Source organism: Triturus cristatus, chromosome 3_1 (assembly GCF_964204655.1).
Source record: "Triturus cristatus chromosome 3_1, aTriCri1.1, whole genome shotgun sequence".
NCBI lineage: Eukaryota > Metazoa > Chordata > Amphibia > Caudata > Salamandridae > Triturus > Triturus cristatus.
In genome coordinates, this window is record NC_140583.1 from 180,137,088 (window position 1) to 180,425,445 (window position 288,358).

The window sequence follows — 288,358 nt, forward strand, 5'->3', positions numbered from 1 at the left end:
AATTGTTCTAATATGATTCTCATAACAATGTGATAGAGATAGGGTATTCATGACATAGTGGATGTTAAAATAACATGTGCAGCCAGCACCCTCATGTAATGCAGAGGGAGCCGGTACAGCAGTTCTGGTCTGCCCGCTCCGGCGGGCAGATGTGAGGACTCCCGCGGTCCAGTCGGGACCTCGGGGAAGTGTGGCGGCACTCCCCCGGCCTCCTCCTCTTCTTCTTTTGTGCCCAGGGATGGGGTCCCGGACCTGGGACATCTTCGGGGGGGCGCAACAGTGCTCACCCTATCTTGTCACTGTGGGGCCCGGAGATGGGGATCCGGGCCCCTCCTCCTCTTTATGGGGAGCACGATGGTGCTTCCCGGCTGCTCTTTGTTGGCGGGGGCCAGGGTGGGCTCCTGGCACCCCGTGGGGGATATCTTCACTGGGAGCGCGATGTGCTCCCTGACTTTGCTTTGGGGCCCGTGGATGGTGTCCTGGGCCCCTTATGACCTCTTCGCGGGGGCGCAACAACACTCTCCGCTCACCTCCATCTTCGGCGGGGGCCAGGGTGGGCTCCTGGCCCCCCTGCAGTGCATTGTTCACGGGGAGCGCGACAGCGATCCCCAGCTTCCCTTCTGCTGGGGACAGCCCCCGGGGACCTGACCCACCCCGGGGGCATAGTTGAGACCGACGGTGGAGCCCCACGTGCTTCGTCATCGGTCCACTGAGGGGTCACAGGTTGCCTACCTTCTAGGGGGCATATGACCGATTCTCACAATTATCGTCTCTTCGTGCTCCTCTTGGCCAGCCCCAGCCACCGGGAACACTCTCCTTTGCCCTCCTGGTCTCAAGGAGGGTGCATTCAGCAGGGAGCTGTCTTCACTGGCTCCCTGTGCCAGCCTTTCGCCTGGCTCTCCTCCTGGGCCTTTCTTCTCCCTGCGCAGAGGCCCCTGCTTCTTTGCACTGGTCCTGGACTCTTCACCTGGCACTGCGCCCGTCGACACCTGGACTGCTCCAAGCACCAGGAACCCTGGCCCTACTGCCACCTGAAGATACTCAGTCGTGAGCTCCAAGCACTGGACACATGGACACAGGACTCCGCAACAATAACTGCTGCCGCACCTCTCCCTGATCCATGGTAGGACCTTTCACTTGCCGGCATTGCCTTTTCTCCTTCAACACTAAACTCCAACTTGAACTGTGACCACCACCATGCCTACCACGACCACCTCAGACCACCTCCACTGCCTCCTGCTCAAATCACGATCTCTCTCTGCAAGCACGCCACCGAGATCTACTACACCATCACCTCCCTCACCCCCGACGTAATCTTCCTCACCGAGACCTGGCTCAACCCTGCATACAGGCCTGACATCACCTCAGCCACACCCGACAGCTACAAGATAGCATACCAAGACTGCATCAACAAACACGGAGGTTGAATCACCATCATTCACAAGGATACCATCCACTGCACCACCACCGCAGACGACATCACCCTGAGCATGGAACTACTCAGCTTTCAACTTCGAACTGACATCAAAACCACCATCAGGGGCATCCAGGACCTCACCCTAGTTTCTGGAACGTCATTCCCGATTTCATAGTTATGCTCACCTTCAACTCTGTAAACCACATCTTCCTTGGCGACCTCAATTTTCACCTTGAGGACCCAAACGATGCCTACACCAGCAACCTTCTTGAAAGCGTGAGAAACATTGGCCTCACCCAACTAGTCACTAACCCCAATCACATCGCAGGACACAAACTCTACCTGATCTTCACAATCAGCAACAGAATCAAGTACAGCCACATCACCAAGCTCACCTGGACTGACCAAGCGGTCATACACTTCACCATCTGGGGATCCCCGGCACCACCCCTAAGCCACCCAGCACTTCACACCACAGCTGGAACAAGATCTCGGAGAGCCAATGGACCAATGTCCTCAACACCTCCTGCCCTCACACTGTAACTAACCTAGAACAGACAGTCAAGTACTTCTCTGCATGGAGCACACACTAAACTAACACCCCCAGCAAACCCACCAAGCCCAAAGGTTCCTCTTAGCAAGACAGTTGGTACATGCCGGAACTAAGAACCATGAAGTACACCTGCAAACGACTCGAAAGGAAATGGCTTTCCAGCAGGGAGCCCACAACCAAACAGCATTCAAAATTGGCCTCTACTAATACTACCTTTCATGAGCAACTCCAGCAATGCGTCCCTTTTGTGCAAACCGATGCATCAGAATTTCTGACGCATCTGTTAATCCTTGTGCCATCGAGCACTGTATTGTAAATGCAGCGCAAGGACATATGGCGCTGGCTCAAGGAAACTGACGCATCTATGCAGATGAATCAGTTCCTTGTAAATGAGGCTCTTTGTACTTGTATTTGCACTCGAGATATGCTGGCACCAACTGACTTTTTGCAACCAGACCTATGAAATTTTGCAGCAATGGTAACTGAGTCAAGGCCGTCTGCACTTATGCGATTACTACATTATCTAACTGTCAGTTTTTTCAATGTCTCTTTTTTGTTGCCATGTTACTTTCTCTTCATTGTCCCTCACATCTCTTTAAATAGCCCCCCTTGTGCCAAAACAGTGCAGATTTATTAATTTCAACTTTATGTTTTTTGTCATTTTTGAGCTTCAGAAAATACTTCTACTACTCTTTACTGTTTTTGGCCCTCAAATTACTACTTGGCATCTGTTTCATCTCCACAGTGCTGTAAAACGAAGGATACAAAAGGTAAATCAAATATTTACAAATTATTACCAAACAAGGTGAAATTGTTGGGCAGAAGTAAGACAGGTGCAGAGATAAAAGACAACACAGGAAGCAATCCAAGCGCTGTAATACGGTAGGTGTGCACGATGAATGCAGGTCATGAGTTATTACATGATAAAAACCTTTCTGTACTTGCCTCTGAGCAAACAGCCAAGAATCAATCAGTCATAGAAGGGAACACAATCTGTCTCACATCAAAGTGCTGCTACTGCTTACTGGAGCATGTACATCATCTTTATGGAATTGTATAACACATTTTACAGCTTCATGACAAAGAGTACAGTGCATATAAGAGATGCTCGTAGGAAGGGCGGCTGTGGGGAACGACTGATGGACAAGCAGACAGACACCTTTATTTTTGGCTGCACTATGCTTTCTATTTGTAAGGGCCAGCTAAACCTAACAGGCAATAGGTTCAAGAGCCAACTTAACTTAAAAATATTAAACCATAGGTACAAGAAACTGAGTTGCAAGTATAAATAAAGTATTTTGTTGTAAAATGTATCATGTGGATTTACAAAATGCTTAGAAGATAGACTGAAACGATTTGAAAGCAAAAATAATGGGCTCAGAAAAGGTCACAGACAAGAATCTATATCTCCTGAAGGTGCCTGAATTAGTCGGTTGTCTGAAGGACTTGATGCATTTTTGTTTATTGTATAGATACTCAGAGGTTGGCCATTTGTAAATGTAATTTATTGCACCATAAATACTTAGGGGCATATTATCAAGCAGGGCGTTAAAATTATCGCTGCTTTAGCGGCAGTGGCGATAATGGGCTTGATAATATGCCGCAGAGAATTCCCATAGAAGCCCATGTTCACACCAGAACATGGGCTTCTGTGGGAATTCTCAAGGGCATATTATCAAGCCCATTATCGCCGCTTTAACGCCGTTTCTTGATAATATGCCCCCAAGGTTTATATAAAAGGCCGATTTAGATTTTGGCGTGCGGCCCGTCCTCTGTCAGGGTGACTGAGTAACTTACTCCCTTGCCCTGAAGAAGGTGTCGCCCACCAAATTTTAATATGTCCTTCGGCCCGCTGGCCATTTCATGCATTGACGGAAACTGCCATCAAGGTGGTTCCTGCCAATGCATTGTAACCTAGCCGGACAGGTAGATCGACTGAAACATGGGTATGGCAAAGTTAAAAAAATTTTACTTGAAAGAACAAAATCCCAAAGCTGGATTTTGAAAATAAAAAAAACAATGCCCCCTCAATGCGAGCTTCCTCCCATGGCAAGGGGGCCATTAAGCACTTTTCACTGTACACTGTACACTACCTCCAGGTTTTTACTGGCCGTGACGCACAATGCACAATGTATATATGTCTGCCAGCCACGGCTGGCGGACAGATGTGACCACATGCAGAAGCAGAGTAGTTTTCGACGTCCAATATGGTCTGCCTGAATCAAAACTGAGTAGGCAGACCATAATGCTCGTGGCGAGGAGACTCTGTTGTGACAGAGTTCCCTCTCAGAGTACCCTCTCTGCCAACATTTAAATCGGCCCCAAAGTGTTATATACTGCTAAGCAGACGATTCAAGGCGCGACGGCTGGAGAAGGAGGGTTACAATTAAGGCCAATGGGACTGGCAGGCAGGGCGGACTAGGCTGGTCTACAGCCACGGCCCATGCAGGTAAGAGCGGTGGGGCCGGGTGGGCGTTTCGACAGACAACGACGAGGGAAAATGTATTACTTATTTAATTTTCCCTTGTCATCGTCCGTCAAAATCCCCCCCCCCCCCCCCCCGCGCTGCCACACCACCCCAGCACTCTGACCTGTATGGGTCGCGGCTGCTGGTTCTCATTGGTCAATGGGTTTTTGGCCCTCACTCTAGAAGAGCTTTGATGCAATGTCCATGAAGATGAGTAAGGGAAAACCTTGTCTTTCTTAGAAAAAGGGAAAGAATATTATCTTGTATATAAAATGTGTGTGCAAAAAGACAAGGCCTTTTGACAGTGCGGTGGCATGAAAAGAACCGTTGTGCCAGGGTGATGCTGCAGGAATTATGCTGCAGTGATTTAAAGGCAGTGCAGAGGAGTTGAATGTTGCCCCTAGAAAGGCCTCATTATACCAGCTGCACAGTACTGACAGGGTGCAAACTTCGCATCCATAAGTAGCAGTACCCTGCAGTATCACCCGGTCCTTGCCATGCAATTACAAGAGAAACCCAAAAGAACGGAGACTGATTGTGCAGAGCCAGTTTTTCCAAGACTAAAACTGGATACGATTCTCATTTCGCTGGATTTAATGCTCCCGTTTACCGCATAAACCCCTATGCCACCTGCTCTGAGCCATGGGTAAATGGGAGCGGGGGCTTCTGTCTCGGCAGGGGTGTAGAGTGAGATCTGGGGAGGGAAGAAGTGTCCTGGCAGGTGGTGGTATCATTGCATGACCCCACATTGCCAGACAAGAAGGTCGGCCAGAGCCAGGGGATGATCCCTAGATGCTGTTGTTGCTGAAGCCTAAAGTGATTTTACTCTGTGGCAACATCCGGTCCGGTGTTCCTGCACCCTTCAAAAAACAGGTAGGAAAACTCCGGGCCATAAGTGAACGGTGCAGTGGAATTTAATAAGGGATTTCTGCTCTGCCTAACTCACAATGAGAGGATGCATTAGTTCGCTGAGCCACAAGACCCACCTGAAGCCAAAGTGCAAAGGAAATAAAAGATATGGCACAACTGCTCAATTTTCAGATCTTAGTTATACATTTAATGCTATAAACAACAACACCACTTTTAAATGTTGCCATAGACCAACATTATAATGTTTATAATTGTTATGAAGCATCCAAAAAAACTGAAATATACAACAGTCGGTGTTGGAATTGGCCCTTTTTGCAGGGTTATCCCCAAACTTTTTGCTTCTTCCTACTATTTTCCATGACCTGTTTTTGTTGGCTTTGGACTCTGCTGAAAAGTGCTAAAGTGCATATGCCCCCTGTGTAAATTGTGATTATGATTGGTTATCCATGATTGGCATATTTGATTTACTGCTATGTCCCAAGTAAAATGCACTGAGTGTGCCAGGGCCTGTAAGTCAAATGGTACTAGTTGGCTTGCAGCACTAGTTGTGGCACCCACATGAGTAGCCCTGTAAAATGTGTCTCAGACCTGCCACTGTAGTGTCTGTGAGCACAGTTTTAAACTGCCATGTGACCTGGCACCTGTACCCACTTGCCAGGCCCAAACCTTCCCTTTTCGTACATGTAAGGCACCCCTCAGGTACATGTAAGGCAGCCCTCAGGTAGTCCCAAGGTACCCCCATGGGCAAGGTGCAGTGTATGTGAAGGGTAGGACATGTACTGGTGTGTTTTACATGTCCTGGTAGTGAAATACTGTGGGCCTCATTTATGAGGTTATGCCGTAGGGCTGCGCTTCCCTATGGCAAAAGAAAAGGGAAGGAAGGTGCCGTATTTATAATATATGGCACATTCCTGTCCTTTTCCCCTGTGCCGGTGCACAATGGGCTGCCGTGTGCCAGCGCAGACACCTTTGCACCATGGTACAAGGGTGCCTGCGTTGCGGGGATGATTATTTTTGAACAGGAAGGGAAACCTTTCTGTGCAAAAATAATCACAAGAGGCTCTCTCCTCTTTCTATGTGTTCTGCAGAATGCAGCACACGTAAAAAAAGGAAAACAAGGAGAAATAAAGATATTTCTCCTCGGTGTGCCTCCCTTACTCCTCCCCATGGGGAGGCATAAGCTTTTGGCGCTGCCTCAGATTTACAATTTCTGGTAAATCTGGGGCGGCCATGGGTGTTGCTGGGAACATCCCCAGCAACACCCATTGCACGCCCCTTTAACACAGAACACTGCGTTAAAGGGACTGATATTTATCAGGCAGAATTAAGTGAAAAAAACTGGCTTAGTGCTGCCTGATAAATATCACGCAGGCTTCGGCGCCATGGAACGTCACAAAAAGTGACGTTCCGGCAGCGCAAGGGGCCTCGTTGTTTTTCACTGTGGAAAGGCTGTATGTCCCATTGGATAACAAGGGAGCTGCCCTGTACAAGTGTAACTTTCTATTGGCACATGATGGAGAAATGTAGTTCAGGTTCTCTGAACTCAGAATTTACTAACACAACTTTTAGTAAAAACAATTTTTAAATTGTGTGTTTGAAAATGCCACTTTCAGAAAGTAACAAGGCACTAGCGTCGCGCCACCTCTGTCGCACTGCTGAATGGGGAACATTTCCCTGCCGTAAATCCATATATTCCACTTTAAACCATCATTTTCATTAATCAACCATTATTAAACCAGGGTTTTTTCAAACTTGATGAATCACTGCAGAGACAGCGTCATGTCACTCCTTGAATTTTATTTTCAATATTTCCAATTGATACTGCCCGCCCATCCAGGCTTTACACAGTAGCACGTAATCCAAAACATGAAATGTACAACTGAGTAGACTAATTGCTCTCTGCCCAATGCATTTCGAGTCTCAAATGACTCTTCGTCAGGGGTCACTGCAATAAATTAAACAACAGCTCAATGGACAGTACACAACAAACCTTAGTTACTAACAAAATGCGCTAAATAATCATAAATCCACCCCACCCTGTCCCCAACAAATATATAACTGAGTGACACACCCATGGTTTTTAACCTCCCATCAATCTCACCAATCAACCCAAGACACCGTAAAGTCCTTCCCCCGGTCCACTCAAAACTAATGCTCCCCTTGTGCCTAAACTCACGAACCCCTCAACATCACGCCTTTGTCAAAATCACACACATCAAGCAAACTAACATCGAACAAAACGCTGTGCATTCCCATAATGGAAACAATATTCGCAGCCTTACCTCCTCGTACACCTCTCTCATTAACTGAATAATCATGATCTCACGCTGGCAATTGCTCCCGTAGTTTTTAAACCGACGACACTCTCACATGCACCAATCATTCAAATCCTTACACTCGGTAATTGAACACCCCTCAGCTGTGAGAAATGACCCGTGCAGCAGTCTCCAAACTACAACTCACACAATGCACATCACCTGATTCATCCGTGTCAAAACTAAAAAGCATCCCTAAGTGCGACAGAGGTGGCGCGACGCTAGTGCCTTGTTGTTTGACTCGTAGTAACCACTATGACTGGGACGGATCATAGTATCTGATCGCACGCTCTACAGCAAGATAATTCTTAAAATCATGGATTCGCAAAAGGGAAGGAGTGCATCCTCTATTTTCACATATATGCTTCGCAAATACTCCGCCCCGCAGAGAGTTGCACCCCATTGATGAATATTTGTTGAAATTCGAGTCAAGTTTTTCTATCGCAGCAGAGACAGCGTAAATTTGGAGTGGACCCTATGGAGCTTCCATCAGCACAGAAGACATTTTAAATAACAGTTCGAGAAAGAACTGACTGACGAGCAGTAGACCTGATGGGGGACATTATGTTTGGAATGTTTTCGCTGTGGCCACTGTTTTACATACTTGATTTGCAAAATCACAAAATGTTTGCTTTAGTAGGTTTTACGTCAACGTGCACATTTGAAGTTCGTATATTTTGGTTTCTGTTGTGGAGGTTCTTGTGGGCTGGGGGGAGCCGGTAATGGACTTGGTTTTCGTACTGTTGATTCAGTGGGTTTGAATCAGGGCGGGGGGTGTGTGTGTTTTCTTACACAAAAGGGTTTCTTTTGCTTTAGGGATGCTTTTTAGTTTTGACACGGATGAATCAGGTGATGTGCATTGTGTGAGTTGTAGTTTGGAGACTGCTGCACGGGTCATTTCTCACAGCTGAGGGGTGTTCAATTACCGAGTGTAAGGATTTGAATGATTGGTGCATGTGAGAGTGTCGTCGGTTTAAAAACTACGGGAGCAATTGCCAGCGTGAGATCATGATTATTCAGTTAATGAGAGAGGTGTACGAGGAGGTAAGGCTGCGAATATTGTTTCCATTATGGGAATGCACAGCGTTTTGTTCGATGTTAGTTTGCTTGCTGTGTGTGATTTTGACAAAGGCGTGATGTTGAGGGGTTCGTGAGTTTAGGCACAAGGGGAGCATTAGTTTTGATAGGACCGGGGGAAGGACTTTACGGTGTCTTGGGTTGATTGGTGAGATTGATGGGAGGTTAAAAACCATGGGTGTGTCACTCAGTTATATATTTGTTGGGGACAGGGTGGGGTGGATTTATGATTATTTAGCGCATTTTGTTAGTAACTAAGGTTTGTTGTGTACTGTCCATTGAGCTGTTGTTTAATTTATTGCAGTGACCCCTGACGAAGAGTCATTTGAGACTCGAAATGCATTGGGCAGAGAGCAATTAGTCTACTCAGTTGTACATTTCATGTTTTGGATTACGTGCTACTGTGTAAAGCCTGGATGGGCGGGCAGTATCAATTGGAAATATTGAAAATAAAATTCAAGGAGTGACATGACGCTGTCTCTGCAGTGATTCATCAAGTTTGAAAAAAACTCTGGTTTAATAATGGTTGATTAATGAAAATGATGGTTTAAAGTGGAATATATGGATTTACGGCAGGGAAATGTTCCCCATTCAGCAGTGCGACAGAGGTGGCGCGACGCTAGTGCCTTGTTGTTTGACTCGTAGTAACCACTATGACTGGGACGGATCATAGTATCTGATCGCACGCTCTACAGCAAGATAATTCTTAAAATCATGGATTCGCAAAAGGGAAGGAGTGCATCCTCTATTTTAACATATATACTTTCAGAAAGTAGGCATTTTCTTGTTCTACAATTCTGTGTGCCTCTGCATGTTTGTGTATTCACTGTCTGGTTTTGATGTGACAGGAGCTCGGGGGGAGGGGGGGTTGAGGTTTTTCCTGCCTTTCCATGGGTGACTCATAGTTAGGCTGAATAGACATGGGCTGTTTTTAGAGTAGTTTCACTAGCACCTAAATAGGCTGTATCTCATTTGTACAATGCTGTCTCCACCTCCTGTAGGGAAGCTGTACTAGAGAGGTCAAAACTGGTTTGAACTGGGCTCAGAGACCCTACGCACAACGAGACCAAAGAGAAAATGTGGTATAAGTATTGGACCTTAAACCCCAGATAATTAGATCACTTCTGGACTCCAGAGAAACTGCTGCCAAGGAGAAGAGCTGGAGAGCTGTAAGGAGGTGTACTGTACCTTTGCTGTGTGTGTTTTTCTGGGTTGGCCTGCAGTTGCTGCCTCTGAGAAGGAGAGGACAAAGACTGGAACTTTGCTGTGAACCTGTTTGGAGAAGAATCTCCAAGGTCTTTTGTGTGATTGCCTCCTGTTCCGAAGTTTCAGGGCCTTAAATACTTCATCTGCACCCACTGACCAGCACCGGGACTCCTATGTGGACTCCTGTATTCAAATGGGCACCAATTCCAGCTCCTGGACCCTGAGAATGGTGTGGTTGGTACTGTAAAGTAAGAAGATCAAGTCCGACACCATCAGCGACACAGCCAGTGATCCCACAACCTGCGCCTAGGCCGGGGGGACCGCTAGTGAAGTGCACAATGCACCACCCCGCCTTCACTGCAGCGCTGACGCCCTTTGACACCCTTGAAAGCCTGCAGTTATTGGCCTTCCCGACACCAGCGTGCACACCGACACCGCCAGCGCCAGCATCACATTATCGCAGAGCTGATAACCGATGAGGTTGACTTCACGAACTCTTCAACATTGCATAGCCTCACCGGAACTAACGCCTAACTTCCCCTGTCCTGGATTTGATGCCTCGCTTCCTAACAGTTTGATACCTCACCTCCTCTGTGGCAGTAAGGAACTGGCTTTGCCTCAGCACCTACGCATCTCCTTCACAACACCAAGCAGCATCTGTTGACTTTGTTTCCAAAGTACTGTTGCCCGGGGGATCCATGTGACTCCGTGCCCGGCCCGCGCACCTCGCAGTCAGCATCATACTTTGGATTGGTGGCTATGAAAACATCATAATTAGGCTGCCCAGTTTTAGGTTTAAACCTATAATAACTGATAAAACACTACTGAATGGCAAATAGCCCTCACCTGTGTAAACATATAAACACTGAAAAAACACCTACAGAACCACAAACTAAATGAAATTCAAAGAAAGGAAACAGAGAGGGAAAGAGTAATTATGTTTCTTCCTGAAGGGGCTAATACAATGTAACTTTGTTACACAAGCTAGCAGCAAGAAAGACTGGGCTAACATTATTCTGCTTGAGTTTTGCTGTTTAGGGATGTCACTAAAATATTGTTTCTTCTTCCTTTTGCTTTTTCAGTTTTGTGGTCTTTGGTCTAAAGATGCATGGTTTAGAAGAATGTTTTAAGTCTTGTTTAATAATTTTATAAACTGTAGAGAATCAGGAAATATCAAAATCATATTTTATATTTTGGCTGCATTTGATTTTTTCACTGATACCAAAAATGGCTGGTTTCATAAGAATCTTTCCCAATATGTGGCATCACATTTACCCACAAAGAATGGGTAAGAAACCTTGATGCATCATCCCCCAATTTCTAGTGAGTCAGTATTGCTAGTAGGGGAAATGCCAACACCTCAGGCTTTAAACATTCAATGCAAGGTATAGTGACAAGTATATGTGAAAAGAGTGCTATCACCAAGCATCTGGGATAGTGGTGAAAACATGACACCAGACTTTTGGAAAACATGGAACGCAGTGTCACTTGGAATGTTGCTGCAAAAAGGTTCTTTCCAAGTTCAACAAAGATTGGAGTGATATTGTTTATATTTGCAATGATTCAGCTACGTATATGAAAAGGTGGTGTGATGACATGTCAAAATCCATACCTGAGCTTAAGTGCTTCCCTGTAAGAGATCCTTGTCAGTTGCTAGATGGCATGCTGAAAGCATCTTTACAATCTTTAGAGTGAATGAAGAATGCTATTGACTTTTTAGACCATTCTGGTGCACTGTTTTGCTATGCGTGGGAACTAAAACGCAAATATTTTTTATTTTGTGCTTTCTGTGGCATCAAAGAAAGAGTCATCCCAAATGTGTCATTAGCTGGTGATTCTCAGTCTTTTTGCCGAGTGATAATGCCAAAGGCAAGAAATGTGAGGCTCTTGGTCGCATATTGATAGTGATTAGAAAGAAAATACATTCTGCTGCATTCTTAGATCTTTACAGGAAAACATAACTGCTCTAGTGGACATAATAAAAAACTAGAGTTTAAAAACACCCTTGTTTGCCAAGTGTTCAGCATAATTGGTATATATGTGAAACATCACCTCGAGAGTAGGCAACACCTTTAGTGACTGGCACTGCAAAATGTTACGTGTTAGAGTGCTTGCCACTTGGTAAGCAAAGCAATGTTGAAGAGCAATTCAGGAACTTTTATTTTACAATGTATGAGAAATGGCTTGCAATGACGCATAGAAATGTCCCTTCACAAACCATGGCATTTGAAGTCAATGAAAACTCACTGTGGTACTATGTACAAGTTCTAGATGCCTTCCATAAAGGGGAGTCTGCTCCATAATTTCAAAAGTGCTGCTTCATTTCTGACCGCTTCAGTAACTCTGAGGGCATAAGCACCCAGTTCAATGCAAGTGTTGTAGAACCTACCCAGAGAATCACAATCTTCAAGTGCACCAGTATTGGCATGGAAAGTTATGTCAGTGGCCAGAATTAGCAAATTGTGTACTGGCTGTTTTGGCATTGACCGTCTCAAGTGCCAATGTTGAGAGGGCCTTTTCACAGAAAAAAGTTTACATGGGAAGGAAATAACGAGCACACATGACCAAAGACTAACTGAAGAAGTATTGTATGGTGTACTACAATAAGTTTGATTTGCAAACATGTGTTTTGCCCTCATATACACTGTACAATCAAGGTCTATATACCATGCACTATCAGTGCAGAAAGCAGGCAATAATAAAAGCAAACGTTCGATAAACACCGGGAAAACACTGTTTCTGTTGTTTTCAATGGCGTGAAAATGTGTAACCACTGATAACCACTGTTTTTTGAGGTATTGAAATCACTTGAAAACACTGAAAACCCCCCACCAGAATTTACCAAAAATAGAAACTGAAAACAGGAAAGCCTAATCATAATAGACCCATGTGGAGCTATTTTGTTTCTACAAGTTCTTTCTTTTAAGTAGCCATTTTAAAAGTTTATCTTGGCACATGTATTTTGGATTTTTGTCATTTTGGTCTTGTTTGGTTTAGATAAAGATACTTATTTTTCTTTCTTAGCTGGTGTGGTGTGCATTTGTGGTGTTTTCACGGTGTTACTGTGTGTTTGGGGTTAAACTACTCTATACATTGCCTTTGGGAAAGGGCTGTCTGCTCATGCCAAGCTACCAAGGGGGTGAGAAGGGGTTATCTGAAGTGTGTAATCCCCTTACCCTGACTAGAAGGAAGGGTCCCTACTTGGATAAGGGTGCATACCTCTGCAAACTAGAGACCCCCATTTCTAACAGTTGGTTGCTCTGATATCTTGTTAATACACAATGATGTAGTGCCACATTTGTCAGCTGCTAAGGTGTGAAAGAGTCAACTGCCAGCCTTATGGTAGGTGTAGTAAAAACAAGACCCCTTTCTGGTTCAGTCTTGTCGCTAATGGAACTCTTTGTTATGTGGGAACCTTCCAGAAAGGGTGATAGAAAGAACTACAGGAAAACGAAAACTAAGGGAAACTCCTGCTCCTCCAGGCTGAAAAAAAGGATGTGAAGATGGAAATATGATAACTGAGAAAACCCAATGGAGGAACCAAAATCTTGTAAAACTGTTTTAAGGAAATACAAATAAATCAAAAATTAAAGGAAACATTTTGAGGGAAAGATAGTTTTAAGGAAACATATTTAAATCAAAAATATAAATAAACTGAAATAACGAAATAATCTTATTTTATTGTACTTTGAAATGAAAATTAGAAAACATACCATTTTTTTACTGCAATAAAACATGTGCATACTGATCCAGCAATAGTGTCCTGATTAATTTGTTTCTCTATGAAGATACTTACAACTCTTTCTCTCTCTATAAGACTTGCTGGTGCTAGTGGGATTATACCTATAATTAAGTCTGACTTTCCCTAGGAAAAACTATTTTTGTTTCTATAATACTTTTGGTGCCTTTTGACAAGTCTGCACAACACATTCTAAAAAAGAAGCACACTCGCTTAGCTTGTAAAGATTTGCAGTGATCTGTAAAGTGGGACACCATGAGAAAATAGTGGTCCCAAAACATCGATTTGCCATGTTAATTCCCATAGAAAACTTTGCTCTCCAAAATGGAAAAAATATTTGCTGGAACAACATTAAATTTGGCGAAAAGTAGTACTTAACTCATACAATGTGCTTTTCATTATTTTGTGCAAGTCTGTTCAGTAGTTTTCGAGAAATTACCATGTAAAGAGGGGCTCAGGTTGGGCATGAGGGGTTTGGGGCTCTGAAAACATTGAGTATATCTGTATGATTGGTTCTGTAGGCGCTAACAAACAAAATACCTGCAAAATTAACAAATAGGGCCTTCAGATTAGCAGAGGAAGCTTTTTATCCTGTCTATCATTTTGGTATAATTATACCAGTGCTGGTACTTCAGTACCAAGTGATCCGGCTGGCCCTACTCTGAAAACCAAGTTGTGGCCACCATTACAGGACTTCTGAAAACAAATGAAAAAGCCCATAAGGCACCAGGTGACCCCTAGGACCTTGTCAGGGTGGGTTCCACAGACCTAGAACCATAAGTCAAATTGAAAAAATATTTTTTGTGATGCTGGTACTGTGTTCATAGCATGAGGTACCGCAGTACCCAGCTCAACAACCCCTGTGGTATCACAGTACCAGTACTAAAAACACACAAACAATTTAAGGGCCTGGTCATAGACCAGACCCTGTGGCCAACCAGCATTGTGCAAGCTATTGGGTACATGGTCAACACACCGCTGAACATTGCTGTGCGCAGTGGAGGTTTGGATGCTTGGGGGGGTTGGGAGCAGGGCCTGGCCAGAGGCCATGCGCATCTTGCGATGGGCCACTGATGGGGTGTGGCCAAAAGGCCTGGCAAGAGACCCAACACGGAGGCCAACAACCCACTGCAGTTGGCTTAAGGTCCAGACCAGTAGGCAGTAGTCTGCTTGAGGATCATGCACAGCAGGCGGCGGACGTATGCTTGTGGAGGGGTGGATGCAGGCCATGGACTAAGGTGCCCTGTGGCATCTCCCTGCTGCACATGGCTGTAAACTGTGCGTAGCAACGGTTAGGCAGCTTAGAAGTTTGGGTGGTAACAGCAGAGATGGGTGCAGGGCTTGCCCTCTATGGTCAAACTTTCAATACACATGTCTTAAGGCTATGGAGAGCAGAGCTGTTGGCCATAGGTTGTTTAAGGGGGTTGGGTGTTTGCTCTAGTTTTAATGTGATAAAAAAACACACAAAGTCATTGAGAAAGCAAAAGGTTAAAGTGTTATTATAAATACTTTATTTTGGCCACAGGCCATAAAAGTTTGACACAATACAAGAAAAATTAAAAACAATGTCAATGTCATCATAGGTTCATAACATATTACTCTTAAGGACTCAAGCTTTGAAATTTGCATTAAGTAAAGTAAACTAGAAAGCGCTTCTCACAAAGATAGTTAATGAGAAACCACTGAATCTTCTGAGAAAAACAACACTTTAATATAACTCAAAATATTTAGATGTATGCAGTGTATCATGGTTGTATTTAAAATAAAATAAGGGTGCCATAGAGAGCACCAACAAACACAAATTGCCAATTGTAGTCAATGATCACAGTAGAACAGGACCAAAGTGCAATATGATCCCCGATGTTGATGGAGACCGGGTCGGACACACCAAGAAGACGGGAAGTTTGAAAAAGGTTTTTGCCCCAATTTGAAAAGAGACTTTGTCATTTTTCTAAAGACAAATTTGTCTCTGCATGAGAAGCACCTTAAATTGAGTCGAATGCTGTGGAACTGTTGGTCAATTACTTTTCGGGGTCAGTCTCCTTGAAGCTCAGGAGCAAAAGGTTTCAAAAGTTTCCAAACTTCTTTTGGTGCCCAAGCAGCCACAGAAGTATGCTTCCAAGACCACCAGGACTTCAGGGGGAGTACCTGCAAGCCTCTATAGGTGTCAGCCTGAGGGCAACAGCAACGCCCAGTCCAGGTTCGGCTGCAATACTTTATAGGGATGTCCTCATCAGCTTTTTATGCTCCTTGCGCCACCCACTAGCTAAGCTTTATAGTCCCTTTTGGGACCTGTCTGTTCGTGAACTTCAAATGGAAGGGTGTCTAACCTCCTCAGGACCTTCTCAAAGGGCAATGATGCCAAGTGCAGCATGTTTGGTCCACCTGACAGTCCAGTAGTGCTCTGAAGAAAGCTGGGTAAGGGTCAAGCTTTGTAGTGTTCGCCAGCCTACTGTGGGCGATAACCTAAGACACTTTTAATTTCTCTCTGACCAATGGAGAAAAGGTTCCTAGGTTACAACTTACCTATTTTTATAGTACTTTCTATTTGCTGTACGTCAAACAGGCCCAAAATGCCATATGTCAGGGGATTATCTAGTTGCCGGAAATCTTCGGCCTCACACTTCTTGGGCTATCAGAGCTGGGTATGTGTGTGTAGAGTAGAGTGTACTGTGGCAATCCTAGTGTTCTAACACATTTAATATAAACATTCAGTTTGAAGCAGGCACTGTACCCACATGAAACCCAGAGACAGAAATCTGGTAGGACAAAGGCAGAGCCCTTCAGCAACCAGACATGCATTACACACCCTGTTTGCTTCATTTGAGTGGTGCAAAGCCTTTGCAAGTACTTACGATAGACCTTTCATGCATGTTCTAATGCATGGGTGTCAGCAGGAGGGGCACAGCCACCACCCTGTGGAGCTTGAAGTAGTCATCTCTGCCCATTCAAGACTGCCTATTTTTTGCTCCTGAGAGGAACTTGACACCCATTTCACACCCTTTTCACACCTTCTCCTGAGCACATGCTGGGATCGAATGGGGAGTTAATGAAAATTATCCTCCAGGAACTTCAGGCAGGGATAATGTAACCTTCTACAACTTCCTAAAAAAGTTACTTTTTCTTATTAATTATTACAACTAGACTGCACAATTGATTTGGCTTTTTATAACTATAAAAATATATGTAGTTTTTTCTAGGTGGTCCTATTTCTGAGACACAGTATTGGTATTTCAATTCACACTCTGGTTTTCTACCTAGGGCAGCTAGGCCGACCACATTGAAAATAGCTTTCTGGACACTGTCACTACAATGACATGGTAATGTTAATATTCTACATGCCCCACTTTTAAATACCATGGATGTTCTCTTGTGGGCTACAAGGTTTACAAAGTGATGACTTACTAATATTTAAAAGGGATGTTTTATTCTGTAAAAAAGGGTCATTTTAACAGCCTACAGTGCAGGTTTAACTCTGAAGCAAACAGGTTTCAATGACAGACCTACCGGGTCTGGTGGCTTAGTAGACTAATGCGTCCACTGTAGTGTCTTGTGTTCGATGTCATGGTCACAGGTTCAAATCTCAGCACGTCCACTCAGCCTTTTATCCTTCTGAGGTCGATAAAATGAGTACCGTTGGGTAACAATAAACATCTGTTGTTCAGCGCCAAGATACCTTTCTGGATAAACGTGCACTATACTAATACATATGTTATGTTATGTAGTTAAACTCTCCTTTGTCACACTAGTTGATGGTACAATTTGTCCTGCAGTCTACAAGCAACATTTAACTTTACGTGCCGTGCGGGTATGTTGACGCACCACTTACTATGGTATTATAAAAAAGTTAAATACTACTTTTGGTTCAGCAAATTTCTACATGTTCTAAGGGTCAGCACACATACAGTAAACAGCAGTCTAAAAGCCAGCAATAAAATTCAGCAAAGAATTGGGGTGACCACGCAAAAAGGGGCATTTTCTCACATGTATGAAATCATTTTTCTAAAAAATCACATGCACCCATGTGTAAACGTTTTTTATTCCTTTTAAGTCCATGAGAAAGGATGTTAGAAAGGACAGCATCCAGAAGTTCTTAGCACCAAGATATCTTTGTAGGATTAAAGAAATGCTATTCACCCTTAACCACAATGACAATGCTCAGCAGCACGCATGAACAAGAAAACACAGTTGTTCTGTGCCGAGCAGATCGTCCTCTGATTAATTAAGTTATTAAAAGTGCAGCAGCTCCAGGTCCGAACAACATGGTAAACCCACTGTAACTCACATTACATATGTTCTGACAGAGTCAGTATGGAAATAAAGTGTAGAGAGTAGCTTCTTTTGCCAGAGGCCAGGAATCCCAGTTAATAAATAAAACAATATAACAAAATTAAAACAATGATTGTACCATGAAGGAGGATGCATTTCTCCTTACTATGTTATCCACAGCAACTGCACCTCTTCTTCTCAAGTCACTTGCACTACCTCACCATTATAATTTACAGAATGAGTCTGCTGACTGTGCGTAAGTTGTCCTTACTCGTCCATACTTTGCACAGCACAACGGTGCTGTACTGTTGTATGCAAATTATGGGGCAGATGTATCGATTTTTCATGCAGCGCAACGTAGCATGCCACCTTGCTGTGCTGCGTGAAAGGGTAGGAATGCGCTGTATTTAACAGTATATGGATCTTTACTGTCCTTTTCTAGAGCTGCCGCACATTTGGCTACTAGGGCAAACGCTCCATGTGGCACGGATGCCTGCGTTGCAGCCAGGATTGTTTTTGTGCTTGAAGGGACACGTTTCTGGATAAAAACAATCCTGGGAGGCATTTTCCTCCTTCTATGTGAGCTGCAGAATGCAGCACACATAGAAAGAGGAAAAATATAGATATTTCTCCTTGTTATGCCTCCACAGGGTAGGTGTAGCTTTTTGACGCATTTCCAGGTCTACCACTAATGGTAAATCAGTGAATGCACCAAAATCTATTGGTGGATGCGTGGGAACACCCACGCTCCACCCACGCTCCACCCATTGAACCCCTCCCAGGGGCAGAGTAACGCAATGCAGCTACATGCCTTGGATTGTGTAACTCTAGATTTATCAAGCCATGCAGGGTCACACACGATGACCTTGATTAATTTCAGTATATTGTTGCATTGCTCTTGCGCTCCCTTGCATGGCACAATGGCAACACAATACTATGATAAATATGCCCCTATATTTACACATACATACACATGCATAACATTTACTTAACTAAAATGAGAACAGCATCCACACCGGAAAGCATTTGAACGACATTCAAAATGTGATCATGGTAAGGCAACCACTCACTTCAAATGGGCGCTAAATGAACCAATGAATGAACAAATTGGTGGAAATTCACGAGTCCAATTTAAAAAAAAATATTTGGGGATATTAGGGGCCCTGTTTTAGGATCCATAGAATTAATCCAGTGTCAAAAGATGTTCATGTCCAATAAGATGTCCAATAAGACATGAACACATGGTGAACTTCATATATATATATATATATATATATTATATAATATATTTATATCTATATATATATATATATATATATATATAATGGAGTGATACCTTTATTACGATAGCTGATGCTTTTGGCTGGTATTTGTATAAGGAAATCTGTTATGTAATAACTACTTTGCCCCAAATTAAAATAATATTTCCTGTTACGGCCAAGAGTACGCCTTGTAAAAATGTAATTCTAATTCACACACGTGATCAAAATATTTAGATATTCTGGGCAAATATAGCCTGCACATTTCCATGTTTCGAAAAAATGAAAGTTCACATTTTCCAAGACAAAATATTCTTTGTAAAATATATTGTAGTATAAATGTAGTTTCTGATACTTCTACTTCAAAGGGGTGGCTCTGTCTACACTTTAGGCTAAAGTTTACAAGGAATATTCTAGCAATGCCAATCAGAAAATTGTATGTATTTGTATCTCTAACATTGTATTTATGGTCTTATCTTTGCACGAAGTTGTAATCCAGGCCTCAAAAATCTGTCATTTACGGCATTTATGTTATAAAAACCCAGGGGCAGATTTACAAGCCCCCCGCGCTACCAGTACGTCACTTTTGGCACAGGGAGCTCCTCCATATTTACAAGGACTGGAAAAGCCATCCTGCGTGACTTTTCATCTCCTTGTAAATACAGCCCCTTCACACGTAGCACTTTGCGTGGAAGGGGCGTTCCATGGGTGTTGCTGTGGGTGTTCCCAAACAACACCCATGGAACAAGACACATCTCCAGATTTACAAGAAATCATAAATCTGGAGATGTGTCTGAATGCTACGCCACCCTAGAGGTGGCGTAGTGAGGCGCAACGAGGAGAAATTAAACATTTCTCCTCGTTTTTAGGTCTGGCCTGAGCTAGCGCATGCGCTGCTCGGAGAGACATTTTCTATACGGGTTTCCAAAGTGCTACCTAACGCGCGCAGCCGCCAATCACTGCTGTGCGCGCACCACTCGCGTGCTTACACCACAGCGCGTCCCGTGATCGCAATCACTTTCGCTTTGATCATGATTGCTTTCGCTTTCACGGCTGCGCGTTACTTTTACGGCCGCGCGGCCAATGCTTATTTTTTGTTGGCTTTGGTATAAATGTAGTGGTCGAAGATGCCTCTCTGCTAAACACAAGAAGTTTTGCTACTTGCATTTCCGGTTTCCATTTTTAACTCAGAAGAGAAGACTTGGGGGTTTCTTGTTGATTTTCCCAGTTATTTAAAAGTCGTGATGTAAAAAAAAAGATTGTAAGTAAATTATTGCACCGGTAGTACCGAAAGCATGCTGGGTTTGAGGGTAAGGCAGAGATGTGCAAGGCACCCAGCGCTTGCTTTAAAACTTATTCCACAGTAGCTAGTGCTTACTTGGTGAAACAAAGAGTGCCGGTGTTGAAGCTCTACTCAGAAGCTAGCGGCAGGTGTAATTAAACTTCGGCGCGCCAAATATCAAGGCGGGTAGTATTAATCCACCACCAGACGCTCCCTGCCCCTTTTTATTTCTTGCGCGTTCCTACTTTCTCTTTATTACGGGTTTGCCGCTTCCTTCCTCTTTCCAATTTGTGTGTTTTTCCCTCTCTTGCACTCTGTGGAAATAAGCGCCTGTGCCCCGGCTCAAATTAAGCACTGAGAGTAACACAACATCAGTAATACTTTTGTTTGTCTCAAACAGCCGGAACTAACAGTCATGTAATACTGTGCCCAAAATCGGACTACTTTGCATTTGTGTATTAGATTATGATAAAATACTGCTTGTTGATTTAAAGAGATTTGCTCATAGGCAGTGACGTAGCAAGGTCAGGTGGTACCTGATGCGGAACATTTCTTGTCACCCTCGGCTTGGCAAAAATACGTGTTTAAAACATTTTTTGTCATTTTGTCACCCCCCTCAGTGATGACACCCGGGGCGGCCCGCACCGTCCTTCCTACGCCGCTGCCCCTAGGTTTCATTTGACCCTCCTTTCAATCGTTTTTACCCTATGAACAAGCTGTTTGCTTCTACAGCTCTCAATGAAAGCAGCCTCTGGCATCATTACCAACATTCCCGATGCTGACGGGCTACTCCCGATATTTAAGCAAACAATATCTTTGTTTTATCTTTTCCAGCCTAAAATTGCCTCTACTTCAATAGATGTCAATGGGGAAGCTGTACTCCCGCGGCTGTTTTTTATCCCCAAATCTCCCACATTCCTCTTAAAATGTTGACTTCGTGGATGTTCTGGGTAACTGTAAATCACTGTCCTAAATTGGCTACACCCAACGTAATCCTCATTGAGGACTGAGCACTTTGAGAGACATGAGAATTCATATGCAGGGTCCATGCCTCACCCGTTTCAAAGAGGTTTTTCCCTAAGAAAACACATTTTTATTTTCTATGTCTGCCTTAAAAAATATTTTCTTGCCCTCTAAATAGTAGGTACTGTGGCTTTAAAATAGTAGAAACAAATAGCAAATTTTCCAAATTATTAGGTGGGGTATTAATTTCGATATCTGATGAGTTTAACAGAAAAAAACGTAACACCTCTTGAACCTGGCTGTATTACAGGAAGTGGCACTGCATATTTCTTAACCACAGTGACATATCACAAGGAGAGGAATTAAAAGAAAGGAGATACATCAAGCGAATTGAATATGTTTAACAAAATAATCGACAAGTTAACAAAAATAAGAGCCACACCAATATAAAACAATTATTTGCAATGCAATAGGTCTCGCATTTACGTGAGTTTGAGCTATTGGTATTGTAAATGACAATGCCATTTATTTGTTTTCCTTTTTAAAACATAAATAAAAGGCATTATCATTTCCAATGCCAATAACTTAAACTCACATAAATGCGAGACCTATTGCATTGCAAATGCTTGTTTCCTCTTTCAATGCGTGCTGCATTCTACAGCATGCATTGAAAGAGGAAAATGCCTGTTGTGATTGTTTTTGTGCATAACAACTATCTCCCCATGACGCAGGCATCCTTGCACCATGGGGCCAGGGTGCCTGCTCCAGCACATGGCTGCAGTTTGTGCGCCAGCGCAGGGGGAAGCACAGAGATGTAACATATTCTTGTAAATATGTTGCATCCCTGTGCTTCGGAAGTGCTGCAGCATGGCGCACCAAAGGGCTTGGGGTGTCACGCTGTGGCACTTCCTTGTAAATCTGCCCCCCAAAATGTTTCTACATGTTAGGTAGGTGTTGAAATAAGATAAGAACTTACATTTAAAAAACGAAAAACAACTTATAGTTTACTTAGCTAACTATAAATTGCATTATGTCAGGCGCTGCTTATGACCTCACATACTATATTGCTGTGTAATCTAGAGCTCTGGCCTAGGTCTACAAGGTTTGTCATTACCGCCCACGGGCGCCTGAACTTGGTTCAGAGCACCAATACTTGAGCGTGAAAGTCGAGGTTATTGTGGCCTACACAAACCCACTGGAGATATCTGTCAGCGAGGTGTCACTGCTTTCTGGGTCACTATCAGTCCAGTAAAGGGATCATGAATGCAGTGGTAATGCAAACCCTGTTGCATTTTTAGAACAGCTCACACAAGCACTGCACTAAGAAAAGACACTATGGGGCATATTTATGAACATTGTGGTGCAGTAAAGCAAGTCACCTGACTGCGCTGCCCTGCGTCACAGGGAAAGGGCATAATGCACCATATTTATATGATACGGTGCATTCCTGTCCTTTTCCCCTGTCCTGGCACCATTTTGGCAGCCTAGCACCAATGCAGGCACCCTTGCACCATGGTACCAGGGTGCTTGTGTTGTAGGCATATTTGTTGTTATGCAGAAAGGAGCACCCACGGCAATACTGAAGTACTGGGTATTTTAAGCCCAGCGGTGCAGGGGAACACACCCTATGACTTCGGGGTTCTTCCTGTTTCAGACCTACAGAAACACAGAGTCTTCTGGGTGAAGTCAAAGATCAGTTTATTGGCTGCAGACCAATTACAGGCGTCCTAGAAGTACAACAGCGTGTATGTTCTCAGGAGACTGCTGAAAATCACAGAAACGGGCTTCTCCTTAAATACAGATTTTCCTGCCTCAGGCATACATTCTTAAGTTTATGGTATGGTCATTTAAAGTGTACATTACAAACGAAAAAGCAGAGTCATGATGACCATCCCACATTCCAGTTAAACAAGCCCGTAATTATTTACCCAGCAAGGCTCAGATCCCACATCAGATATCGATAGGCCCCAATAAACATGAGCATCTCCTGTTTTGGGAAACAAGCCATAAAGCAGGAACAGTCAGGTGTGAAAGAGATTAACTGGAGGCTTGTGTAGGATGAAAAGACTTTATGGTGTGTCAAGCCCTGATGCTAATCACAGGTGGCCAGAAGACGGGGAACTCGTGAGACCAGTTTGACCTGGGGCAGCGGAGCCAAGCTGCCCAGGTCACAGAAAAGTCAAAGAAAGCCACATGTGCTTTAAAAGGCCCGTATTCGGTTCACACTACATAGCCTATGTGAGGGCAACCATAAGATGGCCACCGATACAAAATGGAACCCACGCAATGATGTAAAATAGCGTATACACAGTACATTCATAGCTAAAACGTTACAAAAAGCACTTGTACATACCGCATTAACCATTCACGGTTCACTATTACCAAGATAGACAGGGGTAGGGCCCTGCCTCCTACGCGGTCCCAAATTCTAAAGTACGACAGACCCTCCTTTTGCCCTTACATAGGCAATAACTATACTCATTTCAATCCGAATCTAGGTCAATATTCACGAAGTCATGGAGATGTTGCTGTAGCATCATCCTATTACTCAGCTCATCCCTCAATACAGGTTTCCTTGCACATAATGTAGCACAGAGACCACATATCGCAGGAGCACACTGTATGCACAGACAGAACAGGAAAAGGATGGCTAAGATCATTCCAAGGACCATCAGAACTTTCCAACCCCAGGCAGATATCAGTTCCCAGAACCACCCCACCAGTGACCAATCTCCTGTATCCACGTGTATGGACTCAGATATTTTATGCAGTTTGGAGATGGCTTGATAAACTGTTGGAGCGTTGTCTGGTATGAAAATGCAACAACTGGATTGGATAACCTTACATACCCCACCACGGTCTGCAAGTATGACGTCTAGAACCATGCGGTTCTGCAAAGTCATGAGGCGATCCGCTTGGAGCTCAGCTGTCAAATTACCAAGGGCACCAGCCGTAACATTAACAGTGGATTCAACCACACGAGTCAGCTGTCTCAGGTTCCTACTATTAACCATAGGTCCCCAAAACGGCAGGAAACCCAAAAAGAAATCTCCCGCTTCCTGACCGGCAGTATCCTCCTTACTAATCACGCCTCTCACAACTCTGGTCTTGTGATAGCCGGAGGCGGCAGTAAATGTTGGCGGTAGCAGATTTGCAATATAACATGTGCCCGAGAAATCAGGGGGCAACCATGTATATGCTCGGTCATTGCAGATAAAATATGTACCTTTGGCAACCAAAAACGCAGGGGAAAACTGTGACGGAAAAGTGTACGTTTCAGTACAGTCACTTCTCCCCAATTGAGCTCTAGGATTCTGACCATTACCTTGCAAACAGAACTGACCTATGTGGGGTACGACCCAGATTGGGGATGAGATTTTCCGCTGTCTTTCACCTAGACTAATACCATACCCCGTTGCGTTCCACCCTACATAGTATACTTCTAGTGCATAGAGAAACATAGTCTGGAATGCCCATGACGATCCATTGTAACTATACGGCAGCACCAGATAGGGAATACCCTTATTAATCGTATGTGGCATTAAACCACACACCCAACAATTTGTTGTATTCATGATTAGTTGGTGCTGGTGCAGGAGCTGAATAAACGAGTTATTCACAAACTCCGATCGTCCAACTTGTTCATGTTCGGGCAGAGGGTGAAAAGAGTGTGAGGAGATAGTAGGAGGAGGTATAGGCTGTACAGTGGGGGCAATGGGCTCTTGAGAGGAGAAGAATACAAATCCTACAGTAAACATTATCATACTACATAATACAAACAGGCATAAAAACACAAAACGTTTAGTTTTCACTATTTTACATATTCTTGCTTTAAAGTTCATTTCCTCAGTGAGTCTCTCCATCTTACAAAACTCCATCCTCTAATCGTGCCGCTCGCGGCGGGTGAGTTTCTTCTGCTAAGGAGTACGCCTGTCAGTCCAGGGAACGCCCTAGACCAACCAGAACCGTCGACCTAACGTCTTCGGCCTGTACCCCAAAGTCTTGGCACCGCGACCCTGCGGCTGAACCCGGATGGTGGTTCGAAAAACAAAAATCAAGAAAGTCCTTCAGATGGGAGAGCTCTGGTTATCAAAAAAATAAAAAGGTAAAAGAAAAAGAATATTTATTTGTCCATAGGCCTTGGTCTCAGATTGTAGTGGAGACGGCCAGGTACTGTTTGATCTTGAAACAAAAGTTCAGGCTCGGTAGTGTCTAATCGAATTGACGGAGGCACAGCTTCTTGCAAAATATCGTCACTTTCCTGCGCTGAAGCTGTGCCTTTTATGCGTGCATCACTGAACGGCACAAAACGAGGTACAGTGTCTGTTCCAGAGTCTGCGATACCCTCCTGGACCCACTGGTCATACGGCAGAGGCAAAGGGATCCTTTTGATGTGGGCGCCGTGGATCCAGTTTTTCTTCCCCTTCACTCGAACAGCTGATCTTGTAGATAGGAGCACGAGGTGAGGGCCGATCCAACGAGGCTCATCATTGCTCTTGCGCTGAAAATTTTTCACCAAGACCCACGTGCCAGGGTCGATAGGGTGTCCTGGAGCCTCAGAATCCTGGGGAAGAGTATCATGCACCTGTTGGTGTAAATCACGCAGTTTAGCTGTCAATTCGTGCAAGTAATCAAACAGTACTGGATGCTCGATTTCACTGAATTTCGTTGGCCTTGGCACACCCCATACATTGGCCGGGCGGCCAAAAACAACCTCATAAGGACTAAGTCCCACTCGTGAGTGCACAGTCATTCTGGTGGACAGGAGTGCTAGAGGCAGAGCGTCAGGCCATTTAAGACCTGAGCTCGCTTGGATTTTGGCCAGTTTAAGTTTTAGAGCGCCGTTGTAGCGCTCTACTAATCCAGCTGATTGGGGGTGATTTGCAGCATGGAATTTCTGCCTTATACCTAGTCCCTCACATACATTCTTCATCACTTTACCCACAAACTCACTCCCATTATCACTCCATACCATTCTTGGCATTCCAAACCTGGGGAAAAATTCCTTCACAAGGGCTTTGGCTGTGGATAGAGCAGTGTTATCCTTTAGAGGATAGGCCTCAATCCATTTTGAAAAAGCGCAAACAACCACCAATACATATTTCAGGTTGGTGCACCTTTCCATGTGAATAAAATCTAGCTGCAAAACTTCAAATGGATATGATGGAGGCGCAAAATGACCAGCTGGAGTTGGGGTTCCCCTACCAGGGTTGTACTTCAAGCATACCATACAATTCTTACAGATTCCTTTCGTACTGATGTGTGCCATTCCATGTGCCATCGTAACCACTGGAAGCACATATGCATCAGGTAACAACCATCGCCTATGTTCTGACAGATCGATCCAACAACCATTCTCATCCAACTTACCCATACTTTCTCTCCACTTGCTCAACTCTTTCTCTGTGGCTTCAGCTTGAAGGGACTTTACACTCTCTATTGTGTTTTCACACATTCCAACATCACCAACCCATCTGGCAGGGCCTGCAACATACATTCGAGTCTTTACATCTTTTGCTGTTTCTTTCGCGACTTCATCAGCAAACGCATTACCACGACCAACATCATCAGTGATTTTCTTGTGCGCACTGCATTTCATAATCGCAACTTGTGACGGTAGGGTCAGCGACTCAAGGAGATCATTCACCAGCTTGCCATTCTGAATCTTAGCTCCATGCGAAGTCAGGAACCCACGTTCTTTCCACAATCGCCCAAAACTATGAGCCACGCCAAAAGCGTACTGGCTATCTGTGTATATGTTCACTTTCATTCCTTCAGACAACACGCATGCTCTCGTAAGGGCAATCAATTCTGCTGCTTGAGCCGAATTTTGTGGCACACGCGCAGTTTCAACAATCGTGTGCAAAGTCGTGATAGCATATGCAGCAGTCGTATCACCATTCGGAAGCTTGAAACACGAACCATCCACCCATAAAGTACCATCACACTCAGTTAGGGGAGTATCTTTGAGATCTACTCTCCCTTTCGTTTCTTCCTCTGTTCTGAATAGACAATCATGTTGCTCAATCTCATCTAGGTCTGCTGGAATTGGTAATAGTGTAGCTGGGTTCAACGTGTTGCATCTCTTTATGTGTATATGATTTGCTAACAGTGTCAGCTCATAGCCAGATAATCGCGCACTAGTTAAGTGTTGTGTCTTGGTCCTGTTTAACAATGTGTCCACAGCATGTGGAACCATAACAATCAATGTATTATCCATTACTAGTCCAGCAGACTGTCGAATAGACATAGCTGCAGCGGCTGTGGCTCTCAGACAACTTGGCAATGCCCTCGCTACAGGGTCCAAGGTTGATGAAAAATACGCGCATGGACGCGGTCTGTCGCCAAAAGGCTGTGTTAACACTGATAATGCACAACCATCTTTCTCGTGAACATACAATGTAAAAGGCTTGCTGTAGTCAGGGGTACCCATCACAGGAGCTGAACACAATGCGTTGCGCAATTCCAAAAAACTCTTCTGACACTCTTCAGACCATGGAATAGGATTCAGTGTGTCTTTGCATGTTAATGCTAACAAAGGTTTTGCCAACAATGAAAAATTAGGAATCCAATGCCTACAGTATGAAGTAATGCCCAAGAAAGCACGCACTTCTCTCTGTGTTCTTGGCACACTCAACTGTGCAATGGCTTGAATTCTTTCTGGGGTCAGTCTCCTTCCCTCCTTCGATAAGAGATGACCTAAGTAGGTCACTTCTTGTCGACAATATTGCAGCTTGGAGAGAGACACTTTGTGATGGAAGGCAGACAAATGACGCAACAATGACAAGGTAGCGTGTTTGCAAATCTTTTCAGTATCCGCGGCAATCAGTAAATCGTCGACGTACTGAATGAGGATAGCGCCACTGGGTAAAACCAGTGCATCAAGCTGCGCTTTTAAAGCTTGGCTGTATATTGATGGACTTTCACAGTAGCCCTGAGGAGCGCGTTTAAAGCGGAAGCTTCGACCTCCTAAACTAAAGCCAAAAATGTCTCTGCTCTCCTCTGCAATTGGGATGCTAAAGAAAGCATTCTTTAAATCGATCACTGAGAACCATGCAGCGGAGGCTGGAATCATGGTTAACAAGGCAGTTATATCAGGGACAACTGGAAACTGTGGCACAACAATCTTATTAACCTCTCTAAGATCAATCACAAATCTGTAAACAGGTGGCTGTGAAGGGTCCGTTCGTTTTAACCCCTTCAGTGCCCGCCCCTTTCCCTGCCCTGTGCCGGCCGTTGCATTAGCGGGCGGGGTTTATGACGAGCTGGTCTCGTCATGGGCACAGCGCAACCGCGGCCCATGACGAGACCAGCTCGTCATGGGCATTGAAGAGGTTAAGACAGGTAAAACAGGACTATTGCAAACGTTACCTCTTGTCTCTTCAATTACACCCTTTTTAATCAAATCGCTGACAATTTCTAACAACGCTTTCTGACCTTCATTAGAGATCTTATACTGGGGAATGCGTGGCAATCTAACATTGGCTTTTAAAGTGACCACATATGGCGGTATTTCCAGGAGACCCACATCATTGGGACCAGTAGCCCAAAGGACGTCCGGAAGGGATGACAATTCAGGTGGCATTGCATTCTTAGACAAATACATTGGGGAAATCACTTTTTTACCTAATGTAAGTTGTACTCCTGAGGGAGAACAATATAGCGTTGCATGCAATCTTTTTAGCAAATCTAAGCCTAGCAAATTTTCACCACAACCTGTTGTTAGAATGAGGGGTGCTTTTAGGTCACAAGGTCCAACAGAAAGTGACACAGGACTAGATATCGGGTTCCTAACTGGGGCGCCAGAAAAACCTACTGAGACATTCATTTCGCCAGACAAAGGCGCGCCAGGGAGTTTTGAATGCATGATTGAACTCTTTGCAGCACCAGTATCCAGCAGAAAGGGCTCCGTTACATTTGCTGTAGTTACTTTAACATAAGGTCCGCTCTGATCCACTGGCACTGAAACAACTCCCTCTCTTTGTCTACGGCTGTCCTAGTAATCATCATCTTCTACATTGTCATCTTCTGCATAATAATCATTATTGTAGTACTGAGCTGTATTACCAGTCGCGTTGGCTTGCTGATCAAAGCGATTTATGGTATTTTGAGGCGGAAGAGGATGCGCGTTCTGGGTAATATTTCCACGCCCTCTGCCTCTAGGAGCTTGCTGACCACCTCTACCTCTTGCGCCATACGCATTACTGTTACGCTGCATTAATTTAGGGCAACTATATTTAAAATGACCTTCCTCTTTGCAATATGAACATTGGTTGGGACCCACAGGGATTCGTGGTTGATAATACCCATTCATTTGCTGATTCTTCCGAAACTGTTGGGGCTGCTGATAATTACCTTGTGCTTGCCTATAATTATTCTGTCCTCCACGTGGTGGATTAGCCTGCTGCAAGAGGACCTTTGTCTTTAGTTCTTTCGTTTTCTTATCTGTTCTATCCTTCTCATCTTTGTCTCTATTTTCATAATACTGTGCAGTAGCCAGTATTTGCGCTGAAGAGGAAACAGCCCAAGAACTTTCTGAGTCTTTTAATTTTTGACACAGCTCGGGAAGTAGATTCTGCACAAATTTATCAACGAATAACCGTTGGCCACCTTCAGTGCTCATGTCTTGGCCACTGTGGTCGATATACGTTTCTTCAAACCTAGTAAAGAAATCAGACACTGTCTCATCTTTCTTCTGCTTGCATGCGGATAGTTTGCCCAATTTACGCGCATCGCAGGCATTATAGTTTTCATGTAGGTAATAATTCGACCAGGGAGTTCTGCCACTAAAGGCTCAGGTTTTGCGCCACCAACTTGTCTAGCGTCTGCAGCAACGATATTAGCCCATGTGTCACCCAATTCTACAGCGTGATCTATATTACGAATGGATCCCCATAAAGGCTGTGGTACCACATTCCCAAACAGCATATCTATGTCGGCCAAATTCATGACACACGATTCTGCAGTTTGCGACAACTCCTTATAATAACCTGCAGGGTTTTAACGGGGATCAGGCAATGTCTGTTTAAGTGCTAACACCTCAGATCGCTTCCATGGAACATGTACCCAAACACGCTGAAAATGTACTAAGACAGGTGGATTAGCATTTGGATCAGCAGGTCTCCAAACTGGGGGAACCTCACGCATCGGATATTGGCGCGCTTGTACCTCCTTCCCCACAGGGAAATCCTGGTCAAACAATGATTGCTGACAATCGCCATTTCTGAGGGACAGTAAAGTCGCAACTGCTTTATCTACGTTGGGGCCCACAATTACACCTGTTTCGAAATCAAATCACACTCGACACAATTCCTGTGGGTTTGGGTTTGCACCCTTATCCTCCAATTCCTCACAGAGGAATTCACACATTTTATCAAAAACATACCTCTGTTTTGGGGCATCCCATTGGTGAAAAACATTAACAACCGATTCCACATCATAGCATGAAGGGAAACCAATCCACCTACGCGCCAGATGATCTAACACCTCTTTCTCTTCGGGACCAGGTAGCTGACTGCGCAATTGCTTACGCTGTAAACCAGGTGTCACACTAGATAACCCAAAGAGAGGCGACATTAGACTAGTAACTACATTAGCTAGTCGTTGTCGTGCTGAAGGAGAAGTTGAGGCGAAAACAGGGGGATAGACAGAGGGAAGAAAAACAGATTCAGATACAGGTACCGGGGTAGTGTAAGAAGGAGCGCCAGGGGAAGCCGTTGGCGTGCTAGGCAAAGTCGCAGAAAGCGCGGGGGTAACAGGTAGCAAAACTGGCGGCCCTTGAGAGGGCTGCACTGCAGGGATAGGAGCCAGCTGAGGAGGAGCTGGCGGCTGCGGGAAGGCTTGCGGCATATTTACTGGAGGTTGCGCATTTACAATCTGTGGAGGTGCTGTGGCATTTTGCGCATATGGGGGTGGCGAACTTAACAAATGGGACATTAGGGAATCCTTCTCATTCTCTTTTGTCTCATTTTGCACAAGGGGTGACAAAACAGGGTAACATTTATCAATCCCTAGTTTGCGCTGTCTATGTAACTGTTCCTTCATTTGTTCCTCCTCATTATCTTTAAATTGCACAGCTGCTTGCATCACTGATATACCTCTCTCTCTCTTATCTCTTTTCGCTAGCTTAATTTCCTTCTGTTTGGCTTCCTTTCGCCATAGGCGGAAAGAATCAAACATCGCCGGCCGGGCTTTCTTTTTAAACAATTTAACTTCCAAATTATCTAAGATATCTGTATCGAAACTACCATTTTGGGGCCATTTTAGAACACCGTCCTTTCTGGTGTATCGGATCCATATTTCATTATATGCAATGGGGCCCACGCCATGTTTTACATAAAGCTCATAAGTTGGAGTTCCAATTGGAGGAACCGGACATGAATCCTCTAACTGGAAATCCCTTCCACAACCCAAACAAAACAATCTACAAAATACACTAGAACCAGGCATCTTCGCTCACTAGTCTAGTTTCAAACGTCAAAGGATTATCGAATACGATAGTCTCGTGAATACACGAGTCCTCTGGCTTTGGGACTTGCAAGCACCAAATCGAAATGATCCCGAAGGATACCAAATTCAAACTGGGAGACGCTCCACTTATACTTAACTGAATATTGATGATCGATGGCGTCACCAGAAGACTCTCTCGATTGTTTCGCTCTACCAAAATCGTCAAGGGTCCATAACAGGGCGATTAATCAGGGCAGCAGTCCTTCGTAGCCGTCGGGACGCGGAGAACCTCGCAGAAAAGACTTTCGGACCACGTCGACATGCAGGGGTCGATGAAGTGGCGGCCTTCCTCCAGAATTTCCACACAAAGCTCCTCACGAACCTCTGGCTTGGACCGGTACCGCTGAAATCGCGCGGAGTTGGGCGCCAAACTGAAGTACTGGGTATTTTAAGCCCAGCGGTGCAGGGGAACACACCCTATGACTTCGGGGTTCTTTCTGTTTCAGACCTACAGAAACACAGAGTCTTCTGGGTGAAGTCAAAGATCAGTTTATTGGCTGCAGACCAATTACAGGCGTCCTAGAAGTACAACAGCGTGTATGTTCTCAGGAGACTGCTGAAAATCACAGAAACGGGCTTCTCCATAAATACAGATTTTCCTGCCTCAGGCATACATTCTTAAGTTTATGGTATGGTCATTTAAAGTGTACATTACAAACGAAAAAGCAGAGTCATGATGACCATCCCATATTCCAGTTAAACAAGCCCGTAATTATTTACCCAGCAAGGCTCAGATCCCACATCAGATATCGATAGGCCCCAATAAACATGAGCATCTCCTGTTTTGGTAAACAAGCCATAAAGCAGGAACAGTCAGGTGTGAAAGAGATTAGCTGGAGGCTTGTGTAGGATGAAAAGACTTTATGGTGTGTCAAGCCCTGATGCTAATCACAGGTGGCCAGAGGACGGGGAACTCGTGAGACCAGTTTGACCTGGGGCAGCGGAGCCAAGCTGCCCAGGTCACAGAAAAGTCAAAGAAAGCCACATGTGCTTTAAAAGGCCCGTATTCACTTCACACTACATAGCCTATGTGAGGGCAACCATAAGATGGCCACCAATACAAAATGGAACCCACGTATTGATGTAAAATAGCATATACACAGTGCATTCATAGCTAAAACGTTACAAAAAGCACTTGTACATACCGCATTAACCATTTGTGGTTCACTATTACCAAGATAGACAGGGGTAGGGCCCTGCCTCCTACGCGGTCCCAAATTCTAAAGTACGACAATACTCATGGAATGCCTCGATTGCGCAGAGTAAGGCAACACAGCGATTTAAGCTGCATTGCTTGCTCCAGATTTTTTAAGCCATCCAAAAGTGGCTTTGCGTGGCTTCATAAATCTGACTTCGAGGTTTGCGTAACACATGTACCTCGTTGCATGGTGCAAGCATGACGCATAGCTCTCATAAATATGCCCCTGCGTATTTAAATGCGAGGCATATAAACAACTGAATGATGAAAGGTGCTATGTTAGGACAACCAGTCGAACAGTGAGTACTACATTGAACTATTGGGATAGCAGAACATAGGTCTATTGAATTAGGAAGAGTGCCTTTTCTTATGCAAGTACCATTCAAAGATGCCTGGCTCTTATCTTCTTTCAAAAGTGCATAAAGTAAGTCGCCTGGCCATCCGAATATTTCAGCCATCAACAGTATTTTTCAGAATACTTAATAATATGTAGCTCATTTCCTAACAGGATTATGTGAAGAATCTACAGTCATGCACAAAGGACACTTTGACATAACACAGGATGATAAATATATATTGATGTCACTAGATGTAACATCGTTATACACAAGTAAACACCACGAAGATGCACTGAAAGCTTTAAAGCATTTCTTAAGTGCAAGACACTGAAATTGTTTAAATATACATAAATGCTGTTATATATGAGATGTTTTTTAACTAACAATTTCGTTTTATTCATTAACAAATTGTTCGAACAGAAGATGAGAATAGTGATGGGTACCCCCCAGCTAGGCTACTTTGCATATGAGCTGGTGGAAGGAGCAGTTGCTCCACAGTGAATACAATGAAGAATGATTAAAGGTGGTGCTTTGGCCATGCCACATGGACAACATATTTGGTATCTTAAAGGGGCGTAGGGAGAAGGCTCAGGATTTTATGAGAAGAATAATTGTCTATGATCTCAATTTACACTTTGCTTGCAAAGTAATCACGAATACATATTTTGGTTTTGATGGTCGAAGTCCAAATTAGAAGGATCCAATCCAAGGTGTGTAGGAAGCCCACTGCAGTTAACACTGTTTTACACGTGAGTAGTTTTCAGCAAGAAAGATTGAAGCAAAACACACCATATAGAGAAAACCTACATCTGAGGAGAAATTGCAAGGAGGCTGAAGAAAAACTTAAGGAACATGCAGAACTAGCAAGCTGATTTCTGCAAAATAGGTATTCACATGAGAAAATAGAGGCTGCCTAGCAAAGGACTTATCAGCAAAAGAGAGGACATTTGCACACCAAACTTGACATATTGCACATGAAAACGTGGGATAAGGAGAATTATGAGCAGATCTTGGCACTTGATTAGGACTAAGCCCATAATTAGCAAAATAGTAGCTAATGAGGTAGGAATAACATTCAAAAGGGCCAGGTCAACGAAGAACCATATAGTTTAATCCAGTCCTCACAGGGTCATGAAATCTTAATGGCTGAAGAAGAGCCAAGGTTTGCTTAAGTCTCTCTAGTCCCTAAGAAGTCTATGTAAGTCATGAGGTCAGACCAATGCAGAACAGGCTTTGCCGCATTGCCGCATATATCTTAACATGCCCATGTGGATTGCTATATGTGGACAGCACTATCGTTCAACTCCATAAGCGCATAAAAATATCAATAAAACCTATCCAGTGACCTTTCATTTTTGAGGAAACACATGCCAGTAATGATAGGGTATTGCAGTACTACCAAACTACAGTGGCGGAAATACAGTAAAAGAATTGAGGAAACTAGAGTCCAAATACATTGTAGTGCTCGACAGTAAGACTCCAGTGGGACTCAATAATTTATACAAATTTGAAATGTTTATAACCCTTCAGAATCAGAGAATTAATTTGTTAGTATCGCTTTGTTGCAGCGCGGAAACCTGGGTAACGGGAATCAAGGCAAAACCCGTACCTGATATCCTCCCTTTATCACAGACCAGACATCACGTTAACACATTCACTCATTCAATCACTGGTGGGACCCATAACACCAACATTCACACATCGCTTCTTACTGGTCTGCACTTACAGGAGAGATAAATGTTCCAAGCGCTGACATGGAAAGAATACCTTATGACTTATAAAGAGATATTTCTTTACACATCTACACTAATAATCTTATATCTACACACCTTAAACCTAAACAGTAAGATACTCCTCCCACGTGATCAATGGATCATTTAGTTGGATTGGATTGATGATTTATTCCCACTAAAACATACTCAAAGATTCTGATTTATCTCTTCTTAATAAAATGACCAAACACATTTACTTGTTAATCAATATTTGTGTTTATCTAATTAATGCAAGAATTTTAGTTCCATCTAATAAATTTATTAATCATTAAGCAAAACACAGAACACCATATTTACCTAATCTGGCTATCAGTCGTCCTCTAAGTCATCAAATTTGGTCGTCAATTAGTAAATGTAAATGTTGTAGACTTGTAAATGTTGTAGACTTGTAAAGCGCACAGCTACCCCAGCAACGGGGCGTCCCGGCGCTGTAGACCGCTGGGGAACCCGTCCTGGCTATCCCTGTGAGATGGTCCCTATCTGGGTATCTCCAAGGTGAAACCAGGCATCCCCGGCATCTGTGGGGGGCCGTTGTAGAGATGAGGCAAGCTTAATGCCCAGAGTTGCCGAGTGTGTTCCTGGTTAGAGTAGGTACCGAGGCGAGATTTATCGAGTCCGTTTTTACCCTGGTCCACGACCCTGCCGCGTCGGGAATTGAACCCTGGTCCCTGGCCGATTCTCTGCTTACGGGTCTGCCGCCTCTAACTAGTGAGCCACACCTCTCCACGAATCAGAATTCGAAAGTTCTCCATGCAGCATGCTACAGTCCCAAAGATTGGGTCAAGGACCAGAGACATGCAGGCATCGATCTGTGCCCATAGATTTTAGGTAGTCCTCAGTTCATCAATAAATTTGGCAGCAATTCAGTCTGTCAAAGATTCAGGAACGCAGCCGTCACGTAGCGTCACCATCGTCTCCGTCAGCAAAAGTGAAGTACAAGATAGAGTGCTCTTTCCTCACTATTCTAACGTCAATTTTATAATAAAAGTAAGGTCTAAAAGATACATGTTGCAAAATTTGGGCTCATCCCATTGGTTGGTTGGGATCGTCCGGTGAGGTTTCACACAGTTCAGGAGGTTATGACATTAGACATGGTCCATCCGGTTCCTTGCATTAGTCCTTTGTTTGAATATTTGGCGAGCATCTCATCGTGACCTTGCTTGGGCACAGCAAGTCTAGGGTCATGTCGAGGCCACTGGTACATGATGTGGTGCAGGCGCACTTCGCCCGAAACCTCGTGGAATGGTGGCCATCGCGTCGAGTCAGGCGGCCATCTTGGTTTTAGGCCCAAAGGACAACTTAAGTAAAACAAACACAAAAGGTAATTAAAACATAGAAATAATGAACAAAATGTTAAACCCTCACTAATTCCCCTATGTGCTTGTAATTATCTAGCGTATGGCGACATTTAAAGCGTTCATATTCACCCATTGATTTCATCTGGTGCAACATAAGATAACGTCACAAAAGCAACATATATCATGCGATATTCTATTCTTCTAGTATTAGTATGCGTACGTGTGTTAATTACAAATTATTTTAGCCATGCAAAATGCAAATCCCATGTGTATTTCGTTCATTAGTAATGTTGATTAAACTTCATGCAAACATATTAATAATATTACAATTAATAGATTATTCTAATTAGTATAAACATGCAGCATAGGGGGGGTATACAAAATGTTGTACTACCCGCTCCATCAATCCCCCCTTTGGTGATTTTATCACCACACCATTAAATCTTGGTATCATTTTTTTCATGGAGTAGAAATTAGTTCTTGCATAATTCACATCTCAGTCTCCCCAATCTCTTCTCTTTTTGCCGTCTTATACATGTTTTCCTTAACTTCTTCTAATTCTATTTCTTCAAATTCCCTCTCTTGTTTCTTATCTTTTCTCCTTAAATTTTCTCTTTTTATCCTTTTCTGAATTTTCTTCTTTTTATGACAAAGGCATACTAATCTTAATGCTAATACTAGGAAAATCACACATGTTAATGGAAATAAGATTTTACCTAAAAAGGTACTACCTAGGTTTACTAAGAAATTCTTAATAGCAGATATTTTCTTTCCAATCTTTTCCCAAACACCTTCAACCTCCAGTGGTGCAATTTCTTCATGCAGATCAGTTATTTTTTTAATATAAGTTTTCAAATCTTTACTTTCAGCATTCCACAGACTCCACCCTCTTTTGCCAATAGAATATCAAGGGCAAGTCGATTTTGCATTACCATGGCACGCATGGCAACTATTTCCGTATTTACCAATAAAAATCCTCCAGCGGTGCTTGTTGACAAGCGATCCACTACTGTTGATAGTCTTCTAATTTTGTTTGCATTTAGAGATATTCCCACTGCTGGTATCAATGCTCCAAAGATGTCACCTACAATTTCTGACCAGGATTCTCTCTTTCTATGTGCTAAATAACTACCTAACTTATGTACACCATCTTCTCCTCTTCCCATATGAAAAATCTTTGGGAAAACCAGGCCTCCATTACATGTGCCATACCAATGGTCTGGCAAATGATAATATGCCTTGCTCCCACAAATAAAGTATAATCCAGGAAAAACTGGATCATTTCCTCCTTTAAATCCCCATCCTCCCATGATTCGGTATGTATCATGGCACTCACTATTCCCTACAAAGTAATTATCATATGCAGTTTGATTCCTTCTAATACACAATCTTCCCTTCTGAGGCCAATCTAAAGCCATAGTTGGACTAGCTTCTCCTTTCAAGTGTTTTTCCATTTCTACATCACAGACTGTCTTTTCCACCTTTCCTTCAGATGCCTTCCCTTGCATTTTCACTCTCCTTTCTTCAACCATATCCAAAAATGTATTTTCTTCTTTCTTTAAACTGCAAGTCAAATTATTTCTAAAAATATATTCTAATGTTAGTTCTTTAGTCTCTAAGAAAAATTCACCTAATGCCTTAGCAGGTTTTACCGTATTTAGCTTGTTAATTGATGGTATTTGTGAAAATATGTTACCTACATCTGAAAAATAATACTCTAACTTCCCTGATTGATAAAATAAACTAGCTATTACACTACATGTTATTCCATAAGTTACTGGAAGGTGATGATAGGTCACTCCCTCCGATACAGATGCAGGTAACTTCATACAAACGTAGCAGTCCCTTATTTCCATTGTCTTTACATATTCATACAATAATTTCAAAAATACATTGTTAGAAAAATCAGTTATAGACCTATCTTTATGCAAATAATTTCTATCTATTCTAGTTGGAACTACTTTCGGGATCTTTTCTATATTAGTTTTCTTTTCACTATGTCCTTCTATTGTATCTATAGTAACCTTAAATGAGATCGTTAGAGCTAGTATACTCCACAGAAGCATTAGTAATCCTGTACAACAACAACACATTTTACACCTTCGCTTCAACCTTTTCTACTATCTGTGTTTGCCATTTCTGTAAAAATTAGCAGTGTCTTTTGACTTAGCCTCTTCTACTTCACAACTAGTTCGTCTAACCCAAGCCTCTAAGCACCTACTTGGGTCTACCAGTTTTTGTCTTTTCTTGTATTTTCTTGTCTTTCCATTAGCAGCTTTCTTGTCTCATTTAGTTTGGCATCTCATCATCTTTCACCTTTCCTTCGTGATCTGAATACAGAATGTCCTGAACATCCGCTTCTTCTCCAATATCGGACAAGATAACTCTCAGGATTTCCGATTCCTCGTCTTCCTCAACCACTTCAGTCACCTCTGGGTTTCCTTGGCTATCTGCCTCTTCTTTTATTTCAGGCAGGGCCACATATGTCCATTCCGGCGACTTATACTTCTGGTTAGGTTTCCTCGTTCTTTTGCTTTCTTCAGGTACAACTATTTCTTCGTCTTTTGATTTCTCTTGACTTGTTACTTCATTCACTTGTTCAGCTCTTGGTGAATTTACTCGTGTCAGTCGATATCTCAGCCTCTTTATCTTATTCGGCCAAACTTCGTCTCTTGCTTCTCTTTTCAGTTTACTTCCTTTATCATTCTTTTCAGTTCTCCAAGCTCTCTTTCTCAGAACTCGACCTTCTGGTACTTCGTCTTCGCTTTCCTCGGACTCTATTTCAACTTGCTTTTTACTTTCAACAGCGTTTCTTTCCACCACTTCTTTTGGTTTCCGTACTTCTGTCCCTCCTCGAATCTCCGGCACGCAATGTTCCAGCTGACTACTTGTCCCTTCCTCTAACTGGATGTTGGAGTTCCCTACACCTCCTCAGGGGTCTTCCGCAGAAATCTTTCCCTCTCTCTCTGTATCTGGCACCTGTCCATCTAAATTTGTTATTTCAGGTGGAATTTCTCTCAATTTTTCATCTGGAACTTCTCTCTCAGCAATTTCTTTAATTGTCTTTTCACTGTCTTTTTCTTTTCTTGAATGTAGAGATCCTTGTTCAGTCTCTGAGTCTGAGCTGGTGTCAGAAATCTGTAACCTTCTCCTCAGGGAAACACTTCTAGGGACAAAAGTTAGATTTGACTCTGCTTCCCCCCTTTCAGGGTTTTCTTTTGTTCTTGTCTCTTCATCATCTGATTCAGTACTATATTCTGATTTGTCAAAATATTATTTTTCTGTGCTATCCACTGGATTTGGAATTCTCAATGTGTGACTTGCATGAATCCAGTTCTTCAGTCCAGCACACTTCACAGCCACTGTTGTGGTCAAAATCACTTGTCGTGGTTTTCCCCACATTGGAACCAAACAGTTTCTTCTTCTGTGTACTTTGATTCTTACCCAGTCCCCTGGGCTCGGATCATGAGCTTGCTTCTTTTCAAGGGTGGTGGCATCCGCTCCAACCTGATGAAACACAGAATGAACTGTGTCAGCCAGGCTTTTACAGTAATCCAACACCATGTCCTCAGTTAAAGTCAACAGCTTGTTGACTGGTATGAACACATGACGCATTGCTCTACCCATGAGGATTTCATGGGGGCTCAACCCTGTAGTTCTGTCAGGAATTGATCTAATAGTCATGAGTACTAGAGGCAAGGCATCTGGCCATTTCATGCCATACACATTTTCCCTATCCTGTTTTTGATAGTACCATTCATTTGCTCCACCACACCAGAAGCCTCCGGGTGATAGGCACAATGTAGTTTTTGTCGTACATTCAATGCTTCACAAATCAATTTTATGATCTCTTTAACAAAATGTCTTTCTCGATCTGATTCAACTGTTACTGGGAACCCGAATCTGGGAATGAATTCCCTCAAAAGCTATTTTGCCACTGTGATTCCATCATTTCTTCTTGTTGGATATGCCTCTACCCATCTTGAGAACAGACAGACCATAACTAAAACATATCTCAATCTGTTACAGGGAGGCATTTCAATGAAATCTACTTGCATTCTGGTAAAAGGCCCTCCTTCTGGACCTATTGTTCCTAGACTCACCACTGTCTTTCTTCCAGGGTTGTATTGCTGACATATGAGGCATTTCTGACAAAGAGTCTCTGCTACAAGTCTGAAATTTGCATTGTACCATATCTGCTTAAATGACCTGATCATGGCATATCTCCCTATGTGTCCCTGACCATGATACATCCGTGCCATGGCAGACATCATGCTATCAGGCATACAGACACTTTAAGTCCTCCATCCGCCAAATGATTCAGCAAGGCTATAGTGTCTATTTCACAAGCCTCGCGAGTTTTTGACGCCACAAGAAGGTCGTGGATATATTGGACTAACACTGAATTCTCGTGCATCTCTAGACTTTCTAAGGATTTCTTCAATATCTGATTAAATATTGAGGGGCTTTCTGTATACCCCTGTGGAATTTGGCACCGAGCCAAAATACGCTCGCTGAAACGAAACGCAAAAATCTGCTGGCTGTCATGGTGCAATGGAATGGAAAAGGAAGCATGGCATAGATCAATGACTATACTCCATTCTGCATCATGTGGAATCTGATACAAAATCACAGATGGATTTGGCACAATGGGACAACATGATACAACGATTTTGTTTATCTTTCTCAAATGTTGCACTATCCTGAATTTTCCATTAGTCCTTTTCAGTCCCATAATCGGGGAATTACATGGACTACTCATTATTTCTCTCAAAATGCCTTGTTTTATCAGCTTTTCAATCACAGGAGTAACTCCGATTATCTCAGGTGTCAGTTTATATTGAGGCACATTTGGATAGCTTATTCCTTCCTTCACTGTTATTTTTACTGGGTCTACATTTCTCATCAGTCCCACATCTTCTCCTGTGAAATCCCAGACTTGTGCTTTTACAGTCTGTTTCAATTCTTTAGGTAATTCATCAGGGTTAAATACAGCATAGGCTTCAGTAACCTCCATTTCCCTGTTTGCCATAGTCATCTTATACAGCTCATCTTCATCAGGGGTCTCAAATGCTATCCCGTCAGGGGTACAGAATATAGTGCAATTCATTTTGCACAGCAAATCCCTACCTAACAAATTCATGGGACTTGTATCGCACACAACAAAGCGGTGCATTTCAGAGAATTTCCCTAGGCTAACTTTCACTGGTTCTGTAAGATAAGTTTTAATCTGTCTGTTGGATACACCAATTACTTGGATCGTTTCATCCGAGAGAGGAAGATTCTTGACATCAGCTGACCTAACAGTTGATCGAGTAGCACCAGTATCGACTAGGAAAGTAATACTTTCATCATTTATTTTCCCATCTACAAATGGGCCTGTCTGGTCTACTTCTAGAGTTGCGCCAAGTACGCACTCCTCTTCCTCCCTTCGGCACCGTCAATAACCTTCTTCTGAATCGCTCTCATCGCGTTGTAGCCAATACTGCGAAACAGCGCCAGCGCGGGGCAGCTTAGTTACCTGTTCTTCTTAGTAGAATCCTGTCTCATTACTGTATATCTGTGAGTTTTTGCTTTGTGGAAAAGGCGGTTTTGGTACCTGATTCTGTTGGGGAACAACCTGCTGCTGTCGCTGCGGTTGACCACTCACCTCATTCGGCACCTGTGGATTCAGTTATGCATTATCATTATTAGTATACTTGCGGGAAATTTACACTTGGATTTCCAATGCCCTACGCTACCCCAATTGTGACATGGGAATTTCTTTTTAGCTTCTTCTATGTTAAAACTTCCCTTACCTTTCCCAGGAGTGAATTTCGATCTGGGTCCTGTATTATTCGCTTGTTCCGCTAACTGAGCTTCCTGTCTCTCTGCCACTTTTACTTGTGCCCACATAGCTTTCTCTTTTAATTTACGCTGTTTGGCTTCAATCTCATCACTGAAATATTTTGCATGTCTCAATACTTCATCTATTTTCTTGTTTAGCCAATCTACAGTATGTTGTTTGATCATTTCACTAATTTCTGGACGTAAACCATATAAAAATATGTATACAAAATGAATCAATCCTTTTCACTTAAATTCTCATCACCACTAAACTGTTTAAAGGCCAAAATCAACGTTTCATAATAGGCATGTACCGACTCCTTACTTTCCTGATGTGTTCTGTCAATTCTTACCCACTCTGTCTCTTTGGGAGGTACTTTGTTTTTCAGAAAGGCAATAACCTGTTCATATTTCTTCATAACCTCGGGGTCTGGTGCTCCTGTCTTTGGATCCCAAGGGTATTCCTGCGTTGGCCAATTTTTCATAAGTTTGCACTCTGTCCATAAATCTGCTGGTACTATTATGTCAAATAGACTATTATTTAGATCAATCCATAATACTTTAGATAATTTCACAAATCTATCCACTTGCCTATACCACTCGACGGGCTTTTCACGTAGTCGAGGGAAATCATTTGTAAATGACAAAATATCTTGTCTAGTCCATGGAACATGTATATATCCTCCTCCTGGAATCTCTCTCATGGGGCATTCTGTTACTACCTTTTCCTTTTCTCTCACAGGGAACGCTGCAAATGTTTTATCTGGGGCATCATCTCTTTTTCGGTACCACCTGCTTCTCCATTTATCTACAACTCCCCATTTTCTCGACAAAATGATTATCTCCTTAATCTGACTGATTCGTCCTGTGGTATTCAAATTTTCAATATCTTTTTCAGCAAAATCTATTCGATATGGTTTTTGTAAAGCCTTCACCTTTTCAATATCTATACCCATTTAATTTGCCACTTCTTCTAGTCTTTCATGCAGATTTTTTGCTCTCCACGTTACACTTTTGCACAGAAATAGTAATTCCTCATCCTGATAAGTTTTTAACTTCTCTGTGGGGATAGTTACTACTATTAACTCTTCTAGTACCATCCGTAATTTGGCCACATCTATTGATTGGGATTCTTTATCTTTTCTCTGCAAACTTCTCAAGCATTCACTCAATTCTTCTGAGGTTGGACCTACTGGTTTCTCTACATTACTTCGTTCTGAGTCCTTTTGAGTTTCTAATACTGATTCCATGGTCATTGTATATCTCTCTGCTGTATATTGACCTATAAATGAGTTATTCGAAATGTTTGGCTCGATTATATTTATTGTCTGTCTCCATGGATTTTCATTTTGGCTCTGCTTCGTCTTTTCAGTCTGTTTATTACTGTTATAAGGGACTGTTAAGCAATGTTCTCTATCTTTCTGTTTATCAAAAATCGGCGTCACAGAGCCTATAGTCACTGGAACAGTTACAGCTTCTAAATTTTTGGTCAATTCTCTTATCTTTTCAGTTAATTCTAATGTTGTTTTGGCTAATTCTGCCGAACTTTCACCATTCACTTTATTATCCGATTTTATCTCTACCTCTCTAATGGAATTATTTTTCCCTAATTCTTGGGACACTGGTTCTGTCTTAATGATTCGGAAGGTTTCTCTCATTGGGGCACTTGGCGTCAACATTTCAGATTCTAGTTGATATGGAGGTGGATTTTTATAAAACATGTCATCAAGAACATCATCTTCCGATTCATGCACTCCATACCCTCCTGATTCTACATTATGTCTCTTTTCCGTACATTTTCTACCTCCAACATCTTCAGCAGTTCTCACAGGAAACAGACCTTCAGTCATACTTGCATTCCGCCACCTTCTCATTCTCTCATCATGAGTGTCATGCCCATATCTACCAAAGATATATTTATACCTTCCGCCACTCCTCTGTCTTTCTCTGTCATGCATCTCATCTTCCCATTCTGTCAGTGCTTCAAACTGTGTTGGTCTAGGTCTTGGTTCTAGATTCATCATTTTCTCTCTCAAATTTCTCAAAACTGCAAAATTAAACAAACCATGCTCTGGAAATGCCAAGACTCCGTCGTTCTTGGTGTATTTTACCCAATTGTCTAACCAAATACAAGTATGATAACCGTATTTCACAACCATAAAGGATGCAGGGGTTTTCGGTGGGGGAAGTAATTGTCCTTCCCTAGTCACAATCGGTTTTCCTTTTTAAACCACTTCTTAATTTTTCCAAACCAGGACTTTTTCTCCTCTTCTGGTGGATCGTAATACATTTTGTCTTTCGTGTATCGCTAGTCTTTCCTTACGACTGTGCCGTTGTTCTGACCAATCGTAGCACGACTCACACTAAAGCACCAATCTGGAGCGTTTTCGTCACTTCTGCAATTCTCCAATCCCTGCGCATCTCACACTTGCACACCAATCAGCAACGTCTACATCACCCTGTAATTCTCCACTCCTGGTGTGGCATACACTAGTGCATCACTCGAGGGCGTCTACGTTTCTCACTGACTAGCCAATCCTAGCGCGGCTTTTCTGATGTCAGCTTTTTCTCGCTGTCGCAGCTCCTGCTCATGTTGACCCCTCCTTTACAAAATTCTCTCGGTAAGCTTTTTGCGTTCTTCAAATTCACAAATCTGTTAGTAACGACATAAAAACACCACCATTGTCCGCTTCGCTAACCAAGGATAGTCAATGACCTTTTTCACAAGTATTCAGTTTTTCCCCGAGAGCAGCGCTTACCTCTGCTCTACTACGGAATCGTTACTTCCGTTGATAAAGTAGCACATCCCTCTACTTCATCTTTCTAGCAAGCATCAGCTAACCGTTTCCCCAGAATTAAGACACCTAGTTGGAGACGCAATGCTCCTGAGAAATAAAACCAGAGTTTGGCAATTAACCTGAATGCTATTTCATTCACGCACTTTCACACGAAAAATGTAGTTCATCCACACAGAATTCTGTCTTTCCCGAGAACAGCGAACAGTCTGTCCTACTACAGAATTATGACACTCGTTAACAAAGAAGCACTTCCCTCTACTTTATCCTTCTAGCAAGCTATGGGACACCTACTACCTTCTCAGTGAGAAGCATTATCAGAGTACCTTCTGGACTCCTGGTACCTAAGACCAAAATTTCAGAGGTGACCTTCGCTACCATACACTCCTCTCATACAAGAATATCTCTAATGGCAACACACGACAATGTCACCGAATCGAACCCAGACAATGCGTCGTGCAACTTCAATCGTCACACGCTTTCCCCGTGTACCTAAGGGCAATCAACAATTCCGTCTTTCTTGAGAACAGCGCTTACCTCTGCTCTACTACGGAACCGTTACAAATTTCTGACTCCCTACATCTCAGAAGTCGTGCAAACAACATAGAACCTGACGCGACTCAACATAGAGTGTTAATACATAAACCAATACCAATCAATAATCAATAATCAATAAGCAATGTACAAGCAATAATCACCAAACCAAAACAATAAAAACCATCATCCTGCTACCAGAAAAACTGTTGCAGCGTGGAAACCTGGGTAACGGGAATCAAGGCAAAACTCGTACCTAATATCCTCCCTTTATCACAGACCAGACATTACGTTAACACATTCACTCATTCAATCACTGGTGGGGCCCATAACACCAACATTCACACATCGCTTCTTACTGGTCTGCACTTACAGGAGAGATAAATGTTCCAAGCGCTGACATGGAAAGAATACCTTATGACTTATAAAGAGATATTTATCTACACATCTACACTAATAATCTTATATCTACACACCTTAAACCTAAACAGTAAGATACTCCTCCCACGTGAATAATGGATTATTTAGTTGGATTGATGATTTATTCCCACTAAAACATACTCAAAGATTCTGATCTATCTATTCTTCAATCAATCAACAAAGCTTTATTCGATTAAAAAATAATCATAAAAGCACAAATTCAATTCATTACAATCAAAGATAAAAAGCATAAAAAGGTAAGGAGGACTGGCCCCAAAGATCTGAATAGGTTTTTACAGTACAGTTTCTTACATAGTAATAGTCTTCCTACATTTAAAAACAGACTTTAAAAATGATCAGACCGATAAAGTTATAACCTTTTCCCCCAAAGATTTCATAATTAAAAAGGCTGGACAGCACTGTTTCATCCCTAATGTTCTAAGCACTGGGACTATCCACCATTTCCTCTGATAATTATAAAATTTGCAGAAAAATAAAACATGCATGGTAGATTGTACAGACATACCGTCGCAGGGGCAATTATCCAGTTGTCTGGACCAGTCCTTGGTTGTAGGAAAACTAAGTAACCTATGCACAATGGACATCCTAAACCGTGTCAGTAAAAATCTGTCAAAATCAGAAAGTACATATGTTAAATAGGGCTGTATCTTGAAAGTATTAAGCGTATTTTGATGTGCCCGGACCGTTATTTTATGAATTTCCCTATTTAGGTGCCGATTCCGATCCTGTAAAACCCGGGTACGAACCGTCGGACGGAGCGTTTTCTCCGTCCGACTCGTACCCGGGAAAAACACCTTACAAACCCGCAAGTACGATTCGTACAGAAACACCATTTCCGTACGAATCGGAAAAAACACCGACCGGTTAAAACATACCCACAATTCTGATCCGGGACACCGCGTACGCGACATTCGCATGGAGTCAGGCAGCGTTTTACAGACCAGCAAGTACGATTCGTACCCACAGCACTTCGCACGGCAATATTTTTACGGGACCCAAAAAGTGCCAGAAAAGCTAAGTATGCCATGATGCGCGGTGAAAAGGGGGCCCGGTACGCACCGTACCCCCATCCCTACACGTCCGCGCCGTACCCCAGCACCCCCCATGTCCGCGCCGTACCCCAGCACCCCCCATGTCCGCGCCGTACCCCAGCACCTCCCCATGTCCACGCCGTACCCCCACCCCCGTAGGTACGGAGCGTACCCACACCCCCGTAGGTATGGAGCGTACCCCCACCCCCGTAGGTACGGAGCGTACCCACACCTCCGTAGGGACGGAGCGTACCCCCACCCCCGTAGGTACGGAGCATACCCCCACCCCCGTAGGTACGGAGCGTACCCCCACCCCCGTAGGTACGGTGTGGACCCCCACCTACGGGGGTGGGGGTACGCTCCGTACCTACGGGGGTGTGGGTACGCTCCGTACCTACGGGGGTGGGGTGGGGGTACGGCGCGTACATAGGGGGGCTGGGGTTACGGCACGTACTTGGGGGGGGCTGGGGGTACGGCGCGTACTTGGGGGTGGTGCTGGGGGTACGGCATGTACTTGGGGGGGTGGGCTGGGGGGGTGTTCGGCGTGTATGCGGGCACATGTGTGGACGTCTCCATGGTTGCCATGGGAGTTCGCTCCGTACGGTGTTTTTTCCATACGGTTGTACTTGCGCGCTCGGACTTCAGTTTACCGATTCGTACGTAAAACTGTCCGGGGACGTGCCGGACACTTTTTGAAACCCGAGGAGGTGTCGGGGAATTTTCCCAATGCGATTCATATGGATTTTTTAACATACGAATCGTACTTGCCAGTTTGTACGGGACTTGTATGATTCGTACGTAAAAAAATCCGGATACGTTTCGTACGGGGAATATTTTTAACGGATCGGAATCGGCACCTTAATCTGATATTTTCGAAATAGTGCAGGCAACTTAGTTTTAATATTTTCCTATTTACTTTAAGCAAAGTGCTAGGTTTGTCAAAATATTCTGGATGGCCTAATTTTCGTGAGAAATCTTTAATATGCATAAGCCAACCTATGTGAGAAGCCCCATCTAACGCACAGCAATCTCTGATCACTTGGCGATTTAAACTAGTCTGGTAATCCCAACTCAGAATGATAATTAAAAGTAGAAGTGCTTACTGGAAGAGCGAGCAAATTTCTAAGAAATCTGTTTTCAGACTTTTGCATTGAGGTTACGTCTAAGTAACTCCAGATACCTGCTCCATAAGTCGCAATTAGTACGCACTTGGCTTTATACATGTTGAGTAATTCAACAGGGGGATGTCTGCCTAATTTTTTGCTTAAATTACTCAAAGCTGTTAATGCCTTATGGAACAACAATCTTCGAGAGTTTACAGCCTTTGTCCATAGACCAGTACGGTCAAAAAGGACCCCCAAATACGAGAAAGTATTTGTACAGGTTAGACAGTTTTCATCAAGAAAAAAAGACCGACCCCTGCTGCTCCCCTGGCGACATTTTAAAATAAAGATTTTTGACGAATTGACTGTGAGTCCCAAATCAGACATAAAATTTACAAAACTATTTAAAACGTTCTGGAGACTGTTCGGGGTGCGAGCCATGAGCACCGCGTCATCCGCATACATTAACACGGGGAGAGGGCTATTCCCTACGGTGAACACCCTAAATATCGATTCCAAAATATCGGCTGCCCAGAATATTGAAGTTAAAATATAGATAGGTCAGAATATCGAAATTGTGGTACAAAATATCGATTTCCTTAATATAGAATGTTAAAATATAGATTACCATAATATCGAATTTAAAAATATAGATATCAATAATATCGAAAAAAAATTAGTGTTATGTATGGTAGTATATGTGTTAAAAATATGTATTATTTTTGTAATGTATGTTTAATTTATTTAAACTAATGAATGTTATGTTATTTAATTTTTGCGTAATTTAATTCCGTAGCGGGTTGTGTGTTTATAGGGGAATAGGGTGGGAAGTAATTTAATTATGGTTAATTAAATATTAATTATATTTATATGTTTTGATAATTAATTGATTGATAATTAATTATTAATTGGTAATTAATTGTTATTAATTGGTAATTAATTTATATTAATTTAATAATTGATAAATATGTTAATTGTATTTTTATTATTAGGAGCGGGTTGTGGGTTTTAGGGGAATTGGTTGGGAAGTAATTTAATTGTAATAAAGTAAATATTTATTTTTTTATTTATGTGTATTGCTAATTAATTGATAATTAATTATTAATTGCTAATGAATTTGTATTAATGGGTAAATAATTTGCATGAATTGCTAATTAATTTGTATTAATTGCAAAATTATTTTTATTAATTGATTAATTGATAATAATGTTAATTGTAATTTTTATTATTAGGAGTGGGTTGTGGGTTTATAGGTGAATTGGGTGGGAAGTAAATTAATTGCAATAAAGTAAATAATCATTTTTTTATTTATGTGTATTTATAATTGATAATTAATGATTAATTGGTAATTAATTTGTATTAATTGGTAAAAAAAAAATTATTAATTGCTAATTAAGTTTTTTTCAATGGTAATTAATTGTTATTAATTGGTAAATCTTTTTAATTAACTTTTTATTGGTATTGATAATTAATGTAATCTTATTTTAAAAATAAATCATTACTTTCCCTAATTTTGCACTCACTGGAGTGGGAATAATAATTTTTACCCCTCCCGCTATCCAACTCTTTCCCTACTGTTGCACTCACTGGAGTAGGAATAGTAATTTTTACCCTCCTGCTATCCAACGCTTTCCCTACTGTTACACTCTTTGGAGTGGGAATAGTAATTTTTACCCCTACACTATCCAGCGTTTTCCCTACTGTTGCATTCACTGGAGTGGGAATAGTAATTTGTACCCCTACGCTATCCAACGCTTTCCCTACTGTTGCACTCACTGGAGTGGGAATAGTAATTTTTCCCTTCTTGCTATCCAACGCTTTCCCTACTGTCGCACTCTCTGGAGTGGGAATAGTAAATTTTATCCTCCCGCTATCCAACGCTTTCCCTACTGTTGCACTCTTTGGAGTGGGAATAGTAATTTTTACCCCTATGCTATCCAACGTTTTCCCTACTGTTGCACTCACTGGAGTGGGATTAGTAATTTTTACCCCTACGCTATCCAACGCTTTCCCTACTGTTGCACTCACTGGAGTGGGAATAGTAATTTTTACGCTCTCACTATCCAACAACATCTCTACTTTTTTTACATTACTTTTATTATGTTTACATTTTAAGCTTTTTTATATTATATTATGTATGTTTTATTTAATTGTTTTTAATATTTAATTACTTTTATATTATTTTTAATACATTTAAAAACTTCGATATTTTAGCTAACTATATTTTAACATTCTATATTTTGGAATCGATATTTTAGTACTTACCTGTTTGTAGATAGGGAGTCGATATTCTGTCCTTCTATATTTTGGCGTCGATATTTTGGGCATTCTATATTATGTCCCTCGATATTTAGTCACTGAACCATTCCCTACCCCCGGCAGGTCCTTGCACTCCTTTTGCAAAGTCAAATTTAAGTTGTTAATATATAAAATAAAAAGGAGGGGTGACAGGACACAGCCCTGCCTCACTCCTTTCCCCACAGTAAAACGATCAGAGCACTCTCCCTCTGTTCCAAAGCGCACCCTGGCAGTCGCATCAATATAAAATTCACGCATTAAGGAGATCAAAGGTAATTCTAGTCCTAACTTCTCTAAAATCAACCATAATTTGTTGTGAATAACACAGTCAAAAGCCGCAGACAAGTCCACGAAGGCTAAATAAAGAGCACCCCTTTTGGCCTTACTACATTTGTTAATAATTAATTCCAAATTTAGGCACTGGTCTATTGTACCCAGGCCCCTGCCGGAAGCCATATTGAATGTTGCTAATAATGGAATGCTCGTCTGCCCACGGCTGTATTCTGGATAAGATTACTCTCCCGATTATTTTGACCGTGGAGTCCAAGAGCGAGATAGGACGATAGCATGCAGGTTTATGCCTATCCCCCTTTTTAAAAATCGGGACCAGGATCGATTCTCTCCAAGTAGCAATGAGACCCGACAATATGCAGGTATTGATGACATAGGTTAAAATAGGTCCCTAGAAGGCTATGTTGTATTTAAAAAGATCCATGGGGATGTCGTCTGGCCCTGGGGCTTTGCCGCTCTTGCTTGAACTGATTGCCACCTCAATGTCTTTCAGTTCCAATTTAAGCTGTGAGTGGAGATTAGCAGTCTGAAATTCTATCCTGTCACCCTCCAAGTCGCTAATACTTGATTCAGGGGAAGGAATAGAATATAGTTTAGAATAATGGTCCACCCATTCCTTTCCAGTTACAGCTATCTCTATACTTGCTCTCCCTGTATTGGCTAAAAACGGGGCATTAACCGCTTTCCAGAAAGCTGAAGAATCTTTCAGTTCGAATGCGGTTCTAAGATTGTTCCATGCCTCCTCCCTAAGACTATTTTTTCTTGCTTTCAGGGTATTTCGGTATGCCCTTCTTGCTTCTTTTATTCTATCATTATTTGGCGGCCTACTGTGAAGGGCAAGTTTAAGATTAGAGTGTGCTTTACTACAACTGTGGTCAAACCATCCATTCTTTACAGTAGGTTTCCTATTGGAATTTACATATAAATAGTTTCCTATCGATTTAGATAGATCAAGAAACCCCTCCACTATCTCGGAGGCTATGTGACCATCCCCAGTGCATTTATTGATGGATTCACTACAGTTACATAAAATCATATTCATAAGTGAGTCTGGATCGATTTTTTTTCCAGCTCAATGAATAGCCATTTTGTCTCGTCAGGGTGATATCTTTTACACAATGATTGAAAGAATCCTTGCCTGTGACTAATTTATGATTTAGCTTGAATCCAATACTTTGTGGGAAGTGATCACTGATGGCAATGTCATGAGTTTGAAAATTAGTAAGTCTGGAGGCATGTCTTGCTGAGATTAACATAAATTCAATGGTAGAGGAAAGTCCACGACCGTTAAAAGTTGGGCGTAAAGGGGCAGAGTGTTTGCAAATCCCAAGTCGCCAGTGAGCATAATATCGTTTAGGGTCTCGCCTGGACCGAGATGATTAAATGGGGGAGGCTAGACTCGCCATTATATCCAAGGGCCCAAATTCCGGTATCCCAATGCTGACAGAGACTAATATTAAAGTCTCCACCCCAAATTATAAGGAGATCTTTACAAGAGGCCTCCTGGGACTTATTAACGTGTAAGGATATTACCCTCAGCATTTCAGCCTGATCTTTACGCAAAGCATTATTATAAAAATTCACAATCAATATGCTAGTAGATCTATCCAGGTCGGCCCCTATAATTAAAAAGTGACAATCAGTAACCAGTGTTACTATATTTGACAAGTTTGTATGGTAGGCTATATGGGTGGAGAGTCCTCCCATTGCTCTTCCATGCGTTGGTGCAACTGCGGGAGAATAAAATGTCTTAAACCCATTTAGGTGAATCGCGTCTTCAGACCATGTTTCCTGAAAACATAGTATGTCATACCTAAATACATAATCTATCCACTGAGGATTCGCAATCTTAGGCTTCAGGCCTGCAATGTTCCAAAACAATATATTGCAGATATGGTCTGCAAGTTTCTCCTTTGCCATGCTTTTACTTGGTTATGCTGTGGTGACATGACCCATAATAGGGGATACTATTAAACCATTTTCCGAACTAGGAACAGGGTTAACCACCATACTAGGGTCGTTATCAAGTGCATCCATGGCTGTTTTAATTAGGACTGGGGGGGGTACTTCATTGACATTCTTCTGAATAGCTAACTCTGTAATTAAATATGTATTTGCCATGTCGTTAGTAGAACCACCTATCTCTTCTTAATAAAACGACCAAACACATTTTCTTGTTGATCAATATTTGTGTTTATCTAATTAATGCAAGAATTTTAGTTCTATCTAATAAATTTGTTAATCATTACGCAAAACACAGAACACCATATTTACCTAATCTGGCTATCAGTCGTCCTCTAAGTCATCAAATTTGGTCATCAATTAGTTAGAATTTGAAAGTTCTCCATGCAGCACGCTACAGTCCCAAAGATTGGGTCATGGACCAGAGACGTGCAGGCATCGATCAGTGCCCATAGATTTTAAGGTAGTCCTCAGTTCATCAATAAATTGGGCAGCAATTCAGTCTGTCAAAGATTCAGGAACGCAGCCGTCACGTAGCGTCACCGTCGTCTCCGTCAGTAAAAGTGAAGTACAAGATAGAGTGCTCTTTCCTCACTATTCTAACGTCAATTTTATAATAAAAGCAAGGTCTAAAAGATACATGTTGCAAAATTTGGGCTCATCCCATTGGTTTGTTGGGATCGTCCGGTGAGGTTTCACACAGTTCAGGAGGTTATGTCATTAGACATGATCCATCCGGTTCCTTGCATTAGTCCTTTGTTTGAATATTAGGCGAGCATCCCATTGTGAACTTGCTTGGGCACAGCAAGCCTAGGGTCATGTCGAGGCCACTGGTACATGATGTGGCGCAGGCGCACTTTGCCCGAAGCCTCGTGGAATGGTGGCCATCGCGTCGAGTCAGTCAGGCGGCCATCTTGCTTTTAGGCCCAAAGGATAACTTAAGCAAAACAAACACAAAAAGTAATTAAAACATAGAAATAACGAATAAAATGTTAAACCCTCACTAATTCCCCTATGTGCTTGTAATTATGTAGCGTATGGCGACATTTAAAGCGTTCATATTCACCCATTGATGTCATCTGGTGCAACATATGATCCCGTCACAAAAGCAACATATATCATGCGATATTCTATTTTTCTAGTGTTAGTATGCGTACGTGTGTTAATTGCAAATTATTTTAGCCATGCAAAATCTAAATCCCACGTGTATTTCGAACATTAGTAATGTGGATTAAACTTCATGCAAACACATTAATAATATTACAATTAATATATTATTCTAATTAGTATAAACATGCAGAATAGGGGGGGTATACAAAATGTTGTACTACCCGCTCCATCAGCGTGATAAAAAGAAGTAATACGAAAAAGCCCACTAGGGTCAATCACATTATGTACTATGTTAAAAAATGTGTTTACACACTACAATTACGTCAGACAAAGGTGATAGCCAATACACCACTAGGAAAGTACATAGCAATATGTAGAGAGTTTATTGTTGATATGTATTACAGCATCTAGCAATAAAAAAACATCTGACAGAGCATTCTCCGGAGCAGCACCAAGAATTTGGAACTCACTCCCTCCTTGTATCAGAAAAATCGCCTCTACCCCTTTGTTCAAAAGAGAAAGAAAATCATTCCTGATCTGCAAATTCCTCCCGTAAACTCTCACAGGAACCAGGAACCATTCCAGCACTACACCCATTTACTTGCCTCCTCTACCCCACCAAGGACTCCCTCGCACCTATTACCTGTTGCTCAGATGAACTTTGTCGTCTGTGCCCCTCCGATCTTTGACAAAACATGCTGATATTTTGTACTGCTTTATGTTGCCACTTGTTTTACTCATTCTGTGTACTCATTGTAAAGCGCTCTGATACCCTACCCTGGGTCTGGTCCGCGCTATAGAAAACTCTAAAAATAAAATAAATAAAAGACATTTTGTTCCATAGAGTCCTGTAATTCATTGTTATTGCTTTTTTGGTAGAATGCAGTTATTATATAGTTTTTCAATTTATGCCCTGGGCACTTTATGAATGAAATGGATTACGATGTAGCTGAATATATTTTCTATGTTCATGAATTTAAAAGTTTGGGAATCACATGAGTAGATTAAAGCTGTAAGGGTAACAGTGCCACAGCGAAATGCAGTAGTGTGCCATTGAAGAAATGTATTTTTAGCACACAGCTCTTGTTTGTAGGTACTTGTTTCTGTGTGAACCAGGAGGTGGATTGATGTAGATGTATTTAATGTGGAAAAAATTCAAGAAAGGTGAATAAAAATGCAGAAGTATAAATACGTTTAGTTCAATTCAATTTGGATTTCTAGAGCGTGACTTGGCACTCCGGCAGGTATCCAGGTGCTGAAGGTGAGCCGATTAGCCAAACAGCCAGGTCTTGGGTGCTCTACTGAAGTCAGGAGGGTGGAGGAGGTCCGGAGGTGGAGGGGCAGGTTGTTCCAGAATTTGCCAGCGAGGTAGTAGAATTGGCGTAGTCCTCGGGCTTGACGCATTCATGGGACGTGTCCAAGGGCTAGGTGGGTTGAGCGGAGTTGTCTGGTGGGCTGGTGGAAGGTCAGTCAGTGGTTGATGTAGTATCGTCCTATGATGTGGAGGGCCTTGAATGCGTGGGTGAGTAGTTTGAAGTTGCATCTCTTCATGATGGGGAGCCAGTGGAGGTCTCTGGGGTTATGCTTGACCATCCTGGCTGATCCAATAGGAGTCTGGCTGCTGTGCTGTGTGGATGGTCTGGAGTCATTTCAGTAGTTGGGTTGTGATTCCAGCATAGAGTGTGTTCCCTTAGTCCCTTCAGCTGGTGATGACGGCCTGTGTTACTGTTTTCCTAGTGCTGGGTGAGATCCACCTGAAGATCTTTCGGAGCATTCGGAGGATGTGGAAACTTAAGGAGGTTACTGCATTCACCTGGAGCTCCAGTATGATGCCCAGGTTCATGGTGTGGGTGATGGGGGTTTGAGTAGGTATGAGGGCAGAGGGCCACCAGGAGTCATCCCAGGGGCAGGGGATTTGACCAAAGATGAGCATTTCCATCTTGTCCGTGTTCAGTTTTAGGCAGTTAGTCTTCATCCAGTCTGTCTACAATAAAGAGAGAGGGACCCCTTTTACCACACCAAGGGAATAGGGTACTATCAACAAGTACAAACAAATTATCCCTTGGTTATTAAACACTTGATTAAGAGCAGAACTCGACTCACAACTCACCATTCAAACACAAGTTAGGATAAAGACATTACTACAGCCCATATAATAGACATGAAGAATGTACAATCCAAAACAGAAATTATCACAAAGATTTATTAAAAAAATATTTGTATGTTAAAAATATCTCATTAAAATAATACAACAGGTATTGTATGTCTCTAATTCATTCGAAGTGGGAAAATATCGGAAATCCAATGCAATTTATACACTTTAAACAAAAACAATTAACATAACATTGAGAGAGAAAAAGAAAACAGACAATATACTTTGTAATTCAAATGAAGATATCCGTTGGAACCGTTTTATAACTGAGACCTGATACAATGTCTTATTCTAGTATCTACAGATCCAGTCACTTCCACGAGTTATATAAATGATGCGTCAACGTGTTTCAGTGGTATTACTGTTAATATCCCATCTTTTTAAAAGCTCTCTGTGTTGCACTGTATAATTTCCCCAGAAATTAATCCTTGTTTAACACCTTCCCCGCTCATGACGGAACCACTCCGTCATGAGCCACGGTTGCGCTGTGCTCATGACGGAGTAGTTCCGTCATGCTACGGCCGTTGGCGGCCGCTCCGCCCACGCGGCGCTAATTCCCTGCCTGTGCGGGCGATTAGCGCAGTGGGCGGAGACGTGACGGAACCACTCCGTCATGAGCACAACTCAACCGTGGCTCGTGACGGAGTGGTTCCGTCACAAGCACAGCGCCACCGCACCTGCCCTCAAACCCCCCCAGCGCCGCGGCGGAATTCCTGCCGCGGTGAAGGGGTTAAAACTCTAAGTGTGTATATTATAAGCTGCTTCCTCAGGTTGACATCATTCAACCAAGCCTCCCGATCATACGGGTATCGTTCCATAAAATCTTGTCTAATCTTAAATGACACCATGCTACTTGGACGTAATGACCCAAATGTCGCAATAAAAATGAATAAATAAACCCAACCACTCTGTATAGTGTTCTTTTAGCTTTGAATGAGTTTCCTCATGTATTTTTAAGGCTCACCATTCGAAGACGTAACCATCGTTGCGCCATATCATCAAGGGGCGACGATAACATTATCGCCACTTTAGAGTCCATTTTCGGGCGAAAAGCAGCAATAATATTATCGCATTCTCATCAAGGGCACCCTAGCGAGTGATTCCTTGACGTATCGCCCCTTTTTCAAACGCCTCGCATCGATAATGAGACGCAAAAGAGGCGTGGCTGTGAAAACAACATAGGATAATATCGCGAAGGCAGCTTCGCGATATTATCAAGGAGGATTAGCGATATATAAAATCGCGTTAAGTATGCCTTAACGCAGGAATTTAACGTCTGTTAAATTCCTGACTAAAGCATACCTAACATGGGGGGTGGATTGTGTGGTTAAGACCACAGGCCGTATCATCTAGGATATCGCCGTTTTCCACCATGGAAAACGGCGATATCCCAACTATCTCTGGAATTTTTATCGCCTCGGCGATGCGCGTTGTTGATAACGCGCTAACCGTGCGATAAAATCCAAAGATAGCCGGCGATAAATATGCAAGCGCTAAGCGCGCTTTGCGATATTTATCGCCGGCCCTTGATAATGTGCCCTGTTGTTGTATAAAAGAACGGAAGCCGTAACGTTTCACAAGTACTCGTGCCTTCGCTGTCTTTGAAACTCTGACAGGCGTTGTAATGGAGCAATGCCCGCCGGTACGAGGAGAACTTTTGTGGCTCCATTACAATGCCTATCAGAGTTTTAAAGACAGAGAAGGCACGAGTACTTGTGTTACGTTACGGCTTCCATTCCTTTATACCATTAAAAAATAAATATTAACAATTATAAAATGTAAAACAAAATTCTTAAATTAGAATTTTAAATTAAAAAATATACATTATCTGTTTTGGGCAGAAGGAGAGTCCAAAACTGAGCGACCTGGTTCCTACAGTTTTCAAGGCTCACTGATAAATTGATTATAACATTTTTGATGTTTCTATACTTACTGTTTTGTTGTCGCCCCTTCTTTTCCTTTCCCATTAGGGCTTGCACTATTGTGGCTGTTGCTGTCACAGTGGTAACAGTAGAAGTTCCTCTGCCTCCTCCTCAGCCATTATTTTTCCTTCTTTGCTGCCATCGCCTCTTCCACTTGATCCTCCTTTCCTTCCTCTGCCATTCTGTTGTATGATTTTCCACCCCTTCTTAGGAGGCGGTATTCCTCCAAAAAATACTGCTTGTTTCTTCAAAATTAGTTTATTCAGTCTAAAAAGACCACAAAAGTACGTAAAACATAAGCACATACATCAGTCAGTAAAAACACATTGGATCCAAATCCATAATTTGGGCTAAAAAGTCTTATCAATGATCATTTTACATCATTTAGAGCCTAAAAAAGACCTCATGTTCATATTGGAGAGATACAATGATCATTTAGATCAGTGGAATGTTAAACCAAGCCTCCATTTAAGGCCCGTAACTAGACTGTCCGAACAGGGGTCTTAATATAAAACATCACAGCATTTAAGCTCAGCTAGTGGCACATCAAACAAGCTTATCTGTACATAATTTAAAAACATGATAAAATAATTAGAAACATGAAACATAATAAAATGCATAATATATAAATCCAGCTCTCTCCAAAAGAGCATAAGATGCTCAGGTGATATTTTCGCACAACCCATCAAGCGTCTTTCTAATCCTCAACAGTGAGGCAAGAAAGCAAGCCACTGTATAATTTGTGTGTACATATGAAAGTATCTGTAAATACATTAAGGCGGTTTTAATCTGGACAAAGTGCACCTGTTTCAACAGGTGCAATAAGTACATTCTTCAAGGGATATCATAAAATCCACAGAAAAAAACAAAATACAAATGATCCTGGAGGGAGAAGTTGTCACAAGTACAAGGACTCAGCTTCATGTGAAATGTGGGAATATGTGGAAATTCAGAGGTGGATGCAAGGGAATGTCCAAGATCCACCTATAGAATGCCTCCTAGCCTGAGATATCGTTAATCGCAAACCAATTATCTGCATTTTAGTACATGCAATTACCAAGCCATGCAAGACCATGGAAATTTGGACTTGTGTGGCTGTTTAAATGTCATTAATGTTGCTGTCCTTTTTCAATCTTGCGTGATGCAAAACCACCGCAAAGCCAGCTTGTTTCTTACTGTGTCATTAAACAATTAGTGAATTAGTCATGCATATCAGTTAAATGTTTGTAGCTTCAGTGCTACACATAAACCTTTAATTACCTAGTAGGCATCATGATGCTTCTTGGTGATGGCAATAATGACAGAGGTCTGTCCAGTGGTTTGAGAAATATCCACTACTGTGTCTTAACGTAAATACTCACATCATAGAAATCAGTGTAAAAAATGAATGAAGATATTTTACATTGAAATCTACATGTATTAATAATGGAAATTCTCAATAAACTTTGTAAGACATAAATATGCATGTTTGCCTAGCATCTGGGAGATTTGGTAAATGTAGAGATACATAATCATGTGTCTATGTCTCTTTTCTAAAGATGTTAGGACAATAGTCATTTTTTCACAATGACAACAGTTTATTAAGGTAAATGTGAGTGGGAAACGTGGGCCTTAATTATATAAATGTAAGGCTGTCTATGTACCCCCATAACTTGATGACCTGCTCTGTGGTTCAATGCCATAGCATAAATTTACCATATATACTACAATATGGTCCAATCCTACACTTGCCCTTTACGGATAAACTATGTGGTGTCAAGTGCCAACACAGGTATCCTTGTCTCATGATAGAAGTTTTATTCATGTTATAAACTGCATTGTATTAATTGCATGCAGGGACATCATCCTCCACAAAAAATAAACCTTAGAGGAGTTCCCTTTTTCATAAGTGTGCAGCATAATGTGCCTTATGTAGAAAGACTGAACAAATATACCAAATAAAGTTATAGTTGTCAAATAGAGCCTGCAAAGGGAAGATGTAAAATATATATGTATGTCCACGTTTAGTGCTCTGTTTATATCTGCCAATGTTAACAACTTTATTGATTGGATGAATCGGTACACCCATGTGCCATCCAGTGTTGAATAAAACAATGCATAAAATAGGATTTTAAAAAGCACACGTAGCAACTGAAGGTGGATTTGCGAGGTTGTGCAGATACAACTGAAATACTCCATTCCAGTCACATCTGTGTGAAAGAAAGCCAATACTATACTGATATAAAATACTCCCCATGTTAGGATGAGTAGCAATACGTTTTAGATATAAGATTGTAATGTCTGTGCTTAAAACTTAGTAGAGATGTGTATGCAGTAACAAGATGTATGCTGGAACAACACATCTTGTTGCACTTACATAACAACTATGTAATAGTTCACAATAAGAATCTACAATCATACTACATGAGGGAAAAGATATGTAGGCTTCCACTACAATATAGTCTAATTGTCATGTAGACATATGTTAATTTGATGTTTCAGTGTTTTAGAAATTGCAAAAAATAATAATGAATCAGTGTATCATAATCTCTATACAAAACTACTTGTTAAAAAATCTAAAATGTATCATTTGTTTTACAGAAAAACCACAACATCTCCTGTACAATAGCATGTTCATAATGACAACATTGATCTCAACTCCCCCCTGCCCTCCATGGATGAAGACACCTTTCAAGACCTCCTGGACACTATTCACTGTTCTCCTCTACTTCGGTGAATTAAGAGGACTTTGATGGATCACCAAATGAACTAACCTAGACTACATTAGACACCCCTGTTCACTATATTTCTAGTGCGGATCATGATGAACACCAAGTACAATTCACAGTGATAGTGGTACAGCAGCGTATGGCAGAAAATGTCAAGTAGGGGAAGAAGATCCAAGCGGGCACTCTTGAAGGATTCCAGGGATGTCTCAGCTCCAATAAGGGGTTGGCTGAGGTATTGCGAGACACTCATTCTTGTCTCTATGGATTTGATGTCTCCTTAGCCAACATAGCAGGTGTTATAACAGGCATCTGCATCTAACACCAGTGATGTTGTAAAACATATAGGAGCCGTCAATTCCTCAATCCAGTGTTTGGTATGAGGACTGGATGCGTTAGGCAATACTTGGAGTCCAAGATGGACTTCTTCATAGCAACAATGAGTGCCCTCAACACCGGCATCATTTCTGTGTTTCAAAACCAGAAATCCCTTGCCAGGGATGACCATGCAGCCTTACTAGCATTCACTGATGTTATCTGCGAAATGGGCAAACATCTTCACCCTAGTGTCTGTGGTCTGGAAATACCTACCATCGCTCCTCAGCCTCATACTCTACCACAACAACATCGGAGTATGAAGATGTACACTTTCCTATTTTACAAAAAATATTTTCTCCCGTGAACATTGGTGACTGTGTTCTGGCTAGTTTTTTTTTTTTGTTGTTGTTTTTTTTTATTGACATTTTCAACAACATACACCACAGAAAAAAAAAAACACGCCAGTTGAGCAGTGCATTTCCTCCTAACATTATGTACGAACATGGGACAATCACAGAGAATGAAGGATTCAACTACAAATCACACATTTGACTAGGTATTAGCCGTATGACCCTTTGTGTTGTGTGGTCTGTACCCTTACGTTACCCCACGAGGGCCCACCATGACACGTCTTCCCTACACTACTACTCCGTCACATTATCTTCCGACATATTTGCAGCTGGTACTACGTACGCTCATTAACATTGACACAGAGGTGCGCACCATGTGCGGATCCTGTGCAGTCCTATAGGGGTCCTGTAAAATCTGTGCAGAAACTTAAAATGAATTAATCTTAACCTGTAATTGGGCGACAACTCAGTTAACTGCCCACAGCAGAACTTCCACTGGTCCTCAGTCAGTGGAACGTCCAGCTCATCATTCTAGTGTTGCAGTGACTTAGGGCAGATCACCGGGGCCGAGTCCTGCATGGTCTTATAAATCCGCCTTACCAACCTACGGGGGGAAGGGGAACCAACCACGTTTTCCAGGGCTGCCAGAACCGGCGGGGCAGCCGGGAAGTCTCCTCTAAGGGCTCTACATGCCGCACGGAGCTTATGATACAGGAATCTCTCAGCGAAGATGGAGGGGGTCTGACTCTGAACACATTTTCAGGGAACAGGTCGGCAAACGTGCGAAGGCACATTTTCCGCACCAGTGCCCCGTCTATTCCATCTATGACACACGGCAGCAGTGGGTTCGGTGATAGCAATAACGATGGGGCATATAGCACCGGGACCCCCGCTCTCCTTTGAAGCTCCCCCCAGGCCCAACGCAACGCACCAGCGGTGTCTATGTCCACCCGAGGGCGGCCAGCTGGCTTGCAGATCGCCACACCCAGCGGAGTCGGCGCAACCACATCTCGCTCCACCGCCACATGCGGCTGGAACGGTGTCGGGTGCACCCAGAAATGTAAATACTGGGCCTGAGCGCTAAGCGCATATAAGCGCATATCTGGTGCTCCCATTCCCCCCTGCCGGAGCGGAAGCATCAGCAGCTCCCAGGATACACTCGCCTGTCCACCCGCCCACGCCAACGCCACGAGCCGTGACCTTAGAGTGTTGAAGAAGTGTGATGTTAATGGAACGGGAACATTCGCGAACAAGTATAAAAACTTGGGGAGTACGATCATTTTAGCTAAGGCTAGCCTGCCAGTCAAAGAAAGCGGGAGTTTCGTCCACATTTTGACCTTCTCCTCCGGCCATGCCATGGCTCTCCCGTAATTCAGATTCCAAATCTCCTGCACATCACGACTAATCCATATTCCCAAGTATTTGACCCTGTCTGCCTCCCACTGCAACGGATACTCAGATTCTGTTTTGGGCGTTCCGTCCGTTAAGGGGAAAATCACCAACTTTGACCAGTTGACTGTTATCCCAGCCAGTCCCTCGAATCGGATAAATTCCCTCAACACAGGATCCAAATTTTCTTTCGGGATGACAAGGTACAGAGTGACATCATCCGCATAAAGCGATATCAAAAGGCACCTGGAACTAAAGCCTATCCCACGGGCAGTGTGATGTTGGCGTACGCGCGCAGCGAGTGGCTCCATCGCCACTGCGAACAGCAGCGGAGAGAGAGGACACCCCTGTCTTGTACCACGGGAAATTGGGAACGAGTCAGATAGCATCCCGTTGACCCTAATCCTAACAGTGGGGGAGCTGTAGAGCAGCCGTACACTATTAATAAAAAGCAAGCTGAACCCCATGCGACGCAGAATTGTAAACAGAAACGGCCACTCCAGAGTATCAAATGCTTTCGTGGCATCGAGGAACACCACAGCAGCATGTACTTCAGGATGTAAATAATGTAATACTGAAAAAATGGTTCTTAGGTTGTGCGACGTTGACCTCCCCGGAATGAACCCGGACTGGTCTGGGAGCGCAATCATTGGCAACAATGGTTGCAGCCGATTAGCAATCAATTTCGCGTATATTTTGACATCTACATTAATCAACGAGAGTGGCCTGTACGAGTCTAACTGGGATTCTGACTTCCGTGGCTTTAGTAACGTTATTATTACAGCTTCCCTCATGGAACTAGGCAACTCTCCTGTTTCCAGGGCTTCCCCATAGACCTCCAGCAGCCTTGGCGCCAGCTCGTCAGCATAAGCCTTATAGAAAGCCGTGGTCAACCTATCGGGACCAGGGGCCTTGTCGAGGGGTAAGCTCTTTATATAACCTGCACAACATCAGCAACAGTGTACGGTAGATCCATATATTTCCTATGATTATCATTGAACCAAGCTAGTGCGATGGAGTCTAAAAATGTTTGCATACCCTCAGGGCATTCGTCCAGCGTAGCTTTATATAGAGTGGTGTAAAAGGCAGAGAAGGCCGCCAAAATCTCCCCCCGCCCCTAAGTGTCTCCCCAGACGCAGTGTGGATCTCGTGGATATACGTTGCCGCTCTGGGAGCCTTTGTCATGTTGGCCAACGTTCGCCCCGGTCTGTCTCCCTCCCCATACCTCCTAGCCTCTACGTACTTACCCAGGAACCTGACCTCCCTCTGCGCCTCCTCAGATTAATCTAATAATTTAGCTTTTATCAAGCTGGTTACTTTCGGGTCCCCCATAGCGTAGAATTCGTCCTCCAATGCTTTAATGTTGGTCTCCAGTGAGGCAAGCGTCCCCCTTATCGCCTTGAGGACCCCCGCCTGTCGGGCTATACACTTCCCTCTAATTACTACTTTAAAGGCCTCCCACAATGAGGCCACAGCAGCAACCGAACCCGTGTTCAGATCAAAGTATTCAATAATGTCAGCCCTGATCTCCTCCTTAAAGGCTTCATCTAATAAAGCATGAGGTGGAAGGCGCCGCAAAGCCGCGCCGCGGCGCACCGGGAAGTGCCAATCTCAGCACACACGGGGAGTGGTCCGATAGTGATCGGGGCAGGTGCGCAACATCCACAGACCACGTGGCGACATCACGGGACACCAACCAGTAATCCAGCCGGGACCAGGAATTGTGGTGATCAGAAATGCATGTTCCCTCTCTCAACTGGGGGTGTCGGTTGCGCCAGATGTCAATAAGATCCCCATCAGCCACTATCGCCCCCAGCGCGGCACTAGCCGCCGGTTGCAAGGCACGGGCAGTTCCCCTCCTATCTATCTTATCATCTAGGACAGCGTTAAAATCTCCTCCCCATATCACAGTCTGGCATCCGGCCGCCCTAATCTTAGACCAGATGGTGTGGAAAAAATCAGGAGAATCAACATTGGGACCATATACAGCAACAATGTTCACATAAGTTCCACATATGAGCCCCTGCACCAGAACATATCTACCCTCAGGGTCACTCTGTACAGGCCTTTGCCTCCAATCCAGCCCTCTCTTTACCAGCACAACCACCCCTCATGCATAATTAGAATATATAGATGAATAGACATGCCCCCATCGATTATGTCGGAGTCTCTGTGAAGGTGTTATATTCAGGTGCGTCTCCTGCAGAATGCATATGTCTATGTTATGACGTGTCAGGTATGCATGGACCAGCCTCACTTTTCTGCCATCATTGAGCCCCCTGACGTTCCAAGTAAGGCAATTTAGAGCGCTAGCCGTCATATTCTAAGTTCTCAATTTCAAAAATATTGTCTGTACCCAGTGTGTGATAGTTCGGCCCACTTCAATGTAGCTTGCCCAAAACATACCTACAAAACTGGCAGTTAACAATAACAGGAACTCAGCCCCCTTCCCCCCACCCACTCCAACCCCCCAAACAGGTTGCAGGAAACCCCCCCAAAAATAACCAAACCATACACCCCACATCAAAACCATTGGGATCCTTCCCATGAGGGCGCCACAAAGCTGGCGAACTTTCTTGCTTCGTGCAAGGTGGCCGGGAGGATTGCGGGGAGTTTGTCCGCACGCAACCCACTATGTACCGCAGTTTCCAAGATCATACTGATTAGATCCGCAAAGTAACAGACAGTCCCCTCTTGGCAGAACCCATGGCTCCTCTCCACACAGGGTCTCAGGTCCAAACACGGGTCAGGGCCCATAAATGTTAGTCATTGTCACTCAGGTGGACGCAATGTGGATCTCGTGGATATACGTTGACGCTCTGGGAGCCTTTGTCATGTTGGCCAACGTTCGCCCCGGTCTGTCTCACTCCCCATACCTCCTAGCCTCTGCGTACTTACCCAGGAACCTGACCTCCCTCTGCACCTCCTCAGATTAATCTAATAATTTAGCTTTTATCAAGCCGGTTACTTTCGGGTCCCCCATAGCGTAGAATTCGTCCTCCAATGCTTTAATGTTGGTCTCCAGTGAGGCAAGCGTCCCCCTTATCGCCTTGAGGACCCCCGCCTGTCGGGCTATACACTTCCCTCTAATTACTACTTTAAAGGCCTCCCACAATGAGGCCACAGCAGCAACCGAACCCGTGTTCAGATCAAAGTATTCGATAATATCAGCCCTGATCTCCTCCTTAAAGGCTTCATCTAATAAAGCATGAGGTGGAAGGCGCCAGGCAAAGCCGCGCCGCGGCGCACCGGGAAGTGCCAATCTCAGCACACACGGGGAGTGGTCCGATAGTGATCGGGGCAGGTGCGCAACATCCACAGACCACGTGGCGACATCACGAGACACCAACCAGTAATCCAGCCGGGACCAGGAATTGTGGTGATCAGAAATGCATGTTCCCTCTCTCAACTGGGGGTGTCGGTTGCGCCAGATGTCAATAAGATCCCCATCAGCCACTATCGCCCCCAGCGCGGCACTAGCCGCCGGTTGCAAGGCACGGGCAGTTCCCCTCCTATCTATCTTATCATCTAGGACAGCGTTAAAATCTCCTCCCCATATCACAGTCTGGCATCCGGCCGCCCTAATCTTAGACCAGATGGTGTGGAAAAAATCAGGAGAATCAACATTGGGACCATATACAGCAACAATGTTCACATAAGTTCCACATAAGAGCCCCTGCACCAGAACATATCTACCCTCAGGGTCACTCTGTACAGGCCTTTCCCTCCAATCCAGCCCTCTCTTGACCAGCACAACCACCCCTCATGCATAATTAGAATATATAGATGAATAGACATGCCCCCATCGATTATGTCGGAGTCTCTGTGAAGGTGTTATATTCAGGTGCGTCTCCTGCAGAATGCATATGTCTATGTTATGACGTGTCAGGTATGCATGGACCAGTCTCACGTTTCTGCCATCATTGAGCCCCCTGACGTTCCAAGTAAGGCAATTTAGAAGGCTAGCCGTCATATTCTAAGTTCTCAATTTCAAAAATAGTGTCTGTACCCAGTGTGTGATAGTTCGGCCCACTTCAATGTAGCTTGCCCAAAACATACCTACAAAACTGGCAGTTAACAATAACAGGAACTCGGCCCCCTTCCCCCCACCCACTCCAACCCCCCAAACAGGTTGCAGGAAACCCCCCGAAAAATAACCAAACCATACACCCCACATCAAAACCATTGGGATCCTTCCCATGAGGGCGCCACAAAGCTGGCGAACTTCCTTGCTTCGTGCAAGGTGGCCGGGAGGATTGTGGGGAGTTTGTCCGCACGCAACCTACGATGTACCACAGTTTCCAAGATCATACTGATTAGATCCGCAAAGTAACAGACAGTCCCCTCTTGGCAGAACCCATGGCGCCTCTCCACACAGGGTCTCAGGTCCAAACACGGGTCAGGGCCCATGAATGTTAGTCATTGTCACTCAGGTGGACGTCTGCCCTCGCATCAGCCTCACGATGTCCCTTCTTCTGTTTCCTGCTGGCAAATTTTAACGCAGCCTTCGCATCTGTGAAAAAGTGGGACTGCCCTTCAATCGACACCTTTAGCTTTGCCGGGTACAGCAGCGAGTATGGAATCTGTGCTTGTAGCAGCATCCGTTTTACTTGAAGGAACTCGCGACTCGCCGCCTGCACCGCCGGAGTGAAGTCCGGGTAAAAGGAGATGGTGTTTCCTTTATGTGTGGTAGTTCCTTTCTCCCGTGCCTTCCGAAGGATGATATCCCAATCTTGATAATTCAGGAGTTTCGCTATGATGGGTCTGGGCGGAGCACCCACCGGGGGCCGCTGTCCCAGCGACCTGTGAGCTCGCTCTACCACAAAGACCGGGACGAGGTGAGGATCAAACAGCTCGTGCAGCAACTCTGTAACGTAGGTTTCCATTTTGGAAATGGCCGTCGTCTCCGGTATCCCCGTAATGCGAAGATTGCTGCGTCGCGACCGAGCTTCCAAGTCCTCGTTTTTAGCTCTGATGACTCTCAGGAGAGTATCCATGTGGAGCAGCTGTTCCTTCGTCTCAACTTGGAACGCATGAAACTCCATTTGTCTGCCCTCCAAATCATCCAGGCGAGTCTCATGTGTCGATACCTGCGATCTGACTGAGTCCAACTGCGCGGTCAGGGTGTCCAGCTTTGAATCGATGGTGCGCAGACTGGATCTCATTTCCAACATTAGGGATTTCAGGTCTCCCCCTGGTCTTCTGTCTGCGGGTCCTGTGACCCCCCCTTCCCGCGGGCCTTGTTCCACCTCGGTGTGACGGGAAGCGCGCTTATTGTCGAAGTTGAGCTTCGGCTGTTTGGCGTCATGTTTCCCCATAGCTGCCTCGGAGCAACAGGCCCAGTCCGGAGGCCCAGTCCAGCACCTCCTCAACAGCGGATCGCTCAATTGCTTGTCTACTGCGGCACCGCAGTACGCTGCCACAGCAAATCTGCCGTATCAGTGTCAGGGACAGCCACAGCACTCTCTCCGCTCCACCTAGCCCGCCAAAGCCCCTCTGTACTCCTCCACAGCAAAGGTCTCCAGACCCCCACAAGGCCGCGCTTCACCCACGGCAGCGCCGTTCTCCCCCCACTCACCAGCTCCACACATGCGGCAATGGAGGGGCCAGCAGGGTCGGTTATCAACTCTCCAGTGTGTCCAGCGGCAATAACCACCTCGGCGCCTCCAGTTACTCTTGCCACACCCACACACGAATATCCCCACTCTGCGGCGCCATCCTGGGCTAGCCAGCACCCCCGAAGGTCCCTCCAACGTTGTGCCTCCACCGGTAGCAGGAGCCCGTTTCCTCGTCCCGCAGGCCCACTGAGCAAGCCAGGCCACCTGCACGATCAGGCCATGGGTCCACCATGTATACAGCCACGCCTTCAGCCAGCAGCGCGGAGGGCCCACCAGCAGTTAAATTCTTTTTCTAGGCCCCCAAATCGCCCCCACCTCACCGAAGTAGGTAGCCGCAGTCTCTCCTCCAATAAGCTCTGGCCAGTTCCGGTCCGCGCCGCAGCCCCGGGCGTCGCCGGCTTCACCCTCCAGGTACTCGGGCCGCACCTCCTCTATCGGACCTCGCCTCCCGGGCTCCCGACTTCCCCCAGATCCAGACCGGCTTCCAAGGGCTCCCCGCCTTCTCCGCCGACGGGCAGAGGCCGAGCGATCTCAGCGCCACTGCTCCAGGCCCTCACCTAGGCCGCGACCTCGGGCTTGCGTACTGTCCCCGCCCGTTCGGCGACTGCAGGCTACAGCTCAGCTCCTTTCCGTCGATTTTATCAGCCCCAGCACCTCGAGAAAAGGCACGGGAGGGCAGCGCTGGGGCCGTGATCTCATCAGCTAATGCCACAGCAGGTCTCGGCAATTCAAGGTCTCCCCTTCTGTAAGATTTTAAAGGATTTATTACCCGGCCGGCGGAGCGCGCTTAGAAAGCGGCCATTCCGCTGCGCAGCCGGCCACGCCCCCGTGTTCTGGCTAGTTAATCTCATTCGTATGTGTTTATGATCAAGCCACTCTATTTTAATGCCACTATTGTCTTCAATTGGCGACATGCAGTTGTTCTTGGTCTTTCATTCTTATCATACAACATCCTTGCTATCCAATGGTAATCTTCTGGAGAGAACTCACTAAATTGTGCTAATTATTTAGGATTTGTATAATATGGTCACCATTATTTAATGGCAATCCTGATGTTTATCTTTCCTCCTCTACCAGCAACATTTATGAAAATAATATCCTCATGAACCAATATATGGATTATGTCTGTGAATGACTGTATAGTGTATTTCCTTAGATAAACATATGAAACACCAATGAAACGTAGAAAAATATGTATATTTACAATATTTCACACACTATAAAAATACATAACTAACACTAACCCTATTCTACTTACTCTAATTTATATCGTACAGTGTCTACAATTATGTTAATATATCTTAACTATTACGGACAAGACATAATAAACATGAATAGACACATGACCTACATACACTATGGCCCACACAAATACTATCTAAACACATTCTTCTAAACAATAATATATATATATATATATATATATGTATCTATAGATATATATATATATTCACTGAAAAAACCAGAGGTTTCACACATGTTATAGTTAGCTGGACATTTCATTCGTACAAAACCAATGAAATTACCCCGTTATAGTTAGTTCAGCTAACTATAACTCGCGCGCCCGCAATCCACTGCTGATGACGTCACATATTACATCACTCATGACATGGTCAGTGACATCACTCATGACATCACTGATGACATCTCAAATTACATCACTGATGACATCATCCAGTGAATGTGTGTTTTTTTTGAAAATTATATATGTTTTATCTATGTATATCTCAAGGTCGATGGAAGAACAAATGGGTATATAAATGTCTAAATGGATGATTTGTTTTTGAAAAATTGATTGTATTACTGACTGATTAAGTGTATCTTAGTGAGTAATGTTTAAATATGTAAATATCTGTATCAGTCTCTCACTTTGTGTTTAAGTGCCTGCATGGGTTGGTGAGTAGCTACATGGGTGTCTATATAGGTTATTAGTTGGTTTTTTGAGTATCAGTCTGAGTGTCTGCATGGTTCGCTGGGGGGTATTACGTAGTGCATAGGTGCATGAATGAGTGACTCACTGTTTGTATGTGTTGAAGACAGCATGTGTGCAGGACTGTATAGGTGGATGAGTGTGTGCATGGGTGTGTTAGTGAGTGAATGACTGTCTCAATAGTGTCTCTATGAGTAACTACATATGTTTTAAACTAGTATATGTGACTATTGGTGTATATAAGTGAGTATATGTGAGAGTGAGAGATTGAAAGAGTTCCTGTATGAATAAGTATGTGTTTCTATAAGTGATTGTTTAAAAGACTAAGTATGTGTAAGTTTCTGTAGAAGTAAGTGTGGTGGTGTGTGTATAACTGAATATGCAGGTAAACGGATGTTTGATTCTTTATTAGCATGAGTGACTACGTGTGTGAGTAACTTTATGGATGAGTGGCGTTCTGTAACAGAATGTATAGGTGTATGAATACATATGATGAGTGAGTGCATGTATGAGTGACTGTATAGGACTGTTGGTGAATGAGTGGATGTGTATGTGGATCTTACAATTACTGAATAGGTTTTTGTAACTGGTATTGGTATGTCCATTGTTTTGAAAATTTTACTTTCTATTTTTGAATGTGTGTATCAAAGGTTATATTAGGGTGAGAGGAGGTCTGCCACTCTATCACAAGGATGATGTCATCAGTGATGTCATTTGAGATGTCATCAGTGATGTCATGAGTGATGTCACTGACCATGTCATGAGTGATGTAATATGTGACGTCATCAGCAGTGGATTGCGGGCGCGCGAGTTATAGTTAGCTGAACTAACTATAACGAGGGAATTTCATTGGTTTTGTACGAGTGAAATGTCTAGCTAACTATAACGTGTGTGAAACCTATGGTTTTTTCAGTGAATTTCAAAGGTTTTTTAAATGCTAATTTTTGTATTTTTTAATTATATTTTTTATATATTTGTTTTTCAAAAATTTCCCTATGTATACATTTATATCTTATCTGTATCCTTTAATTTGGTGTGGCTCATTTTTTTTTTTTACTTTCAATTAGGATAAAGTTGAACAACATAGTTAATATCTTCTATTAAGTTATGTTCACTTTTTTTTTTTTTAATATATTCTTAGGGTGCGCGCTCACAGCGCGCACCTAGTACGTTTGCGTAAGTTTTTTTTTAATTCCGGTGTACGTTATTTACGTACGCATACATACGTTTTAGTGCGCGCTCGTAGCGCGCACCCAGTACGCATGCGTACATACGCATGCGTGCGTACGTCGTACGTTCACCACGCGGTACAGTTGCGTATACGCGTACAGTACGCGTGCTGACGTTTGCGCATGCACGCGTGCTGCGTATGCGCGTTACGTACGCGCACAAGACTAATGCGCATGCGCGCGTACACGTTCGCGCATGCGTAATTGCACCGGGCGCGCTGGGAGCTTGCTCCGTGCGCGCACCTCGGGGTATGTGATGAATAAAACAACACTTTTAATTGGTTTTCATTACTTTCAGTTTCAGATTGTTTCAACACCACACCCAATCCCCTCATGGCAAGTCATGTGATCCAGAAACATCACTTTTCATTGGTTCAAAGTACTTTTAGTTCCAGATTCTTCCAAAATCACACCCACCCCCCTCATTGTTAGTTCTGATTCCCTAGGAGAAGGAGCTAATCTGTGTGTTGAGATACAATGGCAGAGCAGCAGCCATCTTCTGAGAGACAGAGGCAGAGGAAGCAGAAAGACTCCTTCATATGGCAGTTTTTCACTTTTCGAGAGGGACAAAAGAAGGTGAATGCACCAAAGGTCACCTGCAAACTGTGTCAGCGTGTCTTGTCACGTGGGAATGCTAACAAGAAGTACTCTTTTAGTATTCATACTATGACGAGGCACGTTGAGGCAATGCATCCAGTGACTTTTCATCGAGCTTCTGGAGCAAACCCTCCACCTGCTCAGCTGACGACATCTGCAGCAGCTCAGCCGAGCACATCTTCGGCAGCTCAGGCGAGCACTTCTTCTGCAGTGGTGCCTTCACCTTCTTCCACACCTCTGGATATTCGTCCTTGTTTTGGGAGGATGAGTACACACTGCATGGATTGTGGTACTCTTATTACTTTGGGTGAGAGCAGTATTGATCTCATTCAAAGAAAATTTGAGGAGCATCCTTGCGAAAGGCCATAATTTTGTTATTTTTTTTTTCGTTTTTCTCTTCCCCTGTCCCTACATTAACTCAAGGGCTCTTTTTAGAGCCACCTAAAATCAAAACACAAAAACTTGTTTTTTAGAATCTATTTCTCTTTTTTTTTTTAGGGTGCGCGCACACAGCGGGCACCCAATGGGTTTTAAAAAAAAAAAAAATCTTTTTTTTCACCTTTAGTAAACCTTCAGGGACTCCCTGACAAAGAGAGGGGAGTGGCAAAGTAATTTAAAAAGAGATGGTGTACATTTCACAGATGAAGGGAAGAGAGTGTTCCTATTAAACTTTAAACTCTACATCATTATTTATGTATAGGTACCCAAAAAAGATAATAGATCATTTTAGTGCTGCATTTCAATTGCCTGTATTTACAAGGAGAGGAAAAGACACACAAAGAGGCTTATCCTCTCCTTGTAAATATGGAAAAGTACCCTGCGCCACTAGTTCGTCTTGAAAATTGACATAGTGGTGGTGCAGGTGACTTGTAAATGTGCCCCAGAGCTGTTAAGGAAATTAAGGGTAAAACAGACAAACCGAGAGTGACAGATATGGACACAGAGAGCAAACAACTGAGAAGGAGTAAGGCAGTTAAAAAGACTAAGACATATGGATACAGAAAAAGAAACATGGATGAAAAATTAGTGATGGAGGTAGTAAAGGTAGGGGAGTAGTATAGAAGGAGTGAGGAAGTTACAAAAGAGTAGTAAAGCAGGAAGAGAGAGTGAGAAGAGAAATGAGAAAAGTAGAGTAAGGAAAGGTGAAGAAAAGGAAGCATGAAACGAAACCAGTGATACATACAGATATGTTAAACTTACCTGACCATCAAAATAAATAATTTAGAATTAAATGTTTTTATTTAATTGCAAAGATAACTGAATAACATCTTCTAAATTTTCTTTCTAGTTCTGAAAAAAAGAAAACAAGTATTAATATTCAACAATACACTTTATTAAACAGTACATGTTTTTTCATATTTAGCAAAGCAATTTTTTGCCCTTTTTTTGCTGTTTTCAGAATGTTTTGATTTTCACTGAAAATAGTGAAATCAATTGTATTCATCATTTAACAGCGGGCAAAAAAAAAAACAATCTGAAAGATTGTTTAAAAAAGCCCCAAATGTATCCTCACTAAAACATACCTTAATAGAAATGTTAAAAATACCTTTTAAGAAGAATAACAATTTCCAAAAAATAAAGTCTGTAAACTTTGTTACAAAAGAACATTTTCCAAAATAATATCTGTCAAAGAAGTCCACAATTGTTTGTTTTACCTTTCCTTACGGCCAAATGGTAAGTTTAAAATCTCTTTTGAGCGAAATATCCGATTTTAATCCTTTTAAATTTTAATAATGCTTTCTTCCAATGATGATGTTAGTATTTAAAATTTGGGCTTCAGAAAAATTAGGTAACAATTGGGTAAATCATAAGGCAAACGTTGCTTGAAAATCAATTGAGAATCATTACACAGTGTCCATCCTTTTTCACATTTAAGATAAACTGTGTAATGACCAGAAGTTATAGAAGGTCCATCATGAAAAATTATTGCAACTGCAACAAAAGTTTTTCCAGATATTGATAATTGTTGTCCTGTAAACTTCTTTATTAAAGTGTCCAATTTTGAACCATCAGCTCTACAACGTTGCATCATTAAAATTACATACTGTCCCTATTTCTTTAAAAATAACGTTGACAACATGTCTGATTTACATTGAGAACATTCCATGTTGTGATTAGCATCTTTAACTAATTTACTAAAAGTCACTGTTTTACTCTCTGGTAATGGTAAATATATGAACCTTTCAGAATCAACATTACTACTGCTTGTGTTCATACAGTTATCACAACAATGTTCCCATTTATAAGAGACACCAAATAAATTTTCTAATTCTACCCCTTCATCTTCCAGTACCATCAGGATATACATCAAGAATTCCTGTGCATCTTGCTGGACATTTTGTGTAAACTGTGTACGTCCAGAACATCCATCTAAAAGATTTCTAACATCAGAAGCACTTTCTATTTTAGTTTTATCATTACTCAGCTTCTCATAGAGGAGACTCAGCAAAGAACAGAATCTTTTTTCATGATTTAGTGTTATCTGCTCTTGCAAAAAATCAAGATAAAATACAACATTCAGCACTACATTTGCGTAGCAGTTGACACCAGAGCTATTTTCAAAATGACAACCAACAACCTCTTCCACACTGTCCTTTTTCTTTTTGCTTGCAGTCACATCACTATCTTTTTGTTTTCTCTTCTGTACACCCTCATTACAGATATTCTCAAATCTCCTTTTCCGACAAACAACACGTTTTTCAAACACAGGATACTGACCTAAATGAGGAGCATAGCTTCTTCTTATTCTATTATACTCCTTTACACAGTTTGCATCAGCACTTACTTTTGAATCATCAAAGTCTATCATGAATAAACCAGATAAGTTTTTTCACGCGTGACAAAGCAACATATGCCATACCTTCTTTAAACACAGTAGATCCAATGTTTACAAAAGCACTATCAACAGTTAATCCTTGAGATTTGTGAATAGTTACAGCATATGCTAGAGAAAACGGAAACTGCTTCCTACGCACATATAAGTATATCACAAGCAAGAAACGAACTGAACAACGACAAATGTCTTTAACCTCCTGTATCTGATCAAATTTTATTTTTAAACATTCAATTCCAACTTTTTTCGGGTAATTAATAAAACCCCAAACTCTTCCCATAGCTCCATTCATGAAACCTTTCTCTACATCCAAATTCCGTCTTAAAATTACTCTACAGTTCATACACACATAAAGATTCTTTTCCGAACCAGCTGTTTTTTAAATGTATTCTCCAGAGAATCCAATTTAGTACCCAATTTGCCTGTCAATATAACAGTTATTCGTTCATGTTCTATTTTATCCACAGCTTCCAGTTTTATGATCTCTTCATTTTCCAATTTCAAAAGTTCTTGATTGAATACACAGCATTCATGTAGTGTTGGCATTAAGCAGATTACAGTATTTTTTTCTGCAATTTCCTTGTATATTTTCTCTGGAACTATTTCTTCTGTTGGAAACAAATTACTCAGCAATCGACTCTGTAATGCTTTTCTGCCATGTTCTGTGAGTAGTCCAATTCTTATATCTTTCAGAATACTTGCATAGTCCTCATCATTGGCTTGCCTCATATTGGTAATGAGTTCCTTATACTCAAAATATGTCCAAATATTTACATTGCCTATACTTCCTAATGACTTTTTTGTGTCTTCATGTGTAAGTGTATGGAATACCGGTTGTCCTTTAACTGGAGTAAGTTGCAAAAGATCTCCAAAAACTATGACGTGTTTTCCTCCAAATAGGACATCAAAATCTGTCTTCAGAATTTGCTGCATTCTTAAATGCACAAAGGCAAGCATTAAATTTGATACCATGCTAACCTCATCAATAATGAGTACTTTCATTTTCTTCAATACTCTTGAAACTTCCAAGCATGCTTCTCCTGCTAGTTTGTGGTACTGTATTTTGTTCTCATGCTCTACTGGTAACATTAGCAAACGATGTAAGGTAACTCCTTTGATGTTATACGCTGCTAACCCAGTTGGAGCAGTAACAACACAAGACAAAATGGATTCCATTTTCTTCTGTAGGTAGCTTCTAATTACATTAATTAAGAAACTTTTTCCAGTTCCTGCTTGTCCACTTACATACATTCTCATTGGTTCAAAAGATGTGCATGAGCACTCTTTATTTTCATGTAGTAATCCGTGATCAATTTTTTGTCTGACTTCTTCATAAATTTGTTTTTGTTCTTCATTCAGTTGCTCCTCCAAATATGTTAAGTCTACTAAATCTTCCTGAGCTTGATTCATAGCTGTTTCCACTTCGTTCATAGCTATTGCTGCTTCATTTTCGATGATCGGTTGTCCTAGAGGATCTTGACTGAATGTCCCAGAACTTTGACTGTCTTGAGAACTGTCTCTAGCTACTTCAGCTGCAATTGTTGCTTCTTGTTCAATTTCTTCATTTAACATTTGAACATAAGTTGTGAAAGTACTGCATTCGATGCTGTCTTTGCTAGCATTGAAGGAATCTTCATAGCTCTGAAATTCTCCAAGTAGTTCGTCCTCTGAACGCCATGGTTTAAACAGCTGCAAAAGTGCCAAGTAGTAAAATTCCTTTTTATCAGGAGTGTCGCAACTCAGCTTCCGGTGATTTATCAAACTTCCTTTTGTTTGCTTCACCAAACATCCTTCCTCACCAATGACTTTATATTTTCCATTGTTGATATCTTCTGTGACATTCCGTTTAAAAATAAAGTTCTGCAGCACTTCATAGAGACACATGTTCTCAAGGTGATGACTTCTTTGTGGATAATATGTGTCCAACATGTTTGTTCTTAAAATGTCTGTACTTTCTGGTTCGTACTCTGCTAAATATTCAATTTCTCGAATAGATTTCAGTACCCGATTTCGCATTTCTGCAAGACCTAAACTTGCCCAAATTATTCTTCTGGATTTTGAGTACAGACTTGCAGATGATAACCTATCTGAGCATTCGTAGGATCCAATTTCTCGATGCGATAACATCTTTAAACTGAAACTGTATAGCTTCTTACTGACAGTCTTCTCGTGAGAAATCTCTTCCCACATTTCTTTCAATTCCGTTTTCTCAGATTTAGTGATGTAAGATGTGACATAGCGAGCAACAGCAATAGAATTGTCAGCCACATACTGTATATCCATGTTAGCATTCCACATGGATAAAATGACTGGGTTGTAATCATTTATATATTTTGACTCTTCTTTTCTTCTTAGATTGTAGGTATTTTTAGGCGATTTTCTTCTAATAGTATGTCGCACAGCTGACATAAAACTGTTTACTCTTCCTTTTGAAAGAACAGGTCGTGGAAATCCTAATCGACATTTTGTGTAGAATTTATCTTACTCTTGTACTTTCGTCGACAGTATTTTCCACACCGATGACTTTGGAAACGTAAAACTTGCTCTTTTAAATTTTTCTCTTCTGTACTTTTAGGTATAGCACATGTTGCATATCCTTCGATGAAACTTAAAACTGCATCATCAGAATCTGTTCCAAATTTTGGAGCATCCTTGATCCACAACAGCATATGAATATGAGGAGCACCTCTGGCTTGGTACTCTTTTCTCCAAAAGAAATCCACAACTTCTCCAAGAGGTGGATTTTTTTTATTGCAGATGAAGGACATCATAGCCTCAAATCTATGATTGAAATATCTGCAAACATTAACCGGATCCAATGAGCACAATTCTCCTGCTGTCTTGTATTGGATGTTTTCAATATTTGAATTTGCCTCTCGAAGAAAATCCAGAAGATCATCCCAAGCGTACTCAGCACAGCTTAGGGTAAGGAACCATGTAAGAGGTCCTAAATTCCGTAACATACATTTCAATTCTCCATGGCGTCGGTACCAATATTCATTCGTCCCACGCTGACAAGCCATCAAATTGATCAATTGAGATTCCAAATGATCATCTCGCTGTTGCACTTTGTTCATAAAATCCTTTGCAGTCACATTACGTAGATGTACTCCAGTTTTCAAAATGTGATTTACTGCATAAGATAGTGCTGACAAGTCACTTTCAAATAAAAGATGGAACAAATAAGGAATACTTTGACGAAATCTCGGATCTTCTGCATATAGTCTTGTAGTCCGATACTCAGAAGCAGGAATCTGTACTGGACGTTCATCATATCGTCCTCCTCCTGTAGGAAACAGCTGGGGAAAACAACGAGCTTCCAAGCTCTCCTCCCATATACTCACGGGAGTTCCTTGTGCTTTCTTCATCTGACACAGATCAATAGCGTTTCCCATAACTTCTTTAGAATGTAGAGGATGTATGCTGAAATGTTCATAAATTTCTTCTTCTTTTGACTTATCCACTTTTTCAAGTTGCCCAGTTGGTATTCCTGTGTCTTCTAGTATTTCTTCTTCATCTTCATCCATATAAATGGCTTCATACCATATATTATTTTTTTTCAAATACAAATTTGCTCTTTGTACTTTTTGTACATCCACCAGCTCCTGCCAAATTTTCTTATTCTTTGTAGGTACACCATTAACCAGAATAACTAATGGTTCAGTTTCCAAAGTATCTGCATCAATTGTTTCCATATTTTTTTTCAAATCCAATGGCAAATAGACAACTCTTCCTTTTAAACCTCTTTGTAAATCCGAAGGAGGTAATTTACCAGTTTTTGGCTCCATACGCACTATGGTCTGAAACGGATGGACACATTGAATGAGTATAGACTCATACGTATTTAAATCAGAAAGTTCTGGAGGAATATCAACCAATTCTAAATTATTATGTACAGCTCTAGCTGGCATTCTATTTTCTTCTAACTTGTTATAAAAGTATTTACAAATACGCTGATCTTCACCCAAATCAAAACAATTTTCCAGAAATATATATGTTGCAAAATCTTTCCACTTATAATTATCTTCATTTTCACTTTTTTTATACAGATCAACATTCCTTGTTTTAATTTTGTAACGGCTTCTCCGGCAACTAATACAAGTAATATTTGGTCTTTCATTAGAGATGATAGTAAATTTTGTCATTTCATCCTCAAAATTTTTACTAACAGTGAGTTCTACATTCTCTTCCACATTTTCATCAATCACTGTGTCATTTTCTACACTTTCTTGCTCTGGACCAAAGTAACAAAACTGAATCTCATCAGTAACATTCACTACATCTGATACAGATCCACAGAACAGAGCATTATTCAACTCATTTAACTTTAGTGCTGGACTTTTAGCAAAATACAATGTTCTCACAAACTTTCTCATTTCAGTATGATGAACAGCCAGCATCCTAAAATGGTGAAAAACACTTTGACACACTATCCTAGATAGACAAGTCAGAGAATGTCCTTGCAAACCAGTATTCTCTCTCACTCTGCATGGATCTAGTCTTTGAAGCACCTTAATCTTCTGTTTAACACTCTTTTTACTATATTCTCTTAGAAAGTCACGTAATTTATCAATAGATTCCTGATGCACAGTACAAATACTACTACAATTCCAAGTGTACACTGGGGCTTTAGGATGTCTTCCCATAACCTCATCAGCCATCACTTGTTCCTCATTTCTTGGAACCATTTTCTCCTTTTCCATTACACAACCATCCTTAACTTCATAAGCTCTACCATTGGTGTCAACTGCATGCAACAAACTATTACTTTGAAGATAACTCTCTTCATTAAAAAATGGTTCAGTACTTGAACTATGCTTCCATTCTCCTAAGAACACTTTACAAAAGTTTTTTTTTTTTACTTCTCTTTTCCTTTTGCTTTGTGACTTCATTGCATTCACTAATTTATCTAATCTACGCATCCTGTTCAAAATTAAAATGAATAGTTTTTTTTTTATTTCTAATGCCTTGGTAGCAATACTTTCAATTAATTTCTTTTTCTTATAAAATTTGGTTTTTTTCTTATATTTTTTCACATCCTTCAGCAAATTTAACATCACTCTTCTCTGAAACATTTTTCGGCGAATGTTTTTAAAATCTATTTTCCGTTAAGTCACTCTTCCTAACTTCTGAGTCTATATTAGCATTTTGTTTTTGCTGTCGACTCTGTTGTTGTTTTGTATTTGAAACACTGTTTGAATGTATCTTTCAATCCTTTTTTTTTTTTTGGAAGATATTTTTTAAAAATTCTTTAGTTTGCTTACCAGAAGACTTTTTCTGTTTTCCAACACATGCTTCGCCTCCTATTTTTTTTTTATCAGTCGTCTTCAAATATAGTTTTTATTTCTTTTCTTTTCTTTTTCTTGACTTTATAGGCATCTTTATATTTTTTCACTGTTGCTCAGCAATACCTGCAAAAAACTAAAAAAAAATGCCTTTATGTAATTTAAATTCATTACAATTTTTTTTTTCAACTTTTCAAATCCTATCACATGAGCTGATCCTTTCCTACGAGTCAAACTCTTACAAAATAGAAGAAACATGAATTAAATCTCTGACAACAATTCCTGTGTGCACACAGACTCATGGTGTGATTCTAGGCAGAAAAAGATATTTGGTTGGCAATTTGAATGCACATTTACTTCTGTTGAGGAGCAAATGATAATTACTGTGACAGCCTGACACATTTTTGTTATATTTTAAAGAAGTAGAAAGGAGCACATGTCCTAACAGCTCCTTGAGACCATGACCATGTGTTAGAGGGTGACTGATTAGACTAGAGCAAAGGAAATGAGCCTTGGTGACGTTGAATCTGTTTGCGTTACACACTGCTATCTGAAACACCACACTGAGCTGACTATTACGCATGGGAGTGTAGCAGAAGTTGCTGCATGTGTGCAAAGAGTGTGTTTCTGGAGACTGTGTATTGTCAGCTACAAGAGAGATCTGCATAGAGACTCCCACAGCTGCATGAAGAGTACAGACATGTGTGTAAGAGTACATGTGTGGTAAGGGTTAATTGGAGTTTTCAACATGTAGAAACCACCTCAGCCATTGCAAGAATTGATGAAAAATCTACCATTGCTATTTTCAAATGTGTTTGCATTTGCCTCACATTTTTGAGATACTGATTTCTGCTGAGTGCTAACCAACACATTGGAAGAAAACAAGATGGGCCTTTCCTGAATGTGCAAGTTTTACAGAACAACAGCAACACAAATTAAAACGCTGACAACAATTCCTGTGTGCACACAGACTCATGGTCTGATTCTAGGCAGAAAGTGATATTTCCTTTGGCAATTTGAAAGCACATTTAATACTGTGGTAGAGCAAGTGATGATTACTGTAACAGCCTGACACATGTTCCTTCTAGTTTAGACAGGCAGAAAGGAGCACATGTCCTAACAGCTCCTTGAGACCATGACCATGTGTTAGAGGGTGACTGATTATGTGGAAATATGAATTTTTATGGTCAATTGTGTCCCCTATCTTAGACCCCAACGGCTCCATGTACATGCTATAAGTACATGTATGTTCCCTCCAGTTCCAGCTATAAAGACGCAAATACATGTGCGTCCAACGTCAACATGCCCTCTTCCAGATCCGCCATGAATGGGTCGAATATTCCATTCCTAAGTATGAAAGGCCATCGACTTTATGTGGTTCACTTTTCTAGTTTTGTAGTTCAGGCGAGTAGGCCCTGAATTCTGCCATCAAGCCTTTCCCTGCTTCTGCCTCTGAAATGCTCCAGCTTGGACCTGCATCCGTATCCATGAACTTTGTCTTATTCCCTGCGCGGCTAACGGTGCCTGACGCGGCCTGTTGCCTGCCAAAAACTGTATTCAGCCTTCAAGTTATCTGCTCCGCTCTTCATCCAATGCATTCCTGTCCAGTAGTTTAGGTAAACATCCTTCCAGCTACCGAGCAAAGGGCCCGGCCTCGCTGTCTTTTTGCAAGTAATTCATAGCCCCTGTTACTATGGAAGATTCCTGCCCCCTCGCATCGCATGTAGACACATAGACGTTTGTACACGCACTAACAGTCAGTACAGAATAGGATCTGTCCGAGAAGACCCTTCCTTCCAGATAATATAGTTCCTTAAACACAAGATATTAGATATGATTTAGGACTAGGTTGTCCTGACACCCCAGACTTCTGTCTCCACATGTAGGGCCAAATGTCAAGTTCCCTTCACCCTCTAGTTGTACGTCAATCACACGTCATGCGGCTGCGCGCGCATCTCTGTCAAATATTTCTGCTGACACTGCAGGATCCTCTTATGGATCCACCCACTTGTGACATCATTTTAAATGACGTTTCTAGTATACGCCTATTTTCATTACGTATGTGTATTCTTATCTGTATTATCAGCTGTTACGCCTCCTGCATCTGTCCTAATGCAATGCTTTTCATATAAATATTGTTACTTGTCAATAATGTATTGCTGATCCCTTCCTGAACCTTCGTGGTGATGGAATATGATTGCCTGGTTCGAACTATAATTCCTTTGTAAGGAATAAAGTCCTTTTTAGAACCTCTAATACCACGGATTCTGCCTCTTATTTGACTGAGTTATTCTTACTAGACTTTACCGCATAAAAAATAGTACAGGTAATTTAAATATTTACCACATAAATTGGCGCCCGAATAGGGACACTTTCTCATCTCACGCGCCGGAGGTGCGTTGCAGGCCCGGTCTCCTGCCACAGCTGGACGGACAAAAAAAAACGCGTACCCGCAGGATTTCCTGTATCTCCCTCCGGCCAAGCGGGGGTGACTGAGGCTGCGATCAACACCCAGACGAGGCGGTGAGAAGTGCGAAGTATCCCGACCAGAGCCTAGCTGAGAGAGCAAGATCCGAGGTATACAGAGGCCCACCAGGTTCCGAAGTTCCGAGTCGAGTCGAGTCCAGTCGAGTCCAGTCCGGTCCAGTTCAGTTCAGTTCCGAGGCCTTCCGTTCCGTGCTACCCGGTGAGTACCGTTGCTGGGGAGGCAGTTAGACGTGCACATTAATTTGTGCCGGTCCTGACGGGTTTGGGTACACAGATCCGGTCTGCACTGTTTTAGCAGTGTATCTGTACTGTTTAGCAGTATATCCAGTATGTTCATGTATATAATTCAGTATTATCTAGTATTAGTATTATGTCAGTAACTAGTTTTCTTCTAATTATCATTGTTCGTTAAAAGTTAAATGTTAAATGTTTTACGGTGTTCAAAAATTGTGGTATGAATGAGTGTTTATTATCGTGTTTATTGTATTCATTGTATTCAAGTCCGGTTCAAGTAAGAATCAAGTAGCAAGGTTTAAAGATGCCGTTCTTTTCAAAATTAAGACAGATCAAAACTAGAAAAGGAGTACTCGAAGAAGCTGTTCCCATTCCACCTAGGGACACTCCAGGGTATTTTATGTATCATAAACATGGCCTAGATGCCGTATTATATCTTGACTTATGGGTGGACTACACCAAGGATCTAGCAGAAAGTCAGAGGTGGCCCGCAGCTGGGACATGGGATGCAGATTGCATCATGAGAGTAGAAGAAGAATTATGGAAAAAGAAAGCCAGACAGTCACAGAAAGATGCTATTGAGTTATGGCGTAAAGAATCGCATAGGCGCACAGAGAAAGCGCTCAGACTGGAAGAGAAAAGTAGGGAGAACTCAAATAGAGCCCGAGAAAACGTATTAGTTGAGGAAGGTATCCGAGTAAAAACAGAACAAGTAGACAGACAACGAAACACTCTTATGAATGGTATGTATCCTCTTTTGGCCGAAGGTTTACCTAAGGCCACCCCGGAAGTACCGAAAGATTTGCCAACCCCATTACTCCTGATTAAAGCACATCCCAAGACCGCAAAAGATATTTTCCTTTCCTCCTATTTAGACCATGTAGCTCCAGAATATGTTAATGGTCCACCACACACGCCACCTGTCGATGGTGCTCAACGCCGAGATCATCCGCCCCCACATCCGCAACAACAAACTCCTCCGCACAATCCCACAGGTCCATCTGTTTCCACCGCTTTTCCTGCATCCACAGTCTCTACCTTACACCCCACAAATCCTTTTGTGCCTAGCACCTCAGAAGGTGCGACAGCAATTTTTGCCACGCCACCATCACGAAGTAAATCGTCTCTTAGAGATTTAGCAAACCAACGTACACCCCAAATAGCAACGTCCGACATGTTTAAGGAACATCTTGTAGATTGTAGATATGATCCAGTGCCCGGGAAAAAATGATAGAATGCTGATATCATCACTACGTATACGACGGGCTTCACTATATTTAACGACGCTACCAGGAATGATTAAACATTTAGACAATATATATCGCTTTGTCCAAACAGGGCAAGGCCCTGAAAGTATTGACGAAGCCATGGAATACCAGAAAGCGGATATACAGAGACAACTGTTACGTTTCTTCATAAACTGCTTGATCAGAGACAGAGATAGGTCCGAGGTAGACCAGGATGAAATGCAAGTACTTACCCGATGGGGTCAGAATATATCCGAGGGAAAACATGATAAACAGACATGTATAGCAGCTATGTGCCGAAAGATCCGCAAAGAAGTAGAACGAACACATAAAGCCAGAATGGAGGCAGACAAAACTGAATCAGAGGGAGAGGAGGAGGAAGAATCAGAAATGCCCACAGGACAATTAGAAACGATAGCCTATGTAGGTAGGGGAAGACTTTGTAACAATACCAGATACTTTAATGACCTGACACGTCCGATACGTCCAGAATATAGCAGACATTTTCAAGCTCCTATGTTAAATACTAAGTCCCCTGAACACTTATTCCAGGCTGCTGATAAATTACTCCGAGATCGAAGGGGGTATCATATGCTCGATTCTATGGATGAACAAGAATTAGCCAGGTCAGCGGTACAATGGGCTGACAGTTCTGAAAAATATAGTGATGATGCGGTGGCACACACGTTTTTGAATCTTACCCCAGACGAACAGCGTTTAGCTGGTATATACATGATACAACACCTCCTTATATTATATAGAAGCCAACACTCCGATCCTGGTCCCCTACCTGATATACTGATAGAATTACTCATGAATAAATGGAGAGGTTCAGGTACTGATTTAATTAAAGAAATTCTAGAATATCGACATCAGTACATTGTCTTCGTATGCCCAGAACATGTTTCAGTTCCCCCCAAGTTGGAAAGAAAAACGTATCACATAGACCGACAGAATCCCTTACGCGAAGTACACCCAATAAGAGGTGAGGACAATAATTTTAAACGCGTGTTTGTGTACGCGCCCATAACTAAAATTGAATTATTAGAGATGAAGAAAGTAGTACCTAGCCATGACAAAGACCCAGCAGGTTTCCACCGTGAGATAAAAGACATGTTACTCATGGGAGAGTATACTTACCCGGACATTATGAAAATATTAAAAGTCCTATTACCCGTCGGTATTTACGAGAAACTCAAAGAAAAGGAATGGGAGGTGGGAGACCAAAAGATAGATTGGACAGCATTAGAAAACGAAGAAAAGGCCCGAGCTGCAGGTTCAGGGCTTGGGGAAAGGACTACAGCATTACCAGGATTATTAGTGCAGGTACTACCACGTTTATTAACTACGAAAAAGGAAGATTGGGGTGCAATCTCAGCCTGTAAACAAAAACAAGATGAAGACACTAGCGATTTCTATTCCCGATTTGAAAAATGTTTTGGTATTAATAGTGGCATAAAAGCAAGTAGTGAGTCGTATCCACATCTGTTTGTGACAAAATTAGTTGAAAATTCCCTGCCCCAAGTTAAGAGTAGAGTATTAAAATTCGAGAGTACTTGGCAAGGTAACACACCGTCACAGATGTTACAAATGTTACAATATCACCACAATAGAATTAGAGAAGAACAAGAACATGAACAAAAACGTATGAAAGACACGAAAATGAAAATGCTTGTTGCTCAGTCAGTTCCAGCTGACGGTCATAAAAAGGGTATGACACAGTCCAATGATTCAGTAGGTCCTGTTAGAGGGACATGCAACTATTGTAAACAGCCAGGTCATTATATACACGATTGCGCAGTTTTGAAACATAATATCTCTACGGGTATAACAAAAGAGAGACCACGTCCGCCTAGACAGGATCAGATCCAACAACAAGTACCTCAGAATATACAGCCTTTGCCAGCTGCACAACAGACCGAACCACAACAACAGCCACAGCCTATTGCTGCAACACAAAACACGACACAACAAATGTACCAGTATGCACAAAATGACTATCCAGAGTATCAACGCTACACATGAAATAGCCTAGAGAGGGAAGTTGGCCTACCCCTTATCGAGGTTCCCGTAGATCAAGAGGGTCCTTACGTACAGAGTCAAGTATTAGGGAAAGACAGAAAGTTTCTACTCGATACAGGGGCAAGCAGAACCACTATCAGTCACAGCGAAGTCCCAGGGGCACCCCTCTCAGGCTCACAAAATATTTCCCTTGGTTTTTCAGGAAAGCCCACTATTAACGAAGTATCACAACCACTTGCACTTACAGTCGGTCCATTAACACGGACTACAGATCTATTGCTTACGAAATCATGTCCAGAAAACTTGTTAGGTATAAAAACATTGAAGGCTCTAGGAGCTGTAATATGTTGTTCTCCGGAAGGAGTGTGACTCTTTTTGCGTGACTTTAAGGGTCACTACGTGTCTAGAGACATGGATCACCGGTTACAGAATCTACCTGCACATTTATGGGCACAAGGCCCCACTGATGTAGGTTGTATGCACATTACACCATATCGAGTCACACTCAAAACAGGAGTGGTACTACCACGAATGCGACAATACAAATTACCGCCAGACGCTGTTGTGGCTTTACTGCAAATCATTGACGAGCTCATCGCACAGGGAGTGGTTGTAGAAACTGACTCCAATGTATGTAATTCCCCGATAATACCGATTCTTAAACGAACTGATCCAAAAGCACCACCAGTATATCGATTAGTTATTGATCTGCGAGAATTAAATAAATGCATTGTACCACAATACCCCGTGGTCCCAGATATCTCTTCATTATTAACGGCCATAGATTCAGAAGCAACATTCTTTACTGTAGCGTCCCAATCGATCCGGAAAGCCAATATTTGTTCGGATTCAGTTTAAATGGACGAAGTTTTAAATTCACACGCGCACCTCAAGGATTCACAGAAAGCCCCAGCATCTATAGCCAAGCACTGAAAAGAGAACTTGACAGTATTCACATGCCAGCTAACACTGCCCTGCTTCAATACGTCGATGATCTGCTGATCACCGCACGAAGCGAACCTGAATGTGAAAAAGCATGTGAAAAAGCATCACTGACGGTTTTACATTTCTTAGCCGACAAGGGGCACAAAGTGTCCCCTTCGAAACTACAATTCTGTGTCCAGCAAGTTGTGTACCTAGGGCACTTGCTGTCCAAATGGGGGAGACAGCTCACACCTGATCGCATCCAGTTAATTGTAAACATGCCACCACCCAAGACACAAAAGGAGGTACGGGCCTTCATAGGCCTCACTTCGTACTGTAGGCAGTGGATCCCCCAATATGCATTTTTAGCTAAACCACTCATTCAGTTGACAACACAGGAGGCAGCGACATCGACTGTCCTCCCTTGGACTCAGGAACATACACAAGCTTTTGAAAACTTAAAGAAAGCTTTATGCCAAGCACGTGTTTTAGCAACGCCATGTTACAGCAAACGTTTTACACTTTTTGTTACAGAACGTGAAGGTACTGCTTTGTCAGTACTCACGCAGGAACAAGCAGGATCACACAAGCCATGTGCTTATTTTTCTAGTACATTAGATCCCGTAGCTCAGGCTCTTCCTGCGTGCCTGAAATCAGTCGCAGCAACAGCTTTAGCAATCAGACAAAGCGATGCCATAGTATTAGGACATCAATTGACAGTACAAGTACCACACGCAGTAGAGGTTCTCCTGAACCGGACCCAAACGCAACACTTGACTATAGCAAGACTGACGGGTTACGAATTAACATTATTCCAGCCACACATAGAAATCAGACGTTGTAGTACTTTAAATCCTGCCACACTTTTGCCATTAAATGGAACAGACCCATTGGCACATGATTGCATTGAAGTTATTACTATTACGACGAAACCCAGACAAGACTTGACAGATATCCCATTATCAGATCCAGACCTGACATTATATGTAGATGGTTCATGCATGAGAACAAATACAGGAGAGTTAGTGGCCGCTTATGCAGTCACAACAGATACTGAAATTATTGAAACAAATTGTATCAATACCTTGTCAGCTCAAGCAGCAGAGCTCATCGCTCTGACACAAGCCTGTATTCAAGCCAAAAATAAGAAAGTCAATATATACACAGATTCACGTTATGCATTCGGAGTCGTTCATGACTTCGGTGTACTTTGGCGAGAAAGAGGTTATTTAACTTCTCACGGTGCCCACATCCAGCACGGTCCCCTTATTCAAGCTCTGTTAGATGCAATACATCTGCCTACTTCAATATCTATCATGAGGTGCAAAGCCCATACGAAAGTGACGGACATTATTTCTCAGGGTAACGACCTAGCTGACAGAACAGCTAAACAGACTGCTCAGAATCAGACTCATCTAACTGACACGACAAAGACAATAGTTCCGACACCAACACACTGCATGACAGTTAAGGATCCCACCCTTGATGTAATTGACATACAGACACATGCTACACCAGAAGAAATAAAGAGATGGACTGAATTAGGAGGGATCCAAACGGATCAAGGATGGATGACGAAGGGAAAATCTATATGGTTTCTCCCCGACTCAATGGTTCAGGTCATCATTAACACAATACATAGTCCAGCACACCTAGGAGAGAAAGCTATGCTAGACAGTATTCAACACATTTGGTTCAATAAACACTTGCGAGCAGCAGCTAAACAGAAAGTACGTACCTGTATGATTTGTTGTCAGTTCAATCCAGGAAAAGGCGTACCTGTAGACCAGGGTGGATTTCAACCCCCCGATCACCCTTTTGAAGTCCTCCAGATGGATTATATCCAGATGGAACGTTGTCGAGGATTCAAATATGTCCTCGTAGTTGTATGCGCTCTTTCCCGGTGGACAGAGGCGTATCCCGTCTCAGATTACACTGCCCCGACTACTGCCAAACAGTTAGTTCGAGAATTCTTCCCACGGTATGGTTTGCCCCGTATCGTGTACTCAGATAATGGCCAACCGTTCTCATCCGAGCTAATGAAACATGTTTCACTTCTGTTAGGCTACCAATGGAAATTCCACTGTGTCCGACATCCCGAGGCAGCAGGTCTAGTGGAACGACATAATCAAACTCTGAAAATTAGACTGTCCAAAGTATGTAGAGAAAAAGGTGTCGACTGGATAGTAGCCTTACCAGTTGCGCTCTTTTACATGAGAATGGTAGCACATTCTCGAACAGGGCTATCCCCGTATGAGGTGGTCTTCGGCAGACCACCAAATATGTGGGGGACGCCTATACCTCGTAAAAACACTGATGTTGACTGTAATATGCTGACACATTACCTGGCTTCCTTGATGTCTGCACTACAATCTTGTCGTTCACAGGTAGCTGCAGCTTTTCCCGACAACACTGAGGTGAAGCCCCACGACGTGGTTCCGGGGGACCTCGTGTTTGTGAGGAATTTTGACAGGAGGAGCCAGCTGGAGCCTCGGTGGCAGTCGCCGAAGCTCGTCTTATTGACCACAAGGACAGCCGTGAAGATTGAGGGATGTAAAGGGTGGTTGCACTCGAGCCACATCAAAAAATGTTATGGACTATCGTCCGACGTGAACCCTCAGCCCTGCATTCCCTCACAGACTGATTCAAAACTACCCCTGGTTGAAAAAACCAAGAGTGAAAACTATCAACTGAAACTAAGGTCTAGCAAGTCAGACAATTTGATTGTTTAAGTCCTCTCCAAGGTGAATCGGTTGAATTTGTCTCTGACATGTATCCTCTAGACCGAAATAGAGAGAAAAATGGACAGAAACAGCTCAGGACACATGCGTACTGTAAATCACTTCGTAGTCACTGCATAGTGACATTGTTAATTATGTTTTTTCTAAGTCTTCTGATTATTATCTCCGGTATATTATTACACATGTATTACCCTATCTCCAAGCATGCTTCCAATGCTACTGCCGAACACTCTTTTAGCGAATTACCCCCACATGAGTTGTCCTATAGATTTGCGCTGCGCAACAACACATTCATTAGTATGCTACATCATTCTCATCAGACCAGCAATGCTACAAATTGTTGGATATGTGGCCGACTCCCTCCCTATCAGAAATACAAGGGAGTTCTGCCTCTCTTTCCGTATCCGTTCACACACAATGGCTCCTGTGGAGCATGGTTTAGTTTGATTAATTCCCTAGATTCAAATTCAGTAGTTTATCAAGACAACTGGGTTTGGGGAAACCTGAACCTAGTTTTACTTAAAGTCTGCTACCCTAACAAGGAGGGACTTCCCAAAAGAACAGGAACTGATCTAGAAAATGAAGTATATGGATTAGGTAACTTTACACTTAATCTTATGATCCTGAATATTGAATCCGAAGCTACACCGATCTTGCCCGCTATGTCAGTATTTCCAGTTAGAGGCGAATTATGTGTAAGAAAGAATGGTTCAATACACATGGGCCATAGTAAATGTACCACTGTAATAGAATTCAGTGATAAAGGCAAATCTACCTTTAGAGCTTCCCGTCACTCCTACTTCATCTGTGGTCACACCGCATACATACGCCTACCCCTAGATTGGGATGGTACCTGTTACATTGCATTCCTTCTGCCACCTGTTTTCCTAGCCCCGCCTGATTATCATAGGAACACCCATTTAGTACACAATAGACAGCAGAGAGATCTCCCGATTGTCGACTACACTGAAACAGCATGGGAGAAATACACAGATTTCAATAAAGGTTTCTTTCCCTACATAGGTACAGTCACTAATAGTAAGTTGATACGTAGATTAACTAGAACCCTTGAAGCAGTAGTGAATGAAACTACTTCCGCCTTAGGCAACTTAACAGAGGAGCAGTCTGCAATGCGGATTGTTGTTCTTCAAAATCGTCTTGTCCTTGACGTCATCCTGGCCGATAGGGGCGGAGCCTGTAGGGTCATCGGATCAAGTTGCTGTGTTTTCATACCAGAAAACGCGCCGTCAGTATATAAAGCCATAACTCGACTTCATAAGATCGTAAGCCAGATACACCAGAATCCAGGCACCTGGACTTGGTCCGGTTGGTTCTGGAGCGTGTTGTCAGCCTGGGGATGGAGGATCCTATCCTTCCTAGGTATTGGCTTTCTCATACTACTCAGTTGCTGCTTGTGTCTACAATGTGGGCCAGCGATTTGTGGTCTATGTGCCACATCGTGTATCCCACCTTCAAATTTTCATTCGAGATCCCGGAAGAAGAAAGAAGAACAAATGATGCTATATGAACAGATTGATGGATTGATGAAGATGGATATTTCATGAGGGTCCGTAGGGGACAAGGAGGGAATGTGGAAATATGAATTTTTATGGTCAATTGTGTCCCCTATCTTAGACCCCAACGGCTCCATGTACATGCTATAAGTACATGTATGTTCCCTCCAGTTCCAGCTATAAAGACGCAAATACATGTGCGTCCAACGTCAACATGCCCTCTTCCAGATCCGCCATGAATGGGTCGAATATTCCATTCCTAAGTATGAAAGGCCATCGACTTTATGTGGTTCACTTTTCTAGTTTTGTAGTTCAGGCGAGTAGGCCCTGAATTCTGCCATCAAGCCTTTCCCTGCTTCTGCCTCTGAAATGCTCCAGCTTGGACCTGCATCCGTATCCATGAACTTTGTCTTATTCCCTGCGCGGCTAACGGTGCCTGACGCGGCCTGTTGCCTGCCAAAAACTGTATTCAGCCTTCAAGTTATCTGCTCCGCTCTTCATCCAATGCATTCCTGTCCAGTAGTTTAGGTAAACATCCTTCCAGCTACCGAGCAAAGGGCCCGGCCTCGCTGTCTTTTTGCAAGTAATTCATAGCCCCTGTTACTATGGAAGATTCCTGCCCCCTCGCATCGCATGTAGACACATAGACGCTTGTACACGCACTAACAGTCAGTACAGAATAGGATCTGTCCGAGAAGACCCTTCCTTCCAGATAATATAGTTCCTTAAACACAAGATATTAGATATGATTTAGGACTAGGTTGTCCTGACACCCCAGACTTCTGTCTCCACATGTAGGGCCAAATGTCAAGTTCCCTTCACCCTCTAGTTGTACATCAATCACACGTCATGCGGCTGCGCGCGCATCTCTGTCAAATATTTCTGCTGACACTGCAGGATCCTCTTATGGATCCACCCACTTGTGACATCATTTTAAATGACGTTTCTAGTATACGCCTATTTTCATTACGTATGTGTATTCTTATCTGTATTATCAGCTGTTACGCCTCCTGCATCTGTCCTAATGCAATGCTTTTCATATAAATATTGTTACTTGTCAATAATGTATTGCTGATCCCTTCCTGAACCTTCGTGGTGATGGAATATGATTGCCTGGTTCGAACTATAATTCCTTTGTAAGGAATAAAGTCCTTTTTAGAACCTCTAATACCACGGATTCTGCCTCTTATTTGACTGAGTTATTCTTACTAGACTTTACCGCATAAAAAATAGTACAGGTAATTTAAATATTTACCACAATTAGACTAGAGCAAAGGAAATGAGCCTTGGTGACGTTGAATCTGTTTGCATTACACACTGCTATCTGAAACACCACACTGAGCTGCCTATTACGCATGGGAGTGTAGGAGAAGCTGCTGCGTGTGTGCAAAGAGTGTGTTTCTGGAGACTGTGTATTGTCAGCTGCAAGAGAGATCTGCTTGGAGACTCCCACAACTGCATGAAGAGTACATACATGTGTGTAAGAGTACATGTGTAGTAAGGGTTAATTGGAGTTTTCAACATGTAGAAACCACCTCAGCCATTGCAAGAATTGATAAAAAATCTACCATGCTATTTTCAAATGTGTTTGCATTTGCCTCACATTTTTGTGATACTGATTTCTGCTGAGTGCTAACCAACACATTTTTAGAAAATTTGCTGGGCCTTTCCTGAATGTGCAAGTTTTCAATTGTGTTTGCATTTGCCTCACATTTTTGAGATACTGATTTCTGCTGAGTGCTAACCAACACATTGGAAGAAAACAAGATGGGCCTTTCCTGAATGTGCAAGTTTTACAGAACAACAGCAACACAAATTAAAACGCTGACAACAATTCCTGTGTGCACACAGACTCATGGTCTGATTCTAGGCAGAAAGCGATATTTCCTTTGGCAATTTCAAAGCACATTTACTACTGTGGTAGAGCTAGTGATAATTACTGTAACAGCCTGACACATGTTCCTTCTACTTTAGACAGGCAGAAAGGAGCACATGGCCTAACAGCTCCTTGAGGCCATCACCATGTATTACAAAAAACAAGCTGCCCCTTTCCTGCGAGTGCAAGAGTAATAGAGCAAGACCAACCCGAATCAAATCTCTGTTTACATTTCCTGTGTGCTCACTGTCTCATGGTATGATTCTAGGTAGAAAACAGTATTCCTGGGTGATACCAGTACACATTAACTTATAATGAAGACATACTCCATAATATATAACATGTTCAAGCCACTTAAATATCTTCCTTAACATAAAATGTAAAACACAACTTTTAAAGTGGTAGGAAAATGTACCATACTATTTTCAAATGTGTTTGCATTTGCCTCTCATTGGTCAGTAAATGATTTCTGCTGAATGCTAACCATCACACTTTAAGATAACAAACTACCCCTTTTCTGCGAGTGCAAGGCTATCAGAACAAAAGCAACACGAATTAAATCTCTGTCAACAAATCCTGTGTGCAGACAGACTCATGATGTGATTCTAGGCACAAAACAATATTCCTCACTGATACCACTACACCTTAACTTACAGTGAATACATACTCCATAATATCTTACAAGTTCAAGATAGTTAAATATCTTCTAAACCACAAAATGTAAAACACAACTTTAAAACAAGAATGACATTTCTATTATTTTATATCAAAATACACCACATACTTCCCCTCTCAAACTCATAACTCACCTTTAAAATTAATTAGTTGAGAAAGAAATGTGGCACTCAAACAGCAGATTATCAGAGCCAGAATCTCAGAGCTGTACACCTCTCTCCTCTCTCCACAACCAGTAAATGGCAATTTTTCCCTCTCTTTTTTCCCACATATACATGTTAATGTAAAATCACAGTCCTTCCCACATTTTTTCAAATCTAATCACACATTTCTATTGGTTGCTACGTTCAACCCCTTTGCAAATCATCCCTTCCCCCAACATGACTTCTGCCTGCTACCATAGCAACAGCTCATGGAACACAGGTGTGAGCAGAGAGGTCAGAAGTTCAGCAGACAATGTTTCAAATCCAAAGAGCAAGCGTGCTTGACTTTTCAAACCTAACAGCAAATCCAAAGTAATGTTCAGTGGGAACACATTTTTCTGAACCAATCCAAAACATGCTTTTTAAAATGTAAACATACAGCCTAGTTTTTAGTGTTGAATGGTTTGAAACAGCCAATAAATTCTTTTTATTAAAAAAAAGTATGTATGCCTCCATTTTTCAACTGTCTTTCTTTTCATATTGCCATTCTACTGAAAGACACTTCCTGAGTGCATCCTGTTCTCCTTGAAAGATGTTCACAGTGTGGATTGTAGGTCATAGCTATGTCTTCTGGAGTGAAAAATTTGCAGAAAAAAGAGGTATGGTGAGAGACCTTGCTTTGCCAAATGTAGACATTAAATGGATTGGTCAAAGAGGGTTAAAGTGGCACCAATTAATGCCTTTGGTGAAAACCTTTTTACATCTCCCACAGCCTAACCTTATTATTGTGCACTGTGGTGGAAATGACCTAGGCACTTTAACTGGGGTAGGTCTGGAAATACTTATTAAGGACACCTTTGTGCAATTGATGTCACTTTTTCCACAAACTGCCTTTGTATATTCTAATATATGCCAAAGGCAAAAGTGAAACTGGTCCAACCAATTTTGTCCGCAGATTGACAAAGCAAGAAAGCACGTCAATAAGTCTGTTTCTGCTTTCCTCAGAGACTATGGTATGGGTTCTATATACCACAACAACTTGCATTACAACATGCAAGACATTTATAGAGGAGACGGTGTACATTTCAATGATGAAGGGAACAGAGTCTTCCTCTTGAACTTTAGACTCTGCATCGGTACTTACTTGTAGGTACCAAAAAACACTCAATGAACACAAGGGCTCTTTTTAGAGCCACCTAATATCTAAACACTTAAAAGTGATTTTTATTTCTATTTTTTTTTAAGGCTTTTTTTGGGTGCGCGCTGAGTGCGCGCACCTCGTGATGTTTTTAAGGTTTTTTCGGGTTCGCGTAGAGTGCGCACACCTCGCGATGTTTTAAAAAAAATTAAAATCTTTTTTTTTGCCCTTCGTGGTCCTACTGTGCACCCCTGACAATGGCTAGGGGGTCTAGAACTCCCTACCCTGCCCCCTGTTCACGGTCTCCACCTTTCCTTTTTAGTGCGACAGACAAAATGGCGGCCGACACTTCCTGATTTCGACCGATTCGAATGTTTACTGACATGTAACAACCAATCACAATTACGCTTGCGCACGGCAGGGTGCGCGCACAGGGCTTGCTCAGTGCGCGCACGCTGCGCGCGTATAGATATTGATATGCTTTCAAATGCTATTTTCTCAGGAAATACTGAACAGATTTACACCAGACCTGCAAAAGGCACTTCCTTGACCTTATGGCTACCTCTCTGCCAAATTACAGCCGTTCGGGCTGTAGCTGTGTCTAAAGGTCCTATGGAAAAATGCATGGGGAAAACGCGTTTTGGGACCCCCCTTTTTTCTCAGCCCCTGCTTGACGAATCACCCCGAGACTTTCAGGGTAGGAGCTAAACGGAGCGCCCCATTAGTTTTGAAAATTGCGCGAGGATTCATCAACCAGCGCCAAAGTTATTCAAAATAGAATTTTGAGATTTCCTATGGAAACTCGGTCCTAACTATAACTATCTACTGGCGATTATTTATGATTCTGTCTCCCATAATGCAATGCCATACATACAGTGTGCCGATTTCGGCAGGCGATAGAAGCACTACTTAAGAGGCGGAGTCATTTAAGCGCTTGAAGGCTGCATTTCCTTGGAAGAAGAGGCAACTCGAAACGCGTCGGACTGCGGCCTGATGCCTTAATAATTTTCTGGTGATATCGACTGTTCGTACCTGTTAATAAAGCTTTGGGGAGAGCTTCTCGTTGCTGAGTGCGGTTTATCTTGTGGACATTCCCCGCTGAGCTGATATATTTAGCGGCCGTCCTGCCGCTGAACCTGCACCACCCCTTGTTGGGGGGCCACGGGCCTTTTTGAACAGAGGGCTCAGTTTGTGGAACAACGAGTAAAGGATTAAGAACAGTCGAGTTCACTGGGGCTCATGTGGAGCTTTCTATCGGCAAGTAATCACAAGCGCTTCCATCTGTGGACATTATTTATGACTCTGTCTCCCATAATGCAACGCCATACATACAGTGTGCCGATTTCGGCAGGCGATAGAAGCACTACTTAAGAGGCGGAGTCATTTAAGCGCTTGAAGGCTGCATTTCCTTGGAAGAAGAGGCAACTCGAAATGCGTCGGACTGCGGCCTGATGCCTTAATAATTTTCTGGTGATATCGACTGTTCGTACCTGTTAATAAAGCTTTGGGGAAAGCTTCTCGTTGCTGAGTGCGGTTTATCTTGTGGACATTCCCCCGCTGAGCTGATATATATATATATTCACTGAAAAAACCATGGGTTTCACACACGTTATAGTTAGGAATTAGCATTTAAAAAACCTTGCAAATTCAGTGAAAAAACCATAGGTTTCACACATGTTATAGTTAGCTGGACATTTCACTCGTAAAAAACCAATGAAATTCCCCCGTTATAGTTAGTTCAGCTAACTATAACTCGCGCGCCCGCAATGCACTACTGATGACGTCACATATTACATCACTCATGACATGGTCAGTGACATCACTCATGACATCACTGATGACATCTCAAATGACATCACTGATGACATCATCCAGTGAATGTGTGTTTTTCTGAAAATTAAATATGTTTAATATATGTATATCTCAAGGTCGATGGAAGAATAAATGAGTATATAAGTGTCTAAATTGATGATTTGTTTTTGAAAAATTGATTGTATTACTGACTGATTAAGTGTATCTTTTTGAATACATGGCTAAGTGAGTAATGTTTAAATGTGTAAATACCTGTATCAGTCTCTCACTTTGTATATAAGTGGCTGCATGGGTTGGTGAGTAGCTACATGAGTGTCTATATAGGTTATTAGTTGGTTTTTTGAGTATCAGTATGAGTGTCTGAGTGTCTTCATGGTGCGGTGGGGGGTATTACGTAGTGCATAGATGCATGAATGAGTGACTCACTGTTTGTATGTGTTGAAGACAGCATGTGTGCAGGACTGTATGGGTGGATGAGTGTGTGCATGGGTGTGTTAGTGAGTGAATGACTGTCTCAATAGTGTCTTCATAAGTAACTACATATGTTTTAAACTAGTATATGTGACTATTGGTGTTTATAAGTGAGTATATGTGAGAGTGAGAGATTGGTAGACTTTCTGTATGAATAAGTATGTGTTTCTATAAGTGATTGTTTAAAAGACTAAGTATGTGTAAGTTTCTGTAAAAGTAAGTGTGGTGGTGTGTGTATAACTGTATATGCAAGTAAATGGATGTTTGATTCTTTATTAGCATGAGTGACTATGTGTGTGAGTAACTCTATGGATGAGTGGCATTGTGTTACAGGATGTTTAGGTGTATGAGTACATATGATGTGTGAGTACATGTATGAGTGACTGTATAGGATTGTTGGTGGATGAGTGGATGTGTATGTGGATCTTAGAATTACTGAATAGGTTGTTGTAACTGTTATTGGTATGTCCATTTTTTTGAAAATTGTCAGTCTCTATTTTTGAATGTTTGTATCAAAGGTTATATTAGGGTGAGAGGAGGTCTACCACTCTGTCACAAGGATAATGTCATCAGTGATGTCATTTGAGATGTCATCAGTGATGTCATGAGTGATGTCACTGACCATGTCATGAGTGATGTAATATGTGACGTCATCAGTAGTGCATTGCGGGCGCGCGAGTTATAGTTAGCTGAACTAACTATAACGGGGGAATTTCATTGGTTTTTTACGAGTGAAATGTCCAGCTAACTATAACATGTGTGAAACCTATGGTTTTTTCACTGAATTTGCAAGGTTTTTTAAATGCTAATTCCTAACTATAACGTGTGTGAAACCCATGGTTTTTTCAGTGAATTTGCAAGGTTTTTTAAATGCTAATTCCTAACTATAACGTGTGTGAAACCCATGGTTTTTTCAGTGAATTTGCAAGGTTTTTTAAATGCTAATTCCTAACTATAACGTGTGTGAAACCCATGGTTTTTTCAGTGAATTTGCAAGGTTTTTTAAATGCTAATTCCTAACTATAACGTGAGTGAAACCCATGGTTTTTTCAGTGAATTTGCAAGGTTTTTTAAATGCTAATTTTTTTTTTTTTTCTTCTTTTTATTTTAATTGTCTATCATTTTTTAAAGACTATGGTTAAATTTTAAAAATTCTACAATATGTTTTTATTTTACAATTTTTTTAAAATAAACAGGTAAAATTTATTAGCAATACTTTTTTTTTTTTTTTTTTACCGTGCGCGTACGGTAAGCGCACGTCTTGCTGTAATTACGTTAGATTTCTACGCTGTTTGCGTTCATTTACGCAATTTGCGTAGACGCACGTCACGCGCGCATAGCGCGTAACGCGTACGCTGCACGCGCACGTTACGCGGAAGTGAAGGGGCGTGCCTGTTTTGCGCATGCGCGCGAGCGCGTGTCTTTTTTACGCGCATGCGTACTTTTGCCGTAAGCGCACCGTAAGCGTACCGTAAATGTACGGTAGGTCATGTGATCATGACACAAAACTTTTGATTGGCTGAAACTACTTTCAGTTCTAGAACTCTCCTACACCACACCCATTCCCCTCATTTCTGCTTGTGATCCCTTAGGAGAAGGAGCTGGGTTGTCTTTGTGATACGATGGCAGAACAGCAGAGCCCTTCTGAGAGTGAGGCTAGCAGCACTACCTTGAGGCAGAGAGCGAGGAAACAAAAGACCTCTTACATATGGGAGTATTTTTCTTTTCCAGAAGGCCAGCAAAAGGTAAATGCACCCTTAGTGACTTGTAAGCTGTGTTGCCGCGTACTTTCAAGAGGGAATCCGGACAGGAAGTATTCCTTCGGGAATCACACCATGATGAGACACCTTAAGGATGTACACAGAAGGACACATGCTCGACTTACTGAAGGTAACCCTTCAGTAAATCAACCAAGCACATCCACAGCAGCTCAGCCTGGACCATCATCTGCAGTGCCGAGTCCTTCTTCTGCAGGTCAGGTGAGCCCTTCATCTGTGGGGGGAGCATCTCCTTTTTCTGGTCCTCTGGAAACTAACCCTCGGTTTCTGAGGGTTGAAATACGGTGCGCCACTTGTCATGATCTAATTTGTTATAGGGAGACCAGTATTTCCCTAGTGAACAATAAAATAGATCAGCACACTTGTCGTACCGTCTAATATTCCCATTCTTTCTTTCCTCTGTCCCTGCATGAACACAACGGCTCTTTTAAGAGCCAACCTTACCTTTCATCTATTTTTTATATATGTTTTTAAAAACTTTTTTTAATTTTTTTTTACCGTACGCGTACGGTACGCGTAATTTTTTTTTTTTTTTTTTAAAAACACTAAAAATCAATTATCACATTACAAGGTCCTTGAGAGACTACAATGAAAAACTGAAAATGTGATTGTAAAGAAGTGGAAAAAAGGGACCATGATATTATTGACTTACCATACCCACTCAAAAAAATATTTATTCATTTAAATTTTTTTTAAATTGCTTTAAAAATGGTTCTAGTTTTCGAAAATTTTCTATCTCAATCTGAAAAAAAGAAAAAAGTATTAATATTTAATAAAACATTTTATAATACAGTACACATATTTACATATTTTTCCAAAAATATTTTTGCCTTATTTTTGCTGTTTTCAGAATATATTGCATTTCACTATAAATTGTGAAAGCAATTGCATTCAACATTTAACAGCAGGCAAAAAAAAATTAACAATCTCAAAGATTGTTTTTAAAAAAGCCCACAATCTCTTTTTGCATAAACATAACTTTATAGAAATGCATAATATTCTTAAAAAATATCATCTAATATCAATACTTATTTCTTTAAAATACCGTCTGATATTTTTATTCAGAAGTATAATCACAATAATATATGTCAAATAACTCCACAATACATCTGGTTCCATTTCCTTTAGGCCAAATAGTAATTATAAAATTCTATTTTGATTAAATTTCCAATGGTAATCCAATAAAAAACTAAAGTTTAAATTGTACAGATCTCACCGATTCTCTGTAACATTTTGGTTTCCGAAAGATTTATTAATAATTAAATAAGTCCACAATAGAATTGTTTACCTTTCCGCATGGCCAAATAGTAATTTTAAAAATCTTTTTTGAAAAAATTTCCAATGGCAATCCAATAACATTCCAAAATTTAAATTGTGCAGATGTTACGGATTTTTTCTAAATTTTTGGTTTTCCAAAGTTTCATTAAAAAATGGAAAAATTCCACATTACAATTGGTTACCTTTCCATTAGGCCAAATGATAATTTGTAAAATCTTTTTATTTGTAAATTCCAATGGTAATCCAATAAAATGGTAAAATTGTTTTGTCCAGATGTTGCCAAATCTCTCTAAAATTTAGGTTTCAGGAAGATTAGATAGGAATTTGCTAAATCAAAAGGCAAACGTTGCTTAAAAATCAATTGGGAATCATTACACAGTGTCCAACCTTTTTCACATTTAAGATAAACTGTGTAATGACCAGAAGTTACAGTAGGTCCATCATGGAAAATTATTGCAACTGTTACAAAAGTTTTTCCTGAAATTGATAATTGCTGTCCTGTAAACTTCTTTATTAAAGTATCCAATTTTGAACCATCAGCTCTACATCGTTGCATCATTAAAATTACATACTGTCCGTATTCCTTTAAAATTAACGTTGAAAACATGTCAGATTTACACTCACCGCATTGCATGCTATGATTAGCATCTTTAACTAATTTAGCAAAAGTGACTGTTTTACTCTCTGGCAATGTTAAATAAATAAACCTTTCATTATCAACATTAGAGCCACATATATTATAACAGTTTTCACAACTATGTTCACATTTATAAGAGAGACCAAATAAATTTTCAATGGGAACCCCTTCTTCTTCCAGTACCTGAAGAAAATACATCAAGAATTCCTGTGCGTCTTGCTGTACATTTTGAGAAAACTGTGTTCGTCCTGAACATACATCTAAAAGTTTTCTAATTTCAGTAGCACTTTCTATTTGAGTTTTATCAGCTTTTCAAAAAGGAGACTCAGCACAGAACAGAATCTTTTTCCCTGATTTACTATTATCTGCTCTTGCAAACTTTCCAGATAAAATGCAACATTCAGCACTACATTTGCGTAGCAGTTGACACCAGAGCTATTTTCAAAATGACATCCTACAACCTGTTCTTCATTTTCCTTATTCTTTTTGCTTGCAATTACATCACTCCTCTTTTTTTTCCTCCTCTCTACATCTTCATTACAGATATTCTCATTTCTCCTTTTACGAGAAACTACACGTTTCTCCAACACAGGATACTGACCTAAATGAGGAGCATAGCTTCTTCTTAATCTATTATACTCCTTTACACAATTTGTATCAGCACTAACTTTTGAATCATCAAAGTCTATCATGAATAAACCTGATAATGTTTTCACTCGTGACAAAGCAACATATGCCATACCTTCTTTGAACACAGTTGAACCAATGTTCACAAATGCACAATCTACAGTCAATCCTTGAGACTTGTGAATAGTTACAGCATATGCTAGAGAAAACGGAAACTGCTTCCTACGTACGTATAAATCTTTCACAAGCATGAAACGAACTGAACAACGACAAATGTCTTTAACTTCTTCTATCTGATCAAATTTTATTTTTAAACATTCAATTCCATCTTTTTTCTGATAATTAATAAAACCCACAACTCTTCCCATAGCTCCATTAACTAAACCTTTTTCAACATCCAAATTTCTCCTTAAAAATACTCTACAGTTCATGCAAACATATAGATTTTTTTCTAATCCAGCTGTTGCTGTCTTTGCAAGCATTAAAAGAATCTTCATAGCTTTGAAATTCTCCCAGTAGTTCATCCTCTGTACGCCATGGTTTAAACAGCTGTAAAAGAGCCAAGTAGTAAAATTCCTTTTTGTCAGTAGTGTCGCAACTCAGCTTCCTGTGATTTATCAGACTTCCTTTTGTTTGCTTCACCAAACATCCTTCCTCACCAATGACTTTATATTTTCCATTGTTGATGTCTTCTGTGGCTTTCCGTGAATAAATGTAGTTCTGCAGCACTTCATAGAGACACATGTTCTCCAGATGATGACTTCTCTTGGGATAATATGTGTCCAACATGTTTGATTTCAAAATATCTGTACTTTCTGGGTCATTTTCGGCCAAATATTCAATTTCTCCAACAGATTTCAGTACCCGATTTCTCACTGCTGCAAGGCCTAAACTTGCCCAAATTATTCTTCTTGATTTCGAGTAGAGACTTGCAGAAGATAACCTATCTGAACATTCGTAGGATCCAATTTCTCGATGCGATAACATCTTCAAACTGAAACTGTACAGCTTCTTACTGACAGTTTTCTTGTGAGAAATCTCTTCCCACATTTCCTTCAATTCTGTTTTTTCTGATTTCGTAATGTAAGACGTTACATATCGAGCAACAGCAATGGAATTGTCAGCTACATACTGTATATCCATGTTAGCATTCCACATGGATAAAATGACTGGGTTGTAGTCATTTATATTTTTTGATTCTTCTTTTCTTTTAAGGTTGTAGGTATTCTTAGGTGATTTTCTTGTGATAGTATGTCTCACAGATGACATAAAACTGTTTACTCTTCCATTTGAAAGAACAGGTCTAGGAAATCCAAATCGACATTTAGTGTAGTATTTATCTTTGCTCTTGTATTTCCGTCGACAGTATTTTCCACACCGATGACTTTGGAAACGTAAAACTTGCTCCTTTAACTTTTTCTCTTCTGTGCTTTTTGGTATAGCACATGTTGCATATTCTTCAATGTAAGATAACACTGCTTCATCAGCATCTGTTCCAAACTTTGGGGCATCCTTGATCCACAACAGCATATGAATATGAGGAGCACCTCTTGCCTGGTACTCTTTTCTCCGAAAGAAATCCACTACTTCTCCTAGAGGTGGATTTTTTTTATTGCAGATGAACGACATCATAGCCTCAAATCTATGATTGAAATAGCTGCAAACATTAACCGGATCCAATGAGCACAGTTCTCCTGCTGTCTTGTATTCGATGTTTTTAATGTTTGAATTTGCCTCTCGTAGAAAATCCAGTAAATCATCCCAAGCGTACTCCGCACAGCTTAGGGTAACGAACCATGTTGGTGTACCTAAATTCCGTAACATGCATTTTAATTCACCATGGCGTCGGTACCAATATTCATTTGTCCCACGCTGACAAGCCATCAGATTGATCAGTTGTGTTTCCAAATGATCATCTCGGTGCTGCACTTTCTCCATAAAATCCTTAGCAGACACATTTTGTAAATGTACTCCACTTTTTAAAATGTGATTTACTGCATAAGACAATGCAGACAAGTCGCTTTCAAATAAAAGATGGAACAAATAAGGAATACTTTGTCGAAATCTGGGATCTTCAGCATATAGTCTTGTAGTCCGATACTCAGAAGCTGGAATCTGTTCCGGACGTTCATCGTATCGTCCTCCTTTTCCTTTAGGAAACAGCTGGGGAAAACATCGAGCTTCCAAGCTCTCCTCCCATACACTCACGGGAGTTCCTTTTGCTTTCTTCATCTGAAATAGATCAATATTGTCTCCCATAGCTTCTTTTGAATGAAGAGGATGTATGCTAAAATGTTCATAAATTTCTTCTTCCTTTGACTTGTCCACTTTTTCAATTTGTCCAGTTGGTGTTTCTGTGTCTTCTTGTAAATCTTCTTCTTCTTCTTCTTCTATATAAATTGATTCATACCATTTGTTATTCCTTTTCAAATACAAATTTGCTCTTTGTACTTTCCGTACATCTACCAGCTCCTGCCAAATCTTCTTATTCTTTGTAGGTACACCATTAACCAGAATAATTAATGGTTCCGTTTCCAAAGTATCCGCATCAATAGTTTCCATATTTTTTTTCAAATCCAAGGGCAAATACACCACTCTACCTTTTAAACCTCTCAGTAAATCTGAAGGAGGTAATTTACCAGTTTTGGGCTCCATACGTACTATGGTCTGGAACGGATGAACACATTGAATGAGTATAGACTCATATGTATTTAATTCAGAAAGTTCAGCAGGAATAGCATCCAATTCTAAATTATTATGTACAGCTCTGGTCGGCATTCTATTTTCCTCTAACTTGTTGTAACAGTATTTACAAATACGCTGATCTTCACCCAATTCAAAACAATTTTCAAGAAATATATATGTGGCAAAATCCTTCCACTTATAATTATCTTCATTTTCACTTTTTCTGTAGAGATCAACATTCCTAGTTTGTTTTCTATAATGAGTTCTGCGGCAACAAATACAAGTAATATTTGGTCTTTCATTAGAGATTATTGCAAATTTTGTTATGTGATCAATAAATGTCTTACTTACAGAGGGTTCTACATTCTCTTCCACTTCTTCCTCATTTACTGTGTCCTTTTCTGCACTGTCTTGTTCAGGACCAAAGTAACAAAACTGAATTTCATCAACAACCTTCTCTACATCTGATACCGTTCCACGGAACAGAGCCCTATTCAATTCATCTAACTTTATTGCTGGACTTTTAGCAAAATACAACCGTCTCACAAACTTTCTCATTTCAGTATGATGAACAGCCAGCATCCTAAAATGATGGAAAACACTATTACACACTTTTCTAGATAGACAAGCCAGAGAATGACCCTGCAAACCAGTATTCTCTCTCACTCTGCATGGATCCAGACTTTGAAGCACCTTAATCTTCTGTTTTACACTTTTTTTTACTATATTCTCTTAGAAACTCACGAAATTTATCAATAGATTCCTGACGCACAGTGCAAATACTACTACAATTCCAAGTGTACACTGGGGCTTTAGGACGTCTCCCCATAGCCTCATCCGCCATCACTTGTACCTCATCTCTTGGAACCATTATCTCCTTCTCCATTATGCAACCATTTTCACTTCGTAAGCACGACCTCTGGTGTCAACTGCATGCAGCAAACTATTACTTTGAAAATAGCTCTCTTCATTAAAAAAAGGTTCACTACTTGAACTATGCATCCATTTTCCTAAAAACACTTTACAAAAGTTTGTTCTGTTCACTACTCTTTTCCTTTTGCTTTGTGATTTCAGTACATTAACCATTTTATCTAATGTACGCATCCTATTCAAAATTAAAATGAATAGTTTCCTTTTTAATTCTAATGCCTTTGCTGCAATGGCTTCAATTTCTTTTTTTCTCTTATAAAACTTAGCCTTTTGCTTATATTTCTTCACATCCTTTATCAAATTGGACATAACTCTTCTCTGAAACATTTTTCTACGTATCTCTTTAAACGCTGTTTTTCTGTTTAAGTTTATCTTTTTAGTTGCAGAAGGTATATTTGCATTAACTAAATGCTCAATTTTTTCCTCTCCTTTTCTATTGAAAACATTTTTTTCCAGTACAGACATTTTGTACATTTTTCCTTTTTTTGAATATGTTCTTTAAAAAATCTTTTGTTTGCTTACCAGAAGATTTTTTCTTTTTCCCAACATGAGCATCTCCAACTAACTTAGGTCCTCCAGTTGTCTTCAAATATAGGTTTTTTTTTGTGGTCTTTCTTTACTCTGGATTTTGTAGGCATCTTAAATTTTGTTCACTGCTCTTCAGCAATACCTGAAAAAAACTAAAAAAAAATTCCTTTATTTTATTTAAATATATTACTACATTTTTTATGTTCTTTAGAAATCTTAAAATACTATAAACCCCTTTCCTATAAATGAAAATCACAATAACACCTTCACAAATTAAATTTCTAAAAATAATTCCTGTGTGCACACAAAGTCATGCTTTGAAATTAGGCAGAAAACTGCTTTTTCAGACCAGCACCATGTGTAACCTGGGTGACTGCCTACACTCCAGCAAGGGCAACCAGCCTTAGTGATGCTGTATGTATTTGCATTACTGACTGAAACCTCAAACCCCACTCGCTTGTGAATACTGTGCATGATTCCACATGGTAAGCAGCTGGGTGTGTGCTAAGAGTCTGCTTCTGCACCAAAAAATGGCTCCCCCTTTCCATCTAATGCAACTGTGAAATCACCAGAGCAATACGCAATAAATCTCTGCCTGTAATTCCTATTTGCACACAGAGTCATGTTTTCACATTAGTCACAAAACGAAATTTCTTTGCCAATTTGAAAGCACACTTACTACTCTTTTTTTTGGCAAGTGATAATCACTTTTACAGACTGACACATTATGAATCCACTTTTCAGATTCTTAAAAAAGCACATGTCCAAACTGCTTTTTCAGACCAGCACCATTTGTAACCTGGGTGACTGCCTACACTCCAGCAAGGGCAACCAGCCTTAGTGATGCTGAATGTATTTGCATTACTGACTGAAACCTCAAACCCCACTCGCTTGTGAATACTGTGCATGATTCCACATGGTAAGCAGCTGGGTGTGTGCTAAGAGTCTGCTTCTGCACCAAAAAATGGCTCCCCCTTTCCATCTAATGCAACTGTGAAATCACCAGAGCAATACGCAATAAATCTCTGCCTGTAATTCCTATTTACACACAGAGTCATGTTTTCACATTAGTCACAAAACGAAATTTCTTTGCCAATTTGAAAGCACACTTACTACTCTTTTTTTTGGCAAGTGATAATCACTTTTACAGACTGACACATTATGAATCCACTTTTCAGATTCTTAAAAAAGCACATGTCCAAACTGCTTTTTCAGACCAGCACCATTTGTAACCTGGGTGACTGCCTACACTCCAGCAAGGGCAACCAGCCTTAGTGATGCTGAATGTATTTGCATTACTGACTGAAACCTCAAACCCCACTCGCTTGTGAATACTGTGCATGATTCCACATGGTAAGCAGCTGGGTGTGTGCTAAGAGTCTGCTTCTGCACCAAAAAATGGCTCCCCCTTTCCATCTAATGCAACTGTGAAATCACCAGAGCAATACGCAATAAATCTCTGCCTGTAATTCCTATTTACACACAGAGTCATGTTTTCACATTAGTCACAAAACGAAATTTCTTTGCCAATTTAAAAGCACACTTACTACTCTTTTTTTTGGCAAGTGATAAACACTTTTACAGACTGACACATTATGAATCCACTTTTCAGATTCTTAAAAAAGCACATGTCCAAACTGCTTTTTCAGACCAGCACCATTTGTAACCTGGGTGACTGCCTACACTCCAGCAAGGGCAACCAGCCTTAGTGATGCTGAATGTATTTGCATTACTGACTGAAACCTCAAACCGCACTTGCTTCTGAATACTGTGCATGATTCCACATGGTAAGCAGCTGGGTGTGTGCTAAGAGTCTGCTTCTGCACCAAAAAATGGCTCCCCCTTTCCATCTAATGCAACTGTGAAATCACCAGAGCAATACACAATAAATCTCTGCCTGTAATTCCTATTTGCACACAGAGTCATGTTTTCACATTAGTCACAAAACGAAATTTCTTTGCCAATTTGAAAGCACACTTACTACTCTTTTTTTTGGCAAGTGATAATCACTTTTACAGACTGACACATTATGAATCCACTTTTCAGATTCTTAAAAAAGCACATGTCCAAACTGCTTTTTCAGACCAGCACCATTTGTAACCTGGGTGACTGCCTACACTCCAGCAAGGGCAACCAGCCTTAGTGATGCTGAATGTATTTGCATTACTGACTGAAACCTCAAACCCCACTCGCTTGTGAATACTGTACATGATTCCACATGGTAAGCAGCTGGGTGTGTGCTAAGAGTCTGCTTCTGCACCAAAAAATGGCTCCCCCTTTCCATCTAATGCAACTGTGAAATCACCAGAGCAATACGCAATAAATCTCTGCCTGTAATTCCTATTTGCACACAGAGTCATGTTTTCACATTAGTCACAAAACGAAATTTCTTTGCCAATTTGAAAGCACACTTACTACTCTTTTTTTTGGCAAGTGATAATCACTTTTACAGACTGACACATTATGAATCCACTTTTCAGATTTTTTAAAAAGCGCATGTCCAAACTGCTTTTTCAGACCAGCACCATTTGTAACCTGGGTGACTGCCTACACTCCAGCAAGGGCAACCAGCCTTAGTGATGCTGAATGTATTTGCATTACTGACTGAAACCTCAAACCCCACTCGCTTGTGAATACTGTGCATGATTCCACATGGTAAGCAGCTGGGTGTGTGCTAAGAGTCTGCTTCTGCACCAAAAAATGGCTCCCCCTTTCCATCTAATGCAACTGTGAAATCACCAGAGCAATACGCAATAAATCTCTGCCTGTAATTCCTATTTGCACACAGAGTCATGTTTTCACATTAGTCACAAAACGAAATTTCTTTGCCAATTTGAAAGCACACTTACTACTCTTTTTTTTGGCAAGTGATAATCACTTTTACAGACTGACACATTATGAATCCACTTTTCAGATTTTTTAAAAAGCACATGTCCAAACTGCTTTTTCAGACCAGCACCATTTGTAACCTGGGTGACTGCCTACACTCCAGCAAGGGCAACCAGCCTTAGTGATGCTGAATGTATTTGCATTACTGACTGAAACCTCAAACCCCACTTGCTTCTGAATACTGTGCATGATTCCACATGGTAAGCAGCTGGGTGTGTGCTAAGAGTCTGCTTCTGCACCAAAAAATGGCTCCCCCTTTCCATCTAATGCAACTGTGAAATCACCAGAGCAATACGCAATAAATCTCTGCCTGTAATTCCTATTTGCACACAGAGTCATGTTTTCACATTAGTCACAAAACGAAATTTCTTTGCCAATTTGAAAGCACACTTACTACTCTTTTTTTTGGCAAGTGATAATCACTTTTACAGACTGACACATTATGAATCCACTTTTCAGATTCTTAAAAAAGCACATGTCCAAACTGCTTTTTCAGACCAGCACCATTTGTAACCTGGGTGACTGCCTACACTCCAGCAAGGGCAACCAGCCTTAGTGATGCTGTATGTATTTGCATTACTGAGTCCAACCTCAAACCCTTAAACTATTCTTTTTTTATACCAGTACACCTTAATTTATCGTGAAAACATAGTCCATATTATTTTACATGTTCCTCACATTTAAATTTCTCCCAAAACAGAAAATAATAAACACAACTTCAACAAAAGGAATCCCATTTCTAATATTCATTTCTTAATTTACCATATACATCCCCTCTCAAACTCTAAACTCACCTTTAAAATTAGTTAGTTGTGAAAGAAATGTGGCACTCAAACAGCAGATTATCAGAGCCAGGATCTCTGTTCTTTACACCTCTCTCCTCTCAGCAGAACCAGATAATGGCAAACTTTCCCTCTCTTTTTCCACACATATACATGTTAGTTTCAAATCTCAGTGCTTGCCCCTTTTTTTCAAATGTAATCACACATTTCTATTGGTTGAAAACCAACCCTTTTCCAAAAGTACCCTTCCCCCAACTTGACTTCTGCCTAGTACCCTTCCCCCAACTTGACTTCTGCCTGCTACCATAGCAACAGCTCATGGAACACTGCTGTGTGGAGTTAGGTCAGAAGTTCACCAAACAATGTTTCAATTCCACAGAGCAAGAGTGCTTGACTTTTCAAACGTAACAGCAAATCCATAGTACTGTTCTTTGGTAACACATTGTTCTGTACCAATACAAAACATGCTTCTATTAATTTACACATACAGCCTAGTTTTTATTCTAGAATGGTATGAAACTGCCAATCAGTTCTTTTTTTTAAAAAAAAAATATGTATGCCTCCATTTCCAAACTGTCTTTCTTTTCATATTGCCATTCTACTGAAAGACACCTCCTGAGTGCATCCAGTTCTCCTTTGAAGATGTTCACAGTGTGGATTGTAGGGCACAGCTATGTCTTCTGGAGTGAAAAGTATGCAGAGAAAACAGATATGGTGAGAGACCTTGCTTTGCCAAATGTAGACATTAAATGGATTGGTCAGAGAGGGTTAAAGTGGCACCAATTGATGCCATTGGTGAAATCCTTCATGCACATCCAACACCCTGACCTCATAATAGTGCACTGTGGTGGCAATGACCTAGGCACTTTGACTGGGGTAGGTCTGGAAATGCTTATGAAGGACACCTTTGCACAACTGTTTTCACTTTTCCCTAAAACTGCCTTTGTGTTTTCTAACATATGCCAAAGGCAAAAATGGAACTGGTCCAATCATTTCTGTCCGCAGATTGACAAAGCAAGAAAGCACGTCAACAAATCTGTTTCTGCTTTCCTCCGTGACTATGGTATGGGTTCCATTTACCACAACAACTTGCGTTACGACATGCAAGACATTTATAGAGGAGATGGTGTGCACTTCAATGATGAAGGGAACAGAGTCTTCCTCTTGAACCTTAGACTCTGCATCGGTACTTACTTGTAGGTACCACTAAAAAATCACTTCATAAACACAACGGCTCTTTTTAGAGCCCCCTAATATCTAAACACTTAAATCTGCATTTCATTTCTTTTTTTTTTTTTTTACCGTACGCTTACCGTACGCGTACCCCGCGATTTTTTTTAAAATCAATAAATGTTTTCTTTGTACTTTTCTGTCCTTCTTTGACCCCCTTACAAATGTTAGGGGGTCTGTAACTCTCCTCCTTGCCCCCTTTTCTTGTTATCACTCTTTATTTTCTGAGTGAAACACACGAAATGGCGGCCGCCGCTTCCTGGTTTCGACCGATTCGAATGTTTACTAAGATCTAAGAGCCAATCAGAATCGCGCTCGCGCACGCCACCGTACGCGTACGGTAAGCGTACCGTAAGCGCACCGTAAGCTGGCTCAGATATATATATTGATTTAAAGGCTATTTTCTCAGAATCTACTGAACAGATTTACACCAAACCTACAAAAGGCACTTCCTTGACCTGAGGACTACCTCTCTGCCAAATTTCTAGTAATTCTGTTCAGCCGTTCGGGCTGTAGCCCTGTCTAAAGGTCCTATGGAAAAATGCATGGGAAAAACGCGTTTTGGGACCCCCCTTTTATCTCAGCCCCGCTTGACGAATCCCCCCGAGACTTTCAGGGAAGGAGCGGAGTGTAGCGCCCCACCTATTTTGAAAAATTCGCGAGGATTCGTCGACCGGCACCAAAGTTATTCAAAATAGAATGTTGCGGATTTCCTATGGAAACGTGGTCCTAACTATAACTACCTACTGGCGACCGCCAGTAGGTAATATATATATATATATATTGTCCCAAATTGCCACTGAAATCATGCGGAACTCTTGTGAACGGGTGCATCCTTCGTGCAAGTGGCAGCACATATTATATTCCAAACAAAAACTCCTCACAGAGCAGTCGGAGCACTCATCAGGTTTACAGCGGTTTTATTGTCAGCCCAACAGATGTGTTTCGCTTTCTTGCCTTTATCAATGTTGGTGAAATGCAATGGGCCACCTGTTAATTGTTTAAATTGAAGCAGAATGAGGGACACAGTGAATTCAATGATTATAATGTGTTACTTCCTGGTTGGAAAAACAGAAATGTATTGAAAGGAATCAGCTTGCCTGATGAATGCAATTGCTCTAAACCAGTAAGGTAAAAACATCTATGTATATATATTACCTACTAGTAGGTAGTTATAGTTAGGGCCTAATTTCCATAAGAAAAGTATTTTTGAATTGGCTATAACTTTGGCGTTGTTTGACCATTCTTCATGAAATGTTCCTAGAAAGTGTCAAAGTAGGTTCTGGTTATCATGGAAGGTTTGGGGGTGATCCGTGCAATGGGGACCAAGAAATAGTGGTGCGAAAAAAGGGTGCAAAAAAGATGGAATTACACCAAATTTGGCAGAAAGGTAGATTCTGTTAAGCAGGGTGTGCTTTTTGTTATTTGGTGCAAATCTGTCCAGTAGTTTTTGAGAAATTCGATTTCGCAATTAACCACAACGATTTTGTGATTAATTGCGAATGCGCGTGCCAACAGGAATGCTCTGATCAGCTGGATGTAACCTGAACAGAAAGTAGTAGCCACCATTTTATCATCCTGGAATGGTTCCCAGGGCTGAAAATGTGTGTGAAAGCTAACATAAGGGGTAAGGGTGGAGATAATCTGACGCCATGTTTTAAAAAAACATTCGCACATTATGACTACCGACGACGACGCTGTACACAGAGTCACCACGAATACATAAAACAGTATATTGAAGAGGTTTCTTCACAAAACAAGCACATAAACTCAAATATAAGCTCTGCATTACTAAACAACTAGTGTCTGCTATTAACTAAAGTCTGTCTATATATATGTTTAAGACATCCTCAAAAACATGCGACTTTCATGACGTCACTGCCGGTATCACGACATGGTCCCAAATATAAAAAATATAAGGAAAAAACTACGCTTTTTAATTCACAGAAGAAAAAACTAACTTTTAAAAATACACCTTCTAGACCGATTTTACATAGAAAATATAATTTTAAACCTTAAACATGTTATTAAAAAATCCTAATTTACCTTAACGTTATAGGTGGGAAATAGAATTTGAAAAACCTTAGAAAATCACTGAAAAAAACCAAGGTGACAGGGACGTTATAGTTAAGAAATAGACTTTAAAATGCATGGAAATTCACTGAAAAAACTAAGGTTACAAGGACATTATAGTTAGGAATGAGCATTTAAAAAACCTTGGAAATTCACTGAAAAAAACAAAGGTTACAGAGACGTTATAGTTGGCCTCTAGTTTCACTTGTTCGAAACCAGAGAAAATTAGCAGTTATAGTTAGCTGAGCTAACTATATTTACGCCCTCTCAATGCATTGCTTATGACCTCAAATATTACATCAGTCATGACATGGTCAGTGACATCACTGATGACATCTCAAATGACCACTGATGACATCATCCAGTGATTGTGAGTGTTTTCTAAAAGTCTTTGTGTATTAAACGTATATACTAAGCTACCACAAAAGTTAAATTAGTATACTTTGAGTACTACTAATGAGGGATTCCCTTTTTTAACGTAGTTTATGTAAGTTGCTGTGTGACCCAGAAAAGGTTAAAGGTTCGAAATGCATTGCAAGTCACCAATCAATGTGTACAAAAATACTGAGGGGCAAATTTACAATCCTCTAATGCTACAGGAATGTCACTTTTTACGACGTTCCTGTGGTGAAAGGGGCTTCGCCTTATTTACAAGGCAGCGTTAAGCCACTTAACGTGGCTTAGTGCCACCTAGTAAATTAGGCCTACTTTCACGCTATGCTTAGCTTAAAAGGGGAGGACAATGGGCGTTGCTGTGGTCATTCCACCGCAATACCCATTGATTCTGACGTTGCCCTCTATTTACAGACGAAGCGTAAATAGGAGGCAGTGCCAGAAATAAGACCAGGGAAAATCTCGTCTTACCCTGGCACAACAAGGAGAAATGTTTAATTTCTCCTGGTTTTTGCTGTTTTCATGTGTGCTGCATTGTGCATATTTAATAATAGTCAATGCAGTGCAATACAGCCAGATACAGTGTTGCTGTGTGAAAAAGAGAGGGTAGGAATAGCCCAAATGAAGCCTTAGATGGAGCATTCATGTGCTGGGGCACAATTTACTGCTTTGTGGTAATGCAGGCACACTTGCGCCATGGTGCTAGTGTGCCTGCTTTACAGGCCCAATTTTTGGGTGGGATGGGACATGTGCTTGCACAGTGACAGTCTTCAGAGACTTCTTCCTCTAGCTTATTGTCCTACAGAATGCAGCACAATTAGAAAAGGGAAAAACAAGAAAACCAAATGATATTTCTCCTTGTTACACCTCACCGGGGAAGTTGTACCATGTAGATAAATTCCCAGGTTTTTCAGCCTAATATAAACTGTGAATGTGTACAAAATACATGGGTGGGTGCATTATAACACCCATGCACCCCCCATGTAATGCTTTCCTCCTTATGACTAAAGCAATGGGTCACCTTGTGCTGCATTTTGGTACTCCAGATTTAGCAACCTAGGAAGTTCCGCTCTAGGTCGGCTGGTGTGGATCGTTAAATCTGATGTTAGGATTGCATTGTCCTTGTGTTACCTTGTTTGATGCAAGGGTAGCACAAACCCTTCATAAAACCCCCACCTCATTTTATTTATATGGATGCAGTGAGTTTTGTAAGTCATAAAGGAAATTACCATTTGTCTGTTATATCACTGCAGCATACCATAAAAATGAAATTTGTAAACATATATCCACCATGTTCTAACTCTCCTACCACATGCCTACTGTGCAGTCTTGCACCAACAAGGCAGCCATTCTCCATTGTCTTCTACCCCATCATCTGTCACCAAGAGCATTCTTACTTCAGACCTCTGAAAATGAGGTTTGAGGCGGTTCACATAGAGGACCTTCAAAGGGTTCTTGGGAGTCGGCAAATTTACCATATAGGTGACATCACTTTTGTGATGCACCACCTCAAAAGGCCCAGTACACTTGTCCTGAAGAGCACAAGGCTCTACCTTGGCGATAAACCACGCTTTCTGGCCAGGCTGAAACTCTACCAGAGTGGCATTCTGTTTGTACCAGCATTTAATTTTCTCCTGGCAGGCTTCTAGGTTTGCCTGAGTGAGTTTCCTGACACACGAAGTTTAGTTCCTGATGGCCAGCATGTAACTAAATACATCCTGGGTTGTTTCCCTGGGAGATGTCTCCCAGCCTTCCTCCTACAAACTGAGAGATCCTCTAACAGGGTGTCCAAACAGCAGCTCAAAGGGACTAAACGCTAAGGAATTCTGTGGCGCCTCCCTGTAAACAAAGAGAAGGCATGGTAAGAGGACGTCCCACTTGCACCTCATGGGTTCCGTTATGCCCTTGACCATGCCTTATAGGGTTTGGTTGAATCTCTCTACCAGCCCATTAACTTGGAGGTGGTAAGGAGTAGTGAACGTGTAGGTTACACCACACTCCTCCAACAGGGTTGTCATATACTTTGATATGAAATTGGTACCATGTTCATATACCACCTCTCTGGGAATCTCAATGTGGGAAAACACCTCATTAACACTCAGTCCACCACTGGTGCCGTCATTGTCCTAAGAGGGATAGTCTCCAGGTACTGGGTAGAATGGTCCATCAAGACCAGGATATGCCTGTTGCCTTTTGCTGTCTTGGGGTCCAGGGGCCCAACAATGTTCCTCACCATCCTTTCAAAAGGGGTGCTAACAAATGGAAAAGGTTGGAGAGGAGTCTTACTCTTTCTCCCACTCTTACTACTTGCCTGGCAAGTTTGGCAAGACCTACAATGAGCATCAGACTGCCTTCACATTTGGCGCCAAAAGAAGTGGATGACAATCCTGTCAAAGGTGTTGCCCTGCCCCAGATTTCCTGCCAAAGGGCCATACCCAGTAGGAAGGTCCTGAAGCTCTGGGGTACCGCGAGCACACAGGCTGACCCAGGCTCAGCGACCTTAGGCTCGCTGTATAGGAGACCATGCTGCCACAAACCCTCTAGGGAAGAGCATTCTTTCTGCTCCGTGATGAATTTTTCCCTGATGGGACCCCCTGCTTGTTGACAATGGGTTAGCTCAGATAAGTCCCCGATTTCAGCCACCTGCCTCCCCGTACGTGCCAGGGCATCTCCCAAAAGATCAGCCTCCTCTTGGACCGTGGGAACTTCAGGGGTGAGTTTCTGCTCTCCTTGCCCTTCCTTTTGATAGGTATCTGAGCCACTGTTTCAGGTTCCAGGTCCTTCTGATCACCTTTACTGTCTGCCATGGACTGAGTGGTCACACAGACCCACTCTGGCAACCCAAGCATCTTCAAGTGAGACCTGAACTTCTCATCCTTCCATAAGAACGGTTCCAGGTCATTACCTAGCAGACAATCTACAGGCATGGTGGTGCTCACAACCACTTTCAAGGGACTTGAAACCCCCCATTCCAAGTGAACCTGCGCCACCTTACACTGGGGCTCTGAGTTGTCCATGGCAGCTACTTGGTGAAATGCCCCAGAGGCTACTTGCTCCTCAGACACCTGGTGGTACCAAACTGAGGTCACACTGGCTCCAGTATCTCTGAGAGCCTCTACCCTTCTCCCATTGATGGTCACCCAGGTGCTGTACTTCTTGGTGTGTGCAGGCACCTGGTTTCCAGGGACCATATCACTGTCCCCTAGTGAGGCAAGGGTAATTTCTGCTGAATCCCCACCCTCCTCTTGGTACCCTGCCTCCCCAAGCGCTACACTAGCCAAAACCTTGGACTGCCCACTGGTGTGGGGCTGTGCTCTCTAGGGGCACTTGAAATCCACCTTCAAGTGACCCACCTGCTCACAGGCAAAGCACTTGCAGGGTCCAGTCTCTGCAGACGTACCTGAAGAGACCCATGGTTTCTTCTTTCCTAGTGGGGTGGGAATCCTTACCCTGGGTGCTGGTTTGGGGCCCTTTAGAGAACTCCTTTCCTTTTCTTTTGCCCCCTACTCTTCTGCCAGGGACCCTGCCCACCTTTGGCAGAGTCTCCCCCATACACCTTCATGTGGACCATGGTACTCACCCAGCGGTCTGCCTCCATAGCAAGCTTCCTGGGGTCAGTCGCCTTATTATCAGTCAAGTGCTGGTGCAGCTCTTCAAAACATAGACTAGACTCTCACACAATCAAATTGTACACTCCCTGAAAATCTGTTACATTGCTGCCCTTCACCCAACCATCCAGTGACCTGCAGAAATAATCCACACACTTCAACGATGTCTGGGAATCAGTTTTCTTACTGGACCTAAACTGGTCCCTGTACTTTTCAGCAGTGAGACCATACCCAGTGAGAAGGTCCTCCTTTTTGTCAGTGTTGGTGAGGTTAGACCCCTTACCTAAAGCCAACAAGGAGTCCCTCCCCTCTTCTGAGAAATGTGGCCACAATCCTGCTCCCCAATTCCTTTCAGGGGCCCATTTCATGTGGATAGATGCCTCATAGCCCTGAAACCCCCTATGTATGTCATCACCCTTCTTAAATTCCTTTCCTACATTCTTGGTAATGTTTACTATTCTACCCGAGTGCACTGAGGAATTGCTGCCACCATCTGTGCTGGATTCACTTTTTAAGTCCAGCTCCTTGAGACCACGCTCATAGTCTAAAACCATCTTCTGTGATTCCATCCTGAGCCTCTCAAGCTCAATTTGATGCCTTCTAGCTTTCCTTCTGTCCTCCAGCTCCTCTGGAGACATACCACTGCTGCTGGACTGGAAAGTCCCCTCCCCCTAACAGCACATCCACCATAGAAATACGCTCCTCCTTCTCCACACTAAGTTCTCCAGACTGCCCAATGGCATGTCTGGCTGCTACCCAGGCCATCAGCGACTTTTGTAGCCCCTCTTTCCTGGTGAGGCCTCTGATTTGGACCTTTAGGTTTTTACAAATAGCCTTCAACGTTCAACCTCCTTTACGTTATACGTTTCCAGCCCTTCCTCCTCAAGGCCATGTCAAGGGATGCAACTGATTATGCTGCTGAACTAGACATGATGCTGTAGGAAGTGTAAGTTAAAAAAGATGGGGACACAAAAATAGACCAAAAAGAAAACAGTATGTGGTACGTAATGGTATGTGATATGGTAGTAGTGTACACAAATCACTGCAGGTAAATTGCAAATGCAAGTCCTATCGTCACCTCTGATGACCAATTTTAGTTATGGGGGTATCTAGTTGGCAAGTTGTTACCCAGTCCAAGTAGGGACCCTTCTTCCTGGTCAGGATAAGGGGGATACACTTCTAAAATAACCCCTGCTCACCCCCATGGTAGCTTAGCATGAGCAGTTGGACTCATCTCAGTGGCAGTGTATAAAGCATTTGCACATAACCAGCAGTAATACAGGGAAAACCCTACAATAGGACACCCCACCAGTTTTGGAAAAATATCTAATATTTTATCTGTGCAAACAAAACCAAAAATTAAAAATGTCCACCATACAGCTCTTAGAAATATCAATAAGCAGAAATAAACTTAAAATCCAGTTCCTTGAAGTAGTTTGCTCCGCTCCGTCCGGGGCTATCACGGAATCATGAACAAAAAATCCAAACAGTTCTACCGGCCAGCATTGGTGTTGGGAAGACCTGCAAAACAGTACATTTAGAAATTTAGAGTATGCAGTGCCTCAGGTCACAGTTCAGGCAGTGGCTCGATGACAGACGTCCAGCAGCGTCGGTGAGAGCAGGGTTGTGGTGCGAAGTAGTGCAGTGCTCGTCGCGGTGCTGGCAGGTCATGGTGCAAGCAGTGACGTCGTTGTTGCTGAAGCGCTGCCATCGGCTGACGAACCGGAGTCAATGGCGCCAGAGTCAGTAGGCCAAGGCTCTTTTGTGGGACAAGGTAGTGCGTCGTGTAACTTACAAGTGCTCAAACTACAAGCCCTCAGACTACGGTGCAAGCGGCAGCGTGGATGTAGGTGTGGAGCATTGTCAGAGGCGTGAAGTGAGTTAATGCGAAGTGCGGTGCCCACAAGTCGATGTGCAAGCAGTGGCTCGGTGGCAGTGTCAGGCGTCGTTGTCAGTGAGACTAGGGTTATGGTGTGAAGTGCAGCAGTACCTTCTGCAGTACCTTCATGATACGGAGCAGGCAGCGGCATCGTTGACACAGTTCCCAGTGCTGAGATTTCATGAAAAGGGGGCAAGCTCTACCTGAAGCCTTTGGAGAAACTCAAACAAAGAAGTTGCAGAAAGTTTAGTCCAGTCCTTTCGCTGCCCAAGACAGAAGCAGTCACTGCAGGCCAACACAACAAAGCATTAGCAAAGTGGTAGTTCTTCCTCACAACTACTCCAGCTCTTCTTCTTGGCAGGCTCCTTGATCCAAAAAAGTTCTAAAGTTCTGGGGTCAGGGCCCCAATATTTATACCACAATTTATCTTTGTGGCAAGGGTCTCTGAGCCCAGCCCAAACTAGTTTACCCTCTGCAACTTCACTACAGGGGGTGGAGAAAGCATTGCACAGAGGAGACACTGCCCATACAGGTGCTAATGAAAACTCCTCTCACCACTCTACATGCTGTCTAGGCCCATTCAGCCCAACTATGAGTCACCAAGAAAAGGCAGGACACACCTCAATCCCCCTTGTGACCGTCTACACTGAATAGACATCCCGGCCCCTGTCGCTCCAAAACCAGACAGTCAATACACAAACTGGCAGAGGCACATAGAATGGTTAGGCTAATAAATGCCCACTTTCTCAAAGTGGTATTTTCAAAGACATAATATAAAAATCATCTTTACAACAAAATGTATTGTTAAATCCTGTGTTCAAGCATACTAAACTCTATATTTCTATCTTGTCCCAATGGAAAGTTAGGTTTGTAGGATGTTACAAAGCAACTCCCATGCTAGCCTATGGGACAGATGGCCTGTCAATAGTGAAAAATGAAATTGTCAGTGTTTCACTATCGGGACATGTCACAAACACCAGGACATGTCCTACCTTTCACATACACCATACCCTGCCTACTGGGGTACCTTGGGCCTACCTGAGGGGTGCCTTACATGTAAGAAAAGGGAAGGTTAGGGCCTAGTAAGTGGGGGCACGTGTTAGGTCGACATGGCAGTAAAAAGTTTGCACAGACACTGCAGTGGCAGGTGTAAGACAACAATGAAAGGTTGCCCGTGTTTGTGACACAATCAGTGTGCAGTCCCATTAGCAGCATTTGATTTACAGGCCCTGTTCGCACACAGTGTACTATACTAGGGACTTAGTAGTAAATTAAATAAGCCAAACATTGAAACACCAATCTATAAACATAATTTACAGTAGGAGCACTTGCACTTTAACACTGAAAAGCAGTGAGAAAGTGCACAGAGGCACTAAATCAGCAAAACGCTGTCCAACATACCATTGAAAATAGGCCGGAACGCCAAGAGACTGGGGAAGCACAGCAAAAGAGCCCAGGCCTAACACTACCTCTTTAATACTCAGTATGAATAAGTGCACCCATACGTTTCCACATAACATTAAGGGCCATATGTAGGAAGCCCAATACCGGTCGGTAACGGCCGATTTTCGGTAAAAATCCTGTTACCGACCGGTATTCAGGCTTTTGGTATGTAGGGGGCACATTTCAGGATTCGGTAATTTACCGAATCGGTAAAATTACCGAATCGGTAATTTTACCGATTCGGTAAATACCGAATCCTGAAATTATATGTAGGGGGAGTGTGTGGGTGTTGTGGGGATTCGTTATTTACCACCAACTAAAAGTTGGTGGTAAATGACGAATGGCTGTGAAAATGCATTTTTTTGCACTTAGAAGTGTGCAATGTGGCAGACATACATGCCCTTAGGGCATGTATGTGTGCCACATGTGCACACATGCAGGAATCAGGGGTGCAACAGGGTGTCACTGTGACACCCTGCCACCCTTGATTGTGCTCCCCCCATTACCGAATCGGTATTTACCGATTCGGTAATGGTAACTGGCTTCCCATTGATTCCTATGGGCCTCCTGGCCCATAGGAATCAATGGGAAGCCAGTTACCATTACCGAATCGGTAAATACCGATTCTAAATTACCGACCCATTCCGAATCGGTAAATATTACCGAGGGATTACCTACATAGCATTTACCACTTCATAAATACCGAATCGGTATAATTCGGTATTTATGAAGTGGTAAATGTTAGGCCACCTACATATGGCCCTTAATCTTCCCTACATCCTGGCCAGAGCTGTGTTGCACTCCGCACGTGAATAAATATAGTGTGAAATGCTATATATGTTGAGTGGATGGGGGGGCTGTGGCTTGATTATGAAAGGTAGCTCCTTCTGACCTAAAAAATAAAGACCATATCACACGACACATCTGTATGTAAACCAGTTCTTGGATAGAATTTATCTTCAATGGTAGTTAACCAGTAAAAGAGGACAAGGCGTTAAGTCTGCTGAACAGAGAAATATAATCTCATTAAGTAGGTCATGTACATATGGAGCCTACAATTTTTCTAGGTAGAGGAAAACATCGACCCCGATTCACAAAGGAAAACTGAGACGAAAGTCTAACTTTACGACTTTCAGTATTCACGAAGGGCATTTCCGAGTAGTAAAGTTAGACTTTTGTCTCAGTTATACTTAAGTTTTGGTCTTAAGTCTAACTGAGAGCACACTTAAGTTAAATTGGGACAAAAGTCTAACTCTACTACTCGTAAATGCCCTTTGTGACTAACAAAAGTCGTAAACTTATACTTGCGTCTCAGTTTACCTTTGTAAATCGCCCATCATGTTTTCTTAACTCTAGAGAGGGGAACTCATTGAGGGGCATATCAACAACAACCGGCGATAATTATCGCTCAGCGCTCTTAGCGTGAGGATAATTATCGCCGGCTAGCGTGAATTTTTATCGCTGAGATAGCGTGCTATTAGCAACGCTTATCTCAATAGCGATAAAAATCTACACGCTAACAGGCTAACGTGAGATTATCGCTGGAAACCCAGCGATAATCACACGTTACCTTGTTGATAGGGACAGGCAAACTTAGCCATGATATCCTCCTTCCATAGGATTTCATGGCTAAGTCTGAAAATTAGCAGACGTAAAAAAGCAGCGTTAACCGCGGTTAGCGCTGCTTTTTTTGTCTCTAACAGTGTTAGCGACATTCTTGATAATAGGAGAAATGTCGCTTAGCGACATTTCTCCTATTATTTTACTCTGGAACGCCCCCTTTGCATCTCATTAGAGATGCAAGGGGAAGCGTAGAGTAAAACGGTGCTAACATGCAAATTTGCGTGTTAGCACCCTGTTGTTGATAGGGCGCTAGTTTTATCTCTGCTTTTTTGGCTTTTAAAGCCAAAAAAGCAGAGATAAAGCCCTTGTTGATATGCCCCTGAATGTGTACAGTGGAATAGAGTGATATATTCAATAATCAGTTTCAAAAACATTTTGCTTTTCTCGTTTCGCCTAACTGAGCAGGGCACCAGAAAATAGATGAGCCTTGTCAATACTCTTCTGTTTTTCGTTTATGCTCGAAATATTAAACATGAATATTCTTCATAAATTATTCCACTAAGCTTTAAAAAATATGTGGAGAAAACATATGTTTGAAAGCAGCCGGTGAGAGAAAACACATGGATTCATTGAGGGAAGCCTGGCGCTGCCTTCAGCACCAGTGTGACTCTGGGCTCACCAGAGTGATTGATCCTGCTGCAGCCTGGGTGGAATAAATCTGGGCATCTCGCGCAGGCGCAGCTTCGATTCTAATAAAGCTCGGAATTTGAGAGCCTTGATCATGAGCAGTTTACTTTTCACGCTGTGGTTTTGGCTTCTCTCCCCCACGGGTATGAATGCTCGGCACTGAAAGGCGATGGCCTTGGTGTTTTTTTTTCCATTCCTGAGCAGCATCGTCTTTGCAGAACAGTATTACTTTTTTCTCGGTGCTCTTTTGAATAAGATGAGTTTGGAACGCTCTCTTGCTCCACTGGTGTCCCCTTCTCGATTGCACTTTCCCTGATCTGAGCCCTGAAATGGGTTTCTAGGCTTAGATGGAACAACCCCACATGTGGGCCTTCGGCCATTTAATAAACCATGTCGGATCATGGCATTGTGGCTGCTCCTCCAGCGGGTGTCACCACCACAGGCATTGAAGACGCGCGCCTCATTTCCCTTGGGCCGTTGAACACCTAAATCAATGCTGTGTATACAAGCCATAATGACGTCAGTGCGGGATGCTTAAAGCGGAGAAAGAGCACAGACGCCTGTTCATGTTCACGTTTGGAGCACAACTTGGTCCCCGTCTGGGCTTTACAGTTGGAACTGCACTTGAAATTGCATTTATGTAGCGCTTGGAATGTCACCCCTGACAAGGCATTGGAGCGCTTTATTACCACTAACATGAAACTCCAGATCTCGAGCTTAGTGGTGTATCATGTGTTAGTGTTGGGAATCGAGATTAGTCACCTATGCTCTAGAAAGGAAAAGGAAAAGGCATTCCATCATTTATTCCAGTTTTGTTGTGGCAGATTATAATTAATAGGAGTAAGGGGTGATAATTAGTGGGGGTTTTGTAAGTCCACGCGAATGGATGATGATTAAATAGGATGCCGGAGATTAGCTGTGATATTAGATAAAGCTTGATACAGGGTTTGCACACTGCACAAGGGGAGATGGCGCAGAATAGGAAAAGTCTAATTTAATGATCATCCCTCACTATTCTGTATTAGAGGTAGTTTCACTCACTAAAAATTGGGAATTTGGCCCTGGCTGCCAATGTGCAGTCATATGTATATTCTATCTTAACTAATCCCATCTAGGACATGTCTGTGGCAAAGGAGAGCAACTACAAATGTGAAGGGCACCTAGTGCTAACATCCCAAATGTATGTTTTGCCCCTTCGTGTATGTGGCTTCTTTGCTAATGCTCTGTGTGTGTATGTGTGAACCAGAGTCACGGAGGCCGGTAGGTTCCATTTTGGTAGCCCATCCCTTGTCCATGTGCACAAGATGGAGGTGCTGACATTCCTGAAGTGAGAGGGAGAGGGAGGAGCCCTAGACAATGAAGTGGGGACAGAGGAACCAATGCTTCTTTAGATGGGATGGGGAGGGCGATTAACATAGACAACTCCGCTGTGGTAGGGATCTTTTCTTCGACAGGTGGGGTCACTGTACATGGGATCTCATTGGCATATCTACACTGGGAGACATAATGAAGGGAAAAGTTCTCAAATCTTTCCAACAATCACAAGAAGAGTTCCATCTCCACCGTAACCAAATCTATAAATACTTTCAACTACGACATGCCCTATCCCCACACATAGCAACAATGATAGAACTCCCTGAATTCCACCTATTAGAAGGGCGACTGTTAATGGGGGATAAGGGTGCCCATAAGATAAATACCAAACTAGTGTCACACACACAGTACAACAATAGACGTACTCCGACGGAGTTGGGAAGATGACATACCTTATCTCTTGGATGATGATTGTACGGAGGTGTTGGCGAGCTCCCGCGGTGTCGCTATAGCGTCCCGTTAATGTCTAATTCAGTTTAAATTACTGCACAGAGGCTATTATACAAGATACACCTTTGGCGTATGGGCGTTATACCTTCGCATATGTGCCTAAGGTTAGATGAGAAATGGGCACATTCCTACACACAGTATGGAGCTGCTGCACTCTCCAACCCTACTGGTATAAAATATTCACCTGCCTGGGCAAGATACTCTCATGGAATATTCTGTCCGATCCCAAAATAATTCTACTGCATAGCACAGATGGAATAGTTGGCAATAGGTACAAACAAAACTTAATATTCATAGGCCTCACGCTTGCCAAAAGGGATATCGCCCAATACTGGAAGAGTAACACTTCGGCACCCTTAGGGAAGTGGAAAAAAGCTTTAGATTGGTGCATGGGAATTGAAATGGCTGTGTTCCAAGCACGGGGTTGCCCACAGAAACCCCAAAGGATATGGCAACAGTGAGAGTATAGGGGTATTGACTTACCTGCAGAAGAATCCCCAGATACCCTCATACAGCAGGAAAGTAATTTGATGGTGTAGCCTCCGTACATTGGACATAATTATCCAGAAGACTTTCTGTATAAAAGATCAGGAGATGTGGTGGGGGGAAGCCGGTTCTGTGCTCAGTTTAGGTTAATTGTTTATTTCCTTTCTCTATTCTTTTTGTATTATTTCCAAGGGTGCAATATGACAAGTATATGTAACTTACCGATGTGTTGGCCTCTGGACTCTTCTGTGCCACTATAAAACCAAATGAAATAAAAAAAAAAAAAAAAATAGGCCTTTTGCTGAGGAGAGCTGCTGATTAGTCTTTCAGAAGCACTACATTTGGTAGATGGTGGGGGTGATGGTGGTACTATAGTCTCTAATGTTCAGAGTGAAAGAGTCCTTTATGGGAGGACAGTCTTTTATCTCTTTCCTGATCACTGCCAGTGTGGCTGTTGATAGTCAGGCACAGCAAGTTCACATCTCTTTGAACCTCTGTTGTGAGTACTCCAGGCTGCAGACTGCCCTGTTTTGAGGATTCTCATTATGCACAAAGTCTGTGTCTACACAACAGCCTAGATTGGTATTTGTAAGAATAAACCATGTCAAACTGGTTCTGTGTATCTTAAATGTAATCTTATTTATCAATGCACATACTGTTTGAAATACTAATTCACATTTTTTTAAATGTAAAAATGTGATGGCGCTTTCTGAAGTAATACTCCGTTTTGAGTAAAAAATGCTGCTTACACCAAACCTTTTAAAATTGTAGAATTTAACCTTGATTTGCCATCGCGCCTCGCGCTGTTCTAACTGACCTGCGGTGCCCAGATGTAAGAGCGGGCCCGCTTCATAAGGTCAGCGCTCTACTTCTTAGGACACGCGGGGATAAAAAGCCTGCAGACGCAACCACGCAGCATGGAATGTCGGTGAAACTGGTAGGCTGATACTTGAATCGCTCAGGCATACACTTATAACTTAACAAAGCTGCTATATTATTTACAGAACTGGTTTTACTACTGAACTCACGGTTTTATTTGCACCAAACCTTTTAAAATGGTAGAAGTTAACCTTGATTTGCCGTAGCACCTCGCCCTGTTGTACCTGACCTGTGGTACCCGTTTGTAAGAGCGGGCCCGCTTCATAAGGTCAGCGCTCTAGTTCTTGGGACGCATGGGGGATAAAAAGCATGCAGAAGCAACTGCGCAGCGGATGTGCGCAGCGGGCGCACCGCCGGCGCCCCAAAGGCACACCAAAGGTAAGCCCTTCTGTGCCCGGATTGCGCCTTGCACCAGGACCCCTGTGCATTTTGCCCCTCATGTCTACACAAGGAAGCAGCTGCTTGCATGTGACAAAGGGAAGGGCTGTCATGCCACATTATGGAACGGAAGGAGGGATAGTGAACCCTATCACTGCAATGGCTGTGAATTCTCATTCACTGGCAGGTTTCTCAGCAGCGTACCTTATGGAGGATCCAGAGTCTAGTCCCGCTAAAAGAGCAACTGATCGCTTAAATAGTGTTGCTGCAGCCACTTGTAAGTCAGATCACAAACTCTATGCTGATAGAGGGACAAACAAATCACAGGAGATCAGGGGTAAAACACTAACAGGCTTGTTGCTAAATACCAGATCTCTAATAAAACATAAATATGAGTTTGAGCACCTGATACAGACCACAAACCCTGACCTGGTTTTCCTAACAGAAACCTGGGCCACGGAAACCTCAGAGCTGGATTGGAATGAGGCGTTGCCAGCTGGCTACGAACTGGTTAGCATTGATAGGGAAAGCAACAGAGGAGGTGGCATAGCACTCATCTACCGCTCTTGCTTCAAGGTCATTTATGACCCCATTCAGCCATCTGGAGCAGAAGCAATGATGTTTAATATTAAAATTGGTAACACCCTGGCTTTCCCCGGTCTACTCCTCTATCAGCCACCGGGGCCTGGACCCCCTTTTACATGCACTGCAAACACTCCTGGAATCCTGTTTAGACTCGCCTACACTGACGGCACTTGGTGATTTTAATTTTCACCTGGAATGTGAGAAAAGTGCAGACACGTCCACCCTGTTAGAAAACATGGAAGGTTTTGGGCTGACTCAGATTGTCACTGGACCCACTCACAAGGTCGGCCATACAATAGATGGCATCTTTACAAACAACCCTAATATTGTTTTGGATACATTTTACAACTAACATGATCAGATCATAAGGTGGTTTTCTTTACACTCCTTTGACCAGAGAGGAAAGTGACCCCCCAATGCAGATTGCTGTTGGTTAAGACTCGACCCTGTCATTAAATCAACAAAGACAATCTGAAGGAAGCTCTTGATAGATAACCCCTAGCCTAGCTCTAGACAATAATAAGGCTGCTGATAATTTTGAAAATTGGATCAGGGCTGTTAATTTACTGGCCCCAGAAAAAACATGTAAACAACGAAGAACTCAACCTTCGGCACCGTTGTCTAGTACCAATAAACCAATAAATCTAAATGTAAGCGCTTAGAACGCATGTAGAGATCCAATATCAGCGAGCAGGGTAAGCTAAACTATAAGCAGGCCCTAACGGAAAATAAAGAAGCAATCATTGATGTTAAAAATAATTATTATACCACTAAAATTGAGGCGTCTAAAATCTCATTGAGAGAACTGTTCAAAACCGTAACCACTCTGTCCAAAATGCAGCAGGCTGATCAATTCTCCCCAGACCGAGCCTTCTGCAATAAGATGGCTAACTTTTTCTAGGCCAAAGTCCTAAGTGTCTATAGCGAGCTTGCACTAAACACCTCTGGCTCAATAATAGAAGGCTAACTGAAACCACAAGCCAGGACAATTCCCTATCCTGCCAGCTGTCAGGTTTCCCTCCACTAACTCAGGGGATAGTAAGCAAATTGCTACAAGCTACAAAATCTGGCTCCCCGATGGATCCCTGTCTCCCCAGCATACTTCATATGGTCGGGGACAGTGTGAGCACCTACCTGGCCCCTCTCCTAAACAACGGCTCTATGACAAGCTAATTCCCTTCTTCATGGAAGAAAGCCTGTATCAGACCTATACTGAAGAAACCCTCATTGGACCCCACAGAAGTGAAAAACTACCAATCCATATCCTGTCTATGGCTGGCTGCCAAAATTCTGGAAACATCCAACAATCAGGAGTTAATTGGATACTTTGGATCCAACAACCTCCTTGTTTTCACCCAAAATGGTTTCAGACCACGTCACTCAAGTGAGTCTGCTTTAACCATGGCCACCGAGGAGATTCGCAAACAGTTGGACAGCGGGGGGAGAGCTATCCTCATTCTATTGGACCTCTCAGCAGCGTTTGATACTGTGCACCTAAAAGTATTAACACAGAGACTGAAGGAAATGGGAATCAATGGGATGGCTCTAACCCTACTCACCTCGTTTCTGACCTCCAGGGAACAGAGGTTGTGCTGGGGCAACATTACATCTGAGGTGTTTGCCCTCCCTTGTGGAGTCCCGCAAGGATCAGCTTTATCACCAACCCTGTTCAACATTTAAATCACTCCGCTGGCTAGACTGATCAAAGCACACAGTTTTGCGGTGATTTCGTATACTGAAAACACTCAGATAGTAATATCTATATCAACAAATGTAGAAACAGTGTCAGGAAGATTTCACAACTGTCTGAAACACATTCTTGAATGGATGCTCCTGAGTTTTCTTAAACTAAACACTGATAAAACAGAGGTGGTAAAGTTCGGAAAGGGTCCTTCAATCTGGAATCAGTCATGGTGGCCAGCGGAGGCTGGCTAGTGCTGTGTACCTACGAGGAAGACTAGGAACCTAGGAGTTGTGTTTGATGATCAGTTGAATTTTGCGAGCCAGGGGAATCACCTGACCTCCTTGTGTTTCTTCCTCCTAAAGGTCCTACGCAAAATTCTTGCAATCATTCCCCAAGATCTTCGTAAAACTGTGGTGGTAATATTGATCCTTTCGAGAATAGACTACTGCAATGTGCTTCTTCTAAGAATTAACAAACGCCAATTATTAAAACTCCATTCCCTGCAAAACGCCTCAGCTCGGGTCCTAGTAAACATCCAGAAATACCATCCTATTTCCAATAGTCTAAGCAAGCTTCATTGCCTTCCAGTCCTAAAACACTCTGAATTTAAAGCTCTGTGTTTGGTGCACAAGGCACTATATGGAGGGGTGGAGGGGGCGCATTGGATTTACAACAACTTTTTCACTGGCACATTCCGTGCCGTGACCTCAGATCAGCTCATAAAGGACAAGTCCAAGTCCCAAAAATCCGGAAAGCTAGATTGGGGGGAAGAACCCTCTCTTATGGGGCAGCAAAACTATGGAACTCGCTGCAATCATTCCCCAAGATCTTCGTAAAACTGTGGTGGTAATATTGATCCTTTCGAGAATAGACTACTGCAATGTGCTTCTTCTAAGAATTAACAAACGCCAATTATTAAAACTCCATTCCCTGCAAAACGCCTCAGCTCGGGTCCTAGTAAACATCCAGAAATACCATCCTATTTCCAACAGTCTAAGCAAGCTTCATTGCCTTCCAGTCCTAAAACACTCTGAATTTAAAGCTCTGTGTTTGGTGCACAAGGCACTATATGGAGGGGTGGAGGGGGCGCATTGGATTTACAACAACTTTTTCACTGGCACATTCCGTGCCGTGACCTCAGATCAGCTCATAAAGGACAAGTCCAAGTCCCAAAAATCCGGAAAGCTAGATTGGGGGGAAGAACCCTCTCTTATGGGGCAGCAAAACTATGGAACTCGCTGCCGAGCGAAATTAGGCTACAAGGAAGCAGACCCCTGTTTAGGAGAATGCTTAAAACCTGGCTGTTCTCGACTAAGCAAAGTTAATCAGGTTCACTCTGCAAAGTCACCAAGATTCATTACTCTCAGCGCCAAGACGCCTCAGCATTCGTAGCGCTCTATAAAAGCTTCACTCACTCACTCACTCACTAAATGCTTTAGCAAATACACCTGCAGGTGTATATCTTACAACAAGGCAGAAAGGTAGGTGGCTTACACCCATGTGCAAAACAAAGAAGATGCGCTGAATCGAAGCAGTAGAAAAGATATTCATGATACGAGTTGCAATTTGACATCCAACGCTGGATCTCCGACTGCGCCAACACATTGACATCGCTCAGGAAACCCTCAGACAAGCAGCCCTCCAAGAAAGCCAGCTGGTTCTCCTCTGCCCTCCAAGAATCCAGGCACACCTGCGGATGGGTCAAGAAAAGATGGAGGAGCAGCAAGATCATGGCAGACCACGCAGCCTTCAAAAATACCATCAACGCATACCACCACCATATCAGAACAACAAAGAAACAGCCATCCAAGAACACATCAATGGCCACAACAGCAAAGAACTGTTCACCAGGGTCAAAGAATTAGCCAAACCCAGCAGAGAAACAGCAGATATTCACCCTTCTCGAAACCTCTGCGACAACCTCACCACCTTCTTCCAACACAAGATCAAGGAGATCTACAACAACTTTGTAACCCAAGACTCACCCATTCCACCTGCAGCCACCTCACCCAAAGGCTCCAGACCCCAGCAGACCTTGCTCAACTGGACCACCCTCACCTCTGACAGCACCCTCAGGATCATAAAGAGCATCCCCGCTGGAGCCCCCTCAGACCCCTGACCTCAAGACATCGTCAACAGAGCCAGCACCTCCATCGCATCCGCACCATCAAGTACTCCATCGAGTTCCCCACCTTCCCGGAAGACTGGAAGCATGCAGAGATCAACCCCCTGCTGAAGAAACCCTCTGCTGACCCGATGTACTACAAGAAGTACAGATCCATCTCTCTGCTCCCCTTTCCAGCCAAAGTTATTGAGAAAGCCATCAACGTCGAACTCTCCCAGTTTATAGAAGCTAACCACATCCTGGACCTCTCCTAGTCAGGCTTCAGAAACAACCACAGCACCGAGACCACTCTCCTGGCTGCTACAGATGACATCCGCTCCCTCCTCAACCAAGGCAAAACTGCTGCCCTCATCCTCCTGGACCTCCCAGCCGCCTTCGACACTGTCTCCCATCACACCTGGACCCCAAGACATCCACAGGTAGCAGGTACCTCCTCATCTTGGTGGACCATGCCACCCGATACCCGAAGGTGAGCCCCTGTGGTGAGCCAGGCGTTGATGGGGATCTTTCTTGTGTGGGTTTCCCCAGAGAGGTGACATCTGACTGGACTACCAACTTCATATCCAAGTACCTGATGTCTCTGTGGGAGGAGTGTGCTGTAACGTATAAGTTCCCCACTCCTTACAACCCACAAAGTAATGGTTTGGTTGAGAGATTCAACCGAACCTTGAAAGGCATGATTAAGGGTCTTGAAGAACCCATGAGGCGTAAGTGGAACGTCCTCTTGCCATACCTTCTCTTTGCTTACGGGGAGGTACCGCGGAAATCCTTAGGGTTCAGCCTCTTTGAATTGCTGTATGGGCATCCTGTAATAGGACCTCTTATTCTGGGGAAAGAAGTCTGGGAGAAATCTCCCAGTAAACCTAACCCAGGATGTATTTAGGTACCTGCTACCTGCTGGCCTTCAGAAACCAGACTGCTCACTTCAAGAAGCTCACTCAGGAGAACCTGGAAGCAAGCCAGAAAGAGATGAAACGCTGGTATGACTAGAATGCCACTTTCAGCCTGGGCAGAAAGTGTGGGTCATAGCCCCAGTAGCTGTTTGCGCTCTCTAGGAGAAGTGGACATGGCCTTTGAGATGGTGGAGCGCAAGAGTGATGTCACCTATCTGGTGAACTTGCAGACTCCAAGGAACCCTTTAAGGGTCTTGCATGTGAACCGCCTCAAGCCTCACTTTGAAAGGTCTGAAGTGAATATGCTCTTGGCAACAGGTAATGGGGTGGAAGTGGAGAGTGAACCTCTCCCTGACCGCCTGTCTTTTAAGGAGTAAGATGGGTCAGTGGAAGGTGTGAATCTTTCCCTTGCACTGACCCCAGAACTACACAGTGATTGTCGCCAGCTGTTGGGACAGTTTGCCACTCTGCTTTTCCTGACCCTTGGTGTCACCTATTGGTGTACCCATGATGTGGATACCGGGGAAAGCCCTCCTGTAAAGCAGAACATTTATAGGTTGACTGACTGGTTCAAGGATGGCATCAAAGTAGAAGTTCTTAAGAGGCTGGTGCTAGGAGTGATTGAGCCCTCTTACAGCCTTGGGCCAACCCAGTGTTTTGGTCCCAAAGGCTGCTGCACCCAGTGCCACACTTGAACTGCGGTCTGTGTGAGCTATTGTGGGCTCAGTGCCATCACCAGGATTGACGCGCACCTTATTCCCAGCACTGATGAGCTCATAGATCGGCTGGGAGCTGCCAAGTTCCCCAGTACGTTTTACTTAATGTCTAGGTACTGGCAGATTGCCTTGACTGATGGAGCCAAGGCATTCACAATGCCAGAGGGGGACTACCAGTTCCGGGTGATGCCATTTGGGCTGACGAACGACCTTCCAGAGGTTGATCAACCAGGTGTAGGCTGGACTGGAGGATTTCAGTACCCCTTGCCTGGATGATATCGCAGTGTTCAGTTTCAGATGAGAAGATCGCTTGCACCCCCTCTGGGAGGTGTGGAAGTCTCTGCAGAAGGCAAGTCTCACTATCAAGGTCAGTAAGTGTCAGTTAGGGCAGGGGGTCTGTGATGTACTTAGGACACCAGGTAGGAAGCGGCCAGGTGGCGCCTCTACAGCTTAAGATTGGCACCATTCTGGCTTGGCAGCCCCCCACAGACCCGGACTGAGGTGAGAGCCTTTTTAGGTTTCACCGGATATTACAGAAGATTCGTCAAGGTGTATGGCACCATTGTTGCCACCTTGACTGAGCTGACTTCCAGGAAGCAGCCAAGGAAAGTGATTTGGACTGATGCCTGTCAGACTTCTTTTGATGCCCAGAAATCTGCCCATGCTCAAGGCACCCAATTTCTCCCAAGAATGTGTTGTGTAGACTGATGCTTCACAGTATGGTGTGGGAGCAGTACTCTCACAACTGAACGATGAGGGACTGGACCAACCTGTTGCCTTCATTAGCAGGAGGGTACTTCCCAGGGAACAGAGGTGGAGTACATTTGAGTAAGAAGCTTTTGCTGTGGTCTCGGTGCTAAGACCCTACTTGTTTGAGACTCGCTTCCGGGTCCAGACAGACCACAGGCCTCTCAGATGGTTGATACGAATAAGTTGTGAGAACCCCAAACTGTTGAGGTGGTCCATTACCCTACAGGGGATGGATTGTTTGGTGGAATACCACCCTGGTATAAAACATGCCATTGTTCATGGCTTCTCCAGATTCTTCCACTTCAGTGATGAGGACTCCCAGGAGGGTGGGTAGTTCTCCTCTCGTTTCAGATGGAGGGGACACATGTTAGACCTGGCATCTTTACTATGTGCTGGACGTCGAATTTGCTGGTTTAAGTACTCGAGGCACTTTGCCACTGCTGATTAGAGTCAAAGTGCAAGTGCTCCCTGTGTAAATTGTGATTATGATTGGTTATCCATGATTGGCATGTTTGATTTACTGGTAAGTCCCTAGTAAAGTGCACTGTGTGCCCAGTGCCTGTAAATCAAATGCTACTAGTCGACCTGCAGCACTGATTGTGCCATCCACACAAGTAGCCTTTCTAATGTGTCTTTGACCTGCTACTGCGCTGTCTGTAAGAGCAGTTTTAAAATGCCATGTCAACCTAGCAAGTGCACCCACTTGCCAGTCCCTAAACTTCAATTTTTTTACACATATATCACCCCTAAGGTAGGCCTACGGTAGGCCCAAGGTACCACCCAGGGCAGGGTGCCGTGTATTTGAAAGGTAGGATATGTACTGGTTTGTTTTATATGTCCTGATAGTAAAATGCTGCCAATTTTGTTTTTCACTATTGCAAGGACTAGCTCTCCCATAGGCTATCATTGTAGCTGCCATCTAATATTTTACAGTTGTAGCTTTCAATTGCGAACAGCTAGAGATTTGGAGTTTGGGCTCTTTGAACTCAAAATTTAATAACACACCTTTTAGTAAATGGGGTTTTTAAATTGTGTGTTTGAAAATGCCACTTTTAGAAAGCAAGCTATTTCTTATTTAATCATCCTGTCTGCCTCTGCTTGCTTGTGGATTCACCGACTTGTTTTAGACTGACAGGGTCTGTTTGTCCATTCACTACAGACACTCACACAAATGTGCCCTTCACATGCTGATGAGCCATCCTGGGCTTTACTGGTGGTAGGAGTGGTAACTAACACCTAAATAGGCTCAGCACAATGCTCTGTCCACCTTCTGTGGTGAGACTGGACCAGGGAGGATAGAAATGGTTTTAGTGAGAAAGAGAGACTTTCTGAAAAAAAGACTACAGAGGGAGAAAGGGGTATAAGTATTAGACCTAAAACCCCAGAGATTTAGATTGCTTCTGGATTAAGAGACCCTGTCACGAAGAAGAGCTAAAGAGCCGCCAGGAAGTGTGCTGCACCCTATGCTGTGTACTGCTTTGCTGGCTGGATCTGCAGTTGCTGCTACTGTCTGTGGGCAGTACAAAGGACTGAACTTTTCCCCTGCAGTGGTATCCTGCTTAAGAAGATGTCCAAGGGCTTGAGGCAGGCTTGCCTCCTGTTAAGAAGTCTCAGGGACACAAAGACATCACCAGCAGCTTCCTTGAACTCCACTGCTGGGAGTTCTGACCTGCCTTGTGGTGTCAAACTCAGTTCTGGGCCCTTGGAGGCTGTTCCTGCTGCAAAAATCTACAAGAAACCGAAGAAACTGCAAAATTGACGATTCGCTCTTCTTGCATTTGAATTTTCTGACACAGCACCGCTGTGTGGGAGAATTTCTCAATGCACAGCCCCGTGTCGCCAAAGAAATCCATGCATATATGAATTATTAAGGAGAGTGATCCAGTTGAGGACAATGGGGGCTAGGATCATATCATACTCTATCATTAAAAGGTTACCCCCAAGGCAATCAATCTAATAATATCTAGCTTGAAAAAAACGACAAATTGTTTTTCGAAATGTCAAGGATTTGACTTGTTCTGCTTTATGAAATACTTCAATAATGTACACAAAATTAGATTGCACCCATAGAATTAATCATAACAGTGATCTTCGAATAAGTGGGAATGTACAAGGTATCATGTTTCTTATTCCATTCATTTTTTCATGTAAGCAAGACAAACACTGTACATGTACTGTTTTACACACCTTCAGAAAAGGTTCCACTTATGACCAATTTAATTTGAATTAAGACATGTACAAACCAAAATACAATACATCACATTAATCATTGAACATACAAAAATAATTGATCAAAAAACATAAACAGACAGATTTAAGTGCCTAGTATCCTGCACTATTATATTGCTGGCCAAATCTCAATTTACACCCTCTTATCTGCAGTCCAAACCGGTACTGCTTGGCCCCATTTTGAAAAGTGTTCAGAGCGTAGCTTATTATGCACGTGAGATCGTTAATTGTATTACTTGTAACACACACATATATGAGCAGGTTTGTACATTGAATGATAGCTTTGGCCACACTCTTAAATACACCGAAGCATTTCGACCTTTACAGTGGGCCGGTAGTGTATTTAAAGGAAGGTATACCTCAGGGCTGTGAACTTTGTGGACACTGTGTGAAATATTAAATAATTAATGTCTGTGAAGTACCATTGTATTCCCTATAATGTCAATATATGATGTGTATCAGCCAAGGTAGTATGAAGACATACCGTAAAAGCAGCTGGTTTCTGACATTTTTTCTGAAGATCTGAGAACTTCCCCTATTGATCGGTCACTTCGTCTTTTATTTCATTGTTTGGCCCTACATTAAATATGGTAAGATAAGAGAGTTGTGTCCTGTTACCGAAATGTGTTTTCTATTCGGCTTTCATGAAGAGGATATAGAAATGGGTGAAATCCATGCAGCGCCTGCCTGTGGCCTGAAGAATCACTGCACGCCCAATGTCTTGCACCAGTCTCCGGAGTCTGAGACTACTTCTTGGATTCAGTAGCATGCCATGCTGTGCGGCTAAAAAAAATGATGCAGCATGGGACCGGGACTGGCGAAATCGATGCAGTTTCTGTTTGCCACCACTGCGTCGACCTACTGTGCATCTTGATTTCCATGCATTGCATATGTGCGCCACACATCTCAAACGCAGCAGCATCAGACCAGAATTGTCTTAGAATCAATGCATTACTTCCCTTGACAGTCTGAATTTGGCGCATCACTTCTCCTGGGAGCAGCAGAACTGTTGCATCGCCTCCCCAAGGTCACGGAAATGACCCATTGCTGTATTTTCTGACGCTTCCCTCCTCTGCAACTGTTTTGCTTTGTGGATTTAAAAAACTAAAATCTTTTTTATTGAGCATTAAATGCAATACAATAACATTTGATATCCAACGAGCACAGTGCATTTGTACAATTGTGATTATATTGTCACAGAGGACCAATATCCCTGCATCATTCCGTACAGTCTCAACCACGCTTCAAAAGCCGTTTTCCAAATTATTCTCATTTCTGTGGGGAAGAGTCATTGAACGGCGTACATATCATCCCTCTACTTTTGTTCCATGCCTCCCAGTTCGTACACCATCTTTCTGGGCATCCTCTCCCTTCATATAACACCATCTCCGCCTGCATGTGTTGCAGCGTGGAACATCAAATTCCCCCTTTGTCACAGACCAAATACCTCAACAGCAAATTCACTCATATACATTCATTGGTGGGGCCCATAACACCAATACTCACACTCCGTTGATCTGCTTCCCTAGAGGAATAAGCTTACAAACGCTGACATGAAAGGAATACCTTTACCTTACCCTAAATACATTGACTTTAACCCTAAGATATTCCTCTCATAAGGAGATTAATCATTTAGTTGTTATCTATGATATTAGTGATTAAACTCATCTATCTACACACTACTTCTTTATCTTAATTCTCTTCTTCAAATAATCAACACAACACATTTGTCAATTAATCAAATATTCTTTATCTAAGAAATTTAGCAAAAATTGTTAGAAATCATCATCAGCATTTCAGAGCATCATATTTACCTAATCTGGCTAAAAGTCGTCCTCTAAGTCAGTCAGGTCGGGGAAATATCTTTATTCAGCAAAGTTAGGCCACAATTCAGTCTCTCAAAGATTCAGGATAACAGCTGTCCAGCAGTGCCACCGCCCCTAGTTCATTTCCCTACCTACTTTTATAATGAAAATAATGTAAAAAAGTATCAAGATTGGGGTTTAGAAAGTCCTGATTGGTCGACTTGGGGTCGCGGGGTAAAGTTCTCAGGGTTTCCGTGTAATGAACTCATCGCACTTGCTGGTTCCGGTTTTTAAATCGTTCATTGTTTTTGCTGCTGGCGAAGTTCCCGGAGAGACCTTGAAGGGTACATGTTCTCCCCGGGTCAGGTCCAGGCCACTGCTGCTGGCGGTGACGCCTGCGCACTTCACCCAGAACCTCGTGTTGTCAGGGCAGTCACGTTCAACATCTCGTTCAGCCATCTTGTCTTGGCCGAAATGGGCAACTTAAGAAAAAGAAACACAAAAACGAAATTAAAATATAGAAATGGCTAATAAAATGTTATCCCTTCGCTAATACCCATATGTGTGTGTAATTATATAGCAGAAAGCAACACTCAAAGCGGTTTATACTCACTTGATAAAGCACAAATCACAAATACATCACGAAAGCAACATATATCATGCAATATTCTAATTTTCTACTATTAGTATGCGTACACAAGTTAGTTTACAATTAATATAGCCATGCAAAATGCAATTCCCACGTGTAATTCTTTTGTTTGTATGATTAATAAGTATTTCACTGCAAACCAATTAATAAGATTACTATTAGTTAATTATTCAGATTAATATAAACATGCAGAATGGGGGGGCTATACAAAATTTTGTACTACCCGCTCCAGCAATCCCCCCTTTGGTGATTATGTCACCACACTAACCAAAAATTTTGTATCCCTTTTACGGAATTTTAAATTGATTTCTTGTTTCATTCATAATTCAGTTTCCCCTGTTTCTTCTCTTTTTGCTGTTTTAGACATGCTTTCCTTTAACTCTTCTAGTTCTATTTCTTCAAATTCTCTTTCTTGTTTCTTATCCCTTCTCCTTAAGTTTTCTCTTTTTAATCTTTTCTGATTTTTATTCTTTCTACAACAAATACAACCAAGTCTAATTATTAATACTAAGGAAATCACACATGTTAATGGAAATAATATCTTACCTATAAATGTACTACCTAATTTTACTACAAAGTCTTTAATAGCTGATATTTTCTTACCAATCTTCTCCCAGACACCTTCAACCTCCAGTGGTACAATTTTGTCATGCCATTCTGTAATATTCTTAATATAAATTTTCAAATCTCTACTTTCGTCAGGAATGTAAGTACAACAATATTGAACTTTCAGCATTCCACAGACTCCACCCTCTTTTGCCAATAAAATATCAAGGGCAAGTCAATTTTGCATTACCATAGCACGCATGGCAACCATTTCAGTATTTACCAATAAAAATCCTCCAGCGGTGCTTGTTGACAAGCGATCCACTACTGTTGAAAGTTTTATAAATTTGTTTGCATTCAGAGATATTCCCACTGCGGGTATCAGTGCTCCAAAAATGTCACCCACAATTTCAATCCAAGATTCTCTCTTAGTACGTGCTAAAAACCTACCTAAGCTATGTACACCATCTTCTCCTCTATCCATATGAAATTTTTGGGGAAAAACCAGGCCAACATAACATGTGCCATACCAATAGTCTGGCAAACGATAATATGCCCTGTTCCCACAAATGAAATACAGTCCTGGAAAGACTGGATCTCTTCCACCTTTAAATCCCCATCCTCCCATGATTCCGTATGTATCATTACAACCAACAAATGATGGACGGAATGCTGACAATGCAGACATTCTCCCCCAGTCAAGAGATCTGGGTTAAATCCATTGTTCTTTTGCCCACTACGCCACCCCAGTTTAGACATGGCCATATGCAAATCAGTCTTGACCCTGTGCCTCATGCGAACAGTCCAGCCCGAACTGCCAAGCCATGTCTTCCCTGGACCGCAATCAAGCATCCTAGGACCGGTTTCTGGCTATCAGCCGTCATCAGCCAGGATAGCTTGACTCCAGTGGCGTAGTGAGCACGGGTCCCACGTCTGGGAATACCCATCCCACTTAGGGCGAAAAGCGTTACAACCAACAAATGATGGACGGAATGCTGACAATGCAGACATTCTCCCCCGTCAAGAGATCTGGGTTAAATCCATCGTTCTTTTGCCCACTACGCTACCCCAGTTTAGACATGGCCATATGCAAATCAGATCTTGACCCTGTGCCTCATGGGAACAGTCCAGCCCGAACTGCCAAGCCATGTCTTCCCTGGACCGGAATCAAGCATCCTAGGACCGGTTTCTGGCTATCAGCCGTCATCAGCCAGGATAGCTTGACTCCAGTGGCGTATTGAGCACGGGTCCCACGTCTGGGAATACCCATCCCACTTAGGGCGAAAAGCGTTACAGCGAACTGGGGTGGTGTAGTGGGCAAAAGAACGATGGATTTAACCCAGATCTCTTGACTGGGGGAGAATGTATGCATTGTCAGCATTCCGTCCATCATTTGTTTGTTGTAACGCTTTTCGCCCTAAGTGGGATGGGTATTCCCAGACGTGGGACCCGTGCTCACTACGCCACTGGAGTCAAGCTATCCTGGCTGATGACGGCTGATAGCCAGAAACCGGTCCTAGGATGCTTGATTCCGGTCCAGGGAAGACATGGCTTGGCAGTTCGGGCTGGACTGTTCCCATGAGGCACAGGGTCAAGACTGATTTGCATATGGCCATGTCTGAACTGGGGTGGTGTAGTGGGCAAAAGAACAATGGATTTAACCCAGATCTCTTGACTGGGGGAGAATGTATGCATTGTCAGCATTCCGTCCATCATTTGTTTGTTGTAACGCTTTTCGCCCTAAGTGGGATGGGTATTCCCAGACGTGGGACCCGTGCTCACTACGCCACTGGAGTCAAGCTATCCTGGCTGATGACGGCTAATAGCCAGAAACCGGTCCTAGGATGCTTGATTCCGGTCCAGGGAAGACATGGCTTGGCAGTTCGGGCTGGACTGTTCCCATGAGGCACAGGGTCAAGACTGATTTGCATATGGCCATGTCTGAACTGGGGTGGTGTAGTGGGCAAAAGAACGATGGATTTAACCCAGATCTCTTGACTGGGGGAGAATGTATGCATTGTCAGCATTCCGTCCATCATTTTTTTGTTGTAACGCTTTTCGCTCTAAGTGGGATGGGTATTCCCAGACGTGGGACCCGTGCTCACTACGCCACTGGAGTCAAGCTATCCTGGCTGATGATGGCTGATAGCCAGAAACCGGTCCTAGGATGCTTGATTCCGGTCCAGGGAAGACATGGCTTGGCAGTTCGGGCTGGACTGTTCCCATGAGGCACAGGGTCAAGACTGATTTGCATATGGCCATGTCTGAACTGGGGTGGTGTAGTGGGCAAAAGAACGATGGATTTAACCCAGATCTCTTGACTGGGGGAGAATGTATGCATTGTCAGCATTCCGTCCATCATTTGTTTGTTGTAACGCTTTTCGCCCTAAGTGGGATGGGTATTCCCAGACCTGGGACCCGTGCTCACTACGCCACTGGAGTCAAGCTATCCTGGCTGATGACGGCTGATAGCCAGAAACCGGTCCAAGGATGCTTGATTCCGGTCCAGGGAAGACATGGCTTGGCAGTTCGGGCTGGACTGTTCCCATGAGGCACAGGGTCAAGACTGATTTGCATATGGCCATGTCTGAACTGGGGTGGTGTAGTGGGCAAAAGAACGATGGATTTAACCCAGATCTCTTGACTGGGGGAGAATGTATGCATTGTCAGCATTCCGTCCATCATTTGTTTTTTGTAACGCTTTTCGCCCTAAGTGGGATGGGTATTCCCAGACGTGGGACCCGTGCTCACTACGCCACTTGAGTCAAGCTATCCTGGCTGATGACGGCTGATAGCCAGAAACCGGTCCTAGGATGCTTGATTCCGGTCCAGGGAAGACATGGCTTGGCAGTTCGGGCTGGACTGTTCCCATGAGGCACAGGGTCAAGACTGATTTGCATATGGCCATGTCTGAACTGGGGTGGTGTAGTGGGCAAAAGAACGATGGATTTAACCCAGATCTCTTGACTGGGGGAGAATGTATGCATTGTCAGCATTCCGTCCATCATTTGTTTGTTGTAACGCTTTTCGCCCTAAGTGGGATGGGTATTCCCAGACGTGGGACCCGTGCTCACTACGCCACTGGAGTCAAGCTATCCTGGCTGATGACGGCTGATAGCCAGAAACCGGTCCTAGGATGCTTGATTCCGGTCCAGGGAAGACATGGCTTGGCAGTTCGGGCTGGACTGTTCCCATGAGGCACAGGGTCAAGACTGATTTGCATATGGCCATGTCTGTACTGGGGTGGTGTAGTGGGCAAAAGAACGATGGATTTAACCCAGATCTCTTGACTGGGGGAGAATGTATGCATTGTCAGCATTCCGTCCATCATTTGTTTGTTGTAACGCTTTTCGCCCTAAGTGGGATGGGTATTCCCAGACGTGGGACCTGTGCTCACTACGCCACTGGAGTCAAGCTATCCTGGCTGATGACGGCTGATAGCCAGAAACCGGTCCTAGGATGCTTGATTCCGGTCCAGGGAAGACATGGCTTGGCAGTTCGGGCTGGACTGTTCCCATGAGGCACAGGGTCAAGACTGATTTGCATATGGCCATGTCTGAACTGGGGTGGTGTAGTGGGCAAAAGAACGATGGATTTAACCCAGATCTCTTGACTGGGGGAGAATGTATGCATTGTCAGCATTCCGTCCATCATTTGTTTGTTGTAACGCTTTTCGCCCTAAGTGGGATGGGTATTCCCAGACGTGGGACCCGTGCTCACTACGCCACTGGAGTCAAGCTATCCTGGCTGATGATGGCTGATAGCCAGAAACCGGTCCTAGGATGCTTGATTCCGGTCCAGGGAAGACATGGCTTGGCAGTTCGGGCTGGACTGTTCCCATGAGGCACAGGGTCAAGACTGATTTGCATATGGCCATGTCTGAACTGGGGTGGTGTAGTGGGCAAAAGAACGATGGATTTAACCCAGATCTCTTGACTGGGGGAGAATGTATGCATTGTCAGCATTCCGTCCATCATTTGTTTGTTGTAACGCTTTTCGCCCTAAGTGGGATGGGTATTCCCAGACGTGGGACCCGTGCTCACTACGCCACTGGAGTCAAGCTATCCTGGCTGATGACGGCTGATAGCCAGAAACCGGTCCTAGGATGCTTGATTCCGGTCCAGGGAAGACATGGCTTGGTAGTTCGGGCTGGACTGTTCCCATGAGGCACAGGGTCAAGACTGATTTGCATATGGCCATGTCTGAACTGGGGTGGTGTAGTGGGCAAAAGAACGATGGATTTAACCCAGATCTCTTGACTGGGGGAGAATGTATGCATTGTCAGCATTCCGTCCATCATTTGTTTGTTGTAACGCTTTTCGCCCTAATTGGGATGGGTATTCCCAGACGTGGGACCCGTGCTCACTACGCCACTGGAGTCAAGCTATCCTGGCTGATGACGGCTGATAGCCAGAAACCGGTCCTAGGATGCTTGATTCCGGTCCAGGGAAGACATGGCTTGGCAGTTCGGGCTGGACTGTTCCCATGAGGCACAGGGTCAAGACTGATTTGCATATGGCCATGTCTGAACTGGGGTGGTGTAGTGGGCAAAAGAACGATGGATTTAACCCAGATCTCTTGACTGGGGGAGAATGTATGCATTGTCAGCGTTCCGTCCATCATTTGTTTGTTGTAACGCTTTTCGCCCTAAGTGGGATGGGTATTCCCAGACGTGGGACCCGTGCTCACTACGCCACTGGAGTCAAGCTATCCTGGCTGATGACGGCTGATAGCCAGAAACCGGTCCTAGGATGCTTGATTCCGGTCCAGGGAAGACATGGCTTGGCAGTTCGGGCTGGACTGTTCCCATGAGGCACAGGGTCAAGACTGATTTGCATATGGCCATGTCTGAACTGGGGTGGTGTAGTGTGCAAAAGAACGATGGATTTAACCCAGATCTCTTGACTGGGGGAGAATGTATGCATTGTCAGCATTCCGTCCATCATTTGTTTGCTGTAACGCTTTTCGCCCTAAGTGGGATGGGTATTCCCAGACGTGGGACCCGTGCTCACTACGCCACTGGAGTCAAGCTATCCTGGCTGATGACGGCTGATAGCCAGAAACCGGTCCTAGGATGCTTGATTCCGGTCCAGGGAAGACATGGCTTGGCAGTTCGGGCTGGACTGTTCCCATGAGGCACAGGGTCAAGACTGATTTGCATATGGCCATGTCTGAACTGGGGTGGTGTAGTGGGCAAAAGAACGATGGATTTAACCCAGATCCCTTGACTGGGGGAGAATGTATGCATTGTCAGCATTCCGTCCATCATTTGTTTGTTGTAACGCTTTTCGCCCTAAGTGGGATGGGTATTCCCAGACGTGGGACCCGTGCTCACTACGCCACTGGAGTCAAGCTATCCTGGCTGATGACGGCTGATAGCCAGAAACCGGTCCTAGGATGCTTGATTCCGGTCCAGGGAAGACATGGCTTGGCAGTTCGGGCTGGACTGTTCCCATGAGGCACAGGGTCAAGACTGATTTGCATATGGCCATGTCTGTACTGGGGTGGTGTAGTGGGCAAAAGAACGATGGATTTAACCCAGATCTCTTGACTGAGGGAGAATGTATGCATTGTCAGCATTCCGTCCATCATTTGTTTGTTGTAACGCTTTTCGCCCTAAGTGGGATGGGTATTCCCAGACGTGGGACCTGTGCTCACTACGCCACTGGAGTCAAGCTATCCTGGCTGATGACGGCTGATAGCCAGAAACCGGTCCTAGGATGCTTGATTCCGGTCCAGGGAAGACATGGCTTGGCAGTTCGGGCTGGACTGTTCCCATGAGGCACAGGGTCAAGACTGATTTGCATATGGCCATGTCTGAACTGGGGTGGTGTAGTGGGCAAAAGAACGATGGATTTAACCCAGATCTCTTGACTGGGGGAGAATGTATGCATTGTCAGCATTCCGTCCATCATTTGTTTGTTGTAACGCTTTTCGCCCTAAGTGGGATGGGTATTCCCAGACCTGGGACCCGTGCTCACTACGCCACTGGAGTCAAGCTATCCTGGCTGATGACGGCTGATAGCCAGAAACCGGTCCAAGGATGCTTGATTCCGGTCCAGGGAAGACATGGCTTGGCAGTTCGGGCTGGACTGTTCCCATGAGGCACAGGGTCAAGACTGATTTGCATATGGCCATGTCTGAACTGGGGTGGTGTAGTGGGCAAAAGAACGATGGATTTAACCCAGATCTCTTGACTGGGGGAGAATGTATGCATTGTCAGCATTCCGTCCATCATTTGTTTTTTGTAACGCTTTTCGCCCTAAGTGGGATGGGTATTCCCAGACGTGGGACCCGTGCTCACTACGCCACTTGAGTCAAGCTATCCTGGCTGATGACGGCTGATAGCCAGAAACCGGTCCTAGGATGCTTGATTCCGGTCCAGGGAAGACATGGCTTGGCAGTTCGGGCTGGACTGTTCCCATGAGGCACAGGGTCAAGACTGATTTGCATATGGCCATGTCTGAACTGGGGTGGTGTAGTGGGCAAAAGAACGATGGATTTAACCCAGATCTCTTGACTGGGGGAGAATGTATGCATTGTCAGCATTCCGTCCATCATTTGTTTGTTGTAACGCTTTTCGCCCTAAGTGGGATGGGTATTCCCAGACGTGGGACCCGTGCTCACTACGCCACTGGAGTCAAGCTATCCTGGCTGATGACGGCTGATAGCCAGAAACCGGTCCTAGGATGCTTGATTCCGGTCCAGGGAAGACATGGCTTGGCAGTTCGGGCTGGACTGTTCCCATGAGGCACAGGGTCAAGACTGATTTGCATATGGCCATGTCTGTACTGGGGTGGTGTAGTGGGCAAAAGAACGATGGATTTAACCCAGATCTCTTGACTGGGGGAGAATGTATGCATTGTCAGCATTCCGTCCATCATTTGTTTGTTGTAACGCTTTTCGCCCTAAGTGGGATGGGTATTCCCAGACGTGGGACCTGTGCTCACTACGCCACTGGAGTCAAGCTATCCTGGCTGATGACGGCTGATAGCCAGAAACCGGTCCTAGGATGCTTGATTCCGGTCCAGGGAAGACATGGCTTGGCAGTTCGGGCTGGACTGTTCCCATGAGGCACAGGGTCAAGACTGATTTGCATATGGCCATGTCTGAACTGGGGTGGTGTAGTGGGCAAAAGAACGATGGATTTAACCCAGATCTCTTGACTGGGGGAGAATGTATGCATTGTCAGCATTCCGTCCATCATTTGTTTGTTGTAACGCTTTTCGCCCTAAGTGGGATGGGTATTCCCAGACGTGGGACCCGTGCTCACTACGCCACTGGAGTCAAGCTATCCTGGCTGATGATGGCTGATAGCCAGAAACCGGTCCTAGGATGCTTGATTCCGGTCCAGGGAAGACATGGCTTGGCAGTTCGGGCTGGACTGTTCCCATGAGGCACAGGGTCAAGACTGATTTGCATATGGCCATGTCTGAACTGGGGTGGTGTAGTGGGCAAAAGAACGATGGATTTAACCCAGATCTCTTGACTGGGGGAGAATGTATGCATTGTCAGCATTCCGTCCATCATTTGTTTGTTGTAACGCTTTTCGCCCTAAGTGGGATGGGTATTCCCAGACGTGGGACCCGTGCTCACTACGCCACTGGAGTCAAGCTATCCTGGCTGATGACGGCTGATAGCCAGAAACCGGTCCTAGGATGCTTGATTCCGGTCCAGGGAAGACATGGCTTGGTAGTTCGGGCTGGACTGTTCCCATGAGGCACAGGGTCAAGACTGATTTGCATATGGCCATGTCTGAACTGGGGTGGTGTAGTGGGCAAAAGAACGATGGATTTAACCCAGATCTCTTGACTGGGGGAGAATGTATGCATTGTCAGCATTCCGTCCATCATTTGTTTGTTGTAACGCTTTTCGCCCTAATTGGGATGGGTATTCCCAGACGTGGGACCCGTGCTCACTACGCCACTGGAGTCAAGCTATCCTGGCTGATGACGGCTGATAGCCAGAAACCGGTCCTAGGATGCTTGATTCCGGTCCAGGGAAGACATGGCTTGGCAGTTCGGGCTGGACTGTTCCCATGAGGCACAGGGTCAAGACTGATTTGCATATGGCCATGTCTGAACTGGGGTGGTGTAGTGGGCAAAAGAACGATGGATTTAACCCAGATCTCTTGACTGGGGGAGAATGTATGCATTGTCAGCGTTCCGTCCATCATTTGTTTGTTGTAACGCTTTTCGCCCTAAGTGGGATGGGTATTCCCAGACGTGGGACCCGTGCTCACTACGCCACTGGAGTCAAGCTATCCTGGCTGATGACGGCTGATAGCTAGAAACCGGTCCTAGGATGCTTGATTCCGGTCCAGGGAAGACATGGCTTGGCAGTTCGGGCTGGACTGTTCCCATGAGGCACAGGGTCAAGACTGATTTGCATATGGCCATGTCTGAACTGGGGTGGTGTAGTGTGCAAAAGAACGATGGATTTAACCCAGATCTCTTGACTGGGGGAGAATGTATGCATTGTCAGCATTCCGTCCATCATTTGTTTGCTGTAACGCTTTTCGCCCTAAGTGGGATGGGTATTCCCAGACGTGGGACCCGTGCTCACTACGCCACTGGAGTCAAGCTATCCTGGCTGATGACGGCTGATAGCCAGAAACCGGTCCTAGGATGCTTGATTCCGGTCCAGGGAAGACATGGCTTGGCAGTTTGGGCTGGACTGTTCCCATGAGGCACAGGGTCAAGACTGATTTGCATATGGCCATGTCTGAACTGGGGTGGTGTAGTGGGCAAAAGAACGATGGATTTAACCCAGATCTCTTGACTGGGGGAGAATGTATGCATTGTCAGCATTCCGTCCATCATTTGTTTGTTGTAACGCTTTTCGCCCTAAGTGGGATGGGTATTCCCAGACGTGGGACCCGTGCTCACTACGCCACTGGAGTCAAGCTATCCTGGCTGATGACGGCTGATAGCCAGAAACCGGTCCTAGGATGCTTGATTCCGGTCCAGGGAAGACATGGCTTGGCAGTTCGGGCTGGACTGTTCCCATGAGGCACAGGGTCAAGACTGATTTGCATATGGCCATGTCTGAACTGGGGTGGTGTAGTGGGCAAAAGAACGATGGATTTAACCCAGATCTCTTGACTGGGGGAGAATGTATGCATTGTCAGCATTCCGTCCATCACTTGTTTGTTGTAACGCTTTTCGCCCTAAGTGGGATGGGTATTCCCAGACGTGGGACCCGTGCTCACTACGCCACTGGAGTCAAGCTATCTTGGCTGATGACGGCTGATAGCCAGAAACCGGTCCTAGGATGCTTGATTCCGGTCCAGGGAAGACATGGCTTGGCAGTTCGGGCTGGACTGTTCCCATGAGGCACAGGGTCAAGACTGATTTGCATATGGCCATGTCTGAACTGGGGTGGTGTAGTGGGCAAAAGAACGATGGATTTAACCCAGATCTCTTGACTGGGGGAGAATGTATGCATTGTCAGCATTCCGTCCATCATTTGTTTGTTGTAACGCTTTTCGCCCTAAGTGGGATGGGTATTCCCAGACGTGGGACCCGTGCTCACTACGCCACTGGAGTCAAGCTATCCTGGCTGATGACGGCTGATAGCCAGAAACCGGTCCTAGGATGCTTGATTCCGGTCCAGGGAAGACATGGCTTGGCAGTTCGGGCTGGACTGTTCCCATGAGGCACAGGGTCAAGACTGATTTGCATATGGCCATGTCTGAACTGGGGTGGTGTAGTGGGCAAAAGAACGATGGATTTAACCCAGATCTCTTGACTGGGGGAGAATGTATGCATTGTCAGCATTCCGTCCATCATTTGTTTGTTGTAACGCTTTTCGCCCTAAGTGGGATGGGTATTCCCAGACGTGGGACCCGTGCTCACTACGCCACTGGAGTCAAGCTATCCTGGCTGATGACGGCTGATAGCCAGAAACCGGTCCTAGGATGCTTGATTCCGGTCCAGGGAAGACATGGCTTGGCAGTTCGGGCTGGACTGTTCCCATGAGGCACAGGGTCAAGACTGATTTGCATATGGCCATGTCTGAACTGGGGTGGTGTAGTGGGCAAAAGAACGATGGATTTAACCCAGATCTCTTGACTGGGGGAGAATGTATGCATTGTCAGCATTCCGTCCATCATTTGTTTGTTGTAACGCTTTTCGCCCTAAGTGGGATGGGTATTCCCAGACGTGGGACCCGTGCTCACTACGCCACTGGAGTCAAGCTATCCTGGCTGATGACGGCTGATAGCCAGAAACCGGTCCTAGGATGCTTGATTCCGGTCCAGGGAAGACATGGCTTGGCAGTTCGGGCCGGACTGTTCCCATGAGGCACAGGGTCAAGACTGATTTGCATATGGCCATGTCTGAACTGGGGTGGTGTAGTGGGCAAAAGAACGATGGATTTAACCCAGATCTCTTGACTGGGGGAGAATGTATGCATTGTCAGCATTCCGTCCATCATTTGTTTGTTGTAAATCGGTATGTATCATGGCACTCACTATTCCCTAGAAAATAATTGTCATACGCCGTTTGATTCCTTCATATATACAATTTCCCTTTCTGAGGCCAATCTAAAGCCATAGTTGGACTCGTTTCCCCTTTCAAGTGTTTCTCAATTTCTACATCCCAAACTGTTTTCTCCACTTTCCCTTTCTTTGCATTTTCAATCTCCTTTCTTCAACCATATCTAAAAATGTCTTTTCTTCTTTCTTTAAACTGCAAGTCAAATTATTTCTAAATATATATTCTAATGTTAGTTCTTTAGTCTCTAAGAAAAATCCACCTAATACCTTTGCAGATTTTACCTTGTTTAGTTTGTTAATTGCTGGTACTTGTGAAAATATAGTATCTACATCTGAAAAATAACACTCTAATTTACCTATGTGATAAAATAAACTAGCTATTACACTACATGTTATTCCATATGTTACAGGAAGGTGATGATAAGTCACTCCTTCAGATACAGATGCAGGTAATTGCATACAAACGTAGCAATCCCTTACGTCCATTGTTTTTACATATTCATCCAATAATTTTGAAAACACATTGTTAGAAAAATCTGTTATTGACCTATCTTTATGTAAATAGTTTTTATCTATTCCAGTTGGAACTACCTTTTGAACTTTCCCTATATTAGTTATATTATCACTATGTCCTTCTAATGTATCTACAGTAACTTTAAATGAAATTAGTAGAGCGTGAACACTCCAAAGAAGCTATAATAATCCTGTACAACAACAACACATTTTGCACCATCTTCTAAGGAACGTACATCTACTTTTGCTACTTTCAATGTTTGCCATCTTTTCTAAAATGAGCCGTGTCTTTTGACTTAGCCTCTTCTACTACACAACTAGTTTCTAACCCAAGACTTCTAAGCACCTACGTGATTCTACCAGTTTTTGTCTTTTTCAGTATTTTATTGTCTTTCCATCAGTAATTTCTTCTCTCATTCAGTTTGGCATCTCATCATCTTTCACTTTCTCTTCATTTTCAACATACAGGTTGTCCTGAACATCCGCTTCTTCTCCAATATCGGACAAGATAACTCTCAGGATTTCCGATTCTTTGTCTTCCTCAACCACTTTCGGTACAACCACCTCTGGATCTCCTTGGCTATCCGCCTCTTCTTTCACTTCAGGCAGGGCCACATATGTCCATTCCGGTGATTTATACTTCTGGTTAGGTTTCCTTATTCTTTTGCTTTCTTTAACTACAATTTGTTCTTCTCCTTTCGATTTCTCCTGACTCGTTACTTCATTCACCTGTTCAGCTCTTGGTGAGTTTACACGTGTCAGTCGATATCTCAGTCTCTTTATTTTGTTTAGACACACCTCGTCTTTTGCCGCTCTTTTCAATTTACTCCCTTTATCATTCTTTTCAGTTCTCCAAGCTCTCTTTCTTAGAACTCTGCCTTCTGGTATTTCATCTTCGCTTTCCTCAGACTCTGTTTCAACTTGCTTTTTACCTTCAACAATTTCTTTTTCCACCACTTCTTTTGTTTTCCCTACTTCTGTCCCGCCTCGAATCTCCGACACGCAATCTTCCTGCTGACTACTTGTCCATGCTTCTAACTGGATGTTGGAGTTCCCTACACCTGCTCGGGGGTCTTCCGCAATAATCTTTCCCTCTCTCTCTGTATCTGGCACCTGTCCATCTAAAGGTGTTGTTTCAGGTGGAATTTATCTCAATCTTTCATCTGGCACTTCCTTCTCATGGATTTATTTTATTGTCTCTCCACTGTCCTTTTCTTTGTTCTTCCCTTGTTCTTTCTTGGAAGAGTGTGCTCTTTGTTCTGTCTCTGAGTCTGAACTGGTATCAGAAATCTGTAACCTTCTCCTCAGGGAATTACTTCTGGGGACCAAAGTTAAACTTGGCTCTGTCTCCCCCGTTTCAGGGTTTTCCCTTTCTTCGTCTTTTGGCTCTCCGTCATCCGACTCAGTACTGGATTCTGATTCATCAAAATACTCCTTTTCTTTACAATCAACTGGATTTGAAATTCTCAAAGTATGGCTTGCATGAATCCAGTTCTTCAATCCAGCACACTTCACAGCTGTTGTTGTGGTCAAGATGACTTGCCTTGGTTTTCCCCACCTGGGAACCAAACAGTTTCTTCTTCTGTGTACTTTTATCCTTACCCAGTCCCCTGGGCTTAGATCATGGGCTGGCTTCTTTTCAAGAGTGGTGGCATCCGCTCCAACCTGATGAAACACAGAATGAACTGCGTCAGCCAGGCTTTTACAGTATTCCAACACCATGTCATCAGTTATAGTCATCAGCTTGTTGACTGGTATAAACACATGTCGCATGGCACGTCCCATGAGGATCTCATGCGGACTCAAACCAGTAGTTCTGTCTGGAATGGATCTAATAGTCATGAGTACTAGAGGCAAGACATCAGGCCATTTCATACCTGTGGCTAAACACATTTTCCCTATTCATTTCTTATACTACACCAGAAGCCTCTGGTTGGTAGGCACAATGCAGTTTTTGTCGTACATTCATTGCTTCACAAATCAGTTTTATAATCTCATTATGAAAATGTCCTCCTCTGTCTGATTCAATTGTTACTGGGAACCCAAATCTAGGTATAGATTCCTTTAATAGTAATTTTGCCACTTTCATTCCATCATTTCTTCTTGTTGGGAACACCTCTACCCACCTGGAGAATAGGCATACCATCACCAAAACATACCTCAACCTGTTACAAGGAGGCATCTCAATGAAATCCACTTGCATTCTGGTAAAAGGTCCTCCCTCTCTACCTATTGTTTCTAGACTCACTACTGTCTTTCTTCCTGGATTTTATTGCTGACAAATTAGACATCTTTGACAAATACTCTCTGCTACAAGCCTGAACTTGGCATTATACCAAGTTTTCTTAAAAGACCTAATCATAGCATCTCTCCCTATATGTCCCTGTCCATGATACATCCGTGCCATGGCAAACATCATGCTATCAGGCATAACTGGTCTTCCATCTCGAAAGACCCACACATGGTCTTTCTCTCTTGGTGCACATCCTGCTTTTACCCACTGTTTTACTTCTTCCTCTCCTGCTTCTTCCTGCAATTGTCTTACCTCTTCCCATGATCCCATAGTGTTATTAAACATTGGGAAACAAGAAATCAATTCTCTTTCCTTTGCCCGATTGATTGAATTCTGATTTCGTACGCAATATTGTGCCATATCATAGGCAAATTTGTTTCCAGTGGCAATGTAATCACCACTGCGACTATGAGCAGCACATTTTACCACAGACAATTGCCTAGGCAGCTGTATTGCCTCAAGCAACTTTCCGACCACTTCAGCATTCTTAATGGGAGTTCCACTTGAGGTTAGGAAACCTCTGTGCAGCCAAATTTGGCCAAAATCATGGACCACCCCATAGCCATACTGGCTATCAGTTATCACAGTCACTCTCACACTTTTCCCAATCTTGCATGCTCTGGTCAGGGCAACAAGTTAAGCTACTTGGGCTGATCTTGCTCCTTTCAAATAGGATGCTTCCATCACTGCTGCAACTGTACATACCGCATATGCTGCACTCAGCACTCCATCATCTGTTCTCAAACAAGATCCATCGACAAACATGACATAATCACTTTCTGGCAAAGGTTCATCTTTTATGTCAGGTCTTGGTTTTGTACAGAAATCAAGTACATCCAAACAATCATGATCTGCTTCATCTTTTACCTCCACATGCTCTACATCTGGCAACAATGTTGAAGGATTCACATTCACACATCTCACAAGACTCACATTTGTTGCACCCAAAATGACCTTTTCATACTTAGTCAGTCGGCTGTGCGTCATATACTGAGTACGACTCCTTGTTAAAAGAACCTCCACATCATGAGGTACAAACACTTTCACAGGGTATCCCATCACAATTCCCTCACTCTGTTCCAAACTTCGACATGTAGCAGCTACTGCTTTCAGACACCCAGGAAGGGCTACAGCTACTGGGTCCAACATGGATGAAAAATATGCAATTGGTTTCCTCAGTATTCCATGCTTCTGTACTAGAACAGAGAGTGCACATCCATTTCTCTCACTGCAATACAATTCAAACTACTTGTCATAGTCAGGCATCCCTAATGCAGGCGCTTCACACAATCCTTCTCTCAATTTCTTGAATGCTGCCAACTCCTCTTTGTTCAAATCAATTGGATCTCTCACATCACTTCTTGTCAATCGTACCAAAGGTTTTGCAATCATTGAAAAATTGCCTATCCACTGACGAAAATATCCAACCATTCCCAGAAACATTCTCACTTTTCTTTGGGTCATTGGTGGACTCATTCTTTTTATGATCCTGATTCTGCCTATGGTTATTTTCCTGTGTCCCTTCTCAATGCTGTGTCCCAAATATTGGACCTCTTTCTTACAAAATTGTAATTTCGATGGTGACACTTTTAGTCCTCCATCTGCCAAGTGAATCAGCAAGGCTATTGTGTCTACCTCACAAGCTTCACGAGTTTTCGATGCCACAAGCAGGTCATCGATATATTGTACTAATACTGAGTTTTCAGGCATTTCTAGACTCACCAAAGACTTTTTCAATAGCTGATTAAATATTGAGGGGCTTTCTGTATACCCCTGTGGGATTCGGCACCACGCCAAAATACGTTCACCGAAACGAAATGCAAAAATTTGCTGACTGTCATGGTGCAATGGGATGGAAAAGAAAGCATGGCACAGATCAATCACTGTATACCATTCTGCGTCATGAGGGATCTGATATAAAATCACAGATGGATTCGGTACAATGTGACAACATGGTACAACAATTTTGTTTATCTTTCTCAGATCTTGCACTATCCTGAACTTCCCACTAGGCTTTTTCAGTCCCATTATTGGTGAATTACATGGGCTACTCATTATTTCTCTCAAAATTCCTTGTTTTATCATTTTCTCAATCACTGGAGTAACTCCTTCGATTATTTCAGGGGTCAATTTATATTGTGGGACATTTGGGTAACATACTCCTTCTTTGACAGTTATTTTTACTGGATCTACATTCCTCATCAATCCTACGTCTTCTCCTGTGAAGTCCCAAACTTCTGCTTTTACAGATTGTTTTAATTATTTTGGTAATTCATCAGGGTTAAATACAGCATAGCTTCCTGTAACCTCTTTCTCTCTGTTTGCCATTGTCATTTTATACAGCACATCATCATCCGGTGTTTCAAACGCTATTCCATCTGGAGTACAAAATATGGTGCAATTCATCTTGCACAATAAATCTCTACCTAACAAGTTCACAGGACTGGTATCGCACACTACGAATCGGTGCATTTCAGAAAATTTCCCTATACTAACTTTCACTGGTTCTGTAAGGTAAGTTTTAATCTGTCTGTTGGATACACCAACTACTTGGATCGTTTCATCCGAGAGAGGAAGATTCTTGACATCAGCTCATCTAACAGTTGATCGAGTAGCACCAGTATCAACTAGGAAAGTAACATTTTCATTATTAACTTTTCCATCTACAAATGGGCCTGTCTGGTCTACTTCTAGAGTTGTGCCAAGCACGCACTCTTCATCTTCTCTTCGGCACCGTCAATAACCCTCTTCTGAATCGCTTTCATCGTGTTGCAGCCAATACTGCGAAGCAGCGCTAGCGCGTTACGGCTTATTTACCTGTTCTCCGTTGTAGAATCCATCATTCTTACTATACTTCTGGCAATTTTTGTTCTGTGGACAAGGTGGTTTTGGCACCTGATTCTGTTGTGTTACACCCTGCTGTTGTCGTTGTTGCTGACCACTCACCTCATTCTGCACCTGTGGATTTAATGATGGATTTTCATTGTGAGGAAATTTACACTCGGATTTCCAATGCCCTATCCTACCGCAATTATGACACGGAAATTTCTTTTTAGCTTCCTCAATATTCCCCAGGATTCAATTTTTGTTTTGACCCAGCTTGTTCTGCTAATTGTGCTTCCTGTCTTTCTGCGACTTTTACCTGTGCCCACATTGCCTTCTCTTTCAGTTTTCGCTGTTTTGCTTCAATTTCATCACTTAAATATTTAGCATGTCTCAATACTTCATCTATTTTCTTATTTTTCCAATCTACCGTATGCTGTTTTATCATTTCACTAATTTCTGGACGAAGACCATATACAAATCTGTATACGAAATGACTCAAATCCTTGTCACTTAAATTTTCATCTCCACTGAATTGTTTAAAGTCTAAAATTAACCTCTCATAATAGGCATGTATGGACTCTTTGCTTTCCTGATGTGTTCTGTCAATTTTCACCCAATCTGTCTTTTTCGGGGGTACCTTGTTTTTCAAAAATGCCATAACCTGTTCATATATCTTCATTACCTCGGGGTCTGGAGCTCCTGTCTTTGGATCCCTTGGGTATTCCTGTGTCGGCCAATCTATTACTATTTTACATTCTGTCCATAGATCTGCTGGTACTATTATGTCAAACAAGCTATTCAGATCAATCCACAATACCTTGGATAATTTCACAAATCTGTCCACCTGTGTATACCACTCGACGGGTTTTTCACGCAGTAGAGGGAAGTCATTCGTAAATGACAAAATATCCTGTCTAGTCCATGGGACATGTACATATCCTCTTCTTGGAATCTCTCTCATAGGGCATTCTGTCACAACCTTCTCTTTTTCTCTCACAGGATAAGCTGAAAATGTTTTGTCTGAAACTTCATCTCGTTTACGATACCATCTGCTTTTCCATTTGTCCACATCTCCCCATTTTCTCAACAAAATAATTATCTCTTTATTCTGACCTATTCATCCTGTGGTATTCATGTTTTCAATGTCTTTTTCAGTGAAATCTACTCGATAGGGTTTCTGTAGTGCTTTTACTTTTTCAATATCAATACCCATTTCATTTGCCACTTCTTCTAATCTTTCATGAAGAATTTTTGCTCTTCATGTTACGCTTTTACACAGAAATAACAATTCCTCATCTTGGTAAGTTTTTAACTTCTCTGTTGGGATAGTTCCTACTATTAATTCTTCCAGTACCATTCGTAATTTGGCCACATCTATTGACTGGGATTCCATGTCTTTCTTCTGTAAGCTTCTCAACCATTCACTCAATTCCTCTGTAGATGGTCCTACTGGCTTTTCTACGTTTCCTTGTCCAAAATCTTTTTGAGTCTCTGACATTGTCTCTATTATCGTCATACGCTTTTCTGCACAATTTTGACCAAAAAACGGGTTATTTGAAAAATTCGGTTCAAACATACTCATAGTCTGTCTCTATGGATTCTCACTCTGACTCATTCTTGGTTGTTCAACTGGTTTATTACTTTTATAAGGGACTGTCAAACAATGTTCGCTATCTCTCTGCTTATCAAAAATAGGCATTACTGGACTTATCATTACTGGAACGGTTACCGCTTCTAAATTCTTAGTCAATTCTCTTATTTTCTCAGTTAATTCTAGGGTCATTTTTGCTAGTTCTGCAAAATTTCCTCCACCTAATTTTCCTCCGGACTCCTTTTCTACCTCTCTAATGGAATTGTTTCTTCCCAAATCTTGGAACTCTGGTTCCGATTTTATGATTCGTACTGTCTCTCTCATTAGGGCACTTGGGGTTAATATTTCTGGTTATGGTCGATAAGGAGGTGGATTCTTATAAAACATATCATCAAGAACATCATCCTCTGATTCATTCACTCCATACGCTCTCGATTCCACATTATGCCTCTTTTCACACACTTTCTTCCTTCATTCTCTCCTACATTTCTTACAGGAAACAAACCCTCAGTCATACTCGCATTCCGCCACCTTCTCATTCGAGCATCATTCGTCTCATGTCCGTATGATCTGCCAAACAGGTACCTATATCCTCTACCATTTCTCTGTCTTTCTCGGTCATGCATCTCGTCTTCCCACTCCGTCAAAGCCTCAAATTGAGTCGGTCTAGGTCTTGGTTCTAAATTCATCATTTTCTCTCTCAAATTTCTCAAAACAGCCAAATTAAATGAACCATGTTCCGGAAAACCCAACACTCCGTCCTTCTCGGTATACTTGACCCAATTATCTTACCAAATACAAGTGAGATATCCATATTTCGCAACCATAAAGGATGCAGGGGTTTTCGGTGGAAGAAGCAACTGACATTCCCTAGTTATGATCGGTTTGTCCTTCTTAAACCACTTCTTAATCCTACCAAACCATGACTTTTTCTCCTTTTCTGGTGGATCGTAATACATTTTCCTTTCTTTCGTGTTTCACTAGTCTCTTTTACAACTGTACTGCTTTTCTGTCCAATCGTAGCGCGACTCTCACTAATGCACCAATCCGGAGCGTTTATGTCACTTTTACAATTCTCCAATCCCAGCGCGACTCTCACTAACGCACCAATCGGGAGCGTTTACGTCACCCTGTATTTCTCCACTCCTAGCGCGGCGCACACTAATGCACCAATCCGGAGCGTTTTATGGTTCTGACCGACTGTCCAATCCCAGCGCGGTCGTTCTGACGTCAGCAGCCGCTGCGGCAGCTCCTGCTCCTGTCTACCCCTCCTTCACAAAATCCGCTCAGTAAGTTTTTGTTTCAATTTCTACAATTCTGTTAGTAACAACATAAAAACGCCACCATTGTCCGCTTCACTAACCAAGGAAGAGCAATAGACCTTTCTTACGAGAATTCCATCTTTCCCGAGAGCAGCGCTTACCTCTGCCCTACTACGGAATCGTTACTTCCATTGATAAAGTAGCACATCCCTCTACCTTACCCTTCTAACAAGCATTAGCTAACCGTTTCTCCAGAATTAAGACACATAGTTGGAGACCCAATGCTCCTGAGAAATAAAACTAGAGTTTCACAATTAACCCGAATGCCTTTTCATTCACTCACTTTCACACAAGAAAAAGTAGTACATTCACCCAGAATCCTGTCTTTCCCGAGGACAGCGAACAGTCTGTCCTACTACAGAATTATGACATACGTTAACAAAGCAGCGCTTCCCTCTCCTTTGTCCTTCTAACAAGCTCAGAGAATACCTACTACCTTTCCAGTGATAAGCGTTATCGGAATGCCATTTGGATCCCTGGTACCTAAGACCAGCATTTCACAGGTAACCTTCGCTATCATACACACTTCTCTCACACAGAAAATGTCTCTAATGGTAACACACGGCGATGTCACCGAATCGAACCCAGACAATGCGTCGTGCAACTTCAATCGTCACACGTTTCTCCTGTGTACCTACAGGATAACAACAATTCCGTCTTTCCCGAGAACAGCGCTTACCTCTGCTCTACTACGGAACCGTTACAAACTTCCGACTTCCTACATCCCAGAAGCCGTGCAAACAACATAAAACTCAACACAACTCACATAGAATGTTAGTACATAAACCAATTTCAATAACCAATAAGCTATTTACAAGCAATAATCACCAAACCAAAACAATAGAAACCATCATAGTGCTACCAGAAAAACTGTTGCAGCGTGGAACATCAAATTCCCCCTTTGTCACAGACCAAATACCTCAACAGCAAATTCACTTATATACATTCATTGGTGGGGCCCATAACACCAATACTCACACTCCGTTGATCTGCTTCCCTAGAGGAATAAGCTTCCAAACGCTGACATGAAAGGAATACCTTTACCTTACCCTAAATACATTGACTTCAACCCTAAGATATTCCTCTCATAAGGATATGAATCATTTAGTTGTTATCTATGATTTTAGTGATTAAACTCATCTATCTATACACTACTTCTTTATCTTAATTCTCTTCTTCAAATAATCACATTTGTCAATTAATCAAATATTCTTATCCAAGAAATATTGCAAAAATCATTAGAAATCATCATCAACATTTCAGAGCATCATATTTACCTAATCTGGCTAAAAGTCGTCCTCTAAGTCAGTCAGGTCGGGGAAAAATCTTTATTCAGCAAAGTTAGGCCGCAATTCAGTCTCTCAAAGATTCAGGATAACAACTGTCCAGCAGTGTCACCGTCCTCTCCGTCAGCATAACGTCAGGAAATCGAGTTCGTCAAAGAAGAGCGTTAGCGTTAGCTTTGAAGTAGCCCCTAGTTCATTTCCCTACCTACTTTTATAATGAAAATAATGTCAAAAAGTATCAAGAATGGAGTTTAGAAAGTCCTGATTGGTCGACTTGGGGTCGCGGGGTAAAGTTCTCAGGGTGTCCATGTAATGAACTCATCGCACTTGGTGGTTCCGGTTTTTAAATCGTTCATTGTTTTTGCTGCTGGCGAAGTTCCCGGAGAGACCTTGAAGGGTACATGTTCTCCCGGGGTCAGGTCCAGGCCACTGCTGCTGGCGGTGACGCCTGCGCACTTCACCCAGAACCTCGTGTTGTCAGGGCTCTCACGTTCAACGTCTCGTTCAGCCATCTTGTCTAGGCCGAAATGGGCAACTTAAGCAAAAGAAAAATAAAAACATAATTAAAACATAGAAATGGCTAATAAAATGTTATCCCTTCGCTAATACCCATATGTGTGTGTAATTATCCAGCAGAAAGCAACACTCAAAGCGGTTTATACTCACTTAATAAAGCACAAATCACAAATACATCACAAAAGCAACATATATCATGCAATATTCTAATTTTCTACTATTAGTATGCGTACACAAGTTAGTTTACAATTAATATAGCCATGCAAAATGCAATTCCCACGTGTAATTATTTTGTTAGTATGATTGATAAGTATTTCACTGCAAACCAATTAATAAGATTACTATTAGTTAATTATTGAGATTAATATAAACATGCAGAATGGGGGGGGGTATACAAAATTTTGTACTACACGCTCCAAGACATGCACCAATCCATTTCTGTCTCCCAATCTCGGAGTTTGAGCTTGGTGACTCCCTTGCGCTTAGTTATCGCACACCCAAGGTAAACCCAAGTTATCTCTGTTGCCGTAAGGTCAGTTGCATCCCATACATTGAGGAGGCACCATGCCCCTCATTTGCTGGAGTAGCATTGGTCCCACGTGCGCTAATGCAACCATGTAAGACTGATAACATGAATTTACAGGCTAAGGGGGAGCAGCACACGATGGGGACAACATCCTGAATCTTGACAGGATTAAACCCATAAAACCGATACAGACGTGAGCATAAAATAAAGAACACTTGCCCTGCGTCAATCGTGGCCTCTTCCTCATTGCTGCAGTTGCCATGCGGGAGGAGAAGAACTGAGCACCACTTTATGGAGAAATAATGGCATTCCCCGTCCAGTGAAATAGTGAAATAATTCTAAGACGTTATGCTGCCGGGCACCATATATTCAAAGCATTGGGTGCTTTTGTAAAGAGTTTTCATGACGCACTCTTTAACCTTAAATTACTTCAGATGAAGATGTAGATAAAAATGCACAGTAGGAATCAGGAAGTACATGGAGTTAAGAATCCAAAGAAACAAGAATTGCTGCTCCATCATCAGTGGGAACGGCATCAAAGGGACTGCCCTATTAGGGGTGGACACTCTACCCTTTAAATGCCATTTCCTAGAAACAATTTTGTTTTGCTAAAATAAATGATTATATCAGCAGATTATGCGGAAGTTGATGGATTATGTGGTTAACTCGTCGCAGCCGCACAATCGCATAATTCAAGTGGCCCTGCATATAATATGAATCCTGACAAAAAAAGTTTGCACGTCCTCAACGTGCTGTAAGAAACCACCCAGCATGTGGGGGCAGTAAATTTGTTTTTCAAGTCTACCAATTCATTTTTAACTAAAACAGGGGCATATTATCAAGGATGGTGTTAAAATTATCGCCGGTTTAGTGGCAGAAAACTGCCGCTACAGCTGCGATAATGGGCTTGATAATAGGCCCTTGAGAATTGCAATAGAAGCCCAGGTTCACACCAGGACTCTCAAGGGCATATTATCAAGCCCATTATCGCCGCTTTACCAGCAGTTTTCTGCCGCTAAACTGGCGATAATTTTTAACGCCGTCCTTGATAATATGACTCACAGGTGTTAAAGAAATGTACCTCATTTCCCGTACACTGGTGAACCTCTAAATCAATGCTGTGGATAAAACCACATTGACTTCAGTGCTGTGGGCCTAAAGCAGAGACAAATCACACATGTCTTGCTCTTGCATGTGTTTGGTGGCGGAGGTGGTCTCTCTTCAAAGAAAGAAAAAGGGGCCACACGTCTGACATGTTGTAATGGTCCGGTGGAGCTGCTGCCTCTAGTTTCTCCCCAAGAGGCTCCAGGGGGAGAGTCTGAGTTCATAACGACCAGGAGCACTTGCCAATCTATTCAAAATGTTGCATTCCTAGATCAGAACCTAAATTTTTTCACACAAATTCTCCCACAAAGGTGCAAAGTCATTTTGAGACATGCTAACATCTTCCTCTGTCATTGAAGGGGCCGTGGAATAAACTTTTATCCTAATGTTGATAAGACTTTTGTTTTGCACCTTGGATAGTTTCGTTTTATGTCTGCAAGACTTGTGTCTAGTTACATTTTCACCATTTGTAGAGGTACACCTGCCAGTAAAGCACCTTCTTTGTCTCTTTTGCTGCTCAGTTGTGCTGCCACCGTCTAGGTCTTGGGATCAGCTAAACTATAAAAGGGGTTGGGTAAGGGGTGGAGCGCAGATATAGTGTAATAGGGTTCACTCTGTCTTAACTACTTCCAACACAAGCAGCTACTCTCAGGGGTTTAGAGATCCATATGTACATTACATTACTACTAATACTGTGGATAAACACAAATAATCTTTTTCGTACAATAATTGCATGCATCTCTAAAACTAATAACATTTATGTTCTAAGCGTCCCTCTATTAATTATTCAAGTTTGCTATTGCTACTTCCCAAGTTTCTTCATTAAAAATGATTTCAAATGCTTTCTCAGTAGTCCTTACAATACCTTCCTTAAAGGAAGGTCACAAGAAAAGCTTTCAGTCGGTAATGTAGTGTTGGTATAATAAATATGTATGCGTCAGCGAAATGACTTTTTTGATTTCAAAACTTTTTATTGCATTTTAGAGGGTAAGCATGAGTTTAATCATATACAAAGAAACATAAGCATATACATAATAAACCTAAAAGGCAAAATTAATGTAAGGAGAGGTGTTAAGGTTACACTCAGATTTGCACTACAGTCATATATGGTGTGAGGGTTAGCGAGGGGGGAGACTAAGGTATATCTATTGCCTTAACAACATGTACCTGTGAAGATGGTATAGCCAGCGAACATTCTGCTGAGAGCTGTTTGTTGATATGTAAAACAAATTTGCTGAGGCAGAAACAATAATTTATGTACGTTCGGATGGTTTACTAAGCAGGTAGTTCTAGTCAAGTACAGAAGTGTGGCAACATTCCGGTATTCATATATGCTTATTACAATGCGCTATACAAGATTTTAGTCCCCTGTTTAGAATGAACATGATATCTGGTGTACAGATAATCATAGGTATTGTGATTAACAATGCACTGAATAGTGAAGATTGTGGAAAGAGAGTGAGACATTACACAACGATGGTAGTAGTCTTAGAGTGATTGATGATTAGAGAAACTATAATAGGAAGAGAGAACTGTATATAGGGTGTTTCTAAGGTGGTTTTCTGGTGGCGAAGTAGTTGTCCAAAGTATCCCAAATGGGTCTAGAGGATGACATCTATGGGGAGTGTTGGAGTGAAATATTGTCTGTGCCTCTAATGTGGTATATCCTGTTAATCCAAGAGGTAAAGGAGGTCTTGTGTGTGCTTTTTCACTGAGATAGAACTATTTTGGTTGCAGACATTATTAGTAGATCTAATAAGGCTCGGTCGGATGGACTTTCGAGTTCAGAGTCGAGAAAGCCTTAAATGAGGAAGGCGAGTACTTTTTTAGGAAGAAAATGGAATAGTTCAGCTAGAAATGAAAAGACCATATTCCAGACGTTTTGTTGAGTGTAGGCGGGATGTGGTCCAATATGTTTTGTGTATGAGCCAGAATTTAGTTTGTGAAAGTACAGGGGAAATTTTTCTAGATGAGACTGATTTCCAGATATTGGTGTAATCTGAGTCTGTTATTGGCTTGAAGGAGGGGCTTCCCAAAAGGCTGTTATATTTTTGTTTAACAACATTGTCTTTGGTCATAGAAGTCTGCATAGGTAGGAAACTTGATGGCTGGATTTGTTAAGTTTCAATATTAATTCCAGAAGGATGGTATTTTTATAACCCCCAGATTTCAATATGGCAGATTTGATTTTAAGAAAATTGTAGAAGTCCAGTTTTTCTATGGAATAATCATTGGAAGTGGGAGAAGATTAGAGGTTATGATGTGGAGCCAAGTTGATGCGGGAAGAAAATGCCCTTGCTTATCCATGATTGGCAGTGTAATGCTTTGCAGTTATATTTAATGTGCAGGTTGTTCCAGAGTGAAGCCAAGTTGGAGAGTCTTTATACTTGAGGGTAGTCTCACGTATTTTTAGGAGAGAGTTTTTTTGTATTCTGAAATATGTATTTGGATCTATCAAGGTGCTTAGTTCTGGCTGTTAGCAGGGTTAATGGGTTTAGGTTGTTTCATAACGTCCATTATATTTCCAGCCATATCGGCTCTATAGCTTCTTGGAGGATGAATCCAATCATAACGCGTGTTATTGTTTGACATACAATTTCTGAGAAAACCTACTTGGGAGTTGCTTATCAATTTTGGGTGGTATTAATTAAGTCATCCAGCCAAGATCTTCGCATAGATTTTGCAACCTAGATTTATCAAAGAGATCGGTCTAAGTTAGTAGTCTTCTCCATACGTTTTTTGTCTGTCAACATTTCTTTTAAGTTGGAGCTTCTTGTAAAGGCAAATAGTGGTAGATCCTTGAATGAGATCTTTTTATAACAATTCCCATCTTTTCAACACAGCTTTGTTAATGCTTCCGGATTTTGTGGAGAATTTAGAAACGAACACCATGCGCTTGGATGTGATTTTTTGATTGCTCAGCAACAGATCCTGTCGATCAAGATTTTTAACCCGTGTTTCTGCATGGGTAATAATTTCCATAGGATACCCTCTTTGTATGAATCTGTTTTTGATACGATTGATGTCTTTGTTGTATTTATCAGGTGTGGATGAAATCCTTTTAATGCGTAACATTTGAGAGTATGCCATATTTTTAATGAGCAATGGAGAATGGAAGCTTTAAAAAGCAAAGGGGTGTTGCCATCGGTTGGTTTCACAAAAACACTGGTGTGAATACCTTTCTCATCTTTGTAAATCAAAACGTCCAAGAATGACAATTGCTTCGAGCTGATGGTATGGGTGAATTTTATTCTGCTGTTATTTCCTTGATGTTATTTTCAAGAGACTCTTTGGTGTGACAAATCTTTGCCTTGTTTGGCAAGAAAGGCAGTTTGATAGTCCCTGAAATTGGCCAGATTAACACACTAAGGGCCAGATGGGGGTAAATTCAATTTAGCAAGTCCTTAATAGCGATTTTTACCAAATCACTATTAAGGACTTGCTAAATTGAATGTAGGTAGGAATCGCAAATATATTTGCGACTCCTTATTATTCCTTAATTGTGAATCGCAAATTGAGATCCGCAATCAAGGAAAACCATCCCATTCATTCCTATGGGCCAACAGGCCCATAGGGATGAATATGATTTGCGCCCGCAATTTGAGAGTAACCAAGGGGCACTCGCAAATTCCTGGCGCAATTTCAAGGGTGCAAGGGTTCCAAAAGGACACCCTGTTGCACCCCTGAAATTTGCATGTGTGCACATGTGGCACACATACATGCCCTAAGGGCATGAATGTGTGCCACATGGCACTTTTAAAAAAAAGCAAAAAAGTGCTTTTTGCGATTCCTTATTTTGCGAGCAGGTTTAACCTTACCTACATTGCTCAAAGCCGAATTTCGATCGCAAAGGCTGAAATTCTGCGAATTTCGGCGTTTGCGGTTGCTATTTGGCTTCCTACATCTGGCCCCATGTGTGTTGTGTAGTCTACTTTTTTTTAAGGCTATTCTAGCTTTTTTATCTTGCCAGATAAATCTTGAGATCATTTTGTCTAGTTTTTGGTGGAATTCATCTCATAAGAGTAATGGGAGCATACTGATATGATAGTTAATTATAAAGGTGATCATAATTTGTATAGTTTCTATTCTTCCCTACCAGGTAATACATTTAAGAGACCATTTGTCTAAGAGGTTTTTTATTTTTTGAAGGATAATGTGTTTGTTATATTTAATGGTATTCATTAAGTCCGACCCTGCCTCTATCCCCAGATATTTTATGTAGCCAGCTTGCCAGGTTAGTCTCGAGGTACCTAGAACATCTTTTGTGGAGTGGAGATTTAGTGGTTTCACCTCAGATTTATCTCTGTTTAGTTTGTATCCTGAGTGTTCGGAGTAGAGCTATATTGTGGACATGAGGTCTTGTATAGTGGGGCCTGGGTTTTCGTGACTATCACAAATTCATCCGCATAGGCAGCCAGTTTAACGTAGTTGTCCTTAAAACCTATGGGGGCAGCCTTGCCTCATTCTTTGTTGTAGGTTAAGTGGTTGTGACAGGGAACCATTAACCAAGATAAGTGCTTTAGGGTTTTTATAGCGAGCCACGACCATTTTTATGAATGTATCTCCAAGGTTGAAAGATTCCAAGTTGTGTTTTAAAAAGGCCCAAGATACTCTGTCAAACGTTGTTTCTTCATCCAGCGTTATTGCGACAGAAGATAAGGATGACGTTTTCACGTTATGAAGGACAAGGCATAAGAGGAGCGTGCTACCGTTTGACATGCGGTTTCTGAGAAAACCTACTTGGGAGTTGCTTATCAATTGTAGGAGGTATTCATTAAGTCGTGCAGCCAAGATCTTTTCCATAGATTTTGCAATCTAGATTTATCAAAGAGATCGGTCTGTAATTTTTAGGCAGTGACAGATCTTTCCCCTCTTTGGGGATCAAGATAATGTTAGCTTCAGCCATTGTACCTGTAGCTATGCCTGAATTAGCGATGTGGTTGAATAGGAATAGCATGATTGGTTGTAGCAAATCGGAAGCTGTCTAGGCCAGGGGCTTTTGTTTTCTTTAGGTGTGTTAATTGTTTTTCACACTTCTGTTGTGAATATCAGTTTGCTCAGGGCAGTTTTGCCTGTTTCTGATAGGCGTTAGACTTTGGTTTTCTCTAAAGAGTTCTTGCATTTAGTATAACAGATAGAGAGGCCATTGTGGACAATCGGAGACCAGTATTACTGAAAAGACATTTGATAACAATGATATAATTGCCCATTTCCTTAGAGAATTTGTAGCAACATCAATTAAAATACAGAGACATCTGGAAACTGACTTTACCAATTAACACTTTTTAAGTCACATTATATGAGTAACACCCTTTTGTTGGAGAAGGAGTTGGAGTTTTCCATCTCTTGAGAGTTAAGTTCATCTAAAAATCTTGAAAGGTTAGTCGGATCGTCAAAGAGATGGTGCTTTCCTTTTACAGAACTCTAAATTTGGCAGGGCTTGCAAAAGAAAATTGGAGGTTCATTTCCCAGAGTTTGTCTCTGAGTAATGGGAAGTTCTTCCTGGTCTCGAAAGTTGGCTTTGAATAATCCTACGTGAAGAATATTTTATGTCCATTCCATATGATTTGGGTGTTTTTACGGGTATAGTCGAGGATAGTTTACAGTGTGTTGGTACCTCAGCGGCTTGCAGACAATCAGTCTCATCGAGATTTTAGAGGGATGTTTAAATGTTGGGACTCTGTGGGCCCTTTCTAGTTACAGATTTTTGTCGAACTTTATGCTGGGGATTTGCAGGATCCAATTTTCCAAAAAGGATATGCAGGAGTTGGCTGTATCTTCAGTACCTTCGGGAAAGCCAAAAATCCTTATCTTGCCACGCCTGTAGCGGTTTTCGAGATCGGCAATTACTTTTTTCATATGTTTTGTGGCGGTTAGAAGGGTTCTTATGTCCAGTTGGAACTGGTAGTAGAGTCTTCCACCTTGCTAATCCTTGGTTCAGCCTCTGAAATTTTTGTATTGATTGTGTTGATTTCAGCACGGATGGCGGTAATTTCTAACTGCATTGCATCCGTGCTCTGGTTAGTTGATTTTGCCAGGTAATGTACATCTGCCAGCTTCTTCAGGATCATTTCCATTGTGCTGTTTATATCTGACTTGGGCTTAATAGGAGAGTCTGGCTATGGGGGTTCCTCCTTTGACCATTTGTAGTGTGATTTGGGTTATTTTTCTGCCATTGTGGATAGAATGTGGTAGCTGCTATGGTGTTGATAGAGATTATTTAGATTGTAATCCGATTTAGATGGTAGATGACTTAGGTGATAGATGATAGATGATAGAGTGGTAGGCTAAGCTTTGAAGTAGTATCTATACAGGACTGCTTTTGTAGTTAGCAGACTATGTGGTCTCCCATACTTTTATTAGTAAAAGTCTTATGTGGATAGTAGATCACGTGACCACACATGGTCTGTTCTGAGCCTAGGGAGTATAATTTATTCAGAGTCTATTATAGACCCCTGATTGCTATTTAGTGTAGATTCCAAATACCAAGGACATAGAAAAGGGATGAACACTTCAACACATGGCATCTGTAGAGGATGTTTGTATATAGCAGGAGATAACTGGGCGTGTTACCAGCTTTAATAGTGAAATCATTTGGTTATGAGTCTCTCACCAGAATAAGGTCGCAATTTCGAGTGCAACCATGTGGTATGCAGTGATGATCGCACTACAGAAGGTTTGTTTGCTTGTGATGTTTTATTGATGCAAATTTTTTTTTACGGAGTTTTATATAGCGCGAACTTGACCCGGTATCGGGTATCAGAGCGCTTTACATAGCACCAGTTGCATTACATGAGGACACATTCATTTTTGTTAGGCACGGGGAGATTAAGTGATTTGCCCAGAATCACAGGATGTTCAGCGTCATTGCCAGACTCGAACCCGGTTCCCCAGATTCGAGGTTGACCGCCCTAGCCGTTAGGTCAACTCCTCTCCTCTGAAGCAGAGTTTAGACGCCCCAGGGTTGATTTATCAGGCACTTTTACATTTACTGATTAGCGTGTTGTTTGTAGGGTGAAAGATTCCCGTGCAGCATGTAATGTCACCATCTAGGTGTAAGGCAGAGGGAACCCGATGAGCCCGAGGGATATTATGCTGTATGTGCTTATGTCAATGATTACGAAGAAAACAGTTGTGGAGTGCTCATCTGGTAGAAGGCTTGATGCTAACTACCATGTTTAGTGCTCAGGATGCAGGTTAGTCGGCTCTTGTACAGCAAGGAGTTCCACCATCTTAGGGTCAGGCACTGATTGAGGTTTACCAAGCTGACCAAGATTTATTGCCGGTAAGTATAAAAATCAATGTTCAGTACCTTGGTAGGTTGAGATCTCACTGGTAGTCACCAGAAACTGATAGTATCGTGGTCTGGCTGAGATGCAATTGACTTGATGACTCAATGTCTAGCCTAGATAGGCTTCTTGGCCAATTTGCAATCGAGACACAAGGGAGTTGTCAGGGTGTTCAATACAGCCTCTCAAAAATACAAATTGATGCATGCCGCAGGTGCAGCGGATCACCCGAATTTGTAATCCAACCTTGTCTCACCTATCGTCCTGCTCAGTCGGGTTGAAATCATTTCATTTCACTCCATGCCGGGTGGAGAGATGGAGTTAGACAGTCATGCGCTCTGCCGTTCATGCCTTTTTTATCTACAGAATGACAACCAAGCAACATTAGTCTAACATGTGAGCTTCGATTCATACTGGTGCTGAAGGCGACGTCAGGCTTTCCTGAATAATTCAATCTATTTACTCTTGCCATCTGCTTTCAATACATGTGGTCAGTGCTCAATTTGTAAAAAAGAAAGTGCCAGGGCCCTTCTTGGGAGGTCACTATTTACTCTTGCCATCTGCTTTCAATACATGTGGTCAGTGCTCAATTTGTAAAAAAGAAAGTGCCAGGGCCCTTCTTGGGAGGTCACTATTTACTCTTGCCATCTGCTCTCAATACATGTGTCCAGTGCTCAATTTGTAAAAAAGAAAGTGCCAGGGCCCTTCTTGGGAGGTCACTGCAGCCTGCACCCCCCACTGCTCCTGCTAGCTCTGTCAGTGACAGTGCCAACACAACTACTAACTATCACACACCTACAAGTGTGACAATTCAGACTATTCCATGCCACCCAAAGTTATGATAATGATGTGAGAGTACAGTATCATTCCTTTATTTATGTATATTGACTTATGAAACACTGTTGTTGTGCTCATCTCAAACTTAGAGATAGATTGTCAGTAGAGCCTGTGCTGGCAATTAAAGGTGCCAAGCACAGGAAAACACTGACTTAAATTAAGTACTGCATGTGCTCTCCAAACAGTTTTGTGGAAAGATCTATTAAGAATATTCATGTTTTAAAATGTTGCCAATAAAAGTAAAATAGGAGGTAATCCTGACCTAAGTTTGCTTTTACGTCATTGGATTCAAATAACTTTTAAAGGATTCTACTCCTCATTAAGATCAGTCTTCTACATGGGTGATAATTTTAAAAGATATTATCGCACTCCCTCAGGTCATATAATAGTTAGTCATTTCTGTAAGCGATTTGTTCTTTGCTGTGTAAGTTTTGTCTGCATTGAAAGAGTATTCATATGATTTCCCCTTCATTGATTGTCCCTCTATACAAGAAGGGTTCTCGATCCGAAGCATGTAATTACCGCCCTATTTCATTGTTAGATTCCTCAATTAAAGTACTAAGTAGGGTACTATTAAAAAGATTGGAAGACTGGGCTGCAGATTCAGACATTCTAACCCCAGTACAATATGGGTTTAGGAAAGGCATTGGGACTATTGAGCAATGTCTTAATCTGGATTTGCTTATTAACAAATATACCACAGTGAAAGGAGGTAACTTGTTTTTGTGTTTCGCTGATTTGAGCAGTGCATTTGATTTGGTGGACCACTCGCTCCTTTGGCCAGTATTGCTTGACCTTGGTGCACCGGAGGAGATAGTATTCTTTTTAGCAAGACTTTATGAAAAACTCTCTTGCAGTGTACGCTATGGGCCTACTGGCGAGCGAACTCCCTTCTTTACCGTGCGCAGAGGTATAAGGCAAGGATGTGTTATGGCACCTTTTTTATTCTCTCTCTTTATTAATCAAATTGCATCAACTTTAAACAATATCCCAGCAGATGCTCCTAAAATTGATAACATGGTCGTCTCAGTATTGTTATACGCGGACGACGCGGTCCTAATTTCCCGCACCCCTTTGGGCCTACAACGTCTTATTGACGCTTTTACTCATTTTATAAATGGCAGGAAATTGTTGATTAATAAATCCAAGACTTTTACAATGACTTGTGGTAAAAAATCAAAGTCACCATGCTCCTTTTTCCTAGAAGGCTCAAAGATCCAAGCTGTTAAAACATTCTGTTATTTAGGTATTAATTTTGATGGCAACGGCAAATGGACTAATGAGCAAGTAAATATTGGGCATAAAGTAAATAGGAATTCTAATGGTATTTTTCGTTTTGCAACGAAAATAGGGGACCATAGAATAAAGGACATGGTTACCATATATAATGCGAGATGCGTTTCTTCAGCTCTATATGGAGCTGGATTATGGGGTTACTCCTCCACTGCCCAACTCCAGATAAATGAAAACAGCTTCCTCAAACGCCTGTTATGTGTCCCGGCTGCAGCTTCCACAGATTTGATTCACCAGGAAACTGGCCTCAATTATATTTCTGACCTGGCTGCAGTACGCCCTCTACTATTATGGCGTGCAATATGGCACAAGAAGGAAACTGCATTCACACAGTCTGTAATTAAAGACTGCCTTAAGCTAGATTTATGTCACCGTATTCCGTGGCTAAATTACATTACTTCTTGGTTTAATACTCTGTTTGGAATTAACATTCGTTCAGAGTATATAATACCCCTTTCGAAGAAGGAAATTAAAGACACGTTCATTCTGTATAAGACGGAAGAAAGAAGTCAGCTATTTCGGTCTCAAAAAACCTCTGTCTTTTATAGGCAGCTTAGCCTTAAGAGTGGGCTACAGTCGTATTTGGTGGATGTGACTATTAAATCGCACCGTTTTGTTTTAGTACGTTTGAGACTAGGCATTGTACACCATCTTGTAACCTTCCCTGTTATAGGGGCAGGTTCTAATTCAAACTGCCCATGTGACAACGTTTCTAAACAAAGTTGCTGCCATTTCCTGCTATTTTGTAAATTTTATGTCTTTTTAAGGAAGTTTTATTTGAAACCTATCTTTTTAAAATATAATATTCGTTCTACAGCTGACGCAATGAACTTGTTATGTTCCCTCCAAAGCCCTGACGTTTGCTTCTATGTTGCATCTTTTATTTTGAAGTGTAGAGCTGCCAGGAAATCCATAATTTTATGAATTATGTAACGGGTTCTTCAATGGCTATCATGTATACGTGTAAAAGTTATTATTATGGCTATTTTGTGGTGCCATAGATAGAGTCATGTCCACCCATGCTAATTTACATATATTTGTAATAAACTAGTGCAAGGTTATTCTGATACACTTGAACTTGTGCATTGGTTTTATTATTATGGCATAGGGGTGCCTTTAATTATGTCATGGATTTCACACCTAGGCACATGCCACTTTATTCTTGGTATCGAATGTTTCTTAGATTAGTGAATTTTTTTTTTTTTTTTAATAACAATTTGCTATACCTAAATTTTGTACTATGCACATATCACTTTATCTGTAAGTGGAGTTTATAATTTGTTCGATTCCTAGTCCACTGTGCAACATGTAACAATTTTTAAAATGACATTTGTCGGATTTTTATCGATGTGTATTTATGTATGGTTCTTTTTCAGCCCGTGCAATATACTGGTCCCGGCTCAGTGATTTATCATTAGTTGTAATTAAGTCAAATATATGTCATAAATTTTTAACATGTATCATTATGTGTGTCCAGCTTATGTGGTTGTATTTATACTAACCGAGCAAAATACTTTGAGGGGCAAGAATGAGTAGATAGTTACCATTGGTCTATGCTAGTTAACCCGGTGTGGTTTCCAGTGGAGGCCAAATTCACACTTCTGTCATTTGTATATTCATTCAGTCATGAATATGTACTGAGGATACAGTAAATCGGCTTCACATCTGAAGGTTCACTTGTGGGCCCCAGTAGAGAGAGGATTTCATTTTCTATATTTCTTTTACTTGGAAGTTCTGTCTGGACGTTAGCAGAGCTGGTTACATGATGGACAAATGAGAAAGCTTGTTGAAACTTTTGGAGATCAACAGAGGATAATGTTACGGTATTTAAGGAAACAGTATGCCTCTTCATTAACTGATATTATTTTATGAGGCCTGCCAAACAAGTTCACTACTTTCGGTCTCTAAGACCTGACACCCTTGGGTGGTAGTCCATGAAGCTTTTAGCTTTTACCCCTCATGCTTCGTTTTTGTTAGCGATTTGCCTCTGTGCACTTTACTGTTGCTTAAAAGTGCCAAAGTGCTTGTGCTAACTGTATAAAAAATTGGTGTACACCTGATTGGCATATTTAATTTAATTATGTGTCACTATTAAAGTATTATACTATAAACCCAGGACTGGTAAATTAAATACTTCTAGTGGACCTGCAGCAGTTGTTGTGCCACCCACTTAAGTAGTCCCTTGACACATGTCTCAGGCCAGCCATTTTGCAGTTTGTGTGCAGTTGTAAACTGCCAATTCAACCTAGCAAAATAAGCCCCTTGGCAGATCTAGAAAATCCTTTTTTAAACATATAAATCCCCCCTATGGTAGGCCCTTTACACCCCGTAGGGCACAGTGCAGTGTATTTAAAATGCTGGAGATGTACTTGTAAATTTTAAATTTTCTGGTAGCAAAAACTCTAACATTTGTTTTTACCTGCAGTGAGGCTGACCTCTCCCATAGGATACCATTGGGCTGCCTTATTACATTTAATAAGTGATGACTTTTGTTTGGGGGCAGGTAGGAATGCCAAGTTTAATGTCTAAGGGATTGTAATTTTAAATCCTGGCTAATGGTAAAGTCAGATTTTAAGTCAAGCCGCTTAAAATGCCAGGCATTTTTCTGTCCTAACTATTTGGTGTGTACAGCCTGTTCCTGGGTCACTTGATTAGATGTAGTACGCAGTTCGCCTTTGTGCATTCTTCCCAGACAGTCATACATTAGGGGGGGCTAGGTGTTGGCAGGATGGGCCATGATAGCAGGATGGGGAGGAAGAGTTATGCACAGCCTCACTTGCAATTCCAAGGAGCTGCCTCACCTCACAAACAAAGAAATTCACACTAGCCTTTTGTGACTCCAGACATCCTAGGACTAAGGAAGGGTAGCAGGAAATTCTGGATTATTTTGCGGGGGAGAAATCCAGTAGGTTCTTCCACTACAAAGCTGGCACCAAGTATAAAATTGGATCACTGACATAATATTTATACATATAATATTGAAACACAAAAAATATAAGAACTCAAATATCGATTACAAAAATATAAACTTCCTATACTCAACTATAAAATGCAGAAATATCAGGAACACAAATGTTGTTGTCAAAAATATTGATTTTTACTTATATCCAAAGCAAACATTTTGGAAACAAAAATATCATTACTTTTAAATGAACATATACGATATCATAATTATTCTATCAGATAATATTGACCAAAAGATTATTGCCAAAACAATTAACTAATTAATAATAAATAAAAACATTTTACATAAAACAATTACTTTAAAAAACTGTATATCTAAAATATTAAAAATACAACCCTAAAACATTTTTACCATTAACTGAAAACATATAAACACAACCTAAATGTTGACACATACATATATAAATACATGTATATTCAAAAATACTAAACTATATATCAAATGTAAAACCTAAACGAGTGTGTATTATACAACAAATCAACTGAAAAAAACTTTAAAACTAAACTAAGTCAACCAATAAAATACAACAAAGGTACCAATCCTACCAAACCCACACCATTTATCACCTCTCTGGTGATCGCATACTCTTCACTGAAGAACTAACTGACCTAATAACATGCATCTCCCTGACTCCAACGACGTGTTCCATCGCAACCTCATCCTGCAATGTAATGACACAGAAGACACCACTGTCTGTAACCTTACGAATCGTCTTGAATTAGGTTATCTCAGAAAACTATACAATGTACAGACCTACAATAAAAGCTCTACCCTAGATGTCATAATTACCAGAAGTTACCATCATGCACATTGACTGGTCACACCACATCTAATACTATTCAATCTCACTGCTATCCCCACCTCCAACCCAGCCCCACCCCACAAGCCTACACACTGGGCAAGGAACATCAGAAATTTCCCACTAACCGAGCTGGAATCCAAAATCACAATACATTTGCAACCACTCCATCGCACCGTAGATGACCTCACCTCCCACTATAGCTCAGCAATGACTGATGCTCTTGACCAATTGGCACTGATCAAACTAAAGACATCCAGAAAAATCCAATTTAGATCCTGGTACAATGTAGATATTAACAAAGAGAGGAGAAGCTTAGACTGACCGAAAGATTATAGAGGAAAACCCCTCTCCGGCACACCTATCACTCCTTAAAACTGAATGGCTCTCCGACAAAAAACACATAATTAAGGTAAAAGCTACTTTCTTTCGCAACCAACTTGATGACTCGAAGGACAGACCTTGGGAGCTCTTCAACATTAACAAACAACAAATCACCTGCACCTCCAAACATGAAGCAACAGCCAACGTCCAACAGTGTGAAGAAATAGCCAACTACTTCACCAACAAAGTTGCAAATATTTCGCTATCTCTTATCCAAGACACATACTTTTCAACCCAACCCACTTGCACCACTGTCACTCAGGTCACCATAGAAACTCTTCCTCAAGACCTAACTATGGTCTAGAGTGCCCCAAGAAAAAACAATGACAACAGTGACCACCTACCATTGGAAGACAATCCTAAGTGAACAGACTTCAAACGCAGGAAAGAGGGTGAAATCTTCAATATAATCGCATACTTGAAGCTCACATCCCACACTGCTGATCCCCCCACCCTATTACAGGATCTCAACCATATCATCTCCCCATTTTGGACTAAAATCTTCAATGCCCTTCTTTAATCTGACCATGTACCTGACTCCCTCCAACGATGCCAAGTCACACCCATTCGCAAAAAACCGGGGAAGGACCCCAACGACCTCAATAATCTCAGACCAATCCCCAACCTTCCTTTCCAAGCTTAAAATGCCAAAACAAAGTGTCCTGCTAAAACTCAACCAACACATAGACAAATTCAATCTCTACGACACATTCCAATTAGGATTCAGAACACACTGTAGCACTGAAACCGCTTAGGCTCAATATATCGGGTGACATTCACAGATCCTTAGATGACAGTGACTTCTGCCTCCTAATCCTGCTTGAGTTAGCAGCAGCATTTTATACTGTAAATCACCCAGCTTTACTCAAGACACTCAAGGCCTGCACTGGTATCAATGTCTCAGTCCTGAGATGGTTCTTATCCTATCTGCAGCACCGCTAGCAACAAATAAAAAACATTAGCTGTCTTTCGAGAGCCCACACCAGTTCCAAAAGGCTCAATCCTCTCCCCAGCCCTCTTTAATCTCTCATGGAACGCCTCAAAATAATTCTGAACTAAGCGGGGTCAAATATAATTTAGATGCCGGTGACACTCAACACTACTACAAAATCAAATCACTCAATGACATCTGGCATCTGAATTCCACAATACGGGCCAGATGTACGAAATTCTAATTTTGCATTTCCTAAATAGCGACTCCTTACGAATCGCTATTTAAGAAATGCATAGGATACGCACATAGTTTGTGACTCAATAATAGCGATTACTACAGAGTAGAAATCAATATTAGGGAATCACAAATAGGACATGCCACTACATTCCCGCCTATGGGCAAAATAAGAAATGGTTTGTATTTCCTAAACTGAGATTTCTTAATAGGAAATCGCAGTTTAAGAAATGTAAAGCCAAGGTTCCTCCAGGCTTAAGGCTTCCCTAAAGGCGCCTCGAATTTCGTAGTGCACATGTAAGTGTGCATAGGCCCTAGAGGCATATGTGCACTGTCACATTAATAAAATGCATTTTAAATGCATTTTTTGAATTTGCACATGGTTACCATCATATTTGAGTCAATGGTAATTGCATTTCCTAAATGTCCAATTCACATTTAGGAAATGCTTTGTACATGTGCTTTGGCAATTGCAAATAGGTAATTCCTATTTGCGATTCCCTAAATCATGGTCACAACTTGTGATTTCCACTGGGTGGAAATCACAAATTGCGTCCAAGATTTGGCCTTTGTACATAGGAAAAGGCCATTTAGAATTTCTTAACTGGCCTAAATAGCGATTCAGACCATTAAGAAATGCTAAATATCTTTGTACATCTGGTCCCAAATAATATACAAACTTGGCTATACAAAGAATGTATCTAAAGCTCAACCCCCAAAAAACTGAACAACTACTCTTCTCCCCTAAAAGCACACCCTTACCAATTCAAGAATGGCTCAAGAATCTGGACAATCTAAACTGTTCTTTCTCAATATCTAACTCCGCAAAGTCCTTGGGTATTACCCTGGATAAAAACATGTCAATGAAAGAGCACATCAACAACTCTGCCAAAGGAGTGCTAAAGACACTGAAACATTTCAAGAAAAACAACCATTCTTTCCCCTGAAAATCCTAAAAACATTTGTATATTCACTAGTCCTTTTTAAACTTGACTACGGCAATGCCATCATCACAGGAACCCCGAAAAAAAGCCACCTCGCCCTCCCTAACAGCAGTCCACAATGCAGCTGCCAGGCTCCTCACAGGTACTAAACGGTTTGATCACATATCACCTGCCCTCAAGAGTCTCAATTGGCTTCCCATTAAAGGTCGATGGTTCTTGGAAACAGCTTGTATCACTTATAAAGTCCTTCATACAAAAAACCCAAATCACTTTGAAACCAAACCTTTGAGATCAGGGCAATGAGCAGCTCCAACTCTCTTCTTCTCATACCTCCAAATCTGAAGAAGAAGCTCCCCGGCATGCTCCTTCTCAGGCAATGCTCCTAGGATCTGGAACTCACTCCCTAAAGATCTCCACTGCAACCCCTACATTCCCTGCTTCAAATGGGACCTCAAATCTCTGCTGCTCAACAACTACTTCAACACGTGCACAAGTAGAAATACAGTTCCCTACCCATTTCAACCGATCCTACGAGGCCATTCTGACTCGTTCAGTTTCCCATCTGCTTCAGCAACAAACCAGGAAAAAGATATAAAAAGTAAGAATGCATAAATTAATTAGAAGTTTAAACTCGCTATAATAACGTGTAAAAATAAACCTAACAAACTCAACCTCTACAAACTACCAACAAATTAACATTTAAAATAAAACATGTTTTTTCATCCAACAGAAAAGAAATCAACTGCTCCACATTTGAACACCCCAATGAAAAAGTTGCAAAACTGTGTGAAACATCTAAACACAACATACACACAAGTATACATAATAGAACTAGTTGCATTTGTTCCATGTGTATAACAAATGTGCACAAGTTAAAATATAATATATATTTATACTATTACACTATTTTCATGTACAATGTCAGAGGATGCCAAATGTATCACTTCACAGAAAGGAAATCAGTTACTAAATCACATGGGCTACACCTACAGCCAAGAAAGTGAATCATCAGAAAATATAAACTGCAAATATAATAAATATTATTAAAATGCATGTTATGGGAGGGCAACTTCAAAAGATAATGTTGTAATTAATGTAAGAGAGCACATCCATCTTCCATGTGTGACATAAATAAAAGTAAGAGAATTATTGCAGTATATAGGAGAGGCAAACACTAGCTCCCAGGGACCCACAAGCAAGAATCCTGAAAGATATAATACCTAAAGTCCCCGAACATAGAACAGGGCAACCACCACCTATACCCACTTTCAAAAGTTTAACTGCATGAACTAAAAAAGTCACCAGTGATACCCACCTGTCCCTAGAAGATACCAAGACATATACATACCTGAACATTTAACATAATGAGGATCCTTTCCTTTACACGAGAATCTAAATATTGAGAAACAAATCCTAATATTCTCTACAACAGACAACTTAATAAAAATTAACCAATGTCAACCCTGGATGATAGACGAAACCTTCAAAATGTGTCCCAAATCATTCACTCAGATATACACCATACATAGTGAATATCAAAACACAGCTATCCCTTTTATATATTCCCCACTACCAAAACAACCAAAGCAGCACTTACGATCACCTCTTAAACTGTATGAAACATAAAACAAATAACTGCTACTTCTCAAAGATATACATAGACTTTGAGCAAGCCAATATTCAAACCATCCTAAACTTTTATCACCACACAGTCATTCAAAGTTGTTAAAGTATATGGAGACGGGAAACAGCGTTTACTACGCATGCTTTACATCGCATGCCATTACAACGCGGTCATTATAACGACCGCGTAGTTTCATAGTGAACCATTAGATCGCAAGTCTTTACAACAAATTGCGATAGGGGGCAGAGGGTGTTGGATTTACAGTACAACACCTTTCCTGCTGTTGCACAAACTGGAGTAGGAATAGTACATTATACTATTCCTAAATCCAGGGCACCCCCTGCAGCAAGTCGTGATAACAACTTGCGATGTAATGGTTTGTGATGTAACAACATAGTCATTGGAACGACTGCTCTGTAATAGCATGTGATGTAAAGCATGCTTAGTAACAACATATATTCATGGAGACACCTCGAAACACTTAGACTGTGGTATAAACAGACAATTTGCCACTGAAATGGAAAAAATCATTGCTGAAGCCTATGTCCCTGTCACAGAATTAGGCAACCACTACAATTTACCAATAGATGGCTCTTTCTCAAATGGAGAGAAACTTAGGGCCTGTTTTAGATCTTGGCAGACTTGGTCCCACCACCACTGCTTACTAGGCAGTCCACAGCTCTATTTAGGTGCTGCCGATTCAACGGATAAAAGACCGTTGGAGTGTCTCCGACTCCACCAAGAATGTTCACATGCATAGACAGCGCAATAAGCAAAAGCAGTCAGAGGAAGGGCAGGCAGTTGGAGGGAGGGCAGGCATTGTTTGCCAGGCCAATCGCGATGTTCCTTCCCACCAAGGTTAAACCTCCACACCTGAGTTGGTGGATTGGAATGGATATAAGGCAGAAACTCACCTTTTACCACATGAAGTTTCACACCAACTACCCGGTCAACTTTGGCAGTGGCCATCTGATGGCAAATGTCCTGCTGGCTAGGTCAGGTGGTTGCCATTTTACATGGTAATATAGTTTGTATGTGGATGATGAATGTTGTGCGTCACCACCACTCAAAATGGTGGCTACTTTGTTTACACATTCAAATACTGAATTATTAAAAAAGCATTTATATGTAGTCTGATACTGTGGTTTAACCCATTCTATGCAGAGGACACAATGGTTACGTCCTTGCCTGCGGTGCTGCTGTGCCATGCACGTAACCATTACAGAGTAATGACAATCAGTGCGCATGGCGCGCATGGAGCTCCAACGTCATTACACTGAAAGTGAAAGTGAAATGAGTCGGTTGCTCATTTCACTTTCACTGCTTACATGCTCCTGGGGCTATCTCAGCTTTCCAAACACAAAGGCAAACGGGAGGGGTATCATTGGAAAAGGGAGAATCTCAAGCAGGGGTCTAGTCAGTAGACACCAGGGAGGGGGCAGAGGCCCCTTGAGCAAGAGCAACTTTGGGCATATTCAGTCTTTATGCCCCCTGGGGGCCAGAAAGCACATTAGACAACAGAGATTTTTTGATTTAAACTTAAGTGTGGGGGCTGCCCTAAACGGGCATTATTATGCCCCACTCCTCCCAAAAATTTCACACAATCTATCTGCCCCCCCCTATGGTGCAGATGAGGACAGTTGCATAAAGCCCACTAGCCACCTGGGATGATTTTGTTTATAAAAGAGGATTGGGGCTGCCCACAATGGGCCCCACTCCCAACACAAAAGGGACAGACTTTCTGCCCCCCGGAGACAGATGGGGATTATCACCCCTGATGTGCCCCCTGGGAGGGCTGCCCTAAATGGGCATTATTATGCCCCCACCTCTCTCAAAAATTGGTACAGTCTTTCTGCCCCCTCCTTGGGATGCAGATGGGAACAACAGCCCCTGATCAGAATTCCCACTAGGCCAAAGGTTTGGGGTTGGGGTGCCCACAATTGGCAAGTCGTTGCCCTCACCCACAATTATAAAAGCAGAAGCCTTTCTGCCACCTTGGAAGCAGAAATCCCACTAGACCCCAGGGATTTTTTGTTTTGAATATGTAGGGTGGGGGCTGACCAAAATGGCCAGGCTGAAGCCCCCCTCCCCAAATAAAATAGGAACAGTCTTTCTTCCCACCCTTGAGATCTACCCCCTGGGGTGAGGGGGGGGGCAGAAAGCCTACTAAACACCAGGATTCTTTTAATAACAGGGTTGGGGGCCTCCCATAATGGTCGATGCCAATGGCCCCACCCCTTGCAGAAAGCCCATGAGGCACCTGAGGTATGTTTATGGGCATGTAAGGGAGAGGCCCCTTAGCCAAGGGTAGCTCCCTTTTTTTTGTGAACACATTTTGGCTGCTTTTGCCCCTCTTGGGGCAGATCAGCATTAGTTTTAGGCACACCTGCTCCCAAGGGGATAGAAATCCACTAGACACTAATGAAACGTACTGTGTTTGTGTGTGAAATGGAGTTCGACTGATGGTCTGTGGTTACTGGTGTTTGGCTGACTGTGTGTGAACCTGCATTTTGATGGCAGTGCATGTGGACTTGTGCTTTGCTGGCAGTATGCATGGACTGTCACTTGGCTAGGGGTTTGCATGGATGGCTCGTGTCTGGCAGTGTGCATGGACTGACACTTGGCTGGCAGTGTGCGTGGACTTTCGTTTGGCTGGCGATGCGCTTGGATGATAATTGGCTGGTGATGTGCGTGGATGGCACTTGGCTGGTGGTATGCAACGATGGCGCTATGTTGATGTTATGCATGAATGCCGCTTGGCTGATGGTGTGCCTTGTGGGGATCCTCAAGTGTTTTATTACCCAGAATCCCCTGCAAACCTCAAATTTAGCTAACAATTCACACTTTCCTCACATTTTGGGGTGGAAAATTCATCGGATCACTACGCAGGCATCAATTTGCCACCACCCTGCATTTCCCTTGGTCTCCTGAAAAAAATGATACCTCACTTGAGTGAGTGCATAAAGCAGAGAACCTAAATACCTATAAAATGAAAAACTGAGGAAGAATCAAAGTGGGTCCAAAAGGGCAGGTTTTTATTCATAAGTTTCAAGGCTGACACTATTTTGGGCACCCACACAAGTGAGGTATCATTTTTATCGAGAGACTGAGGGGAATGCTGGGTGGTAGAAAATGAGTACACAACACATTAGCACAAATTTCCTACCACCAAGCGTTCTCCTTGGTCTCCCGATAGAAATTATACCTCACTTGTTTGGGTGTCTAATGCAGAAACGCATAAAAACGTATATAAAAAATATATAGCGTTCACAGCTCGCTGTGCTATCCCTTTAATATCTATGTTTTGCCCTTTCCCAATCGAAGACCCTTGGCTCACCCACACAAGTGAGGTATTATTTTACTCAGGAGACCGAGGGAAACACTGAGTGGTAGGAAATTTGTGCTAGTGCCGTGATCCCAGACAGAAATGTGAGGAAAAATGTGATTTTGTTTTTGCTAAATTTGAGGTTTGCAGGTGATTTTGGGTAAGAAAACGATGGGGGATCACACAAGTCAAAACTCCAAGGACTCCCCCGGGTGTCTAGTTTTCAGAAATGTCTCAGTTTGGTAGGCGTCCCTAGATAGCCGCCTAGCCCGGGACCAAACACACATGTGCGCCCCTTACTAAACCAGGCCATTTTGTGATGCATAATTTTGATGTCTCCACAATATGTTTTGGGCCCTTCCCTGTCACGAGTACTTGGCCCACCCACACAAGTGAGGTACCATTTTTATCGGGAGACCTGGAAGAATGTGGGTGGGAGGAAATTCATGTTGGCCGGGTGATCCCACAACTTTACTACACAGAAATGTGAGAACATTATTTTTTTGTATGCCAAATGAGAGGTTTGCAGGGGATTCTGGGTATGAAAACATTGAGGAATCCATGCAAGCTACACCTTCCTGGACTTCCTCGGGTGTCTAGTTTTCAGAAATGTTTGGGTTTGGAAGGTTTCTCTAGATGACCGTCGAGTCCGGGGCAAAAACGTGGGTGACTCCCTTTCAAAACCAGGTTGTCTCGTGATAGATAATTTTGATGTCTCCACAATAAGTTTTAGGCGATTATCTTGTTGCAGGCACTAGGCCTACCTACACAAGTGAGGTACCATTTTATATAGTCAGATTTGGAGGAATGCTAGGTGGGTGGAAGTTTGTGGCTTCTTGCAGATTCCGGTACTTTCCATCACAGAAGTATGAGGAAAATGTTTTTTTTAACAAAGTTTTAGGTTTGCAAGGGATTCTGGGGAAAAGAACCTGGTGTGAGCCACACAAGTCTCCCCATCCTGCATCCCCTTGGTTTCTAGTTTTAAAAAATGTACAGGTTTGCTAGGTTTCCCTAGGTGCTAGCTAAGCTAAGGCCCAAAATCAACTTCCAGGCACATTGCAAAAAAGGGGAAGTTTTCACTGGAAAAATGTGATGTCTCCACATTGTGTTTGGGCTGTTGTGGGCACTAAGCCTACCCACTCAAGAGACGTATATTTTTATAGACAGACTTGGGGAAATGCTGGGTGGTTGGAAGTTTGTGGCTCCCCGCAGATTCCAGACCTTGCCATCACAAACATGTGACGAAAATATATTATTTTTTACAAAGTTTGAGGTTTTCAAGGGATTCTGGGTAACCAATCCTGGTGAGAGCCAAACAAGTCACCACATACTAGATTCCTCTGGGTATCTGGTTTTCAGACATGTACAGGTTTGCTTGGTTTCCCTAGGTTCCGGCTGAGCTAGGGCCCAAAATCCACAGCCAGACACATTGCAAAAAAAAAGCAGTTTTCACTGGAAAAATGTGATGTGTCTATGTTGCGTTTAGGGCTGTGTCCTGTCATGGGCAGTAAGCCTATCCACACAAGTGAGGTACCATTTTCATCAGGAAACTTGGGCGAATGCTCAGTGGGGGAAAGTTTGTGTCTCCCCACAGATTCCAGAACTTTCTATCACAGAAATGTGAGGAAAACGTTTTTTTGGGACAAAGTTTGAGGTTTTCAACGGATTCTGGGTATCAGAACCTGATGAGAGTCACACAAGTCTCCCCAGCTGGATTTACCTGGCTGTCTAGTTTTATCAAATGTACAGGATGTCCAAGTTGCCGGCTGAGCTAGGGCCCAAAATCCACAGCTAGGCACATTGCAAAAAAGGGTCATTTTTCACTTGAAATATGTGATGTGTCTACATTGCATATTAGGCCATTTCCAGTTGCGGGCACTAGGCCTACCATACAACTGAGGTATTATTTTCATTGGCAGATGAGGGAATGCCGGGCAGGTGAAGGTTTGTGGCTCCCCACAGATTCCAGAACTTTACCTCACAGAAATGTGAGGAAAATTTATTTTTTTGATAATGTTTGAGGTTTTCAAGGGATTTTGGGTAACAGAACCTGGTGAGAGCCACACAAGACACCCCATCCTGGGTTGCTCTGGGTGTCTAGTTTTAATAAATGTACAGATTTGCTTCTTTTCTATCGGTTCCGGCTGAGCTAGGGCCCAAAATCCACAGCTAGACAGGGGCGGTTTTCACTGGAAAAATTTAATTTGTCTACGTTCTGTTTAGGGCAATTTCCTGTCGCGGGAACTAAGCCTACCCACACAAGTGGGATACCATTTACATTGGGAGACTTGTGGAAATGCTTGGTGGGTGGAATGTTGTGTCTCCCCATAGATTAAAGAACTTTTTATCACAGAAATGTGAGAACATTGTTTTTTTTTACAAAGTTTGAGATTTGCATGGGATTCTGGGTAACAGAACCTGATGAGTACCACAGAAGTCACCCCATCCTAGATTCCCCTGGTTGTCTAGTTTTCACAAATGTACAGGTTTGCTAGGTTTCTCCAGGTGCCGGCTGAGCTAGGGCCCAAAATCCAGAACTATGCATATTGCAAAAAATGGTAAATTTTTACTGGAAAAATGTGATGTGTCCCTGTTGCATTTTGCACTGTTTTCAGTCACGGGCACTAAGCCTACCCACACAATTGAGGTACCATTTTATCAGCAGACTTGATGAAATGCTGGGTGGGTGGACATATGTGGTTCGCTGCAGATTCCAGATCTTTCCATCACAGAAATATGAGGAAAATTTGTTTTGTTTTACAAAGTTTTAGATTTGCAAGGGATTCTGGGTAACAGAACCTGGAGAGAGCCATACAAATCTCCCCATCCTGGATTCCTCGGGGTATCTACTTTTAAAAAATGTACAGGTTTGTTAGGTTTCATTAGGTGCCTGCTGAGCTAGGGCCCAAAATCCAGTTAGGCACATTGCAAAATAAGGGTCAGTTTTCATTGGAAAAATGTGATGTGTCCACGTTGCATTTGGGCAGTGTCCTGTCGCAGACACTAGGCCTAGCCACATAAGTGAGGTACCATTTTTATCAGGAGACTTAGGCAAACACAGAACAGTAGAACAAGTGTTATTACTATCTGCTTTCAACATGCAAGACAGTGTAAAAAAGAAGTCATTTTGAACAATACCCTCTAATTTACAATCTAATATGGGTACCCACAAATTCAGAGATGCACAAATAACCACTGCTTCTGAACTCCATTTCTTGGTCTAATTTCAGAAATACATAGGTTTCCTGATACCGATTTTTCACTCTTTATATTTTACCAAATGAATTACTGTATACCCGTTACACAATGAAAAAACATTGCAAGGTGCAACTCAGTTATTGGCTCTGGGTACCTCAGGTTCTTGGTAAACCTACAAGCCTAATATAACCTCTCAATCAGATGGGTCACACGGACATAATGATATATAGCTTTCAAAAGTCTACCAAAGTTAGAAGAAGTTACTGGTAAAAATGTAGGCACAAATAGCTGTTTTTTCAACTAGGTTTCAATATTCTTTTATTACAACTGTTACTTTCCATAGGAAAACCTTGAAGAATCTACACAAATGACCTCGTTCTAAATTCAGAGTTTTGTCAACTTTTCAGAAATGTATAGGTTTCCTGGATTTATCATTGGTTTCACACACATTTTTATCACTGACTGGAAGGAGGTTGAAAGCACAAAAAATAGGAAAAATCGGCTCCGTTCCAGTTAAAGGCCCCAACATGTGTGGCAAATTTTGGTTTTCTTTTTTTTTTTATTAGAACATTTTATTAAATCAAATCACGGAGTCAGTAAGCAGATCAAAGTACATATCAGTTAGAAGGTACATCATTGAGCATGCATATCCATTTCTTAGGGCAGGCTCGCATTTTATATACCTCTTTCTCTGCTATCATGCAGCGATCCATTTCCGCCATCCAGCCAACTGTTAAAGGCCGTGAGTTGGAACCCCAAGATATTGCAGTAGCAATATCTTTTACTAACAAGTACCCTAGTGCCACCCACTGCTGTTCTATTTCAGTCAGATCAGTGGCCTCCCATATGTTCAGGACCTCCAACCCCGGCATCAAATTGATTTGTTTTCCTAACGTGTCCCTCATTTTGTTTGTGGCAGTTTCCCATAGAGAGCGTATCTCGGGGCAGCTCCAGAGGATATGATAAAAGGTGCCATCTTGACCACAACCTCTGAGGCATAGTGCATCTCTCCTGTAGCCTATTTTAGCGAGAAATACCCCCGTAAGGTTGGAGCGATGTAGGACTTTTGGTTGGATGAGGCGGAAGCGGTGACTTATCGCCATTTCCCTAGGAGACATTAATGCCAATTGCCACTCTTCATAGTTCATGGGCCCTACATCTACCTGCCATTGGTCTCGAAGGGTCTGAAAGGAATCAGGTAAGTTGATACAGAGCTTGCGGTATGTGCAGGACACAGCCTTCGTTAGGAGCGGTTCCGAGAGCAATCGGTCCTCCAACGGAGAAGAATCTGGTATGGAAGACAAATCAGGGATATTGGTCTGAAGTGCGTGTCGAATTTGTAGGTATGAAAATGTTGGTTTTCTGACAAACGTCTGCCTGTTCCTAAAGCTGGGAAGATGGTGATTTTAGATCCACAAACTCTTTATTGATACCATTTGCAGGGAAGAAACCAGACGCTTTCTTATGCGGCACTTTTATCCTATTTCTTTTTCCAAAAAAATAAAACAAATGTAGCCGTATTTTGCCTAATTTCTCAGTCCCCTTCAAGGAAATCCACAAACCACTGGTACCTTTAGAATCCTCAGAAAGTTGGAGGAAAAGGACGCAAATTTGGTGTGGATACCTTGTGTGGACAAGAATTTAGGGTGGCCTAAGCGCAAACTCCCCAAATAGTCAAAAAAAGGCGTGGCACAGCAGGGAGTCCTGGCAGCGAAAGGGTTAATGAGAAAGTTGTATGATGTTGTTTAGACTTCCGTTGACAGTATTTTTTTTCAAAAATTACAAAATAAAAAATGATGTGTAAATAATACATTTGAAATGTATTATGTACATATGATTTTTTTTAAATCAATAGACAAAATGATGATTGTAAATAAGAAAACATTTTACATGTTGTTGTAAGATATGTAAAGAAACAATATATATTTTGACTAAACATGACATTTGTGTCATGTACCTAAAAATAAATTTGTACATGTTTCCAAATGCTGTGAAGTTTTGGATGCAGGTATATGAACCCGGGGAGAGTGAGGAGACGACAGCCTATGGTGTTCCAACCATTTCCAGACCTTGCCACCATGGAAGAACGGGATTCAGATTGAAAAGGCATACTATCCTGGATTTATGTCATCAGCTGGAGCCAGATCTTCTGCCTCACAATAGAAATCCCACATTTATTACACCAATTGTCAAACTCATGGCAGTATTTCATTTTGTGGCAACAGGATCATTCTAAAACACTGTGGCAGTATTAAATGGAATGTCACAATCAACCTCCAGTGGTGTGCTACAAGACGTTCTTTCTTCAAAGATGAGGCATATCAACAGCTTCATCCAGTTTCCACGACATGAGGATTTTGCAAATGTGAAGGGCAATTACTATGGTTTGGGCACCTACCACATGTAGTTGGAACAAGTGATGGCACACATATTGCCTTAGTGCCACTACAAGCTAGGGAACACGTCTACTAGAATTGGAAATTTTTTGATTCAATCAATGTGCAAGTTATCTGCTTACCTGATTTGCAAATCACAAGTGTCTGTGCACATTTCCCTGGATCAACCCATCATTCTTCTATACAATGAAAAGATAGCATACCCCTGAAAATGTCGCAACTTGAACCTGAGAGGGCCTGGCTTGTTGGTAAGTACAATCTAACATAATATTACTTGGGTCATTTCAGGGTGAATAATCTGAAATTGCACTACATATCTTGCCTTTTCCCCTTTTTTGACCATTTAGGAGACTCAGCTTATCCTAACTGCCCATGGTTGTTGGCACTGCTGAGGAATCCACCAACTCCAGGGGAAGTCTGCTTCAATGAGGCTCATGGAAGAACATGAAGGCCAGTAGAGCGGGCTTTCGGGCTCCTTGAGACCATATTTTGCAGTCTGGGCAAGACTGGTGGAGCCCTCTTCTACTCACATGATAAAGTGTGACAATTCACCATGGCCTGCTGCATGCTGCACAACACTGCCCTGTGACGGAACATCCCTTACATCGCAAAGGCTGGAGATCATGAAGAGCCACCAGGTGGGGATCCTGAAATGCAAAATGAAGAAAATAGTGGTGAGGGTAGAAGGAGTTGACTTACTTCAGGATGTTATTCACAACTTCTTCACATGAGCATAAGTATCTCTTTAAATGTTATCACATTAACTCGTAAACCAACTATTGTTATAATGAGGAATAAATATGTCCTGGACATTTTTTTAGGGAGGGCAAGTTCAGGGAAATCCGGGCCATAGGTCTTTGTTTATCAAAGTTTTGACACATTGAATTTTGTGTTCATTTTCTTTCATTGTTTATCTCTGTGTTTTCTGAATGTGTCCTCAAAAAGATGACTTTGTAATGTGTCTTGTTTATTATGTTTCATTACACATCTTTTTGTTTTCATCTGTTTTAGGTGTCTTCGCCATGTAATTTGGACATTTCAAAGTTGTGACATTTGCAGTTAAATGGTTCTGTTTTGAATTACAAAGGGACCATGGGTTGATACTGGGAAAGACACACAAAGACTCTGGGTGTACATATCTTGTACCAAGACATCTTTCACATTCATTGAATGGAAGTTTTGAAGATTTCATTGGACTCATTTTCTGTCATGTGTTGGCACTAAAACAATATGTGTGCCTTCAATGCTCCCACCACATGTGGTACTGGAGCCAAAGCATACTAATCTGCCTTCACATTGGCTAAATCCTCATTTAGTGTAAAGTGTATGAAGCTGGTGATGTGTCTCATCATTGTAGAACAAACGTCTTGTAGCTCAACAAGTAAACATGGTTGTGACATTCCACCAGATACTGGCACAGTGTATTGTAATGAGCCTGGGTGTACAATATGTAGTACTGCCATGATTTTGTCTATTGGTGTTTTTGATGTAGGATTCCTAATATGAGGCAGATGATCTTGCTCTATCTGATAACATCGATAACTAATAATTTTCCTATTTAATCTGATTGTTTTTGTTGTATCCCCTTCTTCCATGGTGGCAAGGTCTGGACTTGGCAACGTGAAAATGGCACTGAGTATTTGTGTTATGTATGGATAGTTATGTTTGTGAAAATGTTACCAAATGTGATAAATTAATAGTTTCTGAGTTATTGATATTTGTATTTTGTTGCCATAGTTGAGAACTTGAGAGAAGCATTACCTACTTGCAATTCATGTATGATTACACAATCATTTGCTTTTTGACATTGTATATTTATGATGGAAGGAAAAAAGTGAATTAATTGAGTTGCTAAATACAAAACCAGTCTTTGACTTTGTGAGTTTTGATTTTATTAAACAAAGCCTAATGAACTAAAACATGATGAGAATGAAAATAGCAAACCAAAAAATAAAAAATCAGTCTGAGGGCGCAAAAATTGTTGGAAGTCCGATGTCCAAAATACAACTGGCATCAGAAAGGTAAATGTTTCCAAAAAATAGTCCACAGTGTAAATGGTAGTTTCAAACTGGAGACAATTAGGTTTGGCGTCTCTTGCTGGTAGTGGTAGAGGTCTTGATGTCCTCTCCTGCTGATAGTCTCAATACATGTCCTCTTCGGCAGGGTAGGGGAATCTGCAGTTGCAGGGACTGGGGTGAGTGCTGGTATTTCTTCTTGTTGTAGGGCCATCCTTTCTGCGGCTGTGGCAGATGTACTTGGGCCAGATGTTATAGGACCAAAGAAAGGGGTAGATGGTAATGGGAAAGCACAGCACATATGTGTGTAAATGATATGCAACACTCCAGTCAGGGATCCCAAATTGGAGTTGAGATTCTCCATCAGTACATCGTGCTCCCTCTGCAACTTCTTCATGTCCTGGAGCTCTTTGACTGGTGGAGGTCTTGGGACTGATGGAGGGATCCCAAGAATTGGTCGATGGTGGCCGGGGTGACAGTAAACCTAGTAGCCTCACTTTGCTTCCCCACTAAAGCTCTCCCACGACCCTTACCCCTAATACCCTGTGACCTTGACACAGTGTGCCCCATCAATCAATCAATCAATCAATCAGGGAAATGTAAGCACGCTCCTCAGCTGTTAGGGTCTCAAGGTGCCGAGGGGGGGGGGGGTATGCAGATCCGTTCAGCCAAAGAGCCAGGTCTTGAGAGTCTTCTTGAAGGTGTTCAGGGAGGGGGCATGTCTGATGTCTGCCGGTAGCTCGTTCCAGGTCTTGGCTGCAATGTGAGAGAACGATCTTGCACCTGCTCTGGTTCTGTGTATGTGCTGGGTTTTGGTTAGTGCGAGGTTGGAAGATCGGAGGTTTCCCACTGGTTCCTGGCTGAACTTGAGGTGGTGGTGGTTGTGTCGACTGACCAGTAGCCAGGACTAGGGGGCACAAGATTTGGGTAATGTTGCTTGGAAACAGAAAGTGGACGTATCCATGGCCTGAGATGTGGTAACAGCTGGAGTGGTAGGTGTAGGAGTGAGCCGAGTGAGAATCACTGGAGCTGTCAACCAGACAGACCAGATGGGCCATCCAGCTCCTCAGTATCCACAATTGCAGGAGTGGAGTCCCCACTGAAGACTTGTTTCTGGTGTGGAGTGAAAGTCTCCTCAGTGGCAGGTGTTTGTCCACGTACTTTCAGTGTGGGACCCATTATGAATGAAAAGAAACAATTATTAAAAGTCTGGATTATATATGTGTTTGAAGCTAAGAAAGTAGCAACCTACGAGGAAAAACATATTTAACATAATGATTGTATGTTTCAGTGGTATTATAATCAATAACTGATTTAAATTTAAATCACACACAGAAGTAAATCAGAAAAGAAGGTAAAAGATGACCTGAAATGACAAAAAATAATTAATTAGAAAGTATAAATTACTTATACCAAACATTCCAAAGAACACAGTCAAGAGGAAACATTTGTAATCAACCATTTCAAGGCCTAGCATGCAAAACATCTGAATATTATACAAAATAGAATTATACAGCATTCATCATATAAATATTGCAGACTCAATTAAAAAACAGTACCACTTAGATTCAGCATACAACTTGGCATACCATACCATTTTGAAGTCAACAAACGTTGCTTTGTGACACACTTGACATCAGTTCTAAAGCATAACAAGGATAGGACAACATAGCAATTTAAACCTTACAAAATGTTTAAACTTAGCATGGACTATTGATTGATATATACATTACACCTTAACACATGTGGACATGTAGAAAAAAGAGAATGAGCAAGATAACATAGCAATCTTACTTTTCACAAAACCAAAACAAGGCCTCATGGTAGTTGTAGTCATTTCAATTCAATATTATTAGCACTTGCAAAATTGAAAGTTAAATATAGCTAGTGAAAAATGCAGTTTAAAAAGACAGACATTTAGTATAAAAGACTGTCATTTGGTATAAAAACACTTACAAGGACAACTACATCATGGGAAATGTGATTGAGGTTGATACTGGTAATCTTAAATAAGAGATAATCAGTAATCAGGAATCAGTAATAGGAAAAGGAAAAGATTCTATGAACAAAGGAACAAGACAAGCAGTAACACCCTCTGTGCAGCTCGTAACCTGTTTCCACTGTTTTTTGACTAAAGAACCGTGCCAGCCTTGCCCCGTGGCGCTGAAAGTGACCCACACTGGCAATCACACAAACCACTTCTGACTCCCATTTAGGGCTAAGCTCCCACTGACCTTAACACACCATCAGTGGGTTTTCGCAGCGATGGACGCTGGCAGCCGCCAGTCAAGCTGGCACAAGTTCAGAATCTGTAACATCAACGTCTCCTCTTGTGGGCCCGAGCGTTACAGTATCATTCTGCGCAGTGACCATCGATCTCAATCCATTATTATAAATTCCAACTTGTCCTACCATGCTTCAGCAAGCACCACATATAAAGAAATATACATGGAAAACCTCAAGTGTGTTAAATGGATTGACGCCGCTTGTGGTGAAATGAAAGGACAAATGCATAAAATTAGTTGAGGAGACGGACTCAAGTACTGTGCCACCGATCATTGCATGGACAAACCTCACTGGCCATCTCCTCACCAAGTTTCCATGTTCAACTCGACGGCTCAGCCCTATTAATCTAGCTATTGTCTAGTCCACGATTCAGCGTCTTAAGAAAGCCTGCAATACGACAATGAGGGGGGCTCTGAAGAAACCCAGATCAAAGGAGTTAGTTGATGCATTCAAGTAATTGCAGAAAAATTATTGGCAAGGATTCCATGCATTCTATGCAGAGAAGCTAAGACGTTTAAACCACTTCTAGGTAACCTTCTTATTTGAGAGCAAGAAACCTAACTCTAGAAATGTTTCGCCCCCTGTAAATAGGCAGTTGAATGGACCGAGCAGGCTTGACTATGCGAATATTAATGAACCCGCATGGGTAACCTTTCTTTCCAGTCACTTCCTGGCAAGTGGGGCTGCAGAACCAGCACCGGATGGAGGCCTTCAAAGTTCAGAAACAACAGACGCCTTTGCCTAACTTCAAGATCAAGACTGATCGCCCTGCTCTACTGTAGATAAAGCCCTCCTGACCAAACGGCTGCCCCGTGTAATATCGAAGGCCATAACGGAAGGGGTCCCCAGGCCCAACGGTCTCCCTCAAGTCCTCTTCTTACAGGACATTTCGTTCTGGGCTGGAAACAGACCTGACTCTGCGACTACATCATCAGGACCTCTACAATACCCAAGTCATGATGGGGGGCCATAATTCATCCAATCCACAAAGGAGGTTCTAGATTGGACCTGAGTAATTACAAACTAATTACGCTTCTCGACAATGAAGCTAAATTCTATTCCAGTTTGCTCTTGGAAGTCCTTCGGCTATAAGTGGAGTCAAAGAGGTTCATCCCAAAATATCTAACGGTGTTCAATGCAAAATCAGGCATGTTGGATAACTTGTTAGCAACATCAATTTTGGTGGATAAAGCAACGTCTTTACACTCCTTGCTGCATTGCTGTGTCTTGGCATTCAAAGCAGCCTTTGATCGAGTTCCAAGGGAGACAGTCTGGGCCAAACTAATGAAATGGGGAATCCCTCCAAAGCTCCTGGAGTCAATTATTCAGCTGCACTCCAACACTTGGAAATATATTATAGAGCTTATGTATTAAGGAACATCCCTACAATACAGGGTATAAAGCATGGATGTGTGCTGGCTCCCCTATCTTTTAATCTGTTTATCACCGACCTGTAGGACTACCTTGATTCAGTCAACTGTCACCCACCCAAGTTAGGTGGTGAACGGATCTGCAATTTGGTATATATCAATGATCTTGCTCTGTTCAGGTTTGCACAGGTTGGGCTACAATGACTGCTAAACCAGCTACATACCTACACAACAGCCAAAACCTTGGAAGTCAATCTGAAGAAAACCAAGGTAGTGACTTTTGGAAGAAAAAATACCAATGCGGGGGCTGCTTTTATAATGGTAATAGGTTTACAGAGGATTGATCATATAAGTATAATGGGGTACTCATAAACGCAAGAGGGTCACATGCACAGCACCAAAAGGACGTTGAAGCAAAGGTTCTGGCCCTTCAGGTGAATTTATCAAACTTTCAAAATTGTCAGCAGAGTGGAGTTTACCGGCGCGCTCACCCCTAGACTTCATCCCCCAACCAGTAGTGCACCAGTAGTGCACCAGGAGGTCCCTTTGCAGAGTGGTTGAGAAAGGGCACGGGGTCTACAATGAGGGTTGAGCAATCTTGCTGTGGTGCACTTACTTGTGGGAACAATAGGAGATCTTTGCCCTGAACGACCCTCAGCATCCAAGGGGACTTCAAACCCAAACCAGTAGTGCCCTTTTGATGAGTGGTTGAGAAAGGGGGTGAGGCCTCCGACGAGGTCGCAGCATCTCCGCTGTGGGGGACATACTTGTGTCAACAATAAAGGTTCTTGGCTCCCAATGACACTCAGCAGCTAAGGGGAATTTTTTGGTAGGGACTGTGGATTCAGTGCGACTTCCACTGATAAGTAAAAGAAATATGCTCTTTTGTCCAAGGTGGGTTCCCTGCGGGATCCTGCAAGAGGCCTAGGGGGTTAGGGTGTTCCTGCTTTGCCCCTTCTCTTTTTCTAATGCTTGTTTGTGGGACTCTGCAAGAACCGAGTCCCAAGATGGCTGCTAACACTTCCTGGTTGAAGTGTTAGCAGCCAATCAGATTTCCCCATGGGGACTGTTGGATCCTCGGAGGATCCGAGTCCCTATATATACAAATTTGGTTTCCCCGTAATTTCTCAAAAAATACTGAATTACTGAAAATCAGACAAGGCACTTCTCTGAACCAATATCTACCTTTCTGTCTAATTTGGTGTAAATCCGTTCAGCGGTTCTGGCTGTAGCTGTGTCATATAGGAAAATGTATGGGGAAAAGGAGTTTTGGTACCCCCTTTTTCTCTGCCCCTGATTGACGGATCACCCTAAAACCTTCCACAGCAGCTGGAATGAGTGGCAAACTGGTTTTAAAAGGTTTGTGAAGAGTCGTCAAACGGCCCTAAAGTTATTGGCAAATGAAAAACGCTTTTCCTATGGAAACTAGGTTTTAATTATAATTACCTACTGGTGACCGCCAGTAGTTAATATGAATATATATATATATTCACTTAAAAAACCATAGCTTTCACACATGTTATAGTTAGGTGGATATTTCACTCGTAAAAAACCAATGAAATTCCCCCGTTATAGTTAGTTCAGATAACTATAACTCGCGCGCCCGCAATCCACTGCTCATGACGTCACATATTACATCACTCATGACATGGTCAGTGGCATCACTCATGACATCACTGATGACATCATCCTTGTGATAGAGTGGCGGTCTAGCGAGTTATAGTTATCTGAACTAACTATAACGGGGGAATTTCATTGGTTTTTTACGAGTGAAATATCCACCTAACTATAACATGTGTGAAACCTATGGTTTTTTAAGTGAATTTGCAAGGTTTTTTAAATGCTAATTCCTAACTATAACGTGTGTGAAACCTATGGTTTTTTCAGTGAATTTGTACGGTTTTTTAAATGCTAATTTATTTATGTATTATTATTTTTTTAATATATTTATTTTACAATAAGCTACGTATTAAAAATGTATTTTTATTTTTTTGGTTTTTCACCGTGTGTGCACGGTGCGCGAATCCCCGCGATTTGAAAAAAAAAAAATTAAAAAAATATTTTCTGCCTTCGGGGTCCTTCAGGGACCCCCTGACAAAGGCTAGGGGGTCAGGAACTCTCTACCCTGCCCCCTTTTCACGTTCGCCACCTTCCTTTTTCACTCTCGCACTGAAAACAAACAAAATGGCGGCCGACACTTCCTGATTTCGACCGATTCGAACGTTGACTAACATGTAACCACCAATCAGAATTACGCTCGCGCACGTTAGGGTGCTAGCGCGGTGCTCGCACGGTGCGCGCACGGTGCGCGCTTATAGATATTTATATGCTTTTAAATGCTATTTTCTCAGGAACTACTGAACAGATTGACACCAGACCTGCAAAAGGCACTTCCCTGACCTGAGGACTACCTCTCTGCCAAATTTCAAGTAATTCTGTTCAGCCGTTCGGGCTGTACCTTCGACTAAAGGTCCTATGGAAAAATGCATGGGGAAAACGCGTTTTGGGACCCCCCTTTTGTCTCGGCCCCCGCTTGACGAATCAGCCCGAGACTTTCAGGGTAGGAGCTGAACGGAGCGCCCCATTAGTTTTGAAAATTTTGCGAGGATTCGTCAACCGGCGCCAAAGTTATTCAAAATTAAATTTTCAGATTTCCTATGGAAACTCGGTCCTAACTATAACTATCTACTGGCGACCGCCAGTAGATAATATATATATATTACATATATATACATTACAGAGTCATGATTTTTGATTGGCAAGAGCTTTATTACTGTTTAATGAATCTCCACAAAACTTTGCAGACCTATTCCGTTTTTACATTGGCTGATAATGCAAAATTTATGATGGTTTGTTACGGAGGTGCAAAGAAAAAAGGGACTCTCCTAACATGTTTTTCTACCAATGCATTTTCCATACACTTTTGTATTGGAGGTAGTGCGACAGTCGGAATGACATGAAATTTGGCAGGATTATAGAATATGGTGTGCAGATGATCCTTTGTGGTACTACAGGTAAATAGGGTATGTATTTTTATAAGAAATAAGGCATTTTAATTTAGTGTGTTCTGTGACAGCGGTAATTTGGCAAAATTTCATGAAGTATGCCGGTATATGCTGATGGCAAGGCATTTGACTTCGATATAGGTAAGTGATAGGTTTTATATTTTTTCCGTACCCTTTGCCACTTTATTCTGACAAATGAAGTGATTTGCGATGTAATAAGTCTTGCTATGAATGGTATAATTTCAAATGGCATAAGTGATGTAATATGAACGGGTATAAGTAGTGCATGGAGAAGGCAAGAGCTATAGTTAATGTAGTGTGGCTAACGCATTCACTACTGTATGTAAGGAGGTGCCAGAGTTGTAATAATTTGAAGATGGTGAATAAATTATAAACTAATGGTATAAGTATACATTTAGAATTTCTAATGTTTGTGTAGTTTAATTTAGTTTTGTATAGACAAATAAATAAGGTTTTCCTAACTGTAACTACTGTTCAACCTTTGTTTTTTTTTCAGTGACTATATATAATCGATGAGAATATATATTTATATTTATATATATAGTCTATATTCTATCTCCCAGAATTTCTAAATGTGCATAGCTACCCAAAAGGGCCTCCCAGTACTAAGCTAGCAATCAGGTCCTCTAGCCTTGCTGATAGTTTATTCGAAAAAAGCCTGGTTTTTAACAGTTTTCAGAATTTTAATTCTAACTTCATTCGCCTAATTTGTAGCGGGAGAGAGTTCTAAAGCTTGGGACCAATATAAGCGAATGTACGACCCCCAGCTCTAGGTTTTAAGTATCCTATGGACTGTCAGTAGTTGCTGGTCAGTGGAACGTAGCAGCCATGCAGAGTTGTAGGATGTAAGAAGTCCCTGGATCAGCTTGACTTCTTTTTTATACACAGCTCTGGGGCATATTTACAAGTAAGTGGTGAAGCGTGTCATTAAGCCAAGAAGGATAACAACATGCTTCGTCACTTTAGAAACGCATGGTTGCACCATATTTACTAGAATATGGTGCAGCCCTGTGTTTCCCCCTAGTGCCAACACAGGCACCCTTGCACCATAGTGGAAGGGTGCCTGTGTTGAGGGGATGATTGTTTATGTGCAGGAAGGTCCCCTTCCTGCACATAAACAATCTTTAAATGCTGTTTTGTAACTTCTATGTGTGCTGTTTAATGCAGCACACATGGAAGTTGCAAAACTGCACTTTATTTTAATGATTGTTTATGTGCAGGAAGGGGGACTTTCCTGCACATAAACAATCGGTGGCGTTTTGCTGTTTCGGGCAGCAAACATAGAAACAGCAAAGACGAGGAGAAATAAAGCATTTCTCCTTGTTTTGCATTTTAAGCCCAGGATTTCCCTGGTCTTAATGTTGGCACTGCCTCCTATTTACACTGCTTTTGTAAATAGGGGGCAGTGTCAATATCAATGGGTGTTGCGTTGGAACGCCCACCACAACTCCCAATGCCGCCCCTTTCACTCTAAGCTTAGTTTGAAAGGTGGCCTTATGTACGAGACAGCGTTAAGCCACGTTAATTGGCATAACACTGCCTTGTAAATAAGACAAAGCTCCTATCGTCATCACAACGTCACTAAAAGTGACGGTGTGGTGGCTATTGTTGCTTGTAAATATGCTGCTCTGTGTGCAAGGCAGGGTGTCTTAAAATGCATTCTTTTGGGTGCTGGGAGCCAGTGCGAGGTTGCCAGTGCTGCCGTTGCTGACTGGTGTTTGGGTATTTTCAGAAGAATGGGGGCATTTTGTATGACCTGCATTTTGTGACTAACTTGGGCTTGGGACTCCAAAGATATAAGGAGTTTCCATAGCTAAATTGAGAGCTTACCGTAAATATATTTTTAAACCGTTGGGATTTTTCAGTGAATATATAGTCACTGATAAATGTATATAATACATATATATATATATATATATATATATATATATATATATATATATATATATATATATATATTACCTACTGGCGGTCGCCAGTAGGTAGTTATAGTTAGGACCCCTTTTCCATAGGAAATCCGCAACATTCCATTTTGAATAACTTTGGCGCCGGTCGATGAATCCTCGCGAATTTCTCAAAATAGGTGGGGCGCTACGCTCCGCTCCTACCCTGAAAGTCTCGGGGGGATCCGTCAAGCGGGGGCTGAGATAAAAGGGGGGTCCCAAAACGCGTTTTTCCCATGCATTTTTCCATAGGACCTTTAGAACGAGCTACAGCCCGAACGGCTGAACAGAATTACTCGAAATTTGGCAGAGAGGTAGTCCCTAGGTCAAGGAAGTGCCTTTTGTAGGTTTGGTGTAAATCTGTTCAGTAGATTCTGAGAAAATAGCCTTTAAATCAATATATATATCTGAGCCCGCTTACGGTACGCTTACCGTACGCTTACCGTAAGCGTACGTGGCGTGCGCGAGCGCGATTCTGATTGGCTCTTAGATCTTAGTAAACATTCGAATCGGCCGAAACCAGGAAGCGGCGGCCGCCATTTTGTGTATTTCACTCTGAAAAAAAAGAGTGAAAACAAGAAAAGGGGGCAATGAGGAGAGTTACAGACCCCCTAACATTTGTAGGGGGGTCAAAGAAGGACAGAAAAGTACAAAAAAAACATTTATTGATTTTTAAAAAAATCACGGGGTACGCGTACGGTAAGCTTACGGTAAGCGTACGGTAAAAAAATAAAAATAAATAAATGAAAAGCAGATTTAAGAGTTTAGATATTAGGGAGCTCTAAAAAGAGCTGTTGTGTTTATGAAGTCATTTTTTTAGTGGTACCTACAAGTAAGTACCGATGCAGAATCTAAGGTTCAAAAGGAAGACTCTGTTCCCTTCATCATTGAAGTGCACACCATCTCCTCTATAAATGTCTTGCATGTCATAACGCAAGTTGTTGTGGTAAATGGCACCCATACCATAGTCACGGAGGAAAGCAGAAACAGATTTGTTGACGTGCTTTCTTGCTTTGTCAATCTGTGGACAGAAATGATTGGACCAGTTCCATTTTTGCCTTTGGCATATGTTGGAAAACACAAAGGCAGTTTTAGGGAAAAGTGAAAACAGTTGTGCAAAGGTGTCCTTCATAAGCATTTCCAGACCTACCCCAGTCAAAGTGCCTAGGTCATTGCCACCACAGTGCACTATTATGAGGTCAGGGTGTTGGATTTGCATGAAGGATTTCACCAATGGCATCAATTGGTGCCACTTTAACCCTCTCTGACCAATCCATTTAATGTCTACATTTGGCAAAGCAAGGTCTCTCACCATATCTGTTTTCTCTGCAAACTTTTCACTCCAGAAGACATAGCTGTGCCCTACAATCCACACTGTGAACATCTTCAAAGGAGATCTGGATGCACTCAGGAGGTGTCTTTCAGTAGAATGGCAATATGAAAAGAAAGACAGTTTGGAAATGGAGGCATACATATTTTTTTCAAAACAAAAAGAACTGATTGGCTGTTTCATACCATTCTAGAATAAAAACTAGGCTGTATGTGTAAATTAATAGAAGCATGTTTTGTATTGGTACAAAAAAATGTGTAACCAAAGAACAGTACTATGGATTTGCTGTTAGGTTTGAAAAGTCAAGCACTCTTGCTCTGTGGAATTGAAACATTGTTTGGCGAACTTCTGACCTAACTCAACACAGCAGTGTTCCATGAGCTGTTGCTATGGTAGCAGGCAGAAGTCAAGTTGGGGGAAGGGTACTAGGCAGAAGTCAAGTTGGGGGAAGGGTACTTTTGGAAAAGGGTTGGTTTTCAACCAATAGAAATGTGTGATTACATTTGAAAAAAAGAGGGAAGCACTGAGATTTGAAACTTACATGTATATGTGTGGAAAAATAGAGGGAAAGTTTGCCATTATCTGGTTCTGCTGAGAGGTGAACACAACAGAGATCCTGGCTCTGATAATCTGCTGTTTGAGTGTCACATTTCTTTCACAACTAACTAATTTTAAAGGTGAGTTTACAGTTTGAGAGGGGATGTATGTGGTAACTTAAGAAATGAATAATAGAAATGGAAATTGTTTTTGTTGTAGTTGCGTTTATCATTTTCTGTTTTGGGAGAAATTTAAATGTGAGGAACATGTAAAATAATATGGAGTATGTTTTCACAATAAATTAAGGTGTACTGGAAAAAAAAAGAATAGTTTAAGGGTTTGAGGTTGGACTCAGTAATGCAAATACATTCAGCATCACTAAGGCTGGTTGCCCTTGCTGGAGTGTAGGCAGTCACCGAGAATACACATGGTGGTGGTCTGAAAAAACAGTTTGGAAATGTGCATTTAAAAAAATCAAAAAAAGTGGTTTCATAATGTGTCAGTCTGTAAAAGTGATTTTCACTTGCCCCGAAAAAAAAAGAGCAGTAAGTGTGCTTTCAAATTGGCAAAGAAATTTCGTTTTGGGACTAATGTGAAAACATGACTCTGTGTGCAGAGAGGAATTATAGGCAGAGATTTATTGCGTATTGCTCTGGTGATTTCACAGTTGCATTAGATGGAAAGGGGGAGCGAATTTTTGGGGGACGAAGCAGACTCTTAGCACACACCCATGTGCTTGCCATGTATAATCATGCACAGTATTTACAAGCGAGTGGGGTTTTCAGGTTTCAGTCTGTAATGCAAATACATTCAGCATCACTAAGGCTGGTTGCCCTTGCTGGAGTGTAGGCAGTCACCGAGAATACACATGGTGGTGGTCTGAAAAAACAGTTTGGACATGTGCATTTAAATAAATCAAAAAAAGTGGTTTCATAATGTGTCAGTCTGTAAAAGTGATTTTCACTTGCCCCGAAAAAAAAAAGAGCAGTAAGTGTGCTTTCAAATTGGCAAAGAAATTTCGTTTTGTGACTAATGTGAAAACATGACTCTGTGTGCAGAGAGGATTTATAGGCAGAGATTTATTGCGTATTGCTCTGGTGATTTCACAGTTGCATTAGATGGAAAGGGGGAGCGAATTTTTGGGGGAAGAGGCAGACTCTTAGCACACACCCATGTGCTTGCCATGTATAATCATGCACAGTATTTACAAGCGAGTGGGGTTTTCAGGTTTCAGTCTGTAATGCAAATACATTCAGCATCACTAAGGCTGGTTGCCCTTGCTGGAGAGTAGGCAGTCACCGAGAATACACATGGTGGTGGTCTGAAAAAACAGTTTGGACATGTGCATTTAAATAAATCAAAAAAAGTGGTTTCATAATGTGTCAGTCTGTAAAAGTGATTTTCACTTGCCCCGAAAAAAAAAAGAGCAGTAAGTGTGCTTTCAAATTGGCAAAGAAATTTCGTTTTGGGACTAATGTGAAAACATGACTCTGTGTGCAGAGAGGAATTATAGGCAGAGATTTATTGCGTATTGCTCTGGTGATTTCACAGTTGCATTAGATGGAAAGGGGGAGCGAATTTTTGGGGGAAGAGGCAGACTCTTAGCACACACCCATGTGCTTGCCATGTATAATCATGCACAGTATTTACAAGCGAGTGGGGTTTTCAGGTTTCAGTCTGTAATGCAAATACATTCAGCATCACTAAGGCTGGTTGCCCTTGCTGGAGTGTAGGCAGTCACCGAGAATACACATGGTGGTGGTCTGAAAAAACAGTTTGGACATGTGCATTTAAATAAATCAAAAAAAGTGGTTTCATAATGTGTCAGTCTGTAAAAGTGATTTTCACTTGCCCCGAAAAAAAAAAGAGCAGTAAGTGTGCTTTCAAATTGGCAAAGAAATTTCGTTTTGGGACTAATGTGAAAACATGACTCTGTGTGCAGAGAGGAATTATAGGCAGAGATTTATTGCGTATTGCTCTGGTGATTTCACAATTGCATTAGATGGAAAGGGGGTGCGAATTTTTGGGGGAAGAAGCAGACTCTTAGCACACACCCATGTGCTTGCCATGTATAATCATGCACAGTATTTACAAGCGAGTGGGGTTTTCAGGTTTCATTCTGTAATGCAAATACATTCAGCATCACTAAGGCTGGTTGCCCTTGCTGGAGTGTGGTATTTTAAAGAAATAAGTATTGGTATTAGATGATATTTTTTTAGAATATTATGCATTTCTATAATGTTAAGTTTAAGTAAAAAAAGAATCAGGGCTTTTTTAATACAATCTTTGTGATTGTTATTTTTTTTTGCCCGCTGTAAAATGATGAATGCAATTGCTTTCACAATTTATAGTGAAATGCAATATATTCTGAAAACAGCAAAAATAAGGCAAAAATATTTTTTGGAAAAAAATGTAAATATGTGTACTGTATTATAAAATGTTTTAAAAATATTAATACTTTTTTCTTTTTTTCCAGATAGATATAGAAAAATTTCGAAAACTAGAACCATTTTTAAAACTATTTTTTTTAAAAACAAATGAATAAATATTTTTTTGAGTGAGTATGGTAAGTCAATAATAATAATTGTAGTCTCTCAAGGACCTTGTAATGTGATAATTGATTTTTAGTGTTTTTTTTAAAAAAAAAAAAAAGTACGCGCACCGTACGCGTACGGTAAAAAAAAAAAAAAAGTTTTTAAAAACATATGTAAAAAAAAGATGAAAGATAAGGTTGGCTCTTAAAAGAACCGTTGTGTTCATGCAGGGACAGAGGAAAGGAAGCATGGGAAAATTATTCAAAGCGACAAATGTGCTGATCTATTTTGTTGTTCACTAGGGAAACACTGGTCTCCCTATAGCAAATTAGATCTTGACAAAATGTGCATCGAATATCAACCTTCCGAAATCGAGGGTTGATTTCCAGAGGGCCAGCAAAAGGAGATTCTCCCCCCACAGATGAAGGGCTCACCTGACCTGCAGAAGAAGGAGTCAGCCCTGCAGATGATGGTCCAGGCTGAGCTGCTGTGGATGTACTGGCTTGTCTTTCTGAAGAGTTACCTCCAAAAAGATGACCATGTGTCCTTCTGTGTACATCCTGGAGGTGTCTCTTCATGGTGTGATTCCCAAAGGAATACTTCCTGTTAGGATTACCTCTAGAAAGTACACGCTTACACAGCTTACAAGTCACTAAGGGTGCATTTACCTTTTGCTGGCCTTCAGGAAAAGTAAAATAATCCCATACATAAGAGGGCTTTTGTTTCCTCGATCTCTGCCTCAAGACAGTGCTGCTAGTGCTAGCCTCACTCTCAGAAGAGCTCTGCTGTTCTGCCATCGTATCCCAAAGACAAACCAGCTCCTTCTCCCAAGGGATCACAAGCAGAAATGAGGGGAATGGGTGTGGTGTAGGAGAGTTCTAGAACTGAAAGTAGTTTCAACCAATCAAAAGTTGTGTTTCATGATCACATGACCTACCGTACGCTTACGGTACGCTTACGGTACACTTACGGCAAAAGTGCGCATGCGCGTAAAAAAGACACGCGCTTGCGCGCATGCGCATAACAGTCACTACCCGACACTTCCGCGTAACGTGCGCGTGTAGCGTACACGCGTACGCGTCCCACGCGGAGTACGCGCGGCTACGCAAATTGCGTAACTATACGCAAGCAGCGTAGGAAAATTACGGACGTTGCGTAAACCGTACGCTTACCGTGAGCTTACGGTACGCGTACTAAAATTTTTTTTAAAAAAATAGAAAAAAAGTACTGCAAATAATTTTTACATGTTTATTTTAAAAAATATATAAAAAAAAACATATTAAAGAATTAAAAAAATTAAATCATAGTCTTTATAAAAGGTAAGAAAATTAAAATAAAAATATGTTAGAAAAAATAGAAGAAAAAAAAAAAATTAGCATTTAAAAAACCTTGCAAATTCACTGAAAAAACCATGGGTTTCACACACGTTATAGTTAGGAATTAGCATTTAAAAAACCTTAGAAATTCAGTGAAAAAACCATAGGTTTCACACACGTTATAGTTAGGAATTAGCATTTAAAAAACCTTAGAAATTCAGTGAAAAAACCATAGGTTTCACACATGTTATAGTTAGCTGGACATTTTACTCGTAAAAAACCAATGAAATTCCCCCATTATAGTTAGTTAGTTTGAATGTGTGTGTCAAAGGTTATATTAGGGGAAGAGGAGGTCTGCCACTCTATCACAAGGATGATGTCATCAGTGATGTCATCAGTGATGTCATTTGAGATGTCATCAGTGATGTCATGAGTGATGTCACTGACCATGTCATGAGTGATGTAATATGTGACGTCATCAGCAGTGCATTGCGGGCGCGCGAGTTATAGTTAGCTGAACTAACTATAATTGGGGAATTTCATTGGTTTTTTACGAGTAAAATGTCCAGCTAACTATAACATGTGTGAAACCTATGGTTTTTTCACTGAATTTCTAAGGTTTTTTAAATGCTAATTCCTAACTATAACGTGTGTGAAACCTATGGTTTTTTCACTGAATTTCTAAGGTTTTTTAAATGCTAATTCCTAACTATAACGTGTGTGAAACCCATGGTTTTTTCAGTGAATATATATATATATATATATATATATATATATATATATATATATATATATATATATGTATGTACATATATATATATATCAGTATAGTTTGCAGTGCCAATAATTCTTTATTTCTTGTCCAACAGCACTAATTGTGAAAATTAAAAAGGCACCCGAGTGAAAGAATGTATTTTAAATCATTATTGCTTTGTGGAGTTCTGTCTTTTTAAATTGTAAACATATTTCTGAAGAGAAAGGAACCCAGATATGTTGGATTCCAAAAACCAACCCCAGCCGTCACACCAGACGTCCCTCTAAATATCCAGTGAAGTGTGCAGTCCTCCTCTCCTCCAATGCGACAGGAGTCTGCTCTGTACAGCGATTCTCCTCCTCCCCGCGCTCCTAATCCCCGCTTCCTCCTCGCCATCCATCACCTCCGCTGACACTTTCCACTAACCTTTCAGAAATGTTTGACTGTTCCGAGGCCATGTGTTTCGGCTGCACAGCATCCTGTTGTCAACCCAAGGGCCATAGATGTGTAACATTAACACATCAAGCATATAAACGAAAACAGAGGGCAGAGGCCTCTAGCGAGAAGAAAAGACACACGATGCATGCTGCTAATCACTATCGTACCACAAAGTACTGGCATTTCTTGTTAATCTTTGATGTTGCTACCAAAATGTTTCCGAATATTAGGAATCCACTCCCCAAAAGGCTCTCCCAGCATAATGGGGCATTCATCATATAAAATATTCCAGATGCTCAAGACATGACGTCGGCATGGTTATTCATGAAGTGCCATTAGTGGAAAATAGACATTCCGCTCTTGTAGCAAGCACACAGTCCTGTTGGAAGACGCAGCTATAATGCAGTCTGCCATGGGGAGATTAATGTCACTGGGATCTGTGTTTGTGAATGTTCTGCAGTTATGATTGAAAATTAAATGCATTTTTGGCAATTCTCTTCTGTAGTCTGTTGAGCCATGTATGCATAGCTCGAAGTATTTAAAATGGTGAGTCCGAGGACTACAGCATGTACATAAAAAATAGATAAAATGCGGTTCCTTTTTTGAGTGGTTTATTTAGTATGACATGCTGGCCAGAACGCTTTCCGGGGGCCGCAATGCAAGCAGGAGCTACTGGCCCCAACCATGGCGGGTTGAGGCGTTTACTCCGGACTCCCGAGGCCCAACATACTATGGATTCTGAGCAACTGGGCCAGTGCCCTTTCATCACTTGACTCTCAGGAACAGCATGGTCCGGGGATTCCCATGCTCCCTCGTGGGGAGAGGTATGGATACAGGGGAGAGAAGACGGACTCACCACTCCAAATGCGCACAGCAGCAGCAATAATAATTGCCAGCCAAATACTCACTTTTATGAAACAAGCATTGGCAAATCCAATCGGGATTGGCAATCCGAGAGCTATTGGTTTTGTCAATGTCTTTCAGCCATGTTGAACAGCAGCACGTCTACTGCACGTCTACTGTTCAGCATGGTTGAAAATGAATGAAAAAAGCATGAAGCCTGAGCCTGGCTGTAAAGAAACTAGCTGCGGAGTCAAGAACTAAAAAAAGTATAAACAAGGGACCAACCAGGGGCTACAATCATGACAACAACTCAAATGTCTTTGACCAATCACCACCAACAGTGCCAGGGAACTGTATGGAGTGTTTTAGACATCACAGCTGGAGATGGGAGGAAATAAACTAGCCAGGACATACAAAACTGTCACCAAGTTTCAGAAGCCTCTGTGACTGTAACATCTGTCCACCTACATATCTCAGTAACCACTCCTGACAGCTAAAAGGCTCATCTTAAGAGGTGGCCTCTGGAGCGTCTCAGTATACTCGACTGTGATGTCTGCCACCCGATGGTACAAGCGGATATGAAATTAAGACAGCTGATCAATTTTGTCTTGAATGCCCAGCATTATGATTTTTGGGGCAAGCCTATGAAAACACCGACCTTTAGGTGTCAAAACCTGCCAATTATGACCATCTATAGGCTAATGAATATGGTGAAAAATAAAGATAAGTTTGGGTGCACTACTCTTTCTCACCACTGCAGCGATATATGAAGGTGAAGCTAAACTTGTCTACGCCCCACGAGGGCCACACTTCCAGCCATGCATACATGCTCCTGTCTACAACAAAGCAGAAAGAGCTGAACACTACAGAGCCCCACAAACGGCAGTATGGGCACAACAGTATCATTACCAATGATCTCTATCCTCCTGTGTCGAAAAATAACCACTAACTTCTTTGTGAACAGATTCCCGAAACTAAGCTCAGGATTTTTATTTTTTATTTTACAGAGTTTTATGTGGCGCGAACTTGACCCGAATCAGGTATCAGAGCGCTTTACATAGCATCAATTGCATTACATGAGGACACATTCATTTTTTTTGTTTTGTTAGGCACGTGATGTGGATGTGTCTGCAACCGAAAAAAAGCAGCAAACACAAAAGGTCACTGGACAGAACGAAACACGATATGCATGAAACATGCACTGCAAAGGAGGCATGGTGCAACATACCAAAGCACGACGATCATATGACTACCAATGAGGGTGAATAACAAACAAGCGACAACTATGCAGGAGAGGGGTGGGAAGGACAGGGCATGCAATTATATTGCCGGAATGGGTGGGAGGGGCAAGTGCAAGCTGCAGACACATGCACTCTAATTGAGTGCAAGCCTAGTAATAACAAGCATTTGCAATGCAATTGGTCGCGCCTTCGGGACTTTATATGTATTTAGCTATGCAGCACATTAGCCTGGTTGCTGAAACTTCTACTGTTCTTTAACATGGAAAGAAAGTAAACACCAAACTGCGTGACACCCCAGGTATGGGAACACATGGAGAGAAATATTGCCTTTCAGCGGGAAATAGTATAGTCCAAAACTCTTTTTAATATAAGATCAGGGCCTTCGGTGGACATATCACTGAAAATACAAGATTTGAAAAAAATATTATTGTCTACGGGTGCTTGTGGAAGACAATTTCTATAGACTGGAATCTAGAGCATGCTAAAGTGATTCCGGTATTTTACTGACGTCTGCTGGTCGTTTTCTATTAAGACAGTTAAATAGAGGCAGTTGAACAAGCAGAAAGCAATTCTGGCATTTTACTGACCTCTAGTGGTCATTTTCTATCAAGACAGTTAAATAGAGTCAGTTGAACAGAAAAAAAAACCCTAAGCAGAAGCAGACAAGTCCTAGTGCTGATCTCCAGAGCCCACAAAGTACATACACATATAAGTATATACTAAAGTATATACAAGAGGTCTCGAATGCTCTACCTAAAAATGAATCATTAAGCAAGCACATTGTGATAGCTGTTGACTGCTGCTGCCGTCTCTTTGGCACTCAGAGACGCTAAGTGGGTTTATGTAGCATCTGATCTTTGTAACCCTCTGTCCAAATCCCAAAGTTGCAGTAGACTCCGCCTTTCATCCTTTAGCGGTTGTTAAGAGGAGAAGCGATTTTAACTAAAGTAGTGTAGGTGCACTTCATTAGTTCAAAAAAACAGTGAACAATGCAGCCTGCAGCTCCACCATGACACAGCACAGCTGTGTTGTGGAAACAGTGAATGTTGTAGAGCTCAGGTGGGGGGTGGATGCCACAGTACCAGTGTTAAGTAGGACACAGCAGACATGTGGCACAGTGCAGGTTTAGCGCCCTGGCTCTGTGACAGCACAGCTAGGCTATGGGACCATGAAGCTGTGCAGAGGGGCTGTGTTGTGGTTATGTGACAGTGCAAGGCGCAGCTATGGTGTGGGCAGTGCACAGTGCAGCATCCAGGTTGTGTCAATGTGCACCTGGTGATGTGGTGTGAACAGTGGGGGTACATCACGCAGGCTGCAATAAGTGCTGAAAAGTACAGTAGTACAGAGGGGAAACGCAGGCCAGGTGTGACAGAATGCCCCAAACCCTGCGGACAGTTTGTATGCTGGGGTGACGTTTGTTGTTTGTAAGCTAGTGGGGATCAGCTGACAGTATGAGCTCATGGTGAGAGGCCACATAAACTCAGCTTGTGTTGTATGTTTTGGTGGACTGCCTGCTCCGCTCTTTCAACATGTCACAGGATGAGGCTGCGCAAGGTAGTCTCCCTCCGCACTCAGACTTTCATCCTAACCAGCTAATACAAGGAGAGCATTAGGCTTGTGTATTACTATTACTCATGGTACAAAATGGGCATTACTAATGATATATTTATGAAGTATAGTGAACAGACAACTCAACTTGACAGAGGAGGCAGAATTCAAGGGAATCTGCTGAGTAGCAGGCACGGCTCCTCTTCGGAGAAGACTTACCATGACTAAAGCACTTGGGACCACGCTCATTAGGAGCGTATTGCATGCTGGGCATGTCTTGTTGGAAACCACACAAAAGGCACCATGATACACTGAGTGCAATTGAGTGAATGTGATTAAAGCACGCTATACAAAGAACTCCAAAGTACGTCCTTAAACTATCCCAGGTGCTTCTAGGTATCTACCTTCTGAATATGGCCACAGTAGATTTGTGTCTTACATTTTGCATATTCTGCACTAGTATCTGTCTCCATGGGTGCAAGATACGGGAAACTGCACTGAAGTGAACGGTGCCCAGGGACAGTGAAACCCTTTCATTGTAGATGTTAACTTGTGTTTACACGGTTTGTTGTTCCTGGTGCTGTTTGTAGCAGCAATCTAGCTGCACAATTGAGCCTCGCCTTTCAAGGATGCCAAGCTCTGCCAGTGAAATGCCTGTGCCTGAGAATCAATTAGTTGTGCAAACGGTCTACTGTGTTTTGTTTGGGTGAGCAATCCCCTCAGCCATGCACTTTTTCGGGGTTTACCACCCTAATGTGGCAGGCGGGGCACTGCTTACAATACGTTGGAAAGGTAAAACATTGCCCGACTGTTGCCACCGAGAATGCTGCAAGTAGCGTTCTTAAAGAAAAATAAAAAGTACTCCTGAAACAATGAGCTAAAAAAGGAATAACCGAGCAACATTGGAGCCAGCAAATGGCAAGCCTATGGGCTAGCTGAATGCCACAACAGTAAATACAGCATGTTTTAGTTCAAGACAGCCCATCCCCACTATCTAGAAGTGTTTGATTTGCACTGCTACCAACACAAAGAAAAAATACGACACTCACATGTCAGGTCTCTAGTGTTTCTTCAGACAGGCTCATGGGTTCCACTCCCTCCTCACGCCAAGCAATAGTAGTTATTCCCTATTCACTATAGGCAACATACCAGTGATCCGAGTCTCAAGAGTCCATTCTGACTCTATCTTAAAGTCAGCAGTGTTCCAGTGCTGTAGTGCTAATTAGCAAGCAAGTTCTATTGGGGACAAAAGGCCCCAAATCAGTCAGCAGGCTTGGAGCGTCACGTGTTCCTGTGTGCACCCCATCCGTGGGTACTTGGAGTGGCAACAGCTAAATCAGATGAATTTTGCAGCATGGAACCCAGGCGGGCTGCACTCAGTGACTACACCTTGAACCGCTGGATGGACTTATACCAAATTTGGCAGGAAGGTAGATTTTGGTGGCCAGATCATGCTTTCCATTATTAGGTGTAATACATTTAGTAGTTGTTGAAAAATGTAAGGGAACGCAAATAAGGATATCTAGGTGGAGCCTAAACACAGATATTATGGTGAAGTCTGATTGGCTCTCAGCACTTCACCCAGAAAGTCCTGGCAGCCATCTTCGGACCAAAATGCACCAATAGTATAATTCGTTTGTACACGCCAATTGTCATATTCAGCTAAAGACGGAATGGATGGGATATTCAAATTTTTGGCAGTTGCCAAGCCAAAACAAGTAGTCTGGTGCACTGTATCATTTAAAATTAATATTTCAGTCGGGATTAGGCAGTCACGTGGCAAAGCTTCAGTTCCTCGAACCTGCCAAGCCTTAGTGCCCCATACTGATTTCAAATCAATAGTATCTCTCCAGTGATCGTATTCGTAACCCTGTTTGGCCAATTCAGTTCTAAAAGAATTGGAATAGATTAATTTAACGTGGGTTAGAATAAATTTGGGCTGAAATAAAAACTGCAATTTAAAGAAATAGGATTCTGGACTGAACGTGTTTTAATCTGTGAAATAGTTGAACTTATCCCTAAGGGTTTTAGAACTCCCATGTATGGGAGTCGGACAATGTTCCCATTGCGTGTAATTACAAACTAGTCTTAATGTGTTTGTTTTGTGCATGAAATGATGCCCATAACATTGATAACAGAATAAATCAGCATAATTGGAAGAATTTAAATATAAATCTTCAGCATCAAAGGCAGCATAATAGTTTAAATGAGAAACAATTAATGTACTGCTTGTACATCCCGATCATCAGAATGAATGTCCTATGTTACCACATCTCCTAATTAGACTTGAAACACATATGGTTTCTTGAGGACTTCCGTCGGCCCATGAATTTCGAAAGCTACTTTATCCCAAACGATGCCATCTGCAACCAGGAAAGCTGAAATGTTCACAAGAGTCTGATCGCTTTTCATTGTACACGACGAAGTATGAGGGGCCAGAATTCCATCGACCAAGTTCACAGCAGAGCGTTCTGACAAATAATGACCATTGATGAGTAAGAAAAATAGTGTCACAAATCCAATGGACATGAAGAGGAAAATCAGGATATGTACCAACCAGATGTAGGTCCATAGGGAAACCAGGTAAGTCTTTTTGAAATAAAAGATGAAAATACTTAATTTGGTTGGGTGAAATGCCAAAGTGGAAAACAAGGAGGATGAGTGATAAGAGAAGCTTGGACGGTCCCCAAAATAACCGCTTGCACCCATGTTCATTAAAGGTGGTAGGGCAGCAGCAGCTTGATGTTGTCGAGGACTGTTCAGCACTTCCCTGTGAGACTCATCTGCAGGGTAAGTATACTTGAATTCTGCGTTGGAAGAGGATGGAGATAGAACAGGCAAAAGGTCAACGGTAGTTGCCATCTCACCCTCAGAGATACGGGGATTAGTCGAAGAGGATGAAGTTACCGTATTCAAAGAGATAGCGGTGCATGAAACTTCAGGTGTTACACTAATCAGAATCAGCCAGATGGTGTAGCTTGACATTGTCCACTGAGATGTATCTGTTGGCTTTGCGACTAGGTAAAGGTGGTAAAATGACTATACGCGTACCCTTCAATCCAAGTACTGGAACCGAGGTACGATAGGAGTGACCAAATTCTTTTTTGTTCTCCAGCTTTCCTCGTACCAGCTCTCCTATCTTAAGAAGCCAGCTGGCAACCGGAATCAGCAGTGCTGCATCATTGGAAGAGAGTAAATGTTCAGTTGCATAGCTGTCATGGGTCTTTTGTAGATCTTGTAACATAGTAGAATGATTGTCTACGTCAAAGGTTGCGGCAGCCGCCACAACTTCTAGACCTTCAAGTTCTGGCACAAACATTTCAATGACAAAGAGCATTTTGTATGGGGTCCGCCCACCCAGAGATCTTCTAGGGAGAGTATTTAGTGCACGTTGAACACCATACAAATTGGCAATCCAGTTCCTGCCAGTACCTAAGACTCTATCTGTCAAAGATTGCTTTCAGTCACTGTATATTCACTCCACTATAGAATTGCTCTCAGGCCTATTATGGAGACGACAACTGCACCAGCACCCTCATCAACTTCTTCGTGTCCTTGTACGCCTTAGAGGCGAACGCTGGACCATGGTCCGAATGGAGGGTGCCACAGGCAAACATTCCGAGAAAGACACGCAAATCTCTAATGACATTTCGAGCATCAGCACTGCGTTGTGACCAAACCCAAAGGAATCTAGTGCATGAATCAACTGCAACAAAAATTTATTTATATGCAGTATCAGAAGAGAATGGACTGCAGTGGTCAATATATACACAGCCAAAGGCTGATTGGAAATACATAGCTGTGTTTGTGGTGGGCATGAGACCGTAGACGGTTTGATTTGCGGACAAATGTCACACGAAAGTACATAATTACGGGTCTGTTTATATAAACCATGCCACCAGTAATGTTGCTGTAAAATAGAGACTGTCGCAGACACCCCAGTATGTGCAGAAGCCATGCCTTTGTGTGCAGCTATGATCGAAGCAAGCCTGCGGTCCATGTTGGGAATCAGCTGATCCCCAACAGAAGGTATCTTAGCATAAGGAACTTGTTTGGGTGATAAATGATAACAATACTTCAAAGGGAAGATCTGCAAATAAGCAGTTCTATCCTTTGTAACAGCTATAGCTGCCAATATGTCATTATCTATCTGAGTCATGGACCTTCTAACTGTTACAACTGAACATGTGGGTACTGCAGATTTGGCTGCCTCGTCAGCCAAAGAATTACCAACAGCATGTGCTCCCACACGCTGATGGCCATGAGTATGTATAACCTGTGTGAGTGTCAGACGTTTTTTAAGTTCCGCCACTCGAACCCAAAGCATTTTATACTTTATTGCGCTGCCTTTGGAGTCTCGATAGTCATTCTGAGACCAAAAGAATGAGTTGTCATTAACCCCTTCGCTGCGGCGCGAATTCCGCCGCGGCGCTGGGGGGGTGCGGGGTGAGCGCGGCGCCGCCATGCTCATGACGGAACCACGCCGTCATGAGTCACGGGCGGGCTGTGCTCATGACGGTGTGGTTCCGTCACGACTCCGCCCACTTGCATTGTTCGCCCGCACAGGTGGGGAATCAGTGCCGCGTGGGCGGAGCGGCCGCAACGGCCGCAGTTATGACGGAACCACGCCGTCATGAGCACACGCCGCCCGTGGCTCATGACGGCGTGGTTCCGTCATGAGCATGCAAGGGGTTAAAAGACTGTACACAGTAGTAGGATTCACATACAATAAGAGTATTCACATTAGTCTCAGCAAACTCGAGAGCTAGAACAAGAGCATGCAGCTCCGCCAATTGCACTGTACAGTCTCCAAGTGCCTGTGTATGCACTATGGAAGACTTAAATTCTCCATATATAATTGTACCAGCCACAATAGCGCAAGCCGCTGAATAAGCGTGTTTAGAACCAATGGCCGGTAGAGCCGAGCCATCAGTATAAATGACACATTTGTACTCATCCAAAGGAAGCAATGACAATGGAGGAGGATGAACATGTTCAGAATGTAAAAACTCCTATGTCTGAAGAGCAGGATCAAAGATAAACTTGAAATCAGCCGATGTCAAAGAAGTAGCCCATTGTATCCAATCGGGTACATTTGTCTTATCACTGCTTCAAGAGCAAGGAGAGGCGTGACCATAAGAATGCGTTTTCCCAATGCCAGCAAGCGTTCTTTCAGAATCATTATTTAGACCGGTGTCAAAACTTTTTCAACATTCGAAAATCGCATTTCAGCCGCAGTGTACAAATGTGATTTGTATTCAATAGATACTGTGCCTCCCTCATTGAACGTCAAGTAAGTGAAACACACCGTACCCGGCACTTTACGTATCGCCATGTTTGTGGTATTATTAAGCATCAACAAGAAGTTAGTCACAAGCAGATCTGACTACAAATATTGCAGAATAGAGGTATGCTTCAGAAGCCAGCTGGCAGAAGAATATGTTGGCTGTATCAACGCATAGAGCGGTTGGATACAGTGGGCATAATCGGGGATGTAAGTCCTCCCGAAATTCTAAAATGCCAGCAAAGACTGAAGTCTCTTCAGTGTAGAGGGTGGTTGCAATTGTGCACACTTCTCCAGAAAGTGGGGGGCCAAGCCCCTACTTTCATTATTGACTATATAGCTCAAAAAGAGCACCGCAAAACAAGCTATGTGTGATTTTGCAAAATTTAATTTGTATCCATAGTCGGCAAACAACAGAATAATGTGGTCGACTTGGACAAGATGCGGCATTAGTTCATTGTCCGTCGGATAAATATCATCAAAGTACGAGAACGTATCAGGGTCTATGCTGTCTAACAAAGACACAACACGTGCAGGGAAAGCGCAGGGGCTATTCTTATACCACATAGGCAAACGTGTAATTTTTTTCTGATTTCCAACGGCGGTAAATGCTGTTGAGTCATGGCTCTCAGAAGCCAAGTTGTGACAATAAAAACAATTGGAAATATCCAGTGTAGTTGTGTATTTCATACGAATAAGGCTGTTCACTAGCGCAGAGCTATGTGTGTTCTGTATCGAAAATGTACAATAATGACTATTCAAATTTTTATAATCTATTACAATGCGATATGATCCATCGGGTTTTGATACCAGAAAAACAGAATTATTCATCGGTGATACCGCAAATTTCAATCACTCCATTATACTCCAACTGAGTTAGAATGTCACAAACGGGGGCCTTAGCCTCTCGTCTGATTGGATATTGTGGCTGTGGCACAGACCGTAACGGTATCTCATGTGCCGGTAAATCTCTATCCCAGCCCACCTGATTACAGTACACCGCTGGGGCAAGGGCCAAAGCCCACTCAAATACATAAGCCTTTGCATGTTCCTCAGGGACGTAACGCGAAAAACTTGAAAGAATCACGTCCTCCCCTCTAGGAGCGGCTAGCACAAATGGTGGAGGCCAATCTGCCTCTGCCAACATAATGTTGTATGAAGAGGTGAAATTTTCCCCAAAAAACGCTGTGATTGTACGCTGTATATCCCCTTCAATTTGGAAGACAATTTCATAGAGTCTAACGGGGGGGCAACTTGTGTATCTGCTGTTTCTACTGTAATAAATGTATCAGTTGCTCTCACCTCCAGACATGGAAGCAGTGCCTCCCGCACTATGGCTACCTCTGCTGCGCTGTCGAGCAGAGTCACTGCCCATGCACAATCCAGAAGCCATGTTCTCACTGTCTGAGGCATTCTTTGCTGTTAAAGCGGCAACTTTCTTCTTCTGATACAGGGGTCTAAAACTAGGCAGATCCTCTTGTTTGGCTTTAACGTCAAACTGTCGAGGTTGATCCCGTCCCTGTTCCTGGCGTTCCCCACCACTGACTTCGAGAGTCCAATGTGTCCTGTAAAGAACAAGGAGAGCGCTGCTCAAGGACTTGAAATCTATCAGGAGTCTTAATTTTCGCACGGTCACACAAGTCATAAGTACTCTCAGAAGACTCAGGTGTCGGTGAACCAGCATGCGAACCCTGCTTCTGTTGTTGCTGCCCCTGTTTTTTATTTCTCCAGTTCTTTTTAGGAACAACGGGAGCCCATCTTTATCAGTCTGGGCTTTTTGTTGAACTTGAGCTTGAGTTTGTGTTTGAGTAAAAGGCTTAATTCCCAGACTATTGCACCCTAAGGTTTTGTAAGCTTTAGCAGTAATCTTTGGCAATTCACGCTGTTTGTCTGCGTCTGCAACAGCCTCCAAGCGTTGTGCCAACTGCAATCTTACGCAGTATCAGACCACAGGAGGTAGCCCATAAACCACAGTGAGACTGGGGCAGTACATGATATCAGACAACAATGTCTCAACGTGGAATTCAGTGGAAGGACAAGTAATTCAAAGGTGAGCTGTATGTTACAGTATCAGAGGAATTAATCCATACACAGAGGACAACAGGAGACCAAGTTAGTAGGAAAGAGTTGTATTATCAACAAATGATGAACATATTGCGTCATATGTACATATCATATAGGTTTAAAAAGCACTGCGTGACACTTAGTGAAAGTGTAACCGAAAAAATACTGTGCACAAGTGCTCGTGGAGTTGGTGACGGCGCAAGTGACACATAAAGTGGTATATACAGCGGTGAAACGGCGCAACAAGGAGAACAATGGTATTTTGAATATGCCAAAGTTAGGGCATTTACACAGTAAATGTATGGGAATTCAAAGGACAGTAAAGCAAATGCCCATGTTTGTAAATGCGCCAACAGTAACGCTGTTGGCGCATTTACAAACATGGGCATTTGCTTTACTGTCCTTTGAATTCCCATACATTTACTGTGTAAATGCCCTAACTTTGGCATATTCAAAATACCATTGTTCTCCTTGTTGCGCCGTTTCACCGCTGTATATACCACTTTATGTGTCACTTGCGCCGTCACCAACTCCACGAGCACTTGTGCACAGTATTTTTTCGGTTACACTTTCACTAAGTGTCACGCAGTGCTTTTTAAACCTATATGATATGTGCATATGACGCAATATGTTCATCATTTGTTGATAATACAACTCTTTCCTACTAACTTGGTCTCCTGTTGTCCTCTGTGTATGGATTCATTGCTCTGATACTGTAACATACAGCTCACCTTTGAATTACTTGTCCTTCCACTGAACTGCAATCTTACAGCATCACCCTTGACATTAGCAAGGATCATATCACTAACAGTATTGAATACTCCCACTAGTCTCATTCCCAGCTCTTGGCCCCATGTTCATCCTGAACATGTTTAATCACGGAAGGGAGAACGTCATTGAGGGGGTGTCGAAACACATCGAATACACTGCGGCAAACACTCTACCCCAAGTGTTACAATCAGCTAATTCAAGAACCAGGCCTTTAGGCAGACTCATGGGCAATATCCTGTGTTTCTCCACAGGTGTGGTATTTGGAAAAACAGCTTAGAGTTGTCCAAACTTTTCAGCAAGCCAATAAGGAATCTCATTCTTATTTTGCGGATGCTTGCCCATCACAGAAATATTCATTAATGGACTGATGATTACACCACCAGGTGCAGGTGGTTACGCAGCAAAGCCAGTACGTCCTACCTGGAAGCTGCGCGACATGAACTGAATAACAGCTCTATGTATACATATTAATGAGGCATGCAATACGCGGAGCTCTGCCACTGTAGCATTGAGATAATTTGGGTGCAGGGTATACCCAGCCAAAACGGACCACATGGCCCCATCTAGCGATAAGGGGCCTATATTGACCGGTGTTATCAGATGAGGAAGGGCGCCATTAAACCATATCTGATATTGCCAAGCTGTTAGCAGAACTTCAAGAGACCTATTAGGATGATCATTTTGAGGAAGGGCCGTGGCAGTATATTCGTGAAATAAATTATCTGTTCCATCGACTGCCAGAAAGGTGACCCAAGAGTAAAACACCTCGAAGTGGCAAGCCACATCTGCTTCCACAACAAAAATGAGCACAACACCAGCATTAAGGACCCCATGTTGAGTCAAATAAGCTGTGACGGCTGCCCAGTTAGGCGGCGCAATGACAACCGCCATAATCAATAGTTAGAGAATAACAACCTATGCGTGGCAGCACTAGAACAGGTCAATAAAAAAGAGATAGACCTTTTAAAATTCAGCTTGAAAAACCTATAAAACATCACAATATAGGAGGCAACACCGTCACAACCGTCTCCTGAAACAGAAGTGAGGGTATTGTGGACAAGCACTACTCAGGAGTCTCGCAGATAAGAACCAGACTAAACGTTGGCGGCACCATGTTGCAGGGATTCTGCATATACACAGAACTATGCGCAGGGAAACAGGACCTCAGTGTATAGGGGTTGTACTTTCCTACCACCTTAGTACCCAAAATCCCAAAACCGACTAGCTATAGTGTCTCATTTGTTCTCCTACATATTCACGAAGCTACAAATGATTAGACAATTCAGAACACAGCATACCCAACTCTCGCAGGAATCGCGTTAGTAAGACATACCCTTTTGTTCACTCACTACTTTCCACAATAAGAATTGACAGAGTCACGGTTATAGTTCAAAATGTTTATTTTAACTACTGTGCTCTATAATGCAGTATACAAACCACTACCAGCAGTGAAATGCATAAACTCAGAACAATTAGCATTTTTACAATTCCATAGAATATAAAGGGGGATGTCATCATATACAGACAGTGGAAAAAGGACTATAAGGCCTAACCACCCTCTCCTTGCTAAGGTTGAGTTTTAATATATAAAGGAAGATCTCTGGGCTTTGTCAGCAGACCCCATACCTTAGTGCCTAGATGGAGGTTTTACATCATAAAAACAGCATAGCTCTTCTCCCTGACAAGGTCTCTCTCCATGTGTGTGTTTGAACAACATGCATCCCGTAATATTAAAGCACAAGTTATCATCAGTGCAGCTGTGTTAGCATATTTTGTCTAGGTGCTAGGGACTGACCAGATCAGAATAACAAGGGGCATTGTTTAAAGACCTTGCACATCATGTTCAGACTAAACTCCAGGAACTAGCAGAGAGTGCGAAAAGCAGCTGTTCTTATGTGAAAGGCATAAACAGAGTCTTGCAAAATAAAGTCATGTAGCAACGTGTGCAAAAGCAGCATCATGGCTGCAGAGCTCAAGTTAACTTAGCAATGTCGACAATGACCCTAATGGCCATATAACAATATGTCCTATGATTATGCCTACTCGCTTCTTTGATACTTCACTACCTTGTTTTGACAGCCATGGTATAAGAAGAAAAAGCAAAGTATGCCTGGATGTGGTGACTCTTCTAAGATAAGAGCGCTAACACAGTACGACCTTGGAGGATTAACCTGAGGCTAATGGGAACAAAAAAAATGTCAAAAAGACTCATGCACCCAGTTCACTGACCCACTCATGCACCCACTTAGACATTACTCAAATAGTCAGAGACTCATTCAGACAGTGATGCACCCACTCACAGCCAATGAGACACTTATTCAGGTAGTCCCAGACCCACTCGGACACACACATACCCAGTCACATACCCATTGAGACACTGACACACTCAGTCACACACACACACTGAGGCACTCTTTTACTCACTCACATACTCATTTTCGAAGGTTGCAGGTAGTAAATAGAATTTTTAAAAACTTAGAAATTCACTGAACAAAACAGAGGTTACAATGATGTTATAGTTAGGCTCAGATTTCACTAATCCAAACAATTAAAATTTAGCAGTCTTAGTTAGCTGAAGTAACTATTACTTACGCTCCTACAATGCACTGCTTATGACCTCACATATTACATTACTCATTACATGGTCAGTGACATCACTGATGATATAATCCACAGAAGCACTCACACACCCTCTCACACCCCTATACAGCCTCTCATACACCTCCTCACATGCCCACACAACCATTCACATACCCATTCACAGACCCATACAAGTACTCACACAACCACTCACTCATCCATAGAGTCACTCACACACCCACTCACTCACTTATACAGCCACCTAACAACCACTCACTCACTCACTCATACAGCTACTCATACAGCCACTTCCCCTTACAGCCACTCACATAGCCACACACTCGCACACACAGCTACTCACACACCTACTTATTCACCCGTACAGCCACTCATACACCCACACAACCACTGATATACCCATTCACACATCCATACAAGCACTCTCATATCTGCTCACTTTTCCATACAGCCATTCACACTGACATTCACTCTCCAATCCAGCCACTCACATAACAATACAGCCACTCACACACCAACCTACCTAACCAAACACCCACTCAAACAGTGACTCACTTGCCCATACAGCCACTTCCACACCCATTCACTCACTCAGCCATAGAGTCACTCGCACATCCACTTACCCATCCACACAGCCACTCACATAGTCAATTACTCACCAATAGAGCCAACTCACTCACCATTACAGCATAGCCACTTACACTGCCACTCATTCATCCACACATCTACTTGCACACCCACTCATACAGCCATAAAGCCACTCACACACCTACTCACACACCCACACTGCCTCTCTGATACCTACTCGCACTTTAATGCACATAGTCACTCACATAATATATATTAGAATTATTATCACTCATTAGTAGTGCATCTAGTATACTAATCTAACTTTTGTAGTAACATAACTTAACATGTGTATTTGTAAAGTGCACGTTCACCCGTGGGATAGCTTTAACTCTCATAAACTCTTAGATAAACTTACATTCACTGAACGATGTCATCAGTGAGTCAAACAGATCCCTGCTCATGGCTCTCAGATGGACCACGCAGTGAGCGCGATCGGTTTCCTCATCCCAAGAAGGGAACATTGTATGGCTATTTTGTGTTTTCCCTTGTGCTGCCTGGAGACTTTTTGGAACCGCCCTAGCAGCACAGTGCTTGAGAGTCTCACTTTTCCAGCTATGCTGTTTCCAAACAGATTTCTGCTCATGCATCACATGTGCACTGAAATGCATGAACCGGGATCCCACTAGGCATCAGGGATTTTAGTTTTATGTGGGGAAATTAGCCTCACTGCCCTCTCTAGCATGATGGGCATTAATAATAATATTTTTGGTTTTTCCTTCTCGAACAGCCCCCATAGAATGGAAAATGTGTCCACCATTTTCTTTTTTACTTCTGCTGCCCATGGCTTTCTGACCCCTAACCTCACCTCGACCCAGGTGGGCACGTTGTGCCCATGGCTAATTTCATTGCCGGTCACACCCTTTCTGCTTTTCTGTCTTATTGGGTGTACTGCAACTTGACCTACATTTTTTGTCCTTTTTATCTTATCTTCATTGGAGAAGTTCTTTGCAGAGTTGGTGTTTCTGGTGAAGATACTTGCAGCTTTTTCTCAGATATGTGTTTTTTCTCTTGTTAGGCTGTTGTTGTGATCACACATTGATAAACCTGGCACCTTCACAGCATTTCATTCCATTCCGATGACCACTCATCTTCTAGTCATTTAGATGAACATGATCATGGAATTTGTGCTGTTGCTTTGAAAGCACAATCTGCACAGCGGTGAGCCAGTGACAGGGTAGACCAATTCAGAGTGCAGGCAGATACAGCACTAAGCACAGGCAAAGTGCTCACTTAGCAGACTCCTAATTTAGTTGAAACACAAATTGGGGCGTTGAAAAAATTTCTGAGCCTAACGCTGAACATGGGAATAGTGCACAAATCAACCTTACTGTCCTACTAGCCTACTTGTACAATTAGGGCAACACTCAGCTATGCACCAGTCATGAGCAGAGACTGGTTTTTTATTATGCAGCATTTCAATGATAATTCTTCTGCATTGCCTTAGAATCACCCAGACCAAGACAGGTCGCTCAAAATCCAGCCTACGTTTGTCTTCAAAATTTCCATAGCTCTATTCTCCTGGAAAAAAACGATAAGTCCATAGATGTGGTACAAAGGTCGACTGCTGTTCAGGCAGTACATACCAAGTAACAAAAACTTGATATGGCATCAAGATAAACATGTTGGTCAAGAGCGCTACTGGTTATGTGTACAATCCGAGAGTATTTAGAGGGAAGTGCCCCATAATAAAATCCTGCAGGTTGCTCTTCCATGTTAGGCGTTAGTGGATGGGAGCTTGCCCACTTTCTCTAGGACAATGGTTATACTCTTGTAGATAACTTCAAGGTAGATTTAGTCACACTGTCTGAGGAATGGGCTCCAAGTATACATCCTCAGATACCCCCAACCTACTTCCACACACCGGAAGGAGCTGGATTTAGTGCAGTGTGTGCCCCAAAGTGCATGAAAGGCAAGTCTTCCTGAGCCTAAGCAGACAACCATGGGCTAGTAAAGGAGCACCTGACACCCTCGCTGCATGAAGACTCCAGGTGAGACAGACATGAACAGGTAGTCAATCTTAGCTCTGGTTTGTTTTCCTAAGGATCTTGTGTGGATATAAGGCGGACTGTCACAGTTGAAGTGAAACACTGTTCAAGGCACTAACTCCCAACGGTGGCACCGTGGTGACTGTGTGGCTGTTGGGTAGCAGGAATGTGTGACTGCTGGATGGCAGGTTGTGTCAATTATTATTAAAAGTTACTTACCTGGGTTATCCTTCTTTTCCCGACGGGAGTCGGTGGCACCACCGAGAAGATCATACAAAGGAAGAGAAAGTAGAAACGTCACAGGATGCAGACACAGCGAATAGGAAGGGGAGGAAGAAAAGACCTAAATAAGCAACTGTAAAGTCAAATAAGGCCAGCATTTGTAAAACCGTATCAAACAGTTTCCTAAGCATCATTTCCAACGATCTCTCTATTACGACATGGGATGCATTAAATTAAAATGTTGTTGTCCACAGAACGCAAAGGTCTCCATCCTTGCATTTGCAACCATTTGTAGGGTGTCCTGTCTTATTAATGGTGAAAGAACAAGAGCTTCTGAAACCTCCTGTGAATGCACAGTTCACTACGTAACTGATTAGTATGTTGTCTCCTTGTAAAACGAAGCGCGATTCACAAGCCAGTTGGTGTGCTGTTTGAACTTGCTGCTTTGCAAACTTCTGTTAGGACTCACGGCTGTAGGTTTTTATAATGCGCGTCATTGAGCAGTGATTAATCACAGGCAATTTATATTGCTCATAGTACTACTTGCACCAGTTATTATTTATAAGGTGGATCCCTACCTGTTGATGCAGGAAAAAAACACAGGAGAATGCAAAATCCCAGCCCATCCCATCCCTTCTCGTGCACTGTAATTAGGAGATGGGTTCCCAGCATCCTTCTGCTCTACCAAGCTAAAAGTACTAGCATAACCTAACCAAAATAACAAATCACTTTTTGCAGCACCCACACGATTTATTGGTAATATTTTATGACAAAACTGGATTTAAGACTCCAAGGACAAAATTATTGTTTATCATCGTACCACTCATTCAATATATGACAAACGTGTTCACAGGTGACCGCACTGCTGCTCTGCAAATCTTTCAAATGAATCCCCCTTGAATCTCAGGCCGTGAAGCACCTACAATCCTTATAGATCTCTCCTGAATCCCTCTTAACAGGTGGTTTTCAGCCCATTTGATATGCCTGCACTCTCGGTGAGTAAAATCTCGTTCACCCCCGATGGTTTATACAAGTCACGGTCACCAGTGTGTCTGATCTCAGCATCACACGATGACCTTTTATCTTTGAAAGTAAAAAGTTTAGAGAAATTAAAACTGCCACCAATTTCCTTCAGTTGAAACATTTCTGGCTTTCCCAATTTCAACACTGAGCTTAAGTTGTCAATTCACAGATCCATGCATCCCATTCCCTCGAGTAGAAGTGTGAGAAATGTGCGTAACTTGCTTTCACGCAGTCCTGCCAATGGGACAGCGAAGGTGCCCTGCATCTTTGGCTAAAGCCTTGTAGATGCCTCCTTCATTTCACTCTGCAACCAAGTTCCTGAGCCTCAGAGCTCAGTTGTGAGGAAGGAACACCTTTTGGAGTTCTGTCCTGAATAGGGCCTCCATAAAAGGGTCATCTTGAGTTGGAACCAGCCGAACATATCCTGGTTGACTTGGAATTCACGCGCTTTCAACATGACTCCATTACCTTCAGACCCTTCAAGATTTCCTGTGTCAAACGGGAATGCAGAAACTAATATTCCAGATCCCATGAGTGCCTTAAGATGTATTGATGCAATCAAAGGTGCTACCAAATTCGCAAACAGGCTGAGTGCTGTCTTTAGGCCTAATGGCAGTACCTGAACTTGGTGGTATTTGTTCTTCAGATAAATTGTGATATGTCCTCCATGATGTTGTGCCATTGGAATATTATAACAGGCACCTCGCGAGTGTATTATCACCATAACATCTCCTGCTTGTATCAAAGGAATTATTCGCTGAAATGCTTCCAATTTTAAACTTTTGGCCACAAAATTCATTAATTCAGGCATTTCAAGTCCATCACTGCTCTGAATCCCCCGAACACTTTTGGGACTAGAAAAATGATAGAGTAGAAACCCTGCCCCAGCTCCTTTTCCAGTACCGGGACGATGGCATGTCTGCAGGAACATTTGAATTGGTGCCAGCAAAGGTTTTGGCATGTTGGCCATTTTGTCAGTCTAACTTTTGACTCTGGAGGATGGCCCTTGACCTCTATGGTATGTACTTGCTTTGCTTCACTGTTTGGAGGAACCATAGATCTGCGGTAGATCCTTCTCATGCCCGAAGAAAATGGTTAATCTGACCTCCTATTGTTTTTTCCTGGCACATTTACCTTGGGAATCCATTTTTTTTTGTTTGTTTTTTTGCTTTTGACAATTCTATTTGGAATAGGTTCTACCCTTCATCTTCTTTGATCTAGAGGAAGATTCCGGTCTTCTGGAGGGTTGATAAAAAAAGTAATTTGCTGCTGTAGAAAATAAGACAAATTTTTCTTTTCTTAAAGATTTTTATGAAGTTTATCTTCAAGCTCTGCACCAAATATGTTAATTACCCAATAAACGCCTCTTTAAAGCAGCAACTTTTTTCACACACTCTGTATGCCATCCTTTAAGCAACAAATACCTCCTTGCGTATATTGTTGCTCCAAGTACAGAGTTACAACCACATCGAAGGACAGATTTGAGAGAAATTCTTTGTTTCTCTATTATTTGAAGTATGTACCATTATGCATAGGTTCCATGAATTTCAGATCACAATGCCAAGTTCATGCCCACTTATACTTTATCAAGTAGGACTTAATCTTTTTCCTGGTTGCATCTTTTCATATAGATTCCTCCGCCAATTAAATGCGCCCCACCAGATGGGCAACATCTCAATCAAAATATGTAATGCGTCATCCATCTTCTCACACATGTGATCATAAATGGGTAAACCCCACTGTGGAGTCTTCTAAAGCTGGTGCATAGCGGTCTTGTACCTGGGTTGTTCACACATCCCTTATATGATGTAGTATGAGATAATATCTCCTTCCGCAATTCCTTTCCATTATACCTTTCCAGCTGTTCTTCAGGAGAAGCTTCACATTCCTCTACACTAAATCAGGCAGAATCAGAGTTTGCAGTTCCCTGCTGCCTCTTCTGACACTTAGATCGATCTCTTGAAAGATAAGAGAAAACCTCCATCAGACTCTTCCTAACTCTCAGTATTGTTATAAAAACTTTATTCACTGACCTTAAGTTGGAACAGGTGTCTACATGGTGACACTTTGATCTTTGTTTACCCATAGCTCTCCCAGAAAAACACATTTAAATCTCTAACAAAGATGAAAAACTTTGCCATGAATTCCCCACAACAATGTTCGGGAAAACTACTTATTGAACTCTTCCTGATCTCTAAAAAAAGGTGCTGGTTCCCCCAACACAGGGATGTGGAGAGGTGTGGCTCACTGGTTAGAGGCGGCAGACCCGTAAGCAGAGAATCGGCCAGGGACCAGGGTTCAATTCCCGACGCGGCAGGGTCGTGGACCAGGGTCAAAACGGACTCGATAATTCTCGCCTTGGTACCTACTCTAACCAGGAACACACTCGGCAACTCTGGGCATTAAGCTTGCATCATCTCTACAACGGCCCCCCACAGACGCCAGGGATGCCTGGTTTCACCTTGGAGATACCCAGAAAGGGACCATCTCACAGGGATAGCCAGGACGGGTTCCCCAGCGGTCTATAGCGCCGGGACACTTCCGAGTAGCTGTGCGCTGAATAAATTAAAATAACATAACATGTCACGAAAGTGAAAGTGTACGCTCAGATCACCTCCGCACAAAGAGAAGACACTTCTCTCCGTGTTCCAAATGAAGCCATCTCGCGAACAACTAACAGATCAGAAAGAGAACATATGAACGAGATTTAGAAATATGGAATTATGCTAGACATAACCAGCAGTAGACTAATGAAAACTTTAACTGCAGTGCCTATTGTTTTGGCAGAGATTCTGACATACCTGCGGATAAGGGGTCAATACAGAGGGCTAGTATCAGAATTATATGTAGTCATGCCGCAAATTGCATCCTCAGTTCCTAATGCGATGAATGCCCGCCTCTACTGGTAAACATTATTAGAATTACAATGCACCCCAGAAAAGAGGAATAGAATCCTTCTAGACCATGATAGAAAGTTTAGAGAGTTTAAGCTAAATTTTCTATACTTCAAGGGGTATATTTGCAAGAACGTGATAACTCCGCAAGAGTAGTGTAACGCAACTTTCAATATCGCAGCCCATCGCGGGAAAATACCCCGTGACAACGTGGTATTCACAACAAGGTGGTAGCATGAGATAGTCAGCAGATAACGTGCAAACTGTCTGCCTGAAAATCAATGCCACGCCGCATAAATGCGATACGAAATGCAAAATAAATGCGATGAGGCCAACCGCGGTACAAAAAGTAGCGAAAACCAGCCACAGGCCTGAAAATCCCACGCGTCTGGTGGAACAATGCACTATAAAAACCACAGAACAAATACACCAAAAACAATCCAAAGTGCGTAGCAGCATGGATGCACACTGACACAGCGCAGGGGCCAACTCAAACCCCACAACCCCCACAGACCACCAGGGTCGGGGAATGCCAAATAGAAGAGGGAGAGGAAGACGGGGTGCAGACCGCAGGAAAACAAGACCAGCATCACGGCGGCGACAGCACACTACCAGCAACTGACCAACTAGCAGACCACCTGGAATGGAGTCGGTGTGCCGAGGAGGCCAATCCAGTAGGCCAATAGGCGCCTGCATGACGCGACTCCCTAAACCAGGAACAAACCCGCTGCCAACAAAAAGGCAGCAACGGCGACAGGAGGTGGCAGTTCTGCACCACCGGAGGAGCTGAAGGAAACCCAGGCCACAGTCATCAGTGTGGAGACGCTGCAAGAAGTAGGGAGTACGGACGCAGCTCGAGAGGACCTGACACAACATCAACAGGGAGTGCAACAAACAGGGACTGGGGGTACAGGGGGAGTGGGCACAATGGCATACATGCACAACGAGGTCTCGCACACTGCACACCCACAATCATCCAGGTCCATGGGCCCGATCATCTTGGCACACTGCAGCACACGCACATAGCATGAACAGCACACCCACATTGACGACAATGAGGAACAACGCGCATAGCCGACACTGCAGAACAGAGGACACAACTGGCTCCGCACATGCACAGAAACATGCCCACTACATCTGACGGACCCGGAAACTGTGAAATGGTATTGTACGCGTACAACATCTCATATAGACAAAATGTACACTGTCCCGCAGATGAATCCAGCACCCCCATACAGTCACAATGTACATTGCCATACAGTCTGCATGCAAACCTGCACAATGCGCCAACATATATGTCAACGCAAAGTCAATACGCACCTCCCCATCACATCGCAGAGGGGTACACAACACCTTCAGCAGAGCACAGAATACAACACATCAGTGATGGCGGAGAGGACCCCCACACCGTCGACACCGACGCCTTACAACAGCACATGGATATCCCAAGCAACCCCCCACCAGGACCCGGACAGCCAAGCTACTCAGAGGAGAACACCGAGCCTGCAACAAACCACACAGCAGGAAGCACCCGCAAGCACAGCTGGCCCAAGACACTTCACCCACCCACACATCGCACCCCAATGCCATGTTCCTGCATGCCAAAAGGATGTGGTCCAACAGGTGTGGGTGGGGCCGAACCCATGGAATGCGAACCAGGACACATACGTAGGTGTCCATCACCCTTCAGGGGCCACCAACACCCCACTAAGGAGACCCACACTGCCACAGAGACACATGCAGTTGCACATTCACATTACAGAACCAGGGGCAGGGGCACTCAAATTGCAGTCCCACACCCATGTTGGCTCTGCGTATGATGGCCCTGGCCATTCCCCTTAAAAATTGAGTGGGGGACGACAAAGCTACATGTCCAAGCTCTAACCCGCTGCATGCGGTGACACCTCTGCATCCGATGTACACTGCACAATGTAATGGCGTAGGGCCCAGGGCCCTCATGCATACAACAAGACCACAGGGACACACGCAGATATCATGTCGAATTGGCTACGGGCACGTGCACCCGGCTTCTTTATTGGCAGGGCCACATGTACAGTGATGCCCGTGCTGGATGTGTGTGGGGTGAGTGTAAGCCAGCACGCACGGAATGTCTGGTGCTGGCAACCACTTGAACATTAGACACCAGTGCAACGTAAACAGAAAACATATGCATTAAAGAGTCAACTGCCGAGCAATATGGAGGGAGCCGGAGAAAGTCCAGAGGACAGCCAACATGCAAACATAAGTGTCCGTGAGTTGCAGTGCACTGGGGATGGGACACCAGAGATGGCACCTGGAGTGCTGGGCAGGGTATCAGGCCGATGATGGCATCCACGACCAGTCTGAGCAACTCCGCAAGTCTGTCAGGACCACCGTTTCGACTCTGGCAGATGGCTTTTGGAGGTGGTCCTTGCAGTGGTGTCATGTGCCTCCTGCGATGATGCCACGTCCTGGCCGGTAATGACTCGATTTGGTGTGTGAGCCCTAGTGGGACACTATTGGGCCTGGAGGCTGCGTACAGCGCAGGGCCACAGAGAAATGGCGTTGATGACCCCAAGGCCAACGCTTCAGGGGCCATTCAATATCTCAGAAGAAGGGGTCCCAGACCGGACCAGGACAGAGTTAGTGGCCCCGGATGCACTGCGGCCGGCACAGACACCTAGCCACAGGACGGTGACTTGCGGTGCAGTCAGATGGGCCATGCGACCTGAGTGGGTCACCATCAATGTCAGAGGTGTATGTTGCTGAGGGTTTTGGGGGACAGTGGAAGGTGTCCTCCAAGGCATGACACCAAAAGGTTTGATTTTATCAGAAAACAGCAAATAGAGGAGTGGAATGCGACAGCCTCATTGCCTCTACCAATTCGGTATCTGCTACATGAGGATGAAAACTGCCCCCTAGTCCATGGACTCAGACACCACCAAAGTTCGACCAGATAGTGTCCATGATTGTCGGGGAACAGACTTAGTGGCACAGGTGCTGAGAGGGGATGCAGTCTGCAATGATGCCAGTACACTGATATGAACTCCACCATTGCTAAATCAAGACTCTGTGACCTACTGGACCACAGTGTAGGCCGGAGGCAGCAATCAGCACTGGCCATTCACGAGTGTCGCCAGCATAGATTGGATGGCCCCACAGGGTTAGTGGCACCACGTGTCGTCTGCTGGTATTGAACAGGGTTAGTGGCACCACGTGTCGCTGGCTGGCATTGGATGGCCCCACCGGCCTGTGTAGTTCAGGGTCAGTGGTGCCACGTGTCGCATGATGCACAAATGGAACTATGCCTCACTGATCGGGGGGGTCTGGTGCTGTGGCCGCTGGCCCTATGGCTTGGAGCGTGCGCCGGCACGTGGTGGGCCCTCCTTGACACACGCCGGTGTCGGCACGTGATCAGTGAGGCCTGGCTGCACAGGGGCGGGCCTGACAGGTTCATGGTCCAGCGTGCCAGAGTCTGGCAGGAACACAGCATCGCAGGTTACTCCGCTCACGAGGACAGCGTCAGCCTCGTGGCAGGGTGAGAGTCGCAGCCCTGGCAGAGACGTTGTGCTTTCCAGAAGAGTACCACGCCCAGGGCTACGTGCTTTTTATTGACACACCTACGCTGCCGTGGCATACACTGGGCCATCCCACTCCGGTCACGCTTAGGGGGCGTAACAGGCAACATTTTTGCAAGGTCCCCTACTGGCTGGGGTGACATGGCTGCATCCACTGTCCATTACCCTCCATACCCCAGAGGTGTATGTCACCATGGATATGGGTATGTTCTGCATACTGCGGTCTGTCCAGCACATCTCTGCCACTCTTGGCATTGTGTACTTTCCCAATCATGGTTCTACTGCATCCTTCACACATGCCTGGTTGCCACCTCTCTCCACATTCGGCTATTGTGTGGCTGAGGTGCCATGTCGTTGAAGGCTCATGTTCAGGGCTTGCCCAGGTTACCATTGTAAGTTTTTCTGTCGTGTCTGGTGGGTGGGCATGTTGTATGTGATTTTGTGACGTGTGCATTGCCAGAGTTGTGAGTTGCATGGTTGTGGAGTTGAGGTGAGTGGGGTGTTCATTTTGAACTTGTCAAGGGGTTGTGCATTTCCCTTGTTGCCATCCTGGGGATGCTGGTTGATGATGGACTGTCGGTGTGTGAAGAAATCATGCACACTGGCTGTGTATTTGGATGCAACATTGTTGGATGTTCCACAGTGTTCTGATGTTGCCTGCATATTGATGTGAGATGTGTGCTTTCTGTTGCGGTGATTGTGTGCTGAGTCACCAGGGGGCACAGGTACGACATGTGTGCTGTGGATTGCCCCAATACGTGCGTGCATTCTGCTATGGCGTATGGTCTTTGCTTGCTCTCCAGCAGATCGTGCATTGTGTTGGACGTATGGGGACTGAGGTGCCAGGGTGATAGTGATGTCCAGGACATGTGTGGGGGACTTGGATGTGGCTGGCTGTGAGACTCCTCCGAATCTGGCGGGTGTTGTTTGGGGTGTGCCAGCGGCCAACAGGTGCAGCTTGGTGTGGGGTGGGATGTTGGTTGTCTGCTGTTTTTGTGCCGTAGGCCTGTTAGTCGATGATGGTCAGGATGCGTAGGATGGTTGTCCCTTTCATCCTGTGGTGACATTGTCAGATGTTGGGTTTGTGTGTCTAGCACGCTTCCTGGGGGTCCGCTGTCTTTGTCTGCGCTGCGTCTGTGGTGGTCTGGGGGGGTGTTCCGGGTGTGGGTTGGGGTCCTGGGGTGGTGTGGGTGGGTGTTGTGGCCCTCTTGTGTGTCCGGGCTGCATGATGAGTGGCTCCATGGCGTCTGTTGCACTTCTGATGTGGCCCTGAGCTGGTCTCCCTTTTGTGGTGCTGGCTGCTGTCCGACTTTACACCAGGTCAGAGCAGGTGTAGATTTCCTGGTGCTAACGTGACTTATCGCTGGTTTTGTGTTTTTATCGCCAATGTGGCTGGTCGTTGAGAATGTTGTGGTGTGATGTTGTCGTGAAATTTGGCACAGGAACGCCCACTCTGCATCTCATTAGCGATAGTTGTGGTGATCCTCTGTGGCGATGTTTTTTGTGGCTGCTATCGCGGTTAAACTGGTGCTGTGGGCTGTTAGCACCAGCTTGTGAATGGGGAGGTAAATTTATCGCCACTTTGGCTACGATAAAGTGCCGATGACTCGGCGATAAATCCTTGTGAATATTCCCCCAGATTTTTTTATAATTGGTACTTGTCCCCCTGGAAGCTTAAAAAGCAAATTTGCTCCTGCACAACAATTGCTTGAGATGCAGGATGTGATTCACTCCATATAGTCTGGACATGCTCTAACATAAGGATATACTGGTCTGAGGTATGGACCCAATTAGGGAAATACAATTCCATTGACTTCTCTCTGTCTCCCCAACTTGCAATATTACATGATGTATCATCGATAGCAAACCTAACATCTCATAAGCATTGGTGGATTGTTACAGCTCTAGCTGCAGCTAATCTATGCATAATGAGACACTGGCGCCACTCAACAGTACCTGTTATTGTTATTAATGGAGTTCTGAATTGTGCAGAGTTGTAACACATGCAAAGATTACATATAGAATTAACGATCAATCATTAACAATACTCCAGTGTCTGAGGCCGCCTTTTAGACCATTTAGAAACTAAAACATGAATGGAACACAATAATATTCAATACCCTTCCAGACCACCTCAAAACAAGCTATCAAACCTTACAAGTAGAATATACAAAGTATTACTATGTCAAAGAGGAATTGCAATTCTAATCAATCTCTGGTTTACTCTATGCTAAACTGTAGACAAACCCCAACTGAAGAAAATAGCGAAGTTTAGGATACTAAAGGGTACTGAGTATGGGGGGCAGTTGGTTCACTAGCATTCTGCTTAAGATTTTATAGTCTAGGTTCAGAAGTAATGCAGATTGATAGGAGCAGATGTCCAGTGGGTCTGTGCCAGGCTTGGGTAAGATTACAATCTGGGTTTTCCAAAACAAGACCTGGAGTTGTCCTGTCCTCAATAAACACCACCAGTAGTTGTGGAGTGGTTGAGCAGAGAAAGTGGCATAATACTCAATTGGCAGCCGGTCTGTGCCCAGCATTTTGATCCAAGCGATTTGGGAGATAATGGCCCATATTCCCTCCAACTGAAGAGGCTCATACAGTCTGGCCCACTGCAGCAGGGAAGGTTTGGTCAGTGGTAGGTAACATAACAACCCATGTGTCTGTCCCAGTAGTAGGGCGTTCATCACTCCAGTGGTGGGGAGTTTGTCACTCTATACAGTCCTTGATAGTGATTTCCAATTCAGCATTGATGGTGGTCTCTAGTGTGACTACTGTGCTGTTGTCTAATCTTAACACCTCGATCAGGGACGGGCACTGGTCTTCCTTTACCAGCCATGCCAGTAGCCTCCCTGATCGATCCCCCTCAGTATGCAGCATGGTTAGTCGTTGCTTATTATCATGTTTCCTAGGCATGCTTCTGTATCATTGCATTGCTTGCGCAGCTGCTGACCTGCTCTGCCATCACTGTTTGGTTGGCCACCCATATTTCTAAGGGCCATGGCTCCCCTCGAGGGCTATAGGCCCATCTGCAATTGTAGGCATTTCCCCTTTGAGGCCGCCAAACAGTGGCCTCGCATGACCACTTTGTGCATGTACCATTCCAATGCTCATGATGCAGTGAATCGTTTGCTGAGGTCAAAGTAGTGTGCAATGCCAGGTTCACCTGAAATGGGGAATCAAGAAGTGCTCCTGTTTGTAATGTTCAGGTGGTTAATTGTGTGGTGTAGTCTTCCCCACTGCAGGGTGACCTTCAGTGGGCAGTGATCCGTGAGGGTACAAGCTAAATTCTCCGACCGGGTTATCTGTATAAGCAGTTGTTCAGCGCAGAGAAAGAGATCTATCCTGGTATGAATATCATGGACCAGGTAATAGAATGAATATTCGCAATTCTTCTGGTGCCTGTGTCACATTGTTTCATGCAAGTGTCAGTGGGTGAGCCAGCTGTGAAAATGTTGTGTTGTGCGGATGCAAGTGGCAGTGCATATGGGGGGACTAGAGTGGTCATTGTCTACGTCTGGCAGAAGTTGAACTCGCTGCCCCAGAGACCTGGGTAGTGTGGGTTTCGAAAGAACACAGGGTTGAGCGTGTCTAAAAAACCTGATTGGTTAGAGTTGGGTGTATACATTTGCACCAGTGCAAGGGGGACTCTGCCCTCCCACGTCCTCCCTATGTTTGTCCTTGACATATGTGATCACCCAGTGATATCAAAATGAGCAACCCACAGGCATTTGCCGATGTGGATGTGCCATACACTTGCCTCCGCCACTTCGCTCTGCCAGTGTGAGATGTGCTTCTTGTAGCATTGCATAGTGTGTGGCAGTGTTTGAGGTAAGCATAAATGTGGTAGCACTTGGCGGGGCGGCCATGCCATGCACATTCCACGTTAGGACATTCTAATGTGAGGTGTTGTCAATTACGGACTATGAGCACTGCTTGTGATCGAGGTCCCAGATTTACCCATTTCTGAGCCAGAGTCCGATATGTCTTTAGATCACAGGAATGTGAAAGGATTTGTGCTTTGTTGGGAGGCCGTCTCCCCCTTCCCCACTCAAGCTTGTTTTGCAGCTGCCTGATCTTGGGTGGGTTATGTTTGAGGGTTCATGCATTTCTTACCTTGGGATGGAGAATCACTCACTCACCTTTTAACTGATTTTCCACTGTGGTTTGAACCAAGCGTTTTGCCTGGAGCCAGGCTCAAACATCTTCGAGTGTTGAGAAGATATGGGAGGTTTTGCCATCTATCACCTTGAGCTTCGCTGGGAATAATGGTGCATATCCGAGCCGTAACTCCTGGAGCCAGTGTTTTACTTTTGTGTAGTAGCCCCTAAAATGCTGCACGCTGGGAGTGAAGTCAGCATATGTAGTTATTTCTGCGTTCTCCTACCACCAGGGGCACTTTGTACGGAAATTCTCCAGGATTAGGTCTTGGTCCCAATGGTTAAAGAATTAGAATTGAGAAATGAGTTGGTTTGGGGGCACTTCAGGTTGTGGCGGACTGCCAGGGATACGGTGCATCATTTCAACAGAGAACAACTTTGGAACCTTGTTTTCCAGTATGGTGGCCATTAGTCAGTTTCTGAGGAAGAGCTCAGTGCTTGGGTCTTCCAATCGTTCCTGAAAAACCCAGGAAACGGATGTTGTTGTGCTGCGATCACCCTTCAGTGTCCTCTGCCCTGCGATGTAAGTATGCTACCTCCTCTTTCAATGTATTCAGTCGTATTTGTAGCTCCCACACTCTGGAGCCCATGGGGGTCAGAGCAGATTCTGCATTGTCTATGCAGTCTGCTAGTTTGCGGCTGTCCACCCAAATCAGATTCACGTCCGAAGAGACAGCATTTATTTACCCCCAAGAGACATTTTGGTGTCCAATATTGTGTGGAGGACCTTCTCAACAGAGTGCTTGCCAAGAGTGCATTCCAGGTGTTGCAGGGTGCCTATGGTATGATCAGTAGTGGTCGAAGGTAGCTCAGGGTTGCAGGGGTGTGAGGTCAGATTTATGTCACCTCTAGGTTTCCCCATCATGATGGTGTTTAGGCTGATGGGGTACAGATAGGTACTGTGGGATGTGTACCAGTCTGGGCCTTGCCACCCTTCCAGTGTCATGGAGATGCCCAAAGTGTGCAGCAAGGTGATCGTCTAAGTCGTGGTCTCCTCATGAGGGCCACAGATGGATGATCGGGTTCCCTCCGGTCAGTCCACCAGAGCCAAGCATGTGTTCAGGTCCACTCCCGAAATGGGCACCCCTCGAGCAGCAAGTTGGGGGGCCAAACTCATTTTAAGGCAAATCCTTGCTTAATCTCACCTAACAAAAAGTAAGGTGAGGTGGTGAATCTATCTCGGTGGCAAAACAACCTCAAGAGCTATGAAATACAGGTTTGGCTGACTGTGACCCTCCACCCCTATGGACCATGCCCGGAACCTCGGCATCATACTCAACTCCTGCCTCTCCATGACCCAACAGATCAACGCCGCCGCGTCCACTTGTTTCAACAACCTCGCATCCTACGGAAGACCTTCAAATAGATCCCTCCCGAATCAAGAAAGAACGTCACCCACGCTCTTATAACCAGCAGACTGGACTTCAGAAACGCCTTCTACGCTGGGATCAACAAGTCTCTGTTCCGCAAGCTCCAAACCATACAGAATGCCGCAGCAAGACTCGTCCTCAGCATCTCTTGACACAAACACATCAGCCAACACCTGCGAAAACCTCCACTGTTTCCCCGTTGAGAAGAGAGTAACTTTCAAGATACTCACTCACACCTACAAATGCCTCCACAACACCGGGCCCCAATATCTCAACAAAAGAATCTCCTTACACGTACCCAAGAGAAACCTCAGATCAGCCGACCTCGCCCTCGCCGAAACCCTGCGCATCCTCAGAGCAAGAGCAGGTGGAGAAACTTTCTCCTACATCGTGGCCAAAACCTGGAACGAGCTCCCGATTAATATCAGACGCGTCACCACTCTGCACATCCTCAGGAAGACTGTCAAGACCTGGCTTTTTGACTGACCAGAGCTGCTCCCATCCCCCTAGCGTCTTGAGACCCTCACGGGTGAGTAGCACGCTTCAAAATTCCCTGATTGATTGATAAGTGGGACCAGTTGCTTCCACAGCACGTATGACAATGCCCTCCCCTTGGTTGGGAGAGTATCAGTGGTAGCTTGATATTGGATACTTCAGAGCCGCATCAAGAGCAGGCATTGGGGCAATCCAGTGGATGTTGTTGAAGGGGGTGTAGGCCGATGCACTAAAATCTTGCCTTTTAGACCAAAGATCCATCAGGGAAGTCAAATTCTAGGTGCAGGTATTCCATTTGGACCATTCACAGCGCTATTCCGAGTTTAGAGGTAACTCGCCCAAAAAAGAAATATCTTATAATCCTTACCACAATAACAAATACATAATGTGCCACTGGAGGTTAATTATTAATTGCTATGTTGACTAACTTTATGAATCAGACTGGCTTAAATATTAATAACAGCATTAGATTTATATACAGATGCTGATGTTTCGTTATTTGGCGCTGTATGTAAGAAGTTTTGATATTAGCCAAATTAATAGTACTCAATTTTGAGACTTCCCAGGTGTAGTGTAGTTCCAATAGTACCCTTCATGCAGGACCTACGCATTTGCAGATGACATAAACTGTGGGTCTGGTGGCAGACTGACACCCCCGCTGAATATGTTAGCCTGTTTTCGCATTAGTTAGCTCGTAGTGCTATTAGAATCTCCTGTTATCAGAGAGATTCGTTTTTGCAACCTCAGAACACAATAACCTCAGACTCGTGGAAACAATTTATTACTTTTCACCCAGTCACTCGTGCTTGCTTGTTTTGCTCTCAGAGAGATACACAGAAGAAACAGTTGGGCGTGTTTACAATAAGAATTTATTGTACCGTTGTTCTTCCTATGTAAAACAAATGTGCTGCTACAACTGTAACACAGTAGCAGAGATATAGAACCTATCATTTTGCAATAATCATGAACACATACATGAAGATAAAATGCATATATAAAATAAAGTGTGTACTCCTAAGATGCCTGTCTAGATGTACCTGAGTGTACCTAGCATGTAAGTAGGTGCGAAAGAGCTACTAAGCCTAACAGCCTAGAATCTAAGAGCCAAGAATCCTGCTAGGATTTAGTCGAACCTCCATACCTGAATAGTGAGAGTGTGAGACTTCATCCTGGACTTGAGTTGGACACCCCAACAGGGATAGTTAGACCACTGTCAGCTGGAGCGATGGCATGCCGGAGCCGCAGCATCTCTGGTCAGTGTGTCAGCCTTGAAGTCACGGTTCCCTCCTGCCTACTGATAGAAAGAGGTGCTGTATTTATACAGTCTATGTGCGCATGTCACCCATTGTTCAGTATGAGAATGACGTTGTGGATTAAACCTTTGTGCGTAGATAGGAGAGGTTAAGTATGCCCCCTGAAGAGTGTACTCATAAATTATTCATATGTGCTAAGGATGACGTCTTAGCACTATCGATTGGGCAGAACCCAACCTCTTAATAGAACTAGGCGAAAGGTTTAGTCTTTAAAAGGCGTCAGTCCTTATAAGGCGTTCAGTCCCTATAAGGCATTCTGTCCTTATTTGGAGTCATGTCCTTATAAGGCTTGTTCATATGAAATGAAGGGGAGATGATGTAGGGAAAGAGTACAATGTTCTCTAAACCTATTTTAAGGTACCGTTATGAAATAATACCTACTTCTCCTTATACTTAACAATAAAAATACACATTTCAAGATACACATTTATAACGGTGTCAGGGCATAATAATTTCAAGAGTCACTTAAAATGCATCTAAAAACATTTTAAAAAGTCATTTAAAAACAATTAAAAAATGAGGCAATACATATTCTTTGGTAAAAGTTTGACATTTTGTTGAATAGTTCCACAAGTCACAGTTCTAAATGAGTTCAATCACACAAGTTGAACTACTGCAAGCGTACTTAGAAGGCCATGCTCATTGAAAGTGTCAATTTATAAAAGTTATTTGAAAAGGACAATGAAAATTTCTGAATTAGTTCCCAGCACACGGTGAGCCAGATTTAGATTAGAAGTCCTGTCTGGGATACATAACATTATGGCTGCTTGCTACAGCACGGGACAAACACTGCAATACCGTGCATAGCACGTCAAGTGTGCATAGATGAAACTCCTCATTGCCAACAGCCAGTGTGGAGGTCGCTGGTGCTGAATTCGATATCTCGTTGCCAATGCTGGAGCTGAAATTCAATTCAGTTGTGAAAGGCACATGCTGTTGTCAAGGAACGCATGTGTCAAGATGGGAATACGCTGGGGACAGAGTCGTGCATGGGATCACAAGGGTTCCAGTCTGGATTCTAAGTCCGCTGGCGTCTCCGTGTCAGGTGTCAGACAGATGTCTAACTCGCATTCTCCTCCACAGAACAGGCATCAGAAGACAGGTACGATACAGTCATCAAAGACTGGTCTGAAGGAAAAGACCCAAGAAGCACTCCGTTATCATAGGCGAGGTGCACCCCGATGCTGTAACATGCGCTCACAGTAATATCTCTCCAGGAGAGCTTTTGCAATCTCGCTGGCGGATGGTCCATCCATTGCGCAGCAGGTAGACAATAATCAGGATTCCAGCTACAGCGAGCAGGATCAGGGGTAGACCCCTGAAAATACTCCCAAATACGGAGTGTATAAAGTTAGGAATAATTCCGAGGATTGTCTGGAAGGTGTTAAGGAATCCTGACGCTATGGTCTAAAATAGGTGTACAATGCCACTCGTATCTGACATATTAAAGATACGTCTCACCATTTCTATGAAATGTAGGGGGCAGTTGGTACAGATTTGTGCTTGTATCTCTGTCGAGGTCCTTGCGACTTGGAGTTCAAAGGTTTCTCAAGCGGAGGTCAGCGGCACGGTTTCTCAAAGCATCAAATTGTATAATGGAAACATTCAGTGAAGGCCATATCGGCGCCTCCCAGACTGTGCTTGTTGGAGGAAACAATACTTGCAAACAGCAAATAACCCTGGTGTTCACGGTGACCAGATATGCAATGCCCATGAGCATCCCACAACAACCTTGATCGCTCAGCATTAAGTAACACCCATTCGAAAGTAGCTCATACGCTGGCGTGATCACGGCAGCTGGAGTTCCTTTCATGTGTCAAGACAGATTTGAAAGTGAACCATTACAAGCGCAGTGCAAAATAATATCTGGGCACATGAGAGAACTGCTTAAAGCATTCTTCCAGTTAGTACCACTAAGAAACACCTCTCGATCCCCACTCCGGCATCATAATCTATATGATAAATCCCAGGATTTCTTAATGTATTCTTTACCCAATTTTTCATATCTGCCTATTTGCCTTTGCTCAAGGAAATAGTGAAACAGAAAGGTCGTGACCGGGAAAGTGATTTGGCCATGAAGTAGCCATTCTGGTGATGGTAATTCAGGTACTGTGAATGGTAACCGTTCTAGTTTTTCAATTTGCAGCATTGTATATTTAGCTCCTCTTTGTGCCATTTCTATCTGTGTATCAGTTAGATTGTATTCTGAAAACAGAGACGTACTGTTTATAGAAAACGCCAAGGCACAATTCCTGCATGAAAAGATTGCAGCGTCCAGCTTAATAGCATAATCGAATGTAACTGTGATTGGCCGTGTTGTAATATGGCTAAATCTTGTTCCAGTATGTCAATAGCAGAAGATAAAATGCTGCCCAATGAATATACTCTGGAGGTCAAAGTTGTTAACCCATTATCTACCATAGCCAAAACTTTTTCTAAGTTTATACGGTCTATTTCCCGTATTCTCTCTGCGGCTTCTTGTTTGGAAATCTTCCAGATTTCATTATAGGCAGCATAAATGCCTGCATATATGAAACTTTTTTGACGTTGTTTCCTAGGTCCTAGTAAAAAGTCCCTAAGATCCATGTCTTGTGAGAGTAAAGATAAGTGTTGTTTCACTTATGCAAGTGTTGAGGTTTCTAGCCAATCTAGGTACAACTTTCCAACACTTTAGGATGTCACTATCCCTGGATGTGCTCTCTGTACATATCCTGGATCTAGCCTATGCATACTGAGTCCCTTGGTGATGTTCAGGAACCGTTTATGACATGTGTTTGTGTCTAAGGGCCAAACCACTGACTCCTTCCAATTTGGATCTGATCTATTGTACTTTAGTATGTCATCAACTGTTGCCTCTTCCTTTATAGAAGAATTCTGCCCCCCCTGTGTTGGTGTAGGTAACCTAGGAATGTTCAGGTCCTTTATCTTGGCTAGATGTTTGTTGCACAATATCATTTAAAAAGGTAATCTGCTGTGGAATGAGGCATGCTCTAAATAGTGCCTCTGTACCCTGGACTTGCCAGTTCCTTGAACCCCAAATTGATTTCAAGTCAATTTCGTCTTCCCATAGGAGGAAACCCTGTTCAGACAATTGGGCCAAAAGGGAAGCAGAGTAAATATGTTTGGTGTTTGTCAACATAATTTGTAGTGCTGATGTTGCTGCAACCTTATAAGAAAATGAGGCTGGATCTGTTGTGTTAAATCCTGAAAAGTATGCAAATTCCTGTGCAAACACTTGTGAAATAGTTTTTGGTGGTGTTGGGCAATGTTCCCACTGATGGTACTCAAATACATTCCTAGGTGAAATAGATGTGTGCAGGAAATCATTACCATAATGTTGATAACAGCCAATTTATCATAGTCTGAAGAACCCTCTAACATTTCGTTATTAGAAAATGCAGCAGTTTTCTCTAAATCAGACAACATGTTATTTACTGTTTCAGTGTACCAATCATCCGAAAATGTACTGGAGGTAATGATATCACTTAATGATATTTTAAATACATGATTAATTCTTTTAAGTGTTGTCGGGCGGAAGATGTTTAAATCAAACTTGTCCCATACTATTCCATCGGATATAGGAACTGCTGTAATGTTCACTGATGACAAGTCTCTTTGTTCACAATGTGATGATGGATTTGGCTTCAGTAGAATGTTGACCTTTTGGGCTGTGGAACCTTGTTGAAGATAGTGTCCATTGATAAGCATACTAAAAGTCAATTCTAAGCCTAACCAGAAGAGAAAAAACAATATTCCAGAAATTACCCAGAGTTCAATCCAAGGTGATACCAGGTATGTATTTCGAAGAAAGAGAAGAAAGTTCTTTAACTCTTGCTTGAACGTTGTTTTGGCTGGCATCGTTTCCGGCTCGCTTGGATCCAAAGAAAACTTATCAAAGTTAATGAAATAGCCAGAAGCAGTTCGCTCAATTCTTGAAATTGCATCGAGATTGGTTGAAATGTTGTTTTCCTCTTGACGAGGCATGTTGATGTAGACATCTGTATTAAGTCTAATTGCAACTTGTGAATTATTTTTATTTTTATTTAAAATGTGAATGTCTGATTCAAGTGGAACAAGTTCCATAGCATTGTTGCTTAGTCCTTCATTCCTTACAGATGGGTCTTCAAATGTGATGAGTCTTTCTGTTTGAACTTCTTGGTTTGTAGCTAGAGGAGGACATCTGCTACATCGGAGTCCACTAGGCCTGCTGTTTAGTATCAGCCACATAGTGTGGTTTGATTAAGTCAATTGAGACAAATCTTTTCTCCTTTTTCCCGGCAAGAGGTGGGAGCAGCCCAGTTCTTGTTCCGTGTACTGCAAGGATTGGTACAGGTTTTCTGTAAGAGGGTCCAAATTCTTTTTTGTCCACAATTTTCTCTCTGACCAGATCCCCGACTTTTGAGATCCAGACAAGTCTTGCCGTGACTACCTTGACTTCCTCAGTGGAGGTCTGCTTTAGATGGACATTGCTTTGTTTTGTCCTGGAATCATTCAGATCCCGTAAAACAGCTAAACGATCATGGATATCAAATGGTTTTTCATCCGCCACTGTGCCTTCACTATCAAGATCAGGTACCCACATTTGTGTCCCAAAGAGGACCTCCTATGGAGTAACACCCCCCTAGAGAGCTTCTTGGCTGGTTGTTTAATGCCCGCTGTACCACAGAAAGGTGTGTGACCCAACTACCGCCCTTGCCTAATACCCTAGCTGTTAAAGATTGCTTTAAGTTCTGTTTTTTTCTCTCCACAATCAAATTTCCCTCAGGATGGTACGGAGATGAGAACCGCAATGCTACACCCATTCCTTCCATGGCCTCTTTGTAAGCCCGAGAGCTAAACGTAGGGCCGTGGTCAGAGTGTAACGTGCTAACTGTGTATGTGCCGATAAAGACTCGCAAATCTTTTATAACAGTTCAAGCATCAGCAGAATGCTGTGGCCATACCCAGAGGAATCTCGAGCATGAATCCACTGCAACCATGATATAACTGTAAGCCCCGTCTGTTTGTAAGGGGCCGCAGTGGTCCAAGTACACACATGCGAGAGATTTGTCTGATTTTAGTAATGGCATCTGTGCCGGGAGTGCAACGGTGGAGCCTTTCATCTGCTGGCAGATGACGCATTTCAAGACATAGTCTTTAGTTTGCTTAGTAAACCCTGGCCGACAATAGCGCTGTTTTAGTAAAGAAATAGTCGCTGTAACGCCTGTGTGCGCAGAGCCCAAACTCTCGTGTGCAGCTAGTATTAAACCTTGCCTACGATCCATATTTGGTATTACTCTATCCCCCACTCCAGGAATCTGAGCATATGGAATGTTTTGTGTATCTATCTTGTAGGAGTATTTGAGTGGAATTTTTTTAGGTACTGCTGTGCTGCCTTTGCGTGATGCGATGACAGCTACCATTATATCTCCGTCTATTCTCGTTTTTAAATGAGTCAGCGCAGCTACGGAAGCCGTGCGAACAGCCCCCTTTGCGGCTTCATCAGCCAATGAATTCCCTTCAACGTGAACGCCATCACGTTGATGACTCAGTGTATGGATCACGTGAGTCCTCCGTAGCTCAGTTTTCAACTCTGCTTCCTGTTCCCATAGCATTTTGTGCTTAATTGTGTCACCTTTTGCATCCTTAAACCCGCTTTGTTCCCAATGCTGTAAGTACTCATTGTACTACTGTAAACAGTAAAAAGAATCACACACGATAAGTGTGGGGAATTAGCGATCCGTGTTTACAAGTGCCAGTATCATTGCTGTTAATTCTGCCAACTGAGCTGTGCAGTCTCCTAGAGACTGCGTCTTTGTGCAGCTAGGATGGAACTTGCCATCACACATGCGACCTTTAATGATAGCACATGCCGAAAAATATTGCTGCTTACTTCCTAAGGCCGGTTGTGCAGATCCGTCAGTGTAAATAAGGCAAGATTTCATTTGGTAGAGAATATTCTTGTTCATATTGCAGGAATGCTTGTGTTTTTAAACTTGGATCAAATCTGTATTCAACATCTGTTGCAGTAAGAGAATTAGCCCATTGTATCCATCTTGGAAGTAAGGCTTTCACATTTGGGATGCTGGCCTTTATAACAACTTCTAAAGCCGGGACCGGAGTTACAACAATAATGCGTTTCCCCTGTGCCAGTGCTCTTTCTCTTGCTACAGCAGTCTGAACGGCTGTCAGTATTTTTTCTGTTGCAGTTAAACGCATTTCTGCATTTGTGTGCAGGTGTGATTTGTATGCGATTGGTACAGTTCCGTCTTCATTGAAAGTCAAATAAGTGTACCCGCTTTGTCCGGCAATTATCCGTATCACCAAGTGGCGTACATTTACGAGTGTTGGTAAGTGTTTAGAAGCAATCATGTCTTCCTGGAGTAAACAAAACATATTAGTATGTTCTTGTGTCCAATCCCTGGTTGAAAAGTCAGGCTTTATTAAGTTATAGAAAGGTTTTACCCTTTGTGCATAATCTAAAATGTATGTCCTGTCAAAATTTAGGAATCCTAGTATTGATTAAAAATGTTTTAATGATTTTGAAGGCTCGAGCAGCATACACTTTTCTAAAAGTTAGCTGCCAGACTTTTGCCTTCACTTGACAGCTCATATCCCAAAAATAGGACATTGAGGTGAGCTATTTTAGATTTTTTTAAAGTTAAATTTGTAGCCCTCTCTGGCAATTTCCACAATTATGGTGCTTACCCTGGTCAAGTGCCTCTCTAAGTTGTCGTCTGTGACATAAATATCATCCACATGAGACAATGCTTCTTCATCAAATTTTTGAAGTAACTCTGTTACTCTTGCTAAAAATACCCCGGGGCTATTTTTGTACCCTTGGTTGAGTCGACAAAATTGTCGTTTGGACCCTAGCGCACTGAATGCCGTTAGATACCTGCTTTCAGGTGCTAGATTTTGACAGAAAAATCCATTTGAGATATCAAGTGTGGTATTGTATTTTTTGCGCACAATGTTATTCATTAATGCGGCACTATGTGCATTTTGGACAGCAAATGTCTTTGTGCATGAGTTTAAATGTCTGTTATCTAAAACTAGACTATATGTATTGTCGGGTTTAGTGACAGGAAACAAAGGATTGTTCATTGGAGAGGTACATTTTCAATGACCCCTTGGTATTCAAGTTGATCTAAGATCTCCCTGGCCTGGTTTTTGGCTTCCTGCTTTTTGGATATTGCCTTTGAGCATTTGGTGAAACTTTTCATGGGATCACGTGGTAGTTTGAGTTCTCATCCCACCCTGTTTGATTTTTGTACAATGCAGGGACTTGAGCTAATGCCCACTCCTGTGCATATGTATGTTTAAGGTGAACCGGAAAGTGGTTGGAAAATGCAGGAAAAATTACACTTTCTCCCCTGCGGCACTCCATTACGAATGAAAGTGGCCAATCTTGTTCTGCTAACAGGATGTCATAACCAGATGATAAGTTCTTCCAAAAAAGACCTTTTACTTTCCTGGGCTTCTCCCCCTCTATCTGGAGTGTTATTTCATATAACTTGTGTGGGACGCTCACCCTGGTGTCCAGTGTTTCCACTGTGATGTAATCATTCAACTCCGCTGTGACCAGAAATTCCTTCAGGTTCAGGCGAGTTATTGTTACTTCTGCCACACTGTCTAGCATCGTCAGAGCCCATTCCTCATTCAGAAGTTGTGTCCTCAGAATTCTGGGCATGTCTGATTCTCAGTCCAGTCAGGTTTTGGATTTTGCTTATCTTCTTTTTTAGAAGTAAAGTCTTGAGGGCGCTGCTTGTCTCTGGACTGCGTGCGCTCCTCTCTATTTTCTGACCATCCTTCTCTTTTGGAGGTTTTCTTCGAGACCTGAAAGGAACGAGAGGAACATGTATCAGTATCCTGATACCTTTCAGGTTTCCTGATATTATCCCGATTTCTAAGGTTGTACCGCTTTTCAGAGGACTCCTGTGGAGGAGACTTACCTTGAGACTGAGATCTCTTGTCTTTAAAGTGTTATTTTTTATTATCCCACTTCTTTTTTGAAGAAGTACGTGTCTGCATAGAAGTGTCCTCTTCATGACTGCCCTGTAGTTGATGTTTTAAAGCTTTTCCCACCAAACTATCCCTGCCTAATTCTGCATACGCATTTTCAATTATTTTGGGTAGTTCAGCCCCCTGTAATAACGGGCCAACCTCTCTTAGGCGTTGGCGGATTGCCACTAATGCTGCTTCCCCTTTAATGTAACTGGTATTATGGCTGATACCTGGTCGTAGTTATTTAATAAATTCATCTCTAAGTTTAGGGCAGGTTCTGCTCTGTACTCATTTTGTATTTCTCTTAATACATCAGAAATTACTGCTAATGAAGGAATACCATGAGTTTTGGTATATATGGCAGCAAAGACTGTACCCCATGAGGTGTAATCCTCTAACTGTGGTGTAATCCCCATGGGCAAACAGATTGTTAACAATCTGTGTTTTTCAAATGGTGTGGTATTTGGGAATACTGCTTCTAAGTGGGTTATTTTCTGAGCTACCCAGAAAAGAATTTGTTCACGTTTTGTGGGCACTTTGCCCATTACCACGTGTAATGTTTGTAGAGTAATTTTAGTACCTGGGCTCTGTGTAGGAGCTGGATTTGGTGTGATTACTGTTGGTTGGACCGCTAGTGTCCTTAAGACGAAGTGTGTCATGTTTTTATAGAGTTGGATCAACTCTTTGTGTTGAACAAGCAGTTCATCAACTGGCATTGTGTCAATGTCTGGATGCGGTGCATAGGTCGCTAATATCAGCCATGTTGCTCCTGGTCATCCTAAAGGACCAAGCCTTGCTCTTGTTCTTGTATGGGGTAGGGCGCCATTAAACCAGAAAATATGTTCCTGGTAAGTAAGCGGAATTTCAGTCTCCTCAAACGGAGTGTAAGCCGCTGGAACTTCTTCATGTGTGTAATAATGAAAAGTTTGTGCTACAGCAGCTGCTGCTGGGAATGTAACCCAAGAGTAGAATACCTCTGTTTTGAAATCTTCGTGTGCCTCTATCACGAATATCACTACACCTCCTCTGGGTGATAACTCATGTTTGAAAAGTTTAACTGTCAGAGTTTGTTTTATTTTTGCTGCAATTTGTAATGCATCTACATCTTCCTCACCAGACTGATTCTGTCCCAGGGCTAGATGGTCTAAATCTCCCCCTTGTTCAACCATTGTGATTAGAACACTGAATGACTGTTTTTAAGGAAGTTATGTCAAGGTTTTTATGCAAAGGTTGTATGCACAATTGTGAGAATATTTCCTTCAAGCTTGAATAACCAACAGCCAATACATAGGATATCTCGCCTACTCAGCTGTGGCGGAGTTTCTTCCCACTCACTCCAGACGTCTCTGGGTTTTTGTATGTAGGGTCTCTGAGAATAAGCACGACTGTGCTACTCAGATTCTACTGTTGAGTAAGTAACAAACCAAATGGTTGGGTGCCATTAGAACATGTTGATTGCCATGTAGTGTAGTTCCAATAGTACCCTTCATGCAGGACCTACGCATTTGCGGATAACATAAACTGTGGGTCTGGTGGTATACTGACTCCGCCAAAAATATTAGCCTGTTTTCGCATTAGCTAGCTCGTAGTGCTACTAGAATCTCCTATTATCAGAGAGATTCATTTTTGCAACCTCAGAACACAATAACCTCAGACTCGTGGAAACAATATGCTACTTTTCACCCAGTCACTCGTGCTTGCTTGTTTTGCTCTCAGAAGGGATACACAGAAGAAACAGTCAGGCGTGTTTACAATAAGTATTTATTGTACTGTTGTTCTTCTTATGTAAACCAAATGTGCTGCTACAACTGTAACACAGTAGCAGAGATATAGAAACACCAGTACAGTGAATAAAAAGGAATAGTATTGTTCTACCAGTTTGCAATAATCATGAACACATACATGAATATAAAAATGAATTTATAAAATAAAGTGAGTACTCCTAGGATGCCGGGCTAGATTTACCTGAGTGTACCTAGCATGTAAGTAGGTGCGAAAGAGCTACTAAGCCTAAGAGCCTAGAATCTAAGAGCCAAGAATCCCGCTAGGATTTAGTCAAACCTCCATACCTGAATAGTGAGAGTGTGGGACTTTGTCCTGGACTTGAGTTGGACACCCCATTAGGGATAGGTAGACCACAGTCAGCTGTAGCGATGGCATGCCGAAGCCACAGTGTCTCTGGTCAGTGTGTCGGCCTTGAAGTCTCGGTTCCCTCCTGCCTACTGATAGCAAGAGGTTCTGTAATTATACAGTCTATGTGCGTATGTCACCCATTGTTCAGTATGAGGATGACGCTGGGGATTAAACCTTTGTGCATAGATTGGAGAGGTGAAGTATACCCCCCTGGAGAGTGTCCTCATAAATTATTCATATGTGCTAAGGATGATGTCTTAGCAATATTGATCGAGCAGAACCCACCCTCGTCATAGCACTAGGTGAAAGGTTTAGTCCTTAAAAGGCGTCAATCCTTATAAGGCGTTCAGTCCCTATATATTCTGTCCTTATTTGGAGTTATGTCCTTATAAGGCTTGTTCATGTAAAATGAAGGGGAGATGATGTAGGGAAAGAGTACGATGTTCTCTAAACCTATATTAAGGTACCGATATGAAATATAACAGAGGGTGAATGGCTGGGATAGGCCTTAGCCAAGATTTGAACCTGTGACCTTATGGATCACACAGAGATCTGTGTTTTATTCTCATGGAATCATACCAATTTGTAAATTATAAACTGGTCCTAAAAAACCTGTGCCTCAAAGTTCAATGAATATTTGAGTGAATTCTCCAGATAAGCACAGAATGGCCATCTCATCGTATTTATATGTGTTACAATGTAAACAAGATATCTTTATATGTGTATGTGTCACAATAATAGTTTTTTTAGGTCGAGCATGGCAGCGCAAGCTCTGCTGCAAGACCTGCTGTAATCAATATATCCACTTTATTCCCACCCCCTGCTTACCATTGGTTCTCTCCAGCGTCGCTCTATTTTGTAGCCTCCTTTCTCGTCCTGCAACCGATACCTCTCTTTCTTTCAAGTCGCAGGAGCACTGGTAAAGCCCAGTCTTCTTACGCTTAACATCTTTGTCTCCCTGTTTGGAAGAACTTTTTTGTTATTGATTTTTTCATCCAGTTTCTTTTGCCGTACGCTTTCATGCAGGTACTCCTTGATGTTGTATGCCTCTTATAATCAGAGTGGGCGCCAAGCTTCATCTCTTAGCACAGCGACACTTTTTCATGCTCCCGCTTGTTGTTTCTCACCCCCTACTCCATAGCTCGTTATTGTGAATGATCCGACATGCGCGGCAGATGTGGGTTATATGTTTGCTTTTAATTAGTGCAGCTGCAGCGCTGCTTTATCTTTAAGCAAGGCGGATGCTTTTGCACACACCCACTTGTATATAATTGTTCTGTGCTCGAGGGAATAGTCCCTGGCATATTAAAGTAAATAAAGACACCAATGGAAGCGGGTACGAGGATTCGCATTTGGGTTTTTGTGAAAAAGCACTATTTGTTTACACATGTGCCTTAGCACCTGGAATCCAGTTGGTGCTTTATCCGACATTGCGAAGTGGTATCACTTTCGTTTTCTTAGTGGTGACACGTCCAGCATTTGGAGTGGTGCATTTTTTTCCCCAATTAAAAATAAACCTCAAAGGAGCCCTGGAGATAACCTGCGGCTGTCTTCAGTTGAAATCTCAGGGGCATATGTACAAGCCCCTATCGCCACCATAACGTCCTTTTACCGATGTTGTGGTGGCGATAGGTGCTGTGCCTTATGTACAAGACAGCGTTAAGCCACTTATTGTGCCTTAACGCTGCCTTGTACATAAGGCCCCCTTTCATGCTATGGTTAGCATCAAAGGGGTCGGCAGTGGGTGTTGCGATGGTCGTTCCACAACACCCATTCATTTTGACGCTGCCCTCTATGTGGAAGAGTGGCGTACATAGGAGGCAGCGCCAAAATTAAGATCAGGTAAATCCTGGTCTTAAGTTGGTAAGACGAGGAGAAATGCATTACTTCTCCTCGTTTTTGCTTTTTCCATGTGTGCTGCCTTGTGCAGCACACATGGAAAAAGCAAAATGCCATGGTTTGTTTATGTACAGGAAGGAGTTCCTTCCTATACATAAACAAACCTTTAAAAAAAATTCCATTCTGTCACTTTCATGTGTGCTGCATGAAGGAGCACACATGAAAGTGATTGAATGGCATTTTAGGATTGTTTATGTGCAGGAAGGGACACCTTCCTACACATAAACAATCCTCCACTGCACACGGACACCCTTGCACAATGGTGCACCCTGTGCCTGCTTTGGCACTAAGTTGCTAAAAGTAGCGCCATCGCAGGGGGAAACGCAAGGCTGCCCCACATTCTTGTAAATATGGTGCAGCCTTGCTTTTCAGAATTGGTGGAGCGCTGGGTTAAGCCAAGGATGCTAACACCACGCTCCGCCTGGTTATCGGCAATCCAAAACAAATGAGAGACACCCCAGGGTTGCGCAATTGTCATGGTGCGAGTTTCCGGGTAGGGAACTTTGCTGTCTAGCGCCTCGCAGCATAGACACGACAAACATCACACGGAGAGTGGTAGAGTGCCAACTACGGCATTTACCACCTCAGAAATGTACTCACAGGCGCAAAACTCAAAGAGCACCTGGCCTAAAGGACAGGGACTGGCGAGGTAAGGCGTTCACAGAGGAGTGTCCATGGCGGGCAGACTGTCCCTTGGGAAGAGAGGGGGCAGGTGCGGCTGAAATGGGGGTGTGAAAACAAATGTCCACCGACCGGCGGAGGATAGGATGGAACAGTGCTGTCAGGTGCAAATCTGTGACCAAGAGGTTGCAAACACACCTCCAGAACCGAGGCAGAAGCCCACAGAACTGCCCATCCTCCAGGTAGGCCTCCATTTTCAGCCACTTTTGAGAATGTATTTCGACAATGTTTTATTCTTTGACAATACAAGCTGAACAGTTCATATTCCCAACCCACATGCTTCTCACGAAGAAATAGGAATAACACGCATTTGCAATGCAATAGGTCTCGCATTTGCGCGAGTTTAAGCTGTTGGCATTGTAAATGGCAATGCTTTTATTTACGTTTTCGTTTTTAAAACATAAATAAAAGGCATTGTCATTTACAATGATAATAGCTCAAACTCTCCAAATGCGAGGCCTATTGCATTGTAAATGCTTGTTTAACATTACTTTCCATATCAGTAATGTAGTGGCGGAATGGCGGTATCACGTTCTGCAAATGAACCCAAATACCACGAAGCACAATAAAGCACATTATCTTTTAAAGATTAATTACTGGGTCTAATCACTAATCTTTTCTCACTGCACAAAAAAAGTGTACTACATGCCAGGTTTACATCATTACACTGATCCCCCCTTTGTGCAGCTGGGTTAACGCCACGTTAGCTATAAAGCCAAACCCTTCTGTTATCTCTTCCGGATTAAAGTTCACCATGGCCCGGTTGTTTACGATTAATGATTTATGAGCAGAAGGCACTGCTGAAGAATTCACTCAGAACTAGTCTACATGCTATAGAAAGAATCTGTTGCAATGCAGATGTTCTGAAAATGACTAGCAGTAGAGGGCAATGAAACTCTGTACTTATCAACAGGGCCCCTTGGCAACATTTGACGATAGGGAGGCATGCAGGTGTTTTTACTGAGAGAACAGAGGCCAAAAACATAACAAAATACACAAGAAAACAGAACACCGCAGGCTGTCAAAACTTGCGGCTGGTACATTTCCAATATGTGCAGAAACTGCTGTTACCGCTCTTATTAAATTTATGAGTTGTGTGCTCTGGATTAATTTCAGCAGGTCAAACATACCAATTTATACCAGGGTAAAAATGCCAGGAAAAAACTTGACCGCACAGATTTTTGTGTTGTGAGAACTAACTAGGCTAGGCAATGATTATACCTGATAAATTCTGAACAGCTTGGTGTAAGATTTTATTGTGAGCCATAATGTTCCCACAGGAAACCAGGCCGCTCGTAATAGTGGTGTCAGTGGGCGAGTAATTATTTAGGATTTTAGAAATATTGTGAAGAGGTTTTGAAACATTTTCTAAATTAGACATCAAAATAGCAAGTCTGAGGTGCAAAGGAAGGTCATTTCAGAGTCTATGGGCCACAAGTACGACCATCAGGTTTTGCGACTTGCAAATAGCGATTTTTAGCAACTTGCAATTTACGAGTCGCAAAACCTGATGTGTAACAGTGTCTCAGACACTGTTTGAGATTCCCAAATGAGTAACAAGGGACCTGCCTCATTAATGTTCATGAGGCAGGACACAATTTGCAACCCTTTGGGAATGGCTGACACTAACAGGGATGGTGGCCTGCTAGGGTCAGAGGACCACCACGTCTGCGACCGATTTTTAAATAAAGCAGGTTAAAAAAAAAATATTGCCCGTTTTCCTTAAAGGGCTTGGAAGTTCAGGCTGGACTGTTCCCATAAGAAATTGGTCCCAGGATGCTTGTTTCCAGTCCAGGGAAGACCTGGTTCGGCAGTTCAGGCTGAACTGTTTCAATGAGGAACAGGGTCAAGACTGATTTGCACGGGGCGTGGCTGGGAGCTGCCTGTAGTGGCCACATTTGAGTGAAGCTACGGTCTCTTAATCGGTACACTGATACAGACCTGCATAAGGGTGAAAAAACTAATATTCCACCCCATAACCCCGGATTCAGAAGTGTACCGATCCGGAACCATCGGAAAGCTGGCAGAAACAATTGGAGGTGGCGATGGATTCACAGCGTGTGGCCTACAGAGCATGGAGACCAGGCATCAAGTAAAGCTGCGGCCAGAGTGCTGAGGGGCGAGACTGCCGGGAGTGATTTGAAGACAAAGATCTTCAGGGAAGAGACCATCGTCGGACCCACGGAAGCCGGTGGGACTGCCGGCCCTGTTTGAGGCAGCGACATCACCCAAGACTGACTGCCAAAAAGAAGGAGCGGACACAGTAGCACGGGGCCCGGAGGTGGCTTGCGGCCGAGTAGAGTGACGTCTGGAATCAAGTCCAGGATCAGAGGGACAGCCGGAGCCTGAGCGGACTTTCAATGGCATAACAACAAATCAAGTGACAATAGAGGTACTCAGCAGAGACCTAGGGGATATGGTGGAAGGAGAATTGGGGCATTGCATTTACAGCCCACCCTGCAGATTGTGAAGCCAGACAGGGTCAGGCCAGACCAGACCAACTATAGCATAACCGGATGCAGTGCCAGCTAGAACCGTAGAAATACTGCGCAAGGGCCCTGGCTAGGGAGGTAACCATCCAAACGGAGATATAGACACCCAAACAGAAAGTAATAGAGAGGCCATTAACTGCTCCCAACCATGGGTCTGCCTGAAAAAACTACAGTGGCGACCAAGAGAAGGGCTAAGGAATCAAGGGTAACTGGCTGAGCGGAGAGGGGCCTAGAGCCTAGGGAAGAATCCCAGATCAGGAGACTCTCTGAATCGCAAGAAAAATATACAGGGTGAGGAGACTGCAAAAACAAGCAGATTATCTCCCAGATTCCCTAAACTAAAAGAAATGGTGAAACTAAAGGCCCCATCCACCATACAAACCAATAAGACGGACAACTACGCAGTCACAAAGCCCCCTGCTGTGACGGTGGGAGCACATTCGGAGGAAGTGGGGGTGGTGGAACCCTTGCTGATGGCCATCAGGGATGCCATAACAGATCTCAGAGGTACTATCAAACCCAAGTTTGGCACGGTTACTGTCGAAGTAAATTTACTGAGGGCAGATTTGCGGAAAATAGCTGAAAAAGTAACAACTGCAGAGGTAAACATAGCACAGCTGCAAACCACCACACAGAAATTGTAGGAACAAATTCAACACCTCAAACAGCAACAAGGCACTATGGCAGCAAAGCTCGAAGACCAGGAGAGGGGTACAAGACGCAACAACATCAGGGTGATGTATTTTCTGGTGGGACTGGAAGGCTCGAGTGTGGACCTCTTTCTGGAGGATCTCATTCTAAATCACCTACGTCCTAGACGTTTATCAAACTACTTCACAGTTGAATATGTGCATAGAGCTCCAATACCAAAACCGAGACCTGGGAGCACCACCTCGAACGATAATTGCAAGGATCCTGAACTATAGAGACAGAGATGCAATCCTACAAGAAGCACGGGTCCATGGAGAACTCCTGCACGGAAATGCAACTATACGCTTCTTCCCTGATTACTCTATAGGTACAAAAGTTGCATTGTAACTTTGAAGCAGTAAAGCGAGAACTACAGAACAAGGACATTCAATACATGGGGGCAGATTTACAAGCCACTTGCGCCACTTTTGCGTCATTTTTTCCATGTTAAAAATGACACAAAAGTGGCGCACGGGGCTTGTAAATCTGTCCCATGATACTTTATCCTGCAAGGCTGGAAAAAATGGCAGAAGGTAAATCTTGGCTTTTTCCCACACCTGAAGAGGCCTGGGAGTGGTTGGAGAGGTGGTGAGTAGTAAAGCAAAAGACTCCCAAGGCTAAAGAACAGCGAAAACCCCAGTGCTCAGGGGATGGGTGCAACAGAACTGATAGAATTGGATCGGAGAAATCGGGTGGGAAATGAGGACACTCCGGCAAGGAGATTGAACTGGACTTGGATATGGATAGAGCGGATCTGTTAACTTTGCTTCTGTAAAATTGGTGAGAGGGTCGGGGGGAATAGGGAGAGGATCCGGGAAGGGGGAATGGAAAAGCTAAGGAACACAAACCCAGTGTAAGGGAGCGAAATAGACGAGTAAGAAAGGGCAAGCTGTCCTATTCTATTTGCGGACCAGCAGGGGGCTCTAGCTCACCCCAGCATGATGCAGTTTTATAAGGGACGACAGGCTCTCTTCAAGTTAGGGTGGCAGGTAGTTCTCGACCTGTCAATCAGGGTAGTAGGGTGGGGCTTATTGTTTGAGGAAAGTAAGTAGCCATGTTAAGCGAGTTTATATTGTTGTCCTTTTCTACTTGCTCAGACACTATCGACATAGACCTACACAGAGTTACAATGACACAAACTGCCTACAGAACACATGAAGGGAATGATCCGAGACATAACATCAGGAAACGTACCTCACTATGACAATGACAATTTTAAAATGGAACGTCAATGGACTGGGCAGTAAAATAAAACGTACGCTGGTACTACAATTCCTACAATGGCACACCCCGGACATAGTACTGCCTCAGGAGACAAATTTGAGGGGTAACCACTATAAAGCTCTTGATTGATGGGGACACATACTTCAAGCACATGCAAGCTATACATTGGGTTCTCGGGGAGTGGGCATACTAGTCAAGACATCAGTCCCATTTTTTCCGGGCAGGTGTTGGGGTGACTGCGTGAGCAGGTATGTATTACTGGCTGGCACTTGGGAGGGCAAAATAATAAATCAATGCTCCGTCTATGTGCCCCCAAAATTACATACGGATACCCTCCCAGCACTAGGAGATGTACTACTTGAAATGCCCTCCTGAGTGGGGATATGAACTCACTCATGGACCAGCTATTAGACAGATTATCAGGGTCAGTAGGGACGGTTGGTAGAGAGACCTTGGAGGGTTTTTAGCAGCAATGAGGATGATTGACCTGTGGAGGACATATAATCCTGCAAGTCGACAATATACGTACACTTCAGCCATGCATAACAGTCATTCCCCGATAGACTACCTGTTCACACTTAAGATGCATGTGGGTCAATTATGGGAAACATCACACAAGGCACGTGGTATCTCTGACCATTCCCCTGTTGAGGTACAGTTGTAGGGACCAGTGAGAAGGAGCTTTTTGCCCTTGAGACTAAATCCATGGCACTTCAAAAACAAACAATTTGTGGGAAAAATACAGGCAAGCACAACAGAATATTTCCAAGAGAACGAGAGGCCAGTAGACGTGGCCTCCACCCTCTGGGATGCATATAAAACCGTTATTAGGAGATACGTCCAGGCACAAATGGGCATCCAAAAGAAAGAACAAACTAAAGAGTTTGAAGAGCTTGAAAGAGATAAGTCAACTGGACAAAGCAACTTGGGAGGGAAGGGACTTGGATAAGACTGTAGAGCATTGGCTTCAGCTCAAACAGCAGGAATTTAGAAACTTGAGTGAGCAAAACGTGAGAGCACCAGCACTAGCAACACAGAGGAAACTATATGATATCTGCAATAAAGTGAATAACATGATCACCTGACTAGAAAAAAAGACAAGGAGAGAGACTGGGTCCTGGAAATACATACTTCGGGGGGAGAAACTCACAGTACAGGTGAGGACATCGCTGAGGCTTTCGCACAATACCATGAAACAGTCTGTACCCCTCCTCTGAGCGCGCGGCATTGGACTGTGCAGAACTACTGAGAGAAATCAACCTCCCATCACTATCCGAAAAATATATAGACATGCTAGATCAAGACTTTACCGTAGAAGAAATAACAAGCACTCTCACCGATCTACAATCAGGGAAGGCAGCAGGACCCAATGGATTGCCAGTGGAACTGTACAAGAGTGTAGCGAGTAGAATTGCACTACATCTATCAAATATGTACCAGGAATCTAAGGGAAGAGGGGAATTGCCATTGGATGTGCGAACAGCCATGATAGTAGTGATACCTAAGAAAGGTAAACTCCCTACGGATTGCGGGTCCTACAGACCAATGTCGCAATTAAATACTGAGGCAAAAGTGCTTGCTAGGGCACTGGCGACCAGACTACAAACGGCTATTTGTGCGTTGGTCCAATCATTCAGGGTTCATGCCACATAGAAGCACGAGACTTAACCTAAGGAGATTATATGGGGTGATACACTGGACCAAAGCAGAATATAGTGAGGATGCAGTGCTCCTTTCACTAGACGTGCAAATGGCTTTTGACAGTATTGAGTGGCAATATATGTTTGCAACGTTGTATAGACTTGGCTTCAGACCTAAGTTCTGCACGTGGGTAAAGCTTCTGTATCGGGACCTACAGGCCAGGGTAAGGGCAAGGCAAGGCTGTCCGCTCTCACCACTGATCTTTGCACTGACGTTGGAGCCCTTGGCAGCATGGGTGTGAAATTATCTAATCCTATCAGACATAAAGGAAGGAGGCGAATGGGAGGACAGAATATCCCTAGATGTGGTTGATGTGCTCCTGTATCTATGCAACCCCTATAGGTCAGTGCAAGGGTGCTTCACATATTATGTTTGGAAGCTACTCTGGTATACGATCAACTGGAATAAGTCCCTGATCTTTCCCTTGAAGGGTGCTATCCCTCAGAGACTGACTGGACTGGGATGTCACCATTAACTGTCAAACATACTTTTACATACCTAGGTATACAAATTTCCGCAAAAGAGGAAGACTTCCTGGAGGGGAACTTATACCCTCAGATACAGCGATTAAAGAGTGATGTGCAATGTTGGAGGAAATTACCGATATTATTGATGGGCAGAACAGTGATCCTTAAAATGATGTCACTACCCAGACCACTCTATTACAAAATACCCCATACAAAATACCAAAGACAGTGTTCCAGGGTCTAGATAGAGAGCTTCGAAAACTTTTATGGGATGGAGGCTGCTCAAGAATAGCACTTTGTAAACTACAAAGAGGAGTATACGAGGGAGGGTTCGCAGTTCCAGACATCAGAAAATACTACTGGGCCTTGAAATGGACAGTAGTGAACGATTGGGCATTCACGGATCAAAAAGGCCTGGCCTCTCAAGGAGACCACTGGGATATGGTAGAAAGGGGCTATCCAGCAGCACTCTACTGCAAAGGTAAGGAAAGACAGCTCCCCCCACACACACAGCCAGTAGTGCGTGCTTGGCATGAAACTTCCAAAACCCTAGGATGGGAAGGGAATTTGACGGGGAGGACTCCTTTATGGGACAGTGACCTGTTACGAGAGGTGGGGGCATTGTCAGAGTTTATAAAATTGGAATTGTGGGGAATTGAATACCTGGGCGATAATTGGATGGTAATGGCACAGCTGACATTTGAAACCCTACAAAATGACAATGAACTGGCAGATTTGGAAAGATACAGATAACTACAATTGGGACATGCCCTACGCCAACATATTAGGAAAGGGGAAACCCTGACAGAATATTCGCCACTAGATGACAGATTGTTAACCAACACAATGTTGACCAAGGCAACCTCTTTAACTTATAAGAAAATCATGTACAACTCACCTAACCTGATAGACCCCCTGAGGGAAGCAAAAACCAAAGGAAATGATGGACGGAGTGTTGAACATTGCAAGCACTCACCCCCAGTCAACTGATCTGGGTTTAATCCATCACCGTTCTTTAGCCCACTCTGCCAGCCCAGTTCAGACATGGCCGTATGCAAATCAGTCTGACCCTGTGCCTCATGGGAACAGTCCAGCCCGAACTGCCAAGGCATGTCTTCCCTGGACCGGAAACAAGCTTCCTAGGACCGGTTTCTGGCATTTCAGCCGTCTTCAGCCAGGCTGGCTTGAATCCAGTGGCAACGTGAGCAAGGGACTCACGTCTGAGCATACCCTGCCAACTTATGGCGAACAAAGCAAAAACCAAAGGAAATGATGGACGGAGTGTTGAACATTGCAAGCACTCACCCCCAGTCAACTGATCTGGGTTTAATCCATCACCGTTCTTTAGCCCACTCTGCCACCCCAGTTCAGACATGGCCGTATGCAAATCAGTCTGACCCTGTGCCTCATGGGAACAGTCCAGCCCGAACTGCCAAGCCATGTCTTCCCTGGACCGGAAGCAAGCTTCCTAGGACCGGTTTCTGGCATTTCAGCCGTCTTCGGCCAGGCTTGCTTGAATCCAGTGGCAAAGTGAGCAAGGGACTCACGTCTGAGCATACCCTGCCAACTTATGGCGAACAAAGCAAAAACCAAAGGAAATGATGGACGGAGTGTTGAACATTGCAAGCACTCACCCCCAGTCAACTGATCTGGGTTTAATCCATCACCGTTCTTTAGCCCACTCTGCCACCCCAGTTCAGACATGGCCGTATGCAAATCAGTCTGACCCTGTGCCTCATGGGAACAGTCCAGCCCGAACTGCCAAGCCATGTCTTCCCTGGACCAGAAACAAGCTTCCTAGGACCGGTTTCTGGTATTTCAGACGTCTTCAGCCAGGCTTGCTTGAATCCAGTGGCAAAGTGAGCAAGGGACTCACGTCTGAGCATACCCTGCCAACTTATGGCGAACAAAGCAAAAACCAAAGGAAATGATGGACGGAGTGTTGAACATTGTAAGCACTCACCCCCAGTCAACTGATCTGGGCTTAATCCATCACCGTTCTTTAGCCCACTCTGCCACCCCAGTTCAGACATGGCCGTATGCAAATCAGTCTGACCCTGTGCCTCATGGGAACAGTCCAGCCCGAACTGCCAAGCCATGTCTTCCCTGGACCGGAAACAAGCTTCCTAGGACCGGTTTCTGGCATTTCAGCCGTCTTCAGCCAGGCTTGCTTGAATCCAGTGGCAAAGTGAGCAAGGGACTCACGTCTGAGCATACCCTGCCAACTTATGGCGAACAAAGCAAAAACCAAAGGAAATGATGGACGGAGTGTTGAACATTGCAAGCACTCACCCCCAGTCAACTGATCTGGGTTTAATCCATCACCGTTCTTTAGCCCACTCTGCTACCCCAGTTCAGACATGGCCGTATGCAAATCAGTCTGACCCTGTGCCTCATGGGAACAGTCCAGCCCGAACTGCCAAGCCATGTCTTCCCTGGACCGGAAACAAGCTTCCTAGGACCGGTTTCTGGCATTTCAGCCGTCTTCAGCCAGGCTTGCTTGAATCCAGTGGCAAAGTGAGCAAGGGACTCACGTCTGAGCATACCCTGCCAACTTATGGCGAACAAAGCAAAAACCAAAGGAAATGATGGACGGAGTGTTGAACATTGCAAGCACTCACCCCCAGTCAACTGATCTGGGTTTAATCCATCACCGTTCTTTAGCCCACTTTAGTGTGATGTCACTACCCAGACCACTCTATTACAAAATACCCCATACAAAATACCAAAGACAGTGTTCCAGGGTCTAGATAGAGAGCTTCGAAAACTTTTATGGGATGGAGGCTGCTCAAGAATAGCACTTTGTAAACTACAAAGAGGAGTATACGAGGGAGGGTTCGCAGTTCCAGACATCAGAAAATTCTACTGGGCCTTGCAATGGACAGTAGTGAACGATTGGGCATTCACGGATCAAAAAGGCCTGGCCTATCAAGGAGACCACTGGGATATGGTAGAAAGGGGCTATCCAGCAGCACTCTACTGCAAAGGTAAGGAAAGACAGCTCCCCCCACACACACAGCCAGTAGTGCGTGCTTGGCATGAAACTTCCAAAACCCTAGGATGGGAAGGGAAGTTGACGGGGAGGACTCCTTTATGGGACAGTGACCTGTTACGAGAGGTGGGGGCATTGTCAGAGATATAAAATTGGAATTGTGGGGAATTGAATACCTGGGCGATAATTGGAGGGTACTTGCACAGCGGACATTTGAAACCCTACAAAATGACAATGAACTGGCAGATTTGGAAAGATACAGATAAGTACAATTGGGACATGCCCTACGCCAACATATTAGGAAAGGGGAAACCCTGACAGAATATTCGCCACTAGATGACAGATTGTTAACCAACACAATGTTGACCAAGGCAACCTCTTTAACTTATAAGAAAATCATGTACAACTCACCTAACCTGATAGACCCCCTGAGGGAAGCAAAAACCAAAGGAAATGATGGACGGAGTGTTGAACATTGCAAGCACTCACCCCCAGTCAACTGATCTGGGTTTAATCCATCACCGTTCTTTAGCCCACTCTGCCAGCCCAGTTCAGACATGGCCGTATGCAAATCAGTCTGACCCTGTGCCTCATGGGAACAGTCCAGCCCGAACTGCCAAGGCATGTCTTCCCTGGACCGGAAACAAGCTTCCTAGGACCGGTTTCTGGCATTTCAGCCGTCTTCAGCCAGGCTGGCTTGAATCCAGTGGCAAAGTGAGCAAGGGACTCACGTCTGAGCATACCCTGCCAACTTATGGCGAACAAAGCAAAAAACAAAGGAAATGATGGACGGAGTGTTGAACATTGCAAGCACTCACCCCCAGTCAACTGATCTGGGTTTAATCCATCACCGTTCTTTAGCCCACTCTGCCACCCCAGTTCAGACATGGCCGTATGCAAATCAGTCTGACCCTGTGCCTCATGGGAACAGTCCAGCCCGAACTGCCAAGCCATGTCTTCCCTGGACCGGAAGCAAGCTTCCTAGGACCGGTTTCTGGCATTTCAGCCGTCTTCGGCCAGGCTTGCTTGAATCCAGTGGCAAAGTGAGCAAGGGACTCACGTCTGAGCATACCCTGCCAACTTATGGCGAACAAAGCAAAAACCAAAGGAAATGATGGACGGAGTGTTGAACATTGCAAGCACTCACCCCCAGTCAACTGATCTGGGTTTAATCCATCACCGTTCTTTAGCCCACTCTGCCACCCCAGTTCAGACATGGCCGTATGCAAATCAGTCTGACCCTGTGCCTCATGGGAACAGTCCAGCCCGAACTGCCAAGCCATGTCTTCCCTGGACCGGAAACAAGCTTCCTAGGACCGGTTTCTGGCATTTCAGCCGTCTTCAGCCAGGCTTGCTTGAATCCAGTGGCAAAGTGAGCAAGGGACTCACGTCTGAGCATACCCTGCCAACTTATGGCGAACAAAGCAAAAACCAAAGGAAATGATGGACGGAGTGTTGAACATTGCAAGCACTCACCCCCAGTCAACTGATCTGGGTTTAATCCATCACCGTTCTTTAGCCCACTCTGCTACCCCAGTTCAGACATGGCCGTATGCAAATCAGTCTGACCCTGTGCCTCATGGGAACAGTCCAGCCCGAACTGCCAAGCCATGTCTTCCCTGGACCGGAAACAAGCTTCCTAGGACCGGTTTCTGGCATTTCAGCCGTCTTCAGCCAGGCTTGCTTGAATCCAGTGGCAAAGTGAGCAAGGGACTCACGTCTGAGCATACCCTGCCAACTTATGGCGAACAAAGCAAAAACCAAAGGAAATGATGGACGGAGTGTTGAACATTGCAAGCACTCACCCCCAGTCAACTGATCTGGGTTTAATCCATCACCGTTCTTTAGCCCACTTTAGTGTGATGTCACTACCCAGACCACTCTATTACAAAATACCCCATACAAAATACCAAAGACAGTGTTCCAGGGTCTAGATAGAGAGCTTCGAAAACTTTTATGGGATGGAGGCTGCTGAAGAATAGCACTTTGTAAACTACAAAGAGGAGTATACGAGGGAGGGTTCGCAGTTCCAGACATCAGAAAATACTACTGGGCCTTGCAATGGACAGTAGTGAACGATTGGGCATTCACGGATCAAAAAGGCCTGGCCTATCAAGGAGACCACTGGGATATGGTAGAAAGGGGCTATCCAGCAGCACTCTACTGCAAAGGTAAGGAAAGACAGCTCCCCCCACACACACAGCCAGTAGTGCGTGCTTGGCATTAAACTTCCAAAACCCTAGGATGGGAAGGGAAGTTGACGGGGAGGACTCCTTTATGGGACAGTGACCTGTTACGAGAGGTGGGGGCATTGTCAGAGATATAAAATTGGAATTGTGGGGAATTGAATACCTGGGCGATAATTGGAGGGTACTTGCACAGCTGACATTTGAAACCCTACAAAATGACAATGAACTGGCAGATTTGGAAAGATACAGATAAGTACAATTGGGACATGCCCTACGCCAACATATTAGGAAAGGGGAAACCCTGACAGAATATTCGCCACTAGATGACAGATTGTTAACCAACACAATGTTGACCAAGGCAACCTCTTTAACTTATAAGAAAATCATGTACAACTCACCTAACCTGATAGACCACCTGACGGAAGCATGGGAAATGGAACATAGAAACCTAGAGGACGGCGATTGGGAGAAGGCAGTGCAGAATCCTCGGGAGGTAGCTATAAGGGCCCAATTCTGTCTCATCCAACTGCGCATCCTTCACAGGTCGTACGCTTCCAGAACAGTTTTGCACTGATTGGGCCATGGCACATTTAAGTACTGCGCGAGAGGATGTTGAGAGATTGGCTTTTTTTCATTCAATTTGAGAGTATAGATACATCCATAATTACTGGAAGGAAGTAACACATATCATGACTGATGTCACCAACTTAGAGATTCCATTGGAACCAAGATGGCTACTGCTGTGTGTGACAGGCGCAACTAAATGGCCCAAATACACACTAATATGACCTAAAATTGCGGAAATTGTGGCAAAAAGGAATATAGCCAGAAAGTGAAGGGCAAATCGAACACCAGATTTAGGTGCTCAGGAGCAGAGAAAGTAATATATAAAGCCCAAGGTTGCCCACAAAAATGTGACACAATTTGGAGGTGATGGATTGCATATCGGGGACATTAAAAAAGAGTTCAGAAAGATGATGACAGAACAAAGGGTTATCAGAATATGTATATAAAGGGGAGCCATCTACTTCCAATAGTCACACCAACATTCGGCGACGATATTACGGGTAAAAGACTTACTAACTAAGAAGTTTATCGTACTGGAAATGAGTGTTCCAATTAGGTGTAATATCTGTGTATATGTCAGAAATACTGAGCGAATGTTAATAAAAAGACTTAATAAAAAAAGACTGATTTGCACATGGCAGAGTCTGAACTGGAGTGGCGAAGGGGGCTAAAGAACGATGATGGATTCAATCCAGATGTGTGACTGGGGGGTGAGTGTCTGAAAAGTTTCAGTGGTCCGTCCTTCATCTCCTTGTGTTTGCTTGTTCGCCCTAAGTTGGCAGGGTATGCCCAGACGTAGGTCCCTTGCTCATTTTGCCGCTGGATTCAAGCTAGCCTGGCTGATGAGGGGTGTTACCCCAAAACAGTCCCAGGATGACTGTTTCCAGGCCAGAGAAGACCTGGCTCGGTAGTTCAGGCTGGACTGTTCCCATGAGTAACAGGGTCAAGACTGATTTGTATATGGATGGGTCTGAACTGGGATGGTGAAGTGAGCTAAAGAAGGATGATGGATTCAACCCAGATCTGTGACTGGGGATGAGTGTCTGACAACTTTTAGTGCTCTGTCCATCATCTCCTTGTGTTTGCTATGTTCACCCTAAATTGGCAAGATATGCCCAGACGTGGGTCCCTTGCTTACTTTGCCACTGGATTCAAGCTAGCCTGGCTGATAACGTGTGTTACCCTGAAATTGGTCCCAGGATGCGTGTTTCGAGCCCGGGGAAGACCTGGCTTTGTAGTTCGGGCCGGACTGCTACCTTGAGGAACAGGGTCAAGACTGATTTGCATATGACTGGGTCTGAACTGAAGTGGCGAAGTGAGGTAAAGAATGTTGATGGAGTCAATCCAGATCTGGTAATGAGGTTGAGTGCCTGAAAAGTTTCAGTGCTCCGTCCATCATCTCCTTGTGTTTGCTTTGTTCGCCCTTAGTTGGCAAGATATCCCCAGATGTGGGTCCCTTGCTCACTTTGCCACTGGATTCAAGCTAGTCTGGCTGTTTCCGGTCAAATGAAACCCTCGCTTGGCAGTTTGGGCTGGACTGGCCAAGACTGATTTGCATATGCTTGGGTCTGAACTGGGGTGGCAAACTGAGCTAAAGAATGATGATGGGTTCAACCCTTTGAAACTCACTGAAAAAAACATAGGTTTCAGGCACGTTATAGTTAGAAATTGGCATTTCAAAAACCTTAGAAATTCACTGAAAAACCATAGGTTTTAGGGAAAGTTATAGCTAGTTGGACATTTCACTCGTACAAAACCAGAGAAATTCCCCCGTTAAAGTTAGTTCAGCTAACTATAACTCGCACCCTTGCAATGCACTGCTGATGACGTCACATATTACATCACTCATGACATGGTCAGTGACATCACTGATGACATGTACCCCGGGACAGTGCAGGAGCCGGCCCTGGAGGGTGGCGGTCCCATGGCCATCACGGGCTCCAGGAGGGGGGCTGCGCGGCCCCCCTCCCATCCAGTGCACAGCCCCGGGGAGGAGGTGAACCCCGGGGCATGTGGGGGTGCTTGAGCCCCCCACACAGGTTTATTTTTATTTTTTAAAACAAGTCCCAAGGGGGTGGCGGTCCCCGGGGCTGCAGGGGGCCGTGAGCTCCCACAATTATTTGATAAAAGCCCCGGGGGGTGGCGGTCCCTGGGGCTTGGGGGGCCTTGGAGGCCCCCCAAACAATACAAAACTAGCCCCGGGGTGGCAGTCCCCAGGGCTGCGGGGGGGCCATGTGCCCCTGCAAATATTTAAGAAAAGCCCTGTGGGGTGGTGGTCCCCAGGGCTGCAGGGGTCCCCCTGGGCCCCCGCAATTACTTTTCATCATGCCCCCGGGACTTGGCCCACCTGGGGGCTAAATAATAACAAAGCGCAGGAGCCCGCTCATCGTTTTTTTTATTTTCACGGCGGAATTTGCGGATCCTCTGCGAATTTTGCTGTTTTTATAAAAAAGAATGCTTTTATTGGCCCTAGGGGTCCTTGTGGGACCCCCTGGGCAGGCCTAGGGGGTCATGGTGTTTCTACCCTGCCCCCTTTTCTTCTGTTTGACGTTTGTTTTCTCTTTTCTTGTGACTCGGTTCTACCGAGTCACAAGATGGTTGCCAACACTTCTTGGGTTGGAGTGTTGACAGCCAATTAGAATAAAGCTCATGGTCTGGAGGGTCCGCGGATCCACAGCGGCCATAGATATCGAAACTTTTATTTTTTGATTTTCTCAGCAACTACAGAACAGATTTGCACCATTTAACAAAAATAGTTCTTCTCAAACAAGGGCTACCTTTTTGGCGAATTTGGTGTAATTCTGTTCAGCAGTTCGGGCTGTAGCAGTGTCTAAAGTTTCCTATGGAAAATATCATGGAGAAAACAAGTTTTGGGCTCCCCTTTTTTCTCGGCCCCCGCTTGCCGAATCACCCCAAAACTTTCGAGATAGGAGCTGACCGGAGCGCCCCATGAGTTTTGAAGTTTTCGTGAAGATTCGTTAACCGGCGCCAAAGTTATTGGGAAAAGAAAAAACGCTTTTCCTATGGAAACTAGGTCCTAACTATAACTACCTATTGGCGACATTACCTCTCTCTCACTTCCCAGTGAGAGAGAGGTAATGTCTCACTGTGGCCAAGCATTTTTATCTATACAGTTTTGATGCAATTGACAGTGTGCTGCGTAGGTAAACATTCACTTGCCACAAAATCCCGCCAATGCCGGCTTGAGCCACGTGGCTTCACATTAGCAAATTAGTTTACATTAAGACGCCAGTGCAGTGCATCAGCTTTCTCTCAGGTGATGTTTTAAAGCTTTCATAACCTATGGTTCAAGTGTGCCCAGGCTCCAAGATCCTTGAGCTCATATTGCGCCAAAACTGTAAATGAATGTTAAATCTTTTGTAGCGCTATGCAGAGGTTTTCTCCCAGTAGCATTCCACGGGCAGGTGTTTATGTTAGGTTCCTTTTTATACATAAAAATGTCAGCCTTCTTGCCATTGGTGACGTTTCCCAGTACTCTCATCTGCCAAAAGCAAATAGACTACCACTAAACATGAAATATAAAACTGGACAGCTGCATATAGAATCAAGGGTTTAACGTGTTGTTTGTAACTTTAAAAAACATGTATTGCAAATAATGTATTTGCAAGTCTATTGAATACCCCCGGGAGGAGAGACCCTCCTTCTTTGCTCAGCTGAATTATGTTTATTGCATGCAAGGCTAAGGTGCTGTGCACATTTGTTCTTCGCTATTGGGCTCTCGCTGCTGGTGCACAAGCTGCGGGTTGAATAATATAATATTTCACTTCCAATTTCTCAACAGAGACCAGCTGAGATAGAGAGCCCCCCGCACGTCGATTCCAGCAGTGACTGAGGAAGCTCAGAGAACAGCCTCGACGAGGTGCTCACTTTCTCACCTGACCCGGGACTGTCGCCTGTCGTGAGTCTTTCTTGAAATATGGACCACCTTAGCTGCGGCGACAAGTACTGTTCAACTCGTTACTGTTCCACTGCTAATATTCAAATATCGACTGTTGGGGTATGCAGCGTCGAACTAAAACATTTATTTTCCGACTCTCATATAGTAAACGTACAATCAGGTACTGAAATCAATGCTACAACCCAGCTATGACTTAAATAACATGAGTAAAATTAGCACTTCAATTTTTAATTAAATGGCTTTCCAATTTTAATGAAATGGGCAAAACTGTATGAGCTTTTAACTCACGCGGTAAGACCACATGCAGAAAAAGCTTGACGTACACTAAAAACATAGGCGAGTACTTCACACATACTAAAAACATAGGCCAGTACTTCAGACTTACTAAAAACATAGGCGACTTACTAAAAACATAGGCGATTACTTCAGACATTCTAAAAACAGAGGTGAGTACTTCAGACTTACTCAAAACATAGGCGACTTACTAAAAACATAGGTGAGTACTTCAGACATACTAAAAACATAGGCGACTTACTAAAAACATAGGTGAGTACTTCAGACATACTAAAAACATAGGCGACTTACTAAAAATATAGGTGAGTACTTCAGACAACACAAAAAGATGACAGACGTAATGCCGAACATTGTCAAGCATCCTGGAACCGTTTTCGGGGTATCACCCCTCATCTTTTTGTGTTACTAGAGTACTTCAGACATACACCACCACCTAAACCCTGGAGCAAACCACAAAATGTAATGACAAAAGCCCCCATAACCCTCCCTCCACACTCTGCACTTCAGCACAGCACCACGCATACGGGGGCAAATAATGGCAGGGTTGCTAACGGTCATGTAGTGAAGGAACGGATTCAAAACAAAATGCAGGCACACCACCCCTGACCTTACAGGTACATTCTCTGGCGGCCATGCATGCACTCATGCAACAGGCATTATCTCAAATGAGCAGAAAGAAGGTGCAATAAGCTTGCATTGTCGTGTGTATGACAGAAAAATTAACCTCTGTGAAACTGATTGACATGCTACATGTGCTGACATGGCTAATTCACCCATGCAGTCTTTGCGCACCTGATTTTCGGCTGAAGGTGGATGGCTGTTTGTGGGTATGGTGCAGTTCCAGAGGTTTTGGCACTGATTACACGCCTGTGCACGCTTGTGGGACTGGTAATCTATATTGGCTTTAAAGTGTATGTAATACAGAAAACAGAATGGTCCTAATAGCCCTGCTTAATTATCAACAAAGAAATAAACAAAATATATTGGGTCTGTTGTCAAACAAATTGATTGGGTCTTATGTAAAATATATATAAAGAAGAGAAAAAAGAGAAGCCAGCACCTCGCCGGAGGCCTGCCCCCTCCGTGCACCACTCTGAAAACGCGCCTCCTGGCGCATTTTGGGTTGGGGATGAAGCCCCCTATAATCTTAAGGGTCCTTAGGGGCCAACTAGCCCACCAGGTACCTTAAAAAAAACCCACACAGTGGGATTGCTGAGATGTGGTCTGAGGCGACGCCCCTTTTTACACCACTCTGCAAATGTGCCTCTTGGCGCACTGTTGTTGGGGCGATGAGGTCCCTTAGTGTCCTGAGGACTTCAGGACTAAAGTGGACTTCATTCCCCAAGCAGCAGTGCGCCAGGGGCTGTGTTTTTGTAGTAGTGTAAAAAGAGGGTGTGGCCTTGGACCACCTCTCAGCAATATAGCTGTGTTGGGCTTACTAGAGATAATAGGAGGGCTAGTTGCCCCCCAGGGACCCTCTGGAAGCACTGCTACAATCCCCTGAGCACTACTGATGCAATCCAGCCATCTCCTTGTCACTACCCATGCACTCCTCCAATCGACCAGACAGTTCCTTGTCCTTATCTAATCCCTTCGCCAAAACACAAGCACTTAATAAATTCACCATGCAGTCTCCTTGCAGTACTCCAATCACCCAGCCAGCACCATGTACTTATGCATTGGCCCACGCACTAACACATGCACTGCTACAATCCCTTGAGCACTTCCCATGCAGACCTCTAACCACCTACACACTACTGATTCACTCCTCCAATTATCCAGGTAGTACCCATGCACTCCAGACATCCCTCTGTCACTACCCATGAACTCCTCCAATCACCCATCCAGCATCCTGTACTTATCCAATCACTCTGCCAAAACCCACGCAGTTATAAAATCACCATGCACTGTCCTTGCAGCACTCTAATTAGCCAGTGATTACCCATGTACTCATGCAATGACCCAGGCACTAACAATTGCACTGCTACAATCCCCTGAGCACTACTGATGCAGTCCAGCCAGCTCCTTGTCACTACCCATGCACTCCTCCAATCACCCAGCCAGCACCATGTACATATCCAATCACTCCGCCAAAACCCAAGCACTTATAAATTTGTAGGCATAGTTAGAAATTATCATTTAAAAAACCTTTGAAATTCATGAAAAAAAACAAAGGTTTCAGGGACGTTATAATTAGAAATTAGCATTTAAAAAACCTTAGAAATTCACTGAAAAAACCACAGGTTTCAGGGACGTTATTTGGATATTCACTAATACAAAACCAGAGAAATTTGGTTGTTATAGTTAGTTCAGCTAAATTTAACTCGCGCCCCTGCAATGCACTGCTGATGACATTGCATATTACATCATTCATGACATGGTCAGTAACATCACTGATAACATCACTGATGACATCTCAAATGATATCACTGATGACATCACTGATTACATCATCCACATGATAATCTGATGCATACAGCTAGTACATACCCACTCACTAATTCCTAGGGGGTAACAACCTTTACAACGCAACTTTTACAACGCACTACACTTACAACGCATTTTTTACAACGCAAAATCCACTACAACGCATTCCATTTCATCGCATGACACTACAACGCATTTTTAAAAACTACCTTTACAACGCATTCCATTACATCGCATACTACCTTTACAACGCATACCATTACAACGCATAATATTACACTACACTATCCAACACTTACCCTACTGTTGAACCCCCTGGAGTTAGAATAGTAATTTTTACCCCTATACTATCCAACACTTTCCCTACTGTTGCACCCCCTGGAGTTAGAATAGTAATTTTTACCCCTATACTATCCAACACCTTCCCTACTGTTGCACCCCCTGGAGTTAGAATAGTAATTTTTTACCCCTATACTATCCAACACTTACCCTACTGTTGCACCCCCTGGAGTTAGAATAGTAATTTTTACCCCTATACTATCCAACACTTACCCTACTGTTGCACCCTCTGGAGTTAGAATAGTAATTTTTACCCCTATACTATCCAACACTTACCCTACTGTTGCACCCCCTGGAGTTAGAATAGTAATTTTTACCCCTATACTATCCAACATTTACCCTACTGTTGCACCCCCTGGAGTTAGAATAGTAATTTTTACCCCTATACTATCCAACACTTTCCCTACTGTTGCACCCCCTGGAGTTAGAATAGTAATTTTTACCCCTATACTATCCAACACTTTCCCTACTGTTGCACCCCCTGGAGTTAGAATAGTAATTTTTACCCCTATACTATCCAACAATTACCCTACTGTTGCACCCCCTGGAGTTAGAATACTAATTTTTAACCCTATACTATCTAATACTTACCTTAAATGCAATTTAATATTATGCGTTGTAATGGTATGTGTTGTAAAGGTAGTATGCAATGTAATGGAATGCGTTGTAAAGGTAGTTTTTAAAAATGCGTTGTAGTGTCATGGGATGTATGACGTTACAATGCACACTTTTACAACGCATGCACTTACAACGCATTTTTTACAACGCATAATCCATTACAACGCATGACATTACAACGCATGACACTACAACGCATTTTTAAAAAATACCTTTACAACGTATTGCCATTACAACGCATACTACCTTTACAACGCATACCATTACAACGCATTATATTAAATTACATTTTAGGTAAGTATTAGATAGTATAGGGGTAAAAATTACTATTCTAACTCCAGGGGGTGCAACAGTAGGGTAAGTGTTGGATAGTATAGGGGTAAAAATTACTATTCTAACTCCAGGGGGTGCAACAGTAGGGTAAGTGTTGGATAGTATAGGGGTAAAAATTACTATTCTAACTCCAGGGGGTGCATCAGTAGGGTAAGTGTTGGATAGTATAGGGGTAAAAATTACTATTCTAACTCCAGGGGGTGCATCAGTAGGGTAAGTGTTGGATAGTATAGGGGTAAAAATTACTATTCTAACTCCAGGGGGTGCATCAGTAGGGTAAGTGTTGGATAGTATAGGGGTACAAATTACTATTCTAACTCCAGGGGGTGCATCAGTAGGGTAAGTGTTGGATAGTATAGGGGTAAAAATTACTATTCTAACTCCAGGGGGTGCATCAGTAGGGTAAGTGTTGGATAGTATAGGGGTAAAAATTACTATTCTAACTCCAGGGGGTGCATCAGTAGGGTAAGTGTTGGATAGTATAGGGGTAAAAATTACTATTCTAACTCCAGGGGGTGCATCAGTAGGGTAAGTGTTGGATAGTATAGGGGTAAAAATTACTATTCTAACTCCAGGGGGTGCATCAGTAGGGTAAGTGTTGGATAGTATAGGGGTAAAAATTACTATTCTAACTCCAGGGGGTGCATCAGTAGGGTAAGTGTTGGATAGTATAGGGGTAAAAATTACTATTCTAACTCCAGGGGTGCAACAGTAGGGTAAGTGTTGGATAGTGTAGTGTAATATTATGCGTTGTAATGGTATGCGTTGTAATGGTAGTATGCGTTGTAATGGAATGCGTTGTAAAGGTAGTTTTTAAAAATGCGTTGTAGTGTCATGCGTTGTAATGTCATGCGTTGTAATGGATTATGCGTTGTAAAAAATGCGTTGTAAAGGTAGTGCGTTGTAAAAGTTGCGTTGTAAAGGTTGTTCCCCAGTGTCATGCGATGTAATGGAATGCGTTGTAGTGGATGTTGCGTTGTAAAAAATGCGTTGTAAGTGCATGCGCTGTAAAAGTGTGCGTTGTAACGACATACATCCATTCCTAGGTCTACACACACATCACCTCATTCACCCATACAGTCACTCGTACATGCAGTCAACCATCAATACGGCATTATAATATACACTCACATATCTATACACACTCACACACTCCCACTCATCCATAGAGTTACTCACATACCTAGTCAGTCATGCAAAGAATCAATCACACTCCCATTTACTCACCTATACAGTTATACACACACCACCTCAGTTATTCAAACATATACTAACACATACTTACACTCTTAAATAATAACTAATACAAGCACACAATGATCCATACAGCCACTCTCACAATCACTCACTCTCACATATAGTCATTTATGCACTCCAACACTCACATATACTGCCTTTCACATATGCAGTTACTCACACATGTACCACTGAGGCATCCATTCACTCACCAACACACCCATACACACACTCACCCACCCATACAGCCCTTAACAGATGCACTCTTGAAACCATACACCCAGTGAATCATCCACTCACATATCTATACACAGAGTCACCCCCCCACCCACCCACACAGACACTCAGGCACCCATACAGTTACTCAGACAACCAATCAATAACCCATATAGATCCTCATTTAGCTACTCACCAAGCCATACAACCGCTTACACACCAACTGAGAAACTAAACTGTGTGAATGTCTGAATCAGTCATTAACCCATGCATTCAGTAAGACACATTTAATCACTCACTTATACAGTCAGTCACGCACCTACTAAATCATCCATCCAGACACTTAAACACCCACTCATTGGCATATATAAAACATATTTAAACTTTATAGAAACACACAGTCACTGGATGATGTCATTCAGTGATGTCATTTGAAATGTTACCAGTGATGTCATCAGTGATGTCACTGACCATGTGATAAATTATGTAATATGTGACGTTATCAGCAGTGCATTGCGGGGGCATGAGTTATAGTTAGCTGAACTAACTATAACAGGGGAATTTCTCTGGCTTTGTATGAGTGAAATATCTAACTAACTATAAAGTCCCTGAAACCTGTGGTTTTTTCAGGGAATTTCTAAGGTTTTTAAATGCTAATTTCTAACTATAACGTCCCTGAAACCTATGTGTTTTTTCAGTGAATATATATATATATATATTACCTACTGGCGGTCGCCAGTCAGTAGTTATAGTTAGGACCTATTTTCCATAGGAAATCCGCAACATTCTATTCCCAATAAGTCTGGCGCCGGTTGACGAATCCTCGCGAAATTTTCCATACTTTTGTCCAGCTCCGCTCCGCTCCTACCCTGAAAGTTTTGTGGTGATACATCAAGCGGGGGCCGAGAAAAAAGGGGGGTCCCAAACTGCGCTTTTCCCAATGCAATTTCCCATAGGATCTGTTGTCAGCCCGAACCGCTGAACGGAATGACACCAAATTTGGTAAAGAAGAAGTCCTCAGTTCAGACTCGTGCCTTTTGCATAAATGGTGTGAATCCGTTCAGTAGTTCCTGAGAAAATTAGAGTTAAAAGTACATAAATATCTATGGCTGCCGAGGATCCGTGGACTGTACACGCACCGTACATGCACCCTCCCCGAACCGAGGGTGCACCCTCCCGATCGCGCGCTGAATGCTAATTGGCTGTCGAGTGTCTCTCTACATTCGAAACCAGGAACTGTTGGCAGCCATTTCCTGCCTCGGTAGAAGCAAGGCTGAAGAAGCAAGGGGAATAAGTGTGTAAAACATATAAAGGGGGCAGAGTGGAAATACTCTGACCCTCTAGAGGTGCTTAGGGGGTCCCAGAAGGACCCCCTGGGGCCCCCTGTTAAAAAAAAAAAAAAAACGCGAAATGCGCGCACAGTGCGCGCATCCTATCGCTTTGGGTACGCGGATCCACGGAATTTTTTTTAAAAAAGACAAGAAATCATTGGTTGTATGACTACTTTGTACACTGAAAGGTAGGGTGTATATTTCTGTTTTTTAAAGGTATGATTCTTATTGGTTAACAAAAACAGATTGTAAGGAACATTATATATGATTAGCTGATATGTTGAAAAGTGAAGCACACTTCCTCTCTTGTGCAAGAACATTGTGTGCTGAACTTTTGACCTGTGTGCTTAGTGCAGTGTTCCATGACCTGTTTCTATGGTAACAGGCAGAAGGCAGATTGGGGGAAGGGTTGAAATGTCTTTCAGTTGGAAAGGGTTGAAATGTTTAACCAATAGAAATGTGTGTTTGCTTTTGAGTTTATGTGTGAAGGATTGTGATTTGATGTTTACATGTATATGTGTGGAAAATGAAAGGGAAACTTTTCCATTCTTTGTTTTTGCTGAGAGGTGCACAGTGCAGAGATTCTGTAAAAGAAAATATGGTGAGTGACTGATATCCTTCTTAATCTACAAAAGAACTTGAAAGATGAGTTATTTAATTGTGAGGGGATGTATGTAGACTATTTTTATTTTAATCAGACTAATGTATTTCTCCTGCTAAAGTGTAGGGAGTACTTTTTTTCTCTACATTCTTATTGACAGTGTGTGTGCATGTAGAAACCATTCTGTAATAAGCATTTGTGTTTTTCATGTGTTTGCAGACAGATAACTGTGCTGTTTTTATATTTTGGTAGAATTAGAAACCAGTCATTGTTTATGAATTTGTGAAATAAGTTATGTTATGTTTCTATACTAAAATGTAGTACTACTTCTAGATAAAGAAATGTGTTTTGGTATAGTGCAAGGGATAGTGTTGTTTGTCTAGAATCACACAGTGAGTCTGTGTGCATTTGGGAACCACTGTGAGAGAAGCATTTGGTAACATCGTGTATTTGCTGACAGATAACTGTTTTAACCTGTCATGTTGTGAAGTTTTAGTAGCATTAGAAGATAGTTATGGCTTATGATTTGATTAAATGAGTCAGGCTTTGACAGAAAAGTGCAGTCCTGAAATATGTAGATTGTGTGCAGTTCCCTTACCACTTGCACTGTAGTGAATGAGTTTTGGTAAACTCCTAGGGATAGTGGTGCTTGTCTAGAATCACAGTGTGAATTAGTGTATATTTGGGATCAGTGTGAGAGAAGCATTTGGTGACATCATGTATTTGCTGACAGATAACTTTTTTAAAACCTGTCATGTTGTGAAGTTTTAGTAGCATTAGAATCCAGTCTTTGCTTATGCGTTGATTAAATGAGTCATGCTTTGACACTGATGTGCTGTACTTAAATATGTAGATTGTGTTCAGTGCCATTAACTCTTCTAGACTAGTGAATGAGTTTTGGTGAACACCTAGGATCGTGTTAATTGTCTAAAATCACACTGTGAGTCTGTGTGCATTTGGGTAAGGATTGTGAGAGAAGCATTTGGTAACATTGTGTATTTGCTGAAAGATAACTGTTTTAAAACCGGTCATGTTGTCAAGTTTTAGTAGCATTAGAAGCCAGTCTTTGCTTATGCTTTGATTAAATGAGTCAGGCTTTGACACAAAAGTGCAGTCCTGAAATATGAAGATTGTGTGCAGTTCCCTTACCACTTCCACAGTAGTGAATGATTTTTGGTAAACTCCTAGGTACTAGGTATAGTGGTTGTTGTCCAGAATCACACTGTGAGTCTCTGTGCATTTGGGAACCACTGTGAGAGAAGCATTTGGTAACATTGTGTATTTTTTAGCAGCTAACTCTTTTAAAGCCTGTCATGTTGTCAAGTTTTAGTAGCATTAGAAGCTAGTCTTTGCTTATGCATTGATAAAATGAGTCAGGGTTTGACACTAAGGTGCAGTACCATGTACTATTCTGTTCACTGTGGCAGAACTGAAAATTTAAAAGTTTTACCTAAGCACTGTCCTAGAAGTAGTCTGATTATTTAGTCAGTTTCTAAGTACCAAATAGATTGCTTCAAATGTCTATGCAGTATGCATGTAGTCTTCTAACATACTATACACTTGTCTTTTACACCTTCAATTCCCTAGTCAGTATCCATACACTTCCAGGAAACACCCTGTCACTCCCTTTGCAGTCCTCTAGAGACCCATTCAACAGCATGTACTAATCCATTCACTGTGCCAAAACCCAAACACTTATAAATTCACCAAGACACTCTATTTCCAGTACTCTAATGATTCAGTCACTGCCTAAGTATTCATGCACTGAGCCAGGCCTTAGCACATGGACTTCTTCAAACCCCTATCCACTATGCATGCAGTCCTCTAACCACCTACACACTTGTCTTTAACACCTTCAATTCCCCAGTCAGTATCCATTCACTTCCAGCAAACACCCTGTCACTCCCATTGCACTCCTCTAGGGACCCATTCAGCATCATGTACTAATCCATTCACTGTGCCAAACCCTAATAAATTCACCAAGGCACTCTCCTTGCAGTACTCTAATCATTCAGTCAGTACCCAAGTACTCATCCAGTGACCCAGGCCTTAGTATATGGACTGCTTCAAACCCCTATCCACTATGCATGCAGTCCTCTAACCACCTACACAATTGTTTTTCACACCTTCAATTCCCTAGTCAGTATCCATACACTTCCAGGAAACACCCTGTCACTCCCTTTGCAGTCTTCTAGTGACCCATTCAGCATCATGTACTAATCCATTCACTGTGCGAAAACTCAAACACTTATAAATTCACCAAGATATTATCTTGGCAGTACTTTAATCATTCAGTCAGTGACTAAGTTTTCATGCACTGAGCCAGGCCTTAGCACATGGACTGCTGAAACCCCTATGCACTATGCATGCATTCTTCTAACCACCTAGACACTTGTCTTTCATACTTTCAATTTCCTAGTCAGTATCCATACAGTCCAGCAAACATCTTGTCACTGCCTTTGCACTCCTCTAGTGACCCATTCAGTACCAAGTACTAATCCATTCCCTGTGGGAAAAGCCTAGCACTTATAAATTCACCTAGGCACTCTCCTTGCTGTACTCTAATCATTCAGTCAGTACACAAGTAGTCATGCAGTGAGCCAGGCCTTAGCACATAGACTGCTTCAAATGCCTATTCACTATGCATGCAGTCCTCTTATCACCTACACAGTTGTGTTTCACACCTTCAATTCCCTAGTTCGTATTCATACTCTTCTAGCAAACACCCTGTCACTCACCCAGTGTGTCTCTTTATAGTACTGTAATCTTTTAGTCAGTTAGCATGTAGACTTTTAGGGCCTCATGTAGGAAGCCAAATACCGGTCGGTAACGGCCGATTTTCGGTAATTATACCGTTACCGACCGGTATTTTGGCTTTTGGTATGTAGGGGGACAATTTCTGTATTCGGAATTTACCGAATCGGTAAAATTACCGATTCGGTAATTTTACCGATTCGGTAAATTCCGAATACAGAAATGAGATGTAGGGGGAGTGTGTGGGTGATGTTTGGAGTCGGTATTTACCACCAACTAATAGTTGGTGGTAAATAAAGTATGGATGGTGAAATGCATTTTATAGCGCCTGCAAGTGTGCAATGTGGCAGACATACATGCCCTTCGGGCATGTATGTGTGCCACATGTGCACACATGGCCGTTTCAGGGGTGCAACAGGGTGTCAATGTGACACCCTGCCACCCTTGCATGTGTTCCCCCCATTACCGAATCGGTATTTACCGAATCGGTAATGAGGCATACCTTCCCATCAATGGGAAGGTATGCCTCATTACCGAATCGGTAAATACCAATTTGGTAATTACCGAATTATTCCGAATCGGTAATATTTACCGACCAATTACCTACATATCATTTACCACTTCATAAATACCGAATCGGTAAAATTCGGTATTTATGAAGTGGTAAATGTGTCCCTACCTACATATGGCCCTTAGTGAGGTAGGCTTTAGGGCATGAACTGTTTCAAAGTAGTATGCACTATGCATGTAGTGTTTTAACCATCGTCACACTTGTGATTCAGGGACATAGTTTCTTAATCAGTATTTATATAAAATGTGTTTGTACAGTAATGGAATAGTATAATTTTGAAAGTTATTAATATACCTTTATTTGTGATTCTTTTTTACAGATACAGAACAGGAGTGTTTCTCATCTGTTTGCACTCTTCTTGTGCAAGATTGTTTGGATGAAGGGTCCTTAGGTGTTTCATCATACTTGCTGTGCTGCATGAGTATTTGTTGTTAGGATTAGGCCTGTGCCAAAATTCCGTTCTGTTCGCGGAAATTGCGATATTTTGGCATTTTCACGTTCCGCGGAAAGCGCGAAAATGTCAAAATTTCCGCATTCCGCAGCTTAGCGATAATTTGTTTCTTGCTCGCGCTGTAAAAAAATACATTCTCGCGTTCGCGCGATCGCCTTACCTGAAACCCCGCGTTCGCCGTCAAGTTTTCTTGACCCGGTCGCGTTCTCCACGAGATGTTGGATTTTGGTAGCCATTTTGCGCTGTCTCGCGACAGTTCGCGGCCGCATTAACGTCATTTGTCACGCGATCACGTCATTTGTCGCGCGATCACGTCTTTCTTCATGCGATCATGCACCGCGCGAGTATGAGAAGATTGAGATCTCGAACATGTCATTCTACATCGCGAGCCAGAGGATGAGGACGCGGGCACGTGTAATCGAACGCGAACAGGAGAAAGAGACCCCGAACACGTCACATCCAACGTGACAGGGACAAAGAAGAGAACGCGATCATGTCGTTTTCGACACGCCGGCGGAAGTAATGTGAAGCTCGAGAACTCAACAACGTAAAATTTACAATTTGGAGAGGAATATTGGCTCTAGCAGCATGAATCCATCTGCAAATGCTGATTTTGGATGAAAAGAACTCCTTACATTGACATTTGGCTTTCCTTTTTTGTGCAAGGAGTCATTTTTTTAAAAGGTGGAGAGAGGGAGGAAGTGACACAGAATCTCCAACTTCCTGTTCCTGTCCAGCAGGCTCCTCCCAGTGCTTTGTCCATCTCCTGCTCATTCTGCCTTTGGATTTGGAGCTGGAAAGATCACTCTTTTTGTCTGCTGCATAATTGCAATTGGATTTCAGGATTTTTGGAATAGGATATTTTACAAGTAAGTGGTTGTTGTGTTTGTTTGATTGTGGGCATTGCAGTTGTTGTAACTACAATTTATTTTTGATAATTAATTATCATCATTCCTTTTTTTATTTTTTTTATTTTGTGGGTAGTAGTAGTAGGCCCAAGCTAGCCATGGGCATGGCCTCATGGGTGTGTGTGTGCATGATGAAGCAACTGTTCCTTTTGTTGTTTTTTGAATGTATTTCATTTTCAAGCACATTTAGGGCATGGATGGCATTGTATTGAGTTGGGGAAGTGTGTTTTTTGGGGGTGGCCTTTGTGATGTTGTTGGGCCTGGCCATGTGGCTGGTGGCCATTTTGAGGCCTAGGCCTGGAAGCTTGCCTGGCCTTGTCTGCCAACAGGCCTGCTTTTTCATCCACTAGGATCAGAGCAGGTAGCCACAGCTTTATTAATCAAGTGTTTTCTGTGTGATCTGCTGAATTTAGACATCATTTAGGGCATGGATGGCATTGGATTGAGTTGGGGAAGTGTGTTTTTTGGGGGTGGCCTTTGTGATGTTGTTGGGCCTGGCCATGGGGCTGGTGGCCATTTTGAGGCCTAGGCCTGCAAGCTTGCCTGGCCTTGTCTGCCAACAGGCCTGCTTTTTCATCCACTAGGATCAGAGCAGGTAGCCACAGCTTTATTAATCAAGTGTTTTCTGTGTGATCTGCTGAATTTAGACATCATTTAGGGCATGGATGGCATTGAATTGAGTTGGGGAAGTGTGTTTTTGGGGGGTTGCCTTTGTGATGTTGTTGGGCCTGGCCATGTGGCTGGTGGCCATTTTGAGGCCTAGGCCTGCAAGCTTGCCTGGCCTTGTCTGCCACCAGGCCTGCTTTTTCATCCACTAGGATCAGAGCAGGTAGCCACAGCTTTATTAATCAAGTGTTTTCTGTGTGATCTGCTGAATTTAGACATCATTTAGGGCATGGATGGCATTGCATTGAGTTGGGGAAGTGTGTTTTTTGGGGGTGGCCTTTGTGATGTTGTTGGGCCTGGCCATGTGGCTGGTGGCCATTTTGAGGCCTAGGCCTGCAAGCTTGCCTGGCCTTGTCTGCCAACAGGCCTGCTTTTTCATCCACTAGGATCAGAGCAGGTAGCCACAGCTTTATTAATCAAGTGTTTTCTGTGTGATCTGCTGAATTTAGACATCATTTAGGGCATGGATGGCATTGGATTGAGTTGGGGAAGTGTGTTTTTTGGGGGTGGCCTTTGTGATGTTGTTGGGCCTGGCCATGTGGCTGGTGGCCATTTTGAGGCCTAGGCCTGCAAGCTTGCCTGGCCTTGTCTGCCAACAGGCCTGCTTTTTCATCCACTAGGATCAGAGCAGGTAGCCACCGCTTTATTAATCAAGTGTTTTCTGTGTGATCTGCTGAATTTAGACATCATTTAGGGCATGGATGGCATTGCATTGAGTTGGGGAAGTGTGTTTTTGGGGGTGGCCTTTGTGATGTTGTTGGGCCTGGCCATGTGGCTGGTGGCCTTTTTGAGGCCTAGGCCTGCAAGCTTGCCTGGCCTTGTCTGCCAACAGGCCTGCTTTTTCATCCACTAGGATCAGAGCAGGTAGCCACAGCTTTATTAATCAAGTGTTTTCTGTGTGATCTGCTGAATTTAGACATCATTTAGGGCATGGATGGCATTGGATTGAGTTGGGGAAGTGTGTTTTTTGGGGGTGGCCTTTGTGATGTTGTTGGGCCTGGCCATGTGGCTGGTGGCCATTTTGAGGCCTAGGCCTGCAAGCTTGCCTGGCCTTGTCTGCCAACAGGCCTGCTTTTTCATCCACTAGGATCAGAGCAGGTAGCCACAGCTTTATTAATCAAGTGTTTTCTGTGTGATCTGCTGAATTTAGACATCATTTAGCGCATGGATGGCATTGGATTGAGTTGGGGAAGTGTGTTTTTGGGGGGTTGCCTTTGTGATGTTGTTGGGCCTGGCCATGTGGCTGGTGGCCATTTTGAGGCCTAGGCCTGCAAGCTTGCCTGGCCTTGTCTGCCAACAGGCCTGCTTTTTCATCCACTAGGATCAGAGCAGGTAGCCACAGCTTTATTAATCAAGTGTTTTCTGTGTGATCTGCTGAATTTAGACATCATTTAGGGCATGGATGGCATTGCATTGAGTTGGGGAAGTGTGTTTTTGGGGGGTTGCCTTTGTGATGTTGTTGGGCCTGGCCATGTGGCTGGTGGCCATTTTGAGGCCTAGGCCTGCAAGCTTGCCTGGCCTTGTCTGCCAACAGGCCTGCTTTTTCATCCACTAGGATCAGAGCAGGTAGCCACAGCTTTATTAATCAAGTGTTTTCTGTGTGATCTGCTGAATTTAGACATCATTTAGGGCATGGATGGCATTGCATTGAGTTGGGGAAGTGTGTTTTTTGGGGGTGGCCTTTGTGATGTTGTTGGGCCGGGCCATGTAGCTGGTGGCCATTTTGAGGCCTAGGCCTGCAAGCTTGCCTGGCCTTGTCTGCCAACAGGCCTGCTTTTTCATCCACTAGGATCAGAGCAGGTAGCCACAGCTTTATTAATCAAGTGTTTTCTGTGTGATCTGCTGAATTTAGACATCATTTAGGGCATGGATGGCATTGGATTGAGTTGGGGAAGTGTGTTTTTTGGGGGTGGCCTTTGTGATGTTGTTGGGCCTGGCCATGTGGCTGGAGGCCATTTTGAGGCCTAGGCCTGCAAGCTTGCCTGGCCTTGTCTGCCAACAGGCCTGCTTTTTCATCCACTAGGATCAGAGCAGGTAGCCACAGCTTTATTAATCAAGTGTTTTCTGTGTGATCTGCTGAATTTAGACATCATTTAGGGCATGGATGGCATTGCATTGAGTTGGGGAAGTGTGTTTTTTGGGGGTGGCCTTTGTGATGTTGTTGGGCCTGGCCATGTGGCTGGTGGCCATTTTGAGACCTAGGCCTGCAAGCTTGCCTGGCCTTGTCTGCCAACAGGCCTGCTTTTTCATCCACTAGGATCAGAGCAGGTAGCCACAGCTTTATTAATCAAGTGTTTTCTGTGTGATCTGCTGAATTTAGACATCATTTGTGGCATGGATGGCATTGGATTGAGTTGGGGAAGTGTGTTTTTTGGGGGTGGCCTTTGTGATGTTGTTGGGCCTGGCTATGTGGCTGGTGGCCATTTTGAGGCCTAGGCCTGCAAGCTTGCCTGGCCTTGTCTGCCAACAGGCCTGCTTTTTCATCCACTAGGATCAGAGCAGGTAGCCACAGCTTTATTAATCAAGTGTTTTCTGTGTGATCTGCTGAATTTAGACATCATTTAGGGCATGGATGGCATTGGATTGAGTTGGAGGAGTGTGTTTTTGGGGGGTTGCCTTTGTGATGTTGTTGGGCCTGGCCATGTGGCTGGTGGCCATTTTGAGGCCTAGGCCTGCAAGCTTGCCTGGCCTTGTCTGCCAACAGGCCTGCTTTTTCATCCACTAGGATCAGAGCAGGTAGCCACAGCTTTATTAATCAAGTGTTTTCTGTGTGATCTGCTGAATGTAGACATCATTTAGGGCATGGATGGCATTGGATTGAGTTGGGGAAGTGTGTTTTTTGGGGGTTGCCTTTGTGATGTTGTTGGGCCTTGCCATGTGGCTGGTGGCCATTTTGAGGCCTAGGCCTGCAAGCTTGCCTGGCCTTGTCTGCCAACAGGCCTGCTTTTTCATCCACTAGGATCAGAGCAGGTAGCCACGGCTTTATTAATCAAGTGTCTTCTGTGTGATCTGATGAATTTAGACATCATTTAGGGTATGGATGGCATTGCATTGAGTTGGGGAAGTGTGTTTTTTGGGGGTGGACTTTGTGATGTTGTTGGGCCTGGCCATGTGGCTGGTGGCCATTTTGAGGCCTAGGCCTGCAAGCTTGCCTGGCCTTGTCTGCCAACAGGCCTGCTTTTTCATCCACTAGGATCAGAGCAGGTAGCCACAGCTTTATTAATCAAGTGTTTTCTGTGTGATCTGCTGAATTTAGACATCATTTAGGGCATGGATGGCATTGGATTGAGTTGGGGAAGTGTGTTTTTTGGGGGTGGCCTTTGTGATGTTGTTGGGCCTGGCCATGTGGCTGGTGGCCATTTTGAGGCCTAGGCCTGCAAGCTTGCCTGGCCTTGTCTGCCAACAGGCCTGCTTTTTCATCCACTAGGATCAGAGCAGGTAGCCACAGCTTTATTAATCAAGTGTTTTCTGTGTGATCTGCTGAATTTAGACATCATTTAGGGCATGGATGGCATTGCATTGAGTTGGGGAAGTGTGTTTTTTGGGGGTGGCCTTTGTGATGTTGTTGGGCCTGGCCATGTGGCTGGTGACCATTTTGAGGCCTAGGCCTGCAAGCTTGCCTGGCCTTGTCTGCCAACAGGCCTGCCTTTTCATCCACTAGGATCAGAGCAGGTAGCCACAGCTTTATTAATCAGGTGTTTTCTGTGTGATCTGCTGAATTTAGACATCATTTAGGGCATGGATGGCATTGGATTGAGTTGGGGAAGTGTGTTTTTTGGGGGTGGCCTTTGTGATGTTGTTGGGCCTGGCCATGTGGCTGGTGGCCATTTTGAGGCCTAGGCCTGCAAGCTTGCCTGGCCTTGTCTGCCAACAGGCCTGCTTTTTCATCCACTAGGATCAGAGCAGGTAGCCACAGCTTTATTAATCAAGTGTTTTCTGTGTGATCTGCTGAATTTAGACATCATTTAGGGCATGGATGGCATTGGATTGAGTTGGGGAAGTGTGTTTTTTGGGGGTTGCCTTTGTGATGTTGGGCCTTGCCATGTGGCTGGTGGCCATTTTGAGGCCTAGGCCTGCAAGCTTGCCTGGCCTTGTCTGCCAACAGGCCTGCTTTTTCATCCACTAGGATCAGAGCAGGTAGCCACAGCTTTATTAATCAAGTGTTTTCTGTGTGATCTGCTGAATTTAGACATCATTTAGGGCATGGATGGCATTGTATTGAGTTGGGGAAGTGTGTTTTTTTGGGGTGGCCTTTGTGATGTTGTTGGGCCTGGCCATGTGGCTGGTGACCATTTTGAGGCCTAGGCCTGCAAGCTAGCCTGGCCTTGTCTGCCAACAGGCCTGCTTTTTCATCCACTAGGATCAGAGCAGGTAGCCACAGCTTTATTAATCAAGTGTTTTCTGTGTGATCTGCTGAATTTAGACATCATTTAGGGCATGGGTGGCATTGCATTGAGTTGGGGAAGTGTGTTTTTTGGGGGTGGCCTTTGTGATGTTGTTGGGCCTGGCCATGTGGCTGGTGGCCATTTTGAGGCCTAGGCCTGAAAGCTTGCCTGGCCTTGTCTGCCAACAGGTCTGCTTTTTTATCCACTAGGATCAGAGCAGGTAGCCACAGCTTTATTAATCAAGTGTTTTCTGTGTGATCTGCTGAATTTAGACATCATTTAGGGCATGGATGGCATTGCATTGAGTTGGGGAAGTGTGTTTTTTGGGGGTGGCCTTTGTGATGTTGGGCCTGGCCATGTGGCTGGTGGCCATTTTGAGGCCTAGGCCTGCAAGCTTGCCTGGCCTTGTCTGCCAACATGCCTGCTTTTTCATCCACTAGGATCAGAGCAGGTAGCCATAGCTTTATTAATCAAGTGTTTTCTGTGTGATCTGCTGAATTTAGACATCATTTAGGGCATGGATGGCATTGGATTGAGTTGGGGAAGTGTGTTTTTTGGGGTGGCCTTTCTGATGTTGGTTGTCTTAAAGACATGCTTTTTTGTATGTGTCTGGTGTGTTGGTGTGCAATGCATGCACCCTGCAGAGCTTTTTGGGGCCTGTGAATGTTCGTATTTACATTTTGTTGCATTAAAAAGGCAGAGCAGTGTGCTTTAGCAGGCATCCTTTACCTGGCTTTTATAGGCCTTTTGTCAGCTCCTGGTGGTTCCCAGGACCCCGGCTTGTTTGTGATTTGTGTGTGTCCATGTGGGTGGTGGCCTTTTTTGGTGTTTGGACTGTGAGTTATTAGAGTCCTGCTTTTGCCATAGGCCTGCATGGTTTTCCTATTGGCTCTTTGGCTTACTGCTTCCATCCATCCACACCCTTTGCCAGCAGCAGCTCCATGGATGCTGAGATGCTCAAATAATGCAATGGTCCACCCCACTTCCATTAAAGTTTTATTTTGTTGTTTATTATTAACTTACCTATCCTTTCTGAGAGTGTAGTGTGTGGCTGTACACAGTACTAGTAGTATAACATAGCTCTAGTTAAAAAAAAAAAGTCATAATGGCTAGACTATCTTTTGTTTGCACTAGTACAGTACTAAGTAACTGAACCACAACAACAAATGCAATATTTCACTGATGTTCTTCTCCTGTCTTATTTGCTTTTAGGTTCACAAAAGACAGAGTAGGAGGTGTCATCAGCATCACCCGGCTACCCGTTGTACTGCCAGCCAGACAGAAGTCCTGCTGCGCATCACGTCCACGTGAGACCAGAACTTGTTGTGCATCTGCATCCTGCCTGACATCTGAAGAAGATGGCCCCAAAGAAAGGTACCAGGTCCAGTACCAAGAAAGTTGCCGGTGAGAAGAAGGAACAGAAAAAGCAAGTGCCATTAACCACGACTGGTGGTGTGCCGGCCAATGTTTTTTTTGGCACCAAAGCGTTGTCCGGGAACCAAGCTGGGAGCAGCACAGCGGTCCAACCCCACCAACCTAGGCCCAAGGGCTTTAGTGTCGCAGAGGTAGCCAGTCTACTAACGAGCAGCGATGTTGAAGAAATGTCATTACCGCAAAGTAGTACACAATCAAGTTCAACGCAGGCGCAAACTCAGCAGATCAGTGTGCAGCCACCGCAACAAGAACAGCAGCAGCCGCCGCAACAAGAATAGCAGCAGCCGCCACAACAAGAACAGCAGCAGCAGCCGCCGCAACAAGAACAGCAGCAGCAGCCGCCGCAACAAGAACAGCAGCAGCCGCCGCAGCAAGAACAGCAGCAGCCGCCGCAACAAGAACAGCAGCAGCCGCCGCAACAGCCCACCATAGTAGTTGTTGCTCCTGACGTAGGAGCATTTCAGGAAATCGAGCTTCCTGCAGACAAAGTGGAGCAAAGTCAAACCACTGTTTCAGAAGATCTGTTGTCTTCCAGATGACCAGCAAGGAAAAGGAGGCTTAGTCCATCATCTTCTTCTTCAAGCCCCGCTTCTGATGATCGTGATGACACTTGGGTACCACCAGCTCGGTCTGAGAGTGATATACGCCACAAGACAATGCTTCTGAAAAGGAAGGTCCCAGAAAAACTTAGAGTTATGGAGGTAGATGTGGAAGAGGGGGGCGATGATGTTGATGAAGACGAGCCAGTCATCACGCACATTACTCCCGCCCCAAAGGGATTGGAGACCAACATTCTCACCCTATCCAGAAAGGCTGCTACTGAGCGGGATGTAGCACGGATCTCACCAACACAGGTTACACCACCACTACCTCCAGCTGCCATATTTTCCAAGGCCCGGCAGGGACCTACATCCAGCTCAACCATCTCAGTAGGAAGTGGTAGTAAAAGTCACAGTGTAGGTGGACAGGGTCACATATTTTCAAGCACCCCCTCAAGTTCATCTGGTGTTGAAAGTGGCACATCCAGCAGTGCCAGAAATTTCTCCTCCCCAGTTTGGGACTTCTTTTCTGTTAGCGCCAAGGAGGAGAACGTTGCTATATGCTCAATTTGTCGGCAAGGTGTTCGGCGTGGTAAGCTTGGTACAAACTATGGTACCGGAGGACAAGCAAGTCATCTCAGAATACACCACACTATCATGTGGGAGGATCACCTACTTAAGTTAAAAGAAAGTAGGAAAACTAAACCCATTGAAGTTGGTCAGGATTCAGAATCAGGGAGCGATATTATTGTGGTGGCAGGTGAAGAACAGGGAGGCATTTCTAGCCCTGTCTCCAGTAGTGCTGTCACTGCAGTGGTAACGCCCACATCCTCCTCAGTAACATCAGAGTGGCACCGCAGTAAGAGCCATACTCAGAGTGTGGGTGAGACACCAAGGCGACCGGCGAGTACCTCACTGAGACAATCTGTATCGTTGAGCCTTAGTGGGTTAATGAAAAGAGCACCACTAAGGAAAGTAAGCCAGCCTCCCATTGAGAGCATGTTTAGGTTGGAGGGGCAGTTCCAACGCAACCACCCAACGGCACGATTGTACAATGCGAAGCTGGCTAAAATGTTAGCGCTGGACCTTCTTCCTTTTTCATTTGTGGAGGGGGTGGGTTTCCTTGAATTTTTGTCTGCCATCTGCCCGAAATGGAAAGTTCCCAGCCGGTCCTATTTCGCAAGAATTTCTGTTCCGGCACTACATCATGATGTGCTGGAATTGGTTGGTCACGGTTTGCAGCAGAGTGCTGTGCACAATATCCACCTGACAACAGACATGTGGAGCAGTTGCCAAGCCACAGATTACATGTGCATCACTGCACACTGGATCTCTTTTGTGGGGGTTAGAGATAAACTATCTGCACGAGGTGTTGTTGACACAGCTGCGATTTTTGAAGGTACTCGGAAACATGCAACTGTAGCCATGTTCGCCATGGAGAAATCTCATACGGCTGAAAACATTTTAGAAGAGTTTCGCACCAAGGTTTTGGAATGGCTGCGGCCCAGAAGGCTTGGTATTGGTTTTGTTGCCACAGACAATGGCAGTAATGTACTTAAGGCCATGGAACTTGGTTCCTATTTCAGGGTTCCGCGTTTGGCACACTGCATAAACATTATAGTGCAAGACTTTCTGAAAAAAGAACCCATAGTCAGTAATTTACTGGCCATCTGCCGAAGAATATGCACTCATTTCAGCCATTCTTTTAAATCTCGGAAGCAGCTGAGGATCATCCAACGTGAATTTAGGATGCCAGTCAAGGCACTCATCCAGGAGGTGGCAACACGTTGGAACTCAACGTATTACATGCTTGATCGTCTGTACGAACAGCACAGGTCACTCCATGAATATGTCTGGTACAGAAGCAGTGATGCTAGTGTTAAAGGCATGACCCTTGAGAGGGAGCAATGGACCCTAATTAAATGCCTGACTGAGATGCTGTCTCCTTTTGAGGTCTTCACACGTGAAGTCAGCAAGGAGGACTGTACAATGGGCCAAGCTATCCCATTGTTGCAAATGCTAGAGCATGAGCTGAATAATGTGTCTGAATCCTACAAAGGTGTAGAGGACAGAAGGCAAGCCCATGACTTGGTGGAGAGCTTATCCAGGCGCTTATCAGAAAATGTAAGGACACAAAATAAAATTTTGTCACAAGAACATTACATTTGTGCCACAATTCTGGATCCACGTGCAAAATTAGGACTATTCCTTGCTTTTTCCGACAATGATGTTGCCCGCTACAAAAGTTGTATAGCTGAAGCAGCCATTAAGTTTGAAAACGAAGGGCTGCTAATTAAAAGCCCGCCACATCAACCCACAACAAGTACTGATACTGAAGCAGGCCATGCAGAATCAAGTGCAACTTCGTCGGCTGAGGGCAGTGCGGTTGGCTCACAATCACAACACTCACCATCACTATCGACTACAGAAACAAAAACTGGATCATTAGGCCGAGTACAATCATCATCATTACAGGATTGGTATGTAAAGATGGGCTATTGCAAGTACAGTGCTGATGCACAGAAAAAACAGCACAAAAGCTTACCATCAGCAACCCTGAACATTGAGTGGATGGTCCAGGCCTATCTGGACGACCCAACAGAGGTGTACGTTGATCAAAACCCATTGCAGTATTGGTATAGGAAAAGGTCTGAATGGCCACAGCTCAGCAGGCTGGTGATAAGCTATCTGGCTTGCCCTGTCGCAAGTGTCTCTTCCGAATGTGTTTTCAGTGCTGCTGGTTCCATTGTAACATTGAGAAGGACCAGTCTATCTCCAAAAAACGTGGAGAGGTTAACAATGATCAAAATGAATCAGCACTTCATACCACCGAATTACACAATGCATGAATCAACAGAGGAAGATGAGGACAGCGGCTCAGGTGACGGAAGTATTGTGTCAGATGATTACCTACTACTGGAAGAACCCCCAGAGTTTGAGGACGAGCTATACTTCCCTGACAATTAGGCTCGCACTTACTGTCTTCCTCCCTTTTTTTCCCCCTTTGTTTATGTGTCTGTCGTTCCGGTTATAAACTTGTGAATCGCCACAAATCCATTATCACCGTCTTCTACTCTTCTAATTTAATATACAAGTTTCAGGTGTCTGCCATTTGACAGTACAGTCCTCCGAATCCAGCTCCTCCGCTCGATCATACTGAATCTCCTGCTCAATTCCATTTCCCTCATGAATGATGATTGGATGATGGTAACAACAAATTCAAACTTTCCTCGTCCTTCCAAAACAAGTGGACCGTGAATCAGATGACCACTATAGCTATCCTCCTTTCAGAGCCGAGTGAGACTGGCCATTAACTGAAAATATGAAGGAACAGGTAATGATTGATGCCATGCATTGGACGCAGAATCGCAGACTGAATAATTTAGATTTTGTTGTGTTTGTTGCGCATGAATTTATGTAATTGTGCACTGCCACTAATCAACTTTCTACAGAACACACTAATTTTCCCCTTCTTGCAAATACGAAGTGTGTACTTCTCCTGCATCTTGGTGATACGTTGCTTTTAATTCAATACAGGAAGGGGACTCACTCAATCTGCGCAATGCAAATGACTGTGACACAACAGCACCGTCCATCATGATGATGGCGAAATAGACGGCCCGTTAACAAGATGAGATGGAAAAGGTAATGATTGATGGCTGCCATGCATTGGCCGCAGAGTCGCAGACTGAATGATGTAGATTTTGTTGTGTTTGTTGCGCATGAATTTATGTAATTGTGCACTGCCACTAATCAACTTTCTACAGAACACACTAATTTTCCCCTTCTTCCAAATAAGAAATGTGGACTTCTCCTGCATCTTGGTGATACATTGCTTTTAATTCAATACAGGAAGGGGACTCACTCAATCTGCGCAATGCAAATGACTGTGACACAACAGCACCGTCCATCATGATGATGGCGAAAGAGATGGCCCGTTAACTTAAGATAAGAAGGAACAGGTAATGAATGATGAC